The sequence below is a fragment of the Rana temporaria genome, chromosome 4 (assembly GCF_905171775.1).
Source record: "Rana temporaria chromosome 4, aRanTem1.1, whole genome shotgun sequence".
Classification (NCBI taxonomy): Eukaryota; Metazoa; Chordata; class Amphibia; order Anura; family Ranidae; genus Rana; species Rana temporaria.
The window spans coordinates 70849945-71138302 of record NC_053492.1 but is presented as its reverse complement, the minus strand read 5'-3'; the positions used below and the strand labels follow the sequence as shown (position 1 = coordinate 71138302).

The window sequence follows — 288358 nt, the reverse complement described above, 5'->3', positions numbered from 1 at the left end:
TGTTACAGCGTGATGAATGTGCTTACTCCATTATGAATGGTAGTTTTACCTCCCGTCTCAAAACTTGCTTCTGGGCATGTGCGGGTTTAAAACGTCATTTTTGCCCACACACGATCATTTTTTATGACACAAAAAATGACATTTTAAAAAATGACATAAAAAATTCGAGCATGTTCGAATTTTTTTTTTTGTCATTTTTCAGAAGACATAAAATGACATTTTGCCCACACACGATCATTTTAAATGACATTTTTAAAAATGTCATTTTATTTCATCACAAAAAATGACCGTCTGTACGCGGCATTAGTCTTGGCGTTTTAGTCCAATTTTAGTCTTCTGCAATTGTTTTAGTTTTAGTCGTATTTAGTCGACTAAATCTCCAGGACATTTTAGTCAACTAAAACTAATTTTAGTCTTCTAAAATCCAATGGGTGTAATTAAATTGTAATGCATTAGAGAACATTTCTCTACAATTTCCAAACTCATTATATACTGCTCTAGTGAAACATCTAATATGTTATTATTTATGGTATTTAGGTATGAACATTCACTACAGACCAGTGTTAAGTTTGTAGTCAAATTTCAATTTAGTGTTAGTCTTATGACATTTTAGTTTTAGTCCTATTTTAGTCATCTCAATTGTTTTAGTTTTAGTCGTATTTTAGTCGACTAAAATAATATTAATTTATTTGACTAAGGGTCCTTTCACACGGAGCGGACCGTTTCTGTGTCCGCTCTGTGTGTCTGCCAAAGCTCAGCGGGGATCATCCGTCATCCCCGCTGACCTGTCGGCGAATAGGGCGGTCCCCGCACACAGTGCAGAGACCGCCCTGTCTCTGCTCCGCTCTCCCCTATGGGGGATCGGATGCAGACGGACCGTCTGTCCGTCTGCATCCGATCCGTTCCGCCGGACGGAAGAAAAATAGGGTTTCTTACGTTCGCAAAAGCGGATCCCGACGGTCGCGGATGGTCGCGGACGCTAGCGGATGCTCCATCCGCTAACGGACGCGATCCCATAGGGATTCATTACAAGTCCGTAAACGGACTTGTAATGAACGGACGAACGGTCCGCTAGTGTGAAAGGACCCTAAAATGTTTCGGTCGTTTTAGTCGACAAAATTAACACTGATTTTTCAACACATCTAGATGCCTATAAATTTCGAAAGAATTTTCTTTTGAAAATCCAAAAATGTGTGCGATTTATGATCTGATGGAGCCACTATTGATTTCGAAATGCGACCAACCAAACCTTCAATTTCACCGCATATTGCTACAGAAAATAATTTTTGTGGCTGGAAATCTTTTTTTCTTTCCAGGAATTTTCTTTCCTAGCACATGCGCATTTTTTTTCCGATTACATCTCTCGTACGATTCTCCCATCGTTAATTAGAAAATTATTCCTTTTTAAAAAAAAATCCAACATAACATGTCTGATTCGATGGTCGCACGAAAATCAGCTGTTGCTGCAGCCCACTAATGGTGCGAAATACGAACAATTTTTTTTTTTTTCGAAATTCGACCCATGTATGGCCTGCTTAAATGCATTGAGTTGCTGCCATATGATTGGCTGATTAGCAATTTGTGTTACCAAGCAATTGAACAGGTATACCTAATAAAGTGGCCGGTGTGTATGTGGCCAGCAATATACAAATCTGACATTAGAAAAATAAATATGAATGTCTGTAGAATGCATATTTTCAGATTTCTTTTTTTTAAGGGACACAGATGAATGATAAATAGATTGTAGATAGGCAGGCAGATACGGGGACTGACAGAAAGACAGATGAAGAAAAATATAGACGATAGATATATAAAAAAAATATATATATTCATAGATAATCCCATCTATAACAACAGAGATTTTGTGAGCAGTCGTGTTTATTGTCCCAAAGGTAAGATGTCACATTCCCAGACAAATATTTTCTGACACCTCTTCCCCTCCACCACACCTCACTGTCTGCTGGATGGCTACAGGCTATAGACATACATAAGAATGACAGTAAGCTGTACTATGTCGATAGATAGATAGATAGATATATAGATAGATATATAGGGCCAGATCCACAGAGCAAGTACGCCGGCGTATCTACTGATACGCCGGCGTACTTTCAAATTTCCCGCATCGTATCTTTAATTTGAATCCTCAAACCAAGATACGACGGCTTCTGGGTTCGATCCGACAGGCGTACGGCTTCGTACGCCTTCGGATCGTAGGTGCAATACTTCGGCGCCCGCTGGGTGGAGTTTGCGTCGTTTTCCGCGTCGGGTATGCAAATTAGCGATTTACGACGATCCACGAACGTACGCGCGGCCGTCGCATTTTCTAACGTCGTCTGTAGTCGGCTTTTTCCGGCGTATAGTTAAAGCTGCTATTTTGCGGCGTATAGATAGACTTGCCATGTTAAGTATGGCCGTCGTTCCCGCGTTGAAATTTGAAAAAAAAAAATTTGCGTAAGTCGTCCGTGAATAGGGATGAACGTAACTCACGTCTAAGTTCAAAAAATGACGTTGTTGCGACGTCATTTCGCGCAAAGCACGGTGGGAAATTTCTGGACGACGCATGCGCAGTTCATTCGGTGCGGGGACACGCTTCATTTAAATGAAACCCGCCCCCAACCCGCCCAATTTGAAATCCGCCACCAGAAATACACTACGCCGCCGTAACTTACGGCCCGAACTCGCTGAGGATTCGAATATACGCCAGGTAAGGTACGGCAGCGTAGTGTATCTCTGATACGCTGCGCCGATCGAAATGTATGTGGACTTGGCCCATAGATAGATAGATAGATAGATAGATAGATAGATAGATAGATAGATAGATAGATAGAAAAAAAAATCTAACTGTGCATGGCCAGCATTACAGATAAAAAAATGATAATTGGTGTCAGTGGTCACTTACCTTAGAAGCAAAAGGAGAGGCTCCACTGGTCCCACACTGCTGGTTACAGCCACCCTGTCGTTATACAGGCAAATTTAGAGATCTATCCACCATTGCAACCTATGGTAGGTTTGCTTTAGTTGTAAATGCCATGCAGTATTAAACATTGCTGTGTGCAAGAGCACTTAGTATAGCACAAATCAGCTAGTGTAGAAGAACAGGAAGCATACACACGTACAAAAACTATTTTTTGCATACGCCCATATGCTGTACAGGTGTTTGCGAAAGCGCTGGCGTATACACGAGTATACCAGCGCACCGCCATTCCTGTCAATGGGAGGCTGTACACCATACCTAAGCTGCATGGACAGAGGAAATTGAGAGATACAAAAATGACGAGGAACCAATGTGCTAATTGTGTCTCTCTCTTTTAGTGGTGGCTCTGGTGGCCGGTCTGGTGTCCATGGCGTAAATGAGTTTTAGATATACTTTTTGTACGGTGAATGTGTCTTTGTAGATACACTCACATTTATACATAGATATTTACAAGTTTTGCTGTATTATATTTACAAGTTTTGCTGTATTATATTTACAAGTTTTGCTGTATTATGTACGTTCGTGTGTATGCTTAGAAACCCGCGCATGCTCAGAATAAAGCATGAGACGGGAGCGCACCTTCGGTAAAAGTAGGGTTTGTAATGGAGATAGCACATTCGTCACGCTGTAACAGACTGAAAAGCGAGAATCGTCTCTCACCAAACTTTTACTTAACACGCAGTAACATGAGATTAGCAAAAGCAGCCCCAAGGGTGGCGCCAGTGGAATCAAACTTCCCCTTTATAGTGCCGTCGTACGTGTTGTACATCACCGTGTTTGAGAACAACAAGATTTTGTCTTGACATTGTGTATGCAAAGAAAGCTTGACAAGATTCTCGACAAGGAACTCGTCGAGGAAAACTATGTTTCTTTTACGACGAGATTCTCGGTCGTGTGTACGAGGCCTTATAGCTGAAAAACGATGTGCCAACTCAATATTGAACCCTATGGACTAAGACTGGGATGCCATTAAAATTGATGTGCGTGTAAAAGAAGGCGTCCCAATACTTTTGGTAATATAGTGTATATCCCTGCCTATGTTTCCTCGAAATTCTGCTTTAAACACTAATAACCCCGGGGAATTGCATAAAGCCAATAAAAGTACATGGCATATTGTTACTTAAATAAAACCTGCTACTGAAGCACGATTTTCTCTGTGATCTGCGAGGGCTGTTTGCTGGGACAGAATACAGAGCTGGTCAGGGACTGGGCCATGAGCCAGGAACAGTTCTGGGAAACCGAGCCTGATCAGAATACGTCATGTGATCTTTTCATGTTGGCGCTGTCAGCACACATCAGCTTAGGAATCGTGCCAGGATACAGGTTTATGTGTGGCCGCTGAAAGGACTAAACAACTAAATGCTAATACTGAGTGAAATGGATTTGGGACTTTGTTTCTCGTTTTTAGCTTTTAATGTCCCATGGACAGAAAGGCAGCCACATTAGTTCATTAGCTAGGTAGGGTGTTACAGTAGTCCTGGTGGGATGTGATGGGAACATGAGCAGCATTAAGCCCAAGAAAGGCAAGGGTACGATGGCAGTTGTTAGCGTATGAATGTCCGGAGAGAATTAGGATGAGGTCACAAATGACCGCTGAGCTGGGAGTTTGAGGAGCTGGGAAATTGGAACGTTGTCAAATGCTGTCAGGAAATGAAGCAGATTTTTATGTAGGAAGGAAGACTGCTTGTGTTTTATCTATTTTAGCAGTTAAAGTACAATGAAACCTTTTTGTATAAATCAGCTAAATAGATTACAGGTGCATCAATACTAAAAGAGTCCCGAGTACCATTCACATGTGATCAGTTATGACTCCAGCCATTTGATGGCTCGACAGTTTGGTTGGAAGTGCAAGCAAATGCGACAGTTAGAATTCCTGAAAACCGTTAAATTGATGGGTTTAGTTCAACTTTAACCACTTGCCGCCCGTCATATAGCAAAATGACGTCGGCAAAGTGGTTGTGTTATCCTGTCCGGACGTCATATGACATGGTCAGGATAACAAGCCGACGCGCGTCTCCGGGGGATCGCGGCGATCATTGTTGCAGCGTGTCAGTCTGACAAACCGCAACTCCGATCTAGGTAAAGAGTCTCTGCTGACGGATACTCTTTACCATGTGATCAGTCGTGTCCAATCACGGCTGATCACAGTGTAAACAGGAAAAGCCGTTGATCACTCACGTCTGTCAGATGCGAGTAGAGGAGAGCCGATCGGCTGCTCCTCTGACAGGGGGGGTCTGTGCTGATTGATTATCAGCACAGCCCCCCCCCCCCCCGAGGATGCCCACACTGGACAACCAGGGACGCCACAAGGACCATAAGGGATACCCACCACTAGTCACCACCAGGTATGCCACCCATGGCCACCAGGGATGCCAATCAGTGCCCACAATGGATGCCAATCAGTGCCCACAATGGAAGCCAATTAGTGCCAAACAATGCCTGTGAATCAGTGATGCCCCTCAGTACCATCCATCAGTGTACATCAATGCCGCCTATCAGTGCCCATGCATGCCTATCCGTGCCACCTATCAGTGCCCATCCGTACCGCCTATCAGTGTCCATCAGTGCTGCCTTTCAGTGCCCATTAGTGCCACCTATGTGTGCCCATCAGTGCTGCATATCAGTGCCGCCTATCAGTGCCCATCTGTGACACATATTATTATTATTATTATTATTATTATACAGGATTTATATAGCGCCAACAGTTTGCGCAGCGTTTTACAACATCAGGGAAGACAGTACAGTTACAATACAATTCACTACAGGAATGATCAGAGGGCCCTGCTCATTAGAGCTTACAATCTAGAAGGGAGGGTCACGTGGAACAAAGTGTAGTAGATGTGGGGGGTGATCAGATGGACAAAATTAAAATACAGTTGTTGGATGTGGGTAGGATAGGCTTCTCTGAAGAGGAGGGTTTTCAGGGATCCTCTAAAAGCTAATAGAAAAGGAGATAGACGTATAGTTTGGGGTAAGGAGTTCCAGAGGCTTGGAGAGGCTCTGGAAAAGTCCTGTAGACGAGCATGGGAGGAGGTGATGAGAGAGCTAGAGAGCAGGAGGTCTTGAGAAGAACGAAGAGAACGATTAGGTTAGTATTAGTGCCCATCAGTGCCACCTCATTGGTGCCACCTCATTGTTGCCCATCAGTGCCGCCTTATTAGTGCCTGTAAGTGCAGCCCCATCAGTGCCTGTCAGGAGAAAACATACTTATTTACAAAGTTTTGTAACAGAAATAAAAAAAAGTTTTCTTTAAAAAATGTTGGTCTTTTTTTTATTTGTTTAGCAGAAAATAAAAATGCCAGATTTGGTCAAATACCTCCAAAAGAACGCTCTATTTGTGGGAACAAAATGATAAAAATTTTGTTTGGGTACAGTGTAGCATGACCGCGAAATTGTCATTCAAAGTGCAACATCGCTGAAAGATGAAAATTGGTCTGGGCAGGAAGGTGTATAAATGCCCAGTATTGAAGTGGTTAAAGTTTAATTGTTTAAAATCCTTCTTAATAAACTGGCAGCTAGACTTTATAGCGGACCCCCGCCCTTACAGCAAAAGTAGAAGGCAGCACACTATAGAGTGCATCTGTCACTCTGATCTCCCCTCCTCTCAGAATGCTCCTTGTGCTGCTTTTCCTTTCCCCTCTCTGAGCTCTGCAGTACAGTAGACTAACACCAAGGTCAATTGTATTGATGTATTAACGAATACAGAGCTGCATTCATTTGTGCCGTTTACATCTGCTTGGAGTTCGGCTTTAGGATTTAACACTTCCAGATCAGATGATGGAGTTACTGTAAAGCATGACACTTACTGAAGGGAATATCCAGGTGTGATATTTAGAGGGCATTTGCTAGAACTGAGAACTAATGAGGGTCAGGTCACCTGTCAGCGAGTAACCGGAAAGCAGCGGATGGAATGAGGTATGAAAAGAGGAGATATCAATCAGTTGTGGTGCAGACAGTTCTATGGAGTTCTAGTTAATGACGTATTCCTGAGAGAGAAGGCTGGGCTTGCAAAAATCCTATCTAGAGAAAACTCTTTTAGTCCAGGTTCACACTGGGTACGATTTGGTACGATTTGAGATGCAATTTCACATGTCAAATCGCATCTCAAATCGGCGGCAATTGTCGGCAATGGCACTGTCCTAATCGGTGCGACGCCGCATCTGCGGCGCTGCACCGATTTCAATAAGTAGTTCCTGTACTACTTTTTGCGATTTTGGGCCGCGATTTACATTGAACCCTGCACATATGTCTCTTAAGTCGTGGCCGAAATCGCGCCAAAATCGCGGCAAAACCGCAGCCGCAAAATTGCGGTAAATTCGATGGATTTTGAATTCGCAGCAGTGTGAACCTAGCCTTATTATGCTATTTCTGGCCCCTTTTGAAAATGCTTCATGGCTGCCATGTTAAAGCGGAGTTCCCACTGTTTACATTTTTTTTCATGAATATCGTTTTTTTTATTATCTTAGTGATATTTCTCACGTTTTACGTATGGATCGCCACTCGATTGCCGATTTCCCAAACAAATATAACTTTTATTGCTGGCATTTTCCATATTGCTTGTGGGCATGTGAAGCCCACAAGCACAATCTTCCGGAACACGGTGCAGCTGAGCGACCTGCATTCCCCCACCAGTTCTCGCGCATGCGCAGTATCTACGGCTCGCAGCGCCGTACCCTTCAGACATTGCCATCACAACAGGCGTCGGTGTCGGAAGTCCCGCCCCGTTGTGATGGCAACAAAGCCCTCGGCGCTGCCCAATAACTACTGAGAAATGTTGACACCCATCTCCCAGGAGCACCAGCGAGCACGGGAGCTGAGGGAAATGACGTCAGGCGCCACAGAGAGGAAGTGGCAGAATACAAAGGACCCCATAGCAACAGTGCTGAAGGGGTGAGAAAAAAAAATCCAAATGTTTTAGCTGATGCCTAATGCTGTTGATTTCTGCAAAGTTGTTTTTTTGGGTGGAACTCTGCTTTAAGCTACAGGTACATACATGAAAATACTTAGGGGGGTATTTACTAAAATTGGAGCACTCAGAATCTGATGCAGCTGTTCATGGTAGCCAATCAGCTTCCAACTTCAGCTTGTTAAATTAAGCTTTGACCTCCCAAAAAGAACAAAAAACTGGAAGCTGATTGGTTTCTGTGCGCAGCTGCACCAGATTTTGCACTCTCCTTTTTTAGTAAATGACCTCACAATGTCTGCCTATGAGGCCCCATGCACACAGGGCTGTCCAGATCCACTACATCCCTGCTGGCATTTTAGTGCACCTGGGAGGGACAGCTGCGTTTCAGACCTTCATTACTGAACATACAGAACCCTAAGACCCCTCTCACACTGAGCCGCCCATAGCGTCGGAGGTAAAACGCAGCTATTTTTACAGCCGACGCTATGGGCTTTTTTTACAGTCCTGTTAGCGCAACACTCCAGTGTGAAACCCCTCGGGCTACTGGAGACAATGGAGCAGCTAGGGTGACCACTTTTCCAAACTGCCATTCAGGGACACACCCATACCTCCCAACTTTCTGAGATGGGAATGAGGGGCACCTATCAGCAAAAGTATGCAGGCATAGGACACACCCCTTGCCACGCCCCCTTAAAGGAGAATTGTACAAAAAAATAAGATTGGTTAAACCCAGTGCTTTTTTTTACCACTACTATTTCTTTATATTGGCTTTTGGAATTCACAAATGCAGCAATTTAGAAATCAGATGAAAGGTTTAGCACTGAAAAACACTTTTTGATAGATAAAAAGTGCATTTTATATACATCTATATAGATCAGACCAAAATGAGGGACAAATGAGAAGAATGAGGGACAGAGGGACATTGCTCCAAATCAGGGACAGTCCCTCGAAATCAGGCACAGTTGGGAGGTATAGACACACCCCCTATCTCACTTTCCCCAAAAAAAGGTGAGGGGGGGATGTAGTCTCGGGGTTGATGGGAAATTTGGTGGCGGGTTATTTGTCAGGTGAATGTGCCACTTGCCAACAGATGCAGTGCCGCTTGCCACCAATAGCCTGCCACCAGATGCAGTGCTGCTGTCACTCCCTCTGCATGAGCCACGTGCGTAGAAGGAAAGGAGTGGCATCACTATCTGGATCACACCAGTCCCTGCCGCTGGGTGCCGGAGAAGGAGGAGGTGCCGAGGTGGGTGGGGACAGCAGTGCTGCACTAGGTGCAGGCCTTGCTCTTGGTCTTACTGTCTGAGAGTAAATTGTCACTGGTTGCTAGATGCCAGGCAGCGCCAGCCCTAGCAACCAGTTCCAGAAATGTAGTTATTAGTTAGTAGGGGGTGGATGTGTCCTCTGTTTCATTCCGGGACATTGTATTGTCCCAGAATGAAAGTGCCCGGGACCCAGGACAGACATGTCAATTGCGGGACAGTCCTGGGCAATCTGGGACACGTGGGCCCCCTACGGATTGCAGGCGATATTTTTAACGCTAAAACGCCTGCAATACGCACTCATAGGTAGATTCAGAAAGAGTTAGGCCGGCTTATCTACAGATAAGCCGACCTAACTCTGAATCTGCACCGACCTATGTTTAAGTGTATTCTCTAACAGAGATACACTTAAACATATCTAAGAAAGGACGGCTTGCGCCGTCCTATTTTAGATTGCAATGTTTTGGCTGACTGATAGGTGGCGCTTCCATTGCGGCCGGCGTAGATTATGTAAATGAGCTTGTATGCCGATTCACGAACGTACGCGCGGCCGCCGCAGTCGAATTACGTAGTTTCCGTAAGAGATAGGCCGCCTAAAGTTAGAGCTATGCTCTAGTGGACTAGTAATGTTAAGTATGGCCGCCGTTCCCGCCGCGAGGTTCGAATTTTTTACGTCGTTTGCGCAAGTCGTCCGCGAATTGGGAGTTACGTCGTTTACGTACACGTCGAAATCAATATGCCCGTACGGCGTCCTTAGCCGCAATGCGCACTGGGAAATGTAGGCGCCCGGCGCATGCGCAGTAGCAAAAAACGTCAAGCCTCATTTCCATACAACACGCCCCCCTCCAACCAATTTGAATTAGACGCCCGCTTGTTTGAGGCTACGCCGCCGTAGATTAGCAGGTAAGTAGATTGAGAATCACTACTAGCCTAGTTAATTTACGGCGGTGTAGCCTAAACAGGCTAGGCTAGGCTAGGCCGCCCTAAAGTTAGTCCAATCTCTTTGAATCTACCTATCAGTGTGAAAGGGGTCTAAATGCAGGTACCACTTAATACAGTGTTCTGCCCCATCCAGTCACAGCCTGCCATAGACTTTGATGGGCTGCAGGCAGCTGGACTGGATGCTGAACCTCTCATTCCTGGCTGCACTAAAATGGTGGGGGGGATGCACTGCACCTAGACAGCCCTGTGTTCAAGGGGCCCTATGTTGATCTATGGCCTTCAGTGCTTTTACTTGCTGACCTGCAATAATTCAGCAATAACTGCGAACCCTGCAACAACTCTGGATCTGCATACTTATCCCAGGTTAGCGACTCTAAAGCCTCGTACACACGATCAGATTTTCTGAAGGGAATTGTGTGATGGCAGGCTGTTGGCAGAAAATACGACCATTTGTATGCTCCATGGGACAATTGTTGTCGGATTTTCCGTGGACAAATGTTGAATAGTATGCTTTAAAATTTTCCATGAACAACGGTCTGTTGTCGGATTTTCTGAGCATGCTCAGAAGCAATGCTCACCAAACACAACATACAACAAAGGAGGGGGGGAACTATGCGTTCGCATAGGTGGGACTTTAAATGAAGCACATGTCTGCGCTTCCATCCCTATACAAATATAAAACAAGGAGATTGGGACTTTAAATGCAGAAGGTGCCCAAAGGGTGTCGCTAAAGGGATGAAAGTCCTATGCTTTGTCCGCGGAAAATCCGATCGTGTGAACCAGGCTTTAGACTTACCATTTTCAACCAATAGTTGGGTACTTTTAAGCCTCATACACATGAATGGATTTTCTGCAGACAAAGCCTCAGACTTTTGTCCGAAGGGCGTTGGCCAGGAATTTGTCTTGCAAACAAACAGCAAAGAATTGTCTGCCAACAAACACAAAACTACGTGGGTTTTCAGCTCTTTAGTGCCACCCTTTGGGCAACTTCTGCTAATGTTGTGTTATGGTTAGCATTGCTTCTGAGCATGCGTGTTTGTACTTTGAGGTTTTGTCCGAAGGACTTGTGTACACACGATCGGATAATCCGACAACACAGGAACATTTTAAAGCATGCTATCCAACATTTGTTGGCAGAAAATCTGACAATTGTCCGATGGAGCGTATAAACGGTCAGAGTTTCCGACAACAGCCTGTCATCACACAATTCCCATCGGAAAATCTGATCGTCTGTATGGGCCTTAATATTTCCCTATTATATGTTTTCTTTAACCACTTGACGACTGCTGCACGACTATATACGTTGGCAGAAAGGCTCGCCTGGGCATATGGACTCGATGTCCGCTGTGAGTCCCGCGATCGTTTCACGGAGAGAAAAGAATGGGGAAATGCTGATGTAAACAAGGCATTTTCCTCGTTCTGCCTAGTGACAGGACACTGATCACAGCTCCCTGTAATCGGGAGCAGTGACTAGTGCCGTGACACACGTAGCCCATCCCCCCTACAGTTAGAACACATCAATAGGACACACTTAACCCTTTCAGCACCCTTTACTGATTAACCCCTTCACTGCCAGTCACATTTACACAGTAATCATTGCATTTTTATAGCACTGATCGCTGTATAAATGTGAATGGTCCCAAAATAGCACCAAAAGTGTCTGATGTGTCCGCCATAATGTCGCAGTCACGACAAAAATCGCTGATCGCCTCTATAACTAGTAAAAAAATAATTATTCATAAAAATGCCATAAAACTACCCCCTATTTTGTAGACGCTCTAACTTTTGCGCAAACCAATCAATAAACAGTTCTTGTGATTTTTTTTTTTTTTTTACAAAAAATATGTAGAAGAATACGTATCGGCCTAAACTGAGGAAATTTTTTTTTATATATATATTTTTGGGGGGATATTTATTATAGCAAAAAGTAAAAAATATTGTTTTTTCTTTCAAAATTGTCGCTCTTTTTTTAGAGCAAAAAATAAAAACCGCAGAGGTGATCAAATACAACCAAAATAAAGCTCTATTTGGGGGGAAAAAAGGACGTAAATTTTGTTTGGGAGCCACGTCGCACAACCGCGCAATTGTCAGTTAAAGCGATGCAGTGCTGAATCGCAAAAAGTGGCCTGGTCATTTAGAAACAAAATGGTCCGGGGCTGAAGTGGTTAAAGGAACCTATTTAGAAAATAAAAAATTTACCTTTACAACCCCTTTAAGGTCTTGTGTATATGTGCGCATGAGGTTGTGCAGCGTACAGCCACCCATAATGATGATAGGCTGTACTCTTTAAAATTAGATACAAATAGATAGATAGATACCGGATTAGATCAAATTGTGTAATAGACTGGATGGAGTAAGATACTTTCTGAAAAATGTATTCCTATCTATAAAAAATACATAATTCTCCAAAATGGAATACAATGGTAATGGTCATTGTCTCTCTTTTTTGTTATTATGAAGGATATTAGCAAGTCCTGGAGGACGGGGTATAGAGACTACGTGTGCCGCCTACATACACTTTCCTGTTTTCCTCGTTGCGCTCGCCTGTTGTTTTCTCGCCAACATGCATTTTTAATGGTCTTGTTTGTAATTGAATTTCCTGTGTAAATTGGATCTATTAGATGTATAGTAGCAGTTGCTTTCTCCTTAACCACTTGCTTACTGGGCACATATACCCCCCTCCTGCCCAGGTGAAATTTCAGCTTTCGGCACTGCATCGCTTTAACTAACAATTGCGCGGTCGTGCGACGTGGCTCCCAAACAAAATTGACGTCCTTTTTTCCCCACAAGTAGAGCTTTCTTTTGGTGGTATTTGATCGCCTGTGCGGTTTTTATTTTTTGCGCTATAAACAAAGAAGTGAGACAATTTTGAAAAAAAATACAATATTTTTTACTTCTTGCTATAATAAATATCCCAATTTAAAAAAAAAAAAACATTTTTTTTCTCAGTTTAGGCCGATACGTATTCTACATATTTTTGGTAAAAAAAAAAAAAAATCGCAATAAGCGACTGGTTTGCGCAAAAGTTATAGCGCTTACAAAATAGGGGACAGAATTATTTTTTTTTAATTATTTTTTTTTACTAGAAATGGCGGCGATCTGCGATTTTTAATGGGACTGCGACGTTATGGCGGACACATCGGACACATTTTTGGCGCCATTCACATTTATACTGCGATCAGTGCTATAAATATGCACTAATTACAGTATAAATGTGACTGGCATTGAAGGGGTTAACACTAGGGGGTGAGGAAGGGGTTAAATGTATCCCTGCTTAGTGTTCTAACTGTAGGTGGAGGGGGGGGTGACTGGGGGGGTGACCGATCTGTGTCTCTATGTACAAGAGACACGGATCGGTCTCCTCTCCAGAGACAGCACCACTGTCTCTGTGTAAAACGGCAATGAGAGATGATCTCATATGTTTACATATGAGATCATCTCTCATTGGCCGCACAGATCGCCTCGCGAACGGCCACTCTGATTGGCCGTTCGCGGCGATCTGTAATTGGCTGTGTCCGAGGGACACGGCCAACACAGATTTTCCCCGCAGCGCGCTCTGGAGCGCGCGCGGGGAACGCCCAAAGGGGCGGCCGTCAATTGACGGCAGTTTGGAAATTGGGATCCGCACTGTAGCCGTCAATTGACGGCAGGCGGATCCCAAGTGGTTAAAAGGAAAACACTATTCAGAACCATAGCGCAACACAACCCATATAGAAATAATTATTTATATGTTTTCTTTCTTTTTTTAAGTTTGACTCTGATTTTGTACATTTGTGACTTTTCTTGCTGTATAGGGACACAGGGCACAGGGTACAGCTTGCCCCTTTGTGAAGTGGTTTGATAATGATCTTGGCTGCCACACTGAGGACATCTAGTGGTGGAAAATAAGTACTTGGGAGGGGCATCTCTGCAATAAAAGGTGGTTATTGCAGCAAAGGTTATAATATAAATCAATGTGATGCGATGCTGTAATTTTACAAACAGCTATGTGCAATTGCAAATACTCCATGAGCAGTGTATAAATATAAAATAATACAGCTTGATTACTCTATTTCCAATAGCCGAGCAATTCTAATAAAGTTAGCCAGATTCAGAGAGAGTTAGCCGGCGTATCAGTAGATACGCCGACCTAACTCGGAATCTGCGCCGACCTAAGTTTAAGTGTATTCTCAAACTGAGATACACTTAAACCTAGCTAAGATACGTCAGCCTGCGCCGTCGTATCTTAGGGTGCAATTTTTCCCTTGGCCGCTAGGTGGCGCTTCCGTTGAGTTTGGCGTAGAATATGTAAATGGCTAGATACGTCAATTCACGAACGTACGTGCGCCCGTCGCAGTAAAGATACGCCGTTTACGTAAGGCATTTTCCGGCGTAAAGTTATTCCATCAAATAGCTGGCCTAGTCAATGTTAAGTATGGCCGTCGTTCCCACGTCGAAATTTGAAAATTTTACGTCGTTTGCGTAAGTCGTCCGTGAATGGGGCTGGACGTAATTTACGTTCACGTCGAAACCAAAACGTCCTTGCGGCGTACTTTGGAGCAATGCACACTGGGATATGTACACGGACGGCGCATGTGCCGTTCGTAAAAAACGTCAATCACGTCGGGTCACAAGTAATATACATTAAACACGCCCCCCACATCCTCATTAGAATTAGGCGCGCTTACGCCGGCCAATTCACGCTACGCCGCTGTAACTTAGGAGGCAAGTGCTTTGTGAATACAGCACTTGCCTCTCTAACTTACGGCGGCGTAGTGTAAATGCCATACGCTACGCCGCCTTAAAGATGCACGCCCCTACCTGAATCCAGCTAAGTATCTTCCAATGCTCTGCCAATTAACAGCCCACTCAGTGTGATTTCCTAATAAAGTGGAACCTTGGTTTACGAGTAACGCACTTAATGAGTTTTTTTTGATTGTTGTCTTACAAAACAAGCAGAATTCAAGCGAATGGGGTGTGCAGTACTGCATTTGGCCAGAGGTGCGGGGGTGCTGGTGACACTCAGAACAGTTCAGAGCCGTTCTGAGCCATTTGAAAATACTCAGAAATACTCAGTTCCTGAGTGTTTCAGAGCCTTTCCAAGGGTTTCCGAGATCAGCCGAGCTGTCCCCGAGTATTTCCAAGGCTCTCCGGTGCCCCCCCCACCTCTGGTCACATGCGGTATTGCTGATTGAGAAACGTGTTTTTTAATCTCTTTAGCGCCACCTATTGGGCAACTTGGGCAATGTTGTGCTATGGTTAATATTGCTTCTGAGCATGCGTGTTTATATTTTGGATTTTTTTCCGACGGACTTGTGTACACACGATCGGATAATCTGACATCACACATTTGTTGTCGGACAATTTTAAAGCATGCTAAAAAAACATTTGTTGTCAGAAAATCTGAGAACAATTGTCCGATGGGGCATACAAACGGTCGGATTTTCTGAAAAAACTCTGCTATAACACATTTGTTGTTGTAAAATCCGATCGTGTGTACGAGGCTTTAGGGTGTCTACACTCTTGATGGAGGAGCAGCAAAGGTGCCCTTTTTATTTGTTCTTCAACGGTATTCTTAACTTATTTTTTGCTGGCGTTCTCGGCGACACTTCATGGGGGAAGGTTTAACCGCATGCATGCACACTTTTGGTGCGCATGCAGGATTTTTGGTGCATTTTCAGAATACGCACCAAAACCGCCTGAACTAATGGAAGTCTATGGCAAAGCGCGGAGAACCCGCACAAAACCACTGGGTACACTGCAGCAGATCAGTGTGAAAGGGGCCAAACAATCAAATTAGAAGGAGATAGGAAGTGCTCTAAAATAAAGTAACAAGCAACAAATATTTTGACTGTCTCGGTAATACTTCATCCTCATTTTGCTGTTAAGGTGACTTACAGTGGAATTAAGTTATTGTAATAAACTGGCATTTTTTAGCATTGGTGCTTAAGAACCTGCTTCATACTGCAAAACCGTTTGCACTTAAAAGTTCTCCAAATACCTTGATTCAGCAAAATAATACCTAGCAGACACTTTATAATGAGCAGCACAGCATGGAGTAATAGTGGTCTGCTGAGTAAGGAAGGTTTGTGAACAATATACAAAAATGAGACAGCAACTCCTCTCCAATTATGATATAAATACATTTAACGCTTTCTGGTCTTATCTTACATGAGACTATGGAAGAAGTCCCCAGTATGAGCTGACCATACAGTACATAGGGAGTGGGTTCCGAATATACAGTATGTGCCAGACCAGCGATATAATTTGCAATTTTTTTGTCAATTTTTAATCAATCTGTTTAGCTGATTTAAATCAGGGGTCTCCCAACTTTCTAAACAAAGGGCCAGTTTATTATCCTTCAGACTTTATAGGGCCAGACTGTGGCCAATAAGCGTAGAAAATGTCCTGGTATCGGTAACAATGCCCCATCGTTGGTGTCAGTGAGAGGAATGGTGATCCATCATTGGGGTCAGTGAGAGGAATGGTGCTCCATCGTTGGGGTCAGTGAAAGGAATGGTGCTCCATCATTGGGGTCAGTGAGAGGAATGGTGCTCCATCATTGGGGTCAGTAAGAGGAATGGTGCTCCATCGTTGGGGTCAGTGAGAGGAATGGTGCTCCATCATTGGGGTCAGTCAAAGAAATGGTTCTCCATTATTGGGGTCAGTGAAAGGAATGGTGCTCCATCATTGGGGTCAGTGAGAGGAATGGTGCTCCATCGTTGGGGTCAGTGAGAAGAATGGTGCTCCATCGTTGAGGTCAGTGAAAGAAATGGTGCTCCATCATTGGGGTCAGTGAGAAGAATGGTGCTCCATCATTGGGGTCAGTGAAAGAAATGGTGCTCCATCATTGGGGTCAGTGAAAGGAATGGTGCTCCATCATTGGGGTCAGTGAAAGGAATGGTGCTCCATCATTGGGGTCAGTGAAAGGAATGGTGCTCCATCATTGGGGTCAGTGAAAGGAATGGTGCTCCATCATTGGGGTCAGTGAGAAGAATGGTGCTCCATCATTGGGGTCAGTGAAAGAAATGGTGCTCCATCATTGGGGTCAGTGAAAGGAATGGTGCTTTATCATTGGGGTCAGTGAAAGGAATGGTGCTCCATCATTGGGTCAGTGAAAGGAATGGTGCTCCATCATTGGGGTCAGTGAGAGAAATGGTGCTCCATCATTGGGGTCAGTGAGAGGAATGGTGCTCCATCATTGGGGTCAGTGAGAGGAATGGTGCTCCATCATTGGGGTCAGTGAGAGGAATGGTGCTCCATCATTGGGGTCAGTGAGAGGAATGGTGCTCCATCATTGGGGTCAGTGAGAGGAATGGTGCTCCATCATTGGGGTCAGTAAAAGAAATGGTGCTCCATCATTGGGGTCAGTGGGAGGAATGGTGCTCCATCATTGGGGTCAGTGAAAGAAATGGTGCTCCATCATTGGGGTCAGTGAAAGAAATGGTGCTCCATCATTGGGGTCAGTGAAACAAATATTGATCCATCATTGGGGTCAGTAAAACAAACGGTGATCCATCATTGAGGTCAGTGAAAGAATTGGTGCTCCATCATTGGGTCAATGAGATAAATATTGTCCCATTGTTGGTTTCAGGGGAAGCAATAAGTGTCCCAAGGGCCAGATAAAGGCAAGCAAGGGGTCACAGTTTGGAGACCACTGATTTAGATAATTAAAGTACAGTGGAACCTTAGCTTGAGATTAACGTGGTTAACGAGGGAGTCGCAATATGAGCAATTTTTTTTAAATCCTGACATGGTTTGCGAGTGTTATCTCAAAAAACGAGTAGGATTCAAGTCCCTGCGGTGTGCGGTACTGCATTTGGCCAGAGGTGCAGAGCACCGGTGACACTCAGAGCCGTTCGGAAATACTTGGAAACACTCCGTTCCGAGTCTCTCCGGTGGCCCTCCACCTCTGGCCACATGTGGTATTGCATGCCATAGAAGTCAATGTGAAACAAATTATCTTTGTTTCCATTGACTTCTATAGGGAAACTCGCTTTGATATGCGAGTGCTTTGGATTACAAGCATTCTCCTGGAACAGATTATGCTCGTAATCCAAGGTTCCACTGTATAACTAAAGGCAAAACTTTTTTTCAGTTTTGGATAGAGTGTAGATGGATTAGAACATGCATCAGTTTTTATTGCTGTCTGTTTCCTTGTTAGGGAGACCCATCCTCTCTATTTGTCTTGTTTACCGTTATCATTGAAAGTAATGCCGCGTACACACGGTCGTTTTTTGGCATGAAATAAAATGACATTTTTAAAAACGTCATTTAAAATGATGGTGTGTGGGCTTCACACCGTTTTCCATCTTCTGAAAAACGACAAAAAAAAAATTCGAACATGCTTAAATTTTTTATGTCATTTTTGAAAATGTCGTTTTTTGTGTTGGAAAAAATGATCGTGTGTGGGCTAAAACGACGTTTTAAACCCGTGCATGCCCAGAAGCAAGTTATAAGACGGGAGCGCTCGTTCTGGTAAAACTACCGTTCAGAATGGAGTAAGCACATTCATCACGCTGTCACAGACAAAGAAGCGCGAATCGTCTTTTAATAACAAGTAACCAGCTAAAAGCAGCCCAAAGGCGAATAGAACTTCCCCTTTAGAGTGCCGTTGTACGTGTTGTACATCATTTTTAAAAAACGATGGTGTGTGGGCAATGTCGTTTTTTATGATGAAGTTGGAAAAATGTCGTTTATTTTCATGATGAAAAACGTTGTTTTCTTTCATGACAAAAAGTGATCGTGTGTACAGGGCATAAGAGTAAAAGAAAATCCCAAATCTTGGGTTGTCCCCAGAAAAGTAATAGAGGGAAAATCTTTCAAAGGGAGCATTAGTTCCGTTGACCTTGGGGTCCCCAAGGAATTACCTTTATTTTCAGGGTTTTCCTCTCACTTCCTGTTTGGCTATGGGACAGGAAGTGAAGGCAAATCTCCGCAATGGGACACAGATGGCGAAATAAAACCTGACAGTGGTTATAACCCTCACTTGCGCTATCTAAAATAAAAATAAAACGTTTTGCCTATAGTTCTACTTCAAACTACTGCTCCCATTCATACAAAAAATTGCCATAGTCGGCTTCCCATGACCAACCGACCTCTAGGTGGTTTCCAGACAGAATATTTACACAGGGTCCTTTTAACCAGTATCCCTCACACTGGCAGAGGTAGGGCTGGCACTACCTCTCTGTCAATGCTACACCCCACTCACTACTCTGGGGACCACTAGCAGCTTCCCATGCACCTACAATACCTACTCTTGACTATAGGGTTCCCATCTGTAACTATGGTGACATCTAGTGACCAATTTAGGTGACTACACCAGGCACCTCTTTGTCCCTACCCTACAGCTCTTGCAGCAAGAGCAGAGGTGGGAAGATGCTTCCTCCACACTGTCTGGCAGAAAGTACTTGTTGGCATGCAACATTCCACCCAGAGGCATGACATCAGCGCTCACTCTCACAGTGTTAACCCCTTCCCCTACAATCCTTTAGCACATTTTACACAACTTAATGTCCATTGCATTAGCAGCCTATTCATATTAATATGCTCCCCTATGCACTAAAATTGCACAAATTAGCATGTATGTAGTTGGCAAGGTTTGACAAAAGCAGAAATTCTCAATTTTATTTATTGAGCTTTTTTCATCTTTATTTAGAGGGTGTTTGTTGAAGAGGGTGCATTTGGAGTAGTACAGTTTATTAAATTTAGTTTTTCTTGTATTTGTGTATTTTTTTATGTTGTTTTAATCATTTTTTATACTACTTTTTTTCAGTCTATATTTTCTTCCAGGTCCAAGTCGGATAGTTGGAATATGTTTTTGTAAGCCTCGGGAGCCATTTAAAGCCAATTGAACACTTCAAAACAACCTTAATTTCCCCTTCTAAATTTTTGCAGAAATTTACGGGAAAGTAAAATTGTCAAATTCATTCATCACGTGTGACCACCAGAGCTATTCTAATCAATTATTCTATTACTTAGAATCAAAGTAGCAATAAATACCTGTTTTCTCCATTACAGACACCCTTATTTGCTACTAAGTACATTCCTGTGGCTAGACAAGAATAGCTCTATAAAGAAAACTCCTATATAAAGACAGAGCACTGATAGAAGTCTCTTGCATTCAGGAATGTCATACTTATTTCGCCTCCAGCCATTGGTGTTAGATTCCAAAAAACACAAGAACATTTCTGTTATTTTAAGAGATTTACCAGAAAAATGTAGCTGTAATTAATGAGAAACAATATTGTGTCTTTTAAAATAGAAGAGAAGCCAGATTAATTAGCATTTGATTGCTTCGATCTTAGAAACAGTCATTAGATACAAGGGAACAAAGAGTGGTGTTGGCATTAAGCCTGTGCTACTCTAACTTGAGAAAACAGAGTATATCTTGCTCTCAATGAAAGCTGAACTCTGGGAAGTCAGCCATTTTTGAAAATGTTCTGGACTACTAAAGGTTAAGTCCATCAAGGTGAATGCTACCTCATGGACTTATCTCTTTAATTTACAATTTATATTTTTATGGAGCGTCAGAAGCTTAGCTCTTGCTCTCTGACGCTCTCTCCATCTGGTCTCAGCTTGAGCAGCTGCAGAATCACATGGAGCCACTGTGCCCATCCCTCCTCTCCTGTGCCCCATCGCAGAGACCTTTCGGGTCAAATTTGTTGGTTTTAAAGTGTCAGGCCTCGTACACACGACCGAGGAACTCGTCGGAAAAGACACATCGTTTTCCTCGACGAGTTCCTTGTTAGGCTTGTGGAGAAACTTGACAAGCTTTCTTTGCGTACACACTGTCAAGACCAAATGTCCTTGCTCTCAAACGCGGTGACGTACAACATGTACAACGGCAGGGGAAGTTCTATTCCACTGGCACCACCCTTGGGGCTGCTTTTGCTAATCTCATGTTACTGCGTGTTAAGTAAAAGTTTAGTAAGAGACAATTTGCACTTTTCAGTCTGTTACAGCGTGACGAATGTGTTATCTCCATTACAAATGCTACTTTTACCGAAGGTGCGCTCCCGTCTCATACTTTATTCTGAGCATGCGCGGGTTTCTAAGCATACACACGAACATGTTTCTCGTCGACAAAAAGCCCGACGAGGAACACGACGAGGAAATTAAGACTCCCGTCGAGGAAAAAGAGAACTCGTCTCTTTTTTCCTCGTCGAGTTCCTCGACAGTTTTCTCGATGAAAAGCATACACACAACCGTTTTCCTCGGCAGAAAGTTTATTGATGGATTCTGTCGAGGAAAACGGTCGTGTGTACGAGGCCTCACTAAACCCACAACAGTAAAAATCAGTCTGTATATGAAGTAAAGCATGTTAGTTATTTTCACTGTGGAACTGTGTTTGATCCTGTCTTCTCTAAACCTCCCCTTCTTCCACTTTCCCTATCTCTTCATAGTACAGAGCCTTGGGACAAGCTGCACATTTTTCTCAGTTTGGTGTGTATTGCTAGAGAAGTTTTTTTTTTTTTCTGGAAGGGTGCATGTGATTAGCACAGGGCCAATCAGCACTGTCCAGACATAGATTCAGGGGTCATGCAGCCTCATAGTCTTAGTTAATATTCCAATCGCACACCTTTCTGGAAAAATGGCCAATAAGTGCAAAAATGGGTGCTGAAGCGATCACCAGCTGGGAACTGGAACAACAAATCATACAAACATATTCGCCAGCACACCGCGGATCGTACAAGACGCCCAAAAGTTTAATGCAGTGAAAACATCACAAAGATTGCAACGTTTCGAGGCCACGCAGGACCTCTTCGTCAGGCAATGCAGCCTCATAGGACAGTCAGAGGAGAACGAAAAATCCCCTTTCAAGCTTTAACCAGTAGTCGCCTGGACACTGATAGAAGTCACAAGACTGCTGTATACTGCTGATGAGAAAAGGTATTTAGCAGTTCATATTTACAAAAAATTGCAGTTCTATGTACTGTGGGAGACCAGATATAATGAATGAAGGGTCCTAGGTTTGGTAACAATTTAAGTAAAACAAACAAGAGCATTGCAGATACAAGGAACGGTACATACAGGGACAGAGGTTTGCCCCATCGTGGTCATACAAAGCTACATGTAACAAGAACAAGCATTTTGGAAGCTTGGAAAATCAACCTAATTCTAATATGGAGGAGGCCAATGTACCTCAAGGAGCAAATAAGTCTGATAGGCGGTCAGGCTGCAAAAATGGCATGTTAAGTAGGAACCAGCAATGATACCAACAAACATGTAGAGTAGAGGAGTATAATTTCTGAATCACAAAAGAGAGAGAACGTAGTGTAGAGCAAAAACAAAGGGATACAAGAAAGAGATAACGAAAAAAGCAAAGAGGATAAAGGCAGGGAAAGGGGTGAGAGAGAGAATAGGATAGTTAACCGGGGCACAGGGACACACAGTCTGCAACTCCAGCCCAGAGGAACAGATTGTTCATGCAGCTCCAGCCCAGAGGAACAGACTGTCCATGCTAAAGAACGACACCCTGCAACAGCTCAAGGACTGAATGTCACTCCGACACCTGCATCTAAGATCGATCGATCGCTCATGTACTTATACGTCGGCAAAATGGCACGGACAGGCAGAACGACGTACCCGCACATCGCTGCCTTTCCGCGGGTCGGGGGTCCGATCGGGACCCCCCCCCCCGGTACATGCGGCGGTCAGTAAGCCTCAGGGACCAATCCGGGATGAGGGCGCTGCAATTTGTTTCTAGCCGCCCCGTCGCGATCGCTCCCCGGAGCTGAAGAACGTGGAGAGCTGTATGTAAACACGGCTTCCCGGTGCTTCACTGTGGCGGCTGCATCGATCGTGTGATCCCTTTTATAGAGAGACACGATCGATGACGTCAGACCTACAGCCACACCCCCCTACAGTTGTAAACACACATTAGGTGAAACATAACTCCTCCAGCGCCCCCTGTGGTTAACTCCCAAACTGCAACTGTCATTTTCACAATAAACAATGCAATTTAAATGCATTTTTTGCTGTGAAAATGACAATGGTCCCAAAAATGTGTCAAAATTGTCCGAAGTGTCCGCCATAATGTCGTAGTTATGAAAAAAATCGCTGATCGCTGCCATTAGTAGTAAAAAAAATAAAATAATAAAAATGCAATAAAACTATCCCCTATTTTGTAAACGCTATAAATTTGGAGCAAACCAATCGATAAACGCTTATTGCGATTTTTTTTACCAAAAATAGGTAGAAGAATACGTATCGGCCTAAACTGAGGAAAAAAAATAATTTATATATGTTTTTGGGGGATATTTATTATAGCAAAAAGTAAAAAATATTGAATTTTTTTCAAAATTGTCGCTCTATTTTTGTTTATAGTGCAAAAAATAAAAACCACAGAGGTGATCAAATACCTCCAAAAGAAAGCTCTATTTGTGGGAAAAAAAGGACGTCAATTTTGTTTGGGAGCCACGTCGCACGACCGCACAATTGTCTGTTAAAGTGACGCAGTGCCGAATCGCAAAACCTGGCCTGGGCATTTAGCTGCCTAAAGGTCCGGGGCTTAAGTGGTTAATTGGGGTTGAAAGGCAGAGTAACAGACTGAACAAACAAAAGCAGCTCCCTCTGGGGTTTGCTACATTTATGATACACAGTGCTTTAGCAAATTAAACCAGTTAGGGTGTAGACCTACTATAGGGTAAGGGACAAAGCAATGCATGCAACTGATGGAGAATAAATCACTGTTATTATGAAAAGGCTGAAAGGTTTAGCTGCACTGAATATTTAGTAAATGTCAGACTGACTACATTATAAATAAGCCCATAAGTGTTAGGAGAGATGTCAAGAATTTATTTTAGGGTTTAGTTCAATAAGCCTGTTGATATTTGAATTTTAAAAATAAATTTGTCTATCCTAGCCAGTCCCAGCAGTATATTTGAACTCTTTGTTACATGCAAAGACTGATCTCAGGAAACCGTGTCGCTGAACTTCCTGTTCGGAACAATGGGACAAAGTGTCTAGGGAGCAGATATAAAAACCCATATCCTGCCTAGAAACCAATGTATTCCATGTGTTACTATAAAAACACTTGCGTCTCTGTTAGTTTAGCAATTTGAACAATGCACTCTGAGCTTGTTGGGTAGAATACAAAATCCTCTTCAAATGTCCCAGTTCTAAATGTTTTCTCAGTGCCACAAGAACTGTTCAGTATTTGTGTATATAGCTTATCAGCACGCTTGTGACTGGATGGATAGCTCGTCACTGTAGGTTAAAGTCTCACTGTGCGTGACATTTTATGATGTCAAACGTGTGCAACCACAGGGGTCAGCTTGTAGAGGACAACGTGTAATCAATTGGTTTCAGTGGCATGTTTTGCCCTGTAATGTATAACTCCAAGGACAAATCCTATCAGGAAACCCTGATAAACATTACGTGCATCTAACTGCATACACGGCATAACCATAATGCGATTTAAAAAATTAAATAAATATAAATGTTCAATAAATGTCTCCTTGTTGGAACTTGCATACAAGGTCCTTACTAGATGGTTCCTTTCAAGATTTCCTATCTTAATCCCTCATACCCTAGTAGCTGATTTGAAAGTTGTAAGAGAGGCTTTGTGGTTGACTAGATTTGGCGCTTAGAGCGCAAGTCCCTACTCCTGCTCCTGTCCTGCTAGAACACTGTCCTCCTCTGGTGAGGCTGAACCCACTGCCATCTTGTTACATAGTTACATAGTTAGTTAAGTTAAAAAAAGACACAGGTCCATCCAGTTCAACCATAAAAAACAAACAAAAAATAAATAAATAATATCATACAATCCCATATACCCAATCTACACCCACAGTCGACCCAGAGGAAGAGTATGATCCAATTTGCTACAGCTGGGGAAAAAATTCCTTCCTGATCCCCCGAGAGGCAATCGGATTTTTCCTGGATCAACTTTACCTATAAATGTTAGTACCCATATTATGTACATTAAGGGCTCATTTACACGAGGCGGACTCCGTCACACTCCGTCAATATGGAGTCCGCCTCCTCCCACCAGCTCAGCGGGAGATCAGTCCGCAGAGCTTGACGGATGACAAGCTCCTCTCTTCTCACTGAGCAGGGAGGGGCTTGTCGGGCACCGCTGTCTCCTATGGAGCGATCTGATGAAAACGGACATCATGTCCGTTTTCATCAGATCTTAGCCGATCCGCATGGACGGATGGGGACGTGCCCCCCATACGTCTGTTTTTAGCAGATCGGATAGGGTCGGATGTCAGCGGACATGTCTCCGCTGACATCCGATGCTCCATAGGGATGCATGGAGCGGCCGTTTAGGTCCGCCGTCAAAACTGACAGGCAGACCTGAACAGTCCGCCGTCAAAACTGACAGGCGGACCTGAACGGTCCGTCGTGTGAATGAGGCCTTAGGAAACAATCCAGGCCTTTCTTAAAGCAATCTACTGAGCTGGCCAGAACCACGTCTGCAGGGAGTCTGTTTCACATTTTCACAGTTCTTACTGTGTAGAAACCTTTCCGTATTTGGAGATGAGATCTCCTTTCCTTTAGACATAAAGAGTGCCCCCTTGTCCTCAGTGTTGACCGTAAAGTGAATAACTCAACACCAAGTCCACTATATGGACCTCTTATATATTTGTACATGTTGATTATTAGACATGTGCACACTGAAATATTTAGATTTAGATTTAGTCAGACAAAAAAATGTATTTAATTACTCCTGGAATTCATTTTTATTTATTTTATTTTTCGTTGGAAATTGCATTCGTCCGAAAACCTGAACGAATTAAGGTTGAATCTGTCATTGAAGGCTTATGGTGTCTCTCTATAATGTCGAATCTTTTCTCTCTATAATGTCGAATCTTTTCTCTCTATAATGTCAAATCTTTTCTCTCTATGTAGAATAATCTTGGACTAATAGAGTTAAGGTTAGGTATATTCAACCAACGAAAATGAAAATAAAGCATTAGTTTATGTCGGATCTTTCGGTTTTCATATTCTGTGCGTTTGTTTTCATTTGTTAAAACGATTACGAAAATAAATGAAATTCGGACAAAAATTAATGCACATGTCTATTGATTATATCAACCCTTAATCTTCTCTTCTCAAGAGTGAATACATTCAGTTCATCTAATCTTTCCTTATAGCTGAGCTCCCCCATTCCTCTTATCAGTTTGGTTGCCCTTCTCTGCACTTTCTCCAGGTCCCCAATATCCTTTATGAGAACTGGTACCCAAAACTGAACTGATTGATGGGGAATTTGGGAGCGGGTTATTTGTCAGCTGAATGTGCCACTTGCCATCAGATACAGTGCCACTTGCCACCCATAGCCTGCCGCCAGCTGCAGTGCTGCTGTCACTCCCTCTGCATGAGCCGCGTGCATTGAAGGAAAGGAGTGGCGTCACTATCTGGAGACTGAAGATCACACCAGTCCCTGCTGCTTGCTGCTAGGTGCCGGAGAAGGAGGAGGTGCCGAGGTGGGTAGGGACAGCAGCGCTGCACTAGGCGCCGGCCTTGCTCCCGGTCTCATGTCTGAGAGTAAATTGTCACTGGTTGCAAGACGCCAGGCAGCGCTGGCCCTAGCAACCAGTTCCGGAAATGTAGTTACTAGTTAGTAGGGGTGACTGTGTCCTCTATTTCATTCCGGGACACTGTATTGTCCTGGAATGAAGGTGCCCGGGACAGACATGTAAATTGCGGGACAGTCACGGGCAATCCGGGACACGTGGGCACCCTAACAGGGGCAAAATTATGTCTCTCTCTCTGGAGTCCATACCTCTCTTAATACAAGAAAGGACTTTGCTCGCTTTGGAATCCTCAGCTTGGCATTGCATGCTATTATTAAGCTTATGATCTACCAAATCCCCCAGATCCTTGCCCCACTCCATGCCACAGGCCTCCACACAACATTCCCATCCATTGACCTTTGTATCCCCAAGGAAGGAATGTCCAAACAAGAAGTAGTTTTGCTGCTCTTTTTTTGGTGGTATTCAGGAAACGGCATAAGTCACATCACAAGGAGTCACCTAACATTACACAGTCAATCACATTTAGTGGATGGTCAGTAGTAATCACAGGTGAAAGCATGTGCACTAGCACCTCAGTAGCCATCTCCCTTACAGTCCTTTTTCCTCTGCCCAGGGTCATTAGTACTCACAGTACTCTCTCTGCTCTCTGAAGTCACCTCCTTGTTAGGTACATCCCTCCCGGAAACCCTCCAGGGAAGCAGCCTCATACCCGGATCTTCAGCCTAGCCTAAAAGGCCTTTTGCTGTCCACCCTAAACCCTTTGTACATAAGGGACAGAAAAACGATAGCCAGCTCCTCCTGAGTACAGGTCCACCCCACCCAGCCTCCTGCCCAGTCCAGGGCCCACTTGTACTGGCTACATCCTCCTAGGTGTGGGTTGTTCAGCTCCCATGCACAAAGAATGACTGTGCCCCTCCCTACCTGACATATATGGGTGCTGCCTCACCCCCGACATCATTGTAGGAGAGTTCTACCTAAAAGGGGCCTAGCATCTTAAGACCTTACTTACTGTAACCAGATATTATTCTGGTACAGAGCCACCTAGTGGCAAAGTTGCTAACTGCACCTGCCTACATGCTGAGGATCATACAATGCGTATATGGTGACCCTATTCTTTGTGAATAAATTTTGGTCTAGGATTTACAGATTACTCTCTGCACTATTTAATACACTTTTTTTTATCTGTTATAGATTGAAGCATGTATCAGAGGAATGTGGTGGACTTCAAGTGTATCTACACCCAAAACCAAAAATTTAATATATTGCAGCTTACTAGTTCTTGGTGTGGTGGCTGCATTTCTTTTCCAGCTTTTGCTATTTTTTAACATGGTGAACCTACTGGTTGAACGAAAAAAAAAATGTATGCTTAATACAGCCATCACATCTAAGAACTATAAGCTGCAACATTACATTTTTGCTCTTGGGTTTAGCTAGCCTTTCATTTTTGTTAGTGGCCAAGCAGAGTATAGCTTATTTATGGAAAAACAGACCATTTCTTATGGAGAGTTTTGACAATGTATTCATGCGTTCCTAGCCAATGAGCGACTCTCTAGCATTCTAATGGTCTCTCATGACAATTGTCTGGATTTGGATGCCTTTGCTCACCCCATTAACCTCCCTACCCTAGAACTAACAATACTGACCCTAAAATACTGGGTTGTGCACCTTAAGGATTACTTGTGGGCCCCTACCTCCACAACCCCTCTCTTTATTCTTTCTCAACTTTTTTCTTCTACTTTCTATACTTTTCCACTAAGTTTCCTTTATATTCTTCTTTCACAAATCCATTGAGAAGGACTTTTTGTAAATGGGCCCTTATATATTTGCGGGAAGGAGCAGTAAAGCACAAACACTATACTCACCGGACACCTTATTAGGTTCACCTTGCTAGTACTGGGTTGGACCCCCTTTTGCCTTCAGAACTGCCTTAATTCTTCGTGTCATAGATTCAACAAGGTGTTGAAAACATTTTTCAGAGATTTTGGTCCATATTGACATGATAGTATCACCCAGTTGCTGAATTTGTCGGCTGCACATCCATGATGCAAATCACTCATTCCACCACATTCCAAAGGTGCTCTATTGGATTGAGATCTGGCAACTGTAGAGGCCATTGGAGTACAGTGACCTCATTGTCATGTTCAAGAAACCAGAAGTGAGATGATTTGCGACATTTGTGACCTGGTGCATTATCCTGCTGGAGGGAGCCATCAGAAGATGGGTACACTGTAGTCATAAAGAGATGAACATGGTCAGCAACAATACTCAGGTAGGCCGTGGTGTTTAAACAATTCTCAATTAGTACTAAGGGGCCCAAAGTGTTGCCAAGAAGAGATCCCCCACACCATTACACCACCAGCCTGAAACGTTGATACAAGGCAGGATGTATCCATGCTTTCATGTTGTTTACACCAAATTCTGACCCTACCATCTGGATGTTGCAGCTGAAATATTAACACTGATTGCTGTATTAGTGTCGCTGGTGATGTCAGTGTGAGTTGGTCAGTTCCAATCCATGTCAGTTAATGTCAGATTGCCAGCCTCACTATCACATTCCCACTATAAGTCGCTGATCACTGTCGTTACTACCATTAAAAAATAAATGAAAATTCCAATATATTTACCGGAGTTTGTAGACGTTGTAACTTTCACACAAATCAATCAAAATACACTTATTGAGATATTTTTTTTTTTTACCAAAGACATGTAGAAGAATACATTTGGCCTAAATGTTATTATTATTACAGGTACTTATATAGTGCTGTCAATTTATATGGCGCTATACATATATGGTACATTCACATAATTTCCTGCCTCCAAGGAGCTTACAATCTAAAAGTCCCTAACTAGGGCCAATATAGTCATGAGCCAATTAACCTACCAGCGTGTCTTTAGAGTGTTGGAGGAAACCCATGCAGAAGACTGAGGAAATGCTTCCTCCTACCTGCAGCACTGATGGTATTATCTCAGCCTAGAGAAATCCACGGCTGGGGATTTATGAAGAATATGCTGTATATTGTAAATTTCCTCCAGCATACTTACTGTGAGGTCTACCAATGAAATAAATAAATACAGCAGTAAGAATTCATGAGATAGTGATGTGGAATATCGCATAACAATTCCTTCAGCACATTATTTTTCTATGTCTTACAGATGTCTTCCTGTAACTTTCCAGAACTCAGAACAGATTTTTTTTTCCTTTGTTCTGTGTTTAGGACAATGTTATGAAGCGGTGCGACTCTCCTGCCTGGTATTCCCCACACCTGCCTCCATGTCACTGTACTTTGATCATTCGGGGAGGAAGGACATTCCTACAGCATGATGTGTTCTTGTTCCCCTATGTATAGGAATATTCTCACCCTGATGTCACCAGGAAACCACCAGCCAACCTGTGTAGTAACAACAAACACAAAGAGATGCAACCTGTTGCTACCAGCATAGCCAGTGCTATCTAATGTAATCTGGACACAGAGTAAAAAAAAAAAAAAAGTTCTTACGGTATACAGTACATACTCATTAAATAAACTTATTGTTGAACTGTGAAATGTATTAGAGACCCTGCAACTTAAAACCCAATTCCAGGATTTTCCTAAAACCTAGCAAGCAGTTCTTATTCTTACAGTGCAGGGGGCACTGCAAGGGTAGATTTTGTCTAATTCCCAGAGGTGGGCTTTAAAAAAAATGTGGGTAAAAGCACAAAAAAAACAAGTTGTTGAACCACTTCAGCCCCGGACCATTTTGCTGGTCAATGACCAGTCCACTTTTTGCGATTCGGCACTGCGCGCTTTAGATGACAATTGCGTGGTCGTGCGATGTGGCTCCCAAACAAAATTGACACCCTTTCCCCCCCCCCCACAAATAGAGCTTAATTTTGGTGGTATTTGATCACCTCTGCGGTTTTTATTTTTTGGGCTATAAACAAAAATAGAGCGACAATTTTGAAAAAAAAAAAGAATATTTTTTACTTTTTGCTATAATAAATATCTCCCAAAAATATATATAAAAATTATTTTTTCCTCAGTTTAGTACGATACGCATTTTTATTAATATTTTTTTTTTTACTAGTAATGGCGGCGATCTGCGATTTTTATCAGTACTGCGACCTTATGGCGGACACATCGGACACTTTTGACACATTTTTGGGACCATTGGCATTTTTATAGCGATCAGTGGTATAAAAATGCATTGATTACTGTAAAAATGTCACTGGCAGGGAAGAGGTTAACACAAGGGGGCGATCAAGGGGTTAATTATGTTCCCTATAGTGTGTTCTAACTGAAGGTGGGTGGGACTGACTAGGGGAAATGACAGATCGATGTTCATACATTGTATGAACAACATATGATCAGTCATTTCTCCCCCTGAAAAAAACAGGAGCTGTGTGTTTACACACACAGCTCCCGGTTCTCGCTCTGTCACGAGTGATCGCGGGTGCCCGACGGTGATCGCGCCTGCCGGGCACTCACATTCGCACCAGGGGCGAGCAGGGGGCACGCGCGCCCCTAGTGGCCGCAAAGCGAAATCACGTTATATTACATGCTTTTGCGCAGCCGAGCCGACCTGCCTCCGTAAAACGGCGGTGAGCGGTTGGCAAGCAGTTAAATGCTTACTTGCAATGTTTTTTCACTTCCCAGCACAATGACTGCACTGTCACCGCCAGCTCCCAGATTGCAATCTGAGGGCAGGACTTCCAATGTCAGTGATCACATTATTGGGAAGTCTGCCTCTACCACCTGGTATTAAAGTGGTACAGAGGGCACATATTCTCACCTATGCTACCAGGCAGTGTTAATGAATGGGCAAGGCCCAGGGATCCCAAGTGCACAGGGAACCCATAATAGCCTTGCATTACATCATATTTGCTAACTGTCCCAGACTTGCTGGGACAGTCACATTTTTTACTAAGCTGTCCTGGGATGGCCCAGAAACCAGTACTGTGCCACCCTGATCCCAGCATTGTGCCCTCCTGCAGCAGCATAAGGTAAGGGGGTGCACTGTGATGTAAGGGAGAGTGGGGGACTCAACTTCTGATGGTGGATGGCTCTTGACATTCAATGTAAGGGGAGGGGATGCACTGGATATCTTATCTTAGAGATACAACCAGCCCCTTTAAAGGGCAATAAATGCTGATGTGGCCCACAATGAAATTGAGTTTGACACCCTTGGAGTAAGGGATGTTATGCCCTCTGAGTCCCATTAGGGAAATTCTTCTTTACTCGCTGTCCCATACCCAAGACAGGAAGTGAAAGGAAATCTCTCCCAAATGAGGGAAATCCTTGGTTGTCACCAGGGTCGCCAGAACTAATGTCACCACTGGAAAATGTATATTTTTTCCTGTCCTGCTGACCACACAAAATTAGGTATCACTGTTGGTCAGTCCTTGTATCCAATGTCATATATGTGGTTCTCTTTGACTATTAAACATTTATATATATATTTTTACACATCTCTATTTTTTCCTGTGCCGCTGAAAATCCGATTAGGGTCAATACCCTTATTTTTTTCTTTTTCTCTACTGTTGGTCATAATGGTCACCAGGTAGAGAGGGTGAATCTCCTTAATCGGCACACAGACAGCAATAAAAACTCGACAGGTCCAGATCGCCCTCCACCTTATCCAACACATCACTTGCTTAACGAAGGGGCCCTGCGTGCCTCCGAAACACTGCCTTATGTGTACTATGTGACCATGAAAATAAAGCTTTGAACCCTTCTTGTGGAATCCTTGGTGTGCTGGTGCCGTTTCTTCACTTGAATGTCTATGGTTCCCAGCCTGTGGTCATTACAGCACCCATTATTACCGAATAGCCATGCTCAGGAATGTGCATTGGGAATATTGTGTTTGGACAGTCATTATAAAATATAAATATGATAGGTGTTCTAATCCCCCTCCACCCTATACAACACTAAACAGAGAAAAAAATTTCTTTCAATTACATTCTTTAACCACTTGCTGTTTTACTGCTACAGAGCTACAGCTGTGCGCCAGATCACGTCTATATACATGATTTGGCTCTTCTGGGTAGCAGGCACCAACGCGTGCCGCTGGCAGCTTGCTCCCGCTGTGATTATATACAGCGGGAGCAGATCAGCAGGTACCGAAGACTAGGTCCACCAGCACTCGCTGATCATTCGGTACAGAGGCAGAACCGCAGTCTGCCTATGTAAACACGGCAGATCGCCATTCTGTCAGCAGGGAAGACATTGATTTCTATGTTCCTGAAAAGCAGAGACAAGGATCCTTGTCTTCCCAGTTCCCCTAGTAAAAGCACCTCCCACACTATACAAAAACACAGGCTAGGCACACAGTTAACTCTTTGATCCCCCTGATGTTAACTCCTTCCTAGTCAGTTTCATTAGTATAGTGACAGTGCATATTTTTAGCACAGATCACTGTATTAGTGTCACTGGTTCCCAAAAAAAGTGTCAGCTAGGGTCCGATTTGTCCGCTGCAATATAGCAGTCCCACAGTAAAACTGTTTATTGGGATTTATTTTACCAACAATATGTAGCAAGATACATATTAGCCTAATTTGATAAAGAATTTGGGGCCAGATTCACGTAGAATCGCGGCAGCGTAACGTATCGTAGATACGTTACACCGCTGCAAGTTTTCATCGCAAGTGCCTGATTCACAAAGCACTTGCGATGAAAACTACGCCCGCAGCCTCCGGCGCAAGGCGGGCCAATTCAAATGGGCGTGTGCCATTTAAATTAGGCGCGCTCCCGCGCCGGACCTACTGTGCATGCTCCGTTTCCTAACTCCCACCGTGCTTTGCGCGCCGTGACGTAATTTTTCGAACGGTGACGCGCGTAGCGTACTTCCGTATTCCCGGACGTGTTACGCAATTGACGTTAAATTTTAAATTTCGACGCGGGAACGACGGCCATACTTTAGACAGCAATGCGTTTGCTGACTAAAGTTAGGGCACCTAAAACGACGACTAACTTTGCGACGGAAAACTAGACTAGCGGCGACGTAGCGAACGCGAAAATCCGTCGGGGATCCGAAGTAACTCCTAATTTGCATACCCGACGCTGGTTTACGACACAAACTCCCCCCAGCGGCAGCCGCGGTACTGCATCCTAAGATCCGACAGTGTAAAACTATTACACCTGTCGGATCTTAGGGATATCTATGCGTAACTGATTCTATGAATCAGTCGCATAGATAGAAACAGGGATACGACGGCGTATCAGGAGATACGCCGTCGTATCCCTTTTGTGAATCTGGCCCTTAGATTTTTTTACATTTTTTTTATGGGATATGTTTTATAGCAGAAAGTAAAAAAAATAGCTTTTCTTCAACATTGCTGGTTGTCTTTTATTTATAGCGCAAAAAATAAAAAAAGGAAGCAGTGATCAAATACCACCAAAAGAAAGCTCTATTTGTGGGAAAAAAATACATAAATTGTATTTGGGTACAGCGTCAAACGACTGCTCAATTTTTCAGTTAAAGTAATGCAGTGCCGTATCGCAAAAAATGGCCTGGACATGAAGGGGGGTAAACCTTCCTGAGCTAAAGTGGTTAAATAATACATTTTTAAAGAGGTCTATACATCAGATCAAAAAGGGGGACAATTGAAGAGGTATGTGGAACTACAGCAGAGGGCGTAACAGTGCCCCTAGTGGGCAAAGTATGCAATTATAGAAAACATGCCTGTAGTTATCAAGGGATACCATTAAAGGGGTTGTAAATGTGTTTTCACCTTAATGCATTCTATGCATTAAGGTAAAAAAAAATCTGAGTATTAGCGCCCCCCCCCCCCCCCCGATTACTTACCTGACCCCTCGAAAGTCACACGCCGTGAACAAGCAGGCTTCTTGCCCATCTTCCCGGCTCATTCATTGGTTGATTGAAAGCAGCGCAGCCATTGGCTTGCGCTGCTGTCAATCACATCCAATGACGTGCGCGCCAGGGGCGGGGCAGAGTGATACAGTGAGCGCGCCCGCAAGCACTCAACACCATGCTCGCTCGCATGAAGGTGTTGAGTCCTTGCGGGGGGAGCTGAGACAGCCGCCGAGGGACCCCAGAAGACCAGGTTCGAGGCCACTCTGTGCAAAATCAGCTGCACAGTGGAGGTAAGTATAACATGCCAATTAGTGATCCTTTAAGTAATTGGCCTGGAATAAAAATCTTTTTATAAAAATATTTAAAATAAAGCAACTTTCCTAATTCTTACAAGTATGTTCGTACAAATGCCCAACAACACAATATACATCCTTTCTAGTATAAGGAAGACTCATGATCCAGCTGACATTCCAGATTAATGTTAGATTAGATGTTAATTATATTTACTACTTAATTTAATGAACTGTTGCTTTGTTTTACGTACTATTTGTTCTGCATTTCGTAAGCTTGCACAGAAATGTACAACATAAACATATTTTGTGGCTGAAGAAGAACAGAGGCGCTCCACAAGTGGAAGACACGCAGAACATTGTGTTAGGGATCTGGACTCTTCACACTTTATCTTCTGACGTGCCGTATTACAATCTGCGCACTTACTGAACAGCTAGTGATTGAAAGCCCAGCCTCCAACTTCCTTGGAATACAAAATATGGATCTCCTAAGGCCGCTCTCGCTAGGAGCCAAAACATTTTTTTTCTTCTAGGTAATTGTTCATATGTCAGCCACCTAAGTGTCTGAAATCAAGGTGTGTCCATATTATTTTTAATGTACTGTTTGTCTTAATAAAGGAGCATTCTGTTTTGTTAAATAAATAAATAAAATGTACTGAATTTTTAAACATGTTTTGTTCTGTTACCAAAAAAAAATAGTACAAAATATATAATTGCAACACAAGCTATTTCGTAATGTGATGTTATTATTAATTCTGTAATGAACCATGATTTTGCAAAATGAATGAAACACATAATTTATCTTGCAACCATGGAAACTGTGCTGGATTTCCTGATGTTCTTTCATCAATACGTTTGCAGTTCACTCGCTGTTTTATCCTGAAGTCTACACAGAGCTTGACATCAAATTGAATCTATCCCCAGTTAGGTACTTGGCAAAACAATTAGCTGGATCTCGTAAAAGTAGTATATTGTTCAGGTTGCAGAGATTATGATTCTCATGTAGCACCCTCTAGAAGTGTGCTAAAGTTAGTATAGGTTTTCTGTTAGTGTAGGCAAAATATGGTTTGTTCAGGGCCAAGCCTGGTCTGGGATAGTGTTGCTCACGAATATTCGCATTGCGAATATTCGACTCGAATATAGCATATTCGAGAAATCGCGCTATATTTCGAATTTCGCGGTGAATATTCGCAATTCCGAATATTCGCATTTTTTCAATTTGATTTTTAAAACAGATCACATCCTATCGACGTCTAAAAGCATTGCTGGTATGATTAGAGACCCTGGGCCGAGTAGCTAAGCTGAGGCGATCCTATTATGTTGCCAAATTGAAAAAAAAAAAATTGCGATTTTTCGCTATTGCGAATGCGAAAATGATTGCGAATTTTCGATAACTGTGGTAGGAGAACTCTGATTGTCTCTGATGCAAAAGGGGGGGGCTTTGTGTATGTGTATGTGTATGTTATGAATATTTGTATGTTTGATATTATTATTTTTTGTAAGAAGGAAAAAATTGCGCATACCTTAAAAAAGGGGAGAATACAGCAGCAACTCAAAAATGTTATACAACATAAATTAATACAAGACAGAAAATGGAGTCGCTCTACAAGAATAAAAAATATGTCTAGTGACAAGACATGTGGGCAAATTATAAAATAAGCAAGCGCAAATAACTTGTGAAATACACAGTGAAACAAATATATAAAGAAATATAGTCCCAATAATAGAAAAATAATCTTTCATAAAAATGTCTTTGATATGTGAAGTGAAAAAAAGTCCAAAGCATGCAGCATGAACGTGTTCAATCTTCAAGGTGTTTGATTGACAAACGGCTGTGACAGATGGATAGAGTAAAGAATCACCACCAATGCAAAACACTTTTTATTTTCTATTGTAAAATATCAAGAATATTCTGAGCCAATCAGAGTGCTCCTTCTGCATTTGCCGAATATTCGCAATTATTTTGTATTGTAAAATATCAAGAATATTCTGAGCCAATCAGAGTGCTCCTTCCGCATTTGCCGAATATTCGCAATTATTTTGTATTGTAAAATATCACGAATATTCTGAGCCAATCAGAGTGCTCCTACAGCATTTCTCGAAATTGCGCAATAAATATCGCATTCGCATGTTGCGATATTTCGATAAAATATCACGAATATTCTGAGCCAATCAGAGCGCTCCTCCAGCATTTCTCGAAATTGCGCAATAAATATCGCATTCGCATGTTGCGATATTTCGATAAAATATCACGAATATTCTGAGCCAATCAGAGTGCTCCTACCGCAGTTATCAAAAAATCGCAATTATTTTCGCATTCGCAATAGCGAAAAATCGCAATCATTTACTTTCGATAAAATATCACGAATATTCGAATTTAGCGAATATATCTCGAATATTCGAATATATATTCGAGATATATCGCGAAATCGAATATGGCATATTCTGCTCAACACTAGTCTGGGACAGGGTTACTTTACTTCAGGGCTGGGTGACTCATCGAAGCAGCTTCTCTAGTATCTCCCCCTGTTCTCTGAGACATTAGAGAATGTTCTAGACATAGTGGGTGGAGGTTAGGAGGAGCTGCTTGGAATATTTATCAGGACCTTAGCCAAACCCCAGTACAAAGGGCTGGCAGGGGCAGGCCACCTCATAAATAGGCATGAGTCATGCCAGCATGGGGCAGTTTGGTGGAAGATGGAGATGGAGTGCCAAGGAGGCCATCAGTGGACCTTGAGTGGCCCCTAGTATAGGGGGGTGATCCCAGGCCTGGGGCTCGGTGCTGGAATGATCCTCCCAAAACACTCGGAGGAAGCCCTTCCTGGAGGCACGAAGGAAGGAGAGGACAGCAGGAGCAGATCAGCACATCTAGGAGATCTCCTGAAAGTCATGATGTCATAAACCAAGGCTTTTTACCAGACAAGAAACAGGAAGTGGGCTTAATAAGGCATTTACTGGCAGAAAAAAAAATTACTATCCAAAGTTAAAACAAGTGAATGTAAGGGGAGGCTTACCAGCTAGCCTGTGACCGCCCTTCTCAGGGGGGTCAATACAGGCTCTGCAGAGATACAGATGATCGTGAATGGTGTCGTGTGGAGTCCTCCAGGAATGATCCTTTATCTATCCCCTCTGTAGCGATGGTCAGTGCAATCACTCAGGTGCTCCAGTGACAGGACAGCACAAGAGAAGCAATGGTGATCCAGATTTTGAAAATGTTGTGAAACCAAATGGTATAGGAAAAAGAGAGAAGGCTTCCAATAGTGCAGACATTATAAAAATGTATTGTAAAATGCACAATAGCGGGTAAAAAAAACTCTCTATGTAGAGTTGCAGACAATTTCTTTGCAAGGATGTATAAAAAAGAAGCTTCATTCGTGTCAGTACATGGGTTGTCATTTTGTGCATGCGCAGTGCAAAAAAACGTGATGCCCTACGGCCGTTTCGTCATAAACTGACATCATCAGGGGGCACCTTCCCAAGGGGAAGCTGTAAAGGTCCTGGGTACATAACCAGTGCCTCAGGGGCACTAAGAAGTAAAGTTACATAAAATGTAAGTTCAATAATAAATCTTTTGAGGATGTTTTGGAATCAGCATGAAGAGGTGCATGCAAGCAAGGCTTTTTGGTTTTGGATTTGGGGAGGTCCACTTTAAAAAGTCTGCACCAGGGGGTTGTTCACATTAGTGTCCAGTAGGCAGTAGAATCAGGCAAAGTGCTACTAAAGGCAATTTTTTAGGGCTGTGGAAATTAATGATTAATTCCTTGATTAATCGTAAAAAAATGTAATCGATCAAAATTCTTTTGATTGGTACTCACCTCTCCGCCAGCTTCCGGGTCTTCAGGAAATGTTCTGTGAGAACTTCAAAACCTCCACTGTTAACAGTGTGACGGAAAGAGATCCTTGGGGTTTTATATAACATTTTGACGTTTAGACAGTAAACAACAATGGCGAGCAATGACAGCAACGTTGCAGTTAAGCATGTAAGCGGAAAGTTGAGCAAGCATTCCATTTTTAAGCTAACTGCTGATGGCAAGGTAGACGATGGCAACAAAGTTTACTGCATTCACTGCAATTAACAATTGGCTTTCCGTGGTTCAATTACATCGCTGACGTACCACCTACAGCACAAACATCCACTCAAGTATCAACAATTACTTACGTCAGTGCTACAGTTTGAATTTAAAACGTATTTGTATGAACTGTGAAGTTAAAGGGTCACTAAAGGAATTTTTTTTTTTAGCTAAATAGCTTCATTTACCTTACTGCAGTCCTGGTTTCATGTCCTCATTGCTCGTTTTTGCTCTGATGTTGCTGTAAAACTGCTCTGTTCTGGACACTTCCTGGTTGTCTGGCTCCTTATGAAAAAAGTCATGGGAGAGTTTAGTTTCGTTTTCCTAGCCATGACTCTCTATGGCACTGTCCAGCACAGAGGCATAAAATAACATGCAAAGACTAAACTACTTTCAGTTTCGTTTTTGCATCTAAGAGGCACATTATATGATTGATTTTTATCTATTTTTAATCGTTTTTAAAAGGAATCAGTTAACTATTATGTCTCTATACCCTGTAAACAGTCTTTTCAGCAAAAAAAAAATTCCTTTAGTGTTCCTTTAAGTCATGGATTGTGGAAACTAACTAGTGTCGGGTGACTGTATATAGTGAATACCACATTTACCACTGACTAATGCAGAGTTGTAATGCAATAAGATCAGATAAAAGTAGTTGGGTCTGTATGTGCATTATAATTAATCGAAATTAGTCGATTAATCGATAAAAAAAAAAACGATTAATCGAACGCGAAAATTTTAATCAGTAACAGCCCTACAATTTTTCTTAATCAAAATAATAAACATGTTATATTCACCTGCTCTGTGCAATGGAATTTCACAGAGCAGTCCCAACCCTCCTCTTCTGGGATCCACTGCCAGCTATCTGGGCTCCTCCTCTTCTCTGCGTGTGCTGGCTCTCAAGCTGTGTATGTCTATGGACCCATGCTCTATAGACATACATAGTGAGGCTTGGCCCCTGCCCCCCGCTTCCTCCAAACAGAATTTGATTAACAGTGCCAATGGCGCCTGCTGCTGCCCGAGTCCCTGTGTGAAAAGGAAGAGGGGGGAGAAGAGATCCAACCATGCACAGCTTTGGATCGATTGAGGACTCAGGAAAGTATTTTTGGCTTTAGAACCACTTTAAGGCCCCTTTCAGACTGGGGCGGGAGCTGCGGTGGCGGTATAACGCCGCTAAAAATAGCGGCGCTATACCGCCGGAATTGCCGCGGGTATCAGCCGCTAGCGGTGCGGTATTAACCCCCGCTAGCGGCCGATAAAGAGTTAATACCGCCCGCAATGCGCCTCTATAGAGGCGCATTGCGGGCGGTATTGCCGCGGTTTCCCATTGTTTTCAATGGGAAGGAGCGGTGAAGGAGCGGTATACATGCTGCTCCTCTCACAGCTCCAAAGATGCTGCTGACAGGAGATTTTTTTGTCTCCCGCCAGCGCATCGCCTCAGTGTGAAAGCCCTCGGGCTTTCACATTGAGTCTGCAGTGAAGGAGTTTTTCAGGCGCGATAGCAGCGCTATTTTTAGCGCTGTACCGCCTGAAAAACTCCTCAATGTGAAAGGGGCCTAAGTCATAGTATGCAGCTGCTCAGAGCTTTACACATGCTGTGGGCCACCATTGCTCTCTTCAAGGCCACAGCTAAAATAAAGCTTTTTGCCAGCAATACCAGCACCAAACACAATGGGGCAGATCCACAAAAGAATTACGCCGGCGTATCTATTGATACACCCCGTAATTTTAAAGTTCCTGCGTCGTATCTTTGTTTTGTATCTACAAAACAAGATACAAAGGCATCTGGGATCGATCCGACAGGTGTAGGTCTTAGTACGCCGTCGGATCTTAGGTGCATTTTTTCCGCCGGCCGCTAGGTGGCGTTTCCGTCGAATTCCGCGTCGAGTATGCAAATTAGCTAGTTACGTTGATCCACGAACGTACGTCCGGCCGGCGTATTTTTTTACATCGTTTGCGTTCGGCTTTTTCCGGCGTATAGTTACCCCTGCTATTATGAGGCATACTCAATGTTAAGTATGGCCGTCGTTCCCGCGTCGAATTTTGAATTTTTTACGTCGTTTGCGTAAGTCGTTCGCGAATAGGGATTTGCGTAGAATGACGTCACCGTCGTAAGCATTGGCTTGTTCCGGTTTAATTTCGAGCATGCGCACTGGGATACCCCCACGGACGGCCCATGCGCCGTTCAAAAAAAACCTTGTTTACTTTTGGGTCACAACGTATTTACATAAAACACGCCCCCATCACATCCATTTGAATTCCGCGCCCTTACGCCGCCAAAGATACACTACGCCGCCGTAACTTACGGCGCAAATTCTTTTATCCAAAATTGTATAGTTTGTCTTAACTTTTGCTGGATAACTAGAACTGTGTGTAAATTAGTACTATTATTATACAGGATTTGTGTAATAACTCCAACAGTAAATGTTTTATTTATGTTTTGCTTTTTTTTGTATATATATTTTCCCCCCTTTTATTGGTTGAACTAGATGGACTTGTGTCTTTTTTCAACCAGACTATGTAACTATGTAAATGTAGAGATAAATATGAATAAAAAAACGTGAACGTAAAGGAATTAAAATAATGAATGCTATTATTACCAATATTACATTTTCAGTTATCAGATAAGGTTACCACCCTCCTTGGGAAACATTACTTGTCTTCTAATCTTACTACTGTAAAAATAACATTGGTAAACAAAAAAACAATATTACCGGCCATTAAAATACTGGCTAAGAGCAACCTTAATTTCAGATTACAATAGCTTTTGTGATAATGGTTCTTTAAATACTATAAACCTATTTAAAAAAAAAAGTATATAAATAAAAAATGGTACATCCACACTTGAAAAAAGCCCCCCCCCCCCTTCATTTCTTAAAATAATGTTATAACACCCCAGTGTATACAGTATACAATAAGGGGGTCCTTTGGAGAAAATAGGGACTGCATCTCATACCCCAGAAATCGGACAGGTCGCACACAGCTGCTGCACTCCCATTATTCTACGCGTGGAGAGAAGACAATGCGCTGGGCCTGTACATTTTTCTCTCAGGTCAGCGGACAGGAATTTCAATACTGCAGCATAATTCCTCACCAGCGCTTACTATGACACATGAAGGATTTGTGTGACTAGACCAGACATTCCTACCTGCTTCAAATCAATTTTAAAGGAATATTGAGTCATGGGTTATGTCCACATGTAAGGACAAGTTTAATTCCGGAAATGTCTAAAGTAAACCAGACAGGGGCTGGCTTGGGCCACCTCTGCGTCTAGATTGATGTTTATGATGTCATAATCAAACAAAAAACAAAAGGACAGAATGCAGAAAGGTTTTATTTTGAGGTAGGTATTACAACTTAGTCCTCATTTACACTGCGGCCAACATGCAGAATCCAATTTTTAATTGTCAGACACCCTACACTCTTCCTTAAAGTGGTCCCTAGCATGGTACACTTAACCATTCCTGGGAATGGTCCGGAGCACTTACACTAAAAATTCTGACAGTGGGGCAGAAGCTTGGCTTGGCATGCCGAAGCTTGGCTAAAACTGCCAGTGTGAGTTGCACTTGTAAGGAGTACTGGATTATCAGGAAACCAGTGCAGAGTTATGCTGCTCATGCTTGCACACATTGCACTGCTGCTTATGCTGTGTACATTGCATCGCTGCTCGTACTTCTGGACAAAAGGTCAACACCAGACGTGAGATGATGTGAAGTAATTGGCGTTAAGACTTAGTGCCCAGCAACCTGCTTAAATGGATTTGCGAATAGGAAAAGTTGGTGAATGGCTTTTAGCTTGTTCTGTGTGTCCCGAAAGTTGACGCGTTGTTCTTACCTACCTGTGTATGACCTGACTTCTCCCTGGACTTTGCCTTTGCTCTTTGCCTCTACCTTGCTCATCCGGTTACCCTGACCCTGGCCTGTTAACTGGACTTGTCTATGCCTGTTGATTCTGCACTGCTTTACCCCGCAGTTACCGACCATGGCCTGTTTCTTGGACCTGCTCTGTCTGCCGATTTAGTCCCTCACTGCCTGGCTGACGTTGGCGGCTGTCTTCTTCCATCTTCTGCTCTGGTGCCAATCTGCTTCCGTATCCTATCCTAAGGACTTCAACTTCCATCTCTACCCACCTAAGGAGCAGACATCACCAACGAGCTACTCTGGCACACATGCCACTCCATAGCCTAACACTCTCTGTCTCCACTTTCAGGAGTATTGGGAAAGAGAGGACTCAACAATGTTCCAGTCTTTGCCAGGTACTTGATAGCACTCTTAGTGGCTGCTGAGTTTAATAAAAGAGGGTTATTGCATACAAAGGGACCTTATGGTATAAGGCACACGTGTCAAACACAAGGCCCGTGGGATTGGTTCACTTATGTGAATTGGCTCAGTTTTGAACTGCATCTGATTCGCATGACATGTGAACCGAGCCGGTTTCCATATGTCTGGGCTGGCTGCAGTCCATTTTAAAAGAGTCCTGTACGTTTCTCAGTCTGGTTCAGGTGCGATTTTAAGAAAATATTTGCACCTGAATCGCACCTTAACTGGTGAACGAAACACACCAGAGTCCTTTTAAAAATTGCATAGAATCCGCGGACATATGTGAACCGAGCCTTAGTAAGAATGGTTTGCAAAATGCATAACGTTCTTTTCTCAAAAGGCCCAATGCATTCAAGTGTCAGTAAACCCTAAACCCCCATTCACACACGTGTTTTCCTGCTTGTTTCCCTATGCCTGACTACACTCAACATGCAGAATCCAATTCTTTCTAATTGTGCCTGTTCACACTTGTGCACTTAGCTGTCCTATGCTATACACCCAGAAAACAACATGAGCTTTTTTTTGTGAAGGTATTGAGGCATTTTTGGCACCATAGACCGCAAGAGGGCCTGTTAATGGGTTATAAGCTGCCTGAAGAGCCCCATTCACCCTATAGAACTACTCTCCCTCTCTTGCCCAGCCCGGCCCTGAGGTTTAAAATGTGCAAAAATGCTTGTAAAACATCTGCAGAACAGTGAGGGGAAAAAAGTCCCCTGATGATTTTGTACGTTTGCCCACTGACAAAGAAATGATCAGTCTATAATTTTAACGGTAGGTTTATTTCAACAGTGAGAAACAGAATAAAAATATCCAGAAAAACGCATTTCAAAAAAGTTGTAAATTGCTTTGCATTTTAATGAGTGAAATAAGTATTTGATCCCCTATCAATCAGCAAGATTTTTGGCTCCCAGGTGTTTTCTATACAGGTAACGATCTGAGATTAGGAGCACTTTCTTAAAGGGAGTGCTCCTAATCTCAGCTTGTTATCTGTATAAAAGACACCTGTCCACAGAAGCAATCAAACAGATTCCAATCTCTCCGCCAAGACCAGAGAGCTGTCCAAGAATATCAGGGACAGGATTGAAGACCTACACAAGGCTGGAACGGGCTACAAGACCATCGCCAAGCAGTGAGAGGGTGACAACAGTTGGTGCGATTATTCACAAATGGAATAAACACACAATAACTGTCAATCTCCCTCGGTCTGGGGCTCCATGCAAGATCTCACCTCGTGGAGTTCCAATGAACATGAGAACGTTGAAGAATCAGCCCAGAACTACACGGGAGAATCTTGTCAATGATCTGAAGGAAGCTGGGACCATAGTCACCAAGAAAACAATTGGTAACACACTACGCTGTGAAGGACTGAAATCCTGCAGGGGATCAAATATTTTTTCCCCTCAATATACACCTTAAAAAATTATTCAAAGGAATGCACTCTGCTCAGGTGTTTTGCAGGCTAAGGCTATCAATGAACCATAGTTTTTCAAAGACAACTAGGCAGGGCTGACACCACACCTAATTTCTCACTTCCTGTTTCTCCTCAGTAAGCTTTCCACCGTCATCTGAGCGGTGGAAAGTCATTCAGAACAGCTTACTGAACACCTTACTGAGGAGGAACAGGAAGTTAGAAATTCAGACAAAGAAAACAAAGAAAAGAAAACATTTAAGAAGGGAAATTGAAGGAAAAGGTAAGTGAACCAACAATGCACTAGCTTCAAGTAACTTATTTAGAAAATAAAAAAGGAACCTTTACAACCCCTTTAAATGCATTTCTAGCTGGTATTCTTCCGTACTTGCAGGGTCTTTTAGGTTATGCCCAAGTCCTCTTTTGGCTTTGTTACAAATACATCTTTCAAAAGGAATTCATTTTTATTTCAGCTTTTTTTGTTTCCTTGATTAAAATTGATGGCAATGTTATGTTTTTATCTTGCTGTTCCCATCTCATCACTAACACCTCTAGGTTTTGATCTTGCCGTCTCTATCTTGGCACAGCAACACAACACCGAGATCAAAATGTACTGTAAATGAATTAATAGGTTCTGCCACTCAATAAATACAGCAGAAAGAATTACTTCTAATCTGACGAGCGCATGTTCTGCAAATCATTATGTTTTATCAAAGAGAAGTGTTCGAGATCATTTTAACAAAGATCTAGCATCAGCTGTTTGTACTGGGGTTTCGGAATAGCTTTTAAACTTGTAAAGGTTTTTCTTGTTCAACCAGCGGGTTTATTGAAAAAAAAAAAAAATCACAAATTTCTGCACCCATACAAGCAATGTGGATGCAGCAATCTCCCCTGACACACTATTGTATTCTGACAGCAGGAACTCCACCTGTCAAAATACACTGATCAGTGCTGCAGCTGAATGAAGGCTGGTTTTCCAGCAGGACCATTCAGAGGCGTATCTAGTGAAAATGGCGCCTATGGCAAGCACTGAAACTGCGCCCCTGTCAAAGAATTTGAAACACATCTTTCAGATAACCAAGGACATGGCGGGGACAGACAGGGACACTGGGGACCACTGGCGGCTGGTGCTGAACGTTTTTGGTCATCATCATGTGCGATTATGTGTGCGTGTGTGTGTCAGGCATCAAATATAGTATAGCATATTAATTTATGTTTTGAGGTAAGAGTTCTGGGAGCCTGGTGAGGGAGTGAACCATACATCTGTCAATTATCCGCCTAGTGGAAATTCAGCTACACTGCGACCACCATCTGACAGCTTGGCACACCATTATTGGGACACTTTTTTACTAATTTTTCACTCATTTTTTATTTTGATCACCTAAATTTTGGGATTTATTCGATTTTTGCTCAATCAATTAATTTTTTTGAGCCTCACACTTTTATCCATTTCTTTCACATATTGGGACTGTTCACAATCTCATCTTTCATTATTTGCTCACATTCACTGTATATATATATTTAGAGTGATTTACCTTTTTTTCACCAGTGTGTTGGTTCGCGCAGAACCCCTTTATTTATGATCCATATATCGAGATCAGTGCTGCCAACCGTCAGTAAAAAACAGGCACTTTTGTCCTGCCAGTAACAGGAAAAGATTGCCATTAAAAATGTGGGTGTGATGCTTGGCATGCGCAGTTCCGGTCTGAGACTATTCGGGTGTCTGCCAGCATGTTTGGGTGGCGCCGGCGGGGGGATGGGTCTAGTGGAGGCAGTACCTGAGTGTGTCAAGCCGGTAGTGGGACTGTCAGTGCTGTTTGGACTGGAGTGGACTGAAGGGACCACCTAGCATGAAGCGAGACAGTCACTTATGCAGTCCCTATAAAAATCCAACAGAATAGGTGAGCATGAAATCCTAATTAGCTTACCAGTAAATTTATGATCAAAAAATTATATCATACCCTATAATGTTAATCTATACTAGTAACATGCTTTATGCTTTGTTTTGTATATGACCAGATGAAGAAATAGATGGATGCGGCGCCCTGATGACGCTTAATTGTGAAACATGTTGGCGACCAGCACTATCTCCGTCATCAGCATTGTATCAGGGCAAAATTGATTTTATTATCATTTTTAATAAAAATAAAATTTGTATTTTTGTATAAAAACTTTGTTGTTATCTTTGCTCGCCTACAATAGACACACCTTCTCCAACAAGGTCCTAATCATTCTGAGTTGGCTAATACCCGCTCAGTTTATTTCCTCCAACTTTCTCTTAGTCACTGTGACTGAGGAGGGGACGTGTCGGTGAGGTGTCATCATCACAGTGACACTGCTGTCAGTGTCACTGTGAGAGTCAATTTTATGTGTGTGCGCCTGTCCCTTCTAATTTCTTGCCCTCCTGAGTCCTGTCCCTGAGCTACTTACTTACTATATCGAAAATAATATAAATGGTTTTTTTGCCTCAATATCTACCGTAAATCACATTGCTAAATGCTTATTGTACTTGTTTGTAGCCTAAATACTGAAATTTGCACTTAAAATTGTAACTTTTGGAAATGCCAGTGAAAACTTGGCTGTGACAGCAAATTTTGGGTGTCGTGTCAGTAAATTCCAAACTGGTACATTGGCAACACTGACTGAGATATTCGTAGTGGGTGGTTGCCCCGGATTGCCACTGCCACATAGTAAAATAGAAAGAGTTGGCTGCACACTACTTAAAGTTTTCCCTATTGTGCGGTGGATTTGCACAGAGCAGCCCTGATCCTCCTCTTCTCGGGTCCCTCTTCTGTGCTCCTGGCCCCTCCCTTCTATTCAGTGCCCCCAGAGCAAGCAGCCTGCTCTGGGGTCACCCAAGCCGAGTCAAAGCTTCCTGTGTACATTCAGACACGGAGCCCTGACCCAGCCCGCCCCCTCTCTCAGACAGTTGAGACACTCGTGGACATCACTGGACAGAGGGGGACTTCAGGTAAGTATTAGGGGGGCTGCTGCACACAGAAGGCTTTTTTTTTTATCTTAATGCATAGAATGCATTACGATAAAAAACCTTTAAGCCTCGTACACATGACCGGTTTTCCCGGCAGGAAAACTGCCAGGAGAGCATTTGGCCGGGAACCATTGGCTGTGTATGCTCCCTAGCAGTTTTCCCGTCAGGAAAACAGCCGAGAATCCTGACGGGAAAATAGAGAACCCTGCTCTCTATTTTCCTGTCGTGATTTCCTGCCGAAAAAAACGGTCATCTGTATGCTTACCTGTCCCAGGTAAACCCACGCATGCTCGATAAGAGTTTGACGCATGCACGGTAGCATACAAGTTTAGTGTGATGGGATTCCCGGGCCTTGTGTACAGGGCCTTAGATTTACAACTCCTTTAACCACTTAACCGCTTCCCGGCCGCCGCATGTAGATATACGTCGGCAGAATGGCACGTACAGGCACATTGGCGTACCTGTACGTCCCTGCCTTTCCGCGGGTCGGGGGTCCGATCGCGACCCCCCCGCTACATGCGCGGTCGGATTCCCGTGGGGAGCGATCCGGGACGACAGCGCAGCTATTCGTTTATAGCCGCTCCATCGCGATCGCTCCCCGGAGCTGAAGAACGGGGAGAGCCGTATGTAAACACGGCTTCCCCGTGCTTCACTGTGGCAGCTGCATCGATCGAGTGATCCCTTTTATAGGGAGACTCGATCGATGTCAGTCCTACAGCCATACCCCCTACAGTTGTAAACAAACACTCCTACACTCCTGACTCCTACAGCGCCCCCTGTGGTTAACTCCCAAACTGCAACTGTCATTTTCACAATAAACAATGCAATTTAAATGCATTTTTTGCTGTGAAAATGACAATTGTCCCAAAAATGTGTCAAAATTGTCCGAAGTGTCCGCCATAATGTCGCAGTCACGAAAAAAAACGCTGATCTTTTAGTAGTAAAAAAAAAAAAAAATAATAAAAATGCAATAAAACTATCCCCTATTTTGTAAACACTACATTTTGCGACAAACCAACCGATAAACGATTATTGCGATTTTTTTTACCAAAAATAGGTAGAAGAATACGTATCGACCTAAACTGAGGAAAAAAATAGTTTTATATATGTTTTTGGGGGATATTTATTATAGCAAAAAGTAAAAAATATTGAATTTTTTTCAAAATTGTCGCTCAATTTTTGTTTATAGCGCAAAAAATAAAAACCACAGAGGTGATCAAATACCACCAAAAGAAAGCTCTATTTGTGGGGAAAAAAGGACGCCAATTTTGTTTGGGAGCCACGTTGCACGACCGCGCAATTGTCTGTTAAAGCGACGCAGTGCCGAATTGTAAAAAACCCTTGGGTCATTTAGCAGCATATTGGTCCGGTCCTTAAGTGGTTAAAGGATCACTAAAGGAAATATTTTTTTTTTCTGAAATGACCGTTTACAGGGTATAGAGACTTAATAGTTAACTGATTCCTTTTAAAAACGGTTAAAAATAGATAAAAATCAATCATATAATGTGCCTCTAGATGCAAAAACGAAACTGAAAGTAGTTTAGTCTTTGTATGTTATTTTATGCCTCTGTGCTGGACAGTGCCATAGAGAGTCATGGCTAGGAAAACGAAACTAAACTCTCCCATGACTTTTTTCATAAGGAGCCAGACAACCAGGAAGTGTTCAGAACAGAGAAGTATTACAGCAACATCAAAGCAAAAACGAGCAATGAGGACATGAAACCAGGACTGCAGTAAGGTAAAGGAAGCTATTTAGCTAAAAAAAAAATTCCTTTAGTGACCCTTTAACCACTTCCGGACCGCCTCCTGCACATATACGTCGGCAGAATGGCACGGCTGGGCACAAGCGATCGGTCCCCGGAGCTGAAGAACGGGGAGAGCCGCGTGTAAACACGGCTTCCCCGTGCTTCACTGTGGCGGCGTATCGATCGCGTCATCCCCTTTATAGGGGAGACACGATCGATGACGTCACACCTACAGCCACACCCCCCTACAGTTGTAAACACTCACAAAGTGAACCCTAACTCCTACAGCGCCCCCTGTGGTTAACTCCCAAACTGCAACTGTCATTTTCACAATAAAGAATGCAATTTAAATGCATTTTTTGCTGTGAAAATGACAATGGTCCCAAAAATGTGTCAAAATTGTCCGAAGTGTCCGCCATAATGTCGCAGTCACGAAAAAAATTGCTGATCGCCGCCATTAGTAGTAAAAAAAATAAAAAAAATAAAAATGCAATAAAACTATCCCCTATTTTGTAAACGCTATAAATTTTGCGCAAACCAACCGATAAACAATTATTGCGATTTTTTTTACCAAAAATAGGTAGAAGAATACGTATCGGCCGAAACTGAGGAAAAAAAAAATGTATATATGTTTTTGGGGGATATTTATTATAGCAAAAAGTAAAAAATATTGAATTTTTTTCAAAATTGTCGCTATATTTTTGTTTATAGCGCAAAAACTAAAAACCGCAGATGTGATCAAATACCACCAAAAGAAAGCTCTATTTGTGGGGAAAAAAAGAACGCCAATTTTGTTTGGGAGCCACGTCACACGACCGCGCAATTGTCTGTTAAAGCGACGCAGTCCCGAACTGTAAAAACACCTTGGGTCTTTAGCCAGCATATTGGTCCGGGGCTTAAGTGGTTAAGGACCGCCCAACATACATTTAATGTGGCAGGGTGGCCCTTAAGAGCAAAAACACGTACCAGTGACTGGACACTGTGACTGGACAATCAGCCACCCATGATCGCTTTCTGGAGAGATAGAATGGCGGGCTGCCTATATAAGCAAGGCAGACCGTCGTTCTGTCAGACAGAAAGAGTGACATCTGTGGTTCCTGCTAATCAGGAATACAGATGTCTCTCTTTCTCGAGTCAGTTCATCCCCCACACAGTAAGAAAACACTCCTAGGGAACACAGTTAACCCCTTCTCTGCCAGTGTCATTTATAGTGTCAGTGCATTTTATTTTTTTAGCACTGATCACTGTATTGGTGTCACTGGTGCCCAAAAAGTGTCACTTAGTATCAGATTTGTCCGCTGCAATGTCGCAGTCCCGCTAAAAATTGCTGATCGCCGCCATTACTAGTAAAAACAATAAAGAGTCCATAAATCTATCCCATAGGTTGTAGAAGCTATAACTTTTGCACAAACCAACCAATATACGCTTTTGGGGATTTTTTTACCAAAAATATGTAGCAGAAAATTTACTGAGAATGTTTTATAGCAGAAAGTAAAAAATATTGTGTTTTTTTTTTAAATTGTCAGTTTTTTTTGTTTATAGAGCAGTTGATCAAATACCACCAAAAAAAAGCTCTATTTGTGGGGGAAAAAAAAGGACATACATTTTATGTGGGTACAGCGTCGCACGACCACACAATTGTCAGTTAAAGCAACGCAGTGCAGTATTGCAAAAAATTTACTTTTCAGGAAGGGGTTAAAACCTTCAGGCATTGAAGTGACACTGGATCTGCAATTGTTAACGCGTTTCACAAACGTCTCAGTGCTTATTCATAACGTTATCTTTATTTAAGTGGTGTGCGGCCAACTCTTTCTATTTTACCTTGCAGCAGAAGTCGGTTTACCCACAAGCTTCTGTTGAACAGAGAGGGGAACACATGGATCGAAGTTCCTGCTGAACCAGCTGAATTTTGATATGTGTATAACTAGCTTAAGGCTGTCCACAGATGGATCAGCCAGCAGACTGGTTAAAAAAAAAAAAAAAACTGAACAGATTCCTCAATCTACACATGTAAGTTGGCTGGAGGAATACAACTTGCTTATATATTGTATTCTGACAGCAGGAATACCACCACTGCCAGAATACACTGCTCAGTGCTACAGCCCATTGGCTACAGCTGCCGATCAAATGAAAAATTTCTATCCAGTTCACCAAAAGTTGATCATTAGATTGACTTTTGTTAAGCAGTAATGGCCACGCATGGATGAAAATCCAGCCGCAAAGGCAGTCTCAATCAGAATTCACTCCAGTTTAGTTCCTTCATACTGTTCACAGAGGAACGAGGGTGGTAACTGATTTCCTTTACAATGCCGTATTGGCAGGTGGAGGAAGACCTCACTTTCCACACGTTAGGGTCACACAGTTCAAACTAATTATCACAGACTGACCCTCTAGTGCAGTGGTTCTCAACCTGGGGGTCGGGACCCCCTAGGGGGTTGAATGATAATTTTCCAGGGGTCACGGAATCCTGGGCTGTTCCTGAAGCCCGCACTGCTCTTCCAGCCTTTTTGCAGCCGCCCAGCTGGGCTGTTCCTGGAACCCACGGCCGCCAACTAAGCCTCTTCACAGCCGCCCATTCAGTTCACTGCTTGGCTGTGGGGCAGAGACTAGAGGTCAGCAGACTGGTGAGGAATGTGAAGTGGGAGGGGCTGGAGAAGACCCTATCTCCTGATTTCGGCATAGGTGTCACTGCTACGAGACACCACAAAGTTGGAGACTGAGTAACACTACCTGTGATTATAGTTGCCATTAAAAGTCTCCACTACCGTTCTCAGATCAGCGGATGACCTTGATCAAGAGCATCCAAGTTGGCTGATCAGAACTCCCCCCAGCACTGCCACTCATTCCATTCCCCCCACCTCCCCACCAAGCAGTAAGAGAAGAAATAAAAATCGAGAATACATGGAAGGGAGAGGAAAAGAGGGGGAGAAACAAAGAAAAAGGGATGGGGGAAAAAAAAGAAATTAGGATAGAGACATAAAAGGGAAAGAAAGAAGAAGATCAATGAGAAAGAGTTCTACATCCCAAAATGTACCATAAGGGATTTTAATACTGTACGAGTGGAAGGGACTCCGGGAGTGCTAAATGTCCGTGGTTTTGGGGCGCAAATTACTTGTCTTGCCTTGGTTGCTGACAACCTACGCTATGAAAATAATTTTACTGTTAGGGGTCCCCACAACTTGGGAAATTTTATCAAGAGGTCACTGCACAAGAAGGTTGAGAAACACTGCTCTAGTGCTAGAGCAGCTAGAATGAGGTGAGCAATAAAAAGGTTCCCACTATAGGTAAACTTAATCGCTAAAATCTTACATACGCTTTAAAGAACCACTGCCTCCAGAAGTCGTGTTATCTGTTTCAGTAACAATTGTATCTTTCCATGGAATTCCTTAGGTTACCTTCCTAAGAATAATTGACATCTGTCTGGGATATATTTTGAAAGTGATGACTGACTAGCTCGATGATCATTCAGCACTTGCCACTGGGAACCCAGTGAAAGGTCTGCCACAATTATAGGGGACACGCACAGCCCAAAAGTGTCATAGATTTGAACCTACAGTTCTTAGATGTGCTGGCCAGATTAACCCCTTGCCTACTGGGTACTTTCACCCCCTTTCTGCCCAGGCCAATTTTCAGCTTTACAGCGCTGTCGCACTTTCACATTTGCGCAGTCATGCAACACTGTACCCATATGAAATTGTTATAATTTTTTTTCACTAAAATATAGCTTTATTTTGGTGGTATTTGCTGGGTTTTTTATTTTTTGCTAAACAAAATTTTGTAAATAAATAATTTTTCTCCTTTACTGAAATGCGCTGATGAGGCTGCACTGATAGGCACCTACTAAGGAGGCACTGATATGCGGCACTCATGGGCAGTGCTCACTGGCACAAATAGGTAGCACTGAGAGGCAGGACTGATAGGCGGCACCGATTGGCACTGTTGGGGTTGTACTGATAATCAGTGCCCTGATTATCAGTGTAGATGTCCATTGTCACACTTGCCGGTTACTGGCTCTCCTCTCCTCGCAGCACATGAGGAAAGGAATGCAGATAACCGGCAAGTGTGTTTACATTGTGATTAGCTGTGATTGGACATGTGTTAAAGGGCTGCTGTGATTGGCCCTTTATTTTTTTATGGTTGAACTGGATGGATTTTTTTCAACCTGACTAACTATGTAACCCCAATCACAGAACACGCAGTTCTGGGGGAACATCAATAGATGTCTCCTTTTTTTCCAATCGAAGAACATTTTCAACAAATGCAGAAAATACCTGACCTTCCAGGTATCTTTAGTAATGTACCAATTGCCCAGCATCCATGTAACAGAGACGAAGGAACAGGAACAGGAAATGTGTAGTTTCCAGGATTATAAGGTGAAGATAAAACAAAAGAAGCTTAAAAACAAAAACAAAAAAAGAAAACAAAATGCAGCTGCCACACCAAGAACTATGGGCCAGATTCACAGACAAATACGTTGCTCCCCCGCGGCGTAACGTATCTGATTTATGTTACACCGCCGCAGGTTTACAGCGTAAGTGCCTGATTCACAAAGCTCTTACCTGTAAACTTGCGGCGGTGTAACGTAAATTCGCTCGGCGCAAGCCCGCCTAATTCAAATGGGGCGGGCACCATTTAAATTAGGCGCGTTCCCACGCCGAACGTTCTGCGCATGCTCCATGTTAACATTTCCCGACGTGCTTTGCACGAAATTACGGCGCCCCGATGTTTTTTTTGAACGGCGACGTGCGTTACGGCGTTTCGTATTCCTGGACGTCTTACGCAAAAAAAAACGAAATTTGACGCGGGAACGACGGCCATACTTTAACATGGCTGATCTAAAGATAATTCATGTTGTAGCAGGTGTAACTTTGCGACGGGAAAAACCGACGAGCGACGACGTACGAGATTGCGACGAACGCGCAGTTCTTCGTGGATCGCCGTAATTAGTCATTTGCATATTCTACGCCGACCGCAATGGAATCGCCACCTAGCGGCCGGCCTAGAATTGCATCCTAAGATCCGACGGTGTAAGTCAATTACACCTGTCGGATCTTAGGGCTAACTATGCGTAACTGATTCTATGAATCAGCCGCATAGTTAGGACGGGCGGATCACAGAGATACGACGGCGCATCTTTTCTGTGAATCTGGCAGTCGTATCTTTTCTGTGAATCTGGCCCTATTAGTCTGCAATATAGTACATTTTTTGTTTTGTGGTTTAGATTAACTTTAAAGGCTCATTCACACTGGTGTATAATGTAAAATATGCCTATATTTCCTCATCCGTAAGCCACAGATGTGGCATACAAATAAACTTACAGGATACAACTGTACATGAGTAAATGCCAGTCCTAGTGTAAACATGTTCAAGTGTACATATGTATGCCCATGGATGAAGGTTGCCTCCATATTAGGAAGTGTGAATGAGCCCTTACAAAGGCAATTTAGATCTAACACAGTTGTCAATCTTAATCTCTTTGGTGACATTTGCAAATAGTGATTCTGTGATATGTATGATTTGTAATTGATTCTTATGGTGGAGACACGGAGGTCACCGCCCAATGCACATTTACATTTAACACTCTAAAAATGAAGTTAAATTTATCCTAAAATTTGAAATTCAAATGTTCTGGCATTCACTGAGTGCATCCACCAGAGATTTAAAGCTGAACTACAGCCAATAATAAAATAAAAATAAAAATAAGCAGCTTTTGTTGCAATATTCACTGCCCCACAATACTTGGGGCATCACAAGATGTCTTCCGTCTGATGGTCAGCATTGTCCAACCCACTCCTCCTGAGCCCAAGTCATCCTGGATCTGTCTGTGAATGGACAGAGAAAAAGACAAGCAGCACAGTAATGAGCTCCATCCTCTGCCACTCTGGTTTCTCCTCCTATCAGCATTCTTCTTGTCAGCATGAACGGATTTGGCTTCTTCCTCTCACAGTCCAGCTCTTCTGCACAGGGACTGCAAGAGGCTCACCAGGTCAAATGTAGGTACTTACATTTCTTTTATTTAAAAAAATGAATTTAATGTTTACATTTAAATAATTAATTATTAATAATTTTTAATAATTATTAAAGTAAATACAATTAATGTTTAGAGAGCTGAATTAATTGGCGTCTATTATCTGCCTGAAGTTCAGCTTTATATAATAAGCAGTCTGAAATTGCAGGACAAATGTTTCCTGTTTGCTTTTTTAAATTTGTGATGGTTGTACATATTCCATCCCATCAATCTGCACATCAACGCAATGCAAAGAGAGTAAATCAAAATGTACATTTATTTAAAGAAAAGATACAGCATTGAGAATTATTTGACCTGATAACAGCATGTTCTGCGCATCATTATTCTATCGGAGACATACAGAGATGATATTAAATCTGAAAATCAGTAGTACTTGTACTCGCGCAAATGCTCCCGATGCTTCGCCCGATACTTTTTTTTTTCCAGAGAGAGAGCGGGCAGAGAGGGGCGGCGAGCGGAGCAGAGCAGTCCTCAAAGAGAAAGCCAAGACTCCCCCCCCCCCCGTCTAGTTGATAAGCGCGGGGAACAATACAGCTTTCATTTGAATAGCTGTGTGTTCCCCCGCCGCGCCTAGTCATATATAGCCCCTCCCCCGTTGAGGGAGGTGCGTCTTTCTTGCTTGACTCCGCCTATGCATGGACTGCGCTGCGATTGGCGAAGAGCTGTGTCTATCTAAGCAGACAGGCTTGTTATTGGCTGAGCCTATAGCCAGCTGTAGATTGTTGGGTGAGGCCAGCGTGCTAAGAGAGCTGAGCGGGTGAGTGTGTGTTTACATTGCGGTGTCAGTGCTGGAAGAGGGTGGAGGGGGATGAAGCTGTATATACCACAAGTGTAGGGGAATGGGATTAAAGAGACCCTGTTACCAAGATAACACGTCACAATGCAAAGGGGGAGGGGCGGGGCTTATGCACAACATGGACATTGAATTATATTGATCAGTGGAGGCTTCGCTGCACCCCAGGTATAGATTTTATTGTATAGCCACATGGCTGCATTTGTGGGGGACATGGCTGCATTTGTGGGGGACATGGCTGCATTTGGGGACACATTTAAAAAAAAGTATCAGTATTCTATATCGACGAGTACATGAAAAAAAGTATCGGTACTCGGTCCTAAAAAAAGTGGTATCAGGACAACCCTAAAAATTAGTTAACGTTTTCCTTTTCTTTTTAATCGGGACCAGGGACAGTACTCAATGAATGAAATGTGTCCCTTGAGATGTTAGCTGCCATGTTGCTTGAAGTCTTCCATCTTCTGCCCACCCAGTTGACACCACAGCTATGATCTTCTGTGTTGCGGGTTTTAATATAAGCAGCTGCTCAGGTCACAGGCACCCATCGACAGTGCCTGCCTTTTCTGCCCCCTCCCCCATTCATAGAAGCTATACTATCAGTTCCCACAATAAAAAGCGTTCTACGAACGAATAATCGGTGGATGAATGAAAGTTCCACCTCCTCCATTGATAGAGTCGCTTTATGTGGGCACTGTTAGTACAGCTTTTATGAATAGAGCAGGGGGGTCAAAAAGGGTGCGCATAGTTGGCAGTTTTGACGTGTGACAATGACAGGTGGAGCCATTCATATTTACACCTGCCCAGAATTTCAAGCAAAACAGCAGCAACCATCACAGAGGAGATTTTTCATTTACTGTAATGACCCGTTCCTGGCGAAAGTTTGAGAACCTTAGCTTTAACCAAAATCAGATAAGGAAGGATTTGGGAAGTTGAAGGCCAATCGAGGAAAGAAAAAACCTTGTCTGTCAACTCAATTGCTCTCTACATAATGCCCTCTCTACTTCTACGCTACCACTTTGTTACTATACATATAAAAATTATTATGCACCAGTTTCCGTAAATCTCCCCTATTGTGAGATCATTCAGAATTCATTCACAGGTGCCTATGACTTGCAGCTGACTTGCTTCAAACACACCATTGACCTGCTTCAAGCAGGTTTTACATTCCTGTAGGCGTATATGGAAATGCAAAACTGCAGGAAGCAAAGAAAAGACTGTTGACAGAAGCCCCTAGAGAGCCAGATCTTCTTCTTCTTGCCTGCACCCATGCAGTAGCTCCCTATAAACTTCCATAAGGAGAGCTACTGTATGGCTGTTATGGTTGTGGGCAGAGAGAAGATTAAGGCCTGTAGAATATACACACTGCAGCAGGCTGCCAATGCATGAACTATGCAAGTATAGTGGGGTGGGGAAGGGGAGATAGGTTAGTTATGGTCACATGAAAGGGGTTGGGGGGTTTGGTGCAAACTGGCTAAATATACTTTAAAAATAATTACTCTCAATATTAAACGTAATGGACATTCTGACTGCACTAGCATTTCTCTTACATATTTCACCTGTTGAATTTGCTCTTTTTAAGTACAATGTAAAGGAATGTTTTTGTTTTTTTACCTTTTTTTTTTACAGTAATTTTTTACCTAGGTACACAAATGTATGATTGCTTAAAATGAAAAGTTCCTAAAAAAACTCATTGCTAAACAATAGGAAATGTTTGATTCACATTTTCCAACCAGTACAAAAATAACAAAGTATTGGCGTACAGTGATACTAAAATAATGACAAGCAAAACTATATTCTTTACTAAATGGCAGCTAAGCATACAAAATATTTTAATGCCTAATATCAAAATCTTCAGTCTTTGACTAGAAAATTACAATCAGCGTTTAAACATCATATCAAGAAAATGTATTATTTTAAATTTCATTGTGTAGCAATCCTTTGCTAGCATCAGCTATACACTTTTGCCAAAAAAATAAAGTTCCTGATTATTTGTATTTATTCTGTCAGCCATTTCAGGCTCTTTTGCACTGCACAGTGCTATCAATCCAACCTGGGAGCTTCAGCTGACTATGCACTAGTAAGAGTTTCAGTTGAAATTTTTTGCTTTAAGAACATTTGTTTTCAAATAATTGGTGGGGTCAAATCGGCGTTTGTTTTCGATCTGAAGAAGCAGGATGGAAAATTGTATTTAGACAAATGATTTTCTAACAGTAAATGTGATTTTCATTTGGGAATTTACATTCATTCCAAAATCAACTGTTAAAAGCGGACAAAATATTTAATTACTTTCGAAAGACATTCATCCAGTCATCGTATGTACAACAAATTTTGGTGCAAATGCTTATACAAGTGTTAGAAAAATCTACTAGTGTATATTCAGCTTTACTGCCAAGAGAAGAGACTGGAATGAACAAAGTGATGGTTTGGTGTAGAGGTGCTTAGATGAAAATAAAGGAAAAACAGATATGTGAATCTTTAGTTTCTGAATCTCAGACCTGACGAGGAGACATAAACTGACTGCACTTCCATCCTACTCAATTTTTTTTTTCTTTTTTCAAGTCTACATATTTCTGCGGCAGCCTGATGGTTAACGTACAACACTGTGAAACTATTACCGGAACCATGTGATTTGATTGGCCATGCTGAAAGAAATGCTCATGGTGTGACTTATACTTTAGTATTTATTAGTGCCCTAAAATAGCTGTTCATCCAGTGCTATGCTGGCTTGCTTATAACTTGAGCTATTCAGGGCACTGGATTTTGCCCAATTCAAATCAGGCTTTTGCAGTTTCCTACTTCAGAGGCCGAATGAAAGATAATTGTATGTTTTAGCTCCCAGCGAAAGCTGACAACATGCAAAGCATGCTGAGAGCTCTGGTAACTGAGTTGTTGCTGTAGGGCATCTTCACATTCCAGATGCAGTTAATGTTTATTAAACTTCTGCCACCATTAGTAATTATTACTGGAGGTAGCTCAGGAGCCGCTGTTTATGCAGCAGGGATAAAGGACACTTCAAAGAGCAATCTCAGCATCATTCCTTCAAAACAGACTGGGTGAGTCATTGTCTGAGGACTCGTTTTCTTTAATGTAGCGAAGGATGTCTGTCTCGTCCATGGCCTGTACGTTGGGCTGTGAGTCCACCTGTGCCAGGTTGTTGTCTGAATTCTTTGTCTCCTTTAGAAAACTAGGCTTGGCTGGAATTTTTGGCTTTGGTTTGATCTTTGGCTTCACTCCAAGATTCAAGAGATTCTGGAAGTCTTCTTCAACTCTGTGGCCACAAAGATAAAAAAAAAAAAAAAAAAAATTATGATTTAGCAATGGAAATATGTTATACAACACGTAAAGACTAGCTAACCTATTTAAATACTTTGTGCTTACATTTTTACCTAATCCCAGTTTACCTTTAACATTTTTATAAAGTATAATGCTAAAGGGTTTTTGTATGAAAAGTATGCCAACAAGAACATTGCTTATCCCGACAGCACGCCATATTAATGACGTATCATCTACTCATCTCTACTCCAGAGGGTTTCAAACCTCCCTACAATCACCAAATGTGAGCGGGACCTCTGTATCACTCTCTCCACTAAGCAGACGGAGAGGATACGCCTCTTTACATACAAAACATCCATTTGCGTCAAATACTAGGATTTAAAATCCTGATCAGATAGTACTACACCCCCTGTAGGAGAAACAAGATGTTCTTGCGATGCATAGAGATGTGTTGGAGATGCGGGAGATGGATGCATGCTTTATGTTTTCTGGACGCGTAGTAGTCTTCAGAATTTTGCAAACCATATGATCCCTTGGTGACCCTGTCTTCTTTCTGTTACACCATCATGAAATTCCAAGTAATGCCACGTACACACGATCGGTTTGTCTGATGAAAACGATCTGATGGACCGTTTTCATCAGACTAAACCGATCGTGTGCCCCATCGGTAATTTATCCATCGGTTAAAAAAATTAGGAACTTGTTTTAAAATTATCTGATGGATAAAAAACCTATAGAAAAAAACGATCGTCTGTAGGCTGTCCATCGGTTAAAAATCCACTCATGCACAGAATTCAAGTCGACGCATGCTTGGAAGCATTGAACTTTTTTTCAGCACGTCGTCGTGTTTTACGTCACCGCGTTCTGACACGATCAGTTTTTTAACTGATGGTGTGTAGGCACGACTGAACATCAGTCAGCTTTATCGGATAACTGATGGAAAAATCCATCAGACCGTTTTCATCTGATGGACCGATCGTGTGTACAGTGCATAAGACTTATAGATGCACTATTGACCCTCTCCCGGTGAATGCAGAAAAAATTTGTACCCCAATTTTCTGGAAACAATGCCAAGCACCCTCGCTCACCATTTAGTTAGAAAATGTTAAATCAATGAGATAGAGTAAGTACTTGATCGCAACAGAAAAAGGCACACGGGAGAAATTTTTGAAAAAATGGTTCTATAATTTATATTATTCACCTGCTTACAAATCTCTAGTTGGCTCGACCCAAACCTAATAGCATTTAATGAACATTAAATGGCTTTGTGAGACCTCGAGGCAGGATAACCAGGTTCCTCTCCTCTTCCTTTCTGCAATCATGCTGGGGCCTACCACCCTCTGTGTGGAGTCTACCCCATATTCATTTTTCCCTTACCCACCCAGACCACTTCCCCAGCCCGAGGGAACCTATCCCCTCTGAGCCCCCTCACCCCTTCTTTTGTTCACTCACCTTCTTTCTACTTAGGCAAGGTATCTACTTGTTATTTTATTTATGTTTACGGGTGCAGAGACCCTATTGTGACATGATGTACATGGTACTGGGAATAGACTCTTTTCATTTACGTCTGTACGGCCCTACAGGGCCAGGTGCTTGGTCATGATCATATCTCTTTATGAGATATAACACAAGTCTGCTCTTTATCATCACCAATATGGCCATGTAAATGTACGCAGGAGTCTTTGTGTAATTTCATGTTTGACGTGTACTTTGGTTTATCTTTTATCGATAAATAAAAAATAAACAATAAAAAGAACATTGGTTATTGCCCCTCACAACCAATCAGATCCTTGTTTCATGTCTGGATCCTTTTTAAATCATAATGATAAACAGAAATCGCCCTGATCAAAAGTTTCTAAACCCTGGAATGTTTGGCCTTGGTACAGACACACAAGGTGACACACACAGGTTAAAATGGAAATTAAAGGTTAATTTCCCACATATGTGGCTTTTTAAATTGCAATTGGTATGTGTATAAATAGTCAATGAGTTTGCTAGCTCTCACATGGATGCACTGAGGAGGCTAGATACTAAGCCATGGGGAGCAAAAAAAACAGTCCAAAGACCTGCGTAACAAGGTAGTGGAATTTTATAAAAATGGAAAAGGATATAAAAAGATATCTAAAGCCTTGAATATGCCAGTTGGTACTGTTCAATCACTGTTTAAGAAGTGGAAAATCAGGTAGACCAAAAAAGTTTGCAGCCACATATGCCAGAAGATTTGTTTGGGATACAAAGAAAAACCCACAGGCAACCTCAGGAGAAATACAGGCTGCTCTGGAAAAAAGACTGCGTGGTTGTTTTTAAGAAGCACAATACAACAAGACAGTTTGCATTCACCCGCACTTGCGCACCTGTCAAATTAGGAGCAAGAAATTTTGCAGCTACAACTGCTAGAAAAATTGTTCGGAATACTTGAGCAAAAATTAGTTGCATGGTCAAGTTGTCAGAAAGAAGCCTTTACTGTGCCAATGCCCAAAAAAAGTCCGGTGAGGAGGGGTTTGGGTTCCTGGAGGACTGGGCCGACTTCTCAGTCGGTCACCAGTACTATAGAAGGGACAGACTGCACCTAAATGAGAATGGTGCAGATCTACTGGGAGTAAAGATGGCCAAAAAGTTAGAGGGGTTTTTAAACTAGGCGACGGGGGGGGGGGGTATTGCCAGAGGTAGAGATAGTCAGCGCAGAACATAGTCCAGAGGGTAGTATTGGGGGCATTAGTGGTAGGTTGACTAAAGCACATAAACCCAAGGTAAGTATAGTAACAAGTCATAGTTGCAATCTCAAAACACTCAATAAGGAGGATAGTATGCGACCGGTCTAAACTACATGGCACACTCACCAATGCCAGGGGCCTGGCGGACAAGATGGGTGAACTAGAGATACTGTTTTACGAGAAGGATTCGAATTTTGTGGGAATTTTAGAGACTTGATTCAACAGCACTCATGATGGGCTGGCAACCATTCAAGGGTATACCCTTTATTGCAGGGGTAAAAAAGGGGGAGGGGTATGCCTGTATATCAAGAATAATTTAAAAGTAAATCTGAGAGATGACATCACTGAGGGAGCTAGGGAGGAGGTGGAATCCTTATGGGTAGTGCCCCAAAGGGATGAAGCTAAGGGGAAAATAATACTGAGAGTATGCTATAGGCCCCCTAACCTGGGACGTGTTAGCATAATTGGGGGATTTTAATTATCCAGACATAGACTGGGCGGAGGGAACCGCACATTCGTCTAAGGCTCGCCAGTTCCTAAATGTCTTGCAGGACAATTTCATGGGTCAGATGATAGACGCACCAACTGGAAATAAAGTGTTAGGCCCCGTACAGACGAGCGGACCTGTCTGATGGGATCATTTGGTCTGATGGCTGTACACACCATCAGACCAAATTCCCCGCGGACAGGCGGTGACGTGGCGGCGACGATGACACGGCGACGTGCACGAACCCAGAAGTTCAATGCTTCCACGCATGCTTCGAATCACTTCGACGTCATGTGCGGGTTCTCGGGCCAGCGGACATGTCCGATGAGTCGTACTGACCATCGGACATGTCTGACGGACAGGCTTCCAGCGGACATGTTTCTTAGCATGCTAAGAAACATTTGTCCACTGGAAACCTGTCCGCTAGGCCGGAAAACTGTCTGGTCGGCCGTACACACGGTCGGACATGTCCGCAGAAACTGGTCCGACGGACCAGTTTCAGCGGACATGTTCGGTCGTGTGTACGAGGCCTTACTAGATCTACTGATTACCAACAATACAGACCTGATAATGGTTGTGGAAATATGGGGCAATTTAGGAAACAGCGATCACAGGTCAATTGTCTTCAGTATAAATCACACAAATAGGAAACATAAGGGAAATACAAAGACCATGAATATCAAAAGAGCCAATGTCTCTAAACTACGAACCTTGCTAGAAGATATAAATTGGGATAAAATCTTAGGAACAAAGAACACAGAGGAGAGATGCAATTGCTTTAAGTGCATATTAAATAAGGGCATTAACCAGTGCATCCCATTGGGTAATAAATTTAAAAGGGCGAACAAAAGTCCTGGATGGCTGAACACCAATGTAAAAATGCATATTAAAGCAAAAAGAGAATACCTTAAAAAAATACAAGGTTAAGGTGTAACGGATTATGGACTATTCTGCCTGGACATTGATAATAACTGCAGGACTTGTTACAGTTGGATTTACCACATTGTATTCTGAGCTCAAAGGGTTAATCATGCAAGGGACTCTTCACTGTTGAATGCTAATAGTCCCTTTACATAGCTAATTGACTCTCCGTTGTTTAGTTAATCCCTTCAGAATACTGAGGCTGTTATGTGTGAGTGTATAATTGTTTTAAAGGTTAATTGAATTCTATTGTCTGATCAAGCTGATTGGCTCAAGGGGAGTGTCATTTGTTTCTGTACAGTTGTAACCAGATATAAGGAGGAAAAATGTGGCAAATAAAGTCAGTCTGCTTGACTCTGCAAACGTAGCCCGTCTCGTTTCTTGGAAGGGCATTCGATGGGATATACCGGCGGTACTTGCATATCGCAGCTTGCCAGGGAAAAGGACGTCTCCAGCGGCTGAGACCCTCACACCAGCGGGTAGCCGTTACAGTGGTTGGCAGCAGTGGGATGGTCCTTTTATCCAAAGAGCAAGTGCTGAATGGAGTCGCAGTACGCCAGGCTGAAAAGATCCACACTAAAAGATCTATTGGAGAGTCGTGGTAGGAGCGCCAGCAACAGACCACGGAGGGAGCTGATAGCTGAACTGCTGGGGCTGGACGAAATGGATGGATCCATGGAAGGAACGGAGCCCCTTGCACCGGTCAGCAAAGAAGATGTAATTACTGGGATTGTACAGCGGAGATTATCCTTGTATCCAGAAACGTCCGTGGAACTAATCAACCAGCTGTTTCAGGAAGCAAGGGAAGAGATACAAACGAAGAGGGGACAAGAACTGGAACTTTTAAGAGCGAGACAGCCCATTACACCTGCAGTTCCTACCCCCCCACCCGCTGCTACAGGAAAGAAAATACCGTTCACTGCATTTAAAGCTTTTGTAGAAAGTGAGGAGGAAATCGATGGATATTTGGCGGACTTTGAGAGGCAGTGCTCACTACACCAGGTACCACCAGACCAATGGGTCACTATTTTGTCGGGGAAATTGTCGGGCAAAGCCAATGAAGCCTTTCGGGCTCTCGCTCCAGAGGATATTTTACAATATCAGCAAGTTAAAAAGGCGCTGCTAACCCGATATGCCGTAACGCCAGAAGCCTACCGCCGGCGCTTCCGGGAGTCCAAGAAGATGGCTGTGGACTCCCACATGGAATGGGCCAACCAGTTACAAAGGGTGGCATCCCTTTGGGTCCAAGGGTGCAAGGCCAACACCGGGGAGGAAGTATTGCAGCTGTTCCTAATGGAACATTTCTTCCAAGACCTGGCCGCAGACATACAAGACTGGGTACGAGATCGCCGGCCCGCTAACTGAAACGAGGCGGCTCGGCTAGCAGATGAGTATGCGGAAACAAGGAAAGTAAGCCAGGGTACTACACGGCTGGCTCATAAGGTAGAACCGCGTACTCCAACCGTCACCCCATGCCCAGAGTTTCGGGCTCCAGTCCCACCACGTCCTCAGGGGCCTAGCAACTACCCCCGGGATTCGCCTAGGGTGACGTGCCATCACTGCAGCGACACGGGACATATTGCTCGTTATTGCCCTTTGAGAGCTACAAATAACAATTGGAGACGCACAGAACCTAACACAGAGGTCACTCCATCACGTCCCTCTGCGGCCCACTGCCTGGAGACCGAGGGGGGCCCTGAGGAATGTCTGGGAATTTGGTATGAGGCAGACCCAATACAAGCGGCCTCTCCGGATAACCGTCAGCATCACCGTCAGGAGGTACGAGTGAATGGACAAGTAGCACAAGGCTTAAGAGATTCCGGGACTACTATCACTCTGATTCAAAAACATCTGGTAAAGCCAGAGAACGTGTCCACTCGCACAGTTGCCGTCCGGGTCGCAGGGGGTGCTGTATTTCGCGTACCCACCGCCCGGGTGCACTTAGACTGGGGAGCCGGGTCAGGAAAGACCACAGTTGGTATCATGGACAACCTACCTGCCGAGGTGGTGCTGGGCAACGACATTGGCCCTCTGACTTCGGCTTATTTACCTACACCTGCTGCTGCTTGTCCCGTGACCACCCGCGTTGCTGGAATCAACCCGCTTGCTGCTGAGAACAGGGTAAGACTACCTTCCCCGACATGTACTGTAGATCCGGCACAATATCACAGTCTAAAATGGGAATGTGACAAGTTGGCCAGTGAGAAATCAGAGATGCAACGACACTATGTCATGTATTATGAGATGTCCCGTGGCTTGAACATTGAAATACACAAACAGGCGGAAATTGTCAAAAGATTAAATGGGATTTGCATCCAGGTGGTGCCGTATCTGTCCCAAGAGCATCAGCAACAGGTTTTGGGAGCCATTGAGAGAGCAAAGCAAGTGACTGTTCCAGAACTGAATTCTATTATTCACCGTCACCATCAGCTACCGACCTGGTAAGCCAATGGGAAGGCCAACGGACTGTCCAGGCAAACGGAACTTTTACCCTAACAGCAGACCGGACATCCCCAAGTTGATCCGAAAAGGATCAATCCGGGTCTGCCGGAGTGTTCCACAAAAGGGGGGCAGTGTAACGGATTATGGACTATTCTGCCTGGACATTGATAATAACTGCAGGACTTGTTACAGTTAGATTTACCACATTGTATTCTGAGCTCAAAGGGTTAATCATGCAAGGGACTCTTCACTGTTGAATGCTAATAGTCCCTTTACATAGCTAATTGACTCTCCGTTGTTTAGTTAATCCCTTCAGAATACTGAGGCTGTTATGTGTGAGTGTATAATTGTTTTAAAGGTTAATTGAATTCTATTGTCTGATCAAGCTGATTGGCTCAAGGGGAGTGTCATTTGTTTCTGTACAGTTGTAACCAGATATAAGGAGGAAAAATGTGGCAAATAAAGTCAGTCTGCTTGACTCTGCAAACGTAGCCCGTCTCGTTTCTTGGAAGGGCATTCGATGGGATATACCGGCGGTACTTGCATATCGCAGCTTGCCAGGGAAAAGGACGTCTCCAGCGGCTGAGACCCTCACACCAGCGGGTAGCCGTTACATAAGGGATCATCATCAGCATTTAAACGTTATAAAGAATGCAACAAGAAATGTAAGGGTGAAATTAGGGCGGCACGGGGGGGGGGGGGGCTTCAGTAGCCAAAATTGCAGTGTTTATCCTCGTGACACATCACAAGAAGCATCTCCATGGCTAACAGAGGACAGAATTAGTCTTGGGAAACTAAACATTAATAAATCACCAGGACCGGATGGCTTGCACCCAAGGGTACGTGGTGTATCTGGATTTTGCAAAAGCATTTGACACAGTTCCCTATAAATGTTTACTGTACAAAATAAGGTCCGTTGGCATTGACCAAGGGTGAGTTCAGAGGGTGGTGATAAATGGGGAGTACTCGGAATGGTCAGGGGTGGGTAGTGGGGTCCCACAGGGTTCTGTGCTGGGACCAATCCTATTTCATTTGTTCATAAACGCCTGGAGGATGGAGTAAACGGTTCAATCTCTGTATTTGCAGACGATATTAAGCTAGGCAGGGCAATTACTTCTCCGCAGGAAGAAGATAAACCTTGCAAGAAGATATGAAAAAAATAATAGGATTGGCAACTACAAGGTAAATGAGGTTTAATGTAGAAAAATTTAAATAATGCATTTGAGTTGCAAAAATATGACTGAAATCTATACACTAGGGGGAGAACATCTGGGGGAATATAGGATGGAAAAGGACCTGGGGGTCCTACTAGATGATAGGCTCAGCAATGGCATGCAATGCCAAGCTGCTGCTAACAAAGCAAACAGAATATTGGCATGCTTTTAAAAAGGGATTAACTCCAGGGATAAAGCGATAATTCTCCCACTCTACAAGACTCTGGTCCAGCCGCACCTGGAGTATGCTGTGCAGTTCTGGACACCAGTCCTCAGAGGATTTACTGGAAATGGACCGGGTACAAAGAAGGGAGACAAAGCTAATAAAGGGTATGGAGGACATGAAGTTATGAAGAAAGGTTGCGAGCACTGAACTTATTCTCTCTGGAGAAGAGACACTTGAGAGGGGATATGATTTCAGTTTACAAATACCGTACTGGTGACCCCACAATAGGGATAAAACTGTTTTGTGGAAGGGAGTTTAACAAGACACTTGGACACTCATTAAAATTAGAAGAAACAAGGTTTAACCTTAAACTATGTAGAGGGTTCTTTACTGCAGGAGCGGCAAGTATGTGGAATTCCCTTCCACAGGCGGTGGTCTCAACGGGGGGCATCAATAGTTTCCAAAAACTATTAGATAAGCACCTGAATGACCACTACATACAGGGATGTACAATGTAATACTGACATATAATCACACACATACAAAACCTGTCGCCGAGAATGTGTTTCCAGCACGACGGCATCGCGCTGATTCTCGGCGACATGGTGTCGACATCTCGCACTCGCTGGAATAGAAAAAAAGCACATTCCAGCGAGCGCGTCATAGAAGCGACGGGGATCCGACTTGGACCGGGACCGGAGAATGATGGGACTGTGACGTCATAAGAGGCCTATATAAATCATCACGCACCAGACACCCGGAATTACAGCGGGAGGAAGCGACGCTTCAACATCTGAAGAAAAGAAGAAGGCGGAAGACGGCAAAGAAGAGTGGGCTTGCGCCGCCGCTAGTAATTGAGCTAAAACGAAGATAGCGACAGCCAGCCCCGAAGAAGGCACCGGAAAGCGAGTGGGAGAAGAACCGGGGAGCGCCGAGATGACAGCGGAGAAGATGGAAGAAGACCCCCCGGATAGCGGAGAAGACCCCCGGAGCTGACTAATAAATTATTTTAAACCCCTGTGTTGTATGTTTATTTTATTGACATTTTTCTTCCAGGTGAATAGGTAGGGGTACGATGTACCCCTTCATTCACCTAGGGTAGGGGGCCGGTATCTGGGGGCCCCCTTATTAAAGGGGGCTACCAGATTCCGATAAGCCCCCCGCCCGCAGACCCCGACAACCAACGGCCAGGGTTGTCGGGAAGAGGCCCTGCCCTTATCAACACAGGGACAGGGTACTTTGGGGTGGGGGGGCCGCAGGGCGCCCCCCTGCCCCAGAGCACCCAACCCCCATGTTAAGGGCATGCAGCCTTGTACGGCTCAGGAGGGGGGTGGTGCTCGCTCGTCCCCACTCCTTTCCTGATCGGCCGGGCAGCGTGCTTGGATACCGGTCTGGTATGGATTGTGGGGGGACCCCCACACCGTTTTTTCGGCGTAGGGGGGGGTCTCCTTGCAATCCATATCAGACCTAAGGGCCTGGTATACCCCTGGGGGGGAACCCATGCCGTTTTTTTATTTAAAATTTGGCGTGGAGTTCCCCCTCATGATTCATACCAAACGCAGCGGCTAGAATTGGCAGGAATCCAAGTCGGATCCCCGTCGCTTCTATGACGGCTTTTTTCCCAATCGCGGCGAGCCGGTTTGGCGCTGGCTCCCGCGACGGAGCTCGTAGGTGGTCAATCTCGCTAAGAATGGGAGCGAGATTGACACAATATCTTCATTGACTTGTGTATTTTTTCAACCTCACCTACTATGTAACTATGAGGTGTGTCAAGGTATTGTTAGGCATATTGTAACCAGGTTTTTTTGTGGCATTGGCACAGTAAAGTCTTATTTCTGGCAACTCGACCATGCAGCTAATTTTTATTCAAGTATTCCGAACAATTCTTCTAGCAGTTGTAGCTGCAAACTTTCTTGGTCCTAATTTGACAGGTGCGCAAGTGCGGGTGAATGGAAACTGTCTGTGTTTTGGGGCGTACACGTGCATCCACGCATCTGTCAAATTAGGACCTGTGGCTGTGTTTCTACAGTTGCTGCATCTCCGTAGCATAGCATAGGCTGCCTGCACAGAACTCCTGCCACATAACAAATAAAATCTGCTTCGAGCTTTATTTATTACCTCAATACAGTTTTATATTTCAGATTTAGCAGGAGTTGTTGTAAGTTATATTGTGTTTGTGTCTACTAATAAGGGTTTTATTGTATATATATATATCTATATATATCTATATATATATATATATATATCTATATATATATCTATATCTATATATATCTCTATATATATATATATATATATATATATATATATATATATATATATATATATATATATATATATCTCTATCTATATATATATATATATATATATATATATATATATATATATATTTTTTTTTTTAAAGAAAATTATGACACAGGAACAACTGATTTGAGTTGAAAAAAGTGCATAAAAACGCAGATGCATATCTGCTTCTACCTGAATTTTTTTTTCACACAAGTGCTAACCAGCACCAAAGCTGGAATAGCGATCTAGTACTGTAACTGCTAGAGTTGGATGGTTGCCCAAAAAGTTATCATTGCCTAGAATTCAAGTGAGGGGGTCTGCAGTTAGATTAAAGTTATACTAAACACATAGGGCCAGATTCAAAGAAAAAGTACGCCGGAGTATCTGCTGATACTCCGGCGTACTTTCAAATTTGCTGCGTCGTATCTTTATTTGTAATTCACAAACAAAGATACGACGGCATTTGGCTTTGTACGCCTTCGGATCTTAGGATGCAATACTTTGGCGACCGCTGGGTGGAGTTTGTGTTGTTTTCCGCGTCGGGTATGCAAATTAGCTGTTTACGGCGATCCACGAAGGTACGCGCGTTCATCGCATTCTCTTACGTCGTCGCTAGTCGGTTTTTCCCATCGTAAAGTTGCACTTGCTATTTAGGTGGTGTAATATTAGACAGCCCATGTTAAAGTATGGCCGTCGTTCCCGCGTCAAATTTTAATTTTTAATTTTTTTTGCGTAAGACGTCCGGAAATACGAAAGGACGTAATGCACGTCGCCGTTCAAAAAACACGTTTGGGCGCTGTAATTTCGCGCAAAGCACGGCGGGAAATTTCCTAACGGAGCATGCGCAGAACGTTCGGCGCGGGAACGTGCCTAATTTAAATGGTACACACCCCATTTGAATTAGGCGGGCTTGCGCCGGACGGATTTACGTTACGCCGCCGCAAGTTTACAGGCAATTGCTTTGTGAATCAAGCACTTACGCTTAAAACTTGCGACGGTGTAACGTAAATGACATACCTTACGCCGCAGCGCAAGTACGTGAATCTGGCCCATAGGTACTAAACACTATTTCTGTATATGAATGATGGAACTGTAATTTTTTAAAAACAACCAAGTACCCTTTTCCTAATAGATATACAGTACAGAGCTGTCACATGACCCAGCTCTCTGCAAGCCTGTCTGCGGGGAAACATAAGCAGGAGCAGAGTCCTCTGCTGCTGGTCACATGTTCAAAATAAAAAAAGTCTTTGAAATACAGAGTAAAAAATAATAATTAAAGCGGGAGCATAAAAAAAAAAAAAAAAAAAATTGTCTCTCTGCAGTTTAAGTCATATTGAGCTAGTAATGCTAGTATAGTATGTAGTAGTACTGTATGGAAACAATGTCTTGTATGGAGTAGGGCTTCAGACCCAACAAGACAGTATAACCATAAAGGTTATGGTGAGAATAGATTAAAGAAATCAAAAAGCCCTCCAGCCAAATCACTGCACCACATTCTAACACATTATGACAGACTTACCTGAAAACAAAGCCCTCCAGCGGGGCGCTGTCACTCCTGAAGGTGCTTCCATCATCACCCGATCTTCTTTCTGAGATTGGCGATATGAATGGCAGAGTCGGCAATGAAATCACTCCTGCGCATGGGAGTTGCTGCTTACAGCGCGGCTTTGAAAGAACGGAACTGGTATGCCGCTCCTTCAGAGTGCATGCGCCGACTGCATCTAAGGCCCCATACACACGATAGAATCCATCCGCAGATAAATCCCAGCAAATGGGTTTCTGCGGATAGATCCTATGGTGTGTACACGCCAGCGGATCTGTTTCCGCGGAGAAATCTCCTCTGGGATGGATTCCAGCAGATCGGATATTTGCTGACATGCACAACAAATCCATCTGCTGGAATCCATTCCAACGGATGGATCCGCTCGTCTGTACAGACTTACCAGATCCATCCGTCCAAAGGGATTCCCCGCACGCGTCGTAATGATTTGACGCATGCGTGGAATTCCTTATATGACAGCGTCGCGCCGTCGCCGCGTCATAATAGCGGCGACGGCGCGACACGTCATCGCCAGAGGATTTCAGCGCGGATTTCAATGTGATGGTGTGTACACGCCATCGCATAGAAATCTTCTGAAATCCTCGAGAGGATTTATCCGCGGATACGGTCCGCTGGACCGTATCTGCGGATAAATCCTCTCGTGTGTATGGGGCCTAAAGTACATATCTTCTAAATGGTGAACAGACTTCAAACCAAACTGGGTTGTTCCTCTTATTGCGAAGCACTCCCTTGCTGGAAAATTGTAAGTGACTTTTTAGGCTTCATTTCCACTGGCGTTTTTACAGCCACTTTTCTGAGCGTTTTTTACAGCTTAAAAACGCCTGTCCATGTTATTCTATGGCATCATGCCCACATAGACGTTTTTGAGCTGCAAATGGCATAGGCGTTTTTGAGCTGTAAAAAAAACGCAGGACCAGGGCGTTCTGAAGCTCCAGAGTAGAGCTGTAAAAACGCCAGACGTTAAAAAACGCTCAAAAACGCGACCACGGCATTTTTAAAGCTGCAGCTCACAAAAAAATGTTTTTTGGCTGTAAAAACGCCAGTGAAAATGAAGCCTCAATAATAAACAAACAATATTGCACTATATCTGCCTTCCCTGGCTCTTCTTGGCGAGCTTACTTTGAAAAATTGGATGATTAGAGCAGAGGATATATATAAAGCATTGGAGGAGTTGGTTTGATCCTTTTTTCATTTGATCAATACCACATCATATATGTGAATGACCGATCGGAAGGAGATCTGTGAAAGCTTTCCGTGGAGTGAGGAGGTTTTCATGCTTTATGGTAATCTGCTGCATTTTGTTGTCCCCTTGAGTGAAAAGTCACAAATTGTTATTTGGAGCACAGTGATTATTATAGAATTTCTTTTCACTGGATTTAGAGATTTTGCGCACATGTGTAGAGTGAAGCAATTTACTAGTACACATTCATATATGGTTCTATTTGCTAATGGTCACTCATCGAACATTTAGTTGTTAAAAAGGTAGCGCCCTTCACTTTATTATCATTTTTTATTAGTCCATCACTAATTTTAGGTGCAGCACCAATTTTTAGTTGATATATTTGGCGCCGGTATCCATTTTTTATTTGTTTATAGGGAAAAGGGTGTCTCCACTGAAGCTTTATCACCAATCCTTGTTTCCATAACAGGTGAGGTGAAATCTTCTGAACAGGGGCACAGACAGCAAAACAAATGATACAGGGGCGTTAACCCTTCCCTATGTCATCCAAAACAGCTTAAAAAATATTTTTTGGGCTGGAGCTACACTTAAAAAAATCTACATGTTCCGACTTACAAACAAATTCAGCTTAAAGGGGTTGTAAAGGTAAATGTTTTTCACCTTAATGCATTCTATGCATTAAGGTGAAAAAACATCTGCCGATTAGAGGCCTCCCGAACCCCCCCTTTACTTACCTGACCCTTTGAAAGTCCTGCGCCGTGAACGCGCAGGCTTCTCAGCTGTCTTCCCGGCTCTGTTATTGGTTGATTGAAAGCAGCGCAGCCATTGGCTCGCGCTGCTGTCAATCACATCCAATGACGCGGCGCGCCGGGGGTGGGGCCGAGTGATACAGTCGTCGGCTATGGCCGCCAGCTGTATCACGGGAGAGCACTCGCAAAGACTCAAAACCATGCAAGCTCGCTCGCATGAAGGTGTTGAGTTAGGGTTGCCACCTCATCCCTTTAAAACAGAACACATATGAATTACACAGGTTCTGTGGCTGATTAAGGTGGTAATTGAACTCAAGTGGAGCCTTATCTAAATTAAATTAGCCTCAGAACCTGTGTAATTCATATGTGTTCTGTTTTAAAGGGATGAGGTGGCAACCCTATGTTGAGTCCTTGCGGGGGGGGGGGGGGGGGGGAGTACGAGCTGTGAAACATGTCAGCCACCTTTTTCCTGTTGTTCACTTCATTTTGACTGCATCGCTTTGGTTGTTTTTTGGATTTCATTTGTACAATAAAGACATCGCTTTAAGAAGTACGGCAGTCCAGGATCTTCTTCTATCCAATTGTCCTTGCAGGGGGGAGCCGAGACAGCCGGCAAGGGACCCCAGAAGACCAGGTTCGGGGCCAGTCTGTGCAAAACGTGCTACACAGTGGCGGTAAGTATAACATGTTTGTTTAAAAAAAAAAAAATAATAACTTTAGTGATCCTTTAACAAACCCACAAGTCCCTATCTTGTTTGTAACCCGGGGACTGTCTGTAAGGAAAAATAATCTCATAGTGACTGAGTATGAACAGCATGTAATACACCATTTATTGATAGTTTTTTATTATGTCAATTTAGTGACACTTTAACCTCAAATAGACTGGTAATTATTCAGGTCACCTTATTCCAGCATCTCCTCAATTTTGGACAATGTACAAGTCCACTTTATTAGACCACCATGTATGAGTTGGCCCAGTTCATCTACACATCAAAATTTTACCTCTGAAAAGTTGACACATTTTAACAAAGGCATCAAATTGTGTTTTTTCAACGCGGTAACTGTCAATATAGAGGTTTCTCATTAGATGGAAACATTCCTGCAAAATAACTCATTAAAATGTTCCTCTCTATTGTTCTGATATCAGGTCCATTTAAAAAAGTTTTACAATAACAAACTGCGTGCCCGAAAGTCTGTCAAGCTCATGGAGGATTTAGATTACGGCATTTTTTAAACAGTTTGTACTAATACACAATGTTCATTTTGCTACCTTGGTTTATGTCCAGGAGTCTCACTGGAATGGTGACACAAATGTACTTAAGAGGGACAATTCCACAGCATTAACAGAAATCTGCACTTGATGGGGTTTATTAATGGTACGTACTGATCAAATACGAAAACGTTGCCTTTAAATCGACTCCAAGCACATTGTTTACCTGCTGAGAAACTAAATTTTTTATTCTTACATTCATCTGGCGAGCATGGCATGCCACCTGAATACACCGGGGTGCCAGTATTCCTGGATGACCCTGATTATGTTCCCATGAAAATGTAGGTCAGTGTATTCACTGGTTCTAGCACTGTCCTCTTTCTAATCACACAGTAAACACACTTGGTGCTCAGCCACCCTTTTTTATCATGACCCCCCGCCCCTACATCTCCTACCTGAGCTGTCCCAATACAGCCAGCCAGGGCTGTTCATGTGCCACGGCAATGATACTTTAATTTGTGCCGCTGCATTTTACTACAAGGTCAAACTCACCCATTGCAAAGTACCAAGTGCAAAGTACGTAATTGTACCATGGTACTGCAGCATTATAAGCATTATATGGTCCAATCATGGACTTAGGACTCATATTTGGAGCACCTGTACCCTCATATAACTCTTTCTGGGACCATATAATTCACCTCTACTATGATTTGGTTTGAGATAGAATCATGAAATTTCTTCTTAATACTCTACAATCAATGATACAAAACAAAACATCATACCCCAGACGATGCAAAATATTGCGAAACGCGTCCGGAGACTCCACTGTTGCCGCGCACATTTGATGAAGTACCTTTTTTCCATTTTTATCACTTTACATCTGCTCTATTCGATCGGTGTATTTGAAGTCTATTACTTTTGAAGACCTGGTCTCGCAGTGGTAACATCCAGTGATTATATCAAGCTTTGTTGACCTTCTGAGCGTACGCTCTTCAGGGTTCAACATTTCTGTATCACACTATGTGCTTCTTTTAGCCTTTTCCAACAACATCCGGCTCATTGTTTGACCATCTGTGGGTCATCACCTTCAAGCACTTTACATCTGCTCCATTCGATTGGTGTATTTGAAGTCTATTGCTTTTGAAGACCTGGTCTCGCAGTGGTAACATCCATTGATTATATCAAGCTTTGTTGACCCTCTGAGCGTACGCTCTTCAGGGTTCAACGTTTCTGGTAAGCCTCTGTACATCTAGTGGCGGCTTTTTTACAAGTGTGTGTCACGTCTAAATTGTGGAAATATCGCATGGTTTTCATGTTTACATAATAATTATTCACCCAATGGAAGTCCACGTTTCAAGCTTCACTATTTATATATGATTTTTTGGACTCTTTATTTATATTTTCATTTGTTATATACTTATGATTCACCGTATTTGCACACCATTCACTTGGTGATTTTTATATTGTTTATACCCTGTTTTTTCATTAAGATATCAATAGGTAGATTCACAAAGAGTTAGGCCGGCTTATCAGTAGATAAGCCGACCTAACTCAGAATCTACGCCGACCTAAGTTTAAGCGCATGCTCAAACAGAGATACGTTTAAACCTATCTAAGATAGGACGGCTTGCGCCGTCCTATCTTAGATTGCAATTTTTCGGATGGCCGCTAGGTGGCGCTTCCATTGCGGCCGGCGTAGAATATGTAAATTAGTTTCTATGTCGATTCACGAACGTACGCCCGGCCGCCGCAGTCGCTTTACGCCGTTTCCGTAAGGCCTTAGGCAGCCTAAAGTTATTCCATCTATGAGGTGGAATAACAATGTTAAAGTATGGCCGCCATTCCCGCCGTGAGGTTCGAATTTTTTACGTTGTTTGCGTAAGTCATTCGCAAATCGGGATTTACGTAGTTTACGTCCACGTCGAAATCAATAGGCCCGTACGGCGTACTTAGCCGCAATGCGCACTGGGTAATGTAGGCGCCCGGCGCATGCACAGTAACAAAAAATGTCAAAAACGTGAGGTCAAGCCTCATTGCCATACAACACGCCCCCCTCCAACCCATTTGAATTAGGCGCCCTTACGCCCGCCGCGTTTACACTACGCCGCCCTAAGTAAGGAGGTAAGTGCCTTGAGAAACATGTACTTGCCTCTCTTACTTAAGGCGGCATAGTGTAAACACGCTAGGCTACGCCGCCGCAAATTAGCGCGCCCCTACCTGAATCTACCCATTCGTTTATATACTCATTTGGGACACTATTCAGCGCTACAATTTATATGTTTTGTTTAATACTCTACAATCAATGATGCCTGAATACTATGAACAAAACACTTGACTCCTGCATGTACTGTGATTGCCAGAGCGTTGAGTAAGCCACCGTCCCCGTCCTTTGTGGAATGAGCCTGTGAGATGGACTCTATTTGTCATCTGGAAAATCTGATCTCCTGGAAAACAACTGAATCTGCCAAATACACTCTTAGGCCCCGTACACCCGACCAAACATGTATGCTGAAACTGGTCCGCGGGCCAGTTTCAGCATACATGTTCGGTCGTGTGTGGGCGCGAGCGGGCCGAATTCCAGCAAACATTTGCCCGCCGGGCCTTTTCCCAGCGGGCAAATATTCCTGGACGTGTTTTAAAACCGTCCGCTGGAATCCTGCCCGCTCGGACATGTACGGTCGTCAGTACAGACCTACCGTACATGTCCAGGCGCCCGCCGTCCCTCGCATGCGTCGAATGACTTTGACGCATGCGTGGAAGCCTTTAAATGGCAGGCCCGCCCACGTCTCTGCGTCATCGCCGCGGCGACGACGCGGACACGCCCCGCGTATTGTTTACGCGCGGACTTCTGTACAGAAGCCCTCTGGCAGACATGTACGGTGAAAACGGTCTGACGGACCGCTTTCACCGTACATGTTTGTTCGTGTGTACCCGGCCTAACATGGTCGGTCTGGAATCACTTCCGACATTCCTCTAAATTTGCCTTTTACCTTTCATCTTCCTGTTAAATTACTCGCTACCCTTTATTGGATACCCAACTTCATCCCTCATCATAGTGCTTGGGTCTTGTTTTGTTTTTTTCCCTTCCACCCCCTCCTCCCTTTTCTCTCTCTCCCTTTTTCTTCTTTGTTATACAATGTTTCTTTTCATGATTAGCCATGTTTTCTGGTTGCTACATTCCCATCAAGAATTCAACATGCTTGTCTGTTTATAATCATATTAATTAAAAAAAATTTTTTTTTTCCTCTAGCATAAAATGAGGCATAGTAGCGCGAGCTACAGTATGCCTGTCTTTATTTTTTTATCCCCGTACTCACTGTGCAATCGTAGAGACAAGATTACGACTCACAGCGGGGAATGGGCGTTCCTATGGAGAGAGAAGGTGATTGACGGCCGGCTCTGGCACGTCACGCTTCTCCGGAAATAGCCGAAATAGGACTTGGCGCTTCACGGCGCCTGCGCATAGTCTGTGCACAGGCGCCGTATAGCGCCGTGAAGAGCCGAGACCTGTTCCGGCTGTCTTCGGGGAGCGTGACGTGCCAGAGCCGGCCGTCAATCACCTTCCCTCTCCATAGGAACGCCCATTCCCCGCGGGGAGTCGTAATCTTGTCTCTACGAGTGCACAGTGAGTACGGGGATAAAAAAATAAAGACAGGCATACTGTAGCTCGCGCTACTATGCCTCATTTTATGATAAAACGTTGTTATGGAGGGTGAACCACCGCTTTAATGTTATCTGTCCACCCAAGAGAGCTATCCCTATTGCTCTCATTGTAGAAAGACCTCTCTCCGTGTGAATGACGTTTCTTATGTTTTTGGTATAAGGTATATTTGCTATAGACATTACTATGTATGTTTGTCTGACTACTGACTGCATCAATACCCGCCGACTAGGATCGTTACACTTCTTTGTTATTTACCTATTGGGGACTACCATGTCTTTTGATATGTGTATGTACCAGCACGAATATTCTACTTTCACTGAGTTGGTGTCTTGTAATGTATATGGATATATGTCTGACCCATATTACCCCCCCATTTTTTTTCTACTTTTTTTTCCACGTGAACTTGTTATAACAGAATAAAATGTAATAAACAAAGATTAAACATAATCATGGAGTTAGCAGGCATTATAATGCCTCAACACCTGTGAAATGCCCTCTTAAAAACGTGAACCAAACGCAGACTGCTCTTTAGAGGGCACCACACTCAACAGCGAGCGTGAAAGAACCCTTAGGCTGCGTACACATGAACAGTTAAACCTATGAGAACGGTCTGACGGACCGTTTTCATCGGTCAAAACCGATCGAGTGTGGGCCCCATAGGTTATTTAACCTTTGGTTAAAAAAAAGCAAACTTGCTTTAAAATTTAACCGATGGATTGCTAACCGGTAGGTCAAAACCAATCGTTAGTATGCAAAACCATTGGTTAAAAACCTGCGCATGCTCAGAATCAAGTCAACGCATGCTTGGAAGCATTAAACTTCGTTTTTTTCAGCACGTCGTTGTGTTTTACGTTACCGCGTTCTCACGCGTTGACACGATCGGTTATTTAACCTATGGTGTGTACGCGTGACGGACCATCAGTCAGCTTCATCGGTTAACCTAAGACAACTGTCCTTCAGACCGTTTTCATTGGATGGACTGATCGTGTGTACGAGGCTTTAGGCATACTGCAGCATGGAGGTTTAACAGCTAGGAGTCATTTAACAAAACCCTGCAAACCTCCCAGCATAATTTAAGGTGGAACTTGACCTAATATACTTACCTCCTCTTGAACAGTGCTCAAGGCATCCCTCGCTACTGCCATCTTCTTTCAGGTGCTGGTCTTCAGGCATCTTCATTGGCTGGCATTAGAGGACATCACTCCTGCAGGTGTGCAGTCATCCTGGCACACAGGGAGGGTGCTGGTGATGTAAACTGAGCTGTGCATGTGCAGCTCAGTTTACATGCCACAGAAGTCTGTGGGCAGGCAGGTAGGTGGATTTTATTGCAGCTAAGACATTGCATGTCTGCAGTAAAAAGCCTGACTGCTCAAATTTTTTTTTTAAATGTGTTCCGTTTCATTTAATGTTACTTGCACTTTTAAACTGTTTCTAGGCAAAACCTTTTTTCACTTTTGAAAAGTGTCTGGAAGGGTTAGATCATCTGTCATGTTTTTTTTTATTAGTCCCTGTGTTCCCATTAGGGATATTCACCCCTCTATTTGTAATGTTAGCCATTGTCACCAAGGAAGGAAGTGAGTGGAAATGCAACATCTTAGGGGTTTCCCCAGAACAAGAAGTAGGAGGAAATCTTCCAACGGGGATATCGCCTAAGATGGGAATTTCTCTCACTTGACAGGGATTTTAAGCCTCATTTCTTTACTACATCCAAAAAAGATGGTTATTTTCCTCACTTTGGGAGATTTTTTTTTTACTTTTTGTTGAGTCTCTGGGACAGGAAATTGAGGGAAATGCAGGCAGCAAAAAAATAAACTAAGGCCCCGTACACACGATAGAATCCATCCGCAGATAAATCCCAGCAAATGGGTTTCTGCGGATAGATTCTATGGTGTGTACACGCCAGCGGATCTCTTTCCGCGGAGAAATCTCCTCTGGGATGGATTCCAGCAGATCGAATATTTGTTGTGCTGCACAACAAATCCATCTGCTGGAATCCATTCCAACGGATGGATCCGCTCGTCTGTACAGACTTACCGGATCCATCCGTCCAAAGGGATTCCCCGCACGCGTCGTAATGATTTGACGCATGCTTGGAATTCCTTATATGACAGCGTCGCGCCCGTCGCCGCGTCATAATCGCGGCGACGGCGCGACACGTCATCGCCAGAGGATTTCCGCGCGGATTTCAATGGGATGGTGTGTACACTCCATCCCATCGAAATCAGCGGATATCTTTGAGAGGATTTATCCGTGGAAACGGTCCGCTGGACCGTATTCGCGGATAAATTCTCCCGTGTGTATGGGGCCTAACACGGATTTTAACTCTTCCCAGCTCTATCAAAATATAAGTGAAACAAATCCTTTGGCGTTTATATGAACCACTACTATCAACTGTTAATTGTCAGTAGTAAAGGATGTACAAAAATATCTGTTCTGAAACAAAAAGTCCCTTTCATTCCCCAGGAAACCCTATGGGAATCCCAAGTATATTCCTAAAGGAACATCAGAGCCATGTAGACAGGGCCTGCTTCCTTCCCAAAGGGAAATCACCCTTTGTAGTTAACAATCAGGGGCCAGCAAAGTCAATTATATCTTATCAGTTGCTAGTTTTGAAGACAGAGGAAAAGTGCGCTTAGATTACAACAGCAAAAAAAGTTAAAAGAGAATAAAATTGCAGCAGATATCATTTTAGATTTGACTACCTGGCATCTGTTCAGTCCTGAGATACAGAGTAGGTGTCTGCCATAGAGAATTCAGGAATACTCAGGGCTATCACGCATCATGTAAGCCCAACTCCAGCTACATTTTTTTTTGTTTTTTAGAGTTGAAAATATATTTATTGGTAGCGAAATAAACAATACCAAAAAAATACAAAAAGAAACAATAATCAATGTTACATAAAAGTGACAATCGTGAGCAAACATGTAACTTGAGTCAGCCCAATGGCTATCGCCCATAGCATAACTCCTGATGCCTTATAAGAAATAATGAACATCATCGGTCGTCCTTAGGAGCAAAAGACTACTCCCGTAAAGAGGGTGTCCTTGTTTCCGATCAGGTAACATATGGAAAATTCAACGTAAATAAAAAAGAAAAAGAGAAGAGAGGAACGACCCAAAGAAGGTCGTGGAAAGGGAAAAAGTGGAAAGGAAAGAAGATAGATCAGAAAAGGGCAGGAAACAGTGGGAGAAGAGCACAAGGGCTGCTGTGTAAACATTTGCGGGATAGGGTTATTAGGAGGACAGTGGGGGGGGGGGACATCTGGAGGTATATGCCTCGACCAGCCCAATATTAGGGTCACAAGTTAGGATGATCGTATTGGGAGTGGTAACATATTGGTGAGAGTATCAGAGGCGGAGAAGTGGAGCCAAACAGACCACAGCATCTTGAATTTATCAAAGGTGTCATTGTCAAGGGCCAGCATCTCCTCCATTCTCATGGTATCATTCATGATCGAGACCCGCCGTGATAAGGGGGGAGTGACAGTCGTTTTCCAAAATGAAGGTATGAGCTGTCTCGCTGAGGACATAAAAAAACAGAGAAGACTTTTCTTCTGTGATGCAACTGACCCAGGGAGAATGGAAAGGAGACCATTCTTGGGGGAGGGTGTCAATGCTTCATCATAAATTTTATTATAACAAGTAAATACCTGAGTCCAAAAGGGGCGGATCCTCTTGCATTCCCACCAGATATGTAGATAGGTCCCTGTAGAGGAGGTACACCGCCAACATGTGGCTGGAGTAGACGGGAACAGTTTGTGTAGCGTGGAGGGGTCCCTGTACCATTGTGATAAAACCTTATAGTTCTTTTCCTGGGAGTAGCAGGATATCGTTGATTTGTGAGTAAAAAGAAACAAGGCCTGCCAATTCGATCGGGGTATGTCTTCTTTCAAATCTGCAGACCACTTCCCGGTGTAGGGAGGCAGATCACCATGTAGGAGAGCTTGAAGGAGACAGTATATGGTAGAAAGGAGGTGTCTGGGTGTTTCAGAGAGGGAGCACAGTCGTTCAAATTCAGTGTAAGGGCGGTGGATCTGGGAGGAACTGTGTAGGCACTGCGCAAATGTAGAGAGGTGAAAGGTGGTAAGCCAGTCTGTGGGACCCGTCGGTGTGACCGGAGTCCCTCGTAGCGGGTCCACAAAAGAGTGGGCTTGGGGCCAGTCAGAGCGCCTAAAGGGCCCTATCGTAGCCGCTCCTATGTCCTGGGGGTATACTGGGTTATCGAACAAAGGGGACAATGGGGAGGGGTCGGAGGACAAGGTGGTGCACAGACCCCTATGGACCCACAGTCTGAGAGAAGCAATTGTTAATGGAGAGAGAGATAGCAGGCGGGAAAAATTGGACCCATATCCCCAAAGAAGCGCCCAAAGGTCTACGGGTGCTAAGTCTTGTTCGATGGCGACAGAAGCCTTCAGAAAAGGGTTGTTTGTTTTTTAGATGAAGATGGAAGGGGTCGAACTGTTTACTGCTGTCTATGCCCAAACTGGGGAGTTTATCTCTCACATCCTCTTCTGTTGCCCACGCAAGAGGCAAGAGCAAATATGTGGTTTTCAGCACTAAAACCAAAGGTAAAGTAAAAAGTGTTCAATTGTCTCATAAAATTTAAATATATTCCCAACTAATGATCACCCTGTAACAATTAAATCAACTATACCCCTAGCATTTACCATGCTTAAAAAGAAAAATCCAATCAAACCCGGATACTTAAAATGAACATCTTCCCTAAACCTGACACAAAACTCTTACTTAATCCAGTCCCCCAATTCCACAGTCAGTCATGAAGAAGGAGCCAGTGCGCATGCTCCGTAATGTATCACCGCCTCGCTTGACGTCACATCCGGTTACTGCGGTCCACACTGGTTCCGGCAGCACAATGGATCGTCCAGGTATCAGACACACTACTCCACACCACTAGCCGGCCAGGAGACACATTGACAAGATCACCCAGGGAACACCTCCCGCTGGGCGCTTCCCAAAACATGATGCGCCTATATACCTAATGTTTCTGGTAAGTGTTTTTAACCGTTTTGGGCTATTAAAGTCTAGTTTTTATTGCAGTTAGAAGCACTTTCTCTTTTCTTATCAAAATCTAGGTTTCACTATGTTTGACATCTTGCCTAGCTGTAGTCAACCTCCTTCCGCCAGCCGTATAACAGCAGTGTTGTGAGTCTTCCTTTAATTTTCAATTGGGCTGCCTTTTTCAGAGACCTGATAGGTAGTGCAACAGCCAACTGGAGAAGCTTGAAGGGCAGGCTGACAATGCTGCGACCAACTGCTATAGGCAGTGGCTTATTGCTTTCAGCCTGCTACAGAAAAGTGATTTTACTGGCAGGATCTCCAAGAAAGATATATTTTTAACAGATTCACACAAAAAAATAAGACATCTGTATACAGATATGATGCCAAAGTTAAAATAGATTTGTTAGTTTTTTCCATTGAATGAAGCCATATTTAGCACCACCTTACAACTTCACAACATACACACAATGCCTCTGCTCCTGCTGTCATTTGATAGGGAGAACGCAGGCTGAGGCCCACAGCTCTGTGTCCTGTGTTTTCCAACCACAGAGATTAAAATGTAAACAGTGTTAAAACAGAAAAGGGGAGAAGGGAGGATTTAAAGTGGTTTTAAAGGTAGAAGGTGTTTTTTATTAATGTATTCTCTGCATTAAGGTAAAAAAAAACTTCTGTGTGCAGCTCCCCCCCCCCCCCCCCCCGTCCCCCTATAGACTCACCTGAGCCTGATCTCAATCCAGACTGTGCCTGATAGCAGTGGCTCTCTCTTCTCACTGGACATGGAGACAGCAGCGGGAGCTACTGACTGTCAATTACAGCCAGTGTGCAAAGAACGGGGGGTGGGGGCACGTTGGGATCAAGTCTGCACGAGTGCCCACACAACAAGCGGCTAGCTATGGAGGCACTTGGCAGCGTAGAGGAGCCAAAATCAGTGCCCATCAGTGCCGCCTTTATCAGTGCCCGTTAAACTAAGAAAACATTTTTTTCTCTCAAAATTTACGTTTTTTTTATTTGTTTGGCAAAAAAAAAACCCAGAGGTGATCAAATACCACCAAGAGAAAGCTCCATTTGTGGGAACAAAATTATAAACATTTTGTTTGGGTAAAGTGTAGCATGACCACGCAATTGTCATTTAAACAGCGACAAAGCTGAAAGCTGAAAAACTGGCTTGGGCAGGAAGGGGCGAAAGTGCCTGGTATTGAAGTGGTTCATTTTCAAAAATGGGTCAATTCAGGGGTGTGCGTAATTTTTCCACAGTGTGTTGGGTATGAACCATATCCCTTCATTTGGAAGCACTGGACAATGCACCTGGTATGAAGGAATCATTCTACCTGCATCAATGCCACACAGGATAATGAATGCGTTCTGGTGTGAGCAAGTCCCAAAAGAGAGGAAGTACCTGGCAGAAACTATTCAAGATGATGTAACCCAGATATCCTTAGCAGCACATTAGAATACATTTAATAATTACAGCTAAAGTAAACAGCTTCAAACACAGGCACCGGTGAGTCATGTTTTTACGTATTAAAATAGATTACTGTAGCGCGGTCTGGGACTGCAAAGCTGCTGTTATCACCATGTATCTGGGAGACCAGTTTTTACCATTCTTACACATTGTCACTATAGCAATAAATTGTTACCAGCAGGGAAATGAGGTATGGAAATAAGCCGGCTTAGATTGTTTGAATCTCAGCTGGTTCAGCAAGGACCGGTCAAGATTCTAACCATCTATGGCAGTGGTTCTCAACCTTTGAAGTGCCGTGACCCCTTGATAACATTTTCCAAGTTGTGGGGACCCCAACAGTAAAATTTTTGTAGCGTGGGTTGCCAGCACCCAAGGCAAGACAAGTAATTTGCGCCACTAACCCACGGACATTTAGCGCTCCCCGAGTCCCTTCCACTCGTATAGTATTAAAACCCCTTATGGTACATTTTAGGATGTACCAGTCTCTCTTTGTTCTCCTTTCTTTCCCTATTAGCTCCCTATCCTAGCCCCCCCCCCAATCCCTATATCTAGCCGTCTTTCTTGTTCTCTTATTCTTTATCTCCCATTTTCTTTGTTCCTCCCCCTTCCATGTATTCTCCATTGTTATACCTTCTTACTCCTTGGTGGGGGGGTGGAGAGAATGGAATGAGTGGCAGTGGTGGCGGGGAGTTGGGATGAGTGGCAGTGCTGGGGGATGTTCTGATCAGCCAACCTAGGTGCTCTTGATCAAGGTCATCTACTGATCTGAGAACTGTAGTAGGGACTCTAATCACAGGTAGTATTACTCACTGTGTCTCCGGCTTTGTGGTGTTTTGCAGCAGTGGCACCCAAGCCAAAATCAGCAGATCGGGTCTCCTCCAGCCCCTCCCCCTTCACATTCCTCACCAGTCAGCTGACCTCTATTTTCTGCCCCCCCCCCCCCCCCAGCCATGCCGTGAACTGAATAGGCAGCCGGGAAGAGGCTGAGTGGGCGGCCACAGGCTCCAGAGACCGGCCCCAAAAAGGCTGAGAGATCGGTGCGGGCTTCAGGAACAGCCAAGGATTTGGTGACCCCTGCAAATCGTCTTTCGACCCCCAGGTTGAGAACCACTGATCTATGGGCAGGCTGATTGTACCCAAGTCAATCCATCGATTGACTTGGGCACAACTAGCATGTCAGATTTTTACATGTGATTATCATGGTGTTCTCCTGGCAGTTACAGCGTCCTGCGCCCACCCTTCCAGGAGAACACAATAGCTCTTCAGGAGGGATTCCCAGTCAGTGTTGATGAGGTAATCAATCAATTTTCTTTCCTACAATCTGTGGTTACAGAAAAGAAAATTGCATCATCTATGGTTTGCCTATGTGGTCTATCTATATGTGGTCTAAAAAAAATCACTTTGTGAATGTGTCAGCATAAAAGTCACAAATAATACCTATAATATTTTGGAATATGTGTAAAATATCAGTTTTCATTTATTGTCTTTCACAGGGTACATGTAACATTCCCTAACATTTGATCCTAGGATAAAAAAAGCAGTAATAATATACGAGTAGATCAGTTCAGACAGATCAGACAGAGTATGGAGATTCCTGTGCTCATCACTGACAGTGTCTGACAGATAAATCAAATTTAAAACATTGACAGTTGAAACTGTCTAAAGGTAAACAACAGCGGTCCAAGGTTCTCTAATGTCAGGGTCCTGTCTTGGATGTGAGGACACCGAGGGAAAGTCTACTGTCGGAGTATAGGGGAGCACTGCCTGCTGGGGGAGCAGGGAATCAGGTAAGCAAAAATGCTTTTCGTGGCCACTAAGGAAACAAGCATTTAACCCTTGCAGTGTGGGTGCAGCCCCAATGCAAGGGAGGACTTTTAGTTCTCTCAAAGTTGGGATTTAAAAAATAGAAGAGAATACTGCAGTATATTTATGCATTTATTTTTTGAACACACCTGAAAAAAAATGGTTACTTTAAGATCTTTATCCTGGTTTGTTAGCTTTGTGAACAGAGACTCACTTCCCTAATTCATGCCCAACAATTACACACAGAGCACAATCAAATTTAAAAACAACACTAGTTACAAATAGAGTTGCCACCTCATCCCTTTAACTGAACACATAATATTTACACAGTTTATGTGGATGATTAAGGTGGTAATTAAACTCAATTGGTGCCTTATCTGCATTAAATTAGCCTCAGAACCTGTGTAATTCTTATGTGTTCGGGTTTCAGACCCCGTTCACACCGGGCCGATTTGACATGTCAAATCAGCGCCCATTGCCGGCAATGGCACAGTTCGAATCGGTGCAACGCCAACTTTGCGGCACCACACCAATTCCCAAAAGTAGTTCCTGCACTACTTTTGGCGACTTCAGGGCAATTTGAATAGACATCTGTGCATAAACCCGCACAGATGTCTCTCAATCGCTACTGAAGTCGGACTGAAATGCCGAAATCGTGTGACTTCAGCTGAACGTTTACGATTTCAAACCCGCATTTAGTGTGAACCTAGGCAAAAGGGATGAGTTGGCAAACCTAATTACAAATATTTAAATAGTAACTCAACTTTTGTTGAGAAAATAAATAAGTAAAAAAAATTCCCTCTAGGTGATCTAGGTACATTGCATGGATTTTAACAAGCCCTGTTTCAGATTCCTACCTTTCGATATTCTGAAGAAATAGCTGATTGCGTGTCTGTCCACGTGGAAAATAAATGTGAATGGGAGTGATTTTATAATTATCAATCAGCTGCTGCACCTGCAGGGCTCTAATACGGGAAGTGGCAGGGTCTGCATCCCTTTTGAGAAAATCTCCCCATAAATGAAATTTTTGTTGCAAGGGATGCCCAAAATCTGACATGCAGACATCTGAGAAAATCAGTGAGCCAATTACACAAGCAGGAAATAACAGATCTGGGGGGCGTTCTGTACAACATCTGTGAACAGAAATCCTCCAGGCTGCCTTCCTGCATTGCATTTTACAGAAAATTACAGATTTAATTCATTATTTTCCTCAAAATTCTACAAACAATACCCCATAATGACAACAGGAAGGAGTTTGTTTTAAATCTTTGCAAATTTTTTAAAAAATAAAAACCGAAAAAAAATTACATTTACATAAGTAGTCACAGCCTTTACTCAATACTTTGTTGAATCACTTTTGACACCTATTAAAGCCTCAAGTCGTTTTGCGTACGATACTACAAGCTTGCCACACCTATTTTTGGTCAGTTTCTCCCATTCTTCTCTGCAGGACCTCTCAAGCTCCATCAGGTTGGATTGTGAGCATCGGTGCAAAGCCATTTTCATTTGCTGCATTCATCCTTCCCTCGATCCTGACTAGTCTCCCAGTTTCCGTTGCTAAAAAAACATCCCGACAGCATGATGCTGCCACCACCAACACCTCACTGTAGGGATGGAATTGGCCAGGTAATGAGCGATGCCTGGTTTCCTCCAGACATGACGCTTGTCATTCAGGCCAAAGTGTTCAATCTTTGTTTCATCAGACCAAAGAATTTTGTTTCTCATGGTCTGAGAGTCCTTCGGGTGCCTTTTGGCAAACCCCAGGAGGGCTGTCATGAACCTTTTACTGTGGAGAAGCTGCCGTCTGGCCACTCTACAATACAGGCCTGATTGGTGGAGTGCTGCAGAGATGGTTGTTCTTCTGGAAGGTTCTCCTCTCTCCACAGAAAAACGCTGGAGCTCTGTCATAGTGACCATCGGGTTCTTGATCACCTCCTTGGCTAAGGCCCTTCTCCCTGATTGCTCAGTTTGGCCGGGCGACCCACACTAGGAAGAGTCCTGGTGGTTCCAAACTTCTTCCATTTACAGATGATGGAGACCACCGTGCTCATTAGAACCTTCAATGCTGCAGAAAGTTTTCTGTACCCTTCCTCTGATCTGTGCCTTAATAAAATCCTGTCTCGGAGGTCTACAGACAATTTCTTGGACTTCATGGCTTGGTTTGTGCTCTGACATGCACTCTTAACTGTGGGACCTTATATAGACAGGTGTGTGCTTTTCCAAATCATGTCCAATCAACTGAATTTATCACAGGTGGACTCCAATCAAGTTGTAGAAACATCTCATGGATGATCAGCGGAAAGGTGCACCTGAGCTAAATTTTGAGTGTCACAACAAAGGCTGTGAATACTTAGGCTCCATTCACATCTCCGCGACAAGCAACGCCGCGTACGCGGCGTATTTTGCCGCGGATAGTGTATCTTTTTTTTTTTTTTTCAAATTCTTCCCATTGCTGTCAATGGGCGAACGCCAATGTCGCCTGAAAAAAAGGGTCCGGGACTTTTTTCAGGCGACAGGCGTACGGCATCTATGAGATGTGAACCATCTCCATAGACAGCAATGGGAATTTCCCCCTCTAGCGGCACAAGCGTCCGGCGTCGGGCGTTTTGTCGCCTAGATGTGAATGGAGGCTTATGTGATTTTTTCATTTTTTATTTTTAATACATTTGCAAAGATTTGAAAAAACTTATTTCATGTTGTCATTATGGGGTATTGTTTGTAGAATTTTGAGGAAAATAATCAATCTAATCCATTTTGAAATAAGGTTTTAACATAACAAAATGTGGAAAAAGTGAAGCGATGTGAATACTTTCCGGATGCGCTGTAGGCGGCTTGCGTTTGTACTATTTACCCAAGTTACTTTGTAATTTTGATATATGTTTTTTATTTTTTTATTTTTTATCAGAAATAACGTTTATTGAGTTACAACCAATAAACAGAGCACATACAATCTATACACATAGCGGTAGTGGTTTTACAAAGCACTCAAATACAGAGATTAGCATTCACCCCAGAATACACCCACCATGAAATATCAAGCCAGCAATAGCTATAGGCAGTGAGCAGCATTCAACCCAGTATACACCCACCATGAAGAATTAGCCAGCAATAGCTATGGGCAGTAGAAAAGAAGTACAATAGCAACAAAAACATGACGACTCAAGATAGAGGTTCCTACATTCCTAAATAAGAAGTAGACAATGGGGTTGATTTACTAAAGGCAAATCCACTTTGCACTGCAAGTGCACTTGGAAGTTCAGTCGCTGTAAATCTGAGGGGAAGATCTGAAATGAGGGGAAGCTCTGCTGATTTTAGCATCCAATCATGTGCAAGCTAAAAGGCTGTTTTTTATTTTCCTTGCATGTCCCCCTCGGATCTCCAGTGACTGCACTTCCAAGTGCACTTGTAGTGCAAAGTGGATTTGCCTTTAGTAAATCACCCCCAATATCTCAACCCCAAATTCTATCCATCACCAAGTCGAGAGGTGCAAGGCCTGGGACTGCCGTAATTTGGATATTTTGCACTGAACATTTGCAACCCACCCTTCTAAAATGTTAAACTATAATAAAAATTGATTTGACAAAGAAACTCTGTTAAGAGCTGAAGCATATGTTGGTGCCACATAAATTAAGAACACAAAAAACACATGGGAGACGGATGACGTACATGGCATTGCAATCTTTGTGTACAGGCAGTCCCAGAGTTCCGAACACATAAAGAACTGTAGGTTTGTTTGTACGTGGAATTTGCTTGTAAGTCGAAACACTGCATTTGTTTTTAATTGGAAAAATAACTTTATTGAAGAGTATATGCACGGTACATGAATCGATATAAACCATTGTGACCAAAAGAAAGGTAATACATACATAAACACATTGGCTTATCTGAGTGACCTAAAAGTAAAGGGGAAAAGGAAAGGGGGGGGAGTGAGGGACTAAACACATCATGCACACGTTTCACCATCCGCCAACCATCTGCCCCAGACCTTCTCATACTTAAGCAGACACCCTCTATGGACATAAATCAGTTTTTTATATGGGAGGGCCTGTATCCAAACATGGGCCACCAACTTTCTCGCCAAGAAGAGCATCTCATGTAGAAAGGTACGCAGGTGTTTATCAGCGTCTAATTCTGGCAGCAGACCGAGCAGGCATATCTTTGGGTCTAGAGTAGCAGGAGAGCCCATCTTGTCGTGCAGGGAACGTATCACTTGCATCCAGTATGCTTGGATAACTGGGCAGGACCATATAAGATGGTAGAAAAAGGCTGGGGTGTGGTCGCAGAGGCGGCACCCTGGATTGTACATGGGTTTGAAATGCGCTATCCTCTGAGGGGTAAGGTATGTCTTGTGTATAATGTACAACTGTGTAAAGGCGGTCTTACAGTTTGGGGGAGACTTTTTTTGCGCCCTCCAAAATTTCATCCCAATCCTCATCCTCAACCAGTCCAATGTCCACCTCCCACCTAGTCTTGGCAGCATAAGCCAAAGCTCTTGTACTAGGGAGACGGATGGCGGGTGGAGATCAGTCTGGCTGGTGCAGTATCTGTGACTATGTCTACTATGGAGGGAACCGCCAGAGACGGGTTGGAGCCAGTGAACTGGGTTTGAATAGCGTGGCGGAGTTGCAAGTACCTAAAAAGAATTGGGGAGGGAAAATTCATCCTTCAGCGTTTTGAATTTTTTAAGCCCCGTAGTGGTCATGATCTGGTGTATGTACAGGATCCCATGGCGTATCCACACCGCAGGGTCCAGAACGGTCAATAATTAAGGTAGGCGTGTGTTGAACCAGAGAGGGGTATGAGAGTGGACCTGTGGGGTCCCGAGTTTCTGTAATGCTGTCTGCCAGACCCTCCGGTGGTGTGTCAGCATGCCTGCTTTGTGTTGAAGGGGAAGTCCTGTCAAAGGGGCTCTGAGGACCGACTGAAGTGGAGAGTGGGCAGGATCGTCAGGGTGCTCACAGAGCATTAGTTGGTAGCTTGATCGCTCTGTTTTATTAAAATGATAAAAATGGGACAGCTGGGAGGCAAGGTAATAATCCTGAAAATCTGGGAAAGCGACTCCTCCCAATGTCACAGGGTTCTTCAGAATTCTCCAAGATAATTTGTGTCTGTTGTGACCCCATATAAACAAATTAAGAATAGATTCAATTATCCTGAAGAATTTTTGAGGTATATACAGGGGAGCATGCCATACCAAATAGAGTATCTTTGGGAGGAGTATCGTTTTAACTAGGCTGACGCGTCCCATTACACCCAGGGGCTGGCCCATGCCTGTGTCTTGGTCTTGATCAGGGTGTATAGGGGTTCAATGTTTAATAGTGTGTAGTCTGTGAGGGATCTGGTGATCTGCACCCCAAGGTACTTGATCAAGCAGACCCTTGGGAGGGCCAGAGGGGGGACGTGAACGAGGGGGGGGAAATGGTCGATCCGAAGGATCTGGGATTTAGACCAATTAATACTCAGACCTGAGTGGCCACCCATACGTTCTATGGCTTGGAGGGCTGCAACAAGAGAGGGACCCGAGTCCGCCAAGTACAAGAGCGTGTCGTCGGCGTACGTCAGAATCTTTTCCTCCATATTCCCTATCTTGAGGCCTCGAATACCAGTGTCTGTGCGAATCAGGATGGCCAGTGGCTCCACAGCTAAGGCGTACAACAGAGGGGAAAGGGGACAGCCTTGTCGGGTCCCTCTCTCCAGCGGGAATCGGTCGGAGAGCCAACCGTTCACAAACACCTTGGCTCTTGGGGACTGATATAGGAGTTGGACCCAGCGAATAAAGCTGGGGCCAAATCCAAATCCCGAAAGCCTGAATCCCGAATTCTGCTGGAGCAGCCACCAGGTGAAGCAAGATGGCCGCCGCTTCTGGGACTAGGCCGAAGCCGCGGTCTTTCCTAGTGAAGCTGCTCGGACGAGGAGAACAACGGCGGCCGCAGACTGTACTGCAATGTGGGATGTGTTCGGAGGTATCCAGGACCAGCATGGAGCACAAGTGGCTGGCATTTGAGGCCGTTCATAAGTAGGAGTTGTTCGTTACTCGGGGACTGCCTGTATGTATGCTTATTGCTTTTGATCTAAATCAGCACTGCAGAACTGTTTCCCAAAATTCAGCTATATAGTTTCCTCAATCATTACCATGTAGAAGCCCTCTTCCACTACTGTTCAAGTTGTGGTTCTCCTGTATTATCACTGAGACTCTTACGTTGATGCAGTAGTTTTGTCCCTAGGATATAACATTTGCCTAAACAAAGCAGTAAAGCCTAGAAGCGTAACAGCACAACATAGCTACAACAAACATTAGGCTATTTTTCATTCCAATAACTCATGGAACAAGAGGTTTGGACTGAAAGAAAAAAGGGTGGAGGAAAAGAAGTGTTTCACATTTTCCATAATAGACTAGAAAACTATTATAAGCAGCCCATTAGAAATAAAATGATGTTTAGTTTACGCAATTCATTTGTGCTGTTATCGCTTTGTTTCCTCTTCCCCTTTTCTAATGCTAACTGGTACAGATGAGTGAAGAATGACCTCCAGCAAGCTATGGAATCCGTGAATCAGAGGATTGTATAGAGCATTTTCCCAGTGCCTGTGCACTGAACGACACAGTAGATTAATCTGTATGTGAAGTCTAATATTACTAATGCACCCCAAGCCTCGCTGTGACTCAAGACTGGGTTGCTAACTTAAGATATACATTTTAATGGCCAGAAAAAAAAAAATACTCATATTAACAAGGAAACAAGTTACTGAATTTATCTAAATCTGAGTTTAAAATAAGTACATGAAGCTAGATTCAGCAAGCCTTTCATGTGTTTAAAGGGTTACTCAACTTTCGTGGGGAAAAATAAATAAATTATAATAATATAGCATATACAATGGCTATACAAGTCATATTGTAATTGAGCATTATTAAAAACTACCTTTTCTTTTAAAAAAACAGCAGCTTTGTAATTCTCTGTAAAATGCAATGCAATTTGACTACCTGGAGGCGTTCTGTACACAGATGGTATACAGAACGCCCCACAGGTATGTAATTTTTTTGCTTGCATGATTGGTTTATGGATTTTCCCAGAAGTCTGCACTAAGATACCAATTTATTTTTGAGCATCCCATGCAACAAAAAATAAAAATGTGGTGAAATACTCCCAAAGGAAATCAAGTCTAAAGGGATGCAGACCCTGCCACTTACCTCATTAGAGCCCTGCAGGTGCAGCTGCTGACTGAAAATTATAAAATCACTCCCATTCACATTCATTTTTTACATGGACAAAGAAACAATCAGCTATTTCTTTAGAATAACAAAATGTAGAAATCTGTAACAAAGTTTGTTGAAATCATTGCTGCTGTGTGTCGTCAGAGGGCTGTGGCGGGAGGAGACTTTGATTTCACCTTTAAATATTTTATCATTCCCTAGTCTAGTGTACTAACGCATTTTGACATTGTTTTTAAAGCACTATAGATGCGGCTTATAATATTCAACATGAGGAATAAATTAACCAGTATGCCAATGTCTTAAAGATTATAAAGCCTGCTTACCGGAATAAATCATCTACATTCTCAGCACCTGAAGGTTTGAACAATGGGTCATCATTGCAAGCAGATGGTAGTAGCAACGAGTCTCCTTTTCTCACAGTTCCACCCAAGTCCTGTTCTTCAAATAACTTAACATCTAAAAGAGACAAAACAAAATTAAAGAAAAATGATGAAAATTTAGTGAAAGCACAAATATGAACATAATTACTTAGGGCTAGTGTACAGAGGCTTCGGACTTGGAATCAAATCAAAGAAATGGAGAAATATATAGACATTATGAGATGTACGCAAGCTGAATTTTATTGAGGGATTAAAGCAAGGCAATACGTTGCAGAAACAATAACAAACACAAGTGTACACTGCTCTATACAATATAGTTCATAATTAAAACAATCAAATCCAGGGTTAAATCAGGGCACCCATTTTATGTTGGTAGTGGGAGTGGTATTTGTATGGTGTGGTCCCATGGAAAACCTCTAGGCCAACTCGACATGGACTTCAAAAATGGGGCGCTTGGCAGAAGTTCCTAATGTTCTCCAACTACCCCACAACTGTAAAACCACGTTCACACTGGGGCATTGAAGAAGCTTGTACTTTTTTGGACTCTTTTGCACTTTTTTATTGAGAGTCTTTGAGCAGAAGCATTTTGAGCTTTTTCATGCATTTTTAGGCACTTGGGCGTCTTTTCTGCTCAAAAGCTCCACTTAAAAACGTGAGTTTGGTGGGGTTTATTTCCTGCCTGTAAGAGCATATGCCTGTAAACTCCTGAAAAAGCCATAGGGCCGGATTCTCGTAGCACTTTCGCCGACGTATCTACATATACGCCGCATAAGTGTAAATGTGCGCCGTCGTATCTATGCGCCATGCCCATAGAACTAGATACGCCTGAAAATAGGCTTCCTCCGACGACTGACGTAATTTTTCTACGCCGGCGTATCTTGGGCGCATATTTACGGGGGTGCTCCCATTGGGGGTGCTCTCATTGATTTACATGTCGAATATGCAAATGACTGAGATACGCTGATTTTACGAACGTACTTGCGCCCGTCGCAGTAATCTACGCCGGTTTACGTAAGGCGTACGTCCGGCGTAAAGTTATTCCACATATTGGAGGCGCATCCCATGCAAAGGTATGGACGACGGAACAGCCGTCATATTTTACGTTGTTTACGTAGTACTACGTGAATAGGGCTGGGCGTAGGTTACGTTCAGTGATTCGATGTATCTTAGGTGTTCGTTCCAACGTGATTCTGAGCATGCACACTGGGAAGCGTCCACGGGACGGCGCATGCGCCGTTCGTTCGGCCCATCATTTGCATGGGGTCACGGTTCATTTAAATGGATCACGCCCACCTTCCACCTACTTTGAATTAGGCGGGCTTACGCCGACAATTTTACGTTACGCCGGTGCAACGTTGGGAGCATTTGCATTGTGAATTGGGTGCTTGCCTCTCTGCTTTACGTCGGCGTAGCGCATATGAGATGCGCTACGCCCGCCTAAAAATGCGCCGATCTACCTGAATCCGGCTCATAGTGTGCATGGACACATTGGCTAACATGGAGGGGAGTTTCCAGGCAGAAAAAATGAAAGCTCAAAAAAGCTTAAAAGCCTGTAGGAGCCGCTTCTTTGAGCTGCAGTGTACATGAGCCCTCTTACTGACTCGCCCCATTTCAGGAGAAAAGGAATATAGTTGCTGGGTGATCGTTTTAAATTGAATACTCCCACGCAAAATATATCTACTAGTGAAAAGCAAACTGTGTATATAGTGTTGCAACTGGCACTAGAAAAGTGTTCTCACCTACACCTGTGTATCTAGAAATTTGTATATATATATAAAAAAAAAAGTGCTGCGCAATGCATAAGCTCACTGCAATAAAAACTTATCTCAAGAATACCATCAGTTGAGAAAATTAATCAAATAAACTCATGAAAATCAATAAAGTGGCTGCATAGAAAAAAAAAAAAACTTGATTGTGCAAATGGACTTCCTATAGTCCTTATGTATCAAATAAACGTATGGAAATCAAATGCAGTGCAAATCAATAAAATATACAATAAATATACAATAAACACAATATAACCTGTTCATTAACTTCATCAAAAAATAAATAATAGTAAATCATGCAAGGTAAAAAGGTAGTTCAAGGGCTAAAGTGTCCAACCACTGTGCATGTGGTGTTTTGCACTTAGTTAGATTATCTTTCTTCCCATCAAGCATGAATATATTTTCTTCAATAATGCAAAAAACCTTCTGGTGTGTTTTAAAGTGCTGCGTTTATAGTCATTGTTCTCCCACCACATTTGCAATACCGCTCTCACCTTCTCGATTGGACTTGAAATCAATTAGGTCTGTCAGGGAAATTAGGCTGTACGCTGAGTGCACACCATATCTGCTGTGCTAATAAGCACACATTTCGTCTAATGGTATAATGCATCTTACCTTCTCTCTATTTCCTGTATATAGACATCATTATAGCTTACGTTCTCAGCTCCATCAGCATGACTGCCCCAGCGACCAGTGTGCATGGCTTTTTATTCGTAAATCACAAAAGCATTGACAAACAAGAAGTAATGGCTCCAGCAGCCAATCAGTAGAGCTTTTCCCCTTTTAAATATGGGGTTTATTTATTCCTCTGGATGCCTCCTTTCTCATCACTGGAAATTCTGGAAAATGAATCTACTGCCATCCTGGCAAGTATTCAACTGAAGAGCTACTATGTTATCTTTTACATAGGTGGGCCTTATTCCCCAAACGTCACTTCTACTTCCCTGTGCCCATCGCACATGTGCCTGCCAAATTTGCAGCTCCAACAGCGCAGAGCACCAATATTTTTCCATGCAATAACGTGTGGCAAGGCAGAAAGTCCTCCCGAAGCATGGAAACTGGGACTTTTATCTCTACGTGGAAGGTAAAAATCATAGATTACAAAAAAGTAAGACATCCTGATTTGAACTTTATTAGTGTTTTTTTACCGGCTGGGGAGAGAATCTGAAAACGATAAACTGGCAGAATCCTGGAGTTCGTTTAAGTTACATCTGCCCAGCAAAACGAAAACACCCATGATTAGCAATGTAAGTAAATGTTAGATGGAGATTAAAAATTTGAATTTTTTTTTCTCTCAGTTCATCTCACTGGTGACAAGAAAATCTTTTTTTTACCAAAAACATGTAGCAGTATACTTAATGGCCTAAATTTATAAATGTATAATAATTGTCTGTTTTGTTTCAAAATGATCAGTCTTTTTTTGTTTATAGAGCAAAGAAAAAAAAAAACAGGGATGATCAAATACCACCAAAAAGAAAGCTCTATTTGTAGGGAAAATTATGTAAAGTGTTGCATGACCGTGCAATTGTCAGTTAAATAATGCAGTACCAAAAAGGAAAAAATGGCCTGGTCATAAAGAGGGGTAAATCTTCAGGAGGGCAAGTGGTTAATCATCCCCGGCTTAATCCAAAATGAAAATAGGTGTGCCTAAACAGGATGACACTGCCTAGTTGCCATGGCACTAGGGGTAAAAGGTGGCGTTTGGGCTAACAAGACTTTTGAAATGGAAGGACACCTTTATATGTTTTTAAAAATTGTGCCCAGTTTGTTTTTTTAGTCTGCCTTTGTCTCAGAAATAAAAACACAATGAAATTCTCACATGCACACTTATGCCCCGTACATGCGTTCGGAATTTCCGACAAGAAATTTTGATTTGACCTTTCGGTAGGAAATTCCGACCGTGTGTAGGCCCCATCGGACTTTTTCTGTAAAAAATTGAGAGCTGGTTCTCAAATTTTCAGACGGGAAAAGTTATTGTCGGAAATTCCGATCGTCTGTATGCAATTCTGACGTGCAAAAAAACACGCATGCTCGGAATCAAGTCGACGCAAGCTCGGAAGCACTGAACTTAATTTTTCTCAGCTTGTCGTAGTGTTGTACGTCACCGTGTTCTTGAAGGCCGGAATTTTGTGTGACCGTGTGTATGCAACACTAGTTTGAGCCAAAATTCATTAGGAAAAAAATCCACGGTTTTCTTGACGGAATTTCCGATCGTGTGTACGCGGCATTGAAGTAAAAAATATTTCTCTTCAAAGTCGTGATTATGTCCAACCCATAAACTATATATAAAGTTTGCATTCATGTCTAGATACACAGAGATCCAGTCTGATCATTACTCTGTGCACACACCACCTCCATAATATCCAATATAAATTAAGTTGAATTTTCTGGCAGTATTACACATGATAGTAATGTTTGGTCTGGTCTACATATTTTAGACACAAAGCAGAAACATCTCCTCTTTTTTGAAGTGGTTGTCATTTCAATGCATGGAATCCAGGAAAGGGATTAGCTTTATTTGCATTCTTACTAAAAGTGAGTCAAGAGCGGCTGGAAAAGACCAGTGTTCGCTCGTTTTACATAGTTTTGTGTACTCATTCATCCTTTGGCCACCCAACCACAACACTATTTTGTAAGCATACTGGCCCGGATTCACAAAGCACTTGCGCCAACGTATCTCGATATATGCCGCGTAAGTGCAAATATGCGCCGTCGTATCTGTGCGCCGTGCCCACAAAACTAGATACGCCTGAAAATAGGCTTCATCCGACCGACGTAACTTGCCTACGCCGGGGTAGAGTGGGCGCATATTTACGCTGGACGTATTTGGCGCACCCATTGATTTACTATTCACATATACAAATGAGGGAGATACGCCGATTCACGAACGTCTGTCCGTCCGACGCAGTGCGCGTAAAGTCATACGTCCGGCGTAAAGTTATGCCCCATAAAGGAGGTGTAACTCAGCAGCATCCATGCAAAGGTCTGCACCAGGGAACTCAAGCCATCGTATTTTACGTCGTTTACGTTGGACGTGAATATGGCTGGGCGTAGGTTACGTTCACGCCGTAGGCAGTGATCTGTCGTATCTTAGGGAGTAGATCCGACGTGATTCTGAGCATGCACACTGGGATGCGTCCACGGGACGGCGCATGCGCCGTTCATTATACGTATCTGTCTGAGACTCAGCCCATCATTTGCATGGGGTCACGCCTCATTTGCATGGCTCACGCCCACTTCCACATGCGCCGGCTTATGCCTAGGAAACCCAGCGCAGATTTGGCAGCACTGGCTTTGTGAATCCAGTGCTTGCCTCTCTGCGCTGCATCGGCGTAGCGTAAAGAAGATACGCTACGGCGGCATAAATATGCGCCACTGTTTGTGAATCCGGGCCATTGTATGTAATAGTAATGCACAAAGTTTCAGCCCATTCCCTTCAAAATCAATTGAACACAATTTAGGTGGACATCTCTGTGAAGAACTCAAATATCCAAAACTTCCCCAGGGATTGGATATCTTGACTTGGACATTATTCCATCTCTTATCACAACCCCAGCGATCACCAATGGGCTATTCCAGACCCATAGAGAGGTCAGCCTACATGATATTCAATTAGTGTTGGAGCTGATGGTCTGAAACGTTGTTTCCTGTGGTAAACATGTTGGAAAATCTCTGCTATTAATCAGCGATAGTCTTTCTACAGAAAAAACGGAACACAGGAAAAACTCAAGCAACCTCCGGATGAAATCACCAGTTACTTTAAGGCTCATATCACTAGCAATGTGTTGGCTGTATTTTTCAATTTGGTATGTATCACTCTTTGTGTAAAGTGCTCCACTCCTAACACACATTGATGTAATTTTACTGAAGATCCAACACTCAAACTGGACTTTCTCTTGTACAGCCCCCCCACAATTATCATTCCTCTTCACCTTTTTATCTTCTGCTCTCTTTTCTTAAAGGGGTTGTAAAGCTTCGTGCTTTTTCACCTTAATGCATCCTATGCATTAAGATGAAAAAACACCTGGCAGTCACCAGCCCCCCATGTTACTTACCTGAGCCCCTTCATCTCCTCGGCACGTCCCCGCCGTACTTCTCTCCACAGACTCCCGGCTTCGATTGGATAGATCGATAGCAGCGCAGCCATTGGCTCCCACTGCTGTCAATTGAATCCAATGACATGGGCGCCGGGGGGGGTGGGGCAGAATCATACACTCGGCGTCTATGGACACCGAATGAATGACTCAGGAGCACGCCCGCAAGGTAACCCCCTCGGGAGAGCGCTTCTCCTAGGGGGTTATATAATGCATGTAGGAGCCGCCGAGGGGACCCCAGAAGAGGATGTTCGGGGCCACTCTGTGCAAAACGAGCTGCACATTGGAGGCAAGTATGACATGTTTGTTATTTTTTTTAAAACAAAATTTTAGTATCACTTTAAGCCTTCCAAGTTACTCCATGTTCCACAGGCCTTATTGCTCCACATCGCTATCCTATTGGCCCTCTTCTCACGGGGCGGCGACTTGAAGCGGCAGCTGACCCTCTCTATCCTTACCAAATCTTTTCAGGATTTCCCCCCACTTATGAAATTTGTTCATCAGATAAGGAGTGCACATTCCTGCTGCTCACTTTCCTCCTGATCCAACTACAGTTGCACAACATTTTTGTAATCCTTGGTACCCTTTACTGCTTTCCAATGTCAAATTATGAACGATCTCTTCATTTTAACTTTAGTACAAGCCTTTGTGTAATGCCCTACCTCTTTGTTCATTGTACAACTATATTTCTAAACTTTAATAAAAACGATTGAAACAGAAAAAAGGTGATAGCAGACAGCATGTTGATCCTAATTATATTCAAAGCATTTACTATTAAAGTGGTTGTAAACCCTTACAGACCACTTTATGCTACAGGTAAGCCTATAATAAGGCTTACTTGTACAGTAGCTACCCATTATATCTCCTAAACCTGCATGGTTTAGGGGATATACTCTGTCCCCTGCATGTGCCGATGTCATCAGCGCATGCGCACTGGGGCAAACTATGTGCCGTTGCTTCAGTGACTGTGTCGTCATCACGGCTATGGCCAATCACATCGCCGGAGCTGCAATACCCGGAAGTAACCCTCGGGAGAGATATTGCTGCCGGGGGAGGGGGGGGGGACGAGGACCGCTGCATGGGCTTCGATGTAAGGTAAGTAATTCATAATGAGCTATTTTTTTTCCCCAAGGGTTTACAACCACTTTAAAAGAGAAGTATGGCCAAAGCTTTTTGGGTCACACTTCTCTTCTGGGTCACTAGGAGTGCACATGCTTGTTTGTGCTTTCCTGTGAATCAGAATCAGCAGACAACAGACTGAAGCCTGCTGTCGGCTGGCATTACTGAGCCCCTCCAGTCTCTGGAAGTATCCCTACAGTAATGTCGGAATCCACCCAGATGCCTGATAAGAAGATTGACAGTCACCGCTCTCTGCTCAGAGCAGAATGAGAACTGCACGATCAGCGGTCATGTGATCACTCAGTTCTCAGGCTTAAAGCTGGCAGGCTGCAACAGGGAAGTGTGTATGTACTGTATGTTATTTTTTTCATACATTCATAAAAAAAACCTCTCCTTTACAATTGTGAAGTAAAATGGGAACCGGAGTTCACCTTAAAGAAAGTATCCTTTCGTACATATTTTCTTTATGTATTCAAGTGTTACTAAACCCACAACAGTAAAATCAGTGTGTATATGCAGTAACGCATGCTTTTTATACTTACTGTGGAACCTAGGAAGTTAGTCCCCCTGCATTGTGCAAAAGGGCTGTTTAATCCGGTCTTCTCTGATCCTCCCCTACTTTCACATTCCTCAATCCATCTCCTAAGAAAACAGAGCCTTGGGGGCACACTGCACATGCTCAGTTTGGTGTGTATTGCTAAAGAGTTTATTTTTTCTTGGGAGGGTGCATGTAATCAGCACAGGGTCAATCAGCACTCTCCAGAGGGTCAGGGGTCCCGCAGCCTCATAGGACAGTCAGAGTAGAATGAAAACCCCCTCCTATAAGCTTTAACCAGACACTCATAAGTCATAACACTGTTGTATACTACTGATGAGAAAAGGTATTTAGCAGTTTATATTTACCAAAATAATTGCATTTCCATGTATTGTGGGAGACCAGATACAATGAATGCAAGGTCTTGCCGCCCACCTAACGCAGATGTGTGGTAGTAAAGGGGGTGGACTTAAACGCTCACATGTCACGCATACGCATCCATTATTGGTCATGGTTTCTGTGTTGAGTTTGTGATCGAGCTGTCGTGGAAAGTAATGTCTAGTAATGATTTGCAGCCAGCAGAACGGGTTTCTGATTATGTGATCACTGTGACAGCCAATCACTATGGCCATGTAATCAGATATAGCTAGATTCACAGAGATTGGCCCAACTTTGCGGCGATGTAGCTTAGCATGTTTAGACTACGCCGCCGTAAGTTAGCGAGGCAAGTACTTGATTCTCAAATTACTTGCCTGCTAAGTTACGGCGGCGTAGCCTAAAGCGGGCGGGCGTAAGGGCGCCTAATTCAAATCTGTATGAGGGGGCGTGTTTTATGGTAATGAGGCTTGACCCGATGTGATTGACGTTTTTTTTCAACTGCGCATGCGCCGGGCGCCTACATTTCCCAGTGTGCATTGCGGCTAAGTACGCCGCACGGGCCTATTGATTTTGATGTGGACGTAAACGACGTAAATCCCTATTCACGGACGACTTACGCAAACGACGTAAACATTTCGAAGCGGGAACGTCGGCCATACTTTAACATTACTATTCCATCTATTTGATGGAATAACTTTAGGCTTGATAATGCGTTACGGAAACGGCGTAAATGTACTGCGTCGGCCAGGCGTACGTTCGTGAATCGGCGTATCTACTAATTTACATATTCTACGTCGACCGCAATGGAAGCGCCACCTAGCGGCCAGCCTCAATATTGAAACCTAAGATAGGACGGCGCAAGCCGTCGTATCTTAGATATGTTTAAGCGCATCTCTGTTTGAGAATACACTTAAACATAAGTCGGCGTAGATTTTGAGTTAGGTCGGCGTATCTACTGATACGCCGGCCTAACTCTACCTGAATCTACCTAATAGTCTGCCATGCTCCATAAAGATCCAGTTACAGGGACAGGAACAGATTAAGCTCAGGTCTGAAAAATTTTATATTTTGAAAAACCTTTTTTATTTGGGCATATTTTAACTAATGAATATAAATATTTTGTATTTTCATTTCCATCCAGCATTTGGCCCTCAGGGCTGCTTTTAAGAATACCCCTCTAAAAGTGCTCCTGTTTTATGTACGTTGTTCTGTTGTTGTAAATAAAGCTTGAACAAGCAACTTCAAAAAAGCACATGACATACATCATAGACTTCCTGGGTAAGCTGCGTTTTTTCAAATAATATACCGCATAGTTCTAAACAATCTATCATAAATAATTTCTCTGGAAACAGCAACGTATATCAATGAGTTGGGTTTTTGTATTTTCCCAGCTGCAGTATATTTAGGTCTCTGTACCAGACAGGCGTACACCCATTGTAAGACTCACTATATCATGTGTGTTATGACAGCTCTGAGGTCTGGGATTACATGTACTGTACTAGTAAACCACGTGGAGGGCTACACCCAGCCCCCACCCCCACTTCTTGGTAAAATAGGAAGTTTGCAAATGATGGAACAATATTATTCATACTTTGAGAACTACAAGAACGATGTCACAAGGAACAAACCTAAAGTGTGTGATAATAAATCACAAAACAAACTCCTTTTTATGGACAACGCCATTTACCAAAGTCGATTATTGCGTTAAACAAAGACTTTAGTTTACTTACTGCTTTAGAACAGAGATCTTTTATCTTTGTCACTTTGGAATAACAACTAGAAGAGCAATTCACTACTGGGCCCACCGTAGTAAGGTAGCACAGAAATGATCAGTGAAAATATACCAGCACTGGAATATAATAAACATCGCTCTAATTGCAAATTCTCCGATCTGCTTTTCTATATGTGCCTTAACCACTTGAGCTCCGGATGGTTTTACCCCCTTCATGACCACACAATCTTTTTCTATTCAGCACTGCGCTGCTTTAACTGGCAATTGCGCAGTCATGCAGCACTGTATGCAGATTAAAACGTATATATATTTTTCACACAATTGGCAGTATTTGATAACCACTGGGTTTTTTATTTTTTATTAATACCATCACCCATTATTTTAAAGAATAAACCAAAACAACATTTTCTACTTTCCTTTTTAAAACATATCTAATAAAATCGAATTTCTTCCTAAATTAAAGGGGTTGTAAATGTACAATTTGTTTTTCCTAAATAGCTTTGTTTACCTTAGTGCAGTCCTCCTTCACTTACCTCATCCTTCGATATTGCTTTTAAATGTCCTTATTTCTTCTGAGAAATCCTCACTTCCTGTTCTTCTGTCTGTAACTCCACACAGTAATGCAAGGCTTTCTCCCTGGTGTGGAGAAAGCCTCTTGAGGGGGAGGGGGTGAGCAGGCAAGTCAGGGCACTCTCTACTTTGCAGATAGAGAAAGGATCTGTGTGTTAGTGGGCATCCTGACACTCCTGCTCGCCCCCTCCCCCCTCAAGAGGCTTTCTCCACACCAGAGAGAAAGCCTTGCATTACTGTGTGGAGTTACAGACAGAAGAACAGGAAGTGAGGATTTCTCAGAAGAAATAAGGACATTTAAAAGCAAAATGGAAGGATGAGGTAAGTGAAGGAAGACTGCACTAAGGTAAAGGAAGCTATTTAGGAAAAAAAAATACCTTTACAACCCCTTTAAGGCCAAATGTGATCCGCTACATGTCTTTGGTAAAGAAAAATCCCAGTAAGTTTATATCATTTGGTTTGTATGAGTGTCTACAAATGATGGTATATATCCTGGAATTTACAGAGCTATAGAAGCTATACTGTAATGGTGGTGACTGTGATAGTGTGGCGGTAAATCTGGTGCAAACAGATACTGGCTGGGAGGGACACTAATTGACAATTGACACAAAAACAGTAATCAGATATAATACTGTACACTTGCACTGTACTAATGACACTGACTGAGAAGAGGTTAGCATCAAGGGCAAAACAAAGGGATAACTGTGTGCTAAAAGCGGAGTTCCAGGCGTTTTATGTTTATTAAAAGTCAGCTGCTACAAAAAGTAGCAAGGAGGAAGTGGTCCCACTCCTAACGAAGCCCCCCCCCCCCCAAAAAAAAATTACATGCAAAATGTGGCATGTAAGGGGCGAGAAGTGCTTGAAGCGGAAGTTCACTTTTGGGTGGAACTCTGCTTTAAAGGGGTTGTAAAGGAAAAAAAAAATTACCTTTACCTGCAGACATTCCTCTTTTCACTTCCTCATTGTTCGTTTTTGCTCAGAAGTTGCTCTATTTCTTCTCTGTTCTGTTCACTTCCTGCTTGTCTGATTATTACTCACCACCGTGAAGGGAGGCTTTACTGCCGTGGTGAGTAACGTGCTCGCTCCCTCCTGGGAACTACATTTGTGCGGCAGGATGCTCTCTCTACGTGTTAGAGACTTCAAGGAGGTGTGAATTACTGGGCGTGCCGCAATGCATACTGGGAAAAGTAGTTCTTTCATGAAGGAGCGCCACAAACCAGGAAATTAATGAGAGAACAGAAACTAGAATGCCAGAGGTGATATAGATGAAGGAATTTAATAGGTATTTACTTGTTTTTTAACAGAATCATTACACTATTATGTCTGTCTATGTTGTAGACATTCATTTTAGGCAAAAAAAAAAATCCTTTACAACTCCTTTAACAAGTGTAATTTGTGCTGCTTTTACTCACAGAACTGTCTGGTTTTTCTCTCTGAACGCAGAGTTGATTTCAGGGGGAAAAAAACAGCCAGGTTGCTGTCTGTGTACAGCGTTTTCTGTGTTTGTAAACACAGAACTCCGTGCTGGGATTGGCCACAGATGATCAGCATGTATAGAGCCAAAATCACTTGCTGAAACCTACTGGCAAAGTCGTGATGTGTCCAATCACAGAACAGGTCAGCAGGGGGCGTGCGCATGCATGCCTGAAAACCCCAAAACAGGCGGCAACATGCCTATCCTGTATCTTTTGCCGCAATAGAAGTACTGTGGGCGGGCAGCAAGTAGTTAAACATTATAAAGAAGGGAGAGCATGGAACGACTTTTAAGCATGTGAAAAGCAATTATAATTTTTTTTTTTTTGTTATACTTTGTTAATGGGAACATGTAACATGAATAAATTATTCTAATGGAAATACACTTTAAAGAGAAACTATCACCTGGGCACATGCCTTTACCATTGCTCCCCCATGGCTTACAGAAGTAATGAGTGTGTGCTCACTGTTAAATCTTCTCTAAGGCCCCATACTCACGAGCAAACATGTCTGCTGAAACTGGCCCGCAGGCCAGTTTCAGCAGACATGTTTGGTCGTGTGTGGGCGCGAGCGGGCCGAATTCCAGCAAACATTTGCCCGCCGGGCCTTTTCCCAGCAGACAAATATTCCTGGACTTGTTTTAAAACAGTCCGCTGGAATTCAGCCCGCTCGGACATGTACGGTCGTCAGTACAGACCTACCGTACATGTCCAGGCGCCCGCCGTCCCTCGCATGCGTCGAATGACTTCGACGCATGCGTGGAAGCATTTTAAAGGCGGGCCGCGCACGTCGCCGCGTCATTGTCGCGGCGACACCGCGTCATCGACGCGGCGACACCGCGGACACGCCCCGCGTATTGTTTACGCGCGGACTTCTGTACGATGGTGTGTACAACCATCGTACAGAAGCCCTCTGGCAGACATGTATGGTGAAAACGGTCCGACGGACCGCTTTCACCATACATGTTTGTCCGTGTGTACCCGGCCTCAAAGAGTTCCATGATAATCAATGGCAGCATTCTCGGTCTCTCATTCTTGAAGAGAAATCTGCCCTTGTATGGCTAGCATCAATGTAGCTTGGTCTATGCCCACTTCCTGCACTTCATCATACCCAGACTAAGTAGAACAAAGAAAGTTTACATTTTATTGCGTGTAAAGAGAAAACGCTTTCTGTGATTTAGATATTTTCAACTATAATATCCTGAGAAGTAGTAGGGAAATGTATACACGTGTATGGGTCAGCATGTCTTCAGAGTCACCACAGTGGTTTTTCCAATGTCTTTGTAGCTTTCAGTTGCACATGATTAGGTACAAGATATACCAGAACTGGTCTAATTTCCGGGACCTGGTAGCCAATGGACCTGATGGCGTACTTGTGAACTTTTCCTGCTGGCTTCTAAACTGGACCTTAAATTTTGCATATAAGTGTCTACTGCTGAGCCATTTAAAGTGGTTGTAAAGGCTAAAGTTTTGTTTTACCTTCATGCATTCTATGCATGAAGGTAAGAAAACTTCTGTGTGCTGCTCTTCCAACAGCTACCACCCCCCCCCCCCCCAATACTCACCTGAGCTCCCTCTCGATACAGCAATGTACACAAGCCTCAGCTGTCCCAGGACTCCCTCTCACTGGCTGAAACAGCAGCGGGAGCCATTGGCTCCTACTGCTGACAATCAAAGCCAGTGAGCCAATATGGAGAGAGTGGGGGCAAGGCCAAGCCACGGCTCTATGTGTCTTATGGATGCATAGAGCAGGACTTGGGAGCATGCACACACCAGTGCACCATAGCACACAGCTTACTATTGGGGCACTGGTCATGGGGAAGGAACCAGGAGCGCCGGTGGAGGAACCCCAAGAGGACGAACATCGGGAATGCCTTGTGCAAAACCACTGCACAGAGCAGGTAAGTATAACATGTTTGTTATTTAAAAAAGAAAAAACCTTTAATAGCACTTCCATGCTAGAAAATGGAGGGAAGGAAGGAGACGACAGGCCATGTGGTTATTAGGAAGTCTGCATGATGTTAATTAAAACCATACACACAGAAATCCTACTGATAATACAGTGGATTGAAAAATGATTTATGCCCCTTGAAATTTTTCACATTTTGTCATGTTTTTGCCCATTCTTCTTTGCAAAATAGCTGAAGCTCTGTCAGATTGGATGGAGAGCATCTGTGAACACCAATTATCAAATCTTGCCACAGATTCTCAATTGGATTTAGGTCTGGACTTTGACTGGGCCATTCTAACACATGATCTAAACAATTCCACTGCAGCTCTGGCTGTAGGTTTAGGGTCGTTGTCCTGCTGGAAGGTGAACCTCTGCCCCAGTCTCAAGTCTTTTGCAGACTCTAACAGGTTTTCTTCTAATGCCGCATACACACCATCACTTTATGTGATGAAAAAAAAACGACACTTTCTGTGAAGTAAAAAATGACGTTTTTGAAACTTCAATTTTCAAAGACGAAGTTGCCTACACACCATCGTTTTTCTCACAATGTTCTTGCAAAGTGAGGTTACGTTCCACCACGTTTTACCATTGAAGCTTGCTTCATAAGTAGCTTCTGGGCATGCGTGGATGAAAAAACGTCTTAGAAAACGACGTTTTTTGCTACACACGGTCAATTTCTGTGAAGTAAAAAGTGCACTTTTGAAAAACGACACATAAAATTGAAGCATGCTTGAATTTTTTTTGGTCGTTTTTTACAAGACATAAAACGACGTTTTCCCCCACACACAGTCAATTAAAGTGACGTTTTTAAAAACGTCATTTTTTTTCATCACATAAAGTGATGGTGTGTACGCGGCATAAGACTGACCTGTATTTGACTGCATCCATCTTCCCATCAACTCTGACCAGCTTCCCTGTCCCTGCTAAAGAAAAGCATCCCCACAACATGATGTTGCCACCACCATGTTTCACGGTGGGGATGTGCAGTGTTAGTTTTCCACCACAGTTTTCCACCACACATAGCGTTTTGCTTTTAGGCCAAAAAATTCAACTTTGGTCACATCTGACCAGAACACCTTTTTCCACATGTTTGCTGTGTCCCCTACATGGCTTCTCACAAACTGAAAACGCGATTTCTTATGGCTTTCTTTCAACAATGACTATCTTCTTGCCACTCTTTCATAAAGGCCAGATTTGTGGGGGACATGACCAATGGTTGTCCTGAGGATAGATTCTCCCACCTGAGCTGTGGATCTCTGCAGCTCCTCCAGAGTTACCATGGGCCTCTTGGCTGCTTCCCTGATTAATGCTCTCCTTGCCAAGCCTGTCAGTTTAGGTGGGGGGCCAAGTCTTGGTAGGTTTTTCAGTTGTGCCACACTCTTTTCATTGTCGGATGATGGATTGAATAGTGCTCCGTGAGATGTTCAAAGCTTGGGATATTTTTTTATAACCTAATCCTGCTTTAAACTTGTGTTTCTGGGCCTGCATGATGCTGTTTGTTCACTGAGGTTCCTTAAGGCTACTTTCACACTGAGGCGGTTTTTAGGTGCTTTAGCGCTAGAAAAATAGCCCCTATAAAACACCTCCCATTTATAGCAGTGTGTCTTTTCACACTGGAGCGGTACACTTGTGGGACGTTACAAAAAGTCCTACAAGCAGCATCTTTGGGGAGGTTTAGGAGCGCTTCCAAAGCGCCTAAAAAAAAAAGCATTTTGAAAGCACTGCAAAACGGGAAATTTGAACATTTTTGGGGGTAAAAAGCACCCCTTTAGCAGCCGAAAGGCTCGGCAAGTGCGCCGAAAACTAAGAGGCGCTTTAGCGCTAAGGACCGGCCGCTGCCAGTGTGAAAGGGGTCTAACAAACCCCTTTCTGTGAAGGGGGCTTCACAGAAGAGCTGTATTTATACTGAGAATAAATTACACTCAGTGGGACTCTATTTATTAATTAGGTGACTTCTGAAGGCAATTGGTTCCACTAGATTTATGTTAGGGGTGTCAGAGTAAAGGAGGCTGAATACATATGCACGCCACACTTTTCAGATATTTATTTGTAAAACTGTTAAAAAGCCATTTATCATTTTCCTTCCACTTCACAATTATGTGCCACTTTGTGTTGGTCTATCACATAAAATCCGAATAAAATACTAGGAAAATTACTAAAAGGCCATTCACACCATACTGAGATTTGAACACCACTTACCATCAGATGCTGAAAAGGATTTCTTGCCAGTGGCTGGAATTCTTTTATTTGGTTCAAACAGTTCTGCATCTGGATCCACTTCATCGCTGAACAAAGACATGGTAGATTTGGGTTTTACCTGGGGAGCTTCATCTTTCTTTACAATTACTTTTTTCTTTTTGATTTTTGTTCTGGAATAAGAAAGGATACCGTATAAATGACACACATAAAGTAGCAACGTATAACAGAGGGCAAAAAGCTCATATCTCCCTGCCTGGACAGCCATGGATGATACAGTTTGTTTGCCCTTTTATTACAGATACGTATATAGCGCTGTCAATTTACGCAGTGATTTACTCACACATATATTTATATATATATTGTACATTCACATTAGTTCCTGCCCATTCTGGTCACAGTTGACCCTTTAGAAAGTCCTATATGGAGGATAGGACAGAATAATGAGCCCCATCAACAGCTTGGCGCATTCACCTGCCACATTACAATCATTCTCTGAAGTCATTTCCTGTCCACTGGGTTGTATGTAGGAAGAAGCAGCACAAAGGGAGTAAAAGCCAAAAAAGGAAAAAGGTACCTCACATAAGACTGCAATGGCAAGTCTCGTTTTACATAGGACCCCCATGTCTAGGTCCTCCGGGGGCATTCATGAAGGATTTTTTTTTTTTTTGCCATATATAAGTGTGTCTGACCGTTCAGAAAAAAAAGGGGGCAGAGAGCTGAAGTTACATTCTGCAGGGCTCAGTGAGGAGAAATCTGAAAGCTGATTGGAGGGAAGAGACACAACCCCTTCACAAAGCACACAGGAGCAAAGCTCAGGTTGGCAATCTGCTGGATATCCCTCCCCTGTCACCATTTTTCTCTTGGTGTCAGGCAAACTTGTCAGAAGTGACTCATACTGATAACAAAGCAGCAGACAGACATTACACTTAGTGCTTTTGAGACAAATACACACTATAGAGGGATATGTTTATTCTCATTTCATGGCTGAGGTTTACAACCACTTTAAAGCGGAGGTTCCGCGGTCCATCGTTTGCATTGAATGGTTTTATGTTTAGCAACCTAGTACTCACATGTTTTAGATTTAAAAATATCCCCAGTCTGATTTCCCCGAAAATCTAAACTTATACAAATCGATGCTGGAATTTGCCATTTTGCTTGTGGGCATTGTGAAGCCCACAAGCAAATACTTCTGGGAAACAGTGAATGCTAATCTCCCAGAATTCCCTGATCTATCCCGCGCATGAGCAGTGTTGACGGCGAGCAGCGCCGTCAACACTTCATGGTTGCCATCACAATAATGGCATCATTTAACTGCTTGCCATGATTTAAAATCGCGGAATTAGACCCGCCCTCGTCACATAACCTGCTTGATGAGTCACATGACGAGTGAAATCCCACGAGATTTCATCGGTCGGCATTATGAATCGTCTCCTGGGAAGCATGACACTGTGCTCCCAGGAGACATTGCGAACAACTCCCAGCAAACACTGGGGTGCTGGGGAAGAGAAGAGACACACCCACTCCCGCGGGAGGCATACCAGGAAGTGTCTACTAATACTCCAGATTCACGGTATTTAAATGCAATAAAAAAATTGGATAGCCAAATGTTTATGTATATACTGCATTGATCTGGATAAGCTCAAGTGTATATTTAGGGTGAACCTCCGCTTTAAGTAATTTTATAGCATTAATACAGATTTTTAAGTATGTGGAAAATGTAAAAAATACCCCGGACTTAAAGTTGTTAACATAACTACGCATCCTAAATACAAATATAAACTTCACATTGGGGATGTGTGGGGAGGAAAAAATCTGCTATAATGACAGGTTCCCTTTAAATTTCACTTTTATGTAAGGTTACACTGTATTTTGGAATAAAAGATTAAAGGGAAGTTTGACACATGGCATGAGACCATGTTAATAAAACCCATTCTGAATATTTTTTTCTTTATAATCTCTAATCTCAATTTAATTTAATTGGAAGGGTTAGTGGCATTTCCTGGTGAGTTAATGCTGAACAGGTGAATATTACTTGGAGTATTGTGACCTGATTAATCACATTCTTTACTATCCTTAAGGTAAATTCCTGGTAAAATAATAATCTCCTATCCACTAGAGTGGCTAGACTCTTCTATGTATAAGGGAAACCATATTTTCAGTGAGTACACACAAGGACGTACTGTGCTGTCATTAGAGGGAGAGTGGTGGTATCTACTAGTAGCACAAGGCCCAACTTATTTGAATAGAATTATTTAAATGAAAGCCTCTTAGTATAAACAATAAAGCAATAGTAGTACCATCATCCTAGAAGTCAATTGGAATAGAACTAGGGCTAGAGGGACCCCAAAGGCCCAGAAGACCAGAGAAGAGAGGGGGCAAAAGGACTACATTGGTACTGTATAAAGAGATAAATAGGAGGAGTAATACGGGTAAAAGATATATATCAGTTTATTAACATGGGGCCAGATTCAGGTAGGGCCGCGCACTGATACGGCGGCGTAGCGTATCGTTTTTACGCTACGCCGCCGTAAATTACATGAGCAACGCTGTATTCACGAAGCACTTGCTCTGTAATTTGCGGCGGCGTTGCGTAAAAGGGGCCGGCGTAAGCGCGTAATTCAAATGATCCCGTAGGGGGCGTGGATCATTTAAATTAGGCGCGTTCCGGCGCCGAATGTACCGCGCATGCGCCGTCCCTAAATTTTCCCGACGTGCACTGCGGTAAATGACGTCGCAAGGATGTCAATGTCTTCGACGTAAACGTAAATGGCGTCCAGCGCCATTCACGGACGACTTACGCAAACGACGTAAAATTTGAAAATCGCGACGCGGGAACAACGTCCATACTTACCATTGGCTGCGCCTCCTAATAGCAGGAGCAGCCTTACGACGAAACCGACTTAGGCAAACGACGTAAAAAACTACCGTCGGGCGCGCGTACGTTTGTGAATCGGCGTAAGTATGCAATTTGCATACTCTACGCTGACAACTACTGGAACGCCACCTAGCGGCCAGTGTCAGAATGCACCCTAAGATACGACGGCATAAGAGACTTATGCCAGTCGTATCTTAGGCTAAAGTCGGCGTATCTAGCTTTCTGAATACAGAAAGTAGATACGCCGGCGCTACTTAGCAATTACGCTGCATATCTATGGATATTCAGGCGTAATTGCTCTCTGAATCTACCCCATGGTATCAAAAAGACAAACATGGTCATTAAATGCATCAAAACAATAATATAAGACAATGGACATATTGCGAGACCACACGGTCGGACAAGTCCGCGGAAACTGGTCCGCGGACCAGTTTCAGCAGACATGTTCGGTCGTGTGTACGAGGCCTAAAGGATAAGTTCACCCTTCGTAACATGTTAGGCTTCACTGCCGGTTTCCCTTACCACGAATGGCAGCGGCAGCACCCAAGAGCCGTTCCAAAAATCGTCTGGGTTTGCCGACATTGCGGGATTTGGACAGGTAAATGTCCCCGAAAGTAACTTTTAATTTTGTGGTGGGGTGGGGGACGCCTTTTTAACCTTTTCACAATCACCATGTTAGAAGGATGGTAAATGCAAACATTGTTTCAATATACCCACCATTCTTTGCGTTTTATAGGGCAACAATTACAGATTTCCAAAAAGGCAACTTGGGAGGCCCAATTAAAACAAATTGAGGAGTGAATTTATTTTAGCCAAGATTATTTTTACAGAACGTCTCACACAATAACATAAACGCGTAACAAAAAAAAGATGCATTCCTTCTCGTTGAAGCTGAAACGGCCTGGTTAAATGTTTCAAGTGCTTGAACTGAATAGTACACTGCGGAGACAAACTTTTCTTGCTATGGAACGAAATGTCCTAATTATGTGTTTTCATGTCTTAGCAACTAAGACAAGTGCCTGTGAGGAGATAGTTTGCAGTGGGTGGCTGTGTAATCATAACACATAACGAAAGCACAATCTGGCTCTCCCTACTGTGTAGATGTGTACTTGCTCTCAATGTTTCCCAATTACGTGCAGATGAAGTGAATAACCATCTTGGAATACCTGCAGTGCTAACCACTTTCTTCTTCATGTAGTCTCAGTTAATTAAGGAGTACAAAGTTACCAATACAGGGCCCACAATAATTATGGTATGAGGTCATCATTATGGGGCCCACAATGGGGCCGGGGTAATAATACCCTCTTTACTTAACTCAGTATAACCCAAAGTCTCCTCCACTGTTTACATGCTCCACGAATAATGCTGTTTGGAGTAAGGTCCTATCCAAGTGAACAGTGGGCACAGCACAGATATGGCCAATGTCAAAAAGATGGTAAGTTGACAAGGAGGTCATGGTTGTCATTAGAGGTAACTAAGCAACTTAGTGGGGCAATTTCAAGGTTAATAGTTTTAGGAAGGCGATCAATGAAGTTTTTAATAAAAGTGAACTCAGTGTAGCCCCCTTGAAATAGCACAGTGGTTCTGGCTGGTCTTACCATAAAATCAAGACTACATTGCTTCCAAAAGAAAGGGAATGCAGAAAACATTACTGAACAACCTGGCTGAATGCACTTACACAAGATAAGGCATTCAAGGACAGAAAAGGGAGCCACAAGGCCAAACTTGGTCAGACCAACTCCCATCCTCAAATGTGCTTCTTCCCAACTTTGGTTTGGCCTGTTTCTTTGATGAAAAATGGTATGCATTGTATAATATTCCTATATGTCTTTCAAAAAATTTACATTTTATTATGAAAGTATGTCAATAGAGCTTTATATAAAATCTGAAGTATCAAAATTTTTCTATATATATATATATATATATCTCAGCACAGTGGTGCAGTGAGTAGCACTTTCGCCTAACAGCAAAAGGGTCGCTGGTTCGAATCCCGACCACAACACCATCTGCCTGGAGTTTGCATGTTCTCCCTGTGCATGCGTGGGTTTCCTCCGGGTACTCCGGTTTCCTCCCACACTCCAAAGACATGCTGGTAGGTAAATTGGATCTTGTCCAAATTGGCCCAGTATATATATGTATATCTGTGTGTCCCAAGCGTGTCACGATCCTACGGGGTAAAATGATCGCACCAGCCAAGCAGACTCTGGCTGGAAAAAGCGCCCAGAGGCGATTCAGTTCGCATGAGTTGCGCTATACAAGTCATTCATTCATTCATATACACACACACACATACATGCATACACACACTTAGGCCTTGTTCGGACAAAACCGATGAAAACGGACTGAAGTTCACTTTCATCGGTCCAAACCGACCATGTGTGGGCCCCATCAGTCAGTTGTCCTTCGATCCAAAAAAAAGAGAACTCGCTTTAAAATTTAACCAATAGGTCAAAACCGGTCATTAGTACGCACGACCATCGGTTCAAAATCCACGCATGCTCAGACTAAATGAGGGGACGGGAGCGCTCGTTCTTGTAAAACTAGCGTTCGTTTTGGAGATAGCACATTCATCACGCTGTAACAGACAGAAAAGCGTGAATCGTCTTTTACTAACACAAAATCAGCTAAAGCAGCCCCAAGGGTGGCGCCATTGTATTTGAACTTCCCCTTTATAGTGCCGTCGTACATGGTTTACGTGTCCGCGTTCTGACACGATTGGTTTTTAAACTGATGGTTTGTAGGCACATCAGACCATCAGTCAGCTTCATCGGTTAACCGTTCTCGTCGGATGGACTGATCGTGTGTACGCGGCCATACACTGTGTATATATATATATATATATATATATATATATATATATATATATATATATCTCAAGGGTTGCCAGCCAGTTCTTGAGAAAGATGGACTGAGCGTCATTGAAATATTGATAATAAAAATGCTGCAGTTTTGACCTATCTTCTCTACAAGACCCGTGTCTGCTTCTGAAGTATTGAGGCTGTTTGAGACCAAGGCATATTCTGTATGCAAATTTTAAAATTTGACCCATAATGCCTGCTCACGGTCTATAGGCAGATGCGTGTTATTCTTTATGGGATATAGACTTGCGGAAATTATGCTCTTGATTAGATTTCACTCGTCATGAAGTTTGTCTATTCACACATATTTGTGTGAGCATTGTTTGAGTGCCCTGGTTATATCCTACAACCATAAAACCTCCATGATATTAACAGCAGATATAAGCCTTAAAAAGTGGAGTTCCACCCATAAAAATAACATTACATCAGTAGTTTTAAAAAAATATCATTAGTCCTTTAAGAAAAAAACATTTTTTTTTAGATGCCTTCAAAGGGTTGTTGCTAGGCAGAATAGTTAATCTTCCCTCTTCCTGCACCTAGGTGCTTAAGCTTCCTAACCTACACCGCACAGACTCCTAGGAATGTAGTGGGTGTAACTTTCCAGGAGTCTGTGCATTCCCCAGTCTCGAAGAATTATGTGACTTGGACAGTACAGGTGCTGAAACCTGATATGAAACCTATTACACTGCTTGTGCAGCACTGAGCATGTGCGAGATCTGCAAGGCTGAAGTCCAGGAAGTCATACAGTCTGGCTTCATGATGCCCACACTTAAGATGGCCCCAGTCAATTTCTATTTTATAAAGTGTCTGAATGCTGTAACAACCTAACAAAACGGACCTTAGTTTACAGACTAACTTTACTAGAATACATTAAGCTTGTGTATTACAGGGGTATTTATATTTAAAAAGTGAAATTGTGGCCGGAACTCCACTTTAAGTCAATGGCTTTTAGTTTTCTAAAGCAACATGTATTATAAACAATCATGTGTATGCCACCTTCTGTCTACATGCACTGCCCCAATGACTGCACAGCATCTCTCAGGGTGGGTTTCAAGCCTGCTTGATGTGCGTTGAAATGACAACTTTTAGTCTCATCATTAGTCACATTATAATAGGACGTGCCTAAAGAACCCATTCCTGGAAGGATCACCAGGGAATGCTTTATTAAAAGTTACAGATGTAAAAATATTGAAACAGACCTTTGAAATGACATGAGGATTAAAGTGGATTTAAAGCGGAGTTCCGGCCACAAATTGAAAAAAAAAAACTTTTTAAATATGAAAACCCCTGTAATACACAAGCTTAATGTATTCTACTACAGTTAGTCTGTAAACTAAGGTCCGTTTTGTTAGGTTGTTACAGCATTTAGACACTTTATAAAACAGAAATTGACTGGGGCCATCTTAAGTGTGGGCATCATGAAGCCAAACTGTATGACTTCCTGGATTTCAGCCTCGCACATGCTCAGTGCTGTACAAGCAGTGTAATGGTTTCAGATCAGGTTTCAATAGCAACGGGAGTGTCAGCGAAAGTTACCGCCCCTTATCTATGCAAACCTCTCCTCCCCTCCTCCTTCCAGGAACCAGTAAATATAATAAATAATTTGTTCCTGTGCAGATATATCTACATAACAAGATGATATATATCTCTTGTTATATATGTGGTGTGTATACATATACCAGACATGTGCACTGTCAATAAATTCATTTTGTTAGTGCGGTGATGTTAGTGCGGTGATGTTAGTGCGGTGATGTTAGTGCTGCGATGTTAGTGCGGTGATGTTAGTGCGGTGATGTTAGTGCGGTGATGTTAGTGCGGTGATGTTAGTGGTGACGTTAGTGGTGACGTTAGTGCGGTGATGTTAGTGCGGTGATGTTAGTGCGGTGACGTTTGTGCGGTGACGTTAGTGCGGTGGTGTTAGTGCGGTGATGTTAGTGCGGTGGTGTTAGTGCGGTGATGTTAGTGCGGTGATGTTAGTGCGGTGACGTTAGTGCGGTGATGTTAGTGCGGTGACGTCAGTGCGTGACATTGGTGCAGTGACAACATTAGTGCCCAGTGCAGAGTGGGGGGAGGTACAGATGATCAGGCATACAGAGCGGATCTCTGATTGGTCTGTATGTGAGTACAGTGATCATAGTACAGCCCCGCCTCCCTGCACTAGACTTGTAACACACAGTGCAAAGCTCTGTTTCTATGTACAGGGAGGCGGGGCTGTACAGGGAGGCGGGGCTGTACAGGGAGGCGGGGCTGTACTATGTTCGGTGCTCTCACATACAGATCTATCAGACAGAGTGAGATTCGCTCCGTCTGCCTGATGATCTGTATCTCCGTGCACCGGAGACAGACTGCAGATGGGCGGGTGGTGGAGGGAGGAGGACGGGGGCGGCGGTGACGGACGGGTGGAGGAGCTAGGACGGGGGCGGTGCTAGGACGGGTGGAAGAGCTAGGACGGGGGAGGAGTTGGAGAGGGAGAAGAGGAAGGACACCACCTATATGGGCGGCACTGCCCTCCATCCCTCCCGCCCCCCGAGATGTTCATCCACGGCTGCGATGTTCAGCCCAGCCTGGGGATGATAACACACATATCCCAGGAGGCATAGCAGCGCTGGATGCGGCGGGGGGGGGGGCCATTCCGCCGCGGCGGGGGAATAAGACACTCACAGATAAAAACGTGAGTTTTTAAAAGACAAAAACAAAACATCCCAAATGTATTTAAGGGGGCAGTGTAAAAACGAATGCAAAGAAGTTGTAAAATAGGGTGGAACTCCGCTTTAAAGCCCTGAAATTAAAAATGAACAAAAAACGTATTTTCTTCTATAGTATGCAATTGCCTCAATCCAAGTCTCCTAGTGTGATTTCTGTCTGCTGTTTCCTTCTTCTGCTATCTGCAGGAGTCATGCCGCGTATACACGATCATTTTTCGGTATGAAAAAAAAAAACGTTTTTCAGCATGTAGAAAAAAACGACGTTTTACCAACTTCATCATTAAAACGACGTTGCCCACACACCATCGTTTTTAAAAAATGCTCTAGCAAAGCGCGGTGATGTACAACACGTACAACGGCACTATAAAGGGGAAATTCCATGCAAATGACACCACCCTTGGGGCTGCTTTAGCTGATTCCGTGTTAGTAAAAGACTATTCGCACTTTTCTGTCTGTTACAGCGTGATGAATGTGCTTACTCCATTATGAACGGTAGTTTTACCAGAACGATCGCTCCCATCTCATAACTTACTTCTGAGCATGCGCGGGTTTTTATCGTCCTTTTAGCCCACACACGATCATTTTTTACAACCCGAAAAACAACACTGTTTAAAACGTCGTTAAAAAATGAAGCATGGTTGAAATTTTTTTTTTTCGTTTTTCAGAACCCGAAAAATTATGTGAAGCCCACACACGATCATTTTAAATTACATTTTTTAAAAACAATTTTTTTTTTCATGCCGAAAAATGATCGTGTGTACGCGGCATCACTTCTGACAGGTTATGCTGACTCCAAGCAATCATGGGTGACGGGAGGGGTGCTCCAGCACACAGCCTGTGATTGACAGTTTCAGATGTGCATGTTTCCCTATGAGACAGTGTAGAGGGTGGTGTGTCCATTCCTTTCACTCAAGTCTGAGATTACACTCAGCTCCCTGCTCTATTCTATGCAGTGTGTTTGATCAGATCCCCGCCCCTTGCCTCTGGAAACTCATAAATGCTGTTTCAACTGTACACTTTGAACAGCTGTGGATCAGAGATTGCTGCAAATAAACAGGTGCAACATACCATGTGTGTATAACTTGATGCCAGTCACTTCACTGGACTTGGATTGAGGCAATTGCATACTATAGAAGAAAATACGTTTTTTGTTCATTTTTCATTTCAGGGCTTTAAAGTGGAGGTTCACCCCAAAAAAATCAATTTTTAACATTAGATTGAGGCAGAATCGGGTGTTTTTTTTTTAAATCAATGCAGTACTTACCGTTTTAGAGATAGATGTTCTCCGTGGCTTCCGGGTATGGGCTGCGGGACTGGGCGTTCCTACTTGATTGACAGCCTTCCGACCGTCGCATACAGCGCGTCACGAGTTTCCGAAAGTAGCCGAACGTCGGTGCGCAGGCGCCGTATAGAGCCGCACCGACGTTCGGCAACTCATGACGCGATGTATGCGACCGTCGGAAGCCTGTCAATCAAATAGGAACGCCCAGTTTCGAAGACCATACCCGGAAGTGGCGGAGAAGATCTATCTCTAAAACGGTAAGTACTGCATTGATTTAAAAAAAAAAAACACCCGATTCTGCTTCCCGTAATTAGCCTCAATCTAATGTTAAAAAAATGTTTTCGGGTGAACCCCCGCTTTAAATACAACCACTTACAACCACTTTAAAGTTTATATAAGATTTTGGTGACTGGGTTTGCATCTACTTTGATTGGCTGAACAAACAATTAGTAGGCAAGTAAGCAAAGGTTGATGAGCATAGTGTGATGGCGCACACTGACGTCACCGCATGTTTTACGTTTGGAGGAAGAGCTCCTATAGTGCCGGCCGGCAATACACACTTGTTTTTAAATATGTGACTTGTAAGTACGGTTTCGTCCCTTTTTTATAATAAATTTCTATACGGAGTTACGCTATTGGTGCGTTTCTTTCCCACCCATCCATGAACCGAGGACCTGCTGATCTGTGAGGACGTGATCGCTCCCTGCCTGTCCGTTCTTGGAATCCCTCTTGGCTCGGTGTCCCACTCAGTGGATGGAGTTTCTATTTGCCTATTAACCCCGTGGTTATGGTAAGCGGCTTTCCAATAGGTGGTGGTCTCGTCACAAGAAGTATACTCACGGTGGTGGTGTTTTAATCCTGCTCGCGGGTTCTGCCACGATCCCTGTATCACTATTTTGGGCCTTTATTGATTTCATATTTGTACCTAGTGTTTACCCTTATCATTATTTGGGACTTTAACCACTTCCATACCAGGTACTTACGCAGCTTCCCGCCCAAGCCAATTTTCAGCTTTCAGCACTGTCGCACTTTGAATGGCAATTGCGCGGTCATGCTACACTGTACCCAAACAAAATTGGCGTCCTTTTTTCCCCCACAAATAGAGCTTTCTTTTGGTGGTATTTGATCACCTCTGCGATTTTTTTTTTTTGCGCAACAACTAAAAAAAGGCTGAAAATTTGGAAAAAAAAATACGTTTTTATTTTTTTCTGTTAATTTTTTTGTAAATAAGTTTTCTCTTTCAATTACGGGCACTGATATGGCGGCACTAATGGGCACCGATGAGATGGCACTGATGGACATCGATGAGGTAGTACTGACGGGCACAGATGAGGTGGCACTGATTGGCGGCGCTGGTATGCGACACTGATGGGCACACATAGGCGGCACTGATGGGCACACATAGGCGGCACTGATGGGCACACAGGCGGCACTGATGGGCACACATAGGCGGCACTGATGGGCACACATAGGCAGCACTGATGGGCACACATAGGCGGCACTGATGGGCACACATAGGCGGCACAGATGGGCACTCATGGGCGGCACTGATGTATACTTATGGGTGGCACAGATGGGCACTGCTAGGTGGGCACTGGGCATGGATGGGCACTGTGGGGTGGCGCTGATGGACACTGGGGTGGCGCTGATGGACACTGGGGTGGCGCTGATGGACACTGGGGTGGTGCTGATGGACACTGGGGTGGCAGCACTGATTGTTGCCAGTCAGTGCCCATTTGTGGGCACTGACTGGCATCTTTTTTCTTTATGCTTTTTTTTTTTTTTTTTTTTTAACTTTTTTTTTTTCTGTTTTTTTTTTTTTTTTTGCCCACCCTGGTGGTCCAGGGTGGGCATCCCTGGTGGTCCAGTGTGGCGATCCGAGGGGGGGCTGCGCTGATAACCAATCAGCGCGAACCCCCCCTGTCAGGAGAGCCGCCGATCGGCTATCCTCTACTCGCGTCTGTCAGACGCGAGGAGGAAGAGCCATCAACGGCTCTTCCTGTTTACATCGTGATCAGCCGTGGTTGGACACGGCTGATCACGTGGTAAAGAGTCTCCGCCGGAGGCTCTTTACCGAGATCGGAGATGCAGGGTGTCAGACTGACACCCCGCATCACCGATCGCCGCGATGCGCGCCCCCACGGGCGCGCGCGGCATGAAATCCTGCAGGACGTTCTGGAACGTCCTGTCAGGATTTCATAACCACTTCCCGGACGTAAATCGGCCATAGGCCGGGCGGGAAGTGGTTAAGGAACACTAAAGGTACAATTTTTTTTTTTTTTTAAATAACATACATGTTATACTTACCTCCACTGTGCAGATCGTTTTGCACAGAGTGACCCGGATCCGTGTCTTCTGGGGTCCCTCGGCGGCTGTCTCGGCTCCTCCTCGCAAAAGCTTTCCACGTTTATGCGAGCTCCCTCGCATGGTGGAAAGCTTTTGCGAGCGCGCTCCCGTGATACAACAGCGGCCATAGCCGCCGACTGTATCACTCGGCCCCGCCCCCCGGCGCGCCGCGTCATCCGCTGTGATTGACAGCAGCGCCAGCCAATGGCTGCGCTGCTATCAATCTGCCCAGCCTAGCCAATCAACGGCCAGGCTGGGAACCGAGCAGGATGACAAGCACGCGCCCGGGACTTTCGAACGGTGAGGTAAGTAAAACGGGGGCTCGGGGGGGGGGGGGGGCGGTGCTGTCAGATGTTTTTTTACCTTAATGCATAGGATGCATTAAGGTAAAAAAACTTTTACCTTTACAAACCCTTTAAAGACTCTTTTATTTGTATTAAGGACTGGCATTCTGATGCTGGCCTAATCCATTGGCGCAATTTATCTTTTCTATTATAGTGTGATGTACTCTCTAAAATATTGCGGAATGTGCTAGTGCTGTAAACTGAATAAAATAATTGGGGTGGCAAACAAAACTCGCAGCTGATGTGGAGGGTGAACTGTCTCTGAGATAATGTGGATTCTGCACCGTAACTTGGCAGTGATTTATAAACATCCTATGAATTCTGAAATGGAAACATTTGTAACAGAATAAACTTTGTCTCGAGAGAATTTTCTGAGCTTCTAAACTTAGAAGCGTTACATTGGCAATAAAAAGATAAAATAGGGTGGTAACCACAAAACATTTCTCCGTTAGTACATATTTCTAAAACCTCTGAGTGTCACATGTATTAAAGCAGAACTGAAGGCAAAACTTTTTTTAATTTCTATCTTGGATAGTGTAAGAGAGGGTTATAACCCGCCAGGGTTTCTTTTCTTTGTCATCTGTGTCCCACTGGGGAGATTTCCTCTCACTTCCCCTTGTGGCTTTGGAACAAGGTTAATATGATGCCTGGTGATCCTGACATAAAGGGCCTTGTTCAAACACTTCCGGTTGTAGTGGGACAGTCCATGTCTCTCAGTTGTGCTCCCACACAGTCACAATGTCTTTTAATAGAAACTATGAGGCCCCATACACACGACCGAGTTTCTCGGCAGAATTCAGCCAGAAACTCGATCGGAGCTGGATTCTGCCGAGAAACTCGGTCGTGTGTACACTTTTCAGTGAGGAAGCCGACGAGGAACTCGTCGGGCCGAAAAGAGAACATGTTCTCTATTTCCTCGTTGTTCAATGAGGAAAGTCGGCCCGCCGAGATCCTCGGCGGCTTCCACACTGAACTCGACGAGGAACTCGATGTGTTTGGCACGTCGAGTTCCTCGGACGTGTGTACGGGGCCTGAGAGGTTGATTGTACACATATTACACAGCCATGGTCCACGGGTTGTCACAACCAGGAAGTCCAAGCTGAGAAATTCAAGGTACCCCTTACTGGAGTGCATGCTGATAGACACAAAGAGGCTGCAGAACATCAACAGCACCGAGATGCAACAAACGGATAAAAACTGTGTTTTAAGGTAAAAACCTGCAATTTAATGCAATACAAAGAGTTTTAGCAACTTAAATCTAACTCATATGGTGGTGTTTTACCTACCAAATTATTTGTATTTTTACCCATCCAGTTCTGAAATTTGCACGCTCTATCTTTCAGAAAAGGAGACCTGATTTGTTTCTACTGCAGTTAAAGTGATTGTAAAGTCTTGTTTTTTTGGGAGTTAAAAATAACAAACATGTTATACTTATCTGCTCTGTGCAGTGGTTTTGTGAGTGGACCGAATCCTCCACTTCTTGGGTCCCTCTTTGTCTCTCCGGGCCCCTCCCTTCTGTTGAGTGCCTCCACAGCAAGCAGTTTGCTGTGGGGGCACCCGAGCCGAGACGCAGCTTCCCATGCCCATTCAGACACTAAGATGTGGCCTGGCCCACCCCCTCTCTCCTCTGATTGGCTCACTGAATTTGATTGACAGCAAGCATGCTTGTTATACTCCCTGTGGAACCTAAGGGGTAATCCTCTATCTCTGATCCTCTTCTTTTTCCACTGTCTAAAAAAATAAATAACCTGAACTAGGACTTATGTGATAAAGCCATGCTCAGCTTGGTGTACCAGTATATTACTAGAGAGTTTTTTTTTTGGGAGGGTGCACGTGATCAGCACAGGGCCAATCAACACTGTCCAGACAGAGGATCAGGGGAGAATGAAAACTCCTCCTACAAGGTTTACTAGGAAGTCACAAGACTGCTATATACTGCTGATGAGAAAAGGTATTTATCAGTTTATATTTACTAAAATAATTGCATTCCCATGTTCTGTGTACTGTGGGAGACCAGATATAGAGAATACAGGTTCTGGGTTTAGTAACACTTTAATGCATAGAATGTAATAAAATAAAACATTTTAAACTTTAAAGTGGTTGTAAATCCTTTACTAACACTTTTACCTACAGGTACAGTAAGCCTATAATCAGGCTTACCTTTAGGTACCATGAATATCTCCTAAACTTGCACCGTTTGTTTGTTATTCACTAATAGCCAGATTCAGGTAGCTTTACGCCGGCGTATCAGTAGATACGCCGGCATAACTCTGAATCTACGCCGTCCTAAATTTAAGTGTATTCTGGAAACCAGATATGCTTAAATTAGGCTAAGATACGAGCGGCGTAAGTCTCCTACGCCGTCGTATCTTAGGGTGCAATATTTAGGCTGGCCGCTAGGTGGCGTTTCCATTGAGTTCGGCGTAGAATATGCAAATGACTAGATACGCCGATTCAGAAACGTACGTGCGCCTGGCGCATTTTTTTTACGTCGTTTACATATGGCTTTTTCCGGCGTAAAGTTAGTCGAACAAATAGTTGGCCTAGTAACTGTTAAGTATGGCCGCCGTTCCCGCGTCGAAATTTGAAATATTTACGTTGTTTGCGCAAGTCGTCCGTGAATGGGGCTGGACGTAATTTACGTTGAAACCAATACGTCCTTGCAGCGTACTTTGGAGCAATGCACACTGGGATGTGTGTTATAAGCCGATAAATATGGTATATCCAAATAACACACCCAAGCTTATCTCTTCACCACACACAGCCACAAAAGGCAAGAGAATTCTGGTTGGGCAGTGTATTCGTGTTAGTGCGAACACACTTAGACCGAATTTTGATGGTTTAAAGAATGTCAGGCAAAATGGTTGACCCTCAAGCATGTTCACTTCATCAAATCTGGCCCTCTTTGAAAAAAGTTTGGACACCCCTGATCTAGGCTATCAAAAAATATGAATGTGACCCATGACAATCCTTTTTTTATTGGAGCCAATTTCATTATCATCTACATTTGTTGCCTCTCCCTCCCTCTGTGCATTAAAACTCACTCCATGCCCTTGTTTTGACCTAATATCACTCATCTATTTTCATCTAAATCATTCCATTTTAGAATAATAACAAAAGAGAAGCACAAGCGCCAGGACACAGTACATAGCAGACAGGAGACAGGAATCAGAGTCCCAGTAGTAGGACAGGACAATCCAGGCAGGAAGTCAGCTCCAACACACCAAAGGCCCCCTTTTTATTGCCTATTCGATTGTTTAAACAAAAGATAGATTTCACCGCCTAAACTCCTGCATTGTTCTGAGAATCCTGCTCAGCACTTTGCTCAATTGAAAATCATGGGGAGGCTAAACCCATCTACAACGAGAAAAAGCAACTCCTAGAGAAGACGCCTATAGATTCACCATTTCCTGCAATTCACCCAGGTCAACAGGTTATCGGAGGAGACGGATCCTCATCAGAAGTCTTCAACAATACAGAATTACTCATTATAATGAAAATTTTACTTGTGACTGAAAATAATAGATTACATCACAAACTATTTTCTTCAACAAAAACAAAGTGCAATACATGAAAAAAAAAAAAGCTGACCAGGGTATATTCATTACTTTAAATTGATTTTTCTCTTATGATATTTCTTCTTTATAATCCTATTTAAAATCCTTTTTGTTACAAAAATTTACATAGTCAGGTTGAAAATAGACACAAGTACATATAATTCAACCATTACAAAAAAACAGAAAACCTCCATATATATAATCCTATACCCTAAAGTTGGATTGTGGGTATAGGAGATTTAATTTACCGTACTCATCTATACATGGCTGACAAGTTCAGTGGCGCTATACAGAGAACACAGAACCATGTAAATCAGTCACGGCACTCTAAGTAGGTTACAAAATAACCAGTATAAAGAAAGCTCTTCCCTTGCAGTTATCTTCCAAGACTAATTTTATTTTCTATGGCCCGGATTCACAAAGCACTTACGCCGACGTATCTCCAGATACGCCGCGTAAGTGCAAATATGCACCGTCGTATCTATGCGCCGACCCACAAACTAACTTACGCTGGCGTAGAGTGGGAGCATTTTTACGCTGGGCGCATTTGCCGGTTCCATTGATTTTCTATGCACATATGCAAATGAGGGAGATACGCCGATTTACGGTTTGCGTAAGTCATACGTCCGGCGTAAAGTTATTCCCCATACATGAGGCGCGACCCATGCAAAGGTATGGACCAGGGAACACAAGCCGTCGTATTTTACCTTGTTTACGTTGGATGTGAATATGGCTGGGCGTAGGTTACGTTCACGCCGTAGGCAGTGATCCGTCGAATCTTAGGCAGTTGTTCCGACGTGATTCTGAGCATGCGCACTGGGATGCGTTCACGGGACGGCGCATGCGCCATTCATTGTACGTATCTGTCTGAAACTCAGCCCATCATTTTCATGGGGTCACGCCTCATTTGCATGGCTCACGCCCACTTCCACATACGCCGGCTTACGTCTAGGAAACCCAGCGCAGATTTAGCAGCACTGGCTTTGTGAATCCAGTGCTTGCCTCTATGCGCTGCGTCGGAGTAGCGTAAAGAAGATACGCTACGGCGGCATAAATAGCGCCGCTGTTTGTGAATCCAGGCCTATATATATATATAAAAAAAAAAACAGATCTCTAGAGCTTGGAAAATGCCTGCACTTTGCATTCTCACAACTGAGCATAGGATAACCCAAGCAATAATATATGCAGAGATTAAAGGACTTATGAGGATGTTAAGTAGTGACGAAACGCGTCAAATTGGGATGCACAGTGCGTCGATTCAAATGCAGGTGGAATGTACGCTGGAGTCTAGCAGGCCTGCGGCTTCTTTTGCATTAAAAGGATGCCCATGTTTTTAACCTCTTTGTATGAATACTGGCTACGGATAATTTTTTAATAAAATGGAAGCAATTTATACTATGAGAAGCCCGTCCTTCTCATTCTTTCTACTCTACACTAAATAACCCTGCTACCAGAGCCATTGGTGACACTGCCAATAGGAAAGGATGCCGGAGAGTGACCGGCCCAAGGACACCCCCGGTCTATGAGTGACTATAAGCGATTTTGGACTCCTTTTTTTATACAAGACAGTGAACTCCAGTCTGTAAGTAAAAACTTCAATAAAACCTTTTATTCTGGTATACATGCTTTTTTATGTGGATTATTGTTCGCTTTATGCGCATTTATGTGCATTTTTCCTGCTTATTTTTTTTCTCCCCGAAGCATATTTCCTTTAACCTAATTTCTGTTCCTGTTGTGGGTGAGTTACAATGCAGTGCATTTAATGCATGCTTATTGTGTGCCCATGTGATAATATGCCAACATTTTGCATTTTAAGGGCCCATGCACACTATGGGGTGGATTTACTAAAACGCAATCTGGTGCAGCTGTGCATATTAGCTAATCAGCTTCTAACTTTAACATGTTCAATTAGGTTTTGACAAAAAAACCTGGAAGCCGATTGGTTTCTATGCTGAGCTGCACCCGATTTTGCACGCTCCAATTTTAATAAATCAACCCCTATGTTTAGATACCTCCATTTTTCCATAATGGATGAACATAGGTAACTGCAATGACACATATAAAACAATAATTTTCTATGTGGTATATTTAGGGCCACCGTCAGGGGGGACAACCCACACATATGTAGGGGGCACGGGCATCCCAAAGGGCCCGGAAATCCCAAGTGGCTCGGGTCCCGCAGGTATTTCTATCTATTGCCTGAAGGCTTTTTGATTGACAGCCACTGTAGATAATCGTCTTCACCCACCTCTCCCCTCCACTAATCGCAACAGGAGTGCATCCCAAGGTGTCTAATCAGCGGTGCCTGTGAGGAATGAGCTCCACCACACCAGGAAGTGTTATAGAGTGGCGGAAAGCATAGAGGCTCTCATGAGACAGCTCCTGGTGTCCGCTAACATGACTGAAACTGGGGAGAGGGGGAGAGAAACGCATATGCAGGGCTCATCAAATCTCCTCCTCCTGCTCCCTGATCTCTTCACATCACAAGTAGTAGAGCTGCAGATGTTGAGGACATTGGGTTCTAGGGGAGCGGCAGGAAGAAAAAATGGAATGAGACAGATCAGTTTTTCACATGCCACGGAGCTCACCCTGGCAGCCGATGGAGGAGATGAAGAGCGGAGTGCTGGGGAGGGTTCAGAGGTGATTGTCAAGAAGAGCTCTCCTCTGTCCCTGCAGGTGCAGCAGATGATTGATAATTATGGTTAGGAAGGTAGGTAAGGAATAGGTAGGAATCTGCAACAAAGTTTGTTAAAATCCTTGCAATGCAGATAAATGTTACTGTTTAATGGCAAGCAGGTAAAACTTTAGGTTACTTTTTACATATTTACAGTCTCCAATTATCCTGTGTTGTTTACAGACCATGAGCTCTCGAACTACAATTTACTTACAATTGGATGACTGATCATGAGTGAATCACAGCAGTGGCACCTCATTTATCACAGGGTTCTGTCGGAAGTTTCAGTCAAACAAAGCTAGACAAAAAAATGGCAGTCACAGTGCTACTTTCCAATTCTGGGAACAAGCATGCAGGCAGTGAAGTCAAGGAACAGTGAAAACTCCTGATCCAAATATTTGTTCTGGAGCAGTGACTCCTGAAATAATGAATCCTTTTGCTGAAAAGAGCCACTGGAAAGACCTGTGGAAAGCATTGCAGTGCTCGCCCACTGAAGGTGTGTTAAATGGAATTAATCAACCATGTGCCTCACAGCTGTGAATGTAAAGGTCAAGGACTACGGAAAAGCTGTAATGTGAGCCCTACACTGAAGAAAAAATGGTGCATATCAAACCAGAGAAATGTAACTTTGAAACCTAAATAGAACTGAATAGAGTAAAGATAATACCACTTGCCGAATGCTGAACGCCGTTGTACGGTAGCAAAGTGGCTCTCCGTCCCTGTAGCGGGCATGCGCTCACTGCCAATGCCGTGATTAGTCATAGCACAAGCCGTTCAGCGAGTGCTGACCAATGGATGATCACTGGCAGCCGCTGATCAGTGAAGTGAAAGACAGAACAGAGCTCTGCCTATGTAAGCAAGGCAGAGCTCTGTCCTGTAAATGGGATGTGCTGGATTTAAAATCCAGCACATCCCTTAGAAAAAGCACCACTTAGTTACACACAAAAACACTGGTTAGGCACACAAGTAACCCCCTTCCCAGCCAGTGTCATTAATACAGTGGCAGTATATTTTTGGCACTGATCACTGTATTCGTGTCAGTCAGTGTGAGATTGTCCACCACAATATCTCAGTCCAGCGATAAGCCGCCATTATTCGTTTAAAAAAAAAAAAAAAAAATTCCACTATATATACCATAGTTTGTAGATGCCTTAACTTTTGTGGAAACCAATCAATATACGCTTATTGGGATTTCTTTTAACGAAAAATAAAGAAATTCGATTTAAAATTTTCATTGGATATGTTTTATAGCAGAAAGTAAAAAAATATATATATTTTTTTTAATCGTCTGTCTCTTTTTTGTTTATAACGCAGAACATAAAAAAACACAGTGGTGATAAAATATCCCCATAGCAAAAAGCTCTATTTGTGTGAAAAAAAAAAGGGCATTCATTTTATTTATGTACAGCATTGCAAGACCACGCAATTGTCAGTTAAAGCAGTTTGTAAACCTCAGATGCTGCAAAAAAATAATAATCCTGCAAGGCAATGTGGCATAATGTGCTAGTATGTATCGCATACTAGCTCATTATGAAATCCTCACCTTGGAACAAACCCCTCCAGTGCTGTAATTTCACCTCTGTCTTCCAGAGGTCAAGTGGTTTAGGAAGGTTTAGTGTAAATTCAAAGTAATAAAATAATGCACTCCCAATCATGAGAGAAGGGCTGCGGAGTATGGCAGATGGCTGCAACCATAACAGAGAGAACAGAGTTCGTGTGAGAGACGCCCAACTCCTCGCCTTGGCCACCGGCTGTGAAAAAACGGTGGCTGCTCGAGGAAGCACCACTACAGATGGACAGAGCACCCATGAGGTCAGGGATCCACAACAGAGAGCCACCTGCTGTCACTGCAATGCTCCCCTGTAAATGGGAACGCATTCCTATTTACAGAGGACCATCGCAGTGACAGCAGGAGGCTTTCTGTTGCGCATTCCAGACCTCATGGTGGCTCTGTCCATCTCTGCCTGCAGTGTCTGCTCTTCAAGCAGTCCATGTTTTCCTCCAGGTGGTGGCCAAGGCGGGGAGTCGGGCATTTCTCACACTGACTCTTTTATGGTTACAGCCATCTGACATACTCCGCACCCCCTCTCTTATGTTTGGGAGTGCATTATTTTTATCGCTTTGAATTTACATTAAACCTTCCCTAACTTTACTGCACTATGAGATGTGCACTATTTTTTTTTTCTTTTGATGAAAAGCCTACTTAATTTTCTTGTTACACACTTTTTTTAACTCCAGTCTTGCAGGGCGTACCTAGCACACCCCTAATTCACAAGTTGCTCAGCATTTACATCAGCGCTTGCCCTGAGAGGGCTTACTTAACCTCTTCCATACAGGGCTTTTATACACACCTCCATACCGGGCCTATTCTGGCACTTCTCTCCTACATGTACAAATCATATTTTTTTTGCTAGAAAATTACGCAGAACCCCCAAACATTATATATGTTTTTTTAGCAGACACCCTAGGGCAGTGATGGCGAACCTTGGCACCCCAGATGTTTTGGAACTACATTTCCCATGATGCTCATGTACTCTGCAGTGTAGTGTAGCATCATGGGAAATGTAGTTCCAAAACATCTGGAGTGCCAAGGTTTGCCATCACTGCCCTAGGGAATAAAACGCCGGTCATTGAAACCTTTTATTTTGCACGGTATTTGCGCAATCATTTTTCAAACGCCTTTTTTTTTGGAAAAAAATTGTTTCATGAATTAAAAAAATAACAAAACAGTAAAGTTAGCCCAATTTTTTTGTAAAATATGAAAGATTATGTTACACCGAGTAAATAGATACCTAACATGTCACGCTTTAAAATTGCACACACTCATGGAATGGCGCCAAACTTCGGTACTTAAAAATCTCCATAGGCAACGCTTTGAAATTTTTTACAGGTTACCAGTTTAGATTTACAGAGGAGATCTAGTGCTAGAATTGTTGCTGGCACTCTAGCGCACGCGGCGATACCTCACATATGTGGTTTAAACGGCGTTTACATATGTCGGCGGGACTTGCGTGTGCGTTCTCTTCTGCGCGCAAGCTACTGTGGACAGGGGCGTTAAAATTTTTTTTTATTTCTTATTTTTTTTTTTTTACATATTTCTTTTTTTACACTTTTTTTTTTTTTATTATCACTTTTATTCCTATTACAAGGAATGTAAACATCCCTTGTAATAGGAATGTGTGTGACAGGTACTCTTTATGGAGAGATGCGGGGTCAATAAGACCCCACATCTCTCCTCCAGGCCTGAAAGCATGAAATCGGTGAAAAAAAATTCACCGATCTCATGCTTACTGTTGCTTAGCAGCCGCAATCGCGGCTTTGTTTACTTACGGGGACCCGGGCGTGACGTCATCACATCGCGCCCGGGTCCTCCGACGGTCATAGAGATGACTGGTGACCATCTGGTCACCAGTCATCTCTATGCTTCCTGCGAGCGCCGGACGATTCGTTCTCTGGGCCCCCGATGGCACGGGAGAGCCCGGAGAAGCACCGGATGGCGGCGGGAGGGGGGGGGATGTCCCCTCCCGCCGCCTGTAAGAACGATCTAGCGGCGGAACCGCCGCTATGATCGTTCTTACGTTGTGCAGAATCGCCGGCACAAGAGAAGGATATCTGAATGATGCCTCTAGCTGCAGGGATCATTCAGATATCCCCCCCCACAAAGCCCAGGACGTCATATGACGTCCACTCTGAACGGCAGAGGTTCTTTGTGGACGTCATTTTACTATGGGCCGGTAGGGAAGTGGTTAATCCAACATAACTGTACAGTCATTCTGGGTGCCTGCCAATAAATCTAGAATTACGTTTTTTGACTGCAGCATGTCCCTGGTGGAATCTAAAATTTGATTTAATAGACCACAAGTGCTATTAACATCACACATCCATGCTATTGATTATACCACTGCATCTATTCTATCTAGTGTGCGGTGCAATGTCATTGATACATTTGGAAATAGGGGATGTCATATACAGTATGTACTGTATGAATACATATGAAAATGTCCAGTCTCTGGTTTAATCCTGGTCCCCAATTATTAAGCGGTTCTTAACTTTTAACTTAACTTTTGTGTTCCATATAAAGTGGGTGGAGGACTTTCTAAAACAAAGAAAGGCAGGTTAAGAATTTTTTGGAAAGCCTTATAAATGTATTTTGCCAATCCTTTTAATCAGAAAGAGTGAGACTGAAATTGTTGTAATTAATTGTTTTGCACACCAAACAAAATTAAGCAAACCTTTACAGCGTAAATAGTAGATATATCATAATGGGTGTTAGCTCATAGACCAGCCTTTCTCAACAGGGTTACTCCAGAGTTTGCCAGGAGTACCTCTTAGATATGTAAATGCTGACACCAACAGTCTTTTTAGCTAACTGTAAAGGGGGAATTTTCTCACTCGCCACCAGGTGGATAGAAATCCATGATTTAAAAAATATATATTTTTTATCAAATGTATTTTAATAAAATGCTTTTGGAGTAAAAATCTATCTAAAGATAGTTTTCTATTTAAGATACATTAATAATTTAGTTTATTCAGCATGGACTGGAGTTTAGTTATGTAGCATGAGGTTGTATATTCTGCAATATTTACATTTTTGGTAAACTCATTAAATGAATCCAAGACATAACATGCACTCACACAATTTCACAGTAACCATGAGATAAAACAAAGTTTAGGAATATTCCTTTATCCCATTGATTTGCAAATCTACGTACACTACAAACTATATAATTGAATTGGTTCTAAAATCATCCTTTTTACTAACCTAACAGCTTATTATTATAAATAGCAAACCTTAATTTTGTTCGCAAATATTAAAGATTCTAACTACCAGCATGAATCAGTCCTTACATTTAAAGAGCACCTGTCATTTCAGAACCATAATGGCAGCTCCTGTTAGTGCACATCCACTCACTTGCTGCCACCACATCCCTCACCTTGTTGTGTCACTGCCGCATCACCAGCCGTCCCATTAATGTGAATGGGACTGTCGGTGAGTCAACAGCGGGTCAGAGGAGGAGTCGCTGTGGGACAGAGATGACGGTTGCTTTTTAAAAATGATGATTTAAATCAAGCCTTTTTACTAGTGATTTAAACTGTGATTTAAATTATATTCACCCTGCTGACCACTAATGTAAGGAGAATTCTTCCCACTGATCATTACAATAATGTACTGTGAACTTTAGATATAGCAATTATATTCAGGGGTTCCCCGAGACCAGAAAGTGATTTCAATGGATCCTTCAGTTTATAAGGGTCGAGAAAGCCTGTCTCAGACCCTAAATCTAGTGTGTATAGAAGTATAAATGAGTATACTGGAATGTATAGAACTTCCCCTTTAGAGTGCCGTCGTACGTGTTGTACGTCACCACGCTTTGTTCATCATTTTTCAAAAGCGATGGTGTGTGGGCAACATCGTTTTTAATGATGAAGTTGGAAAAACTTCGTTTTTTGGACCTTCTGAAAAACAACGTTTTTTCCCAATGCCGAAAAACGATCGCGTGTACGCGGCATAAGAATATGGAGTCCAGCTTTGGGCTGCAATTTGTATGAAGGCGTTCTGGAACTTGTTCAGAGGCAGACAACTAAAGGGGGCAGAAAAATCTTGCAGTAAAACATTAGTTCTTTTGTAATCTTTTATTTATGCATACTTTATGGGGACAAAATTCTGTACCGCCTCAGCATAGTGCCTGCATGTGCCTAATAGGAAGCCCAGCCCTGACAGATGTACATCACATGGAAAAGCAGCTGATCTATCACGATCATGTATATGAAGTTATATTTCATTACTTTCAAAGTTTTATCACCTGCTATGTAGAGATCACAGTAAGGTGCCAAAAACACTTACTTGGATATTATTAATGTTCTGGTGGTAATTAAGTTCCTCCTAACTCCTCTGCCTTCCCCTATTATTACACACCTTTCCTCACAAACAGGAAAGTTAATTGTCCGATGCAAACCTCATACATGTTTCATGAAAGTGGATTAAAACAATAAACTATGTACAGTACATATCTCATTAAAAATGTCCTGTAACGAACATCCGTGTGAATCAGAAAATCTAGCTTAGATAAACAGGAAAACACAGTATAATTATAGTTATAGAGAAACCCCGGTCTAATGAAAACGCAGGATATGGTTTTAAAATGCAGGAATCACTAAGCACATCCTAAAAGAATAAAGCTGTTGACTATAGCGATCAAGAGGATTCAGCATGAGGACCTCTCAGGCCGCGTACACACGATCGGTCAAAACCGATGAAAACGGACTGAAGGTCCGCTTCATCGGTCCAAACCGATCGTGTGTGGGCCCCATCGGTCAGTTATCCTTCGGTCAAAAAAGAAGAGAACTTGCTTTAAAATTGAACCGATGGACGCCTGACCGATGGGTCAAAACCGATCGTTAGTATGCAAAGGCATCGGTCAAAAGGCCGCGCATGCTCAGAATCAAGTTGACGCATGTTTGGAAGCATTGAACTTCGTTTTTTTCAGCACGTCGTTGTGTTTTACGTCACCGCGTTCTGACACGATCGTTTTTTTATGGTGTGTAGGCACATCAGACCATCAGTCAGCTTCATCGGTTAACTGATAAAATGGTCCTTCAGTCCGTTTTCATCGGTTTTGACCGATCGTGTGTACGCAGCCTCAGTGTTACTACACAGACATTAGAAGCAGATGGGCATTTGGAGGTAAAAGGGCCAGTCTACTCAAATGGACCATTTCATTTTTGGCTAGACGCTAGTGGGTTGATTGTAGCAGCTTGTTTTATACCTGTTATTTACCCAGCAGGGAGATTCTGACATTTCATGTATCCAGGCCTTCCCTCCTCTTCAACAATTACAGATGCTCTTATTACTTAGATTTTTTTTTGACATAAAAGTAATTTATTGAAAAAAAAATTAGAATATTTTCATTTTTTTTCTATTTTAATAGATTTATATTAGAAAAAGGTACAAAAGTACAAAGTTACAAAATAAAGTAGAGGACATTCACAAGAATGAATAGAAGATCTCCAGCTGGTCATGTGAGCGCCCAGTTGCACTGTAAATAATGTATTTTTGACAATAAAGTTATAAAAGGAGACACACTGGACATTGTATAACAATTTTACAAAACTGATTATTTTTACATAGAGAAAAGGCAAACCCCTGAGGGTGGGACTTTAGAGGGACTACCAAAGAAAAATGTAAGTAAAAAATAGTTTTATTCAAGAAAAGATATACATAAAGTAATAAAAATGGTCATGAAAAATCCAACGCATTTCAGAGATGACTGTTGTCGCCTTCATCAGGGTTTAACATTGGGATATCTACATTATCAGAATTGTTCTCATTTATTTTTACATGGACTTTATTAGGGTTTATTTTTGAGGTAGGGCTTATATTGCAACCCTCCCCAAAAATCAGGCTAGGTTTAATTTTCAGGGAAACATGGTATAAGGCTGACAGGAGTAGTGACAGAGGTATCACTACTTCTGTAAACCCAGCACTCAAAGTGGAAGTTTCTTTGCCATGGACACTGGATGATCTTGTCCTGGCACTGCTGACAACCACTGAAGAGCCCACTTTTAACAAATTTTCTACTGTGAAGATTGCAGTGTCAGTCTCTGGCCTTCTGCAGGAAGAGTAATAGGACTTCAACTGGCAGAGAGGAGAGGGATATAAATTGAGCCTCTGAGATGTATAAGGAGCCAGCATATGAGTCAACGTACCAGGGTCCTCCAAAAAGTACTGTTGGTGTTGAGAGGACTGTCCTTTTAAAGCAGTGTTCCGCAAAGAAAAAAAATATTAAAAAAGTTAGCAGCTACAAATACTGCAGCTGCTAACTTTTAATATATGGACACTTACCTATTCTGGGCACCCGCAATGTCGGCACTAGAGGTCGAACGATATGGGTTTTTCTCTGGCCGATGCCGATATTTAGAAATCGGGGCGGCCGATGGCCGATATATGATGCCGATTTTTGCAGCCGATATTTTAGGCCGATTTTTGGATGGGGATGCATTGTGGAGAGGGGTGGATGGTGCTGGGGATGCGTTGTGGAGAGGCAGATGGTGCTGGAAATGCGTTGTGGAGAGGGGTGGATGGTGGTGGAGATGCATTGTGGAGAAGGGTGGATGGTGCTGGGGAAGAGTTGTGGAGAGGGGTGGATGGTTCTGGGGAAGAGTTGTGGAGAGGGGTGGATGGTGCTGGGGATGCGTTGTGGAGAGGGGTGGATGGTGCTGGGGATGCGTGGTGGAAAGTGGTGGATGGTGCTGGGGATGCGTTGTGCAGAGTGGTGGATAGTGCTGGGGAATGCGTTGTGGAGAGGGGTGGATGGTGCTGGGTATGCGTGGTGGAGAGGAGTGGATGGTGCTGGGGATGCGTGGTGGAGATTGGTGGATGGTGCTGGGGATGCGTAGTGGAGAGGGGTGGATGGTGCTGGGGATGCTTAGTGGATGGTGCTGGGGATGCGTGGTGGAGAGAGGTGGATGGTGCTGGGGATGCGTAGTGGATGGTGCTGGGGATGCGTGGTGGAGAGGGGTGGATGGTGCTGGGGATGCGTGGTGGATGGTGCTGGGGATACATGGTGGAGAGGGGTGGATGGTGCTGGGGATGCGTGGTGAAGAGGTGGATGGTGCTGGGGATGCGTGGTGGAGAGGGGTGGATGGTGCTTGGTGGGGATGAGGATGACTCTGTGTGAGGATGAGAGTTACATTGTGAAGAGGATCTCCACAATGTAACAATCATATCCACCCAGAGTCATCCTCATCCATTTTCTCAATGCCAGCTTGTCAGCCTCAGCCAGGTTTGCAGGGGGGCACAGTAGCACACAGTAAATCTTTGTGACTTACCCTCCATCCATGCTGGTATCTATCTGCATGCACCTGATAGGACTAGGTGCATGCAGATAGACGCTGATCAGCCAATCACATAACAAGACAAATAGAAGCAGCCAGCCGGCTCCTCCTTAGCAGGAAGGAAGAGCTAGCTAGTGCTGGCCACGGTCACCTGCTGGGGGGAGTTACTAGTTGGCTTTTGACATGCTAAGAAGTAGTATTGTTCCTCTGCTACAGCCCATCGGGGGAGGGGGGCGGGGCGGTGCCAGTAAAACTTTCCCCTTCCCTTCGATATAGTGACGGGCAGCGTGCGGGTGAAGAATGAATTTCACATGCTGTAGCAGGAGCGGGGCCCTGGTCAGTACTGCTAACAGCCCTGCGGGCCGGGTAAAGCCGCAAATCGGCCTGGTTTACACAAAAATCGTCCGATGCCGATTTCTTCAAAACGGCTAAATATCGGCCAATATATCGGTCGACCTCGAGCCGGCACCTGAAGCCGATCGATCCTTCGGCTCTCGGTTGCTGCCGCCGCCACCATCTTTGGTAAGGGAATCAAGAAGTGGAGGTTTGCGGCTTCACTTCCTGGTTCCCTACTGTGCATTCGCGAGTCGCGCTGCGTGATCCCACTGGTTCCTGCTGTCTTCTGGGAGCTGTGCATCTCCCAGAAGACAGCGGGGGGGGTGGAGTAGGTGCCGGACATGGCGTAGGTCACCGCTGTGATCAATACTTGGAAGTGGGAGCAAATACCTAGATTACACTGGTATCTGCTCTCTCCTCCCCCTGAAAGGTGCCAAATGTGACACCGGAGGGGGGAGGATTCCAAAAAGAACTGTCTGGGGTAAAATGGCAACGATCAGTCTCTGTTGTGTCACATCAATCAATAAGATTGAAATCTGTCCTAGAAAATGAAACTTGGATAATGATAATGTGAATCCAATTTTTTCCATGAGGCAATGCTCACCATATAAGATATTAATTCCCCAAAACACTTTGAAAAGTACAGCCCAAAACAAGGATGAGCAGCACCAGCAGAAGCTTATCAAAACTGTCATAGGGAACTCAAATTTCGAGAAGTTAATTGTACATTAGCTGCCAAATCAAATGCAAAGTAAATTAGAAACACAAGACATTCTACAAGCTGTCACCAGGACGAAGACTGAATCTACAACATGAGGCTGCATGAAAAATGAAGGCTTAAAATAAAACAAGCTTCCTTCTTCCACTTACATATCCCACAGTGGGATTCACTAGAGCTGCATGGAGCTTTTCCACACACTTAACTTTAAGCTGTAATTAAGCAAATCTGTTTGATTTTATCTCTGCATGATTGCCTGCCTCGCCGGATAAGGGGATAGAAGTAATTCAAACATTTTATTTCCTCTGCTAGTGATCATCTTCACTAAAGCAGGGGATTAACGATCGTATATATTTCCATCATGTGCCACTAAGACTGGCTTTCATTCTTGCTTTGAAACCAGTAAGGCTGGCCATGCATGATTCATCTTTTTTAATTCAACCATCAGGTTGAATGGGGGGGGGGGGGGGGAGCCGATTCCCTCATCCACACATTCAAGGTGGATCCTTCCGCTGTGGAGCCTTTCCTGCCATCAAAATACAAATGATCAGTGTTGTTGGCTATAGCTGGTGGCACTGATCGCTTGGGAAAAACCCAACAGGCTGGTTGTACACATGTCGATCGATAGACTGACTTGTATACAACCAACCAGTCAATACATGGTTTGAAATTAGACCGGCCTCTGCTGAACCTGCTGAATTTTGGATTAATGTATGGCTGGCATAAGTCTTTCTTCTATCAATCAGGCGGACTATCTGGATTGCTGTGTGTACGACAATAATAATGCCTAGCCTAGCTAAATTATTACAGATTTTTTTTTTTCTTTTTATGCATCCCTTTGGAGCAGCCAGGCTCAACCAGGGTTATGTGGGGGTTCTTTAAGTTGTAGCTAATTTAGCCCCCATTTAATGCAAACCAGATTGGTTGGCATTAGCAGCCAGGAAAGAAGGTGAATATCTAGCATTACATCTACTGTGAGAAAGAGGGAGCAGAAAAAAGGTCAGCATTGTATATTGTCCACTGAAGTTTAGGCACACAATACTGTGTGCTTTTGTATTGTGTAACTTCTCAATCCCGCTGCTTTCTGCAGAACCAATCACATTCAGCCTCCAAGGTAATTTGAATCGGATTGATGGCTGAGAGTGTCTAGCCAGGGGAGCTTACAACAGTCAACTTTTAGTCCCATCATTTAATAATAAAAAAAAAAATATATATATATATATATATATATATATATATATATATATAGTACAGACCAAAAGTTTGGACACACCTTCTCATTCAAAGAGTTTTGTTTATTTTCATGACTATGAAAATTGTAGATTCACACTGAAGGCATCAAAACTATGAATTAACACATGTGGAATTATACATAACAAAAAAGTGTGAAACAACTGAAAATATATTTCATATTCTAGGTTCTTTAAAGTAGCCACCTTTTGCTTTGATTACTGCTTGGCACACTCTTGGCATTCTCTTGATGAGCTTCAAGAGGTAGTCACCTGGCACAGCACCCCATCACTCTCCTTCCTGATCAAATAGCCCTTACACAGCCTGGAGGTGTGTTTGGGGTCATTGTCCTGATGGATGGAATAGCATGCCACTGCAAGATGCTGTGGTAGCCATGCTGGTTCAGTATGCCTTCAATTTTGAATAAATCCCCAACAGTGTCACCAGCAAAGCACCCCCACACCATCACACCTCCTCCTCCATGCTTCACGGTGGGAACCAGGTATGTAGAGTCCATCCGTTCACCTTTTCTGTGTCGCACAGACACAGGGGTTGGAACCAAAGATCTCAAGTTTAGACTCATCAGACCAAAGCACAGATTTCCACTGGTCTAATGTCCATTCCTTGTGTTCTTTAGCCCAAACAAGTCTCTTCTGCTTGTTGCCTTTCTTTAGCAGTGGTTTCCTAGCAGATATTCTACCATGAAGGCCTGATTCACACAGTCTCCTCTTAACAGTTCTAGAGATGTGTCTGCTGCAAAAGGTGGCTGAAGAACCTAGAATATGAAATATATTTTCAGTTGTTTCACACTTTTTTGTTATGTATAATTGTTAATTCATAGTTTTGATGCCTTCAATGTGAATCTACAATTTTCATAGTCATGAAAATAAAGAAAACTCTTTGAATGAGAAGGTGTGTCCAAACTTTTGGTCTGTACTGTATATCTATATAAATAACTACAACTGAGTTCTAGTTTGTCTCATCTTCTGCTTGCATTTTTGAACAGCTTGTTCTGCATTATCAACTTGCAGGAAAATATAAAAAAAAGGCATGTGAAATAAAAAAAAGTACCGTATTTATCGGCGTATACTGTGCACTTTTTCCCCCTTAAAATCAGGGGAAAATCGTGGGTGCGTGATATACACCGATACCCCGCCGATCCTCGCTGTCTCCGACATTGTCCGAGCCAAGTGTGCGCACTCGGCTAGGCTAAGCTCGGCTCCGCCCGCAGCCACGCAAGAGGAGCCGAGAGAAGCCGAGTGCGCAGGAAATCCGGCTCTGCAGACGGACACCCACAAGGCTCGACCGACCCCGCGCAAGGCCGCAGATGGACGCCGGACAAGGCCGCCGATGGACGCAGGGCAAGACAGCAGACGGACCCCGCGCAAGGCTGGACGGACGCCGGACAAGGCCGCCGATGGACGCCGGGCAAGACATCCAAAATGTAAGTTTTTCCCTAAACTTCCCTTCTCAGCTTGGGGTGCGCGCTATACGCCGGCGCGCGGTATATGCCAATAAATACGGTAATAAATAGATTGATCAAACCAGACTAAATATTTGATGGGTTTCTGTTGGAGGTTTTGATAGATGTTCCATACGTACAAGTATTGTTACAAGAGTTTAGCAGTTTTTTAACATGTATTCTTTGATAATAATAAAAAAAGTACAATTAACCTTTATTTGTTGGTTGTTCATTATATCAGGGATGTGGGACACTGCAATAGGGTAGTAATTGTATACAGTATACTGTATATTTATTGTAAATTTTGTATTTATTTATAACTTTGATTTGTAATGTACAAAACCTGAAAATAATAGAACTGTGGCCGATAATGCTGCCGTTACTTAATTTGTCACTTTTATTATTGTAAGAATGGGAGTGGACACATGCAATTCCATGTGCATTCAGCTCTGAAACCCCATTTTGACATCCTTCTAAATGGGGCTTTGTAGGCGAGACTTGTTCTGAAGTTATTTTATGGTAATCTAGGTGCAAACTTGTACTGTACAAATTGTGTAAATGATAATAAAGACTTCCCTTTCCAGGAATACTCTGAAAAAGACTACACACATATATTTAATGCTAATGAATTTTAAAAAACAGAGTCTGCTGAATAAATCTACACCAAAGATCATGTTGCAACAGGCAATGAATTTACAGTACTGATGACAGACTGCTAGAACATTGTGTGGCTGCTGTATGTCACATATTTAACAAACATATCATTAAAGCAGAGAATTATGTAATGCACCTCTAATATGTGCCAGATTTCCCACTGCTATTAAAAAAAACTGTTGTTAACGATTATAAAACTGTGTAATAAAAGCAGAGAATTGTTTTCCTCAAGCCCATTAGTAAAGAGGCCCAACTAGTTGGTAAGGGTATGCAAAAATGAAGGGGGACGTCTGGACAGCCACACTGCAAAAAATATATTGCTTTATTGTAAAAGTAAAATCACAGGATACATGCCACAGCAAACAGGATACAAGCTTGAGTACTGTTTTGCTATGCTAAGAAGGCCCTGGCCATTAACTGCAGGGTTGGTTAAAACTAGTTAAACTGACATACACGGCCAGAGGATGCCCTAAAAAATTCGAAAAGGTGTGGGCGGGATGGATTGAGAAGGTCTCGGGAGATGTGGGGGTGTGATGAAGGTACTGGTTAGGTTGGAACTGTAGATACATGTGGTGGAAGAATGATAGACCAGAGGGAGCCAGGGTGGAATAAGATAAGCAACAGGAGACACAAGGGAAATGAGTAGAATATCTTGGTATTTGATTTTGTTGTTTTTTCTTTTTTTTTTTTCTCTCTCTTCTTTTTCTTTTTCGTGTGTTAGGTTAGTGGTTACAAAAAATGAAAAAAATATGTATTTTTTTTTTGTCGGATAGTATGTACATGTTGTAAATCTATGATTCTGAGTTTGTTTAGAATTCCTTTTGACTCATAAGGTATGAAGATGTGCACTGTAATATGTTGTTCTATTATACTATGAACATGTACAATAAAATTTACACTTTAAAAAAAAAACAGGATACAAGCTGATGCGTTTCAATACTAAAACATAATGCTTAATCATAGCTATGTTTTAGTTTTTAAGTTTTAGTGTTAAACGCGTCAGGTTGTATCAGGTTTGCTGTGGCATGTATCCTGTGATTTTACTTTTACAATAAAGCAATATATTTTTTGGAATGTGGCTGTCCAGACATCCCCCTTCACTTTTGCATTACCATATGCATTGCCAGCACCCGGCGCTTCAGATCCGGTGAGGAGGTTCTTCATTTCTGCCTTAAGCGGTGACTTCCTTTCTCTAGTTGGTAAGGGAGGATAAGTGATACTGTAACACCAGTTACTTGGGGAACTAGTAAGACAAACCAAGGAGAGTGATCTCTTCAACTATAATTATATGCGGACGTCTATAAAGCATACAAAAATATAATTTAGTCCCCTTTCACACTTATATGACTCGTCCCATGATTTTGGACTGCAAAATCGCATGACAAGTCATTCTCCGTGATTTTCAATGACTTCCATTCAAGGTAGTCCCTGCTTTACTTTGGTCCAACTTCCATGCGAGTTGATGTCCATAGACCTCAATGTTAAACCCTCAAGAAGCATGCAAATCGTACCTGAATAATATAGACACAATTTCAGTGCGATTTCAGTACAACTCTGTAAGCACAAGCAGCTTTTTGACCCTTGTCCCACCCAATCCTTTTAACATAGTAGCCCCTCCCAAGCACATTTTTCTAGCACAAATTCACTTCCGGGTTATTCCCTCAGGCTCCAAACAGCCCCAAAAAAAATTTCCTTGTTCTTGCCCGCCGCTTCTCCCTCATGCACTGCTACAGCAGCAATGACAACTGCTGTGGCAATATATTGAGTAGCAAACATTTTCTGTCACAACACACCACACCACAACAACCAGGAAGCAAACAGAAACTGGAAACAACTATGGCAGGAAAAGGAATTACCTCACACCATGTATGTTTTCATTGGTTAATGCCAAAGTTGTAGCAAAGTAGTACTGATCCAAAATCGAGGCAAAATCACGGTAAAATCGCACGACTTTGAAATCATACAGGTGTGAAAGGAGCCTTAAACGGACACGCTCCTATTTAAAAGACAGTCTTGGTAGATCTCATTGGTTGCTAAGATGTAAGCTGATGTTACAGTACCCTATTTACCAACAGGCTTGAGATATGCAGGATTCCCTATTGCTGACTTCTTAAATGCTAATTGCCTCGTGATGGGTGGGAGACTATTTCTGTCTTAAAAATGTTTTCTTTTCTTTTGACGTAGTGTGTCATGTTTATAATTTTGGTGCCATTATTGTATCATGCAGGATGTACTTTTTCTCTTTCGTTATAATTTGTGACTTTCATGATAATGGCCTGTACTTTGTTTTTTTTTATGTTCGTGGCACAATAAACATTTTCCGGATTTAAAAAAAAAAATGCTAATTGCCTGACTGCTTCTAGTAAGTTTGTACTAAAACCACTGGATCAGCATTACACCTAGGCAACTAGCATTTTAAGAACAAAAGGTCTGCAGCAGCAGCTGTCTCCATATCTCCCTCTGTGAGGGGCAATAGTTTAGGGCACACGTTTCACCTGTTTCAATGACAACTGTCTATTAAGGGAATTCACCTAACTGTAAAGAGTTGCTCTCGTTTCCTGTTGCTCTTTCCATCTAGACGCATACAACACAAAAATATACCAACAGGTTTCCCTATTCTATCCACAATAAAAAATATGTTTAGGCTATTCATGCAATTTTTCAAATTTAGACAAATGCTCACACTATACCGTGCACCAATATGGCCACATTCACATTTGCAAAATGTGAGAACCCCAGCGGGGGTTCCTGGTTATTAACTTTGGGGAGCAGCCCCAATGAAAGCCCCATTCATTCATATGGATAGTCTGTACTCAGCTGGATGGCTGGGGGAAGCCATGATTTTGAACTATCCATAGGAAAAAGTATGCGCACTAGCCAGAGGACGCAACAGGGATATTATTCTTGCAAAGGCTGTGAAACACCTGGCAAGCACGCAAAGTGAAGTGGTGCACCAGGACGACGTCAGCGTATGACGAAACGCATGTCAGAAGGTGTGACGTGCTGACGTCATCGCGTTGTGAATCTGAGCAGACGGGTGTTCGCAAGCCAGCTGGCTTTTACCTTGATGTTGTTACTTCTTACCTTTTGTACGTGTGATTCTTATTTTTATTAAATATTGTTTTATCTGATTTACGCCATGGTGAGTTCCTTTTGTTTTTGGGTAACACCTGGTCTTTATCTATGATCACTGAATGACTGAGTCTTTCTGGCCACCTGCTGTGTACCTCTTCTCCATTGTATCGAGTATCTTGGAGCTGCTGCCTCAGATCCTTTTGGATAAAGGCCCTGGCTGGGTTAATAGCCGCAAGCCTACATAGCTTGCCCTCCGGTAAGCGTGCATTTTATGTGGTGGTGGTGCACAAGTCTGCAGTGGTGGAGAAAATATTGATCTCAAGATTGCACGTATTTGTAATTTATGGACTGTTTTTCCTATTGTATAACTTGATGTTTGGAATCATAACAAATTTATTTTGACAATTTTTTTTCTGTAGTGCGACTTCTGTACAATTATTACACAAAGTGAAGAAATTATGATTAAGTACTTTACTGCGTGGGCTCCATTGATGGGGGCATATGGTATATTTAGTGGACAACTTCAAAGTAAAGTTGCCCTCTAAGCCTTTTCTGTCCCATGAATAAAAGTGGGTTTCAAGACATGTCTCATTTTGCTATCCATTTGCAGAGCCAGATTTTCATCATTCGAGCATACATTTTTTTTAAGTTTTATAGCAGAGTACAAAATGCAGAAACAATACCTCTTTAGGGAATACCCCCCATTTCAAATAGAACCAGGAAAAAAAAAAACATAACAACCAAAAAGGTGTATAAAATTATGGCTGTGGAGCACAAGGAAACAATCCAGTGTTTCAACAACCTTCTTGGAGAGGTTCTCCTGCCACAGAAAAAGAGCAAAAAAAAAGGGGTGAGGATGGGGGGTAGTGTGGAGCTGGTGGTGTTATCAGATGTTCATCCCTTACAGCAGCATTCAACTGCTCTCAAGAGCAATAAGCCTTCAGAGGTAGCTGGAGGCAACCTTCTACTGGGGGTTTAGCAAAACTCCAAGAATGGGGGCTCTAAACTGGCAGCTTTTAAGTGGCAAGATCTGCAACATAACTGGAAAAGGTGGAATCCATCCAGTAGAACCAAGTCTTACGAAACTTTTGGCATACAACTTTTGATTCCTTTAGTAACACCTCTCTTTTAATTCCTTTACACGTTTTTTTTTATTTTTATTATTTATTTGTACTAATCAGGCATCAAGTTGTAATGTGTGATAAAGTGTTGCTTATTTTATGTTAGATGACTATTGTCACTGATTATGAAAAAAAAAAGTATGACCAATAGCTATAAGAGGAAAGGTCACCTCTATGCCTAATGGTAAATCTGCCCTCAACAATTTTTTTGGGATGCTGCTGGCATGTAAGCATTAAGCCTCACCTATTACCATCTGGGTTGGCTACACAGTGTGCCCCCAAGCAGCAACGAGCCCCAGCATATCCTATATGGCATGCTTGAAAGAGCTAGCAGAACTTTTGTAGTTTTTGTCTGAAGGCTGTTTATTGGTCATATATTGATTCACGCTTAGGCTGCATAGATGGGGTAACTTCAGATCTACAGAAGTATTGACAACTTGTTCTTCCTCCTTTTGTAAGGAACACATTGTGCTACATTATATTATGCAACCAGGCTATTAGGTAACAGTGGTAGTAGGCAACCTCCCTCCGTGCTCCACCTTGTTATCTCACATTCTCTGTCATATTATCCTTGCAGAGCGTGAAAGCCAGAAATTATTGCAAGAGATCTAAATACAGAACAGAGCAGAGTCCCATAATAATGAGAATTGTTTTCTGTTACAATGCAGCTGTTTAAAATCACTTTGTTTTTCATTGTCAAGTACAGAGCGGAGCATGCCGCAAATCACCGCCTGGCGCCCCCCGAGAGGAGAACATAAACAAGCAATAACAGCTTCTCATAAGAGGTGCTGGACTGAACCGGTTCTCAACTGCTCAGAATTACCAGCAGCTTTTCAACCTGAAACCTTTATTCTTTTTTAATCCAAGAAATTGTTGCCTACCATGATGTCTTCTGACTCACTGCACTCTTTCTATAGAAGACTGATTCCCTCTTTCTCTTGCTGAGTGCCCCCAGATCATTAACAAAAGCAGAGATGTCACCTGGGGGTGCTTGTTGTTGCATCAACTACAATCATATGTGCCTATGCATGCCTCCCTGGAAGGTCCCTCTCACTCCTATCATGCATGTGTACTTCAGCTGATGTGCTTTGCATGCAGGGAACTATAATCCTTTCACCACTGCCACTTTACAAGACGTAACTGTGCACCCACGTCTGGAGCATAGGTGGATAGAACAGAAGTGGTAAGAGACTCGTGCACAGAGATGTTCTTGCAAACTCATTTGTAAAAGGATATTCAATTATAGAGGAAATGGATTCAGCTATTGGAGGCAACACAAAATTATTCACTTTAATAGGAGACTGTAAGGCTAGGTTCATATCTATGCATGCATCTTAACGGGTTACTGTACCTGTGGAAAATGCAGGGAAAAAGTCCCTGCACCTAATCAAAACCACAGCTGGAGGAAAAAAACATGGTGCTTTTGCACAATGCAGTTTCATTTCCCCGAAAACACGCTGTGTTTCCAGATGTGAAGGCTTGCATTTAAGAAATTGCGCTGCTAAAATGCAGTGTGTTTTCCCTGCAGTTGACTGCAGGTGAGGGAATGCATGCGATTCATACGCATTCCCGCACCCACATAACTGTGCACCTATGCAAAATGTATCCAGCAATAACAGTCTCAGCCTATCCATCATCCTTGGTCTTTTTCTTATGTACCCAGCCATTGTTTCCATCACTGCCACACATATATTATGGCATTGCCTTCAAATCTGACTGCTCTCTTCTCAGACGAAAGTTATTTTTCTCCACATTCTTCCTGAAATGTTCCATGAACACTTAAGCTGGTACATTTGTTTTTTGCTTTTCAAAACTGGCATGGTTGTTCTGGGTATGAAAATGTCTGTGTCAGAAATCTCCGCACAAATTTCCACTGTCAACAACTTTTATTGGATTTGAAACTTTGGCACACATTAACCACAGCTAAAAATGCAATTTATCACACCTGAAGAATTAGTCGTCATTTATTGTCTTCTACAACGCTTTAAGCATGCAGGCCAAAGCAACAGGCCCACTTTAATGCCTTCTGCCCCAGGAGCACATACTCTATCTTCCATTTTCTCCCACACCATACGAAAAGCCCTTTGTAAGTTACAAGTCACTAGAGCTGTAGCTTAAACAGGGTTATGGACTCTCTGTGTGACAAAGTTGGTTGGTTCAGAGAAGTCACTTACTCTTCCATACTCCAAGGTCCTGAATATTTACCACTGCTCCTGGCACTGAATAGAGAGGTAGAATGGTAAGCAAGTGCTGCTGGGGGAAGTTGGGGGGCCTGGAAAGGGCAGTTAAAGCAAACCTGCTGCGTGGGCTAAGACTACCTGCTAACCTGATTTCAACCCTTAACGTGGATGTAAACCCTCACATATACCCAGTGAAGTGAACAGCCTCAAATGATACACAGAGATGAAACAAATCTCCCTACATACGTTTTACATGCATATTTGTTTTCTTCAGCTTTATATATTCTTTAGAAAGTTCACATCGTGTTAGAGATTTTCTCTTTCTGTTCAGCACTGGCAGTGGATTCTTAGCATACAGCCAAGACAGCTGATTGGAGGAAAGGCACACACCCCCTCTCCATATAGGCAGACACTTGCAGAGCTGTGCTGTGACAAGTCAAGCTCTCTGCTAATCTATTTATAGCAACCTCCCACTACACAATTTTCAGGCTGGTTTCATCTCATTTGATTGAGAAATTGTCAGAAGTTATCATTCTAATAACAGAAAAATGGAGCATCAGAAAGACAAGGGACTTAGGGCCAGATTCACATAAGTGCGGCGGCGTAACGTATCGTCTATACGTTACACCGCCGCAAGTTTTCAGCGCAAGTGCCTGATTCACCAAGCACTTGCGTGTAAACTTACGGCGGTGTAACGTAAAGGCGTCCGGCGCAAGCCCGCCTAATTCAAATGGGGCGTGTACCATTTAAATTAGGCGCGCTCCCGCGCCGGACGTACTGCGCATGCTCCGTTTTGAAATTCCCGCCGTGCTTTGTGCGAAGTGACGTCATTTTTTTGAACGGCGACGTACGTAACGTACTTTCGTATTCCCGGACGTCTTACGCAAAAAAAAAAAAAAATTGAAATTCGACCCAGGAACGACGGCCATACTTTAACATGGCTCATCTAAAGTTAAGCCATGTTAAAGCAGGCTTAACTTTGCGACGGGAAAAAATTACTAGCGACGACGTAACGAACGCAAAAACCTTCGTGGATCGCCGTAAAACCTAATTTGCATACCCGACGCTGGAAAACGACGCAAACTCCACCCAGCGGCGGCCGAAGTATTGCATCCTAAGATCCGACGGTGTAAGTCCATTACACCTGTCGGATCTTAGGGCTATCTATGCGTAACTGATTCTATCAATCAGCCGCATAGATACACTCAGAGATACGACGGCGTATCAGGAGATACGCCGTTGTATCTCTTCTGTGAATCTGGCCCTTAGTGCTTTAGAGAGAGATAAGAAAATAATACAGATATATGTGCTTAGGTCAAATTTAATGAATCACGTTTACATCCACTTTAACCCTAACCTGAATTTAAAGCAGAAGTTTAGGTATGATTTTTCTTCCATAGTTACACTGGCCTAGATTGGAGCAATGTAAGAATGTATATCTCATACCTGACGAGTCCCTATGTAAGCTGCATATCGCCATCCACAAACTATGGGAAAGATTTATGGCATTTTTATGGTGTTATTTTTTATTTTTTTTACTAGTAATGGCAGTGATTTGTGATTTTTTTGCGGTACTGCTACATTATGGCGGACATATCGGACACTTTTGACACATTTTTGTGACAATTGACATTTATAGAGCGATCAGTGCTATAAATGTCACTGACAGGGAAGGAGTTAACACTAGGGGGCGATCAAAGGGTTAACTGTGTGTTGCGTCACTGTGTTCTAACTGTGGGGATGGGACAAACTAGGAGAGACTAGGTTTCTACTTTATAGAAACACACAATCTATCTCCTCTCCTCTGACAGCACAGGGATTTGTGTGTTTACACACACAAATCCCCGCGCTGGAGCTCATGCATACGATCGCGTGTGGCCAGCAACAATCGCGCCTGCCGGCCACACGCATCGTGTTCCCCACCATGCAGCGGGCGCGTGCCTCCGGGGGCGTTCGCGCGCCCTCTGGTGGCTCTCCTGGGCAAAGCCGTATATGTACGGGATTTTGCCCAGGAGAGCCATTCTGCCACAGTATATCTGCGGGAGTCTGTTGGGAACTGGTTAATATATCGATTTAAGGAAAAAATTCAAGAAGTGTAGAAATATAAGGACTACATTAATACCTGCTTGATATCCCTTAGAAAACAAATGGCTTTAAAACACTGCCAACCATGCAGATCTACTGGCATTGCTTAAATTAAAGCAGTTAATGCAGCAGTTGATAATATAAATAAATAATGGCATTTGACTATGTCTAATGAAAAACACTTCAAGATGAGAAATTTACATAACCGTCAACAGAACAGTATCTGTACACAAATCCACATGGATTAGGAGGCATCAGAATAAAGTCTGAAGGGGAGAAAATGTGTACAGATAATCAACTGTGTAAGCCTAGGGATTTGTCTTAGAAAACTAGTGTATGGCACAGTTAAGCATAAGATCCCATTGAATTTAAAATTACGTTAAACTCTTCTATATATTTCATAGCAGTTTATGGAACTGTGAGACTATTCACAACTCTTCATTTCTTCAGGAAGCGCTCACAATCTAATCTACAAGACATTATAAAAAATATAAATAATAATTATTTTTTTTAAAACGACTGCTATTTTATTCTCTAAGGCCTCTGCTAAAACAAAATCTATAATGTTTGGCAGTTCCAAGTATTTTTCTAGCAAAAAAAAAAGATTTTTACATATACGAGAGAAGAGTCAGAATTGGTCTGGCAGGCAAGTGGATAAGAAGAGCACATTTATTATATGAATAGTACAATTTTGAACATATCAATAGAATATAGTTTATTTTTAGCCTTCCTTTCTGCTGCATATGCAATAACTGTACATAGTATATACTCGAGTATAAGCCGACCCGAAAATAAGCCGAGGCATCTAATTTTACCACACAAAACTGGAAAAACGTTTTGACCCGAGTATAAGCCTCACTGTGTCCATGTGCATGCCTCACTGTGCCCATGACTAGACTGACGTTTAACATGGGAGTCTATGGAAGGGGTGTCCGGCTTTGAAAAATCGGTGCTCCCCAACCGTAGGTTGCCCTTGACAACAAACTTTGCACACTTGTAGAGGAGAAATGGGGCTACATTTGTGCCAAGTTCCTGGGTACAGGGGACCTTCGACCGGCCGGTACCGGGTCCCCAAATTCACAGGAGAAATTACCGTTTAACATGAGAGTCTATGGAAGGGGTGCCCGGCTTTGAAAAATCGGTGCTCCCCGGCCGTAGGTCCCCCGGACAACAAACTTTGCACACTTGAAGAGTAGGGCTACATGTGTACCAAGTTTGAGGTCCAGAGGACCTATGGCTGGCCGGTACCGGGTCCCCAAATTCCGGGAGATCAGGCGCAAAAAGGTGACTATTTGTATATAATTTGTACTATACATAAAAAGGGAACTAACACACAAAGTTCTATCTTGTTCTATTTGTTACTTCCTTTAATAGTGCATAATTTCTGCTATTTGAGGCATGGTGAAGTCACAGATTACTTCTAGTAGAGCAGTGATAGATAACCTTATCCTTACACTATGATGGGTATATGAGAACATATTCAGATAGATGAGTGCAGCGATGCATCTAAAATTTGCAAACACTTAATAAATCTAATATGGGTTCATTAAGATGTAAAAAAGGAAAATCAGCCTACAGAAGCGCGCTCCAAGAGTGTGATTTGAACCAGAGAGATCCCCCACCAACATTAATCACACACAGCCACGTAACAATAGTTTTAATCACCAAGTAAATATGATTGGCAATGGCTGGACTTCCAGGGGATCCACTGAATCATGCTATTCATATCACCCTCTAGGACAGTGATCCCCAAACTGTGGCCCAGGGGCCAAATGTGACCATTGCTTTTATCCGGCCCTTGGGGTTAGGTTTTATCCTCTGAGTCCAACATTGAGACATGACCCTCTCCACTGACACCAACAAAGGGGTACAATTCCACCCAAAGACACCAACTATGGGGTATAGTTCCTCCCAATGACAATAACAATCGGGCACAGTTCCTCCCAGTGACACCAACAATGGGACATGAGTATTCCCACCATTATGTCTCTGATCATCGTTCCCTATATCAGGGAACAGACGATTAGTGTCACTGCCACACAGAAGAACGGGGAAGGTGTGTTTACACATACCTCTCCTCTTTCTTCAGCTTCTGTGACCGATCGCGTGACATCCTGTGGTCCGCAGGTCCCGCGGTTGCGGTCACGGAGATTCAGAACGGGTCGCGTGCGCACACTGGCGGCGCGCGCAACCCACAGCTGGGATTCTAAAGGCGCCGTATCTGTACGTGCCTGTGCCCAGCCGTGCCATTCTCCTGACGTATATCGGCTTTAGGCGGTCCTTAAGTGGTTAACTAATTTTTAGGCCAAAATTTTTCATTCTAACTCAAAAAATTGAAAGACAGATCTGATACAAGTGGTTTACTTGCCATTATGTTTTTGAATTATGGGACGGAAGCCAGAGAAAACCCCCATACATACACATGTGCAGAATGTTTAAACACTATACCAATTCAACTCTGGTTGCATGGTGGGTCCTCTGTGGATAGGACTTGTTTTTCCAGTAAATCCTACAGACGCTCGACTGGATTGAGATCAGGAGAATTTGGATGCCAAGCCAAGACCTCAAACTCGTCGTTTTGTTCTTTAAACTGTTCTTGAACAATTGCTACAGCGTGGCAGGGTGCATTATCCTACTAAAAGAGGCCATTGCCATTAGGAAATGCCATTTCCATGAAGGGTATGAAGGGGTGTACTTGGTAAGCAACAATGTTTACGTAGGTGGTACATCTCAGAGTAAAATCCACATAAATGGCAGGACCCAAAGTTTCCCAGCAGAACATTGCCCAAATCATCACACTACCTCTACCAGCTTGCCTTTTTTCCATACTGCATCCTGGTTTCCATCTCGTCCCCAGGTAAGCAATGCACATGAACCTAGCCATCCACATAATGTAAGAAAATTTGACTTTTTCAGACCAGGCTACCTTTTTCCAATTCTCTGTGTTCCAGTTCTGATACTCACATGTTCATTGTAGGCTCTTTTGGCTGTGGACACAAGTCAGCATGGGCACCCAGGCCAGTCTGCAGCTGCGCAGCCCTATACACAACAAATTGCAATGCTCATTTTTTCTGCTTTCACCACATCAACTTCAGGGACAACATGTTTACTCGCTGCCCAATATATCCCACAGACTTTCAGATGCCATTGTAACAAGATAATTAATGTTATCCACTTAACCTGTCAGTGTTTATAAAGTTAAGACTGATTGGTGTAGATTTTCAATATATAGCCACATTTGAAATGGCATTTGCAAGTTGTAAGGGTTAGGGGTCATCAGGGTTTAGCACAAAAAGTATGAGTAGGAAGGTTTTAGAAGCGCTCTCCAAGATACGTGATATTTATTAAACCTCAAAAGGGTCAACTTCACTTTCTCTGTCAGCCTAGAAAATGTCATCTGTAAGTATATTACTCAGATTTAAATGTGTATTTTCAGGTTATTATGTTAGTCTTTCTCTTCCAGCAGAACAAGTAGTTTCATTGTACTGACCTCAGAAAACTCCTAATTAACCTCGCAGCTCAAGGACCTGCAGTTCAATATCTGACTTTCCAAGACATTTTCCATCTCTGGAAATCTTAATGTACCTTTTATTTCTTCCCATTAAAATGTCTCTTTACCAGTTTATCATCTTTCCTATAATTTGAAAAGTTTGCAACGTTACACGCAATCTGGAAGAGAGAAACTTTGTCCTATCGAATTTCCTATTTGGAACCTTTTCTACAACATGCCATAAAAATGTGTAAAAAGCTTAAAGAAAATTTAAACCCAAAATTTCATATTCCTGATATGTGCCTGCTATACCACATACTTATATGAAAAAGTATTCTGTTCTCTTTGTATGACATTCATTGTGTTCCCACCAGTCGCTCTGTTTTCCTATTAACCATACCGGGCCTATTTTGGCACTTCTCTCCTACATCATAAATCATATTTGTTTTACTACAAAATTACTCAGAACCCCCAAACACTATATAGTTTTTTTTAGCAGACACCATAGGGAATAAAATGGCGGTCATTGCAACTTTTTATCTCGCACGGTATTAGCGCAATGATTTTTCAAACGCCTTTTTTTGGGGAAAAAACGGTTTCATGAATTAAAAAATAACAAAACAGTAAAGTTAGCTAAATTTTTTTGTATAATGTGAAAGATGAAGTTACGCCGAGTAAATAGATACCTAACTTGTCACGCTTTAAAATTGCACACACTCATGGAATGGCGCCAAACTTCAGTACTTAAAAATCTTCAATTATTTTTTTTACAGTTTACCAGTTTAGAGTTACAGAGGAGGTCTAGTACTAGAATTGTTGCTGGCGCTCTGACGCATGCGGCAATATCTCACATGTGTGCTTTGAACGGCGTTTACATATGTGGGCTGGAATTACGTGTGTGTTTGCTTTTGAGCGCGAGCTACTGGTAGGGGCGTTTCAATTTATTTTTTATTTTTTTACTTAATTTATTTAATTTTTACACTTTTTTTTTATCACTTTTATTCCTATTACAAGGAATGTAAACATCCCTTGTAATAGGAATGGTTCATGACAGGTACTCTTTTTGGAGAGATGCGGGGTCCATAAGACCTCACATCTCTCCTCCAGGCTGGAAAGCATGAGATTGTGAGAAAAAAAAATCACAAATCTCATGCTTTCAGCCGCGATTGCGGCTTTGTTTACATTCCGGTACCCGGGCGTGACGTCATACCATCGCGCCCGGGCCTCCGACAATCATAGAGATGACTGGTGACCATCTGGTTACCAGTCATCTCGATGCCTCCCATCCAGCGCCGGCAGATCATTTCTCCGGGTCTCCGATGGCACGGGAGAGCCCGGAGAAGACCCGGATGGCGGCAGGAGGGGGGGGGGGCCTCCCCTCCCGTCGCCTATAAGAACGATCAAGTGGCGGAAACGCCGCTATGATCATTCTTATGGTGCACAGAATCGCTGGGCTGAATAGATGGATATCTGAATGATGCCTGTAGCTGCAGGCATCTTTCAGATATCCCAACTGAAAGTTCATGACGTCATATGACGTCCTTGGGCGGGAAGTGGTTAATTACCCATAGCCATTCACTGGGAACATCAGCGTGCTGCTGTTTCTCCTCCCCTAGCTCTTGTGCAGCTGAGAACAGAGGATATGTGATCACTTATAAAGAAAATAGGGGAAAAAATATGTTTATATATCTATACATAAATGTTTTGCCTTTCATTTCTATTTTAAATTGAATGGGTTGTTTTACAATGTGAGGGTTTACAATCACTTTAATATACACAAGACCAAAAGTTTGTAGACACATGATTATTACAGCTATATGATCATGCTGGACATCCCACTCTAAAACAACTGGCATTAATGTGAACTTGCTGCCTCTCAAACAATAAAAAACGCCTCCTGTAAAAATGCCAATACTAAATGCTAGTCTCAAAATCACCAATCAGATCCAACAAAAAAGTGGGAGAGGAGGTTACTGCCTTCCTTCGGACCTCTATGAAGTTATTTGCACTTGGGAGATTATACAGAACTCAATTAGTGTAAAATGAGTGAACCTTCTGACTTTGCCTCAGTTGTAGAGATTAATTGATAACATTAGTAGTTTTCACTTGTTAAAAAAATATGTATCTATAAAACGCGCCACCAACGTGCACCAAAAAGTAAAATCCTTAAATTTTTTAGCAGTACGGTAAATGCCAAAAACCTGTTTTAAATGTTATATATTGAGGCGCTTGTATATAAAATTGATATATCCATATAGAAAGGCATTAACCATGTGAAATATATTTCAGTGATCCACTGTGACAAATCAAAAAGTGTATACCTTAATGATCTAATAAACCACTGACAACTTAATATATACAAATATGTATGTGTAAATAGTTCATACAAAAATGATCAACTAAACAAAAAGCACTTTCCAAAAATATAGAATTTCTTTTCATCCACTTCATCAAACTCCACCACGTGCAAAGATGAAAGTATTAAAAGTAATGTGCTCTTCTTATGCGATATGCACCTCCACCTGAGAAGGGACCACTCACCAGATCACTTTGGGCTGCCAAGGCCCTCAAAGCTTTAACATATTGCTCAATTACTGGATATTATTTTTTTTTATCCTGAGATCACCCTGATGGAATAAAGCAAAGGACAAAGACCAGTGAGTGGATGACCAGGATAGAAATCATTGCAGATACCGACCTCTTAAAGTTGTTGAGGGTCTAAGCGGCCCAAAGTGATCTAGTGAGTGGCCCCATTTTTTCAGGTGGAGGTGCATATCACATAAGAACAGCACATTAGAGGGGCGCATGCGCGGAGGCGTCCAAGATGGCCGCGTAAGCTAGGAGCTCCGCTCTGCCTCAGCTCCACGTCAGCCCCAGCACCGGATTCACGGCGGTGCCAAGATCCCTGAGGGTCGGATTCGATTGGGGAACGCTCGGTCGAGCCCCCCATGTACAGCGGAGCGGTCCGGAGGGGCCTGGGGGCGAGTTACACGGCGCTAGAAACTCAGGCCGATTCCAAGATGGCGGCCGCGCCTCAGCTACAATTACCTCACACAGGTGGAAGTGCTGACTTGAGGCAAGTGATCGCCCCTGCTACCTTAAACTTCCCTCCTATGCTGGCCCAAGGCTCACCAGGCTCCCTGGCACCTTTAGCAGCCACCTCAGGTCCCCAGTCAGACTCCCCACTGGTCCACTACACTGGCCCGGCACAAGGGGCAACACAGGCCTCACCAGTCTCCATGGCTGCTGGTCACTCAGAATCTGAAATACCTCAGAATGCGGGGGAGCTCTTTTTGAAGTTCTCTGAACTACTTGAACGAGGGCTAGCCCAAACAGCAGTTAATATTACTAAGGAAATACATGCTGACTTCCAGAATCTGGGCTCCAGGATGGAGATTATAGAAAATAAATTGGACATCACTATATCCAGAACTAACCAGAACACTGACCAAATACAATCACTTCAGGAGCAACTAGACGTGGCCCTTACTAGAATTGACGACCTCGAGAATCGTTCCAGAAGGGACAATTTTAGGGTGAGGGGTCTCCCTGAGTCCGTTACAGATATCCCTAAAGCTATCCAGGACCTCATCAAAAGCATGATTCCCTCTATTGCATCTCACAAGCTGGAGCTGGACAGGGCTCATAGGTCCCTGGGTCCCCTGAGAAAGGATGGATCTCCCAGGGATATCATAGTAAAACCCCATTACTTCTCAGTGAAGGAGGAGGTCATGAGGGCATCTCGTCAGCAACCCCGCATATCATTCATGGGTCAGGATATTCAAATTTTTGCTGACATCTCTGCAGCTACCATACAAAGACGCAGATCGCTGAAACCTCTATTGTTGATTTTGTCCCAGAAGGACATCAAATATTGGTGGGGATTTCCGTTCGCCTTAAAATTCGCCTTCAAAGGCAAAACTCACGCCTTCACCACGCTATCTGAGGGAGAAAACATTTTGCTAGCCTTGAAACTGATCTCGCTGGACTCAGCAATGGACACGTCAAATTTTCCACCAGGTTCATCCAAACGGCCCACCCCGGCCAGTCCCTTATCCCCCACTTGGCACACGAGCAAAAGCAGACGCACCAAAGATACCACAAAGACCTGAACTAATCATCATATCGGTCCCGCTCACTGTTTTGGAGTTTTCCTCCGCTTGGTGTTTTTCACGGGGGATATTATACCTGTTAGGTATAATGGTTCTGGGTATCCTATCCGTGGCTGGGGACTCATGAAACCCCCATACAGATTTTTGAGACTGTTTTGTTTCCTAGTTTTATGTTCCTCGCACTGACCGTGATCCGTATAGTTTTTTCATGAATCGTGATAGTATACATTTAGAGTGTTGTTTGACATGCTATCATCTCCTTGTTTACTCTAAAGGGTTGATAGGGGCTGAGGCAGTTGCCTTGCGCCTCAGACCATCCCTGGACGGGGACTATGTCGCTGTCAGGGTTTGGTCCTGTAGCCCGAGTTAAGGGCTACGTTATTGGTTCGACTGACGAAGGTGGAACGGATCTTTATCCCTTCCACGTTCGTTGTGTGGACATACTTTATACTTTAAAATGCATTATCTCTTCTTTTGTTTGCTCTCTTGTCTTTCCTCTCACTAACCTTTTTTTCTTGATTGCCAGTCTGTGCTTATGTCATCCCGCCTACAGTACTCCAGGCCTTGGCTCCGTTCCTACTCCGTTCCGCTGTCTCCCATGCCTCCATGTCGATGGGGTAAGTTCCAAATTGCACCCACTTTGTTCTCCCAATGACTTCACCACATAACTCGGCTTTGCCGAACTTGGTTAGAGTTGCCTCACACAATGTTCAGGGCTTGAATTCACCCGTTAAGAGAAGGAAGGTGTTTCATTCTTACCATTCCCGGAGGATGTCAGTTGTCCTATTACAAGAGACACATTTTCCGGCCACTTACACGCCTTCCTTTCTTCATGCGCAATACCCACAATTTTTTCTGGCTAACGCCAAGGATAAAACGAGAGGGGTGGCTATCCTTTTCGCGAAATCCTGCAAATTCAACCCTCTGCTGACACATAGAGATCCTAATGGTAGGTTCCTGTTGGTCAAGGGTGAACTGGATGAACTCCTAGTGTCATTTATTTCATACTACGCTCCCAACAGAGGACAGACCGAATTTTTTAAAACTATGTTTGATACCTTGGAACCTCTCTTAGAGGGAATGATAGTGTGTGGAGGAGACTCCAACATTGCATTCGACCTAAGCTTGGACAAATCCAAACCTATAGCTACAGCATTGACACGCCCAACTAGAGCCAGCTCGCACATAGCAAAATTGATATACCAGCACAACCTGGTAGACATTTGGAGGGAACTCAATCCAAACAAAAAGGACTACTCCCACTATTCCCATCCGCATCGATCATACTCTAGGATTGACCATATATTTATATCTGCCAGACATATTCCCCTGATTACGAAAGCTAACATAACGGACACAGCCCTATCGGACCACTCTATGGTGGTTTGCTCGCTACAAACTCAAAACTCAGATTCTCACAAATCCCACTGGAAATTGAACGAAACTTTACTACACGACCCTAATGTAGTTTTAGAGATTGAAGGGGCCATCAAGGAATATTTTGGGTTTAACGACGTTGAAGGGATCTCGGCTGAGATATTGTGGGCAGCCCATAAAGCTACCATTCGTGGCAAGATCATCCAGATAGCCTCTAAAAGAAAGAAGGAAAAGTCTGCGGAGGTGATGAGGCTTGAGAAAGACTTCTTAGCCCTGCTCAGACAACATAAGAAGGACCAGATGACGGTTCAGGCCCCGCAGCTTGATGCCGCTCGACTAGCTTTAAATTTAGGGCGGAACGATCGTTAAATTGGTCCAACGCTAGATTTTATTTACACAGGAACAAAATGAACACGATGCTAGCCACCAAGCTCTCGCCGAGGTTCCGAACGTTTGCTCTGCCTAAGATTAAGACCAGGGACGGGACAACAACCCTTAACCCTAAACGCATACTGCAAGAATTTGAAACCTTTTATACCTCCCTATATCAGGGATCGGGGATGGCCAAACACTCCAAGGTCAATTCCTTTTTGGACCGGTTAGTGATCCCGAACCTACAGGAGAGTCATGTAGACTTGATGGAGGCTCCGATCTCCACAGAAGAAACTATAGAGGTAATCAAGAAACTTAAGGATGGTTCGGCCCCTGGACCGGATGGTTTCTCAGTCTCATATTACAAGACTTTCTGTGAAACCTTGGCCCCTCACCTCACTAAATTTTTTAATTCAAAACGGGGGAGGGAGGGCGGATCCATGCACCCGAATCTGAATGAGGCGTTTATCTCAGTCATCCCCAAACCAGATAAGGATTCGGAGCTCGTTGAAAATTACAGACCTATTTCTCTAATCAATAACGATTTAAAAATATTGACCAAGATACTAGCCAATAGGTTAAATTCTTTTATAAAAATTTATATCCATAGGGACCAGGTTGGTTTCATCCCTGGTAGGCAGGGCCCTGACCAGGTGAGGCGAGCAATCGATATTGTCTCTCTGCTTCAGTCTGGCTGGGACGGGAACCCGCGGCAGGAAGGACTCCTCCTTTCTTTAGACCTACGAAAGGCGTTCGACTCCGTATCGTGGTATTATCTCTTCGAGATTTTGCGGCGTTGGGGCTTTGGTGAACAATTCCGGGGCCTGTTGAAATCTCTCTACTCTGAACCCAGTGCACGGGTCAAACTACAGGGATTTTTTTCGGGCTCCATTAGAATTGCTAGGGGTACTAGACAGGGCTGCCCCTTATCCCCCTTGATTTTCGCAATAGCGATTGAGACACTGGCTATTGCAATTAGGTCGGATCCGGATATTAGGGGGGTATCATGTGGCTCCCAAATCCATAAATGCGCCCTCTTTGCAGACAACCTTCTTCTGTATATCTCCTCCCCGATCACCTCTCTTCCAATTCTTTGCAACTTACTGGAGTCTTTCGGGAAGATTTCGGGTTTGCGGGTTAATTGGAATAAATCCCAAGCCTTAAACATCTCCACCTCCCCCTCAGTGATCGATCACTTGAAACCCTATTTTGAATTCCAATGGGCCGAATCATCCATTCGTTACTTAGGCATAAACCTCACAACCAAAATTGAACATCTCTACCAGGCTAATTATCCCCCTATATTTCGTAAACTAGAATCGGATCTACAGACGTGGGCTCGACACAAACTATCTTGGACGGGTAGGGTTAATGCAGTCAAAATGACCCTCCTACCAAGGTTACTCTACTTGTTCAGATCTCTACCAATAGCTGTTAAAAAAGACCAACTCAGATCGCTACAGAGTAAAATCCTGAAATTCGTATGGGAGGGTAAAGGTTATAGAGTGGCACAAAATGTCCTATACGGGCTCAGAACACAAGGAGGTCTTGGACTACCAAACCTGTTTAAATACTACCAAGCTGCTAGACTAGCCCAATTTTCTGCCATTTTTGCGGAATGTGAAAAGCCAGAGTGGATAGACATGGAGAGTTTGGCGATCCTTAATCTTTCGATAGAGAGCCTTTTCTGGTCACCCCAAAAATCAAGACCCTCAATACTGTCCCCCACATTGTCGCAATCTTTCAGACTCTGGGATGGTCTGAGACACCTTCCTTCTTTGGTTTCGGAGACTAAGCCTTTGACAAGGATCTTCCTCAACCCTCAGTTTGCTATAGGGATGGACATTACAGCTTTCCAATGGTGGCTGGACAAAGGGATCTATAGAATAGGCGACTTCTTGTCAGCCACGGGCCCACTTTCACTGGAACATTGTGTGAGGACACTTGACTTGCCTCTATCGGAAAGACCCCGGTACTCCCAAATTTTTAACTTTGTGTCATCCTTCTGGACTGACAATTTCAGGTACGCAACTCTTACTAGTTACGAAAGTTGGTGTAAACAAATGATGGAACACAAAGGGGAATATCTATAATATATACAGCTTTATCTGAGGTCTCCACAAAATTTTCATATATGGAGGCATGGGAGAGAGACCTGCGGATGACCTGGGACCTGAGTAGGTGGCACAAGGTAGGATTGAAAACTTTCAAAGGTTTAGTGAATACATCTTTAGCTGAAGCTAACACAAAGGTTTTGATGCGGTGGTACCTGGTTCCCAGTAGGTTGGCGGCTATGTTCCCTACGTCTTCCCCGTTATGCTTTCGCAACTGCCAAGCCCAAGGCACGATGCTTCATGTCTGGTGGGAGTGTCCCAGAATCAGGGGGTATTGGAACAGAATCTTTTGCCTTATCAGAAAAGTCACGGGGGTACCGGTGGTGAAATCTCCGCATATCGCTCTGCTAGGGTCCGACATTCCTCGGGTCTCCAAACCCATACAAAAACTGATAGCTTTCATGCTCATAGGAGCTAAAACCACTTTGGCGGCGGCCTGGAAGCAACCTAGGGTCTCGTTCTTGGCAGCTAAGGGGAAGATTTCATGGATCATGACACAGGAAAAAATGGTCAGCTCTATCTCTAATACAAGTGATATATTTGAGGCCATATGGGAGCCCTGGGCCAGACACGTTGGCGTCTCTCTTTCGCCGGGTCATGCACCGTCCCCTTCGGGTACTTAACTGGCCAACTGGCAATCAATTGTTCTCATTTGTTCTACCTTTCTTTTTTCCTATCTTTTTTCTCCTTCTTTTATGCTATCTTTGGTACAATCTCCGCTTCGAGATTTTTGAATTAGCTATTATACCAGTCTGTTAATAGGCATTACTTTCATGGGAGCGCCCTGGGGGAGGGGGAGAGTATGGCGGTGAGTGGGAGGTCTTTCTCTTCACACGTTCCATGGGAAGGGATGGGATGTCTAGCGTTCTTTTCTACATTTTTGGCGGGGTCCTAGGTTATCTAGGGTCACAGAAGTCTCTTATTAATATCAAGTTGTGCTATCCTTTTATCCGACACAGTATGCTCCCTTTACGGGGTGTCGGATGAGACTCCGGACGGAATGCGTTGATTTGGTTCCCCGCCCCTCTTTAGCTTAGCCTACACATAGTTGAGTAGGGGATCTCCTACGTGGACATCGAATTATATTTTACTTGCTCACCCTTTATGGGGCCAGATTTACCCAAGAAGAAAAGTGAAGTTTTGATTGTATCTTTATTATTTGTTTGTCTCTGACTTTTTGTCATGGAATGTACTGAGAGCTTCATGTTGTACATCGTTTTTTCTTTATTTCTTCTTCAATAAAATAAAACATTAAATTGAAATCCAAAAAAAAAAGAAAGAAAAAAGAACAGCACATTACTTTTAATACTTTCATCTTTGCACGTGGTGGAGTTTGATGAAATTGATGAAAAGAACTTCTATATTTTTGGAAAGGACTTTTATTGAGTTGATTATTTTTGTATAGACTATTTACACATACATATTTGTACAGTGCCTTGAAAACGTATTCATACCCTTTGACATTTTCTACATTTTGTCATGAATGACCTTCTGTATACTTCCACTTCTGTGCATTAAGCTTTGTTTACCGCTGTACTGTGTACCGTTTTACTTTTATTGTTTATGCTGATTAATAAAAATGTATCTGTTAACAAAAAAAAAAAAAAACAATTTCACTTTATCCTAAACATTACAGCAAAAGTTGCTTCAGAATTGTTTAGTAGTTGCAATCTACAAACAATATAGAATTTCACTGGTGCCTTGGCACTCTTGTGTTTGAGATCATACAAGGCACTGCTGCCTCTGACTGCTAGTGAAACAAGATTTAAAGTGATATTTGGTGCTGTGATTACTGTGCTGCTCACTATTCTCCCCTCTAGAGCATGGACCTTTCTTCTTCAGCTTTACCTTCTCTATGGATCAGTGTTTTCTGAACCTCTACCGCGGTAGCTTGGTTTTTCTATCAGTTAGTAATGGTAAAAGGATGATATACATGTAGTCTGGACTTGCCTATAATACAGGATTTTTGGAGAGGTGTGGTGACTGAGATTAACGACATTGGTGGGTTGCGGGTGGACGCCGATCCTAGAGTCATTCTACTGGGAGTATGCGACACTGTCACGCCCAATAGACACAAACAACTGTTTGTTTTCTACTCAGCCTTTTATGCCAGGAAGAAAATTTTGTGCAAATGAAAATTAGCAAATCCCCCAACGGTTTAACAGTGAAGGTTAATGATTGACCAGGTGCTCCCCCTGTATAATTTAACATATATGAGCTGAAACTGTCCCAGGAAATTTGATAAAATCTGGGGGAAATGGGTTGAGAAACGGCCAAATGCCGATTAGGCCTTTGCTGATGGAGGTAGTGAGCCTGATGATGTGCGCTGCTCTACTCGAGGGGTAGTGTTTCTGGGGGCGATCTGATCTCCCCCCTATTTCTCTGATTATTTCCCGTCTTCCTCCCCGTATCTTTTCCCCTCTCTTTCAGGGAGACTCCCCCCCTTTAGTGGACGACCTGCTTTTAATGTGCCTGATTATTCCTACTGCAAATACCTGAAGTTATGTTCCTTGGACTCGTAGCTTTAATACTGTGTTTGGATTAATGACCTTCTGTATACTTCCACTTCTGTGCATTAAGCTTTGTTTACCGCTGTACTGTGTACCGTTTTACTTTTATTGTTTATGCTGATTAATAAAAATGTATCTGTTAACAAAAAAAAAAAAAACAATTTCACTTTATCCTAAACATTACAGCAAAAGTTGCTTCAGAATTGTTTAGTAGTTGCAATCTACAAACAATATAGAATTTCACTGGTGCCTTGGCACTCTTGTGTTTGAGATCATACAAGGCACTGCTGCCTCTGACTGCTAGTGAAACAAGATTTAAAGTGATATTTGGTGCTGTGATTACTGTGCTGCTCACTATTCTCCCCTCTAGAGCATGGACCTTTCTTCTTCAGCTTTACCTTCTCTATGGATCAGTGTTTTCTGAACCTCTACCGCGGTAGCTTGGTTTTTCTATCAGTTAGTAATGGTAAAAGGATGAGCTACAGGAAGTCTATAGACCACATGTGGCCGAATCACGCCTGACATGCCATTTCATGTGGCCCTCACACCTATTCTGCAGCTGCAGCAATCCCCTTGTCTCCACCCCCACCGTGTCTCATCAATCGGCAGCAGAGAAGAGGAAAGAACTTCTCATGCAGATCCTGCATCTCTCTGTGCAGCTCCAGCACCCCCTTGTTTCTGCCTCCCCTAGTCTCAGCATTCAGCTGACTCCTGCAGCTAACTACAACCAGCTCTTTGAGGGCACCAATAATGCTGATGCGGCCCACAATGAAATGGAGTTTGACACCCCTACTATAGAAAATGCTGTTAACTAATCCTTTGCCTTTTGCCTCACAGCTTTCAGAGTTCAGGTCCTCCTAAAAAGAAAAGTGTTTATCACTGTTAGAGTTGTTATCAATAGGATTTCCCCTTACTTCTTGCACTGGTAAAAACGGGATCCTGCTCTGCCCATGGACTGTAAAGTGCCAAGGAAGATGGACATGCTAGCACAGTAACGCTAATTAAATCTACACTAGGGAAATGGGAAGACTCTTTGGCATTCATATTATATAAGTGGTGAGCATGGACATATCTAGGTTTGCTTTAAACAAACTTTTAGAAGGCTTCAGCAGACACAATCGCTCCCATTCTCTGCAGCTGATGGCCGTTTCAAGAAAGCTGTTATGACGTCAGCACTGCTATGTGCAGTATTGTACTGTGAGCCCAGGCCAATGTGGGGACACACTTATAACTGGTGTGTCCAAGACAGCCCCGGCTCACAGAAAATTGGCTGAAGGATGATGAACTTCATTCAATTCAGAAGAGGCCTGGCATCAGAGCAAAGAGTGTGTGGGGACATTACTGGAGAAAAGGTGAGTATTTTGACTCCAACTGCAGTAATAGTGACTTATCCTATATTTGTTAGGTGGACTGTCTATATATTGGCAATTTCCTCTCAATGGTAAGACCTCTATTCCTGGTCTGTATTAGCAGGTACAATCACCGCAGACAGTCTTTATCAAACATCAAACAAGATGTGCCAGATGAATGACAGCATTTGCAGATCAAAACATGGTAATGTGTTTCCGGATGCAAGCAGATTGCATAGGCCTAGAGACCGTCAATACAGTAGTCAGTGAGTGGATTTTGTTTTTAAAGACTTTTCCAAGTCTGGGAGCTTTAGAAGAAAAATAGAGTTCTACTTTAAAACTAAAATCCACTACAAACTTCTATGTTATTAAAAAGAGTTGTATAGCAGTGTATGTAGTCTAACACTTTCTTACATCCGTATATATCCCTATAGAAAAGACAATGACCAGCTACTGACTGTACAGAAACATTCAAACAAATCATTGTGCAATAATGATTTATTCTGAAAGTTGGAACGACTATTGGAGCCTTGGGAAGCTCTGTGTGCCCATGTATGGCCACCCTATGATTGTCTGCAAATAGCAGAATATAGAAAATACTTATTACTGAAACCATGTTCCACCTCAGCTTCGGCTGGAAGGCCTCAAAACAAAGAGCAGATTTTAATCATGCACAAGGGATACACAAAGGAGGCACTCATTCATCTTTGCAGCGCTGGGTCTTCGTTCAATACGATACAAGGAAAGCTTTATGAGCTTAAAAACCCAACACAAGTCTGCACTTGGCTAGACCTGAGTTCTCTTGGTGTTTGCTGTGAATTCAGCGCACATATAAAACACATTCCCTTCCACGTGCTCTGCCTGCAAGTCCAAAGAAAACATGGTTGTTCCCTTAAATTTGTTATTACAATCCTAAATGAAAGAATGACGCTTCAATGTGTAAAATGTCGGTAATTGTGGTTGGATAAATCAGTTTTTTGTTACATAAAGGCTTTTAAGCTCCTAAAAATTTGAACGGAGACTATTTGACATAACAGTGGTTCAATGTTCAGTGAGTTCCCAATAAAACCTGCTGCCAAAATATGGAGGACGCTAAAGAGAAATCCACTTTTCCTAACATCAATAGATGTTCACAGCATCCCTCTTTGGCTAAAAGGCTTTTTTTGAGCCCTGCACGGAACAGACATAGAAAAGATAAAAAGGAGAATCTCCCTGCAGTTCAGACTTGTTTATAATTCACCTATGTCCCAACTGTCTCAGTTGGGCTCTGCAAGATGCTATATGCATCTGCCCCATTCATATATTTCTAAAATGCTAAACAGGTAACTATTTTGGTTGTACTAATGAGTCACTTGATTAAATAAAAACAGAATCACTTGTTCCCCAGTAGGCACAGTTGGTCATGTACTTATCTTAAAGTGCTACTATGAGTGCATTAAATAATGACATATGCGCTGCAGTCTGTCAATAGCATTGTTTTTCTGAGTCCCCTCCCGAAACATAGTTGTAGTACATGTTATTCATCCCAGTAGATCCATCGATTTTCCATTTCCTTTAACCCTGTTGCTCCTGACGTAAGGCTAATGCCAGCGGCAGCACCAACATGTAAAGAGACTCCAGGCTGTTATAGCAGCAGGAAGTTTGGTTCCCTTTTTACTGTGAGCTGTCGACTTGTATGTAAAGCTGCCCAATCACTTCTACATTTAGGCCCCATTCACACTTGGCAATTAGGAATCACATGGCAATTTCTACAAAGCCCAAAGCACTGACTTAATGATTGGTGGGCAAACCCAAAAACTGGGTTTTGCCCACTTGCCTACAAAACTTGCCAACCACCCACACAGCCCCCTCAAGGGGGGAACAAGGAACAGCAAGCAGCAGCCTGCAGAACCTTTCATAGTTACATAGTTACTCAGGTTGAAAAAAGACACAAGTCCATCTAGTTTAACCATAAAAATAAATAAATAATAAAACAATATCATACAATCCCATATATACACAGTTGATCCAGAGGAAGGTGGCAATCTCTAGCAGAGCATGATCCAATTTGCTACAGCAGAGGAAAAAAATTCCTTCCTGATCCCCCGAGAGACAATCGGATTTTCCCTGGATAAACTTTACCTATAAATGTTAGTACCCAGTTATATAATGTACATTTAGGAAAAAATCCAGGCCTTTCTTAACCACTTCAGCCCCAGACCATTTTACTGGTCAATGACCGGGCCACTTTTTGCGATTCGGCACTGCGTTGCTTTAACTGACAATAGCGCGGTCATGCGACGTGGCTCCAAAACAAAATTGACGTCCTTTTTTTCCCACAAATAGAGCTTTCTTTTGGTGGTATTTGATCACCTCTGTGGTTTTTATTTTTTGCGCTATAAACAAAAATAGAGTGACAATTTTGAAGAAAAAAAAAAAAAATGAATATCTTTTACTTTTTGCTATAATAAATATCCCCCAAAAATATATAAAAAAAACTTTTTTTTTCCCTCAGTTTAGGCCGATATGTATTCTTCTACATATTTTTCATTAAAAAAAAAAAAATCACAATAAGCGTTTATTGATTGGTTTGCTCAAAAGTTATAGCGTCTACAAAATAGGGGATAGTTTTATGGCATTTTTATTAATATTTTTTTTTTACTAGTAATGGCGGCAATCTGCGATTTTTATCGGTACTGCAACCTTATGGCGGACACATCGGACACTTTTGACACATTTTTGGGACCATTGGCAATTTTATAGCGATCAGTGCTATAAAAATACATTGATTACTGTGAAAATGTCACTGGCATGGAAGGGGTTAACACTAGAGGGCGAGCTAGGGGTTAATTATGTTCCCTGGGTGTGTTCGGGGGCGATCAAGGGGTTGATTATGTTCCCTCATTGTGTTCTAACTGAAGGGAGGGTGGGACTGACTAGGGGAAATGACAGATCGCTGTTCGTACATTGTATGAACAGACGATCAGTCATTTCTCCCCCTGAAAGAATCGGGAGCTGCGTGTTTACACACACAGCTCCCGGTTCTCGCTCTGTCACGAGCGATTGCGGGTGACCAGAGGTGATCACGCCCGTCGGGCACTCACATCAGCATTAGGGGCGAGCAGGGGGGCTCGCGCGACCCTAGTGGCCGCAATGCAAAATCACGTTATATTACGTGATTTTGCGCAGCCGAGCCGACCTGCCGCTGTAAAACTACGCTGGGCGGTTGGCAAGCGGTTAAAGCAATCTACTGAGCTGGCCAGAACCACCTCTGGAGGGAGTCTATTCCACATTTTCACAGCTCTAACTGTGAAGAAACTTTTCAGTATTTGAAGATGAAATCTTGTTTCCTCTAGGCATAAAGAGTGCCCCCTTGTCCACTGTGTTGAGCATAAAGTGAATAACTCAACACCAAGTTCATTATATGGACCCCTTATATATTTTTACATGTTGATCATATCTCCCCCCCTTAATCTCCTCTTCTCAAGATAATAAATTCAGTTCCTCACATCTTTCCTCATAGTGGAGTTCCTCCATGCCTCTTATCAGTTTGGTGGCCATTCTCTGCACTTTCTCCAGTTTTCCTATATCCTTTTTGCAAACTGGGGCCCAAAACGGAACTGCATATTCCAAATGAGGTCTTACTAATGATTTGCACAGGGGGAAAATGATATCTCTGTCTCTGGAGTCCATACCTCTCTTAATACAAGAAAGGATTTTGCTCGCTTTGGAAACCGCAGCTTGGCATTGCATGCTATTATTAAGCTTATGATCTATCAAAACCGCCAGATCCTTCTCCACTACGGATCCCTTCAGTTGTACTCCCCCTAGTATGTATGATACATGCATATTCCTAGCCCCCAAGTCCAAACCTTTACATTTATCTACATTAAACCTCATTTGCCACATAGTCGCCCAATTAAACACTGAGGTTGGCTTGCAAGTTGGAGACACCCTGTAAGGACGTTATTCCACTTCATAGCTTGGTGTCATTTGCAAAGACTGAAATGGCACTTTTAATCCCAGACCCTATATCATTTTTTAAGATATTAAAAAGTAATGGTCCCAACACTGAACCTTGGGATACACCACTGATAACTTAGACCATTCAGAGAAAGAATCATTAACCACTACTCTCTGAATTGTGGGCCAGATCCACAGAAGAATTACACCGGCGTATCTATTGATACACCGCGTAATTTCAAAGTTCCCACGTCGTATCTTTGTTTTGTATCTACAAAACAAGATACGACTGCATCTGGGCTCGATCCAACAGGCGTACGTCTTAGTACGCCGTCGGATCTTAGGTGCATTTTTCCGGCGGCCGCTAGGTGGCGTTTCCGCCGAATTCCGTGTCGAGTATGCAAATTAGCTAGATACGGCGATCCACGAACGTACATCCGGCCGGCGCATTTTTTTACGTCGTTTGCGTTTGGCTTTTTCCGGCGTATAGTTACCCCTGCTATATGAGGCGTACTCAATGTTAAGTATGGCCGTCGTTCCCGCGTCGAATTTTGAATTTTTTACGTTGTTTGCGTAAGTCATTCATGAATAGGGATTTGCGTAGAATGCCGTCACCGTCGTAAGCATTGGCTTGTTCCGGTTTAATTTCAAGCATTCGCACTGGGATTCCCCCCACGGACGGCGCATGCGCCGCTCCAAAAAAAATTTGTTTACGTCGGGTCACGAGGTATTTACATAAAACACGCCCCCATCACATCGATTTGAATTGCGCGCCCTTACGCCGCCAAAGATACACTACGCCGCTGTAACTTACGGCGCGCATTCTTTGAGGATTTAAAAAAAAAAAGTATGTTACGGCGGCGTAGTGTATCTTAGGCCGGGTACTCACGACCAAACATGTATGGTGAAAGCGGTCCGTCGGACCGTTTTCACCATACATGTCTGCCAGAGGGCTTCTGTACGATGGTTGTACACACCATCGTACAGAAGTCCGCGCGTAAACAATACGCGGGGCGTGTCCGCGGTGTCGCCGCGTCGATGACGCTGTGTCGCCGCGACAATGACGCAGCGACGTGGGCGGCCCGCCTTTAAAATGCTTCCACGCATGCGTCGAAGTCATTCGACGCATGCGAGGGACGGCGGGCGCCTGGACATGTACGGTAGGTCTGTACTGACGACCGTACATGTCCGAGCGGGCAGAATTCCAGCGGACTGTTTTAAAACAAGTCCAGGAATATTTGTCTGCTGGGAAAAGGCCCGGCGGGCAAATGTTTGCTGGAATTCGGCCCGCTCGCGCCCACACACGACCAAACATGTCTGCTGAAACTGGCCTGCGGACCAGTTTCAGCAGACATGTTTGGTCGTGAGTACGGGGCCTTAGATACGCTACGCCCAACGGAAATATGTGCCATGGTACGTGGATCTGGCCCTCTATCTTTTAGCAAGTTTTCTATCCATTTACAAACTGATCTTTCCAAGCCTGTAGACTTTACCTTACACATTAGCCGTGTGTAGGGAACTGTATCAAACGCTGTTGCAAAATTCAAGTATACCATGTCCACTGCCACTCCTCTGTCCAAGGTTTTACTTACCTCTTTATAAAAATGTATTTGTCTGACAACTTCTGTCTTTCATGAATCCATGCTGTCTGTTGCTTAAAATATTTTTTTCCAGCAAGAACGCATCTATGTGGTCTTTTATTAACCACTTCAGCCCCGGGAAGATTTTACCCCCTCCCTGACCAGAGCACTTTTTACAATTTGGCACTGCGTCGCTTTAAATAGTAATTGCACAGTCATGTAATGCTGTACCCAAACAAAATTTACGTTCTTTTTTCTCTACAAATAGAGATTTCTTTTGGTGCTATTTGATCACCTCTGCATTTTTTTTTTTTTTGCGCTACACACACAAAAAAAAAAAAAAGGAGCGACAATTTTGAAAAAATAACAATATTTTTTACTTTTTGCTATAATAAATATACCCAAATGTTTTTTTAAATAACACATTTCTTGATCAGTTTAGGCCAAAATATATTGTTCTACATATTTTTGGTCAAAAAAAAAAATCGCAATAAGCGTATATTGCTTGGTTTGTGCAAACGTTATAGCGTCTACAAACCATGGGAAAGAATTATGGCGTTTTTATTATTTATTTTTTACTAGTAATGGCTGTGATTTTTAGCGGTATTGCGACGGGCAGATTGGACACTTTTGACACATTTTTGGGACCATTGACATTTATGCAGCGATCAGTGTGTTAACACTAGGGGGTGATCAAGGGGTTAAATGTGTGTTTCCTCAATGTGTTCTAACTGTATGGGCTTAAGACTGATTAGGAGAGGATATATTTTGCTGTTCCTACTTACTAAGAACAAACAACATGTCTCCTCTGACAGCACAGGGATTTGTGCGTTTACCCACACAAACCCCTGTGCTGGCGCTCGTGCATTCGATCACGCGTGGCCGGCAGCGATCGCCAGGGGCGCGCGCCCTCTGGCGGCTCTCTACCTGTACGGAGTTTTGCATAGCAGTGCCATTGTGCCGCAGTATATGTACGTGAGCCGGTTGGAAACCGGTTAAACTCTCCAGTTTCTTGTCAACTATAGAAGTGAAACTAGTAGGTCTAAAGTTAATGGGTAAAAATACTTTATTCCCTTTTTAAATATAGGTACCACATATGCCCTACACCAATCCAGTAGTACTATTTCTATTTTCTAAAAATTAGATACAATGGCTTTGAAATGACAAAGCTCATTCCTTTTAGGATCCATGGGTGTATGCCATCTGGTCCAGGTGCTTTATCCACCTTTATTCTGTCTAAATATTTCTGGATCATATCACTTTTGAGCCATTGTGGATCATTTGGGGCTGTGTCAATACCACCCCCATTATGGACATAAGCAGAACTGAAGAAAGAATTTAATAATTGTAATAAATTTGCCTTCTCTTTGTCCCCAGTCACTCACTCTAGATTATTTTGTAAAGGGCCTACATGCTCAGACCTGATCTTTTTACTAATAATATATTTAAATACTTTTTTTGGCTTTGTCCTACTATCTTTTGCAATCTGTCATTCGTGTTGAATTTTTGCGTCCTTGATTTCCATTTTACATATTCTGTTAGATTGTTTGTAACATTTAAACGATGATAGTTTTCCTTCATTTTAAAAAAAATGTAAAACGCTTTTCTTATTATTTATAACTTTTTTAACTTTGGCCGTGAGCCACATAGGTTTTATTTTTAGCCTTTTAAACGTATTGCCCATGGGAATATACTTTGCAGTGAGTTCACAGTCTTTTTGAAGAATCCCCATTTCTGTTCTGTGTTCATTGATGTCAATATTCCCTCCTAAGTCTTGGAGAGCAGTCCTCATAAAGTTAAGTGTTTTTATCTTTCCCGTATGTGTTTTTTCTTACAGCCAACATCAAATTAAATCATGTTATGGTCACTGCTACCCAGATGTTCCTTTATATGAACATTAGTAATAAGCTCTGCATGGTTTAAGATTACCAGGTCCAACAGAGCATCATTCCTAGTTGGGGCCTCAATAAACTGGACCATAAAAAATTGTCCTGTAATAGAGTCAAAAATATTTGCCCTTTAACTGTTCCAGCACTGCCATTACTCCAGTCAATTTCCGGGTAGATAAAATCCCCCATTACCATCATCGCCCCAGCTCTTGCAGCCCTTTCCATCTGTGCAAGGAGCTGAGTCTCCACCTCATTAACACTGGGTGGTCTATAAAAAACTCCAATGATTAAAGTATAACTAAAGGCAATTTTTTTTTTAGTTTTGGATAGAGTGGAGAGAGATTGGAACATCTGTAAATATTTATTGCTGTTTGTGTCTCCGTTCAACCTCTCTATTTGTCCTGTTTACCTTTATCATTGAAAGTGAAAGTAAAAGAAAATCCCAAATTTTGGGTTGTCCCCAGAAATGTAATAGGGGGTAAATCTTCCAATGGGGACACTAGTTCTGGTGATCGGGGGGCCCCAAACAATTCCCTTTATTTTCAGAGATTTGCCCTCATTCCCTGTTTGGCTATGGGACAGGAAGTGAAGGGAAATCTCTGCAATGTGACACAGAAGGTCATAGAAAATCTGACAGTGGTTATAACCCTCCCTTGCTCTATCCAAAATGGTTCCACTTTAACTTTAAACTCCGATCATCTATATGCAGTTCCAACTATAATGCTTCAGCCACATCACGCTCTTCATCAATTAGTTCCTCATTCACTCTCGCTTTGAGATCACTTCTCACATAGAGACAGACACCGCCACCTTTCCTTTTTACCCTGTCTCTCCGAAAGAGTGCATAGCCAGGAATATTAATAGTCCAGTCATGTGAGGAATGAAGCCAAGATTCAGCAATACTGATTACATCATAGCTCTCCTCGTGCATCAGAACTCACCGGTTTTGCTTGGCAGATTTCTGGCATTGGTGAACAAACACTTTAATACATTATTACATTTTGCTCTGGTGTCTTACATATCTTTTTTAGTAGTACAAACAGCACTATAATTTCCATTGGTTGTTTGCAACTTTTGTTCAAATGAGCATCTGAATATGCAAAAGCATCAATTTGTAGAAGGTAAGAAAAGTAAGCCCAGATGATCGGGGGGGGGGGGGGCACCTTGCAACCATAGACACAGACACCCATACTGGAACATCCAAACAGCACCAAGCACCCTAGCTGGGCATGCCGTAATGGGAAAGGGAGAGCCCAACCATAAAAAAGATACTTAAACACTCGTCTGCAGAACCAAATGAGCCCAGAGGAAACCACCAGTAGAGATCGACACCTGAAAGAAGATTGCTGAAAACAAACACACAAACTGGTCAAGCTGCCACCAAGGCATGTAGAGAAAGCTCCGCAGGCAACAAGAGTCATGGTCATGGGGAATGTGGAAAAATATCTTTGGTAAGACAAAAATCCATAACAACCCTTGGAGGAATGAAGATCATGGATGGAGAACGACCACATTCCTGTGCCCAATCCAAATGGGAAGCCTTACAGGACAGGGCCACCCACTCTGACACCTGTTGAGCAGAAGCGGTGATGAATCCAAATGGGAAAAGCGTAAGTGGGGAATAACAGAACCATCCTCAAATGAAGGCTGCCAAAGGCCTGAAGGAACCAAGCCCAGGTTCCATGGTAGCAAGGCAGAAATGCACAGGAAGTACCACCAGATAAAGCCCTGGGCTAAAAGGTACAAAGCAGGGAGGTGATGGCTAAGTGATGGCAAAAGAAGATTGCCAGGGCCAATCCTGGCCATAAATGGCATTTAGGGCAGCCCATGAAAAAATAAAACAGTCGGAGAAGGTCACCCAGGACCTTGCACCGGATGAGATGAGCCCGCTAGGTCTGAAGACACACTCCCGAGAGATAGACATGCAAGACAGCAACCTAGCAGGGATCACTGATCCGACAAACCCAGGCCAAGCCGCCAACCATAGATGGTAGAGCAGGAAGACCGAACAACCACTGAAACAGAAGGGCCAGCCAAGGCAGCAGCTGCCACTGGGTGTCAATGGCCAGCCACACACTTTAACAAAAGCCAGACAGCAACTAACAGTAGGATCGGAACACCTTCTGTTGCCACCCTGTGATCAGGTAGGGAGCAGCTCAGAAGGGAAGGCGTAAACACAGTGATACTGATCCATGGTACCCCCCAGTGCAGCTGTTGCATCCACTAGGGAAGTCCCCCATGCTCACTATAAAACACAATAGCATTTCGCTAAAGCAAGACATCAGGACCAGAAATGTCCGGGGCCTTCCGGCAATATCAGATCTGATGGAACGCGTCCGGGTGTCAGGACCATTCCCTTGATATAGCGCTGGACAAGACATCCACCTGCCAGTGTTCAACGCCTGGGACATACAAGGCGGAAGGCACCAGTATGTACAATTCTGCCTACTGAAAATTGCAAGGGCCTTCATCGCATTCGCTGTATGCCTTGTGCCACCTGGTGGCTGACCTAGGCCAGACGTTTGATGTGATTCTGACCGAGCATTCACAGAGAAAGACTGTCCAGCGCACTAGACACTAGCCGGTATTGCCTGAGGCTCCAAGAAGTTGAAAGGCCACCAAGCTTCCACCAGCAACCAGCAACCCCATGCTAATCTCAAACCCAGGACTCCACCCCAGTACAGGAATAAGGAAACAAATTAAAGGGAGAAAAAAAAGAAAGAAAAAAGGCTATGGAACCAAAGGTCCCAGCAGGGAGCCAGTCTTTACTCCTTAACTAAGCAGAAGATTTGGCTTTCTTATAGCAGCTAGCACTGCCCATGGGTGGTGCTGTGTTCTTATTCTGCCTGGTGTCCTACTCGTGTAAGTAGCGATATAACTCTATGGTTAAGAATAGAAGAGCTGTGTCAATAAACGTAAGAGAAATATGTTTTTTTTTTAAATGTGCACATCATTGCATTCTGTTTTATCTAGATTTTACAGAGCATCTCAACTTTTTGGAAATTAGGGTTGTACCATTAGTTGTTAAACTCTGCTCTGGAGACCTCAAAAATGTTAGGTGTCATTATTCTCCTTTTTGGTGGATTGGAAACTAGTCTCCTGGAATTTGTAGCCTATATTATATATTTTTTTTAGATATACTAGGATCATTGTTATCTTAAACCAACTAAATGTCTAAAATAGCTGTATTCCAGTACATATTCAGCAAAGCAGGGACTAAAATCCATCTCTTCCCTTAGTAAAAGCAGCACACATAGTAAAAACACAAATACTGGCTAGGCACCCACTTAACCCTTTGATCGCCCTAGATATTTAACCCTTTCCCAGCCAGTGCCATTAGTACAGCGACAGTGCATATTTCAGCACTGATCGCGGGATTAGTGTCACTGGTTCTCACAAAGTGTCAGAAGTGTCAGTTAGTGATTTTTCGTCACAATACCGCAGTCCCACTATATCTCATAAATATCCCATTGTTTATAGATGCTATGTTCACGTAAACCAATCAATATACGCTTATTAGGATTTTTGTTTAACAAAAACACATAGAAGAATACATATTGTGCAACATTTATGAAAACATTTTAAAAAGTTTAAATTTTTTGGATATGTTTTATAACAAAGTAAAAAATATTTTTTTTTTCAGAAATTTTAAGTCTTTTTTTTGCTTATGGTGTAAAAAAAATAAAAAAACAGTGGTGATCAAATACCACCAAAAAGAAAGCTCTATTTGTTGAAAAAATTACATTTTATTTGGGTACAGTTTTCCACGACTGCACAATTTTCAGTTAAAGTAACGCACTTCCGTATCGCAAAATATGGCCTAGATAGGTGGTATGGCCTAGATGATATGATTAGAGAGGGGGTAAATCTTCTGGCGGTCAAGTGGTTAAGACAGATGTGTGTTACTGGTAGGATCACCAGACGAAAATATTATTATTATTTTTTTTAACAAGGAAAACTAATGCAGCCAGCACATCTATACACTGGTAAGCTGCAACATGTTTTTTGTTTTCTGAGTTTAGTTATGCTGTGTTGTAATGCTTATTGTGCAGTATTGGCAGCTGATTGGCTGATTTTACTTCTTCATAGAGTAGCTTTTTATGTAGAACTATTTATAGATTTGCATTACATCCACCCCTGGAATATTCATCTCACCTAATGACAGTAGCAGTCCTGTCCCTCAGACTTCCTGTGATTCTCTAGCTCACAGCTGCATAAATATTTTTGTGGAACTCTTTGGGGTTCTGGATTTTCTCCCATTCAAAACTGTTAAGATTTCCTCTTATCTTCTACAAAGAATGGATCTAAAATAGCAGTTACTAATAATATGCGGCTAACCTGGAAATGAAGGCACAGTGGGGGGTTTCCCTCCTTGTAACAAGGAATGCATCCTCACACCAATAGCCACCCATTATATGGTTATACAGGAAAATAAATAGATTAGAAATTGTAGTATGGATTCAATTTAGTCAGATGATCTCCATATATAGATATTGTAGACTGTAATACTACAGTAATAGTAGTAGTGGCAGTAGTAATAGTATTTGCGTTACTAGTATAGATAGCTAAAGCAATATTAGGCATCTTGTTGCAGCTGCTCTTGGGCAGAACTTTTAAAACTTTTGAGGGCAGATTTACATTTTAGCCATCCATTACGATGTGTTGATGCACGCATGTTAACATTGCAGCATGTATTAAATTCATTAGAAATAAGCTCCCAATTCAACACAACAGATGTAAAAATGTGCATGACCTATGTTTGATGACGCACAACAATGCACTGCGCAGTGCCCTGCTGTGTGTTGTGCTCTACTACTGTGTTGTGGTGCCATTCACAATTAATGGCACCACAAAGGATTGTACTAAAATGCACAAACGTAAACAGGCCCTGAAAGTTTAACATAGCTGACAGATTCACTTTAAAGTAGAACTCCAGACAAACAGGTAAATACAGTGCTTTGAAAAAGTATTCATAACCCTTAAAATGTTCCCTGTATTGTAATGTTACAACCAAAAATGTAAATGTATTTATTGAGATTTTATGTGATAGAACAACACAAAGTGGCACATAATTGTGAAGTAGAAGGAAAATGATAAATGGTTTTCAATTATTTTTACAAATAAATATGTGAAAAGTGTTGCATGCATTTGTATTAAGCCCCCCGGAGTCAATACTTTGTAGAACCACCTTTTGCTGCAATTACAGCTGCAAGTCTTTTTGGGGATGTCTCTTCCAGGTTTGCACATCTAGAGCATGACATTGTTGCCAATTCTTCTTTGTAAAATAGCTCAAGCTCTGTCAGATTGGATGGAGAGCCTCTGTGAACAGCAATTTTCAAGTCTTGCCACAGATTCTCAATTGGATTTAGGTCTGGACTTTCACTGGGCCATTCTAACACATGAATATGCTTTTATCCAAACCATTCCATTGTAGCTCTGGCTGTAGGTTTAGGGTCGTTGTCCTGCTGGAAGGTGAACCTCCACCCCAGTCTCAAGTCTTTTGCAGACTCTAAGGCCCCATACACACGAGAGGATTTATCCGCGGATACGGTCCAGCGGACCGTTTGCACGGATAAATCCTCTCGAGGATTTCAGCGGATTTCTCTGTGATGGAGTGTACTCACCATCACATTGAAATCCGCACTGAAATCCTCTGGCGATGACGTGTCGCGCCGTCGCCGCGATTATGACGCGGCGACGTGCGCGATGCTGTCATATAAGGAATTCCACGCATGCGTCGATTCATTACGACGCATGCGGGGGATCCCTTCGGACAGATGGATCCGGTGAGTCTATACAGACCAGCGGATCCATCCGTTGGGATGGATTCCAGCAGATAGATTTGTTTAGCATGTCAGCGAATATTCGATCTGCTGGAATCCATCCCAGGGGAGAAATATCCGCGGAAACAGATCCGCTGGAGTGTACACACCATAGGATCTATCCGCTGAAACCCATTCGCTGGGATTTTTCAGCGGATGGATTCTATCGTGTGTATGGGGCCTAACAGGTTTTCTTCTAAGATTGCCCTGTATTTAGCGCCATCCATCTTCCCATCAACTCTGACCAGCTTCCCAGTCCCTACTGAAGAAAAGCATCCCCACATGATGCGGCCATCACCATGTTTCACGGTGGGGATAGTGTGTTCAGGGTGATGTACAATGTTCGTTTTCTGACACACAGTGTTTTGCCTTTAGGCCAAAAAGTTCAATTTTGGTTTCATCTGACCAAAGCACCTTTTTCCACATGTTTGCTGTGTCCCCCACATGACATGTCCCCGTAACGATTTTCCGATAGTAGCCGAACATTGGTGCGCAGGCGCCATTATAGAGCCGCACCGACGTTCTGCTTCTTTCGGCTACTCGTGACGCGATGTATGCGACCGTCGGAAGCCTGTCGGAAGACTGTCAATCAAATAGGAACGCCCAGTCCCGAAGACCATACCCGGAAGCGGCGGAGAAGATCTATCTCTAAAACGGTAAGTACGGCTTCGATTTAAAAAAAAAAACACCCGATTCCCCTTGACAAAACGAGCATCAATCTAATGTTAAAAAAAAAAATTTCGGGTGAACTCCAGCTTTAAGGACATTCACATAGTTTCACTGTAGCCACTTCTTTGTGCTTAGAGTTGTTGTTCTGTTGGAAGATGAACCTTTGCCCCAGTCTGAGGTCCAGAGTGCTCTGGAGCAGGTTTTCATTAACCTCCCTGGCGGTATGATTACCGTTATGTCTGGAATTTTGTACCAAAAGTGGTACAATTTTTTGCATGGAAATTTGGCGTTTTATACTGTAGGCCTGCAATTCTTAGGAATAACTCACTTAAATCTGTCCAAACAAGAGTCTAGTAGACATCCCGGGTATGATAAAGTTTGAAACACAAAATTATAAAATTATATTATAATAAATAACTATAAATAATTATAACAAATAATAATGTAATTATAATAAAAAAAAATCAATAATGTAATCAAAAACACTGAAATTTGCTCAGTTGCAGAATTGTCGCTGTCATTATTTTTATTGTTTGATGACGAATTTCCCCACAAATGGCTAGCACGCAATTCTGCAAGTGATTCTAATTTATTATCGCTGTTTTCTAGCTGCTCTAAAAGCACTTTTGACATAAAGGGACACTTTTGGTTGCTATGGACAATCTACAGTTTCCAGGCAGAAATAACAGTTTTTATTATATAAAAGTGCATGTAGGACACTGGGCAGACCACTAGGGACAAAGGGGGTGTGTACTTATTTCATACAGTACTGTAATCTATAAGATTACAGTATACTGTATGTGTATTGTGTTTTTCACTTTTTGAATTTGGCGCCGAACTCCGTCCCTGTGCGTCGTAACGTCGCAGGGAACGGAGCTCGGCGGCACTGTGAATCGAGTGAGGAGACACAGCGGAGGAGCCCGCATACACAGCGGGGGCACATTGCAGGATCCAGGGACAAGGTAAGTAACATCCCCTTCATCCTGCAATGCGATCACGAGTCTGGCTCGGGGATACCGTTTTTGGAAAAAAAAATTCACCCCGAGCCAGACTCGGGATTACCGCTAAGGAGGTTAAGGATGTCTCTGTAAAATTGCTGCATTCATCTTTCCCTCGATCCTGACTAGTCTCCTAGTTCATGCCGCTGAAAAATAATGATGGTTTGGTCTGTGCGGTGCGTGGTTTCCTCCAGACATGACGCTTGCCATTCAGGCCAAGGAGTTCAATCTTTGTTTCTCAAGGTCTAGGAGTCTTTCAGGTGCCTTTTGGCAAACTCCAGGTGAGCTGTCATGTGACTTTTCCCAAGGAGAAGCTTCCGTCTGGCCACTCTACCATAGAGGCCTTATTGGTGGAGTGCTGCAATGATGGTTGTTCTTCTGGAAGGTTCTCCTCTCCACAGAGAAACGCTGGCACTCTGTCAGAGTGACCATCGGGTTTTTGGTCACCTCCCTCACTATGGCTCTTCTCCCCTGATCGCTCAGTTTGGCCAGGAAGCCCGCTCTAGCAAGACCCCTGGTGGTTCCAAACGTCTTCCATTTACAGATGATGGAGGCCACTGTGCTCATTGGGACCTTCAATGTGGCAAAAAAAAATTATGTACCCTTCCTCAGATCTGTGCCTCAGTACAATCCAGTCTCAGAGGTCTACAGACAATTCCTTGGACTTCATGGCTTGGTTTTTGCTCTGACATGCACTGTTAACTGCGGGGCCTTATATAGACAGGTGTGTGCCTTTCTAAATCATGTCCAGTCAACTGATTTTACCACAGATGGACTCCAATCAAATTGTAGAAATATCTCAAGGATGATCAGTGGAAACAGGATGCACTTGAGCTCAATTTTGAGTGTCATGGCGAAGGCTGTGAATACTTATGTACATTTTTTTGTTTTTTATTTTTAATAAATTTGCAAAGATTTCAAACAAACTTCCTTCATGTTGTCATTATGAGGTATTGTTTGTAGAATTTTGAGGAAAATAATAAAATTTAATCCATTTCGGAATAAGGATGTAACATAATAAAATGTAGAAAAAGTGAAGCGATGTAAATACTTTCCGGATACACTGTATACTGTAAGTGTGAGTTAGGGACCTTAGATTGTAGGCTTCTTGGAGACAGGGACTGATGTGAATGTACAATATACTGTATATGTGAAACGCAACGTAAATTGACATACAAGTACCTGTAATAAAAGAAATAAACTAAAACTGCATTAACCACTTGGTATCCAGCCTATAGTCTAAAGACGGCCACAAGGTGGCTCTCAATTGCCGGGAGGACATCTAAAGATGTCCTCGGCTCCTCCGGCCACTGGGGGGCGCGATAGAGTGGCGCACACCCACCGCATCACTGCAGTGCCGATGCGCGTGCCTAGCGGCCGCAATGTCCGCCAGGCACCCGCGAACGCCCGTTACACAGACAAGGACGTGGATCTGTGTGTGTAAATACACAGATCCACGTCCTGTCAGGGAGAGGAGACCGATGCTGTGTCCCTTGTACATAGGGACACAGATCGGTCACCTCCCCCAGTCAGTCCCCTTCCCCCACAGTTAGAAACACTATGCAGGGCACACATTTAACCCTTTCCTCGCCCCCTAGTGTTAACCCCTTCCCTGCCAGTCACATTTACACAGTAATCAGTGCATATTTATAGCAATGATCGCTGTATAAATGTGAATGGTCCCAAAAATGTGTCAAAAGTGTCCGATGTCTCTGCCATAATGTCGCAGTCCCAATAAAAATCGCAGATCACCACCATTACTAGTAAAAAAAAAAAATAATAATATAAAAAAATCATAATTCTGTCCCCTATTTTGTAGGCGCTATAACCAGTCGCTTATTGCAATTTTTTTTTTTTTTTTACCAAAAAGATGTAGAAGAATACGTATCGGCGTAAACTAAACGACCGCGCAATTGTCAGTTAAAGCGACGCAGTGCCGGAAGCTGAAATTTTGCCTGGGCAGGAAGGGGGTATATGTGCCCAGTAAGCAAGTGGTTAAGCAAAGCTTTTTGATGGCAGGCTGCAATCAATTTATTCTAACAGCACTTTGTTTGGAAGGTCACTAATAGTAAACGCAGTGCAACAGCTCCTTCTTGTGGCTATGGAGCCAACTGCAAGTGAAATTAAAATAGTGACCGAAGAAAAAATCCAGTTTTGCAGTGATAAAACAGCTAATAAGCCCACAGCAAAACTGATTCTAAATCTAGGCAATATTTATGATGGTGATTTTAACATTTTTATGACAAAACAAAAAGGCATAAGAAAACTCCTGTGGCTTAAGCCTTGTACACACTACAGGATGCAGGAAAAAAAAATGACAACTCTGGTCAGGAGCCGCTGTACTAACCATGCAAGGTTAGTCCAGCGATCTCCCCCGCTGAGCTGTTGTGTTCTGACAGGGCGAGGGCCCCCCGCCAAAACACTCTGATTGGTGCCCTTTGCCATTGGCTGAGAGCGTGAATCAGGAGTCAGTTGGCTGCTGGTTTTCCAGCACGCATGTCTGACAGAAGTCGGCCAAAAGGCCGGCTTCTGTCGCACAGACCGACATACACACAGGCAGAATGTCGGTCCGTATTTTTTGTACGGCCACATGTCTCCCAACATTCTGCCTGTGTGTACGGGACTGGACGCCAATATAAATTTAAGCATTTATCAATATCCTCCACCCAAATACAGCTTGGTCTGGCTTCTAACTAAATATACCCATAGATGAAAGAAGATCCTGGTCATATGAGTGATTGGTCTGCTAATGATCTGATTTATTTTGGAAACAAATAGCAGCAATAAAATACACTGGCATTATCACAGGCTCAGCCTGCAGAGCTTTTGTATGTAGGCTGGAGTCTGTTGTGTACCAGCAGTGACAGCAGTTTCAGCACATTACAATATTTACATTTTGTCAAAAATGCTCTGTGTGGTGACCATTTTTCTGCACAGGACCAAATCACACATTGCCCTTGCTTTGCAGTGCGATTGATTGTTTTCTATGTGCCCTAGTGGCGATCTGTATTGTTCCAACACGGAGAAAAGGCAGCTTTCTGTTTTAATAGGTTATTGGTGATAACTGACAAGAAACAGAATACTTACTTCATTAACCCAAGTGGATCTAAATCTACTTCTTCTTCTTCCTCCTCCTCTTCCTCCACCACCTCCTTCTTTTGTGGTTCAGCCTTTGTATTTCGCAGCTTGGATGCGATTTGCAGAATAGCGTCATCTGGCGGGTCTTCATCTCTAAAGAAATCTAAATCTTCTGACGGATTCCCATAAGGCTTTGTGCTTTTTGACTCAACGTAGTCGCCAACACTACAGCCTGTCAATCAGATTTACAAGGCATTAGAAAGTATACATCAAGGGCGTGTTCACATGAGTGTGCATTCATATCCACATACTACCATACATACAGTGGCTGGGCACAAAAAGAAGTCACATTTATTAAATACTTTCCTCATCTCTGTGTATACAAAAATGAGTATGTGGGAGCTCATGTCCATAATGGGGGTGGTATTGGCACAGCCCCAAATGAGCCACAATAGCTCAAATGTGATATGGTCCAGAAATATTTAGACAGAATAAAGGTGGATAAAGCACCTGGACCACATGGCATCCACCCATGTATCCTAAAAGAGTTCTGTCATTTCAAAGACATTGGGCCTAATCCTCAAAAAAAATGGCGCAACGTAACTTTTTCCATTTAAGTTACACCGCCGCAAAATCTCTAACTAAGTGCCCGATCCACAAAGCACTTACCTAGAAATTTTGAGTGGTGTAACTTAAATCGGGCCGGCGCAAGGCGTTCCTCTTCTCCAGGGGGCAATTACCATTTAAATGAGGCGCGCTCCCGCACCGGCCGTACTGCGCATGTTCGTGACGTAATTTTCCCGACGTGCATAGCGCCAAATTACGTTACGTCGGGCTTTGTGGATTGCGACGGGACAATAAAGTTGCGTCGGGTAAAAAAAAAGATACGGCGCCAAAGAAAAAAATTCAAATTTAAAAAAAATCGCGTCGCGAGCAAGAAAGGTCTGTTTTTACAAGGTGTAAACAGTTTACACCTTGTAAAAGCAGCCCTAATTTTGCGTTTGCAAAATTAAACTTACGGAGAAAAAACGAAGCTGAAAAGCTTCGTGGATCTCCGTAAGTCCTAATTTGCATACCCGAGGCGGCATTTCGACGCGAAATGCCCCCAGCGGCGGATGCGGTACTGCATCCTAAGATCCGGCAGTGTAATTCAATTACACATGCCGGATCTTCGTCCTAACTATGGGAAACTGATTCTGTGGATCAGTTCCATAGTTAGGACCAGGGATACGACGGAGTAACAGCAGTTACTCCGTCGTATCTTTTTTGAGGATTTGGCCCATTGTTTCTAATTTTTAGGAACTCTTCAATGACTGGAATGGTACCACTGGATTGGCATAGGACCAATGTGATGCCCTTATTTAAAAAGGATCAAAGTCTTTACCAAGTAACTATAGACCCGTTATGCCCAGTACACAAGGTCAGATTTTCCGTCGGAAAAACCCTGGATGTTTTTTTCCGACAGAATTCCGGTCAAGCTTGTCTTGCAAACACACGGTGACACAAATGTTCTCTGAACTTTCGTCCGCCGAGAACGCGGTGACATCCCACACATTACCTCGAGCCAAGAAAATTAAGTTCAATGCTTCCGAGCATGTGTCAAATTGTTTCCGAGCATGCGTCAGAATTTTTTGAGTCGGAATTGCTACAAACTATCGGATTTTGTGAGAACCAGCTCTCAATCTTTTGCTGGTGGAAATTCCAACAGCAAAATTCAGATGAAGCATACACATGGTCGGAATTTCCGTTCAAAAACTCACATTGGACTTTTGCTGGTGGAATTTCCGATCGCGTGTACGGGGCATTAGTTTAACTTCTATAATCAGGAAAATACTGGAGAGTTTAATAAAAGACCACATAGACGAGTTTATGCTGGAAAAAAGCAACAGACAGCATGGATTCATGAAAAACAGAAGTTGGCAAACAAACCTGATTTATTTTTATGAAGAGGTAAGAAAAACCTTAGACAGAGAGGTGGCGGTGGACGTGGTATACTTGGATTTTTCAAAAGTGTTTGACAACGTTCCCCACATACGGCTAATGTGTAAGGTAAAGTCTACAGGCTTGAAAAGATCAGCTTGTAAATGGATAGAAAACTGGCTAAAAGACGGAATTCAGAGAGTAGTGTTTAATGATTCTTACTCTGAATGGTCTAAAGCCTCGTACACACGATCAGTCCATCCGATGAGAACGGTCTGAAGGACCGTTGTCATCGGTTAACCGATGAAGCTGACTGATGGTCCGTCGCGCCTACACACCATCGGTTAAAAAAACGATCGTGTCTGAACGCGCTAACGTAAAACACAACGACGTGCTGAAAAAAGTTCAATGCTTCCAAGCATGCGTCGACTTGATTCTGAGCATGCGTGGATTTTTAACCGGTTAAATTCAAAGAAAGTTGGCTTTTTTTTAACCGATGGTTAAATAACCTATGTGGCCCACACGTGATCGGTTTTGACCGATGAAAACGGTCCATCAGACTGTTGTCCTCTGGTTAACCTATTGTGTGTACGAGGCCTAAGTTATCAGTGGTGTACCCCAAGGTTCAGTGTTAGGACACTTACTTTTATATATCTTTATAAATGATTTCGGGCTCTGGGATTAAAAGTAAAATTTCTGTCTGTGCAGATGACACCAAGCTATGCAGTGGAATAACGTCCTTACAGGATGTCTCCAATTTACAAGCCGACCTCAATGCTCTGTCTAATTTGGCGACTATGTGGCAGATGATGTTTAATGTTGATGGCATCATACATACTAGGGGGAGTACAAATGGGAGAATCCATAGTGGAGAAGGATCTGGGGGTTCTGGTAGATCATAAGCTCAATAATAGCATGCAATGCCAAGCTGCAGTTTCCAAAGCGAGCAAAGTCCTTTCTTGTATTAGGAGAGGTATGGACTCCAGAGAGAGAGAGAGATAATTTTGCCCCTGTACAAATCATTAGTAAGACCTCATGTGGAATATGCAGTTCAGTTTTGGGCACCAGTTCTCAAAAAGGATATCGGAAACTGGAGAAAGTGCAGAGAAGGGCAACCAAACTGATAAGAGGAATGGAGGAGCTCAGATATGAGGAAAGATTAGAAGAACTGAATTTATTCACTCGAGAAGAGGAGAATAAGGGGGAAATGATCAACATGTACAAATATATAAGGGGTCCATATAGTGAACTTGGTGTTCAGATATTCACTTTAAGGTCATCACAATGGACAAGGGGACAATTTTTATGTCTAGAGGAAAAAAGATTTCATCTCCAAATATGAAAAAGTTTCTTCACGGTAAGAGCTGTGAAAATGTGCAATAGACTCCCTCCAGAGGTGGTTCTGGCCAGCTCAGGTAGATTGTTTTAAGAAAGAGTTGATCCAGGGAAAATCCGATTGCCTCTCGGGGGATCAGGAGGGAATTTTTCCCCCTTCTGTAGCAAATTGGATCATGCTTTGCTTGGATTTTTCGCCTTCCTCTGGATCAACTATGGGTATAGAATTGTGTATATGGGATTGTATGTTTTTTTTTTTTTTTTTTTTTGGACTAGATGGACTTGTGTCTTTTTTCAACCTGACTAACTATGTAACTATGTATAGATGCACAATCATAACACATTTTCACACACAGTTATAATGTCAACCATAAAACATGCTAATAAAGTAGAACTAAAGGCAAAACTAAAATGGACCGTAATTATCATATCACAGGTTTTTTAAGTAAACGGGTGAAAATTCTTCTTCCTGTACCATTAAGACTATAGATCAATTGACATATTGGGCATATTATACATATACTAAGATACCAATTTGTATTTGTATGTCAACCCCACTAGAGAACACAGATAGAGACAAATCCCCCCCCCTTAAATTTTAATATATATAACTATATATATATATATATATATATATATATATATATATATATATATACACACACACACACACATACATACAGTATATACATACATGATGATATACTCTAAATTATATACTGTGTATTTAAATTATTTGAAGATAGATTATATATATATATATATATATATATATATATATATATATATATATATATATATAATTATTGTAATAATAATACAGGATTTGTATAGCGCCAACAGTTTACGCAGCGCTTTACAATGTAGAGGGGGGACTGCACAATTACAGTACAGTTCAATACAGAAGGTACAGGAGGTAGCGCTTACATTCTAAAGGGAGGGGTGGTAGTACAAAAGGTAAGAGCTGTGGAGGATGATTTGATGGGGGTCACTCAGGGACAGTTGTTAAGTGGGTATGGGATAGGCTTCCCTGAATGAATGAGTTTTCAGGGATCTCATAAAAGGTGGAGAGGTTAGGCGCTGATTGGACATACCGGGGCAGGGAGTTCCAGAGGATGCGAGAAGTCCTCTCTGGAGAAGTCCTGAAGGCGGGCATGGAAGGTGGCAACAAGGAAGCTAGAGAGTAGGAGGTCCTGGGAGGAGCAGAGGGGACGATTTGGGCGATATCTGCAGATGAGGTTAGTGATGTAGATGGGGGCGATGTTGTGAATGGCCTTGTATGTTGTGGTAAGCATTTTGAATTTTATACTGTGGGGGAAGCCAGTGAAGGAATTGGCAGAGAGGAGCAGCAGTCACGGATCGGTTAGTGAGGTGCATTAGTCTAGCAGCAGAATTCATAATAGACTGAAGAGGGGATAGCCAGCATAAGGGTAGGCCATTAAGGAGAGAGTCAAGGCGGAAAATAATCAAGGAGTGAATTTGTTGCTTTGTGTTGTCAATAGTCAGGAAGGGTCCAATTCTGGAGATGTTGCGGAGGTTAAGGCAGCAGGATTTAGCCAGTGATTGGATGTGGGGGCTGAAAGAGAGGTCAGAGTCCAGGATTACACCCAGCACCCTGGCATGTGTGGAGGGACCAATGGTTGCGTTGTTGATATTAATGGTAAAGTCATGGGGGGGGGTCCATTAAGGAGGAAAAATAACAAGCTCAGTTTTAGAAAGATTGCATTTGAGAAAGTAGTGTGACATCCATACCGATATGTCATTCAGTAAGTTTGAGATCCGTGGGGAGATCGAGGTAGTGAGTTGAGGAGTGGGAGAAAGATATTGGGTGTCGGCATAGAGGTGGTATTGGAAGCCATGGGAGGTTATCAACTGGCCCAGGGAAGAGGTATAGCGTGAGAATAGAGGCCCAAAGACGAAGCCTTGGGGTACCCCAACAGAAAGAGGAACAGAGGACATGGAGTTGTAAGTGACACTTAAAGTGCACTGAGATAGGTAGGAAGAGAACCAGAATAAAGCAGAATCACGGAGGCCAAGGGAGTGTAGTTTGCTGAGGAGAAGTAGGTGGTCAACTTTGTCAAAGGCAGCAGAGGTCTAAAAGTATGAGTATGGAGTAATGGCCATTGGTTTTAGCAGTTAGTAGGTCATTGGCAAATTTTGGTGGGGCAGTTTCAGTAGAATGTTGTGGTCGGAAGCTGGACTGTAGGGAGTTGAGAAGGTTGTTGTCCGTGAGGTAGCGACTCATTTTGTCATGGACAAGGCGTTCGTTGAGCTTGGAGACAAACGGGAGCAGGGTCTTAAGTTATTCAAACAAGTGGGGTCTAGTGAGGGTATTTAAGTATGGGGGTAACCAGTGCATGTTTGGTGCCGGAGTAGAGGGAGAGGTTGAAGATATGTGTTAGGGAGTCGAGGATAGAGCAGGAAGGTGGTCGCAGTAATTGAGAGGCGACAGGGTCTAGGTAGTGAGGTGGGCCATGGAAAGGAGTTTATCAACTTCATCTGTAGTAACTGGATAGGAGGAGGAGAGTATTGAGTGTGGTATTGGACCTGATGCGTTGGGTAGGGGAGGAATTTGAGTGCTGGATATCTCCTTGCGAATTGTGTCAATTTTGCTTTTGAAATGGTTGGCAATCTGTTGAGCGGTAAGCAAGTTGGTGGGTGGGGAAAGTGGGGAGTGAAGTAAGGAATTAAGGGTAGAAAAGAGTTGATGAGGTTTGGATGAGAGGGTTTGGATGAGAGTGTTGTTTGTTTAGCAGTGTGGAGGCAGGAGTTGTATTTGAGAAGGGCAGATTTGTAGAGGGTAAAGTCTTGCAGGGATTTAGATTTACGCCATGCTCGCTCAAGAGCATGACTGTGTCTCTTGAGACTGCTGGTGCCGTCTGTTTGCTAGGGTTGTGGCAGATGGGGCCTGGTTCTACGTGTAGGAGGTAGGAGACAAGGAGATCAGAGAGAGGAAAGGGGGTGTAAGAGAGATTTCAGGGAGTGCAGTGATGGGAGAATACAAGGTTGAAAGTGTTGCTGTTGGAGTGAGTGGTAGTTTGTGTCCATTGTGTTAGGTTAAAAGAGGAGGTTAGGTTGAGAAGTTGTTGCAGTATTAACCACTTACTCACCGCCCTATAGACGAAAGACGGTTCCTTAAGTCTGGGGCGCGCACACGGGAATGTCCGTGACCGTAAATCGCTGCTAATGGCGGCGGTTTACCATGTGACCGATCCGTCCAATGACGGTGCGATCACTTGTAAACAAACCGGCGTCATGTGATGACGCCGATTCCTCCCTCCCCTCTCTGTACCGAACGGTACAGTGTGAGAAGAGAGGGGAGATAGAGGATGCAGCACGAGTGCTGTGGGCTGGATCTGTGACAAATGCAGTCACAGATCCAGCCATCCATCCATCCCTGCTCAGCCATCCCTGCCCCATACTAACAATACTCTGCTCCATACCCATACTGTGCAATACTCTGCAATACCCCACAATACTCTGCAATACCCCACAATACCATGAAACGTCGCCTATGGGGATTTTTAAGCAGGGAAGTTTGGCTCCATTCCACAAGCGTGTGAAATTTTGAAGGGTGACATGTTGGGTATCTATTTACTCGGTGTAACTTCATCTTTCACATTATGCAAAAGAATGAAGAAAAAATACAAAATTTGCTAAATTTTATAACAGAAACAAAGAAAAATTCATTTTTTTTTTTTACAGAATTTTCAGTCTTTTTTCTCTTATAGCGCAGAAAATAAAAAACCCAACGGTGATTAAATACCACCAAAAGAAAGCTCTATTTGTGTGAAAAAAAGGACGAAAATTTCATTTGGGTACAATGTTGTATGACTAAGTAATTGTCATTCAAATTGTGAGAGCACCGAAAGATGAAAATTGGTCTGGTTATTAAGTGGGTTTACGTGCCTGGTGGTCAAGTGGTTAACATTGATTGGAATGTTAAAGTCACCTAGGATGATGGCAGGCACTTCAGACGAGAGAAAATAGGGTAGTAATCCAGAGAAGTCATCCGGAAAGCTTGACACTGGTCCAAAAGGCCGATAATTGCCTGCGACCCTCAGACAAGCTGGAGAGAAAAGACGAATGTGGTGCATTTCGAAAGAGCAGGGGGAAAGAGAAGGAGGTGTGGGAAGAACCTGGAAGGTGCAATGTGGGGAAAGGAGAAGTTCAACATCACCTTCTTTTTGTCCACTGGGTCTGGTGGAGTGAGTCCAGAGGAGGCCACTGTGGGACAGGGCAGCTGGAGAGGTAGTGTTGAATTCCTGGAGCCAGGTTTCGGTAATAGGAAATAGATTAAGGGATTTGGAGAGGAAGAGGTCATTGACAGAAGCTAGTTTGTTGAAGACTGAGTGGGCATTGAAAGAGGGGGCGGACTTGTGGAATCAGAGGAATTGGGATAAGAAGGTGGGAGTTACGACTACTGTTAGAGGAGGTAGGCGGTCAATTTTGGCATTGGGAATTGTGTGTGGGAGGGCCTAGGTTTGGTGCAATGTCCCCAGACATTAATGAGGTTGGTAAGGCAGGAGTGGGATTTATAGGAGACAGAACTCTGTTTACCTTAGGTCAATAGTGCCCAACCTGTGGCCTTTTGGCATTTTTTGTGTGGCACTTAGGGCCCCTGCAGGCACTAATCTCTGTTTCCCCTATTGCCCTGTTATACAGTAGCAATGATTTGTAGAAGTATACTGTAATACAACATGCTCTTGTCAATCTTCTAAAGCAAGTTCCTAGTCTCCAATGCCCACTATAGCATGTTCACAGTCACATACACTCTCCTGCAGCCTGTCCACAATCTCTGACCGACCATCTCCTGTATCATGTGTGCAGTCTCCGACAAATTCTTGTATCCTATCCACAGACTTTAAATGTATCCTGTTGTATGTCTGCTGTCTCTTACACCGACTTTCATGTGTGGCCCATTGGTGATGTCAAGGGCTGCAATTGAGGCCTGCCACAACTGCCTTAGGTGATCTGTGAAGGGTTTTAGTCCACTTTGATCGATCACCAAATCTTCTCTCACATCTACTTAGACCCCTGAACTCTCTAGGTTGCTTAAAGGAACAAATACCAGTATTGTGACCCTGCAATAAGCACACACCTAAAAAATCACACAGCTCAGCCGAGGTTGACAGATCTCTGTCCTGGGCGATGGCCTTCACAATGTCATTGAATGCAGCTCTTCTATCCCTGATATCTGTCTCCCCGACAAATAACACCTTCTTGGGGAAAGCAGGCAGTGAGTGCTTGGGATAACGAGAGCAAATCTTTTGGTAGAATTCCTCAATCTCACTGTATTTCTTGGACACCTGAGAAACACAAAAGAAGACATGAGATGAGATTTTTTTTACCAATTCCAGAACTGGTAGACCAGAAGCAAAATGGCCAATTTAAAGTCATAAGTAAAAATCTCAACAAATCCACGTAACATCCCTAATTATGTACATGACACCTATTGGTTGCAAGGAAAACTTTTTTGTGTGCTTATCATTTAAGCCCCCTTCAAGTCTAGAGACTTTTCCATTTTTTTTTATGCATTTTTTGCATGTTTTTGGCGCAAAAGCATTCATTTCAATGGGCCACCCTCCAATCCAAAAAAAGCGCCAAAGTAGCTCCTGTACCTTTTTGGGGGCCAACTTTGATGTGTTTTTGTACAGAGCAATCTTGGGTGGTTTTCACACATTTTGTCCCACATCAAAATGCCTGCTTTCTTAGTTCATTTGGGGTGCCATTAAAATGAATGGCACCCAAAACCCGTTTTGCGAGTTATGCTGCGATTTGGCATCACAAGCAGAATCACGTGACTACCCGCGATTATCATGTACTGAAGTGTGAACAGGTCCTCAAAGTTGAAATTCTGTCTCCTTATATTTTTCCCTCCCTGGTTGCTCCAAGCAAGTACACTATAGAGTGCAAACTCAAACAAAAGTGCAAAGTGCTGTGCATACAAGAAAAATATTAATCACATTTGAAAGTGAACTAACAAGCATGTATCAAGTGAAAAAAAGTCTGCGTTGACCAATATTATGAAAGTTCCATTAAAAAACATTTTCTTCAATAAAGTGCTCCTGGGCAAACGTTATGCCAAAAAAAGGTTGTGGTGCTCCAAACAATATCAGACGATGAAGGTGCTTCACACCCCTTTTGTGCTCTAACTTGCCAGATAATATGGACCCCTTAGCAGTATTGCATGTGGGTCAGTCAGGCTGAATTGGTGAGCAGGGAGATGACACTTCATATAGATCTTCCTGTGGCATTGGGGCTCATGTATAAAGAGAGAGAATAAAATATGTTTTAGTATGTCTTGTTTATTAGCATAAGGTAATTAAAATCACACTTACAATTTCCCAGAAAAAAAAAATCTCATTGGGCAATAATCTTAAAGATTTGACAGTCCGCTCGCTCGACATCTTTGATAACGCCCTCTGGGAGGGGTGAAACATGTCAGCAACCCACGGACCATGATCTACCAGTCGCTCATGGACAGGTGACTGGTGGATCGTGCCTGGGGTTGCCAACCTGCTGTTTCAGAGCATCCATCATGGTGCAGGGCAAACTATTTGCAGAGATTCAGCCCAGCTGGCGCCGGCCATGTAGGGAGCAGGCAGCTGCGGAGGCAACAGCCAGCCACATAAGCTGATGCCTAGGCTATAGTGCTGGCTGCAGTAACAGGCAGAGTGATACTAACAGCACTCCGCCTTTGACTTCAGTGGCAGGATCCACAGCAGCTAGAAGCAGCTTAATTGGGTATAACAGGGCACAAAAGCATCTGTATGGGCAAGATAGCACCTATTAGGCTGCTTTCACAGGTGCAGGTACAGCACAGTCTACCCGCAGCTTTGACGTAGGTTAGCTGCGCTTAGCTATAGATTTCTATTATATCCGGCGGGTTTGGTGCACATTCTAAAAGAGCACCAAAACTCCTGAATAAAGGCTTTTGGTGCGATCTCCAGAAAGATCACCAAACCAGCACTCTGAGACAAAGTGCAGCTAACCCACAGGAAAGCTGCAGGTGCATCAGTGTGAAAGCAGCCTTCTAGGGGGCTCAGGACTGTAAGGGCTCATTTACATTTCAGTTGGGGGGGGTTTAAACCCCCATAGTTGAGCCATATTTTTACCCCCACTCCCCTTTCAACTACACCCCCTTTAGCTGCAGTGGCCAGGATGTACACATGTCCTGGATACAGCAGGAGTTATATGCCTCATCATGGTTGGTGGGTGTATCATCTGCCAAGCATGACCCATGCAAGTATATGAGGCCACTCTGCAAGTGCCCTGCAACCCTGTACAGAACAGCAAACAAGGGCTTAAAGCAGGTGGGGAGGAGACATTGTATTGCCTCCTTTTCACCTGCTTTAACACCTTGGACCCGAGAAGCACGCAGTTGTGGTGTGCTTGCAAAGTGGCCCCATTTACTTGAAAGGGTTGCAAGTAGTGGGCAGCAGCGCCCACGAAAAGCAACAAGGGGTTCATTCCTGCTGCGGCATGTGTATACCTTTGGCTGCTGCTTCTGCAGCTTAAGGGAGTAGGGATTGGGGGTAGGAAAACTGGGGTTTTACCATATCCCAACCTCTTGTGTGATTGAGTCCTAAGGGTGTTGCCACCAAATGCCCTCATTCACAAGTGCAGCAGGCACTGCTGCTCCTCTAAAAAGCAAACTGAGTGTGATTTAAACCTATAATTGCTGTGCAACACATGCGATTGCGGTTCGGTAGTGCAGAAATTATAGGTTTAAATCAGGTAGTGAGGAGGTGACTTTTCACCTCCTGGCCACCTGCCAAACACCTCTAAAAAAAGAAATCTGAGAGTGGATCGCTTTCATCCATATTGTCAGATGGATAACACCAAAATTTAACACACCTGCTCCCCATTCACACCCGAGACCTTGTAACACCAACGAGTCACCTGACACCGGGGAGGGGAATTGGCTAATTGGTACCCAATTTGGACATTTTCACTTAGGGGTGTACTCACTTTTGTTGCCAGTGGTTAAGACATTAATGGCTGTGTGTTGAGTTATTTTGATGGGACAGCAATTTTACACGGTTATACAAGCTGTACACTCACTACTTTACATTGTAGCAAAGTGTCATTTCTTCAGTGTTGTCACATGAAAAGATATAATAAAATATTTACAAAAATGTAAGGGGTGTACTCACTTTTGTGAAATACTGTATGTATATACACAGTATAAACATAACAGATTTTATCAACGCTAATATATGAGAACATGAAAATAAATATAAAAATCAAATTATAAAAAGAAATGTATTCTTATTTTAATTTTATACATTTGGAGTCAGCTCAATAAATGGTAAAATGTTGCCCTCTACTGGAAAACTTTAACACGACATGTACAAACTTGCTCAATGACAGTACAGTATCTCAGCCCCCTCTGCTGGACAACAACAATATTGCAAACGTTCACAAAATCATGGCAGAATATAATTTAAAATACTTCTGTGTTAAGAAGAATAAATTACTTTAGTGATAGCATATGTGTATCAAGCTACCATTTTGCAATACACAAACAGTTAATGGAGTTCTATGGTCACAGCATACACTTTAATTTTCTAATATCAGCACTGTAGTCGCAATACAAACAACAGTTATTGACAATCCAATATAAACTTAGATGAAAAATCTCTTTTCATGTTGTGAGTTCTGCCTGTCTGCTGGTCATGTCTTGCCACAACTTCCTGGATTCCCTTCTTCTCTGCCATTTATAGAGGAAGTAAACTCCCATACATGACTTTTACCTATAGGTAAGCTTACAATAAGGCTTACCTATAGGTACTGTAAATATCTCCTAGACGTGCGCCATTTAGGAGATATTAACAGCATATGCAGCCTATGGCATCACCAGCGCGCATGCGCTCTGAAGGAACAGCCACCCATGGCTCCCACGCGCATGTGTGGGAGTGACATCATCGCGGCTCCGGACAGTCACACAGTCCGCAAACCCGGGAAGGAAGACGGGTGAAAATGGAAGCCATGTCAGCGGTGACAGCTCGCCACTGGAAGGGCTTCGTTCTTAAGTAGGTTTCACATAATATGCTAGCATGCAATGTATACTAGCACATTATGACTTTACCTTGAAGGTTAAAAAAACATGTTTTAAATCGTTGGTGGTTTACTGCCACTTTCATTTTTAAAGACTATATATCCCATGGTTCATTGCTGTCTGCAAGCAGTAATTACTGTACTGACTGTGCCTCCTGCAACTCCTCCTCTCAACACCCCTGTGGTTCAGAAGGCAGGCTCTGTGAAATAGGTGACACAGTGGTACCTACTTTCAGAGCATAGTGACTATGCATCACAGAATTCAAGAAAGTAAATGTGTGGGGATCGTCACAAAATAAGTTTACAAGACAACTTCAAGATTTGTTTAGATTAACATGATAATGTTTGGGGGGTAACACCATCAGTTGATGAAGGCAGTGACATCCCCAGCTAACACTAGGGATTTTGGTGACAGCGGAAAAATTGGAGTGAGTATCAGTAGGCAGAGAGACAGCATACCTTTTACGCTTTTTTCACATACTTATCAGTTATCAGTCTATCTTTAGACTGTTTACAGAGTTCAATAGCTTAAAGCTGTTATCTCCCCTTAAAATAATAAACATGTTATGCTTACCTGCTTCACTCAATGGCATTGCATAGAGCGGCCCAATCCTCTTCTTCTGTGGTCTCCCACAAGTGCTCTCGGCGCCTCCTTTTCAGTGTCTGTCACCATAGCAAGCCGCTTGCTATGGGGGCACACATGTTGGCCCACTGCTAAGCCAGGCAGTGTGTATCCATAGACACGCACAGCCCAGGTCTGCCCCCCACCCCCCTCACAGGATTTGATTGACAGCAGCAGGAGCAGCTCTGTCCTGTGAATACAGGGAGAGAGGATAAAGACGCTATAGATGGCACAGCACTGGATCAAGTGAGGACTCAGGTAAGCATTTAGGGGGATGGGGGTGGGGGGATACTGCCACTAGAATTTTTGTTACCTTAATGCAGGGAATGCATTAAAAGGTAAAAAATGTATTGGCTTTAGAACCAATTTAAGCTGAAATCTGACATTTGTGTACCTGTTGTTCAGATTGGCAGAGTGAACCACTCAGATAGTGCACACACACTAAAAATAGCAACCAGGCAGGGAAAAGGCCTACTAAACAGGGTGGATAAAAATCATTTTTATTTAAATCAGATTTTTTTGATTTTTATGAAATTTATTTTAATAAAATGCTTTTGGAGTAAAAATGTATCTAAAGATAGTTTTTGATTTAGGATACATTAATAATTTAGTTTATTCAGCATGGAATGGAGCTTAGTTATGCATAGCATGAGGCTGTATATTCTGCAATATTTACATTTTTGGTAAACTGCATTGATGCATTCACACAATGTCACAGTAACCATGAGATAAAAAAAAAGTTCAGCAATATTCCTTTATCCCATTGTTTTGTAAATCTACGTACACTACAAACTTTATGATTGAATTGGTTCGAATGTCGCTGTTCTACTAACTTGACAGCTTATTATTCTAAATAGGAAACCTTCTTTTTTTGCAAATATAGAAGATTCTAACTGCCAGCAAGAATGAGTCCTTACATTTAAAGAGCACCTGTCATTTCAGATCCATCATGGCAATGCCTGTTAGCGGGCATCCACTCACCTGCTGCTGCCATGTCCCTCACCTTGTTGTGTCAAGGCTGCATCACCAGCTGTCCCATTAAAGTAAATGGGACTGTCTGTAAGTCAACAGCAGGTCAGAGGAGAAGCTGCTGCAGGACAGAGATGACAGTTGCTCTTTAACCACTTGCCTACAGGGCACTTTCACCCCCTTCCTGCCCAAGCCATTTTTCAGCTTTCAGCGCTGTCACACTTTGAATGACAATTGCGCAGTCATGCAACCCAAATGACATTTTTATAATTTTTCCCCCACAAATAGAGCTTTCTTTTGGTGGTATATTTGATCACCTCTGAGGTTTTTATTTATTGCGCTATAAACAAAAGAAGAGGGACAAGTTTGGAAAAAAAAAAACACAATATTTTTTACTTTTTGCTATAATAAATATCCATTTATTTCTTATTACATTTTTTTCTCATTTTAGGCCGATATGTATTCTTCTACATATTTTTGGTAAAAAAAAAAAAAATCGCAATAAGCGTATATTGATTGGTTTGCGCAAAAATTATAGGGTCTACAAAATAGGGGATAGATTTATAGCATTTTTATTTTATTTTTTTAATGGTAATGACGGCGATCAGCGATTTTTATCGTGACTGCAATATAACTTTTGACACATTTTTAGGACTATTCACATTTATACAGCGATCCCTGCTATAAAAATGCATTGATTACTGTATAAATATGACTGCCAGGGAAGGGGTTAACACTAGGGGGCGATCAAGGGGTTAATGTATTCCCTAAGGAGTGATTCTTACTGTGGGGGAGGGGAGTGACTGGGGGAGGTGACAAACGGTTGTCCCTATGTACAAGGGACACACCATCGGTCCCCTCTCCCTGACAGGACGTGGATCTGTGTGTTTACACACACAGATCCACTTTCCTGCTCAGTTACTGGGTAATCGCGGGTGCTAGTCGGCCATCGCGGCCGCCGGGCACGCGCATTGGGTCCCCAGTGACGAGGCGGGCGCGCCCCCTAGTGGCTTAAAAGGGTGCAACGTCATATGACGTCCACCCAGAACAAAAGGGTCTGCCTCCCGCCATCATTTGACAGCGGGCGGTGGATAAGTGGTTAAAATGTAACTCAAATCCATCAAGTGACTGTAACAACAGTTTATCATCACCGTCTTTGATTGCACATTTATTTACAGTACTACTTCTCCTAACAGAACCTATCTGTCATAGCATCACAGTAAATCACTGATCCAGACCAAGCCTGCAGCCAGTGAAATGTCAGGTTACATGACCTGCAAATTTCTTCAAGTTAGTCAATCAGTAAGTAGTATGACACCTCCAGCGCCTGCACCTTTAGGGCTCTTTCACATGGAGCGCCTGTACAGGTCCGCCTGTCAGTTTTTTTGTGGACCTGAACGGGCGCTCCGTGCTCCTCTATGGAGCCGCGCATGTCAGCGGTGACATGCCCGCTGACATCCGACCCGCTCCGATCCGCCAAAGTGTGACGGAGGAAAAACCTACTTTTCCATCCGTCTGTCGGATTGGGTGATCACGGACATACGGTCCGTGTTCATCCGATCCCCCCTTGGGGGGGAGCGGAGAAAAGACAGGGCGGTCCCTGCAGAGTGTGCGGGGACCGTCCTGTCATCCGCCGGCTCAGCGGGGATCAACAGAGCGATCACGCTGAGCAAGCGGAAGTGCACAGGGTAGATCATCACTGATCCGCCCCGTGTGAAAGGGGCCTTAGGGTCCATGGACACTAGGAGCAGAATAAAATGCCATACCTCTGGCAGAGTTTATGGGAATTTGCTTTTACAATTGTATTTTTTTCCAAAACATGCCCCTCTGCTCAATTTTTAATGTATACTTGAAAACGCAAAACACTCCTAAACGCCGCATTTATGCGAATTTAGCATTTAGCATCTTAATTCTTATGGGATTCATATTCTGTGACTGTAGGTGATAACAGAATGGCACGATCATAAAACAAAATATGGCAACAATTAAACCAGTGAAATGAGCCTTGTTCAAAAGTCTGTATCCACTTAGCTCTTAATACTGTGTATTGCCCCCTTTAGCATCAATGACAGCGTGCAGTCTTTAGTAATAGTTGTCTAGGAGGCCCAGAATTCTTGCAGGTGGCAAGGTTGCCCATTTGTCTTTGCAAAATGCCTCCAGTCATGCAAAGTCTTTGGTGGTCTTGCATGATCCACGCATTTCAGATCTCCCCAGAGTGGCTCGATAATATTAAGGTCAGTAGACTGTGATGGCCACTCCAGAACCTTGGCCTTGTGCTCAGGGTCATTGCTGTGCTCTAAAGTCCAAGAGTGTCCCATGCGCAGCTTTCGTTTGGAAAAATGAAAATGGTCTGCCAGCATTTTCTGATAACATGCTGCATTCATCTTGCCATCAATATTCACAAGATTCCCCATGCCTTTAGTGCTCACACAACCCCAAAACATCAACGAGTCACCACCATGCTTCACAGTGGGGATGGTATTCTTGTCACTATAGGCCTTGTTGACCCCTCTTCAAAACGTAATGTGACCATAATACTCTATTTTGGTTTTGTCACTCCAGATTAGTGTGCCAGAAGCTGTGAGGCGTGTCAAGTTGACGGGCATATTGTAACCATTTTTTTTTGTGGCTATGCGTACTAAAGGCTTCTTTCTGGCAACTCGACCATACAGCTCATTTTTGTTCAAGTACCGTTTTATTGTACTCCTTGAAACAGCCATAATTTTTTCAGAGCAGCTTGTATTTCTACTGAGGTAACCTGTGGGGTTTTCTTTGTATTCTGAACAACTCTTCTGGCAGTTGTGGCTGTGATCTTTTCTGGTCTACCTGACCTTGACTTGGTATCAAGAGATCCCTGAATTTTCCACTTCCTAATGAGTGACTGAATGGTACTTACTGGCCATATTCAAGGTTTTTGATATCTTTTTATAAGCTTTTTCGTCTTTATAAATGTCCATTACCTTGTTAAGCAGGTCTTTTGACAGTTATTTTCTGCTCCCCATGTCTTAGTATGTAGCCTGCTCAGTGCATTCACATGAGAGCCAACAAACTCATTGACTATACACAGACACAAATTGCAATTTAAAAATTAACATTGAAATGCCATTTTAACCTGTGTGTGTCACCTTGTTTGTCTGCAACAAGGCAAAACATTCCATGGTATGGAAACTTTTGATCAGGGTCATTTGGATGATTTCTGTTATCAAGAAGATTTAAAAGGGAGTCCAACAATTATGTGATCATAAATGGCTTCATATGATCACTATGCATATGCATTAATGCACAATTTACTGTGCGGAGAGCACACCCCCTGCTCGCTCTCAGCATGGTAGCTGACAGGGATTAGTAAGCTCCTGATGCATACTTGCGTCGAATGATAATTTGGGTCACATGACACAAATGCCCACCTCCCGGCTTTTAGAACTCTTAAAGGGCCAGGAGATGGTCGGCGCAAAGGGGTCAAATACAAGGCAGTTTTTTGCCATGATCAGTCATATTTTAAATAATGCCAAAATATCAAGATTTTTGACAGGGTATGCAAACTTTTGAGTACAACTGTAGGCTAAATTAGAGCTGTTTTGTAAAAGCTGCATTTTTTTATGCCCAGTGTGCGTGGACCCTTAAAAACCGATCAGCCATGGTAGTTTCCATGTTTCATAGTTCAATCATTGAACTAAAAACACTCCGACAAATAAGGTTAGCTGAACTTTAATAATGTGACATTTTGGAGGCACACAGCAGGGACCTACAAAGGCAATCACTTTAAAAATCTTTGCTCTTACGAAACCAACAAAAACAATTCTAAATAAGTTGTGCTGTACATTCACACAAAAGAATGTCAGGAATATTTTCAAATCGGCACACAACCTATTTAAAGGATAGCTGCCCTACAAGGGAAATGACAGCTGAAGAATCTGCTCTAAAAGGATGGTTATCCTTTAGAGGACAAGTAATCTTCGCACTGTTATAGGTAGGTCTATAAAATATGAAATCATTAGGATAAAAGTGCCACAAAGCATGATTCAGTTTAATAATACTTTTATTTTTCACCAAACAGGAATCAAAAAAGCTTCAAGAGCTCAAAACTCCTGCTTTGTCAGGGAATGGGTTCCTTGTCAACAGAAACGTGTCTGCTTATTGGCTTTTTTGATTACCATTTGGTGAAAAATAAGCATTTTTAGCCAAAAATAGGATTTTGTACTCACCGTAAAATCCTTTTCTCTGAAGTTCATTGACGGACACAGCACTTCAATCTTGACCTCAGGGTTATACCGCCACCTTCAGGAGAGGACTAGGCAGAACATGTAAAAATAGCAAAACTGCACAGTACCGCCCAGGGGGCGGTCCTACTGGCTATAACCCCTCACACTGCATCCAGCAGCTCAGTTCGTCAAAAAGCAGTACAGACATAAAAAAAGGAGGGGTGTGTGCTGTGTCCGTCAATGAACTTTAGAGAAAAGGATTGTACGGTGAGTTCAAAAATACTATTTTCTCTTTCATTCATTGACGGACACAGCACTTCAATCTTGACCTTAGGGACGTCCCCAAGTAGTGTAAAAAAAAATGAGGGGTGGGGACAGCAACAAAAAACGCCACCCATAAAAACCAGAGCTCTTCAACGGAGGAGTTGCAACCTTAACCGCTTCCATACCGGGCACTTACGCACCTTCCTGCCCAAGCCAATTTTCAGCTTTCAGCACTGTCGTACTTTGAATGACAATTGCGCGGTCGTGCTACACTGTACCCAAATTTTTTTTTATCATTTTGTTCCCACAAATAGAGCTTTATTTTGGTGGTATTTGATTATCTCTGCGGTTTTTATTTTTTGCGCTATAAACAAAAGAAGAGTCGCACCAACACCGACTTCTGGAGGTTCAGTACCCAACCAAACTCCCGAAGAGTCTGACTGGCGATCGCCACATCCTCCCAAAATTCTGAGGCAGAAGCTGCTCTCAGAAGGAGGTCGTCCAGGTCCCACGATCGCGATCCCTCGCTGCCTCAGCAAAGCCAGAATCGGGGCGAGCACCTTGGTGAAAACCCTTGGAGCCGACGCAAGGCCAAAGTGGAGAGCAACAAATTATTAGTGTCCATCCCCGATCGCAAATCGCAGAAACTTCTGATGCCTGACGCATATGGGGACATGCAAGTATGCATCCTTAATGTCCAAGGACGACAGAAAATCCCCCGGATGGAGTGCAGCGACCACAGAGCGAACTGATTCCATCCTGAACCCTTGTACTTTTACAAAGTAGTTGAGGGCCTTGAGATCCAGGATCGGATGGACCCCATCCTTCTTTGGGACTACAAACAGATTGGAGTAGAATCCCTGAAACCTTTCCGGCGCCGGCACAGGTACTATCACCCAGCGCCTCAGCAGGTCTTGCACTGCCCCAAACAGGGCGTCCCGACGTGCCGGAAGAAGATGAAGGTTGGAGGGAAAAAACCTGTTTGGCGGACAAGAAATAAACTCTATCTTGTATCCTGATGACACCACTCCGCAAACCCACTGGTTGGAAAGGAGGAAGGTCCACCGAGCTGCAAACTCATGAAGGCGACCCCCCACCCGAGAGTCAGGCAGTGGCAAACCTTCATGCAGCTGTAGATTTGCTCGCAGGCTTGCTTCTGTTCCTCAGCGGGCACCTTGTCGGCCTGGGAATGCTTACCTGGGCGGACAAAAAAAAATGCTTCTGAGCGGAAAAGGAGGGCCCTGGCCTACGGCGTGGCTACTTACCTTTTCTGGATTGTGGAAGCAATGTGCTCTTACCCCCATTAACATTCTTAATAATGTCATCCAGCGAGGCTCCAAATAGCCTCTCCCCCTGGAAGGGCAAATCTGCCAGAGCCTTCTTAGATGCCTGGTCCGCAGACCAGCATTTTAGCCAAACCAGGTGACAGAGCACCACAGCAGATACTGAGGCTCTAGAAAGCAAAGGAGCCATATCTAAAGCTGCATCGCAGACATACTTAAGACTATGCACCAACTGGTCTGCCAGTTCCCCGCAGACCGGGAAGCCTGTTGCTTTTCCAACTCTCGGTGCAACAATTTAGCCCATTCAGTAAGCGTCTGTGACACCAGGGCCGTGGCCAATACTGGCCGAAATGCTGACCCCCACCCCCGTGAACATGGATCGGGTGACCGCCTCGGCCCTCTTATCAGCGGGGTCCCCTCCACTGGAATCGTGGTTACCTTATTTAACCTGGAGACCTGGGGGTCCATAATGGCGGGAAATGTAAATTTCTTCAGGAAACTCTCCTCAAAGGGGTACCGTACCGCCATGCGTTTTGGGACTGAAAAGGCCCGCTGCGGCTGTTCCCATTCTTTGTAAATAAACGTATCAAAGTAAGTTAGGTAGGGAAACACCTTAGCCATGCGGGCCAGCTTGTGGGACCCAAAAGGGACCGAAACCTCTGTAAATGCCCCCACCATATCCTCCATCTTTAGGGTATCCCGCACCGCTGTGATAAGTGCTCCTACAAGCGCTCTTTCTTGCACTGACCCGGACACGGAGTCATCCTCACTGTCCGAATGGTCCTGGCCCACATCCTCTGAAACGTCAGAACAGGGGCCGTGTGCCACAGCAAGGCCCGAGTCTGAGTCAGAGCTTTTCCCAGAAGACAGTGGGGGGAGGGGGCATTTTTTACCCCCCTTGTGCCCACACGCCGCTTCCACTCTGGCAACGAAAGACTCCAGGACCGCCGATAAAGCGTCCATAGGCACTGCAGGTGCAGGGGAACCGGTTGCCACCACAGGGATGTCTGGGGAAGAAGCACCAGCTTCTGACGCCATGCTAACCTACACTCATCCGACATCCGATAGGGGCCAAGGTAAGCCAAAAATCCACCCTCCTAGCTGCCACAGACTGAGGGGCCCCCCACAGGACTCACCACCCTGACCCAGGTACTGCGCTGTCATCCTCCCCTGTGTCAGTCACGAGTTGTTCTGTGTAATTTGCGCCGTTCCAGACCAACAGTCCCATCGCTAGAGGTAAAACAAACTGAAACCACAAGAAAATGGGCACCTTAAGAAAGCCTGCGGGCTCCAGAAAAAATGACCGTTGCCTTCCCTGGCTGAGACTACACTAAAATGGCCACGACCACGTTGACCCGCGCGGCGGTCTTCACACAAAAAGTACACTAGAACACCCCACTACTTCAAGAAAACAGGGAAGGACCACCAACCCCCAGCGCAGCCCCCTGCCAGGACTCAGAGCCCCCCCCAGGGGACCCCCGGCCAGTCACACAGCGGCCCAAGCTCAGGGAGGAGGTAAAAGGACAGGGAGAGAAGAAAGGGAGAGTGAGAGACCCCCCAGTCGACCTCCCAAGGAATGCCCAGCTGCTACAACCTGCTGGGACAGGTGGAACCATACTTACCTGTCCTGTGGGGTTTGCTGGATGCATTCCATGGACAGACCCATCACCCGAGCGGTACAGGGTGGCTGTCGGCCACGGCACACTGTGACACGGACAGCAGTAGCCCGATCATATGTGTGCCTATATTATCCAGCCTGTGCCTATTTTATCCAGCTTCTGGATGCAGTGTGAGGGGTTATAGGCAATAGGACTGCCCCCTGGGCGGTACTGTGCAGTTTTGCTGTTTTTACATGTTCGGCCTAGTCCTCTCCTTAAGGTGGCAATATAACCCTAAGGTCAAGATTGAAGTGCTGTGTCCGTCAATGAATGAAAGAGAAATCTAGCTTTGTGACATTCTTATCCTAATGCATTAGAGCAGGGGTCTCAAACTGGCGGCCCTCCAGCTGTTGCGAAACTACAAGTCCCATGAGGCATTGCAAGGCTGACAGTTACAAGCATCACTTCCCACAGGCAGAGGCATGATGGAAATTGTAGTTTTGCAACAGCTGGAGGGCCCCAGTTTGAGACCCCTGCTTTAGAGACTGCTCCATTGGCCCTATAGCACAACCTGGCTGACAGAGAACTACCTCTTAATGTGAGATCTAGACTGTGGGGATCTCAGCCCATTTTGGGGTTCAGCGTGCCTCCAACACATACCTAAAAGATTTTATAGATGCAGAGGAGGACTAGGCTGGCTCGCTTGCCTCCTAAGCCAGATATATTGTGCTGGTTTTTACAAAACGGATATACAAAGTGGGACCTTTAATCAGTAACACATGCTGGGCATTATATCAGACAAGAAAAAGGAAGTGCCTCTGGGTGCAGACTGTATGACAAGTTTAAATGTGATGAAGAGTTTAAAAGCATAACTCACATTTAGGTAGTAAAATTAGGCATTGTATGGTCCCAAACAATGGGGGTCATCAGTGGTGTCAATCCCTGGGAAGCCTGTGGATGTGCTCTCTCTGTAATCGTCTCCAGAAACCACAAGATGGTGCTTGGCCGGCAACGGTGTATGGGCGTCAAAACGAGGCTTGAGATGCAGACTGTAATCCTAGGCGGAGGGTGATGACGTCACTGGACAGCGACGTGATCACCCTCCACCTAGAATTACAGTCTGCATCTCAAGCCTCGCTTTTAACCACTTAAGGACCGCCGCATGTACATTTACGTTGGCAGAATGTCACGGACAGGCACATCCACGTACTTGTACGTCCCTGCCTAAACGTGGGTCGGGGGTCTGATCGGGACCCCCCCCCCGGTACATGCGGCGGTTCCCGTGGCTGTCCGAGCGATCCGGGATGAGGGGGCGGCTGTTCGTTTTTGTCCGCCCCCTCCAGCCAATACGCGCGCTCCCCCGTTTGTCACTTCCTCTGCCTGTGTAAACACAGGAAGAGGGAAGTGATGTGATCTCTCCTCTCGGCGGTATTTTCAACCGCCGCTGAGGAGAGATCACATCACACAGTGAGTCTGCACAACACTACACTGACACCAGGACACGCAGGCACATTAACCCCTTGCGATCACCCCCCTGTCACAGTGTCACTGAATGCAGTGATCATATATGTACTGATCACTGCATTTAGTGTTAGGTCCAGGGTAGCCCCCGTACCCCCCCTAATAAAGTTTTAACCCCTTGATCACCGCCCTAGTTAACCCTTTTACTCCCTATTGCCAGTGTCACTAAGCGATCAATTTTCTGATCGCTGTATTAGTGTCGCTGTTCCCGCTAGGTAGCTATTTTTTTTTTTATTGCGATTTTTTTTTTACTAAAAACATGTAGCTGAATTCATTTTGCCCTAAATGTTTGACTAAAATTTAGTTTATTTGATTTTTCTTATAACAAAAAGTAAAAAATATTGTTTTTTTTTCAAAAATGTCGCTCTATTTTTGTATATAGCGCAAAAAAAAAAATCGCAGAGGCGATCAAATACCACCAAAAGAAAGCTCTATTTGTGGGAAGAAAAGGACGCAAATTTTGTTTGGGAGCCACGTCGCACGACCGCGCAATTGTCTGTTAAAGCGACGCAGTGCCGAATTGTAAAACCCCCTTGGGTCATTTAGCAGCATATTGGTCCGGTCCTTCAGTGGTTAAACTCTTCATCACATTAAACTTGCTGTCATGGATCTTAAGATATTAAAGTGTTTCTACTTGACATCTGTTACACAGGAGAGGGACATTCAATGCAAGGACACCGGCTATTGAAATGCTAAGTGGAACCAGCTAGAGAAATACCTTTTATTGTGCTCTGCAGGCTAAGAGCGGGTGTCGGAGACACTCCGTCTGGCTAAAAACTATGGATTGAAGGTTAATTGAATCTAGAATGTATGTGTGAAGATGTATGTGTTTATTGTTCTAAAGGTCAGAAACCTCCTGTCAGCTGTATTGAATTAGCATTCTATTGTCTAAAGCAATGTAACCTCTCAGAGGTAGTAATTAAGTAGACCGGGTTATTGTGTACATTGATTACCCCCTGGGGCTTCTGTCTCAATACACAAGTCTTTCTATCCAAGCTATTGGACCAATCCCTGTTGACAATTTCAAGTCCTCATTTGCATGGTCAAGGAGGACTTGAGTGAAGACTGGATATACTTTACAATTGACCAATAGGAAAGCGGTTGTTGGGAGTGGGATGTTCCAAAATTCTGTATAAAAGTGTGCTGTGTACTTGAAAATAAAGAGTCCTGCTTGAACTTACATACAGCCTGCCTGGTGTTTGTTCTTAATGGGTCTGAATGGCACATAGCTGTAGTTCGGACCCCGGTACCTTGGATGACTGGACCATCAGACGCTGCAATCTGCAAGCTGACTCACTGGTAGCAGAGGAGTGTCGGGAGAGCAGGACCTGGGCGAGCAAGGATCTCGTCACATTGGTTGGCAGCGGTGGGATTTGCTCTCCAGTTACTGGGACAACTCCAAACCACCACCATGAATGACCAGCTATGCAGCCTGGAGGAGAACCATGCTAAAAGACTTGCTTGAGAGCCGTGGAGGGACCGGTGGGAAGAACAAGGCCACCCTGATCATTGCGCTAGCCGAGATGGATCAGAGGGATGGTGATGCAGGACCCCGGTCAGTTGAAGACTTGTTCCAGCAGCGAGTTCAACAGCGGTTGGCATTATATGGTGCGAACCCATCAGAGACCGCCATACAGAATACCATTAGAGACCTCCAGCGGCAGGATGAGAGAGAACGAGAGCGACAACAGAGAGAACGAGAGTGGCAACAGAGAGCACGAGAGCGGCAACAGAGAGAACGAGAGCGGCAAGAGGAGCTGGAGACCGCCTACAGACAGCTGCTAGACTCTGCTCAGCAGCAGGGTGGGGCTCCCGTTGCCTGGGACTGTCTGGGAGAAATAGCAGACAGTCAAAAAGATGAGGAGCAAATGGGGCCAGGGGTGACCCTACGTTTTCCCGTTCTAACCGCACTGGAAGAAGCAGCGATGATACAGAGGGCACTGCGAGCGCTAGAATGCAAGAACGCACCGGAGGTCCCCCAGGCAGCGAGACAAGCTAATAGCATGAAGGTCTCAGAAAGGGGAGTTGAGACAGGTGCTGGAAGGCTGGGAAATGATGATCAGCAGCAAGTCCAGAGTATCTCATCGGGTGCCCCAGCAGAAGCGCTGGCTACAGGGCAGAATGCCTCTGGCATCTGCCCAGCATCAGAAAAAAAGGGGGATCCGGAGAGTCTGAGAGAGGATCTGCGTGAGCTGTTGTCCCAACAGCAGATATCCCCACCGGGAGTAGAGGAAGCAATTCTCCCTCCCCAGCAATTGGACACTACCCCAATGTTCATCCCCCCAGCAGAAGTGCTGGCAACAGGGCAGAGTGCTAGCCATCTCTGCCCAGCACCGGGACCAACTGTGGAGTTCCAGGGAGCCGGGGCGGTTGGCCCCCCTCCCCAGCAACAAGCTGAGGTAGTGAAGCTGTTACTCCCAGCTGAATCACTGGCAGCAGGGCAGGATGCTACTGGCTGCTGCACACCACTACAGCTTGAGCAGATATCGGTGGATGGGACTGTGGTCTCCACTCACAGCAGCCCAGCGGAAGAGCTGGCAACAGAGCAGAGTTCCCCGGGCCTCTGCTCTCAACTAACAGAAGAGGGGGTTCCTGTGGTAGTGGATGGGACTCCGATCTCCACTGACACAACCCCAGAAAATGGTGCGGCACTGAGACAGGAGGATGTCGGCTTTGCTTTGCAAGCACCGGGGGATTTTCACCTAGCATCAGTGGATGGGACTTCAGTCTCCACTGGTATACCCCAGGAATGGTGGCCAGTTGGCCCAGGTTCCCAACAGCATGATGAACTGAGCCCAGCCACCCTGTCTTCTCTCCAGCGGCTGAAAGGACTCCAGGGAGAAGGGCCAGTCCAGGCCTCTCCCCAGCGGCAGGCGTGTTCTCTGAGAGAGGCAGAGATTGGCTGGGTGAGTAATGCTCTGTTTGGGACAAGGTATCTGGGGTACTGGGTGGGTACCGGAATTGGGATCTCTCCCAGTGTTAGTCTCCTGCCAAAGGGGGAGATGTGTGACAGACCTAGCCGGGACAGGGGCTTTTGGAGAGGACTGAATGTGAGCCTCTTGCCATCCGATTATGGGCCAGGACCTCAAAACAGGAAGGCAGATGGGTCATCCCAGCGGACAGTCCTGGAACCTTAAGACTACTTTTCCAACATCCTCGAGTTGACCCGTTTGGGTCCCACTGCGGCTGTTGGACTGTTTCCCAGGGGAAGTAATGTCATGGATCTTAAGATATTAAAGTGTTTCTACTTGACATCTGTTACACAGGAGAGGGACATTCAATGCAAGGACACCGGCTATTGAAATGCTAAGTGGAACCAGCTAGAGAAATACCTTTTATTGTGCTCTGCAGGCTAAGAGCGGGTGTCGGAGACACTCCGTCTGGCTAAAAACTATGGATTGAAGGTTAATTGAATCTAGAATGTATGTGTGAAGATGTATGTGTTTATTGTTCTAAAGGTCAGAAACCTCCTGTCAGCTGTATTGAATTAGCATTCTATTGTCTAAAGCAATGTAACCTCTCAGAGGTAGTAATTAAGTAGACCGGGTTATTGTGTACATTGATTACCCCCTGGGGCTTCTGTCTCAATACACAAGTCTTTCTATCCAAGCTATTGGACCAATCCCTGTTGACAATTTCAAGTCCTCATTTGCATGGTCAAGGAGGACTTGAGTGAAGACTGGATATACTTTACAATTGACCAATAGGAAAGCGGTTGTTGGGAGTGGGATGTTCCAAAATTCTGTATAAAAGTGTGCTGTGTACTTGAAAATAAAGAGTCCTGCTTGAACTTACATACAGCCTGCCTGGTGTTTGTTCTTAATGGGTCTGAATGGCACATAGCTGTAGTTCGGACCCCGGTACCTTGGATGACTGGACCATCAGACGCTGCAATCTGCAAGCTGACTCACTGGTAGCAGAGGAGTGTCGGGAGAGCAGGACCTGGGCGAGCAAGGATCTCGTCACATTGGTTGGCAGCGGTGGGATTTGCTCTCCAGTTACTGGGACAACTCCAAACCACCACCATGAATGACCAGCTATGCAGCCTGGAGGAGAACCATGCTAAAAGACTTGCTTGAGAGCCGTGGAGGGACCGGTGGGAAGAACAAGGCCACCCTGATCATTGCGCTAGCCGAGATGGATCAGAGGGATGGTGATGCAGGACCCCGGTCAGTTGAAGACTTGTTCCAGCAGCGAGTTCAACAGCGGTTGGCATTATATGGTGCGAACCCATCAGAGACCGCCATACAGAATACCATTAGAGACCTCCAGCGGCAGGATGAGAGAGAACGAGAGCGACAACAGAGAGAACGAGAGTGGCAACAGAGAGCACGAGAGCGGCAACAGAGAGAACGAGAGCGGCAAGAGGAGCTGGAGACCGCCTACAGACAGCTGCTAGACTCTGCTCAGCAGCAGGGTGGGGCTCCCGTTGCCTGGGACTGTCTGGGAGAAATAGCAGACAGTCAAAAAGATGAGGAGCAAATGGGGCCAGGGGTGACCCTACGTTTTCCCGTTCTAACCGCACTGGAAGAAGCAGCGATGATACAGAGGGCACTGCGAGCGCTAGAATGCAAGAACGCACCGGAGGTCCCCCAGGCAGCGAGACAAGCTAATAGCATGAAGGTCTCAGAAAGGGGAGTTGAGACAGGTGCTGGAAGGCTGGGAAATGATGATCAGCAGCAAGTCCAGAGTATCTCATCGGGTGCCCCAGCAGAAGCGCTGGCTACAGGGCAGAATGCCTCTGGCATCTGCCCAGCATCAGAAAAAAAGGGGGATCCGGAGAGTCTGAGAGAGGATCTGCGTGAGCTGTTGTCCCAACAGCAGATATCCCCACCGGGAGTAGAGGAAGCAATTCTCCCTCCCCAGCAATTGGACACTACCCCAATGTTCATCCCCCCAGCAGAAGTGCTGGCAACAGGGCAGAGTGCTAGCCATCTCTGCCCAGCACCGGGACCAACTGTGGAGTTCCAGGGAGCCGGGGCGGTTGGCCCCCCTCCCCAGCAACAAGCTGAGGTAGTGAAGCTGTTACTCCCAGCTGAATCACTGGCAGCAGGGCAGGATGCTACTGGCTGCTGCACACCACTACAGCTTGAGCAGATATCGGTGGATGGGACTGTGGTCTCCACTCACAGCAGCCCAGCGGAAGAGCTGGCAACAGAGCAGAGTTCCCCGGGCCTCTGCTCTCAACTAACAGAAGAGGGGGTTCCTGTGGTAGTGGATGGGACTCCGATCTCCACTGACACAACCCCAGAAAATGGTGCGGCACTGAGACAGGAGGATGTCGGCTTTGCTTTGCAAGCACCGGGGGATTTTCACCTAGCATCAGTGGATGGGACTTCAGTCTCCACTGGTATACCCCAGGAATGGTGGCCAGTTGGCCCAGGTTCCCAACAGCATGATGAACTGAGCCCAGCCACCCTGTCTTCTCTCCAGCGGCTGAAAGGACTCCAGGGAGAAGGGCCAGTCCAGGCCTCTCCCCAGCGGCAGGCGTGTTCTCTGAGAGAGGCAGAGATTGGCTGGGTGAGTAATGCTCTGTTTGGGACAAGGTATCTGGGGTACTGGGTGGGTACCGGAATTGGGATCTCTCCCAGTGTTAGTCTCCTGCCAAAGGGGGAGATGTGTGACAGACCTAGCCGGGACAGGGGCTTTTGGAGAGGACTGAATGTGAGCCTCTTGCCATCCGATTATGGGCCAGGACCTCAAAACAGGAAGGCAGATGGGTCATCCCAGCGGACAGTCCTGGAACCTTAAGACTACTTTTCCAACATCCTCGAGTTGACCCGTTTGGGTCCCACTGCGGCTGTTGGACTGTTTCCCAGGGGAAGTAATGTCATGGATCTTAAGATATTAAAGTGTTTCTACTTGACATCTGTTACACAGGAGAGGGACATTCAATGCAAGGACACCGGCTATTGAAATGCTAAGTGGAACCAGCTAGAGAAATACCTTTTATTGTGCTCTGCAGGCTAAGAGCGGGTGTCGGAGACACTCCGTCTGGCTAAAAACTATGGATTGAAGGTTAATTGAATCTAGAATGTATGTGTGAAGATGTATGTGTTTATTGTTCTAAAGGTCAGAAACCTCCTGTCAGCTGTATTGAATTAGCATTCTATTGTCTAAAGCAATGTAACCTCTCAGAGGTAGTAATTAAGTAGACCGGGTTATTGTGTACATTGATTACCCCCTGGGGCTTCTGTCTCAATACACAAGTCTTTCTATCCAAGCTATTGGACCAATCCCTGTTGACAATTTCAAGTCCTCATTTGCATGGTCAAGGAGGACTTGAGTGAAGACTGGATATACTTTACAATTGACCAATAGGAAAGCGGTTGTTGGGAGTGGGATGTTCCAAAATTCTGTATAAAAGTGTGCTGTGTACTTGAAAATAAAGAGTCCTGCTTGAACTTACATACAGCCTGCCTGGTGTTTGTTCTTAATGGGTCTGAATGGCACATAGCTGTAGTTCGGACCCCGGTACCTTGGATGACTGGACCATCAGACGCTGCAATCTGCAAGCTGACTCACTGGTAGCAGAGGAGTGTCGGGAGAGCAGGACCTGGGCGAGCAAGGATCTCGTCACACTTGCCATACAGTCTTCATCTTCACCCAGAGTCGCTTCCTTTTTCTTGTCTGTTTCAGTGTTTTGGAAACATGGTTTCTGTTCCCCCTGTATTGCCATTGAGCATATTGTGCCTGCATTGCCGCTGTGCACTTTTTATGAACCTCACCACCATTATACCCTATGCAGAGTGGACTTGTCGTCTCTTTGTGCATAATAATCTTTTATGCTTATTCAGCATTTTGTCTGTTGTCTTTATATTGATTTTTCATATTGTTTTAGTTTTATCTTGCGCCATTTACATGTATAACTTGTTGGGCATTATATAGCTACTTGCTTCTTGTTCAGAACTGCAATTACAGAGTATGGCAGAGAAAGGTTTTCCAGCACCAACCTCCTTTGAAGCTCAAAGTAGTCATGTGACCGAATGCTAACAGCTAGAAGATATTAGGCTAAACGATATTAGCGGGTGTCACATTAAACTATGTCCTTTAGGAATATCCACTTTTTACTATGTCCACCAATCAATGTAGCAACACAAAAATCTGCACAATACACTACCTTTACATACCTTATAGAAATTTGCCACTAAAATTAAAACCCAGTTGGGCGTTTTTGACCTAAGGCCAAAGGCTTTGAGTCCTCTCCTTTACTGATGAGTTCTGGACACAAAATGTCAAAGACTACAAGAATATGTACTTAAATATCTAATTGGTTTACAAACACGGTACCCTAACAGCTTAAAAAAACAATGCTTTAAGGAACACTAAAAGGAATTTTTTCCTTTTTTTTGTAAAATAACAAACATGTTATACTTACCTCCACTGTGCAGATCGTTTTGCACAGAGTGTCCCCAAACCCTGTCTTCTGGGGTCCCTTTGCGGCTGTCTTGGCTCCTCCTCACAAGAGCTTTCCACCTTAATGCGAGCTAGCTCGCATAGTGGGAAGCTTTTGCGGGCGCGTTCCTGTGATACAGCGGCGGGCATAGCCGACGACTGTATCACTCGGCCCCGCCCCCCGGGATGCCGCGTCATCGGATTTGATGGACAGAAGCGCCAGCCAATGGCTGCGCTGCTATCAATCCGTCCAGCCTAGCCAATTAACGGCCAGGCTAGGAACCGAAGAGGATGTCGGGGACGAGCGCAGGACTTTCAAGGGGTGAGGCAAGTAAAACGAGGGTTCGGGGGAGCCGGTACCGTCGGATGTTTTTTCACCTTAATGCATAAGATGCATTAAGGTGAAAAAACATTTACCTTTACAACCCCTTTCATTCCTCCTGAAAAGTGATGAAACTAAAAGCAATTGTCCCATCTATACCTGTATGCCTTGGTATGTCGGAGTAAAACAAATAAAGAGTAAAAACACAGCTATTGAGTTATTGCTTATTCCACAAGAATATTCTAAAATGACCTGGACAGATTTGTTGGTACCCCTCAAAAGGATTATAAACTGGATCACAGTGATATTTCAAAATGTTTTCTGTAATTAGCATCAGAGATGTCAGGGAGTCAGGCAGCCAATATATAGAGAAAATTAGTCACTCTGCCATTTGATATCATCATATGCATCACACTAAACATGGACTAGAGAAAGTCAAGGAGAGAGTTGTCTGAGATTAGAAAGAAAAGATAGACCAGTATGTCAAAGGTAAAGACAAGTATCTTGATGTTTCTGTGACAACATTTGCAAATGTTATCATGGGAGCCAACCTCCCTGGACGTGGTCTCAAGAGAAAAATCAACCCTAGATTGAAAAAGGAGTGGGCTCAAAGGAAGACCCAAGAGGACTTCAGTGTTAAAAAACAAAAAAAGAAGACTGAAAAAAAAAAAATTGCCAACATTTATATCAACCCACAAAGCTTCTGTCTTTTGAACAGATGAGACAAAAACTGGGACTTTTGGGCAAGTTGAATCAGCTCTATGTTCACAGATAAAATTAGGAAGCTTTGGCTGATTATTCCTTATCATGGTTTGGTAGAATAAATTCTGTCAAAATGACGCTTTTACCCAGGCTACTCTATTACTTTCGAACTCTACCAGTGGCTGTCCCGAGAGGAGATTTACAGTGTCTACAAGCCGAGGTTCTCCGCTTCATATGGGGTAATAGAAGATCTCGACTGAGCAAACAGACTTTATATGTCCCAAAACAGAAAGGGGGTCTGGGCCTTCCTGATTTGCAAAATTATTTCCAAGCTGCTCAGGTGGCCTAATTGGCCTATACTACAGCGGCTGGACCCACGCCTCTTTGGGTTTCGATTGAGGCGCTTTCCTGTCACCCTCTGGCCATTGGAACATTGATGTGGCTCCCTAGTCGACTACGCCCTCCTATATTATGCCCCTCTTTATCACATTCATTGGCGGTTTGGGACAGAGTTCGTCACCGGGCATCTCCACACACTCCTTTAGCTCCCATTTTTTGCAATCCGGAAGTTCCCACCTGGGTTGGTGCCACAATCATTTCAATGGTGGTTGAATAAGGGTTTGCTTAGAATTGGGGATTACCTTAATGGGTATCAGATATATTCTTTCCAACATTTTAGGGACGAGTTGCAGGTACCTGATAGTGAATTATTTCGATTTAATCAAATTGTTTCTTTTGTCAGGCGTAAGCTTAATCTTGTTACTGAACCACTTGCAACATTTGAATTGGTTTGCCGGGGAAAGGGGTTAGTAACAGGACAGATATCTGCGGTCTATTCGTCCCTTGCTGAACCGAACTCAAAGCTCCCCTATATGAAGCAGTGGGAAAAAGATCTGAATATTGTTATTGATTTGGCAGATTGGCAAGACATAGCATATAATTTATCTAAAGTTTCCATCAATACCACGCTAATTGAAGCCAACTATAAAACACTTTTATGTTGGTATTTGGTACCGACTCGGGTAGCTAAAATGCATGCGTCCGCTTCGCCTAATTGTTTTAGGAGTTGTGGTCAGTTGGGGACAATGTATCATGTTTGGTGGCAGTGCCCTACGGTGACTAGGTTCTGGATTAGGATATTTAATTTGATTCATTCAGTGACGGGGGTGAATATTCGTTGATCCCCCGAGATAGCCTTGTTTCACAGATTGTCTGATGAGGTGCCCAGGACATCTGTGAAATTATTAATCACGTATATATTGTTAGCGGCGAGAATAGCAATAGCTTGTCAGTGGAAACAATTGGGTGTCCCTCTGGACTATGTTAAAAATAAAGTAAATTGGATTATGGTAAATGATAAACTCACACATATACTTCATAATAATTCTGAACAATTTGAGAAAATCTGGGATCCCGTGGATTATATACTCTTCTTCTCTCCTACTTTTCTTTTTTTCTTTTTTCCTTATTTCCTCTCTTTTTCTTTCTTTCTCTTTCCCTCTATTAATTCTTGAATGTACTTGTTTTCAATTTGCACTAGGTCATTTTAGAATCCTGTTTGCTCTTAAGACTCTCAGGAGTTTTATACAGATTCCATGTTATGTATCACTCAGTATTTCTTTTTGATACTTGCCTCACTTGTGCATGTTTTTATACTGGTATCTAGGCTCCTATAGGGGTTGGTTTTGTTTTTGTTTTATTTTTGTTCTTTTCTACACAAGGTACTGATATTGTGTGATGATTTGAATTACTTTTTTTGGAAACGGCATTGGTTTAAAGATTGGCCTTTGTATGCTGCTATTCTGCTCTTTTCTTTAATAAAAAACATTGAAATATAAAATTAGGAAGCTTTCAAAGAAAAGGACAATGTACCTACTGTGAAACATGTTGGAGGCTTGATTATATTTTGGGGCTGCTTTACTGCATTTGTAATTTAATCTATAGGACTATCAAGGAATTCTGGAGTGAACCTTAATGCAATTTCAAAAAGCTCTGTTCCAGTCCCAGGTCATGGGTCCTCCAAAAGGATAATGACCCTAAACACACAGCTAAAAGCACCCAAGTATAGCCAAGAACAAAAAAATTAACTATTCTGAAGTGCCATTCTATTAGGCTTGGCTCTGAATCCTATCAAGAATCTATTTAAAGAGTTGAAACATGTAATCTGGAGAAGGCACATTTCAAACCTGAGACAGCTGGAACAGTTTTCTCTAGAAGAGTGGGCCAAACTACTTGTTGGCATGTGCAGAAAACTCATTGAGAGCTACAGATATCGCTTGATTTCAGTCAATGCCTCTAAAGGTTGTGAAGCATAATATAAGGTTAAGGGTTGGTTTATTTAAAATAGTATGATAAATAAAAAGCAAAGTCTGATTTTATTAAATATGGAATAAAAAATAATAGATGGCAATTACTTTGGTCAATTCCAAGTTATTTCAAAGTAAAAGGTTGGTTCCTCTTTTTTCATGGAAGGGCTCCAACCATTTGTCTGCAACACCTCTACTTCAGAGATAACCAGAATTTGTTTTGGGTTCCCTCTCACTTTCTCCTCCAGGTACAGTGGTCCATTGAGGGTAAGAGACAGCAGTGGCACCCTGACAGGGGTTCTAGACATTCCTACTCTATGCAAAACTAGAAAAATAATTCTAGCTGGAGTTATTTTATTCTTTAAAGAAAGATAGAGAAATGCATTAAACAGGGAAAGGGTAGGGCATCTAAGGGACAACAATGACTTATCTGATAACTGTGCAGCTTTCCAGCAGTATTGCCATCAGCATTTTTACTGGCAGCCAGGAAAAGGTTGCCTGTAAAAAATATGGCTGTGACGCTAGCCAAGACCACCCGAATGCCTGCTACAGTGTGTCATGTGATGTCATAGTGCAAGGGAGCTGAGCGGAGTGTCCGGAGTCTCGTGTGTGGGTTTGTGGCACAGGAGCAAGGAAAACTGTGAGTGCTGTTTGGACTGAAGGGACCACCTGGTGTGGAGAGAGACGGTCACTGTGACTCAGGAGGGGACGTGTTGTGATGTATCATCATCTATGCTGCTGCACACTGCTGTCAGTGTCACTGTGAGAGTCAATGTGTGTGTGCCTATCCATTCTAATTTCTTGCCTTCCTGAGTCCTGTCCCTGACCTACTTACTTGCTATATCGAAAATAAAATAATAAATGTTTTTTGCCTTAAAGTCGAAGTCCATGCTAAAACTAAAATCCCTGCATCTATAGACACCAAAATTCTAACACTAACCTTTCTAGCCATGTAAAAGGAAAAAATCAGTATACATACCTTTTTTGCAGGCAATCCGACCCGATCTTCAGCGGCGAAAGCTCTGATCCCACACTGAGCTGTCAGCCGTGGCTACGCTGTGTGGGCAGGTGTCGAGGACAAATCCATCAACGAAAGCCCCATAGCAAGTGCGGGTGGGTGTTCAAAACACAGACAGATTTTTTTTGGGGACACACAACCACACCTGCAAATTGGGACCAGCAGCTGTGTCCATGTAGTCTCTATGTCCCAATAGACATGAATGGGATTGCTTGCATGAGAATGCATGCGGATGCAGTCAAAGACGGCCCTTCGTATGAGTGTATGTATAGATACGCCCATATCAACTAAGTATTTAAAGCAAAACTTCACCCTCCTCCTCTCTCTTCTTCTATTTTTGGTACTTGTTTGGGGGTAGCGGGTACTTGGCTTTGATAAGTACTTGCTCCCACTTCCAGGCAGATTGCCATGGCAATCCACCAGAAGTTCTACTCCCCCCTACCCCACCCCTTGCAACCTTCTGGGACTCGTCACAGGTCCCAAATGGTGGTGGGACCATTCATAAAGTGCAGCGTATGTGCAATGGGTAGCCAGCTATGAAGCCACAAGGAATCAGAGCCAGCTGCCCACAGTAAACATGTTGGCACCAGGGACCCAAAAACTGGTGAAGAAACGGTTCAGGTGAGCACAGCGCTGAATCCCTGGACAGGTAAGTGTCCTTTTATTAAAAATCAGTATTTGTAGCTGCTGTCATTTAACTTTTTTTTATCCAAAAGGCTGAAGAAGCGCCTTAAGCTCATAAAAATAAGCCTACAAAGAAGGAAAGTATCTAGGCACTCACAGAAATACACTTTATTTAATATCAAAATTAACGCTATACAAGGCTATATGATGCAGGGCACCAAGAAAAGGTTAACAAAATTGGTATTTACAAAAAAAAGAATCAGCGATGACTCCATATTTCTCTCAATGCAGGTTTGTACTCCTTTAAAACAAAGTCCTGGCGAGTCTTAGAACGGCTCATTATTTTTTGGCAGTCATAGATCAGAATTCAAATGAAAATAACATGACTGCTACGTGCCAGAAGTAGATACTATTAATTCAATTTGGTGTGTTTTAATATCAGGCATGGCTTCACACGTTTCTTCACGATGCTAATGCCATTGGAGGGTCTGGAATCAATCTGATGTCATCTGACTCTCCATCAAAATACCTAAAAAATGCCAAGAACGGTAACTATATCCTAAGTCAAAGAGTGTGTCGGTGGATTCCACGCTGCTCTCCCTGGCCCAGAGTTTAACACATTGTCATTTAAGACAATAAAGGCCGTGTACTAAAGTGTTAGATTCTGTTATTATAATCCCTACGGCAAATCAGCATATCCCAAATCTAAAGTTGAGCCCGTGCCCCTTCCACATGTGTTCCTCTATGCATGTTTTCATGAACAATTAATAGAGGGGTAAGACGCCAGGGTGGTGTCACCAAGCATCTACAACACCTCCATGGTTGGATATTTCACCGTCAGAAGAAATTATCACCCACAAATAAAGCATAAAGGTTTTGAATTGCCTGCGGTGTAAGTTTATCGTTTCCATAACAATTAAATGTGAGCTTTATTTATTTATTTTTTTTCTTTCTCTTTCCTTTTTAACGATTTTTGACTTTGCAGAGACTTTCTGGCTTTGCCTACATTTGAAAATGTTGCTGCCTGCCACAATGTCTTGAAATATTGGCTGCTGAACTCACCTGAACTTGTGTGCATCAGTTCCATCCAAAAGTATCTACCACAGTGCAGGTCATGCAAGCACCAGGAAAGAACCAGTGCAATGCAGTTTTGCTCCCCTTCTACCCCCAGAATATGCATTACTGACACTTGCCAGTGCCATGCCCTTCTATGACAGAAACATTTGGCTTTACCAAATGCCCCTGTTTATGATGCCGCGTACACACAACCGTTTTTCATGACGAGAAAAATGCAATTTTTCTCGTCGTGTGTATGCTCGACGAGAAAAATTACGATTTTTTTTTTTAGAACCTGCTCTATTTTTTCTCATCGTATTTTACGTCGTGAAAAACTGTCGTGTGTACGCTTTTACGAGGGGGGAAAAAAACGCACATGCTCAGAAGCAAGTACTGAGACGGGAGCGCTTGTTCTGGTAAAACTAGCGTTCGTAATGGAGATAGCACATTCGTCACGCTGTAACAGACTGAAAAGCACGAAGACTGAAAAGCACGAAGACTGAAAAGCGCGAATCGTCTCTCACCAAACTTTTAGTAACACGCAGTAACACGAAATTAGCAAAAGCAGCCCAAAGGGTGGCGCCATCCGAACATAACTTCCCCTTTATAGTGCCGTCGTACGTGTTGTACATCACTGCGCTTTGCTCAAGCATTTTTTTCACGAATGTCTGTATGCAAGGCAGGCTTAAGAGGAATCACGACAAATCACGTTGAGAAAAACGTCCTTTTTTTGCATGACATAAATAACGGTCGTGTGTACACGGCATTAGATATATTGTGCTGAAGGAAGGTGAGATCACACCTACACACCTAAGTTCACAAACACTTTTGTGGAGTCCCTGTTTTTAAATGTGGTAGCTGCTATGGGACTAAAGCCTCGTACACACGACCGAGAAACTCGACGGGCGAAACACATCGTTTTGCTCGTCGAGTTCCTTGTTAGGCTGTTGAGGATCTCGGCGAGCCAAATTTCTCCATTGCCGTTGAGGAAAAAGAAGACATGTTCTCTTTTTGGCTCGACGAGATCCTAGACAGTTTCCTCGTCGAAAAGTGTACACACGACCGGTTTCCTCGGCAAAAAAAAATAAAAACAGCAAGTTTCTTGCAGGTTTTTGCCGAGAAACTCGGTCGTGTGTACGAGGCTTGAGACTACCAGCTGAATGAGAGTTAAAAGGAGTATAGTCAAAGCTCCTTTGGCCATACTTCTCCTGTGGATCACAGTTTTAGTTTTACCAGAACAAGCGCTTCCGTCTCATAACTTGCTTCTGAGCATGTGCGTTTTTTTCCCCCCTCGTAAAAGCGTACACACGAAAGTTTTTCACAAACGTAAAAAACGACGAGAAAAAATAGAGCAGGTTCTAAAAAAAAAAAATCAGGCATTTTTCTCGTCGAGCATACACACGACCGTTTTTGACGACCAATTTAAAAAAATTGCATTTTTCTCGTCATGAAAAACGGTTGTGTGTAGTACGCGGCATCATAAACAGGGGCATCTGGCAAAGCAAGTGTCAGTAATGCATATTCTGGGGGTAGAAGGGGAGAAAAACTGCATTGCACTGGTTCTTTCCTGGTGCTTGCATGACCTGCACTGTGCTAGATACTTTTGGATGGAACTAATACACAATAATGCTGGGACCCGCCCAGATGCCTGACCGTGCTGCTGAGAGCCTGAGTCGGCTCCTCCTGGCCCCCTCTGCTTTCTGAAGCTCTAGTGAGCACTGGAGGGGCAGAGCACAGAGCGGTAAATGGCAGTCACCGCTCTGTGCTCAGAGCAGACCCAAGAACTGAGCAGTAAGCAGTCTTAGATCGCTCAGTTCTCAGTGTAGAGGTGCGGGGAACAGCTGCAGCTCAGATTGATGCTGCAGCCATCTAGGTGAGTATGATTGTTCTATTAGCTCCACAGAGTGCTGCCTGAATGCACAGCAAGAGCTCCACTTCGGGCTCCCAGCCACAATGGAACTGAGTCTATTACCAACACAGATTCCGGGGTTATGACTCCACCCGCTCCCCCTGCTCAGTCATTCATAAAAAAAGTTGCAGCATCACCACATGGCTGTGTTTTATGAATGGCTAAATGTATTGTATTGCAGCTTACCAATTCTTAGAGTTATGGTTGCATTTGTTTTTCTCACTTCTATTTTCATCTGGTGATCCAGCCAGTTGTTTTTCAAAAGAACAAGTTATCCATCAGAATGTATCAGTTACAGGTATAAGACAAACCATTTACCACTGGCGGGTGCTTACAATGATTAACTTTTAGTTTTATGTAAAACCTTTATCCCAGGAGTGAGCTGGAGTTTGGCTTAAATTTGTTAGTGTATGTCAATCTGCTAGTACATCTAACAGTCCCCTCCCTGCCAGGTCAACAAGGCTGCTGTCTGCTGTGCCCCTGTGCGTCTTCATCCAGAGTGGGGGCACTCTAATACAAGAGGTATGTTACTGGCCAGATCACCAGGGGAAAACAAAGGAGAAAAAAGCCTAAAGCCCTGTACACACGGCCCAGATTCTCGTCAGGAAAAAGATTCCTGGCAAGATTCTCTTGCCGGCCGAATGTACACACACACCATTCAAAAGAACCGCTGTTCTTTTGAATGGCGCAAACGCAGTGACTTCATCGACTACGACGAGCATGCGCTTGTCACATTTGATGCCGTCGCCGCCATCTTGCTTCACCCTACCTATGCCTTGGAAGCTACCGCGCATGCGTTGAAGTAATTTCGAGCATGCGCGGGTTTCAATGGAGAGGTAAATATACACACGCTCGGGTTTCTCGGCAGGAAAACACTGCCGAGAATCTCATAACGAGAAAATAGAGAGCAGGTTCTCTATTTTTCTCGTCTAGATTCTGGGCAGGTTTCTTGACGAGAAACCTCAAAGCCTCGTAAACACGCTCGGTTTACTCGGCAGAAGTTTTCTTGCTGGTTCTTGCCGAGAAAACCATGCGTACGTACGAGGCTTAAGGCTCCATTCACACTTGTACGACTCCAAAGTTGTGCTGACTTTGGAGTGCAACTTTGGTGCAACTCTGACGCAACTTTGGATGGGTGCAACTTGGATAAGACTTTGACCAGTAATAATTGACAACTGTTGCATTGTATAACATTCAGGTACGACTGTCATGCAACTTCTGAGGGTTAACATTGAAGTTAGCATGAAAGTCAGACCAGGGTAATGCATGAACTACTTTTAAGTTGCGCATATACGAATGGGGAACAAATTGTCATGCAACTTTGATGTCCAAAGTTACATGACAAGTCGCACAAGTGTGAATGGAGCCTAAAAGAAGAAAATGAATGCAGTCGCCACATCTAAAGATAGGTAAGCGGCAATATATAATATTTTTGTTTTTGGATTTAATATTGCTTTGAAAAAAATATAGATTTTTGTACTTACCGTAAGATCAATTTCATGAAGTTCACTAACCACTTAAGGACCGCCTACTGCACATTTACGTCGGCAGAATGGCACGGCTGGGTACAGGCACGTACCTGTACGTTGCCTTTAGGAGCCCAGCCGTGGGTCGCGCGCGACCCGGTCTGAAGCTCCGCGTCCGCAGACCCAATCACCATCGGTGTCCCGCCCATCGGTCACAGGAGATGAAGAACGGGGAAAAACACACCTTCCCCGTTCTTCACTGTGGCAGTGACACTGATCGTCTGTTCCCTGATATAGGGAACGACGATCAGTGATGTCACGCCTACAGCCACACCCCCCTACAGTAAGAATCACTCCCTTAGGGCACACTTAACCCCTTAGCGCCACCTAGTGGTTAACCCCTTCACTGCTATTTTCACAGTAAACAGTGCATTTTTATAGCACTTTTCGCTGTGAAAATGACAATGGTCCCAAAAATGTGTCAAAGGTGTCTGATGTGTCCGCCATAATGTCGCAGTCACAAAAAAAAATCTCCGATCACCGCCACTAGTAGTAAAAAAAAAAAAATATTAATAAAAATGTCAGAAAACTATCCCCTATTTTGTAAACGCTATAAATTTTGCAAAAAACAATGGATAAACGCTTATTGCAATTTTTTTTACCAAAAATAGGTAGAAGAATACGTATCGGCCTAAACTGAGGGGAAAAAAAATATTTTTATATCTTTTTGGGGATATTTATTATAGCAAAAAGTAAAAAATATTGCATTTTTTTCCAAATTTTCACTCTATTTTTGTTTATAGCGCAAAAAATAAAAACCACAGAGGTGATCAAATACCACCAAAAGAAAGCTCTATTTGTGGGAAAAAAAGGACGCCAATTTTGATTGGGAGCCACGTCGCACGATAGCGCAATTGTCAGTTAAAGCGACGCAGTGTCGACTCGCAAAAAAGGGGCAAGGTCCTTAACCTGCATATTGGTCCGGGTCTTTAGTGGTTAAGGGACATGGGATTCATAGACAATTAGGTTTGTTTGGACACAGGCAATGCCTTAGGATGGCTTATGCCGCGTACACACGATCATTTTTCGGGTTGTAAAAAACTACGTTTTTCAGGCTCTAGAAAAAAAACTATGTTTTTTTCAACTTCATCATTAAAACGGAAAAGTAGAGGGGGCCAGGAGGAGCTGACTCAGGCTCTCAGCAGCACGGTCAGGCATCAGGACGGGTCCCAGCATTATTGTTAGGATCCCTCCAGAGCCTGGACCAGCTCTGTGACATCAGTCAGCAGCAGACTTTAGCCCACAGTGGGCAGAATATGAGTCACAGGAGTGCAAAAGTGCACTCCTGTAACTCACAGGAGAAGTATGGCCAAAGGAGCTTTGACTATACTTCTCCTTTTAACTCTCATTCAGCTGGTAGTCTCAGTCCCATAGCAGCTACCACATTTAAAAACAGGGATTCCACAAAAGTGTTTGTGAACTTAGGTGTGTAGGTGTCAAGGTCTCACCTTCCTTCAGCACAATATATCTAATGCTGCGTACACACGACCGTTATTCATGTCATGCAAAAAAACAATGTTTTTCTCAACGTGATTTGTCGCGATTCCTCTCAAGCCTGCCTTGCATACACACGTTCGTGAAAAAAATGCTCTAGCAAAGCGCGGTGACATACAACACGTACCACGGCACTATAAAGGGGAAGTTCCATGCGGATGGTGCCACCCTTGGGGCTGCTTTTGCTGATTTTGTGTTAGTAAAAGACGATTCGCGCTTTTCTGTCTGTTACAGCGTGATGAATGTGCTTACTCCATTACGAACTGTAGTTTTACCAGAATGAGTGCTTCTGTCTCATAACTTGCTTCTAAACATGCGCTGGGTTTTTTACATCGTTAAAGCCCCCACACGACCATTTTTTACAACCCGAAAAACGACATTGTTTAAAACTTCGTGAAAAAATAGAGCATGTCAAAAAAAAAAATGTTGTCGTTTTTCAGAACCCGAAAAAATGCTCTGAAGCCCACACACGATCGTTTTAAATTACATTTTTAAAAAACTTAGTTTTTTACAACCCGAAAAATTATCGTGTGTACGCGGCATTAGTGCTGAATGCAAAAAATTCTAAGCACAAGATCATAGACACAAAGGGGTGGGATGTGTGTCCCTCAAACTCCAATAAATGGATTTCACGGTAAGCATAAAAATCCAATTTTCTCTCTCTTTCATTGACGGACACAGGATTCAAGTCAATTAGGATGTCCAAGGCTGAAGGATAGGCAACTGTAACAAATACTAACAGGCCCACATAACAAAACAATGAAACCGGGGTCTGCTTGCAGTTCAAAGAGCCACCTGAGGGACCTTATGTCCGAAGTTGGCATTGGATGAAGCCTTAACATCCACTTAGTAGAACTTAGAGAATGTTTGAACAGAAGATCAGGTGGCAGACTTGCAAATCTGGGAAACAGTTGTTTGATGCCAAAAAGCACAAACAGATCTAGTATATCTGTGCCTTGACAGAAAAGGCGGGAAACCGACTCTTGAAACCACATGCTTGAATGATGGTGTGCCGGAACCACCTAGAGATGGTGGAACATAAGCTTGAAGGATAAATTGTTCAAGCTACAGCGAAATGGTGGAGTGAGATGCTAGTTCCCGTTTATGGGGACCACCAAGGATGACAAAGAGTAAGTCAGACTTTGGAATAAAAGCATTGGCGGGAAGGTAGACACAGCACAAACTACATCCAGACAATGAAAACATGGCCAACACAAACGGTTAAGGATAAATTCCAGGGCCCGGATTCACAAATGACTTACGACGGCGTATCTCCACGTACGCCGTCGTAAGTCTGAATGTGCGCCGTCATATCTTCGCACCTGATTCATAGAATCAGATACGCCTCACGGTTGCCAAGATACGAGCGGCGTAAGTCTCCTATGCCGTCGTATCTTGGGGTGCATATTTCCGCTGGCCGCTAGGGGTGATTCCGTATATTTCCGCGTTGAATATGCTAATGAGCTACATACGCCGATTCACGAACGTACTTGCGCCCGGCGTATTAAAATACGCTGTTTACGTAAGGCGTTTGACCGGCGTAACTTTACCCCTCATAAAGCAGGGGTAAGTCATGTTAGGTATGGACGTCGGAAAAGTCGGAACAGCGTCCTATTTTACGTTGTTTGCGTAAGTCGCCCGTGAACGGGGATGGGCGTAGGTTACGTTCACATCGACTAAACATTGAGCCGGCGTAAGTTAGGGAGAAAATTCAACGTGATACTGAGCATGCCCTGTTCGTAAGGTGCGTCATTTACGTGGGGTCACGATTCATTAGTCTAGTTTGAATTAGGCGGGCTTACGCTGGCCCATTTACGCTACGCCGCTGTAACATAGGGCGCAAGTTCCTTGTGAATACGGTACTCGCCTCTCTCAGTTACGGCAGCGTAGCGTATCTAGGATACGCTACGCCTGCACAAAGATACGCCCTCCTACGTGAATCTGTGCCCAGGTATGGATATTTTATACTTGGTTACATTGGTCCAGCTTGGACCAATGTAACTATGTGTATACTATACCTGGCTGATGCCCCTGGAGGCCGGAAGTCACTGAAGTAGGCACCATCACCCCAGTGGTCTCCATTTGCTTCTGGGTCCGGTGCTGAGAAGCTGGGTTGCTGCATTCTTAACTTAGGAAGTTACTGCTCAGTACGAGTGGCAGTCAGAGGATACATTGCATTTTCTGAATGAATGCAAAACATTCTCTTATTGGACAAGGTGGGGAGGCCAGGTGGTCACTTTACGCTGTCCACTTCGTCAAATCAGAGAACACTTTGCATTAATTCAGGAAATGCGAAGAACTATGGTAAAAGGGATTTCAATATATGGCTAAAACTAGTCACATATTACAAAAATCTGATCTTAGAGCTAAGCAGCCTGGGTGTCCTTGATGGACAACTTATAACAAAGTACAATGGACTCTGTTCTGCTAGGTCTGTTAGTGATAACTAAACTTTGAGAGGCAGCACATTTCTGAGATTCTCCACATAGAAGAACAAAAAAAAGGCATTAAAATGATCAGTTCACTTCGTGCTGGGCGAGTAGGCAGACTAAACACATAAACTGATTTTTGGCGCTGCTACTCACGTACCGCATGTATTCATGTGCCAACTGGCAATCACATCTGTAGGTGTGAAATTGGAAACTTCAACACAAATCTATACGCCACTGTTTCTGTGTCTGGGCTGTCAGAGAGTCACAATCAGAGTACAAATACCAGTTCCCCAATATCAGCTTCAACCATCAACCAATTCATTACTAGAGGTTGTTTACCACCTACAGACTAGATCCATTGTTACATTACACTCATTGATTCAGCAATAGTGTTGTCAATACTTACACACTTGTTACGTAGTTGATACATAAACTCTTTATAGCACCAACAAGACATTATTTTACTGAAGTTTACTTTTAAATATTTTCATTTTCTATGTACAGTATATCACAGGCATATGTGTGAAAGAGAGAAACACATACATTTTCAATTTTTGACATGGACATTTTAAAATAACAAATGTTACTGTAGATACAATGGCCTCATTCACACGGGTGTACTTAAAGTGGCGTTCCACCCAGGGTTTTTTTTTTAGCCCAAAAATCATTAAAAAAAATAGAAGAAAAAAAAATATTTATACTCACCCGAAATACCTGTTGCTATGCGGAAGTCCGTAATCTACCTCTTCCGTAGCCGCGGTTCGTCTTCTTTTTCATCTTCTCCTAGTGAATAGGGAGCGCTGCTTTCTGGGAACTGTGTGTTCCCAGAGAGCAGCCGCCCATTCACAAGTCGGCGCGAGACTTGCGCATGTGCAGTAGGTAATGGGCAGGGAAGCCCTAAGGCTTCATTGCCTGTTTCCCTTAGTGTGAATGGCGGTGCGGGACCTGCACCAATCGAGGGATCGGCATTGGGGGGCCATCAGCGCAGGCAAGTAGGACTACACTGTTAGTAGCTGCTGACTTTTAAAAAAAAAAAAAAATTGCGGGTGGAATCCCGCTTTAAGTGTATGCCTGAGCGTGGGCCATGTATGCCTGCAGTGGGATGCACAGGTGTTCTGTCTATCTCTGTGCAGGCAGCAGTGGCGGCTCGTGGGATTTTCTTCTGGAGGGGGCAGAAAACAACCAGCACTACCCCCCTCCTGGGCAGCGCGACACTGATGCATCCCCCCCCCTGCACCAGGGGTGGAAACGGGACTTGCGGCAATGTCAGCCAGCTAACCCCCCCAGGTCCGTCACTTACTATGCAACGGGTGGGCTGGCTGTGTCCTCCAGGCAGCGGCAGGTCCGGCTCCAGTGTCTCCTCTTCCACAATGATAGGCATCCAATAGGATCTCCTGGCGCTTTGGTCAATTGGGAAACAGGTCTCATTGACCTGCCTCCTGATTGGCAGGGAGGCACTGTAGTGTGAAAACAGTGAAAATTCATTCGTATAGTCACACAATTGGGTGGGATCAGGGTGCACTCTCTGTGTCCCGAGCCCACCCTATTTTGAAGCCTATTAGAGACTCTGGCTCTAATCAGGTGCTTAAAAAAAAAAAACAATACCCTGCCCACCCCCACCATAGGAAGCCATGTGTCCGGCATCCTGAAAGGGGCTGGGCACATGGATAGGGAGGGGCGACACCCGTGTGCCCACAATGCACAGGCCACCACTGGCAGACAGCCTCATTCATGTCAGTTGGGAAGCAGCAACTGTACATGCACAGCCGCTGCTCCCAATTTGACGGCTGTGTGGACACATGCAGGGTTGGCACACGGCTGTCAAATTTGGTGCAGCGGCTGTGTCCATTCAGTTGCTGTTTCCCAACTGACATGAATAAGCCTACCTGCACAGGGATGCACAGAAGCCCCCCTGGCAGCCCAGTGTATACAGCTGCCAGCAACTGAACCACAAAAAGTTAATTTCCGAATAAGATTAGAAAGCCACTACAGGTCTTAGGTCATTAAAGGGTAAATATAACTGCACCCCATGGAGGGAATCAAACAGGCCCAGAGCCAGGTCTGACACATACTGTTCTATGACTTAGCTATGTAGATCATCAAGCCATACTCACAATAAATTGTACGACATCCTCGGGCCTGTGTCTAGCCGATTTGAAAGCAGGTAGTGTAGTGACTACAATAATCTGATACTCGACATGTCCGGTCATCATCTTCCCACGAATCTCCTGGTATTCTGGAACCCACATGTCAAGGCCTGTGTATGCATTCTGGATCTGCCTGGGAAAAGTCAATATGACACCACTGTAAGGATTTGGGGTTGGTTATTATCATTTATTTAGCACTTGTATCAACGTTATCATCTGATATATTTTTTTGGTATACGTTATTGATCACTCTCTAATTAGCTTAGTTTAATTATTTTTGCGCTCATCATTTTCCTTTATTTAAGGATTTGGGGTTACCACTGCTTATCAAAGAACTAGTAAATGGTGGAACCCAGATAAGTTGTAAGTTGTGAGAGCAGATATATGCGTAATATAAATAAATAAATATATATATATATATATATATATATATATATATATATATATATATACACACACACACATTGTATATATATATATATATATATATATATATATATATATATATATATACATACATATAGACACAGACACACATACACATATTAATAATGTGGAACTTTACATTTCAGATATCACAACCATATGTAGTATCAATACATGGAAAATGAATTAAAATGTATATGCAATATTTTATTTGGTATCGTAAAGTGATTGTAAAGTCTTGCTTTAAAAAAAAATAAAAAAATAACAAACATGTTATACTTATTTACTTACCTCCTCTGTGCAGTTGGTTTTGCATAGAGCAGCTCAGATCCTCCTCTTCTCAGGTCCCTCGTTGCTGCTCCTGGACCAGCAGCTGGCTATGTGGGCACCCGAGCTGAGTTAGAGCTCTGTGTATCCATTCAGACCCGGCCCCCTCTCTCCCATGATTGGCTAACTAACATACAGCAACGTACGGCAACGTATAGGCATGTTAATAGTAAGGGTCCTTTCACATGGAGCGCACCGTTTTTGTGTCCGCAAAAGCTCAGCGGGGATCATCCGTCATCCCCGCTGAGCTGTCGGCGGATAGGGCGGTCCCCGCACACAGTGCAGAGACCGCCCTGTCTCTGCTCCGCTCTCCCCTATGGGGAATCGGATGCAGACGGACCGTCTGTCCATCTGATCTGTTCCGCCGGACGGAAGAAAAATAGGTTTTCTTCCGTTCGCAAAAGCGGATCCTGACGGACGCGGATGGTCGCGGACGTTAGCGGATGCTCCATCCGCTAACGGACACGATTCCATAGGGATACATTACAAGTCCGTAAACGGACTTGTAATAAACGGACGAGCGTAGCGGACATGTGAAAGGGGCCTAAAGGAGAACTCCTGCGCTGTCAGTATTCTTATTCTTTTATCAATAAATGTGCCCTGTGTTACGGGATTACGAGATGTGGTTTCCCTCTTTTTCCTATTGCTCTGCCACTTTCTGAGTAACGTATTGCTGCAAGTGTGAGACGAGGAAAGACAAGAAAGGACACACAAGAGTTTGTTACGAACTCGGCGCTCAGAGATAAGCCCAACATTTTTATTGATCTGAGTGAGTGCATTGGTGAATTACCTACCTTCACCATCTATTGGGTTACAGAGTTACACTATTACTCCTCTGTTGTCTCTCCACATGTGATTACCCGGGATCGGGTCTCCGAGCTGAACTCCAGGCTACTGTTGTGTACTTATGTGAGGATTATCAGGCTGTCCGTCTAAGGCCCCTTTCACACTGGGGCGGGAGGCGTGGTGGCGGTATAGCGCCGCTAAAAATATACCGTCGGAATTGCTGCGGGATTCGCCCGCTAGCGGTGCGGTATTAACCCCCGCTAGCGGCCGATAAAGGATTAATACTGCCCGCAATGCACCTCTGCAGAGGCGCATTGCGGACAGTTTTGCCGCGGTTTCCCATTGTTTTAAATGGGATGGGGAGGTGAAGGAGCGGTATACACGCCGCTCCTCTCACCGCTCCAAAGATGCTGCTGGCAGGAGATATTTTTCTCTCCCGCCAGCGCATCGCCTCAGTGTGAAAGCCCTCCTGCAGTGTAGGAGTTTTTCAGGCGGTATAGCAGCCCTATTTTTAGCGCTGTACCGCCTGAAAAACTCCTCAGTGTGAAAGGGGTCTAACAGCTGTGAGGTGAGCGGCTAAGAATCACAGGAGGTGTTTGCACACTGAAGTTATCTATTCCTCAACACCTGGCTCTGGGATCACTATCTAGAGCAGTGGTTCTCAACTCCGGTCCTCGGGACCCACTAACAGGTCACGTTTTCAAAATAACTGAAATTAACTGAAACGTTCTCCTCAAGGTAATATTTAAAATCTGGCCTGTAAGTATCTAGAGACTCTTTCTAGGATTTCACTCTTACCTCATTTACATTGCCCTTTGCACGCGAGTGCTCTCTATGCCAATTTTGTTTGGCTCGTATATATTCATTTATATATTTATCCATTTGCTAAGTTTTACATATAGTGTCACTGTGTTTTATTTTTGTTTTGATGTCTTTTGTTTTACGTATTTTTTCATATATTTTTTGAATATTAGATGCATCTTGAGCAACTATTGTTCATAATATTAGGCTCACTTTATCATAGACTTTTTTGAGTTTTGTGTACCTAGTGTGTTCAACAGTTACACTGCCCCCCCCCTCCCCGTTTTTTTTATTACACAGTACAGGTATGTTGTTTCGCACAGCTGGGCCACCCTGCTGCAGTAAATGTGGTAAAAGAGGTTAAAGTGATATTAAAGTATTATTTTTTTTTTTAAATAACATGTTATGCTTACCTGCTCTGTGTAATGGCTTTGCACAGAGCAGCCCAGGTCCCTCCTCTTCTCAGGTCCCTTTCCAACACATACAGGTAAGATTCAGACGTCTGCCAAGTATTTGTGATATAGCCGAGCCCTGTGGCACATCTACACAGTCACCGTAAAATCCCTCACATGCGTGCAGACATACCAAGGGCAACAGCAAAAGTCTGCAGAATCTTGGAGCCCTGGGTAACACTCTCCCTGAAATAAATAAAAAAAATAAACCCCAGGAGGCAGCGGGCCCGGCCTAGGCCAGAAAGCAGGAAGTGCTGCCCTGCAGCACAAGAAGGAGATTACACTATGCAAATAATAGTGAAAATGTTCCCATTTTGATAGAGGAAAAATAATTAAAAAAAAGAAAAGGTTGCTGTTCTTTTATTAACAAAGGACTTTGGCAATCTTGTGTAGCACTGACCCCCGAAGGAGCTGCTGGTTTAATTTGGGCCTGCACTCTACCAATAAACCCCACTAACTTGGCTCAATCCCCTTGGCACAGCTGTGATGCAATGCAATACAATACAATGTAAGACAATACAAAATACCTGTATTATAACCCCAGGATCCACTGACTGCACTTGGAGTGAAAGAAACAGTATGCCACAACAACTGGATACTTAACCAGAGATATATTTTACTGTGAAATATGCAAATAAGTGATTACAGTAATTGTGCTGTCATCCCAACGTAAGACGACAGCACAATTGATTTAAACATATGCTATTTGAAAACAGTATACATAAACATTTTATACCTGGGAGCTCCCCCTACTTTATTAGCTATGCGTGAGATCTCACTTAAAGTACTTGGTCTTGGATCTTCTTTTCTTCGCTAGCTAAAGTGATTTGTAATCCACAGTTTTGAAGAGTCAAATTGAGGTGAAAATGCTCCTGGTGTAACTGCAACAACTATTTAAAAAATCGCTTGAAACGTCAAATTAGATAGGCCTCAAACCTTCTCAGTGTCAGTTTGTCTGCTCCTCTGTTTAACTATAAATCCCAGTGAGGCCTGTATATGAGTCTAACTGCGTGTAAACTTAGCAAACTGTGGGTCATGACCCGCTCACCCACTGGATCGGAGCTCCGGGTAGTAACTTTTGTTCAGGGTCCTATGACTGCAACTTGTTTCTCCGTCAGCTCCGTTCAGCTCCGCTGGATGGATCCGGTTCTCCGATGCTCGGATGAGTGTCTCTTGGTCTCTGCAATCCGGCCACTGTCCTCTAGCTCTCTGAGCTCAGCCTTGGCTCCCTAGCAGCTCGGCATCAGCATCCAGCAGCCTTTGTTTACACTCCTGTCTCCCCTTGTCTCCAAGGCAACCCAAAATCCTCAACCAAACATCTCTCTGCATTACCAGTATTTGGGTCTCTCCTTGTCTCCAAGGCAACCAAAATACTAAACAAAACATCTCTCTGCATTACCAGTATTTGGTCACTAGATGGCTCCAAATACTTAAACATAGCAATGTCCATAGACGTTGTATTAAAGTATGCAAACATCAATATACAAGAATGTCAGCGCTACACACTCCCCCTACTTTATCTCTTTGGTCCTCCAAAGAGGTTCAAATTGCTAACTCTATTCTGCATTTTAGCCTCTATACGGTCATACAATACAGACAGAGGAGCTTCCCACCAATTGTCATATGATGGGGAGCTATCCTGTGCACTCACAGCTGATACTACTGTGTCTGGTACAGATGTGCCAAGGGGTGAGGTGGGGTTGTCCCTTACTGAATCAAAAGTAGAGGGACCAGACAGTTCAAGGTTTCTTTTGCTGACAAACTGAGATGCTTCAGAGCATTCCCCCAATGTATCATAAGTCAGTCTGCGTGGTGGACGAATGTCTCTCTTTGCTCTTTGCACTTTCGGGGTATCCATTCCTTTTTGACAAATGTCGTCATCCCTCCTCTCAGTGACTAAAAATGGAGAGTAAATAAGAGTACTGGGCTCTTCTGCAAGATGAGTTGCCGGCACAAATTCTGGGGCCTCTGCCCTGAGAGTTCCGTTATTATCCTCCTCTACTTCTGAAGAGATATCAGCATCTGTTTCTGAAGTTTCCGGAGGCCACAGCCAACTTATCTCCACTTCCTCTTCTTCATCTGTAGAGGGTGCAAGCTGAGATCTGGTTATTGGCCTACACACATCGGTGGATGTGGATGGGAATTCCTCCTCTGTGCTTATCCTGACTGCCTCAGTGAGAGGTAAAAGGTGATTTCGATGCCAGGTTTTTATTGGCCCAGTGTTTCCTTCTGGCTTGATTTCATACACTGGGAGCCCTGGAAGCTTCCTACACACAACATAAGGCTGTGATCTCCAACGATCAGCCAACTTATGCTTGCCTGGGATGCCTAGATTCCTCAGCAAAACCCGGTCACCTGGTTGAAGATCCTGAACTCTTACTTTCAGGTCAAAGTTTCTCTTGTTCCTGTTGACTCTGGAGTTCGAGGTGGCTTGAGCCTGTTCGTAAGCTATCTTCAGGCTCCTCCGCAGCCTGTCCACATACCCTCTATGGGAGGTCTCTGATGTGTGATCCAAGGAGGAACCAAAAGCCAGGTCCACTGGTAATCGGGCTTCACGGCCGAACATCAATCTGTAAGGTGAATACCCAGTGGCGTCACTTTTGGTACTGTTGTAGGCATGAACCAGTGCAGTAATGTGTTTACTCCAATGGGGTTTCTGTTCTGCAGTCAACGTCCCCAACATATTCAGGAGAGTCCTGTTGAACCTTTCCGGTTGAGGGTCCCCTTGTGGGTGATAAGGAGTAGTCCTGGACTTTTGTATGCCTAGTAGATCCAACAGTCTTTTTATTAATTTGCTCTCAAAGTCCCTTCCTTGGTCCGAATGTATCCGTTGAGGTAAGCCATAATGGACAAAGAACTTTTCCACGAGAGTCTTTGCTACTGTGGTTGCTTGCTGGTCTCTAGTAGGAAATGCTTGGGCATAACGGGTAAAGTGATCTGTTACCACCAAGATGTCCCCCTGCCCACTCAGATCGGATTCCAAACAAAGAAAGTCTATGCAGACCAGGTCCATTGGTCCCTGGCTCTCCAAATGGCCCATTGGGGCAGCCCTCTGGGGCAATGTCTTTCGTTGTATACACCTGAGGCAGGAATGACAGTAACTCTCCACTTCTTTCCTCATGTGAGGCCAGTAGAACCTGTCCCTTACTAGTTGGAAAGTCCTCTCGGCTCCCAAATGACCATGATGATCGTGTAAAGCAATCAGTACCCTCTCTCTGTACTTTTCCGGCAGGAGCAGCTGCCACTTTGCTTCTGGATCATCAGAGGGGCCCCTTCGGTAGACCACCCCTTGTTGCAACTGCAACCGATCCCATTCTTTCAGTATCAGCCGGGCTTCCTTCTTGGGGCTCTTCTGCAGCACATCAGACTGTTGATGTTCCAATGCCTTCAGCACCAGCCCACACAGTGGATCTTCCTCCTGATCTCTCCTGAGATCCTTTCTGGATAGCTTGGGGAGACCCTCTTGTACAACCTGGGAGACGTTGCAATAGCACCTGGGTACTCCCGCTGAGGATACTCCCACTTCTTCAGCTCTGGCCCCACCTCTCCCGTGTAGACTTGTCCCTTCACAAAGGGCTCTTACCCCCTCTGGACTAAGTTGAGTCCAGTCTTCTGATTGATTTCGGGGGTCATGAGGCCTTCTTGATAGAGCATCCGCATCTCGATTACCAACCCCTGGTCTGTACTTCAGGCTGAAGGTAAATGCCGAGAGAGCAGCTAGCCACCTGTGACCGGTGGCGTCCAGCTTTGCAGTGGTGAGCAGGTATGTGAGGGGGTTGTTGTCCGTCTTTACCACGAATTCAGCCCCGTAAAGGTAATCCTTCAACTTGTCTACCACTGCCCACTTCAGAGCCAGAAATTCAAGCTTGTGAGTCGGATAGTTTCTTTCGGCAGGAATCAAACTTCTGCTCACATAGGCGATCGGCCGCAGTTGCCCTTCATGCTCTTGATAGAGCACTCCTCCCAGTCCGTCACGGCTGGCATCCACATGCAACTCGTATGGTTTGGCAGGGTCTGCATAGGCCAAAACCGGAGCAGTGGTAAGGCTCCACTTCAATTGTCTGAAGGCTTCCTCACATCCTGGAGTCCACTGGTCCTGGATGGACTCTTTCTTCCTTCTGGGCCCTTCTTTTGGCTTCCTTGACTGATCTGGGCTTACACTAACTTCTTCCTGTTTCTTCAGGAGCTCAGTGAGTGGGTGGGCTATTTTAGCGAACCCCTCCACAAACCTTCTGTAGTACGAACAGAAGCCTAAGAATGACCTGAGTTCAGTCACGTTGGTGGGCCTTGGCCAAGAAGTGACAGCTTCTAACTTCTTGGGATCGGTTGCCACTCCCTCTTCAGACACAATGTGTCCCAGGTAATTCACTGAGGGCTGGTAGAACTGGCATTTTTCCATAGAGAGCTTCAGACCTTCATCATGAAGTCTCTTCAGGACCTTCTCCAGGCGTTCTTCGTGCTCTTCCAATGTTCTTCCAAATACTATGACGTCATCCAGGTAAACTAGTACTTCAAGTAGGTTCATGTCACCCACTGTCTTTTCCATCAACCTCTGGAACGTTGCTGGGGCCCCAGACAGGCCTTGCGGCATCCGGTTGAACTCAAAGAATCCGACTGGGGTGATAAAAGCGGTCTTCTCTTTGTCTTCAGGGCACATGGGGATCTGATAATACCCACTCTTTAAGTCCAGCACACTGAACCACTTCGCTCCCGACAGGCTCTGCAGAGCATCCTCTATCCGAGGTGTGGTGTACTGGTCAGGAATGGTCCTCCGGTTCAGGGTCCTGTAATCGATACATAGGCGTAGGGACCCGTTCTTCTTCCTGACCACCACTATTGGGGAGGCATAAGGACTCCTGGACTCCTGGATAATGCCAGTCCTCTTGAGTTCAGCCAGTTGTTCCCTCAAATCTTCCAGATCTCCCAATGGGATTCGCCTAACCCTTTCACGAAACGGCTTGTCTTCCTCCAGTCGAATTCGGTGGGTGGCACTCTTTGCCAAACCCACATCAAATTCACTTTTTGAGAAAGCTGCCCTCCATCTCAGAAGTTGGGCTTTAGCTCTTTCTCTCCATGCAGGAGTAAGAGGCGTATTCTTTGGGCAGAATTCTTCTACATGGATTTCTGCTGCTGGTGCTTCCGTCGAACCACATGCTGCAACTGGAGTTGCTGGGCTGACCTGTCCTAACAGTAGTCTGGCTGGCACCCTCACTGGCACAGCTGCTGTGTTGCGGACACTGACTGGAACTTTGCCGTGAGTCCTCTTCAATGCCCTGGTGGGCAATACTTCAGGGATAAGTTCTAACCCCCTTTTTTCTTCCTGGCATGTATTTTCAAGGACAATAAAAGGACCTGGTTTTTTCCAGCTTAACTTGACGAAGGCTCTCAGGCAGACTACTTCACCCGGCTGGACTAACCTCTTTTCCCTATCCAGGAGCCAGATTTTCCCCACTCCCTCTTCAGGAGCCTCTTCCTCCTGTCTAAGGTCTCGGTATGTCTGGGCCAACATTGGATGTATTTTAGTGGGGAGGGTCCCCGTCTGCAGCACAAGCGGTGCAAGTAGCCTCCTCACTAAGTCAGTGTTCGTCCCAATGATGAGGGAATTTTTGTCAGCCCCTGGGGGACGAGGGCACACTATGGCCAAGGTGTCTAAAGTCTCAGCCTCTCCTGCTGTACTTGGGTCAAAGGTGAGTCTGACCGGCAGGTAACCATCATATGGGAAGTTCTGAGTGCCTAATCCCCATATCTCTAGTTCCTCCAATTTCTGTAACGGCAGGTGCTTGAGATGTCTGTTATAGAAATCCCTGTAGAGCAAGGTTACTTGGGCTCCAGTGTCCAGCAGGGCTTTCGTATAAATCCCCTCTACTTGGATGGGGACAATTGGGGAGGGTCCCACTAGCTTGGGGGGAAATCCACTGATTGCAGTACCTTTGACCTGCCTGGTGGCTTGTACCTTCGCCTTTGGTTTTGGGGGTCTCTCTTTTTTCCGTCCTGGCTTGTTGGTGACCCCAGTGGTCAGGGGCATATGAGTCGGTGTGGAGTTCGCTATTGCAACCGGGCGCCCAGTTGACTCCTTCACTGGGGCCCTCTGAAGTTTTCCCCCGGTTGTTTGGATTTTGTTTCAGTTACTGGGCTTGGGCACACTCGCCTGAGATGTCCTACTCCTCCACATTTAAAGCAGACTCTCTGTGTTTGTTTCATAGGGCAGTTAATGGTAGGAGTCTCCGGAGCCTTGAGTGGCGGGACTTCTTCTGTCTGGGGTTTCACCAGACGAGTCATCAACATGGTCATCATCTCCAGTATTTCTTTCTGGGTCTGGAACAGCTTCTCCAGTCCAGTCTGACCTACGGTTAGGTGGTGAATAGGTGAAAGCCATGATCCCTGTTCAACGTTTGCTGCCAGTACATTAAGTTCCTGAGTGTCTGAGGGGACACCTATCTGCTGTATTTTAGCACTTGTGGTGCTAGGAGGTTGAAGTTTCCTCTGTTTTTGGTCCCTCTCAATCTCCATCTTATCCGCTTCATTCACTTTCTCAATGAGGACCTCATCCGGAGTTGAGGGATCTTCCAAATACTGCTTCAGTTGTAGCTTGATATAGTCACTCCTCAATCCCGTAGTCACAGATCTCCTAAATTTCGTCTTAACTAGCTCGGCTCCAAAATGCTCTCCATTTCCTTCTTCCTTTGATGTGAACAGCAGGCGGTCCTTGAGCTCAATGGCCCGAAATAGGAAGTTCTGAGGAGTCTCTCTACTATCCTGTGTCATATTTATCAGTCGATGAAACAGCTCAGGGGCATCTTCCTCCTCATAATAGCTTTTCAGTATCCTCTTTAGCTGGTTCAAGGTCAATCCACACTTCCTTTCCAACATGCCCCTAACACTTGAAGCTGGGCTGATGGCATGGATTACAGCCTCTCTAATTTCCGATTCCAGATATCCTTTCTGTAGCCCCAACTCTATTTGGTGTAGGAGGCTGGTGTAGGACAGTTTGTCCTTCTGCCCTCTTTCTCCTATCTGGCCGTCAATGTGGAAATCCTTCCGGATGGTTACTTCCTGCAAGCGGCCCTGGGTGCGTTTCTTCAGTACCTTCCCAGTGTTGGACGTTATCTGGCCATCTTTCTGGTCCTCCAAAACGACACGTAACCCATTAATGCGTTCAGCTATCATACTGGAGGTCTCCTGAAACCTCTCCTGTATGTTACAGTACTGTCGCTTCAGATCAGCCAGCTGTCGTTCTGCCAGTGATTTAACAGCAGCCTCTGCTTTCCTGTCTAAAGGTTCTAACTGCTTTTGACTGGGAGAGCGCCCTTCATGTTTGCTGGGGTGTGTCAGGTGGAACTCTGTCTTTTCGGACAATTTTATACTGGCACCGTGGAAGTTTTCAGGGACATCCCGTCCCCACTCTATCAGTGCATAGGTGCAGTCGGTCCCAGGATCAGGTTTCACTGCGACCACATAAGCCTTTCTGTCCAGGGACAATGCTTGTACCACCTCTTTAATTTGTTTCTTTCCCCAGTCGCTCCCTGGAAGTTCAATGGCCACGCTCGCTTCTGAGCGTGTCCCTTCTGCTTCGCACCATTGGACTACTTTGATGGGGTCCATGGTAGCGTGAAGGGGCGGGCTTGCTTGTAGAGTGACAGGAATCCCGGACGAGCCCCCACGTGTAGCACTGACCCCCGAAGGAGCTGCTGGTTTAATTTGGGCCTGCACTCTACCAATAAACCCCACTAACTTGGCTCAATCCCCTTGGCACAGCTGTGATGCAATGCAATACAATACAATGTAAGACAATACAAAATACCTGTATTATAACCCCAGGATCCACTGACTGCACTTGGAGTGAAAGAAACAGTATGCCACAACAACTGGATACTTAACCAGAGATATATTTTACTGTGAAATATGCAAATAAGTGATTACAGTAATTGTGCTGTCATCCCAACGTAAGACGACAGCACAATTGATTTAAACATATGCTATTTGAAAACAGTATACATAAACATTTTATACCTGGGAGCTCCCCCTACTTTATTAGCTATGCGTGAGATCTCACTTAAAGTACTTGGTCTTGGATCTTCTTTTCTTCGCTAGCTAAAGTGATTTGTAATCCACAGTTTTGAAGAGTCAAATTGAGGTGAAAATGCTCCTGGTGTAACTGCAACAACTATTTAAAAAATCGCTTGAAACGTCAAATTAGATAGGCCTCAAACCTTCTCAGTGTCAGTTTGTCTGCTCCTCTGTTTAACTATAAATCCCAGTGAGGCCTGTATATGAGTCTAACTGCGTGTAAACTTAGCAAACTGTGGGTCATGACCCGCTCACCCACTGGATCGGAGCTCCGGGTAGTAACTTTTGTTCAGGGTCCTATGACTGCAACTTGTTTCTCCGTCAGCTCCGTTCAGCTCCGCTGGATGGATCCGGTTCTCCGATGCTCGGATGAGTGTCTCTTGGTCTCTGCAATCCGGCCACTGTCCTCTAGCTCTCTGAGCTCAGCCTTGGCTCCCTAGCAGCTCGGCATCAGCATCCAGCAGCCTTTGTTTACACTCCTGTCTCCCCTTGTCTCCAAGGCAACCCAAAATCCTCAACCAAACATCTCTCTGCATTACCAGTATTTGGGTCTCTCCTTGTCTCCAAGGCAACCAAAATACTAAACAAAACATCTCTCTGCATTACCAGTATTTGGTCACTAGATGGCTCCAAATACTTAAACATAGCAATGTCCATAGACGTTGTATTAAAGTATGCAAACATCAATATACAAGAATGTCAGCGCTACACTTGTATCATTTCTATATTCCACAAAACTCCTAAACACAGCAATGAAAACCTCCAGGCATTTTTTTTAACAACAACAGTAAATACTTTGTGACAAATGAAATTCCACGTTGGTAAAACACCAGGGAAGGGTTAGAAGAGAACAGATTGTGTTATCCATACTAGTAAAGCAGCCATTCTCAGCCAGGGTTAAACTCTAGAGTTCCTTCAGGAATGGCTAGGGGTTCCTGCATAATACCAGGGCCAATGCCAAGGGGGCACATTCTCCCACTTGTCACCAACATAAAGGGTATTTTCTAAATGAGCCCCAATGAGGTTCTCTTAAGTTTCCCTGAGATCTGAAAAATATTTTGAGGGTTCCTTTGGGGTTAAAAGGTTGGGAAAGGCAGTAATAAAGCATACCCGCTGTGGAATTGTACAAGTACTGCAATGACCATATCCTGCAACATCTTTTTTATTAACCACTTTAGCCCCGGGCCTGTTTTTCAGAGTCGGTGTTTACGAGACAAAACCATTTTTTTTGCTAGAAAATTACTTAAAACCCCCAAACATTATATATTTTTTTTTTCTAACACCCTAGAGAATAAAATGGAAGTCATTGCAATACTTTTTGTCACACCGTATTTGCGCAGCGGTCTTACAAGCGCACTTTTTTTGGAAAAAAATCACTTTTTTAAATGAAAAAATAAGACAACAATAAATTTGGCCCAATTTTTTTATATATTGTGAAAGATAATGTTACGCCGAGTAAAATGATACCCAACATGTCACGCTTAAAAATTGCGCCCGCTCGTGGCATGGCGTCAAACTTTTACCCTTAAAAATCTTGATAGGCGACGTTTAAAAAATTCTACAGGTTGCATTTTTTGAGTTACAGAGTAGGCCTAAGGCTAAAATTATTGCTCTCGCTCTAACGATCGCGGCGATACCTCACTTGTGTGGTTTGAATACCGTTTTCATATGTCGGCGCTACTCGCGTATACGTTCGCTTCTACGCGCGAGCTCGTCGGGACGGGGCGCTTTAAAAAAATTTTTTTTGCTTTTCAAATTTATTTTTATTTATTTTAGAATTTTTAACACTGAAAAAAAAAAAAAAAAAAAAAAAAATAGCACTTTTATTCCTATTACAAGGAATGTAAACATCCCTTGTAATAGAAAAAAGCATGACAGGTCCTCTTAAATATAAGATCTGGGGTCAAAAAGACCTCAGATCTCATATTTGGGCTTAAATGCAAAAAAAAAAAAAAATTTGGAAATGTCATTTTTTCAAATGACAAAAAAAAAAATGTTTCTTTAAGACGCTGGGCGGGACTGACGTTTTGACGTCACTTCCACCCAGCGGAGCTATGGGGACGGGCGAAGGAGATTTTTCCTTCCGTCTCGTCCCCGCTCAGCTGCCGGATGGTCGCGATCTCCTCCGCCGCTACCGACGGCTCCGGTAAGCGGCGGAGGGCGCGGGAGAGCGGCGGGAGGGGGGGGGGGCCCCTCTCCCGCCACCGATAACGGCGAATTCGCCGCGGAGACCGCCATTATCGTTAACACGGCCGCCCACAGAAGAGATGAATATCTCGATTGTGGCAGCAGCTGCTACCGTTACCGAGATATTCATCTCTAAAGTGAGGACGTATAACGACGGTGGGCGGTCGGCAAGTGGTTAATACCAAACCATTTAGTAAGGTTCCTACTCTTCCCCTTTTTTAGCCCATAAACAGAACAATAAATTAAGTTAGTCTTTTGGACAATCGTTTAACAACCAAAAGACTTATTTGGTGTACATAGTTACAAATAGGCGAGCCGCGATGATGTCACTCTTGCGCATGTGCACGGGAGTCACGGCTGCGGCACAGCGCTTTGTATTGACAGCACATTCAACCTCCTCTTCTTGGGCCAATCGCCAGGGCTTCTGGCTCCTCCTCTCTGGCAAGTGCCCCCATAGGTAGGAGCTTCCAATGGGGGCACTCGTGTGAACTCACTCCTGAGCCCTGTTGCTCGTGTCTATAGACACAGAAAACGGGGATCAATCCCACCCCCGCTTCACTGGCTTTGAATAACAGCAGCGAGCCAATGCTATAGCAAAGCCTTTGAGAGCGTGAATTGAGAGGAGAGAGCCACTACAGACAGATACAACATACAGACAGAGCATATCCCGGGTAGCGGAACCACAGAGCGTATCAAGGGGAGCGACACCTCGGAGCGTATCCCGGGTAGCGGCACCTCGGAGCGTACCCCGGGTAGCGGCACCTCGGAGCGTATCCCGGGTAGCGGCACCTCGGAGCGTATCCCGGGTAGCGGCACCACAGAGCGTATCCCGGGTAGCGGCACCTCGGAGCTTATCCCGGGTAGCGGCACCTCGGAGCGTATCCCGGGTAGCGGCACCTCGGAGCGTATCCCGGGTAGCGGCACCTCGGAGCGTATCCCGGGTAGCGGCACCACAGAGCGTATCCCGGGTAGCGGCACCTCGGAGCTTATCCCGGGTAGCGGCACCTCGGAGCGTATCCCGGGTAGTGACACCTCGGAGCGTATCCCAGGTAGCGGCATGTCGGAGCGTATCCCGGGTAGCGGCATCTCAGAGCGTATCCCGGGTAGCGGCACCTCAGAGCGTATCCCGGGTAGCGGCACCTCAGAGCGTATCCCGGGTAGCGGCACCTCAGAGCGTATCCCGGGTAGCGGCACCTCAGAGCGTATCCCGGGTAGCGGCACCTCAGAGCGTATCCCGGGTAGCGGCACCTCAGAGCGTATCCCGGGTAGCGGCACCTCAGAGCGTATCCCAGGTAGCGGCACCTCAGAGCGTATCCCAGGTAGCAACACCTCGGAGCGTATCCCGGGTAGCGACACCTCGGAGCGTATCCCGGGTAGCGACACCTCGGAGCGTATCCCGGGTAGCGATACCTCGGAAATTATCCCGGGTAGCACCCCGCGGAGCGTATCCAGGTTAGCGGCACCTTCGGAGCATATGCCGGGTAGCGGCACCTCGAAGCGTATCCAGGTTAGCGGCAACTCGGAGCATATGCCGGGTAGCAGCACCTCGGAGCGTATCCTGGGTAGTGACACCTCGGAGCGTATCCCGGGTAGCGGCATGTCGGAGCGTATCCCGAGTAGCGGCATCTCAGAGCGTATCCCGGGTAGCGGCACCTCAGAGCGTATCCCGGGTAGCGGCACCTCAGAGCGTATCCCGGGTAGCGGCACCTCAGAGCGTATCCCAGGTAGCAACACCTCGGAGCGTATCCCGGGTAGCGACACCTCGGAGCGTATCCCGGGTAGCGATACCTCGGAAATTATCCCGGGTAGCACCCCGCGGAGCGTATCCAGGTTAGCGGCACCTTCGGAGCATATGCCGGGTAGCGGCACCTAAAAGCGTATCCAGGTTAGCGGCAACTCGGAGCATATGCCGGGTAGCGGCACCTCGGAGCGTATCCTGGGTAGCGATACCTCGGAGCTTATCCCGGGTAGCACCCCGCGAAGCGTATCCCGGGTAGCGGCACCTCTGGACTGGCAGTGGTCAGCCTCCCAGGCTGCAGAGCTCAGTAACTACACTGCAGTCAGAAAACAGGAGGAGGATACCAGCACACTGGGTCCCAGAAATAATATATAGCAGCCCTCTCCCCTCCCCCAGTCCTCCCATAAGGCCTTGTACAATCGGAGGCTCAGTCCCGGGTATACAGGGAAGTGACAGGTCCTCTTCATACAAACTTCCAGACAATTTCTAATATATGGAGGGAGGGGAGCGGCTATGTGGAGAGGACACACAGGGCACGTCATAGCCCGCTCAGGGCCGGTTAGTGCGGCCGGGAAGGTAAACGAGCACTGACCTGGAAGTGAGCACCGGGGCCGCCATATCAGAGGAGGAGGCGGCTGGTCACGGGACCCGATGGACGGAGCTGTACACACACCCCTCAGTCATACACAGCTGCTGCTGCTGCGGGGGAGCCGAGCTCTAGAAATGTCTGCCGAGCAGCACAGCCCCAGGTTGCTATGCAGCACATGATCGCTCACAGAAAACATTAAAATATTAAGCTAATTTTATTTTAATTGTAGTTCTTGGTAGGAGAAATTAAAAACAACTCGTAGTCGGCAGGATTTGAACCTGCGCGGGGAGACCCCAATGGATTTCTAGTCCATCGCCTTAACCACTCGGCCACGACTACCTGTGTGAGGTAAGCACGCGCTCAGGTGTACTACAGATGGTGGATACAGGTCTGTCAGTGCTGGCTATTTATTCCATAATTCACACGCGCTTAGGTGTACTTAGGTGGATACAGGTCTGTCAATGCTGGCTATTTATTCCATAATTCACATTATAGAAGTCACTGAAAGTTATTATATGTGCTGTAGTAGAGCCAGAAGTCATGTAGGCAGAGGGTGATATGTGTATACCAGTGCTGGACACTACTGTTGTCACACCTTGGGCACTATAGTTTTCCCTCACCCCTTGCTGAGCACTATTGTTCTCCTGCTGGGCACTATTTTTTCCCCTCTGCCCATGTGGGCAGTATTGTTCTCCCCACCCCTGCTGGGCACTACTGTTCTCACACCCTGGGCCTCTACAGTTAACCCCCTGCTCGGCACTATAGTTCCCCTTCCTCTCTCTGGCCACTAAAGTTTTCCTTCCTTGTTTTATAGCAGAAACTAAAAAAAATATTGTTTTTAAAAAAAAAAAAAATTGGTGGTCTTTTTTTGTTTAAAGCGCAAAAAAATAAAACCGCAGAGGTGATCAAATACGACCAAAAGAAAGCTATACTTGTGGGGAAAAAAGGACATCAATTTTATTTGGGTACAGCCTCGGACAGTACCGTATCGCAAAAAATGGCCTGGTCATTAACCACTTGAGCACCGCGTCATGTAAAATGACGGCTTCACGGTGGCTCTGGAAATCCAACAGGACGTCAATTGACGTCCTGGATTCCTCCGGCCACTGGGGGGCGCGCGAGCGGCGGCGCGCCCCCGAGATGCCGATGCGCGTGCCTGGCGGTCGCGATGTCCGCCAGGCTCCCGCGATCGGTAATGACAGAGCAGGGACGTGGAGCTCTGTGTGTAAACACAGAGCTCCACGTCCTGTCAGGGGAGAGAGGAGACCGATGCTGTGTCTCTTGTACATAGGGACACAGCATCGGTTACCTCCCCCAGTCACCCCCTCCCCCCACAGTTAGAACACTAATTAGGGTACACATTTAACCCCTTCCTCACCTCCTAGTGTTAACCCCTTCAATGCCAGTCACATTTATACAGTAATTAGTGCATATTTATAGCACTGATCGCTGTATAAATGTGAATGGCGCTAAAAATGTGTCAAAAGTGTCCGATGTGCCCGCCATAATGTCGCAGTCCCAATAAAAAAATCGCAGATCGCCGCCATTACTAGTAAAAAAAAAATTAAAAAAATAATAATAATGATAAAAATAATAATTCTGTCCCATATTTTGTAAGCGCTTATTGCGATTTTTTTTTTTTTTTTTTTACCAAAAATATGTAGAAGAATACGTATCGACCTAAACTGAGAAAAAAAAATTTGGAAAAAAAAAATTGGGCTAATTTATTATAGCAACAAGTAAAAAATATTGATTTTTTTTTAAAAATTGTTGCTTTTTTTGTTTTATAGCGCAAAAAATAAAAACCGCAGAGGTGATCAAATACCACCAAAAGAAAGCTCTATTTGTGGGGGGAAAAAGGGCGTCAATTTTGTTTAGGAGCCACGTCGCATGACCGCGCAATTGTCAGTTAAAGCGACGCCGTGCCGGAAGCTGAAATTCCACCTGGGCAGGAGGGGGGTATATGTGCCCGGTATGGAAGTGGTTAAGGGGCCTTTCCCAGGGCTGAATTGGTTAAATGGGGCAGTCTGCTGGCTACGTTACCATTACTTAGGTAAATCCGTTTTTTCTCAAAGAGACTACATCCTTTTTGTGCACCAACTATCCAGCAGAAGAGTCTTCCACATGTTTAAAGCGGTTGTAAACCATGGGTGGTTAAAAAAAATGAATTGCATACTAGCACATTATGGAATACTTACCTTAGAACGAAGCCCTCCCACGACACACTGTCACTGCTGTAAGGGGTGACATCTTCCCCCGGGCTTTCTTCCATGTTTATGCGCTCCGGCTGTGTGATTGGCCAGAGCCGTGATGAGGTCAATCCCACGCATGCGCGCTAAAGCCCGCCGTTTCCGGCACAAAACTCTGAGGTCGCTGGCTGCATGCAGGGGGAATATCTTCTAAACAGTGAACGTTTAGGAGATATTAAAGCGGAGGTTCACCCATAGCTTACACCTTTTCCCCTTAGCTGGATGCTCGTTTTGTCTAGGGGAATCGGCTATTTGTTTTAAAATATGATCCGTACTTACCTGTTTACGAGATGCATCTTCTCCGCCGCTTCCGGGTATGGGTTGCGGGACTGGGCATTCCTTCTTGATTGACAGTCTTCCGAGAGGCTTCCGACGGTCGCATCCATCGCGTCACGATTTTCCGAAAGAAGCCGAACGTCGGTGCGCAGGCGCAGTAAAAGCCGCACCTACGTTCGGCTTCTTTCGGCTACGAGTGACGCGATGGATGCGACCATCGGAAGCCTCTCGGAAGACTGTCAATCAAGAAGGAACGCCCGCTCCCGAAGACCCATACCCGGAAGCGACGGAGAAGATGCATCTCGAAAACGGGTAAGTACGGATCATATTTTAAAACAACTAGCCGATTCCCCTAGACAAAACAAGCATGAAGCTAAGGGGAAAATAGAAAAAATAAACAAATTGGGTGAACTCCCGCTTTAACCACTTGAGACCCGCGCTATTGACAAAAGACGTCAACAGCGCGGCTCTCAGGTGCCAACTGGACGTCTTTGGACGTCTTTTTAAAAGCATTACCCGCGTGCGCCTCTGTGGGGCTCGCAGCGGGTAAACACTGTCCCGCCGCATCGCTGGGGAGCCGATGCGTGTACCTGGCGGCTGCGATGTCCGCCGGGTACACGCGATCGTCGGTGACACAGCCGGTAACAGCAGGGACGTGGAGCTCTGTGTGTAAACACAGAGCTCCACGTGCTGTCAGAGGAGAGGAGACCGATCTGTGTCTCTTGTACATAGGGACACAGCATCGGTCACCTCCCCCAGTCACCCCCCTCCCCCCACACAGTTAGAACACACCCAGGTAACACGTTTAACCCCTTCCTCACCCCCTAGTGTTAACCCCTTCCCTGCCAGTCACATTTATACAGTAATTAGTGCATTTTTATAGCACTGCTCGCTGTATAAATGTGAATGGTCCCAAATTTGTGTCGAAAGTGTCCGATACGTCCGCCGCAATATCGCAGTCCCAATAAAAATCGCAGATCGCCGCCATTACTAGTAAAAAAAAAAAAATAATAAAAAAAAATAATAATTATGTTCCCCATTTTGTAGGCGCTATAACTTTTGCGCAAACCAGTCGCTTATTGCTTATTACGTCGAAAAATGCGTATCGGCCTTAACTGAGAAAAAAAATAGTTTTAAAAAAAAAATGGGATATTTATTATAGCAACAAGTAAAAAAATATATATATTTTTTAAATTGTCGCTCTTTTTTTGTTTATAGTGCAAAAAATAAAAACCGCAGAGGTGATCAAATACCACCAAAATAAAGCTCTATTTGTGGGGAAAAAAGGACGTCAATTTTGTTTGGGAGCCACGTCGCACGACCGCGCAATTGTCAGTTAAAGCGACGCAGTGCCGGAAGCTGAAATTTCGCCTGGGAACGAAGGGGGTTTATGTGCCCAGTAAGCAAGTGGTTAATTTTACCTACAAGTAAGCCTTATTATAGGTTTACCTGTAGGTAAAAGTCACAAAGCGGGCTTTACTACCACTTTAAGGAACCTTATGGGGCATTTACTTGTCTAAATTCCTGAGAGTTAAACCCTGATTCTTTTCTCGGAGAGCCTGCAAGTGAGTTAGCCCTGTGTTTTATTTATTCTTCTAATTTAATTTTCTCATTTGGGGACATTCTCTTGATCTAGGAGCTAACGTTTAATTCTTCAGTCCTGTAGGATGGGTGGGTGTGACTTAAAATTGTACTGTATTGTGTTATATTGCCTATTCTCTGTGATGTTTTGCCATTTGATAAATTCAGCCAATTGCTTTTTCTTTGCCTGTTTTACCACCCTATTGACTTTAGTACAAGTTGAACATTTATCTCACCAGTGTGTGTGCTTATCCTTTTGTGATAGTCATGGAGTCACCTGGCCCAGGTATTTTGGTGGTGTCAGCAGGGATAGCTGCTCGGGCATAATGATGAACAGAGCATCCAAAATACTCAGCGGCTCCTTAGGGTAAGGTGACCAGATTTTTCAAATGAAATCCGGGGACATATTTTTTCTTTACTAGTCATGGCAACAATCAGCGACTCTCTGCCGTCGCCGCTACCGCCTCACAGTCTCTCAAGTCTTACTCTTCAGGCCTCGGCTACTACTGGACGAGGAGCAGAGGAAGATCACTCCGCCAGGGAAGGCAAGGAGATAGGCAGGTGGCTGGCCAGGATTTGAGCCAAGGCAGAAGGACATGCGCCCGAAACTGAAGAAATATTCCCTCCGCTCCAACCAGCACATGATCATCAGAAAGGGGCACAGATAATTGGAAAAATATAACCCCCCTATGCTAGTAGGCACGGCGGAGCGGGGGGGTGTAATTCTATTTTTTTTATTTTAATTCTGCACTGATTGTCTTTTAAATTGACCCAGCCCCCTATTAAATCCAATCTGGGGACAAAACCAGGGACAGACTTGGTCCGGGGACTGTGTCCTCAATCAGGGGACTGTCCCCTGAAACTGGGGATGTCTGGTCACCCTACCTTAGGGGATATCTGTCTGTTTACCTTAGGGGATAACTCTACAGTTCTTTCCCTCCCCCAGCTAAGGCCAGCGAAGGTCTAATTAATGATATTTCTCTGCCTGCTGGGAATAAAACTTCTCCCCCACCCCCTGCAGGCAAAGTCAATTCTACCTTTTTCACTTAATACAAAGCTAAACTCTAAAGCTCATGACGGATTTAGGATTTTTTTGGGCTGCAGGCCCAATGGAGATCATTACCAAATCTTCCAAGTGGTACACTTAAAGCGGAACTCCACCCTAAAGTGGAACTTCCGCTCATCGGAACCCTCCCCCCTCCGGTGTCACATTTGATACCTTTCAGGGGGAGGGGGTGCAGATGCCTGTCTAAGACAGGTATTTGCACCCGCTTCCGGCCACACAGTCTGCAGGTAGACTGCAGGCAGAACATCAGATCCCCCCGTTGTGTTCTGGGAAACACACGGCTCCCAGAACACAGCAGGTACCAGTGAGCATGGCGCAGCGCGATTTTTTGTACGGCGGAGCTCCGCTTTAAACAAAATAAGAATATAGGGGAAAGCTTCCAATGGGGACATTTGTTGGGACACTTAAGAACAAGATAAATTAATAAATCTTCCAATGGGGCAATCGTTTGAAAACTTAAGAAGAACAAGAATAGTGGAAAAATCTTCCCACAACCTCCTGGGACCTCCGGAGGGACCAGGGGTCAAGTCCTGGGGAAAAAAGTGTGGGAACTCCCACCCAACATCCACTCCCCCACCCAAAAAAAAAATGATACGCTCACATGCATAATTACTAAAGCGCATGTTTTTTTTTTAACCTCCTGGGCGGTGTTCCCGAGTCTGACTCGGGGTGAGATTTCTGGGCTAGGATCGGTAACCCCGAGTCAGACTCGGGCTCGCCTCGCTGGATGTACAGGGAGTTTTACTTACCTTGTCCCTGGATCCAGCGATGCCACCGCGCTGTGTGAGCGAGCGGGACCTCGCTCGATTCACACAGTGCCTCCGTGTGACGCCGATCTCCGTTCCCTGCAACGTTACGACGCACGGGGACGGAGAACGGCTCCAAATTCAAAAAAGTAAACAAACACTATACATACAGTATAATGTAATCTTATAGATTACAGTACTGTATGTAAAAAAAACACACCCCCCTTGTCCCTAGTGGTCTGTCCTGTGTCATGCATGTCATTTTATATAATAAAAACGTTTCTTTCTCCCTGCAAACTGTAGATTGTCCATAGCAACCAAAAGTGTCCCTTTATGTCAAAAATGGTTTTAGAGCAGCTAGAAAACAGCGATAATAAATTATAATAACTTGCAGAATTGTGCAATAGCGATTTGTGGGGAAATTCCTCATAAAAAAAAAAAAATAATGACAGCAACAATTCTGCAACTGAGCAAATTTCAGTGATTTTGATTTGATTACATTATTGAATAATTTTTATTATAATTATATTATTATTTGTTATAATTATTTATAATTATTTATTATATTATAATTTATAATTTTGTTTTTAAATAAAATTCATACCCGGGATGCCTATTAGAAGCTTGTTTGGTCAGATTTAAGTGAGTTATTTCTAAAAATGACAGACCTACAATATAAAACGCCAAATTTCCTTGCAAATAATGGTACCGCTTTCAGCATGTTTTTTCTAAAAGAATCATACCGCCAGGGAGGTTAAGCAAGTTCTTTCTAAATCCCGCAATGTCTCCTGGGAACAATGACAAAAGCTCCCAGGAGACATTGCGGCATCGAGGAAGTGACGGAATACCCGCACACTACCCGATGAATCCATATACAGGAAGCAGTCAGTAACATAAAAGATTACTAAGGTTCGCCTGCCCCTGACAGTAAGTCAAGCTGGGCATCGGCGCTCAGTGAAGGATTGGCTCGGGCGGCTCGGCTGCTCTAGTCCTGCAAAGGGAACTGCGTTCCTGCTGTAAAAAAAGTGCAGGAACTCCGTTCCCACAAGTTCCCGCAGGACTTGAGCCCTGTGAGGGACCATTTACACAGCGCAACGTGCAGATGCATAGTGAGGAGCCAGTTTTGGAGCTGCAAGGAGTCACATCTAGCTTTCCACAGTAAACATGCCAGTGCCGGGGATCAAAGACTGGCCAAGACCTGGCACAGGTGTGGACCGTGCAGGATCCCTAGACATGGAAGTGTCCTTTTATTAAAAGTCAGCAGCTATAGTATTTGTAGCCGTTCACTTTAATTTTTTTCAAAGAGACAGAGGAACCTCTTTAGGATGAACAAGAATAGAGGGGAAATCTTTCAATGGGGACATTTTTGGTTTTGGGTTTAACCACTTCCATACCGGGCACTTACGCCCCTTCCTGCCCAAGCCAATTTTCAGCTTTCAGCACTGTCGCACTTTGAATGACAATTGCGCGGTCGTGCTACACTGTACCCAAACAATTTTTTTATAATTTTGTTCCCACAAATAGAGCTTTTTTTTGGTGGTATTTGATCACCTCTGCGGTTTTTATTTTTTGCGCTATAAACAAAAGAAGAGTGACAATTTAAAAAAAAAAAAACACTATTTTTTACTTTTTTATTTAATAAATATCACAATTTTTTTTAAAAAAACTTTTTTTCCCCTCAGTTTAGGCCGATACGTATTCTTCTACATATTTTTGGTAAAAAAAATCGCAATGATCATATATTGATTGGTTTGCGCAAAAGTTATAGCGTTTACAAAATAGCTGATAGATTTATGGCATTTTTATTTTATTAATTTTTTTACTAGTATTGGCGGCGATTTGCGATTTTTTTACTGTCACTGTGACATTGCGGCGAACACATCGGACACTTTTGACACGTTTTTGGCGCCATTCACATTTATACAGCGATTAATGCGATAAAAATGCACTAATTACTGTATAAATGTGACTGGCATTCAAGGGGTTAACACTAGGGGGTGAGGGAGGGGTTAATATGTATACCTGTATTGTGTTCTAACTGTGGGGGAAGGAGGGTGACTGGGGGAGGTGACCGATCTATGTCCCTATGTACAAGGGACACAGATCGGTCTCCTCGCTCCCCTGACAGGACGTGGAGCTCTGTGTTTACACACAGAGCTCCACGTCCCTGCTCTGTCGTTACCGATCGCAGGTACCTGGCGGACATCGCGACCGCCAGGCACGCGCATCGGCATCTCGGGGACGCGCCGGGCGCTCGCGCGCCCCCCAGTGGCCGCAGGAATACAGGACGTCATATGACGTCCTGTTGAATATTCAGAGTCACCGTGGAGCCGTCATTTGACGATGGCCCGGTACTCTAGTGGTTAATAACGCTTTAAGTAGAACAAGAATAGAAAGGACATGTTCAAATGCAGACATTTGTTGGGACACTGGTTGCAGTAGAGAGAGGATTTCCCATACTTTGAAGAGGTTACTGGTTGTGTCTATAGGACACAATATACAGCATATACTATACAGCACAGCAGAAAAGTGTAAAGCTAGACTGGCATACTGTGCTACTGATAAAGAGCAAAGTAGTCCCTAAAACACATCCAGAGACCTGACATGTGGAAGAGTCTTTTCATGCCATAGCCCAGCCAAGGCAAGGGCTAAAAACCCAGGAGCAGTACAGCTCTTCACTCTATGGGGGTTATTTACTAAAGGCAAATCAATTGTGCACTACAAGTGCAAACTACAAGTGCAAAGTTGAAATTGCACTGAAAGTGCACTTGGAAGTGCAGTCGCTGTAGATCCGAGGGGGACATGCAAGGAAAATAAAAAGCAGCATTTTATCTTGCACATGATTGGATAATAAAATCAGCAGAGCTTCCCCTCATTTCAGATCTTCCCCCCAGATTTACAGTGACTGCACTTCCAAGTGCACTTTCAGTGCAATTTCAAGTGCATTCTGCAGAGTGGATTTGTCTTTAGTAAATAACCCCCTAAATGCACATTATAAACAGTCACGATAACGCATATGCAGAGCTTTGCCATTGTTTTTTAATGGTGCCTATTCATGTACTATTTATGCAGCACCAAAGTGTAACAAAATAGTTCAAGTTTAATGGTATCAAAAAAATGTGCTGTTTGATACAATTAATCTTGAATTTTATACTATTTTGTTACACACCTGTGCCTTTAAAGTCCCATTTCTAGGGGACAACAGTGTTTTTCATACATTAGTGGGATGTTACCTGTTAAAGGGACACTAAAGGTTTCCTTTAAAAAAAAAAAAAAAAATAACAAACATGTTATACTTACCTCCACTGTGCAGCTTGTTTTGCACAGAGTGGCCCCGATCCTGGTCTTCTGGGATCCCTCGGCGGCTGTCTTGGCTCCTCCCCACAAGAAATAACCCCCTTTGTGGGAGCTTTCTCCCACAGGGGTCAGTTGTTGCGGGCGCTCTCCCGTGATACAGCCTACGGACATAGCCGCTGACTGCATCACTCGGTCCTGCCCCCCGATGTGCCGCGTCATTGATTTGTTTGACAGCAGCGAGAGCCAATGGCTGCGCTGCTATCAATCAACCAATGAATGAGCCGAGAAGCCAGCGGGTTCACAGCGCAGGACTTTCGAGGGGTGAGGTAAGTAAACGGGGGGCTCGGGGGGGTGCTAATCCTCGGATGTTTTTTCACTTTAATGCATTAAGGTGAAAAAACGTGAACCTTTACAACCCCTTTAAAGCAGATAACAATTATCTCCAATTTGTGATACTAGATATGCAGCACTGGTGACAAACACTGGCCAAAAATGTTCATGTCCAGTTTTGCATCAATCGACGGGTATTATAAGGGCTTTAGTTAGTAATGGCAATGCATGTCCATGCATCATGGAGCGCGCCAAAAACGCACCTCATCATGAGCTGCAACGCAAATGCTAAATTGTAAATTGAAAGTTTGTGAATGCATTTTAACTTTTTCTGTGAACCTAAAAATGAAGAATTTTTGCACTATGGTAGTTTTGTGTTGTTTCGTTCTCTTTTATGTGCTACTGAATAGCCTGCCTATTGAAAGCATCCCTCTATCACATTCTGTAGGCAATATACTGGTACATGCTTGGAGGTTTCTGGCTGCTCACATATCTTCCCTAGAATCCTCTGAATTCAGCAAACCCTTACAAAGCATTAAAATTCTGCTCACACTCTGAGAATCTAGTAAATCTGTATACAGTATTTTCTTTTACAAAAGTTTTTTTTAATATTCAGTCAGATGAACAAAACCAACAAACAGGTTACAATGCGTAATAATCGTGTACAAGCAGGGGAGGGGGGGCAGGGTGGAAATCTCCCCCCGGGCTGGAGACACTATGCACAGCCACCGGCAACCACTACCAAATGCTGTTTGCAGAGCAGGAATATGCCTGCTGGAGCTCTTTTAACACAGGTCACGACTCCTGCTCACCTCCCTCTGTGCAGCCATGCCTGTGTCAGCTCCGAGGTAGAGGGCTGCAGGGCTGAGCTATGTCTCTTCTCACACATAGCTCAGCCTCAGCGCACACCAGCGCTGACATCCCCTTCTCTCTCTGCACAGACACGAGGAGAGATAGAGCTCATCTGCTCCTCCTCCTTCTGAGTCTGCCCTGCCCACACTCCCTGGGCATGTGTGGGCACTGGACAGGAAGTTTGAACCCAAAAAAGCATCAGACAGCCTGCCTGCGCCTCCATCCTGGTAAGCTCACCCTCTTTAGTCTCTCCTGCCTCCCAGTGTATAAAGGGGTGCTCTGTGGACTTTGTTAAAGGGGAGGGGGGGCAGGCTTTGGTGAGCAGAGACCCTCTTTACACAATATCACTAAATCAACGAAAAGGGTGTTATCAAATCGGGAAGGCTGGGCATGGGCAATCCAGGGTTGCCAAACCCGCAGACATTTTTCATGGGTGTTTGACAATATGGCTATCAGTTTGTCATTAACCATCATATCGTTAATGCGATTTTTGACAGCTTCAAAGCTGAGTATGGGGGTTTGCAAAGCTTTCGCAATAGTTAATTTGGTTGCAGTAAATAAGATAAAGATATAGTTGCCGTTCCGGGTGAAGCAATTCCTTAATCGGTTTACAGAGAAGAGCTTTGTATGGGTCCCTTTTGAGATCAGTGTGGAGTAGAGTGCGAAGAAGAGCATAAACCCTGACCCAGAGTCCACCAGATGTGTGCCATTGTGCCTACCTGCGAACACCCTCGGAAACAGAGAGGAGAATAAGCAGGGATAAAACAAGCCAGACTTTCTTCTCCAGGGATGGTTACAGTTCTCCGGGGGTTGCTGCCCCTATTAGTTGTGCAAGTGCCAGAAGGGAACCAAGTGCCAGAAGCTGATATATGGACTGGGACTGCTGCAATAGGGTCCTAGATTTACTGGCCATTCCGTTACCTCCAGGAAAGGCTGCTATTAGAAGATTAGTGGAGCGGTTGTATTCCCATTATTGCCATTGATTGTTTTGGAGTATCCTGTGGCCCTAAACCCCGCTCGTGTTAACGTTCTTCAGCGATAAATACTAAAAAGACTTGTAGACTGAACCTGAATTATCGGTGTGAGTGGGACTGTGCTTGCGTGACTGGCAGCCTCTGGACCAAATTGGGAAACCTGGGTATATTCTCAGCAGCCCCTTCGTGGGTAAGTGCTACAAATATATCTGAGTCTAATAACTAAATCAAATTCAACCTGGTGTGCTCCTTTTTTGGTGAGCATTTCCAACATCAATAATGATTCACTTTATAAGATCATAAGTGAACCGCAAATTTCTCAAAATAGGAAACTGCGGTAAAGAATTGCAAATGTTTGCTGAGTTCCTAGGAATGTCTGTATGACTGTAATAGGACATTTAATTTTAATAAAGCTGAACACCAAGCAAACAACTCAAGAAATACACATACAAAATACATAAGGGAGCTGTTTCACAGTATTACCACAGGATTCTGTTTATGTCCATCCATTCCTGAGATTTTCCTTATCACACAGTTTAGCTGGATGACACTATGTACAGCTAAGGAATAAAGTGCTAACCCGACAAGGGCCACTGGTTCTACCTGGTGCTCCCCCAAACAGCACAGAGGCCACCAGCCACCCATTCACTTGCGCTCCAATAAGACGGTTTTCATTTGCGATTTATTACGGGTAAAATATGTAACAGGAGAGGGATTAGTCCAAAACGGTCAGTACTTATCAATTAGAGGATAGTCTTTTCCTTAAAGAAACACTAAAGGTTCGTTTTTTATTAGATCAATTGATTGCTGTAATCAAGAGCATTTAAATATCACTTACCTCGTTTTTCCTTTTGACCTCCAAAATACAGTAATCCAGGTTTGAAAATGCCATTTCCTGTCTCTCCTCTTCTTGATTTCCACCAGCATCTGAGCTGCTTTGCATGGTGGAAAGCAGAATGTGCTCACCCCCTCCCTATGACTACAGCCCTGCGTGAAGATGCTCTCTTATCCCTCACAGGCATGGAGGCTAAGCCTAATGGTAACTGTAGTTCCCATTAGGCCGTGATGTAGCAAGAATGAATGCGCACCGCAAACCAGGAAGTCAGTGAGAACAACAATTCAGGAGTGCTGAAGGTGAATAAAACAGCTCGATTTCAACAGGTATCAAACTAGTTATAATGCAAAACATTACTTTTTACTTTATCAGCTACTGTCAGACTTTAATTTAAGAGGGAAATATTTTTGTCTTTACAATCCCTTTAAGTAATTGTGAATGTTGGACAACCTAAACTCTCACAACTTGGGACCATAAGGCAAGTCTGTTTGGCATACGGTTAGCCTGCACCACTGCACAGCTTTTGGTACCCAGTGCAATCTCAGTAACACTGCGCAGAACAGGAGGAAACTCTTCTCAAAGCACGAGTCCAGGACACTGCTGAGGATGAGGAATGGACAGTATCTCAGATCCTTTGGGAGCTGTCTTAGGCCTTGTACACACGACCGAGTTTCTCTGCAAAAACCAGCAAGAAACTTGCTGGGAGATATTTTTTTGCCGAGGAAATCGGTTGTGTCTACATTTTCGTCGAGGAAACTGTCGAGAAACTCGACGAGCCAAAAAGAGAGCATGTTCTCTATTTCCTTGACGGGAATGGAGAAAATTGGCTTGTCGAGTTTCTCGACGGCTTCACAAGGAACCCGACGAGCAAAACGATGTGTTTCGCCCGTCGAGTTCCTCGGTCGTGTGTACAAGGCCTTAGTCCAAGCAACCTCAGGCACTCACAGTATATCCCAAAAGCACACAGTCACCAGGAATCAATGCAGGATTCATTACTCACAAGTCCCCAGGACAGTTTCCACCTTCCAACTTCCTTCAGACACAATCCAGTATGTGAGACAGTCCTTCTCCAGATAATATCACTTTGGTAAATATCTACAGTCAGTTCCAGATTACTTCCAGGTCCCAGCTCTGCCACCGCTGAGACCTCACAGAACACCATGCAGTCCACATGCTGCCTCGGGGGTAATAGCCCCCTTAGGCTTGGAACTCTCCTCGCTGGGGACAGACAGTCTCTTAGGGGCTCCAGACTATGTATCAGCTTCCCACCCTCCATCTGGGCATAACTCCCCAGGGATTGGCTAGCCCATGATCAATATCCAGGCTGGTTATTTGAATTCCCACTCCCTAAGCTCTAGAAACTTTTTCTGGAGGCAGAGGGAAACAATCAAACTCCCAGCATGTGAAACCCTGAACAGACCAAACCATACAATCACTGCTTCTTTGATTACAGAAGGAGCCAAAAATGAAATTTACCTAGGAGGGTGCTACAGGAATAAAGTGGTGTCTCCTTAACACTACAAGCCTGCTGACTGGGCAGTAAAAGAGCAGCAGTCAACTGATGAAGTCATCCCTCTGTTGCCTCTTTCTACTAAGCCCACTCTCCCCTCCCATCATGGCGTTCCTTCTCAACATATCTGCATACCTGGCAACTCACTGGAAAATATACATTTACATCATTTACAATTCCGATTCCAAAGATGTAAACAATGCGGAGCAATGTGCTTGACGTAGTTTCTCCGAATCACACATTCTGTAATCTGCATTCACTGACTGCTGTGCCACAGAGCAGCTGCTGCAGGGAATAGGATGGATCGCCAAAAACCAATGGGCAAAGGAAGTGATGTCCCGGCTCTGGCAATTCAGTCCCGTTTGTCAATCGCTCCATGACAGAAGGGAGCCAAAGCTCCTGTATCACATGACTGCACTGGAGCGAACTGAAAAAAAAGTATTTACACACATTTTTTTACCAGTAGTATACAGCATAGATAGAAGGAGGGAGGAAGCAGTGTTTTTAAGCAGACGTAAGTGCCTGTCCACAATAGATGGGTGGGGGAAAACCGTGGTTTATCACACCGTGTTCCAAGCACACTGGGTGTTAGCAGATTCCTAACAAAACCCTGAATGCAGATTGCAAACACAGGGGGTTATTTACAAAAGGCAAATCCTCTTTGCACTACAAGTGCAAACTACAAGTGCAATGTGCAATTGAAAGTGCACTGAAAGTGCACATGGAAGTGTAGTTGCTGTAGATCCGAAGGGGACATGGAAGGAAAAAAAAACAGAATTTTTGCTTGCCCATGATTGGATGATAAAATCAGCAGAGCTTCCCCTCATTTCAGATCTTCCCCTCAGATTTACAGCTACTGTAGTGAAAAGTGATTTGTAGTGAAAAGTTATTTGTAAATAACTCCCACAGTGCACTTACCTGCACCAGCTCACATAGTACCACAGTACCAATGCGATCCGGTTGCAGTGCGTTTTTTTTTTTTATTCTGTTCATTGGCTCTGCAGGACAAAAGAGTAGGTTCACAAAACAGAGCCTCTGGGCACTCCCCAACTCGGTACGTACAATAACATAGTAAGTGAAATACATAACAACTAGTTAGGCCCCGTACACACGACCAGTTTCCTTGGCAGAATTCAGCTTCCGACCGAGTTTCTGGCTGAATGCTGCCGAGAAACCCGGCCGTGTGTACACTTTCGGCCGAGGAAGCCGACGAGGAGCTCGGCGAGGAAATAGAGAACATGTTCTCTATTTCCTCGTTGTTCTATGGGAGCTCTCGGCCCGCCGAGCTCCTCTGCGGCTTCAGGGCTGAACTGGCCGAGGAACTCGATGTGTTTGGCACGTCGAGTTCCTCGGCCGTGTGTACGAGGCCTCACAGTACCAACTAGAAAAACTATAGCTAAAATTAAAACCTCTACACTGCTCATATCCACAGAATGAAGTAGCATGTCAAACATTGCACTTCATATACAAGCACACACCACTGTTAAGGAGGGGGGGGGGCTAAGTGTACTTGTCCCAAATACTGTATCTTTAATTGAAATACTAGGAGAAAGGCTATAATTCACAGATTGGGGGTGGCAACCAGGAACCATGTGCATACCTCCCAACTTTTTGAGATGGGAATGATGGACACCTATCAGCAAAAAGATTTTAGGCAGAGGACACACATCCTGCCACGCTCCTTAAAGAAGAATTATGATGTAGCGGGGTGCCACTTTGATATGGATAAAAGACTGTCGTTTGCAGATGAAGAAAGAAACTCAGCTCCCTCCAGTGGCCAATTGTTGTCATAGCCACCTCCTGTTTGTTTCACCATGGTACAGCAATGAATGTTGGGAATTGAAGTGCAGGGAGGAAAAGACTCCATTGCCCTGGTCAGTTGACAGACTACAATGCCCAGAGTGCAACTGTGCAATCCCAAAATACTTTGTGCCCCGCACGGCCTGCTGGGGGAAGGAATTTAAGGAGGAGGACGTTCTTGGCTCCAAGCAAGAAGGAGGCCTGTGTTGAGGCTTGTCTCCTGGAGTATAGGCCTGAGAAGCCAGGGCCTATATTCGCCTATGCGGATCACCCCATCCTGTGAGGGGGATTCCTGATGGAGTGACCGGACAGTGTCCAAGAGCAGCTGGTGACCTGTTCGGTCAGCAGTGTGCGTGCCGGCCGCGTGGAAAACCGAGAAATGTCGTTGACAGAAAGGACCGAGTGTCTGAGTTTTTGCTGACGGAGCAATCCAGAAAGGCCAGGCCTGGTTGGGTGAGACGGGCACCTGCCCAACAATATTTGGATTACAAATTACTTAATGTGCACCACCGCATGCCGGCTAAAATACGGGCAAACTGTTGAGAACAATCATATTGAGCTTTGGTCTGATCAGCCTGGGTATCACTCGGAACCTTGAGAAGGAACAAGTCTCTGCCACCGACTTGGCTCTAGTAGAAATAGGAGTGGAACCTCTGCCACAGGCCCGTACTCTGGAATGTAGATAATAAAGCAAATCCTTCTCAATGAATGTAATTTGCCTGAATCTCCCTCAGGTAGACTTCTTGGTTTTGGGATCACCGACTGACAAGTTGCAGCATACAACTTCTTAGTGTCCAGCCACCCAGATCCCCGATGGATTGTCTAAGCCCTGTTATATCACCTGCCTCCGGGCTCACCTCAGACCGACTCCCCACCGAACAGCACAACTCGCTTGGGATCTTCCTCTCAGAATGTGGGGACCCAGTAAGTCACTGGGGCCCCTTTGCAGCTGTAGTTGCTCCGGGCCATGAGGGCCCAGAAGCGGGAACTCCTCGTAGCATGTGCGCCCTGGCCTGGTAGGCCATATCGCCGGGGCCCGTGATGTGTGCACACCCTAAAGGTGGGTGCCGCACCTGGAACCAAGAACAGGAGAAGAACCCCCACAAAATGGCATCTGCCCTAGAAGTACCCTCCCCCAGCATGCCCCGCGAGGGAGAAACTCCTCTCATTGGCTGCTGGCAGAAAGGCGCCACCGCCTGGACTCCTCTGACGCCACCTGTCACCCAGAGATGGAAAGGTATCTCTGGAACACAGAATGGAATCACAGGACAGCCCAGCCTGGCAGAAACCTAATTTACACAAATCAACTGGATGAGAGCAAAGTAACTCTCATCCCCCTCTAAATTTAACATAGCACCTGTACTGAAAGTGCACAGGCGCTACACATATATATATATTCTTCCATCTAAAGTATTTGATTATATTAAGTTGCACTGTGTTGCTGTTAGTGAGAGCTGGGTGAGGCCTGGTGAAGAGGTTCTTCAGTACTAGACATATCTTACTGAAGGAATCCATTTGCTGTGCGCTTACACAGGTCTGTCTTAAGTACTACAATCAAACCTGTATTTATTTATTATTGCTATTGACTCTTACAGGGCCCTGTAAGCAGTCCATTAACTGTTTTACTTCGTTATTTTACTTTAATTGCTTGCCAAGTAAAGTTTTCTTGGTTAAGTTTAAACCTGTGTGCTGTCTATTATCCTGTGGGACCAGTACAATACAAGGTAACAATTTATCTACAAATTTTACCGTGGTGTGATAGAATTGTGTTTCCCTAACAGTTAGTGGGATTCACAATTCTTACCGATACCAGTTGTGCCAAGTGAGGGTTCGAGCCAGTTTAAGGGGTTGATAGCCAGAGTACAGATACCAAAACTAACCAGCAGCTCATTCGGGGGGTAGTGCTACAATGAAAAAATGATTGGTTTAACCCACAAGTGCTTTTTTACCATTACTATTTCTTTATACTGTCTTTTAAAATTTTACAAATTAAGCCCTGGTTCACACTGGGTACGATTTGGAACGATTTGAGATGCGATTTGACATGTCAAATCGCATCTCAAATCGGCGGCAATTGTCGGCAATGGCACTGTCATAATCAGTGCCATGCCGCATCTGCGATTTCAAAAAGTAGTTCCTGTACTACTTTTTGCAATTTCGGGCCACGATTTACATTAAATTGCGGCCAAAATCGCGGCGAAATCGCGGCGAAATCGCGGATTTTACCGCGATTTTGAATTCACAGCAGTGTGAACCTAGGCTAAAGCTGAGTTCCACCCAAAAGTGGAACTTCCGCTGTAACGAGACCCTGCTCGCTCGGCTTCACTCTCCCGACACTCCTCTGCTACTATTGGGTTAGATTGCAGATTGCAACGTCTGATGGTTCGGCCATCCGATGCTGCGGACTTGAACTACAGCTATGTGCCGTTTGAATCCATTTGTGATAGCTCAGAACAAACACCAGGCAGGCTGTATGTAAGTTCAAACAGGAACCTTTCTTTATTGGATGCACACACACTTTTATACATAGAAGCTTGAACAGCCTGCCCACAACAACCACTTTCCTATTGGTCAATTGTAAAGTACATTGTAGTTCTCAGTTAGGTCCTCTTGGCCATGCAAATGAGGACTTGAAACAGGGTCAGCATGGATTGGTCCAATAGCTTGAATAGGAGGACTGACATGTGTAATGACACAGAAGCCCCAGGGGGTAATTAAAGTACATGTAGCGCTCACCCCGAAGGAGCCGCTGATTGATTTGGGATCGGCAAATTAAGTTACCCTGACATGGCTCCAGGGGTGCGGTGGTAGAACAAATAGTGAGCCAAGGTCTAGACAGTGATTGAAAGGTTTTCAATGCTTTATTTCCAGGCCAACACGGCCAACATCAACATCAGTTTGAAAGGACAAGGTTGATGAAAGGATAGAAGGAGAGAACTTTGCAGTATCAGGCCTGGATATCAATGGAGCAGTCAGTACTGCTCTGTATAGTACCAACTTCTGTAACTCGTCGCCACTCTACTTGGAATGGGTAAAGTGCCCCCAGACAGACCCCTATGACAGGCCTGGCAGCCGAAGCGTCACTCTGAAATGTCTGGGAGGAACGGGTCTTTCTCACAGACCCGACTCTAGGGCCTCCGCCACAGGCCAATTTCAATAAAGGACTTAGGTGAATAAAGAGCAACTCCTCCCAGTAGACTTTTTCCTAAACAGGCCCCCGGATGACAGCAAGCATACCTGTCAGTGGTCCGGACACCCGATCCCAGACTGGGATTCTCTCAATAGATCCTGGAACCCAGCGAAACACTGGAGTCCCCTTTCTCCTCAGGATGAGATTCAATGCAGTCTTGAGCTTTGGCCAGGTGGACCGCGCTGGCGGGGTCCATGGATGCGCATACCCTGAAGGTGGGTACCGCACCTGGAACAGATTTTGGAACACATGACACCTGTCCCAGATATACTCTCCCCCAGCATGCCTTGCGAGGGAAAACTCCTCGAATTGGCTGCTGGGAAAGCTTGCTCTGCCAGAACCCCTCTAGCGCCAACTGCTGGCCAGGGATGGCACTGCATCCCTGGACCACAGACTGACCCAGTGGACAATTCTGGAATGACAGAGGTCCCGAAATTTGAACAAATAATGAATGGGAGCAAAGTAACTCTCCCATTCCCCATTAACTTTAGCGTAGTGCCCATGCTGAAAGCAAGGGGGCGCTACATACTCCCCCCACTTGAAATGACACTGTCCCCAGTGTCCTAAAGCATTCGAGCCCGAATGCTGACCTGATACCTGCCAACAAACAGAAAAGGAAGAAAAGAAGGAAGGACAGACTTCACACATTTGTATTACAAATTCTTAAAATGGCACAAAACATACACAATCCTATCTATCTAACTGCCCAGTCTCCGCAGTGCTTGATAGTAGGTGGGTCCAAAAGAAAAACCTGTATAAGAGAGAAAGGAGAGGAAAAAAAACAATACACAGTATACATTCCAATCTCAGATATAGTTTCTTAAGTATATACAATTGCCAGGTTCAGGATTGAAGCTGTGTACTCGAGCCCGAGCGCAAAACTTCCTTCCCTACTGAGGGAGGTCCTAAAATATAAGTGCTGTGAGAGAGAAATACTCATTTACAAGAAATAATTCAAAGCACAAAACCTAATACACACATTTTTCTTTTTTTTTACAAAGTAACGGTGCAGAGCACTGCCCCTAGCGGTTAGTGCGCTGGTACTGCAGCAGGTCAGAAACTCAAAGTGAAATAGCAGCAAAAAAAAAAAAAAAATGGAAGAGAAAAAAATAGTTCTTTCTTCTCATAGAATGTTCCAGAACTGCTGCTAAGAGATTGGCAAGGTCCCCACTCTAACTGACTGAACCCAATCCCTCCCAATAGTGCTTCACAAAAGTTTATGTGGTTCTGGAGGAATAAGGGGGGAAAGGGGAAACTGGGATGAAAAAAAAAAATCAAACAGAGTGGGGGCATACTTGTCCGTAACTTTCTGCAAAGTCATCAAGTCATGCATAGTCCGCATGCTTCTCACTTATAATAACAAGGATCAGGCAACGAAACAGTGTCCCCCCTTGAAGTAGTAGATTGTATTGTAAAGATAGCTAGATTCAGAAAGAGTTAGGCCGGCGTATCAGTAGATACGCCGACCTAACTCTGAATCTGCGCCGACCTAAGTTTAACCACTTCCTTACCGGGCACTTAAACCCCCTTCCTGACCAGAGGACTTTTTGCGATTCGGCACTGCGTCGTTTTAACTGACAATTGCGCAGTCGTGCGACGTGGCTCCCTAACAAAATTGACGTCCTTTTTTCCCCACAAATAGAGCTTTGTTTTGGTGGTATTTGATCACATCTGCGGTTTTTATTTTTTGCGCTATAAACAAAAATAGAGCGACAATTTTGAAAAAAAAAAAATATTTTTTACTTGTTGCTAAAAAATAAATAGCTAAATTTTTTTTCTCAGTCTAGGCCGATACGTATTTTACATATTTTTGGTAAAAAAAAAAAAAAATCGCAATAAGCGAATGGTTTGCGCAAAAGTTATAGCGCCTACAAAATAGGGGACAGAATTATTATTATTATTATTTTTTTTACTAGTAATGGCGGTGATCTGCGATTTTTATCGGTACTGCGACATTATTGCGGACACATCGGACACTTTTGACACATTTTTGGCACCATTCACATTTATACTGCGATCAGTGCTATAAATATGCACTAATTACTGTATAAATGTGACTGGCATTGAAGGGGTTAACACTAGGGGGTGAGGGAGGGGTTAAATGTGTACCTTAGTGAGTGTTACTAACTGTGGGGGAAGGGGGGTGACTGGGGGAGGTGACCAATCTGTGTCCCTATGTACAAGAGACACAGATCGGTCTCCTCTCTCCCCGACAGGACATGGATCTGTGTGTTTACACACACAGATCCACGTCCTTGTCTCTGTAACCGGCGATCGCGGGAGCCTGGCGGACATCGCCAGTGGCCAGGAGGAGCGGAGGCCGTATACATCTTTATACGGCCTCCCAGAGAACCACCCTGCGGCCGTGCAAAGTCGTACGGCCGTCAGGAAATGGTTAAGTGTATTCTCAAACTGAGATACACCTAAACCTATCTAAGATACGACGTCACTGGAAAAACAGGAAGTGACGTCGGGGCTGCTCGAGCTCAGTGCGCCCGACCAAGGAGGAAAAGGTAAGCCTGCCTGCCTGCCATGTCTCTAAGCATCGGGGGCCGCTACATAACACCCCACCCGCTTATACAGCAGCATCCAACCCCCCCCCCCCCCCCGCAGTTTCCACAACGTTTTTTCTTATTCGCCGGCCGGCACCCCCCCTTATTCAAAGTCTTTTTTTTAATCTAATACTCGGCGGGCCCCCCCCCACCCCCCGCTTATTTAAAAAAGAAGTCTTTGCATGTAGGGGGGGGGGCCGGTTATTGAAAAAAACTTTTTTTATAATTCATTTACCCACTTATTAACAACATTTCTTTTCTATGTAAAAATTCATTACAGCACAAATAGCGGCCGGTAACACTACCCCACCAGACAACCCCCCCAGTTATTAAAAAAAAAAAAAAATTTTTATACTTAATGTGCAGGGAAAATATCGGCCGTCAACACCACACCACCCCCCGCTTGCAAATTGTCCTGCGACTTGGGACTGGAAAGTTGCAGGATAAGTTGGACCCGATGATTTCCAATGAGAACTGTTCATATCTGTGCAACTTTGAAGTAGTCCCTGCATTACTTTTGTCCCACCTTGATGTGACTTGAGATCCATAGACCTCCAGAATACATAGGCATTGCTTCAAGTCGCTGCAAAATCGCACCAAAAAATTGTGGCAGAATCTTGCGACTTTCAGGCTAATGCAGTCTGAAAGTTGCACAATTCTACTGCAATTTTGATGTGACTTAAAGCAATGCCTGTGTATTCTGGAGGTCTATGGACCTCAAGTTGCATCAATGTGGGACCAAAGTAATGCAGGGACTACTTTGAAGTCGCACAGATATGAACGGTTCTCATTGGAAATCATGGGGTACAACTTGTCATGCAACATTTAAGTCCCAAGTCGCAGGACAAGTAATTCCTGCAGTCTCTGGTAATCTTGTGCAGTATGTCCGCAGTCTCTGGTAATCTTGTGCAGTATGTCCGCAGTCTCTGGTAATCTCCTGCAGTATGTCCACTGTCTCTGGTAATCTCCTGCAGTATGTCCGCAGTCTCTGGTAATCTTGTGTAGTATGTCCGCAGTCTCTGGTAATCTTGTGTAGTATGTCCGCAGTCTCTGGTAATCTTGTGTAGTATGTCCGCAGTCTCTGGTAATCTTGTGTAGTATGTCCGCAGTCTCTGGTAATCTTGTGTAGTATGTCCGCAGTCTCTGGTAATCTTTTGCAGTATGTCCGCAGTCTCTGGTAATCTTCTGCAGTATGTCCGAAGTCTCTGGTAATCTTCTGCAGTATGTCCGAAGTCTCTGGTAATCTTGTGCAGTATGTCCGCAGTCTCTGGTAATCCTGTGCAGTATGTCTGCAGTCTCTGGTAATCCTGTGCAGTATGTCCGCAGTTTCTGATAATCTCCTGCAGTATGTCCGCAGTTTCTGGTAATCTTGTGCAGTATGTCCGCAGTCTCTGGTAATCTTGTGCAGTATGTCCGCAGTCTCTGGTAATCTCCTGCCCATTTTGAGTCCTTCATTACTAACAGTGTCATATTTTAGTTTGTTTGCACCGATCTGTAAGGCTGCGCTATATACCATGATTTGTGATGCTGGGGCTATATACTCTGTGCTGTGACGCTGAGCTGTATACTCCTGACATTGAGTGGAAGCAAGTGGAATACAGGGGACGGAGTGGTGAATTCTATAAGGGGTGTGGCTTATGAGAAGTGGGAGGGACCAAATGTGGAAGGGCGGGGTATTGCCCCCCCCATCCTAAAACTTCACCAGCCGCCACTGCATTGGGTAAAAGGTTTAGGATCTTTGAAAGATAAATAGTGCATTTTATATGCAACGTATAGATCAGACCAAAATGAGGAACAAATGAGGAGGAAAGAGGGACAGAGGGACTTTGTTCCAAATCAGGGACAGTCCCTCAAAATCAGGGACAGACCCTCAAAATCAGCCATATGGCTTGACTTTGGTTATCGGGTGACATTGGTTGTGAGTTATTCTAGCCAAACGTTTCATATTTTGTGAAATTTGGCAGAGCAGCCATGAGAGTGGGAAGTGGCTTTGTATAGGGGGATAGGGGAATTGACCAAGGCTTTCCAGGAATTTAAAATGAGTGCCACCATTTGCTTGCATTTTTGCAGTGTGTTTTTAAAAGTATTGCATGCAATATTGCATGCAATTGTGCGTGCAAACTCGTGCTATTTCAGCACATTCCAATCAATGGACTGAAAATTGCATCGCAAAGAGTTGCACAGGAACTTGAAGCATAATCCTTTGTGATTCCAGGTGTGAACAGGTGTTCTGTCGAGAAATGCCCCCTGTTGAGAAATTCCCGCCCGGAATTGCGCATGCGCAGTACGGGGGCAGAAACCGAAAGCTGCTGAACATCGCCATTTGTCTACTGAAGTGGGTGTATTTTGTAATGATGGGCAGTGCTATTGCTTGTGTTAGCTAGCTAAATAAGTCCTGCAAACCCGCCCATCAACTTTGAAAAACCCAACCTTCAGTTGGCTAAACTTGCCCCGCAAACATGTGTAGAAAGAATAGCAGAGATATATTTGTTTAGGAGATGTGTTTGAGTTTCGCCCAAAATTCCGCCTTCATCTTAACAGCACTGCCCATCATTCCAAAAACGCCCCCCTTCTGTAGGCATCCACCCCTCACACGCGCCCATCATGATGAAATCCGCCCCTTGCAGACTTGCACGAGCATCGGGAGCGCGTGGCACAATGTCGGTTATTGTGCACAGGCGCCATCTACAGCTGAGCGTAAATTCCCATGTTCGGAGGCTTTCGATGGAGGACGTTATTCGACAGGGGGCATTTCTCGTCAGAACACCATCACTAAATGTAGCCTTTACTTCTAATTTCAGTTCAACTTCAAATAGATATATTATTACAGCTTTGTATTCGAACCTTCTGTCATAAACATACAATACAGCACTGAAATCTCATTTAATCTGCTCTGTCCAAGTTTTCTCCATGAACTAGACAACACCTCCCCCTAATCTGTGGAAACTAAGAGAGGAAGATGTCTTCTTTAGTCCACACCAGGAACGAGTAGCCTAGGGTGACAATGATAAGACTAAAAAGTGTGACAATGATATTCCTTTATATATATTTGGTACATTGAGTAAATATTGTCACCCTGGGACTGGCGGTGTCTTGCTGACAGAATCACCAGGTGAAAATAAAGGAAAAAGCCTGGAAAAAAAGAAAACAAAAACAGCCACCAGGGACCACTTACTTTTTTTTCAAGTTTAGTGATGCTACACAATATCCTGATCCAAAAATAATCCCTAATGACCCTGTAATCTAATTTTCTGTGTTTTTCTGCCCCCATATTACATCCTCTATGAGCTCTCAAATCTCTTCTTCTCTCCCTCGCTTTCATTTGGAATGAGCAGTGCACATTGGTTGTGGTCATGTGAACTGCTCTATGCACACTTCAAATACCATAGTCCATATTCCATCCCATGCAGCCCGGTTGCATTAACCTCCCTAGCAGTATGATTATTTCAGATTTTAGGTGCTGAAAGCGGTACCATTATTTGCAAGGAAATTTGGCATTTTATACTGTAGGCTTGTAATTTTTAGGAATAACTCACTTAAATCTGACCAAACAAGAGTCTAGTAGCCATCCCAGGTATGATTTTTTTTTTAAAAACAAAATTATAAATTATAATATAATAAATAATTATAAATAATTATAACAAATAATAATATAATTATAATAAACTATTTTCAATAATGTAATCAACTCAAAATCACTGAAATTTGCTCAGTTGCAGAATTGTCGCTGTCATTATTTTTATTTTTTTATGACGAATTTCCCCACAAATTGCTATCGCACAATTTTGCAAGTGATTCGAATTTATTATCGCTGTTTTCTAGCTGCTCTAAAACCATTTTTGACATAAAGGGACACTTTTGGTTGCTATGGACAATCTACAGTTTGCAGGCAGAAAGAACAGTTTTTATTATATAAAAGTACATGCAGGACACTGGGCAGACCATTAGGGACAAGGGGGGTGTGTATTTTTTACATACAGTACTGTAATCTATAAGATTACAGTATACTGTATGTATAGTGTTTGTTTACCTTTTTGAATTTGGCGCCATTCTACACCCCGTGCGTCGTAACGTCGCAGGGAACGGAGATCGGCGGCACACAGAGGCACTGTGTGAATCGAGCGAGCACCCGCTCGCTCACACAGCGCAGTGGCATCGCTGGATCCAGGGACAAGGTAAGTAAACCATGCCTGTGGATTCTGCGAGGCGAGCCTGAGTCTGACTCGGGGTTACCGATCGCAGCACAAAAATGTAACCCCGAGTCAGACTCGGGAATACCGCCAGGGGGGTTAAACAATGTACCTGTACATTGTTGTCTCTTCCTGGGTCTAGGGCGTGTGCGCGCGCCACCGACGACCTGCTCCTGCTGTGATTGGACACAGCAGAAGCCAATCAACGTATCCGTCAGATGCAATGTCCACTGGGACCCGCCAATCATTCACAGGAGTGGCAGAACAGTAGTCTGCCTATGTAAACAAGGCGGACCGCTATTCTGTCAGAGAGGAAGATGGAGATCTTGTGTTACTTCTAAGCAGGAACCCAGATCTCTCTCTTCCTCTAGTTAAGCCATCTCTCAAACAGTTATTAAGCACACCCTAGGAGCATGCTTAACCCGTTTATCACCCCTGATGTTATCCCCTTCCCTGCCAGTGTCATTAGTACAGTGACGGTGCATTTTTTTTTTTAGTACTGACCACTGTATTGTTGTCACTGGTCCCCAAAAAGTGTCACTGTGGAGTTGATTTACTAAAGGCCAATAGACTGTGCACCTTGCAGTTGCTCCAGAGCTTAGTAAATGAGGTTAAGCTTTATTTTGCATAGAAAACCCAATCACATGATTGGTTGATGAAAGTCAGCAGAGCTTCTGCTCATTTACTATGCTCTGGAGCAACTGCTCTTGCCGAGTGCAACTGCACTTTGCAAAGTGCACAGTCTTTTTGCCTTTAGTAAATCAACCCCTTAGTGTCCGATTTGTCAGCCGCAATGTCGCAGTCCCGCTAAAAATTCGCCGCCATTACTAGTAAACATAAGAATAAAAATGCCATAAAAATGTCCCATAGTTTGTAGACGTGATAACTTTGTGCAAAGCAATCAATATACGCTTATTGGGATTTTTACCAAAAATATGTAGCAGAATACATATTGACCTAAACTGATGAAGAAATTTGATTTTGTACATTTTTTTATTGTGTATTTTTTATAGCAAAAAGTTAAACAAATATATATATATATTTTTTTTAAATTGTCTTTTTTTTTGTTTATAGTGCAAAAAGTAAATACCACCAAAAGAAAGCTCTATCTGTGGGAAAAAAAAGGACATCAATTTTGTTTGAGTACAGCATTGCATGAACGCACAATTGTCAGTTAAAGCAACGCAGTGCCGTATCGGAAAAAATGGCCTGGTCATTAAGGGGGTGAAACCTTCCGGGGCTGAAGTGGTTAAGCTCCACTGGGGCAGGAACTGATGAAAGAGTTGTAACTTGTCATGTCGCTTGTTGTTGTGGTGGGTAATCTTGTTTGAAAGCCTCCTAAAATGAATTCATGAAAAAATAATAAAATACATGGATTACTCCCAAATGACAAAATTCTTCCTGATCCCCTATGCAATAAAAATGACACCTTAGAGGCCACATTTATCCCCCGTAGCAGGAGAGACGATGGACTGGCAAGGTTTTAGGATCACAGCTTAAGCAACTACTGTGCTGAGAGCCTGTTTAGCTTGGCTGATCCACCCAACCCTCATGGTCTGGCATCATCCTCGTACACCTGCAGCTTCGCTGGCATCCTCCTCCGTGTGAAGGATTGAAAGAAGTGTCTGCCTGGCTCTGGAGAGACCCCGAGTAAACATTCCATTTATTTTAATAAAACCCCTGACGCTTCAGTGTTTATTCTGGTAAGCTTTGATTGCACGTACTCTCCAGTCCAAACCGCTGCACCTGTGCCTACAGGCCAGGAATAGGGCTCTGCCAGAGCAAAGCTAAGGGCAAGACTTTTATTGAAACCCCGGTGTGTTATCCGTCAAAGGCCAGACTTCTGTCCAAAATAGACGGTAACATTTACCCTTCCGCTTGAGTCACAGCAGGCGGACAGAGCAGGAGGTACACCAGGGTTAAAGCAGAAGCAAAATACCTTTTCCCCAAATGAGCCATTAAAGAATAACCCTTACATGCCCAGGTACAAAGTTTGTTTTTTAGTGCTTGATCTAAAAAATGACTTTAAAGATTTAGGTTCCGCCATGGAAGGCATAGGAAAATACTGAAAGCTTGGGTGGTCCTGAGTTCTGTCTGGTGTAACCCACATTCCTATTGTATGTGATAGGGTTGGACATGGGAAGGTTTTTGGCTCATACAATTAAAGAAGAGTTCCACCCAAAAGTTGAACTTCTAATTTAAGTACTCCTCGCCCCCGTACATACCACATTTGGCATGTAATTTTTTTTTGGGGGGGGGGGGGTGGGTACTTACTTTAGAGAGGGGCTTCCTGTCCCCCTCCTCTACCCCCCTCAATCTAGGCCATCTTCTGGGACACGTGACAGGTTCCAGAAGATTGCCTGTCCACTCTGAGGGCCCGACCGTGAAGCCACGCCTGACCGTGAAGCTCCCACAGTTTCAATGACGGTGCCACGGAGAGGAGGGGGAGAGGAGTGGGGCTCCGTGCTGTTGCATCGCTGGACCGCGGCACAGGTGAGTGGCTGTTTATTAAAAGTCACCAGCTATGCTTTTTGTAGCTGCTGGCTTTTAATAAACTAAAAATAGCCTGGAACTCCGCTTTAAGTATATGTAAACCATGACTGGGTAAGTTAACTTCGCCAAAATATACTAAATCTGGAGAGTACAAAATCTGGTGCACGGCTGCATAGAAACAAATCAACTTCCACGTTTCATTGCCAAAGCTTAATTGAACAACCTGAAGTTAGAAGCTTTAAAGCGGGGGTTCACCCTATAAACGCAAACATTTTTTTTTTTTTCTTATACCATAAAATCAGGCATTGTAGCGCGAGCTACAGTATGCCTGTCCCGATTTTTTTATCCCCGTACTCACCTTGTACTCGTAGATCGAAGATACCGACTCCCCTCGGGGAATGGGCGTGCCTATGGAGACGGAGGATGATTGACGGCCGGCTCTGGCGCGTCACGCTTCTCCGGAAATAGCCTAAATAGGCTTGGCTCTTCACGGCGCCTGCGCATAGCCTGTGCGCAGGCGCCGTGAAGAGCCGAGACCTACTCCGGCTGTCTTCGGGGAGAGTGACGTGCCAGGGCCGGCCGTCAATCATCCTCCCTCTCCATAGGCACGCCCATTCCCCGCGGGAGCCGAAATCTTTAATGTACAAGTACACAGTGAGTACGGGGGTAAAAAAATCGGGACAGGCATACTGTAGCTCGCGCTACAATGCCTGTCTCGATGGTAAAATGATGTAAGTGAGGGTGAACTACCGCTTTAAGTAAATCTACCACTGTGTTTTATACATAATTGCCACTTTTTACTCTTTAAAAAAATAAAATTGGGGGGGGGGGGGGGGGGGGTCGTAGTGTTTTTCAGGCACTTCCTGTCTATATGCAATCATTCCAGTGTTATCTGCACACCATTGCTCTGGAATGGCTTCCTGATGGTGGACCGTGGCTGAACATTGGGGTTGATTTACTAAAGGCAAATACATTGTGCACATTTGCTCCAGAGCTTAGAAATTTGGTAAAGCTTCACTTTGCAAAGATTACCCAATCGCATGCAAGGAAAATAAAAAAAAACTGCATTTTTCTTGCACATGATTGGATAATAAAAGTCAGCAGATCGTTCCCTCATTTACTAAGATTTGTCACAAATGCCCTTGCAGAGTGCAACTGCACTTGTAAAATGCACAGTCTATTTGCCTTTAATAAATCAATCCCATTATGTTTGGGCAAGGCTGCTTGTAGTCTCAACTAAGGGTGCATGTGACAATGCAGGAGAAAAACTGGATGACATCTGTCACCCCAAAATTGGAACCACCTGAGCAAGGCCCTTCATGAAAAGATCCGCAGGTATTCTTTTAAGGTGAAGATTAATCTGTTTATAGTCTATGGGCTAGTTTTTTTTTTTTTACACACCTTGAGGACATCACCAATTGTAGAAGGAAGTTCCACATCCTTACCGCTCTAACATTAAAAGAACACCTTACGAAGTTTAAGGTTAAACTGCTTCTCATTCTACTTACCATATATACTCGAGTATAAGCCGACCCGAGTATAAGCCGAGGCCCTAATTTTACCACAAAAAAGGGGAAAACTTATTGACTCAAGTATAAGCCTAGGGTGAGAATGCAGCAGCTACTGTAAGCAAAAAGGAGGGTCAACAATGCCCATTTGCAGCTTCACTGTGCCCATTTGCACACCTCACTGTGCCCATTTGCAACCTTACTGTGCCCATTCTCATTGTGCCCATTGCAGCCTTACTTTGCCAATTGCAGCCTTACTGTGCCCATTCTGACTGTGCCCACTGTAGCCTTACTGTGCCCATTGCAGCTTTAATTTGCCCATTCTCACTGTGCCCATTGTAGCCTTACTGTGCCCATTGCAGCCTTACTGTGCCCATTCTCACTGTGCTCATTGCAGCCTTACTGTGCCCATTGCAGCCTTACTGTGCCTATTCTCACTGTGCCCATTGTTGCCTTACTGTGCTCAAGACAGCCTTACTGTGCCCAGTGCAGCCTTACTGTGCCCATTGCAGCCTTACTGTGCCTATTCTCACTGTGCCCATTGTAGCCTTACTGTGCCCATTGTAGCCTTACTGTGCCTATTCTCACTGTGCCCATTGTAGCCTTACTGTGTCCCATTCAGTCAGTGTAACTGTCGGGTCGTGGGCGTCCATTTTTAAAAAGTCGCGGCTTCCTCCTGGTCCGTGATAGGCGTTTGACACTGTGTTCGGCTACCGCCTATCACGAAGGTCCTCTCATCCTCGGACAAGAGGACGTCCATGATAGGCGGAACAATGAACACAGTGTCTGCTGGGAAAGTCAGAGGATGAGAGGACCTCTGTGATAGGCGGTAGCGGAACACAGTGTCAAACGCCTATCATGGACCAGGGGGAAGCCGCGACTTTTGAAAAATGGACGCCCACGACCCAACAGGTACACTGACTCGAGTATTAGCCGAGAGGGCTATTTCAGCCCTAAAAAAGGGCTGAAAATCTCAGCCTATACTCGAGTATATACGGTAATTGAGTGACCAAGTGTCTTCTTGAAGCGGCAGTAAAGTCCACTTTACAGGTAAGCCTTATTATAAAAATTAATATCTCCTAAACGTGCACCGTTTAGGAGATATTTACCTTGGATGCAGCCAGGTGACATCACGGGCGCATGCGATGTGAAGGTCCGGCATACCGCGCTGGACGGCAGAGCACCATGCCGTAACCAAGGGCTCCTAAGCGTATGTGCGGGAGTGACGTCATCGTGGCTCTAGTCACTCACACAGCCGGAGTCGGAGATAGAAGCCCTCTCAGCAGTGGCAGCATGCCACTAGAGAACAATGTTTTAAGGTATTTTTTAATGTGCTAATATGCGGTACATACTAGCACATTATGATATTATTTTGCAGGGGAACGTTTTTTTACTTTTGCAGTGGTTTACTATCGCTTTAAGCAACCTGAGACTGAGTAGTTTTCTCACTTTGCTGGAACCATCATTTAGATATTTCTTTGTGTAATGTGATAATATGTCCTCTTAAGTGTCTCTTCTCTAGGGAAAATAAGTTTAATGTTTGTAGCTGTTCATCATAAATTAGGTCCTCCAATCCCCTATAAGCTTTGATGCCCTTTTCTGGACTCTCTCCAACTCCACCACATCCTTCCTGATGTAGCGCTACCCCCAAAGAAGCTGCAGGACAGAATGGGTCCTCTGTTCATTGCCTTGAGCTTGTCAAGAAACTCAACCCAGGTTGAGTGTACAAACATACAATATCACAGGAATTCACTGAAAGTAATACTTGGTACCCAATAGTAGTGCAATATTAACCGGTTCCCAATCGGCTGACGTAGATTTACTGTGGCACAATTGCATTGCTGCGCTAAACCCCGTATGGGTAAGGGGTCTCCTTAAGGAGCCGCCAGAGGGCACGCATGCGCCACCGGAGGTGCGTGCCCACTGCACGGCGGGGGACCCGATGCGCATTGCCGGCTGGTCCGATCACTGCCACCCATGCGCAAATGTGTGCATGAGAGCCAGCATGGGGATTTGTGTGTGTAAACACACAAATCCATGTTCTGTCAGGGAGGAGTAGAAACAATGATATGTCTCCTCCCCCAGTCAATCCTATCCCCATACAGTTAGAACACATCTAGGGAATGCACATTTAACCCCTTGATTGCCCCTTAGTGTTAACCCCTTCCCTAACATGTACACAGTAATCAGTGCATATTTATAGCACTGTCCGCTGTATACAGTCAGGTCACTAAATATTGGGACATCGATACAATTCTAATCTTTTTGGCTCTATACAACAATGGATTTGAAATTAAACTAACAAGATGTGCTTTAACTGCAGACTTTCAGCTTTAATTTGAGGGTATTTACATCCAAATCAGGTGAACGGTGTAGGAATTACAACAGTTTGTATAGGTGCCTCCCACTTTTTAAGGGACCAAAAGTAATGGGACAGATTAACAATCATAAATCAAACTTTCACTTTTTAATACTTGGTTGCAAATCCTTTGCAGTCAATTACAGCCTGAAGTCTGGCACGCATAGACATCACCAGACGCTGGGTTTCATCCCTGGTGATGCTCTGCCAGGCCTCTACTGCAACTGTCTTCAGTTAATGATTGTTTTTGGGGAATATTCCCTTCAGTTTTGTCCTCAGCAAGTGAAATGCATGCTCAATTGGATTCAGGTCAGGTAATTGACTTGGCCATTGCATAACATTCCACTTCTTACCCTTAAACTCTTTGGTTGTTTTCACAGTATGCTTCGGGTCTGCACTGTGAAGTGCCGTCCAATGAGTTCTGAAGCATTTGGCTGAATATGAGCAGATAATAATATTGCCCGAAACACATCAGAATTCATCCTGCTGCTTTTGTCAGCAGTCACATCATCAATAAATACAAGAGAACCAGTTCCATTGGCAGTCATACATGCCCACGCCATGACACTACCACCACCATGCTTCATTGATGAGGTGGTATGCTTTGGATCATGAGCAGTTCCTTTCCTTCTCCATACTCCTCTCTTCCCATCACTCCGGTACAAGTTGATCTTGGTCTCATCTGTCCATAGGATGTTTTTCCAGAGCTGTGAAGGCTTTTTTAGATGTTGTTTGGCAAACTCTAATCTGGCCTTGCTGTTTTTGAGGCTCACCAATGGTTTACCACTTGTGGTGAACCCTCTGTATTCACTCTGGTGAAGTCTTCTCTTGATTGTTGACACACATACACCTTTCTCCTGGAGTGTTCTTGATCTGGCCAACTGTTGTGAAAGGTGTTTTCTTCACCAGGGAAATAATTCTTCTGTCATCCACCACAGTTGTTTTCCGCTGTCTTTTGGTGTTGCTGAGTTCACCGGTGTGTTCTTTATTTTTAAGGATGTTCCAAACAGTTGATTTGGCCACACCTAATGTTTTTGCTATCACTGATAGTGACACCTCTTTGGATCTCTCTTGGTGTTGTGTGGAGGGGGGGGCACTGACCTACCTGACACACACTGACACGCACTGACCTACCTGACCCACACTGACCTACCTGACATACACTGACCTAACTGACCCCCACTGACCTACCTTACATACACTGACCTAACTGACATACACTGACCTACCTGACCCACACTGACCTACCTGACGTACACTGCACTAACTGACCCACACTGACCTACCTGACATACACTGACTCACACTGACCTACCTGACATACACTGACCTACCTGACCCACCTGACATACACTGACCTACCTGACAGACATACACTGACCTACCTGACAGACATACACTGACCTACCTGACCAGACTTCAGGTGATGTCCTCCTGCAGCTCAGCCATAGTGTGCGGTGTGCCTATCATCATCACAGCAGGCAGCCAAAGCCAGAAGTGGAGAGCCACCTGCCCGAGCGCCAAGTGGGGATCTTCTCATAGTGATGCGGCCGCATTGAATTCCTGCCTTCTGGAGCCTGCAGCGCCTATGATGGATGTCACACGTCCCGCCACTGACCAAAATAAAAGGAGGATGGTAGTGAAGGGGGAAGGGGAACAAAGGTTTGCAGAATAATTATTGTGGGAGGGGCAGTCCTTTGAGATGTTCTTCTGCCAGCTATTCTTGGAACCCTTTAGGAGTGTTGGTGCACTTAACGACATTCCTAGTTAACCTGCATGCAGTATAGGCACAGTACATTATATGGAAAGGTGCATAGTAGATCTGGTTTAGATGCGATATAGGGTTGATATAGGTGCAGTCTAGGTTTGGAATAAGTGCGGTATATGGTGCAGTATGGGTGCAGTATGGATTGCGTACACTTGGTGCCCTGCTCTCAGTGGCTTAATCCCTGCTAGCAGTATAAGCAATGGGCGAGTAGCCCTCTCACCAGTCCCCGGGATACTGCTGTAACCTCTCGCTGTAGAAAGGGGAGCCCCAAAAAGCCAGCGGAGGGTGAGTGGACATTCAAGTCTTCCTACAGCAACGGTGCAGGCGACAGACGGTGCAGTGCTGCCCTGCCCCAGGTGTCCTTACTCTCAGTCTTATGCTCGGCTCTCCGCTGATATGGTCTCACGCTGGCATTTGAATATTCGGAGGGAGGTAGTATCCCTCAGTGCTAGGAGGAAGAACTTTCCCTGGCAGTTTAATAAAAATCATCTCTCCACTCCTTCTACTGCACAGTGCCTACTAGGATCTATAGTGTAAGGAGTCTATACTTCCCAATGGTGGCCATCTCAAACTACAACTCCCAGGATTCTCTGCATAAAAGTTTATAAGCTTCCTTGGCTTTAGCTCTCCCTCTAATGGTCGGAGGAGAATGGTGCAGCATAACGTCAGTATCTCAGTAGAGGGAGGGAAAAATAAAAGGCAATGGGGTTGATTTACTGAAGGCAAACAGACTGTGTACCTTGTAAAGCATGGTTGCACTCTGCTCCAGAGCTTAGTAAATGAGGTAAGACTTCACTTTGCAAAGAATACCCAATCATGCGCAAGAAAAAAAAAAACATGAGCTTCTGCTAATTTACTAAGCTCTGGGGCAACTGCAACAGCACTTTGCAAAGTGCACAGTCTATTTGCCTTTAGTAAATCAACCCAAATGTCTCCTTCTCCATATTGCTGTAGCTCAGCTCCTGGCTACACTGGGGGTTGACTGGAACTGGATGGCATACTCAAGATGTTTTCCGAACCAGAGTTTTGTAAAGTAGTAGAATTATAGTTTTATGTGTTGTGCAAATACACCTTTTAATGCATGCTAATAGTCTGCTAACCTTGCTTTCTGCAGCTTGACATTGCATATTTTTGTACATCTGTCATCTACTAGGATCCCCAGATCTTTTTCCATCCTTGATTGCGCAGAAGTTCTCACCCTAGCTAGTAAATTGCATTCATATTTTTGGCCCCCAAGTGCATCACTTTATATTTTTATTATATTATATTAAACATAATTTTCCATATAGTTTCCCATCCCTTTTTTTATCAAGGTACTTCTGTAACGTTGCAATATCCTAGTGTGTGGTTATAGCACTGCTTTGCTTTGTATCATCAGCAAACATTGAGTTCCAACTATTTATTCTAACCTCTATATCATTTATGAACAAGTTCAAAAGAATTGGTCTATTATATGTACACTGACCAGTCTTAGAAGGCCAGTCAGACACTAGATGGTGCTCTATTAAAACAAATGTTAATGGAATGCCTAATCCTAAACTCTTTGAGGCCACATTGCACAATAATAATCAGCTAACGTTTAATGTTTTCAATTACCATCAGGTCTGCGCTAATGATGAATAGAGTACATGGTATTAGCTAAAAAAGTGGATTGATGGTTCTACATGGTTATGTGATACTCTTAATACTGTATGATTCTAAGCATTTTCACTCTGATGGGGATAATCTAAAACAAATGTTCTCAGGCTTGGAGATGAGAATTGAAGCCTCAGCTATTTGTTCATTTTTCTCATGTCTTGTATGGCAATTAATACAGAGAATGAAGCCAATAAGTAGTTTGCGGTTCTTCCTGATTTTTTAACAACCTTTTGAATCCTAAAGTAATAATACAGAAAAAAATATATATATATTAATTTCAAGGATCAATCGACTCAAAAACGAATTGAGCTATTGACAGATGTATGAGTCACCTGACGGCTCCTTTTTATCTGTCTGAAGCTCCAGTGACAAGATCTACTAATTTGAGTTCCCAGGTCCACCCACCTGCCATGGCAACTGTGAGTCAGGGGATCACAGCTGAGATCAGCCATCATCTCTTGTCACCACAGAACTTGAGATTGAAAACAAGTTGGTAAATGATTCAGCTCTGGAAACTGGAGCATGCTCAGTAGAGGTGGCAATGACGGATCTATACAATCTTAAACGGCAGCGGGGACACAGGGAGGGAGGGAGGGACAGGTTGAACAGCAAGATCGACCAGGTTTTTTGCAATCTACAGAAAACGAATGCTCTAGTGGCAAAGACAGTATGAACACAATGTAGTATTGACAGTTTATAATGATTTGGGTTTAATGACACTTTAAAGCTATGAGAAAGGAATTAAGGGTGCCGCTTCAGGCTCTAGTAGGTCCGACTCCTCATATGCTGACAACCGCTGGGAGCGCAGACACGGAAAGAGATTGCCTCAGCTCTATAGAAGTCAATGCCTTTAAACCTATGGGCACTCTATAATGTAAATATCAACTAGGAAATTGGTACTCTAGCCCATCCCTAGCTGTTCAGTTAGGGAGACCACCATATTTAGTGGCCAGTAGCAAGGCATGGTAGATGATGAGCCAACGTTCTGACTATTCATTTATTTGCATTAAGGGGGTTTTCAAGACTCCCAGAAAAGAAAACTGAAGGCGCCTTCTGTAAATTTAATGGGTACCACTACAGGAACATGCATACCCTCAACTTTCTGAGATGGGAAAGAGGGACATATTTAGCACAAAGAATGTAGGCAAAGGACACACCCATCACATGGTGAATGAGAAAATACATTTTTTATAAATATACCCACAATTTTTTTTTATTTTTTTTTACTACTACTATTCCTTTTTACTAGCATTTGAAATGTAAAAACACAATGATTTAGAAGTTGGATGAAAGGTTTAAGATTACAAAACACTTTTTGATAGATAAATGCTGCATTTGTATACAACTATATACATCAGACCAAAATGAGGGACAATTTAAACCAAAGAGGGACAGAGAGACTTTGATAAAAAAAAAAAAGATGGACAGTCCCTCCAAATAAGGGACAACTGGGAGCTATGTACATTCAGGCAAAAGCAACAGGTTGCTTTAATTCATATAGGACAGGATAGTACCGCTGTGAAGTAAGAGGGCGAACCAATTTTTCTTCCCTCCTGCTCCTATTGTTGGGGTCTTATTTATTAGGGTGTGCAAAACAAGAATGTGTATGTGTTGCCCCATAGATTTATACCCCATAGATTTATACCCCATAGATTTATTCTTCCATTCTTTGACTGCCATTTTGAATCTTTTGCACAGATTTGATTGGCTACTATGGGCCAGTAGAGCCCTTTCCTACGGCATAAACTTTCATGAGTCTCTCACCTTTATCCTTGTCTCTAAATACCACTAAAGCTGCACAGGTAATGCTCTTCTGGCAAGTGGGCAATCCTTCGGTATTCTGTTTTTTATAAAAGATGTATTACTATTTTTATCAAACATTTTTGTGATAGGAAGTATGCTAATTCAATAAAACCACATCACCAGAAAACTATTCTATAGAATGTATCCTTTTGCATGCTCCTTTTGCCTGACGTACATTGTGTAAAGGATCTTGTTCGGGTAAACTGTTTCAGTGTTTGGATAATACATGAAAGATAAGCGTCTTCCAGAAGATCCGCAATCAAGAAAAAATGTCTATTTCCTTCAGGCTGATATTTGTCATTGTGCCAGGTATTGCATTATTAAAGGCGAACTGTAGTTTATTCTATGTTGTTTTTACCCAATATAAAAGTAAAATCTAGTAATCTAGAGCTCTGTGATGAACCTGCAACATGGTATAAGAAAAATCACACACCAATCATTTGTGTTTTATAGCTATCTTAAATGATTTGTATAGGCATCATCCATATTTATCCCCAAATCTTCCTCACCCCTTCTAGAATATATTCCAATACTATTTTTTGCTTGCAGAGGAAGCTACTGGTAGGAGGGATCAGCATGATGCCCATTGGTGTGCGTAGGAGGTGTGCCCTAATCACTATGTGCAGTACCGATTCCCGTCTTCCCCCATGTTGGTCATCCAGCCCCACAGTGCTGATAGCTCCCCCAGCTGCTGCAGGGGACATTTCAGGATGGATATTGGGGGAAGGGGCTAGTAAATATGTCATTGACCAGCACCTATCTTTTCTAAGTGAACACACTCACTGTGTTCATTCATAATTCAAGCTTAGTAAACTGTGTTTACTATGCTTCAGCTTGTGAATCAACAGGAAGCCGCTCAGCACAGAGGACTTTCCATTTATTCACTGTCTCATGCAGCTAAGGCTGCAGAGAAAGGCATGTGTTTGAGCTTTTGGGGTGCACACCCTAATGCAATAGACTACACATACTTATGATGATGCCCTCAGTTAATTCTTACTGATGCAGGCATGTCCCAAGGATTATATCTACAAGATGACTTTTGCAACATATAGTGTGTGGGTAGGCACTTAGGAAAAAAGGCAGTGTAGCGCCCTCTACCATAGGTAGGTGTTAGAGATGAGGATTTTTGTTACCAGGCAGGTAAATCTAGGCAGGCCTATGCTGCATTCTAAGCCTGCTTGTTTTTGATCTGGGGGGCAGGGAGTGGTTAGTGTAGCAGTGGGTGTGATCACCTGTCCTTCAGTACTTGGGTGCCTCCCCTGCTTCCAGGGAGAATGTTCTGGAAGAGGGGCAGGGCTGGGAATTGGAGTGACAGGGAGCTCATGTGAGGAGCGCTGACCAATCCCCAATTGGAATTGGCAGGGAGCAGGCCTCCTTCATGAGCTCAGGTTCAGTCCACTGGATGGGAGTTGTCAGCTGGGTGAAGTGAAGAATTGAGTGTTAGACTGCAGCAGGAGGCCCATTCCCATCTGGTGGGGGGTGCGCGCCTCAGCAGAGGAGCTCGGGAGCTGGTGGGAGCCTCATCCTTACACGGTCATGGAGGAGGTGTCCTGGAACAGAGGAGCTGGAGCAGCAGTCGGTACGCACAAAAACATCATGATGAATTATATCCCCTACTACAGACATTATCGGCTGTAGACCTCCTTTACCAATCGTGGCCTCTTCCAGCTCTGGCTGTCCTCCTCTGGAGGCAACAGGCCACAGGATAATGCACCTGTGTGACTTTTCTCCATAGGCTCCAAAGAACAAGCCATCTCCTTGCAAGCTGATAAAAACTTAAGAGTTTAAAGAGTTTTAAAAGTAACGTTATCTCTTAAAAAATGAAATGGATATATTTACATGTAGAAAGCCCCTTAACCTCCCTGGCGGTATGATTCTGTCAGAAAAAACATGCTAAAAGCGGTACCATTATTTGCAAGGAAATTTGGCGTTTTATATTGTAGGTCTGTAATTTTTAGAAATAACTCACTTAAATCTGACCAAACAAGCTTCTAATAGGCATCCCGGGTATGACATTTTTTTAAAAACAAAATTATAAATTATAATATAATAAATAATTATAAATAATTATAACAAATAATAATATAATTATAATAAAAATTATTCAATAATGTAATCAAATCAAAATCACTGAAATTTGCTCAGTTGCAGAATTGTTGCTGTCATTATTTTTTTTTTTTATGACGAATTTCCCCACAAATCGCTATCGCACAATTCTGCAAGTGATTATAATTTATTATCGCTGTTTTCTAGCTGATCTAAAACTATTTTTGACATAAAGGGACACTTTTGGTTGCTATGGACAATCTACAGTTTGCAGGGAGAAAGAAACGTTTTTATTATATAAAATGACATGCATGACACAGGACAGACCACTAGGGACAGGGGGGGTGTGTTCTTTTTACATACAGTACTGTAATCTATAAGATTACAGTATACTGTATGTAAAGTGTTTGTTTACTTTTTTGAATTTGGCGCCGTTCTCCGTCCCCGTGCGTCGTAACGTCGCAGGGAACGGAGATCGGCGTCACACGGAGGCACTGTGTGAATCGAGCGAGGTCCCGCTCGCTCACACAGCGCGGTGGCATCGCTGGATCCAGGGACAAGGTAAGTAACTTGTGCCTGTGGATCTAGCGAGGCAAGCCCGTGGCTGACACGGGGTTACCGCTCGCAGCAGGAAAATCTAACCCCGTGTCAGACACGGGAAGACCGCCAGGCAGGTTAAAGGGTCCACCCATTCCACACCAAAGACTACAGCTCTTTGGAGTTCATGTCTTTGCGCACTCCGTTATGGAGGCTCACTCTCTTCAGGGCATGTCTTTTGTAGTCTATCGCAGTCTATGCAAAGAGAGTTACATCCCTTGGTAAGAAACAGGTAGATAAACCTGGTGCTCAGGTGAAAATATGTGCCCCCACTTCCCCCAGAGTCTCCAGGAGTTCCACAAACAGTATGCAACAAAGCCTTTTCAATTCAGGGCTAAATATTGGAGAGTAGCCAGCATTTGGGTGAGAGAGCAGCGGATGGAATGGAAGTGGTTGAAAGTCCAAGCGATCTACTCTACTGAAGAGTAAAATATGCACTTTGCCATCTACATTCTTCTAAACAATGTTAGAACGAGCTTCAACAACAAGCTCATGTTGTTGAAGCAAGAACGCAGAAGAGCGGAAGCAGCCTGGAGAAGAAGCCACACAATTTACAAACTAATCACCAAGAAATATCATAAAGAAATCTTTAAAGTAAAAAAAGATCACTTCTCTAATATCCTCGCTAAAGCACGTAACCGCCCCCGCGAACTATTTAACTTAGTCGCTCAGATCATGAACCCAGCCTGCCTAGAGGCTCCAAATTTTGAATCACAAGAGTTTTGCAACTAATTATCGGATTATTTCATTAACAAAATTGAAAAAATCTGTGAAATTATTCAGCAAAAGCGAACCTCCACCGACTCCCCTTTAAATTAAAAATGCAATATTCACACAAATATGCCACAATCAACTAAATTCACACTAAAGCCCATCTCCATCGACACCACAAAAAATATAATCGGTACCCTGCGAGACAGCACAGAACAGCACCTAATGATATCATCCCCACTAAACTGTTGAAAGAATGTGCCGATATTGTGGCACCATCTATCACGCACCTCATAAATCAATCATTTAAGGAAGGCATGGTGTCGACCCCGCTGAAACAAGGCATAATCAAACCAATTCTAAAAAAACCTACCCTTGACCCCAAAGACCCAAACCATCGTCGACCCATAACAGTCATAAACATTCTCTCCAAGGTAATGGAGAAAGCAGTTGTACAACAGCTACAACATAATTTAGACACCCACAAACTACTGGATCCACTTCAATCGGGTTTCCGTCCTGGTCACGGGACATAAACAGCACTTCTCAAAATATGGGATGACGCTCTCGAAGCAGCAGATGGAGGAGAATTTTGTCTTCTGGTACTGTTGGACCTAAGCGCAGCTTTTGATACAGTAGACCACAAATTATTGTTGACTCGCCTAGCTGAAGTAGCTAGAGTGGCAGACTCAGATCTACCCTGGTTCTCCTCCTTTCTGGAAAACCGATCACAAATAGTGAAACTAGGTCCTTTCACTTCTGAAAAACGCACAGTGTCCTGCGGTGTCCCTCAGGGGTTACCCTTGTCGTCCGTACTATTCAATATCTATCTCCGCCCTCTCCTCGAAATCATCAGTAACCAGAAGTTACTCTACCATTCCTACGCGCATGACACCCAACTCTACTTTTGTATCAGCAACAAAAATAATCATTATCTCGGACTAGAGAAATGCCTTGCTTTGATAGAAGATTGGATGGCGGAGAGTTACCTTAAACTCAATGGCTCAAAAAAAGAACTTCTTCTGCTCCACGCCAACCGAAAGAGACTTCCCACGGCAACATGGACACCCCCGCCTACTTTGGGACAAACCATCGTCCCAAGCATCAAAGTCAAAAGTCTTGGAGTCACTTTTGACTCCAACATGACAATGGATGCACAAATAAATTCAGTAGTCAGTGGATCCCACCATCTGCTGCGCCTGCTACGTAGACTCATTCCCTTTATCCCAAAAGAAGACATAGCAGTCGTAGTGGGAACGATAATCAACTCCAGACTCGACTATGCAAACGCCCTTTACCTCAGACTTCCAAAGTACCAAATCGCTCGTCTACAAGTCGTTCAAAATATGGCGGCACGACTTGTGACTGGAAAAAAACCCTGGGAATCAATTTCTCTCTCCCTGAGACCTCTTCACTAGTTGCCAGTAAAAGACAGAATTTCGTTTAAGGCACTTTGCCTGACGCATAAGTGTGTTCAAGGAAGTGCTCCACAATATCTATGTGAAAAATTTAAATGTCACAACCCCAATCGCAATCTACTAACCAAAATCTACTCCAGATACCCATGGCCAGATACAAGTCCAAAGGAGAACGTAGATTTGCAGTCCAAGGACCTAGACTATGGAACACTTTACCAACCAGCATCCGAGCGGAAGTGAATCACCTGGCCTTCAGAAAAAAAATCAAAACCCATCTATTCTGAAGGCAAAAGATAGTAGGGAATGGATACCAAGCGCCCTAAGGCGATTCAGTTTGCATGTGTTGTGCTATACAAGTTTTTAACTCACTCACTCAGTGAGATTCTAGGGTAGCGCACATAAAGGCTGTAGTTACTTTTTCTTGGGTTTTAGAATGAGTTGCCTATAACAGGTCCCACAAGCCCTGAAATGCACTCTCTTATGCCGTGTACACACGATAGGACATTCTGACAACAAAACTGTGGATTTTTTTCCGACGGAATTTTGACTCAAACTTGTGTTGCATACATACGGTCACACAAATGTTGTCTGAAATTCTGAACATCAAGAATGTGGTCACGTACAACACTACGTCGAGCCGAGAAAAATGAAGTTCAATGATTCCGAGCATGCGTCGAATTGATTCCGAGCATGCGTAGGATTTTTTTGCATCGGAATTGCATACAGACGATTGGAAATTGTCGGAAAAATTAAGAACCAGCTCTCAAACAATTGTTGTCGGAAATTCCGACAGCAAATGTCCGATGAAGCCTACACACGGTCAGAATATCTGACCAAAAGCTCACATCGAACATTTGTTGTCGGAAATTTTGACCGTGTGTACGCGGCATTACCAATTCCTTTGGTACCAGTGTGAGCTTCCAGGTGGCCAGTATGGGCCTGTATAAGTAAAAACAAACCAATAAAAAAAAAGTGCAGTGTTTCTAGAAAGGAAACCCATGTGGGTGACATTCACGGTCCAGGTGATCATGACCATGCCTCACCAGAAGCTGAATTATTCAGAATGCAACAGATTAACAGAACATTGAACAGACAAGTGCTGTAAGCCAGGGTAGTCTGTTTATATTTAATATAATTGTTTCAGGCAGTGCTGTAGTGGAGTGAGTCAGTTCACTCTGAATTCCAGAATTATGAAGACATCTTATATATCGCTGAGAATATCGAGCTGTGCAGTTCCTTTTATCTATAGCAGATAGAATATATATATGCAAATAAATGACTGGGTTGCCAGTAGCAACTAATCAGATTCTCATATTCTAGGCAAAGATGGGTGCTGTGGGCACTGCCATAGCTCCAAACTGTCCCTGATTTCGAGAGACTGTTATTGATTTGGAGCAATGTCCCTCTGTCCCTCATTCCTCCTCTAGTGTCCCTCATTTTGGTCTGATCAATATAGATGTGTATAAAATGCCAGCCCCACCAATAGGAGAACTAAAATTCTGTGGATTTGCCATTTTCTTTTGCAGCATCTATTCCTGGTTGCTACTAGTTACTAACATCCACACATATTCACCCTACTGCCAGACATTCATATATCACTCTCCAGTAGACAATAAACAGTCATTTCTGTTGTTTTTTTTTTTGTTTATATGGGATGCCCATAGAACAGATTATATTCTCCATATTGTGGCGGCTGCGCTTTGCTGAATAGAGAACTTAGGAAATGATGGACTCTAACCTTGACAGCATGTCACTTTACACTTCTCTGCACAACTCCTGCAGACAGTTACTTCCAGGACTCTTCTCCTCCTGCACAAACTTCCCTGTCACAGTGTTAGTCTTTCCGCCCATCATCTTGAACTATACCAGGGATCACTCTGAATAATCCCTGGCTGTTGCTGAACTTGCTGTATTTTGATAGGCCAGGGGCCTGCAGTACCCCTGCTTAAAGGCCTAGTTGTTTAGCAGAAATAAAGGATAGATGGACTACTGATCCCAGCCAGCCCGACTTGCAAATCCTGTGCCCTCAAGCCACATCGATTTGTCACAAAACCCCACAGTCTCTCCTCTGGCCTTGCACTCAGCTCCCTTGGCATGCCTCTTCCAGATATCCACTGTGCTTCACTCACCGTACTTCTCCTTCCCTGAGTCTTTCATGAAGAATTTACCCGGACCATGCGTACTGACTGCTTCTCCAGCTCCTGTTCTAGGACACCTTCTCCATGACTTGTAAGGAGAGACGCCCTCCCATCTCCCGAGTTCATCCTGCACCCCCCTAGATGGGGATGGGCCTCCTTCTGCAGTCTAACACTCCAT

At 43.9% G+C, this 288358-nt stretch overlaps 1 protein-coding gene and 1 non-coding gene across 2 annotated transcripts; both read right to left on the bottom strand.

Moving 5' to 3' along the window:
- Positions 1-57581: 57581 nt before the first annotated feature.
- On the bottom strand, positions 57582-244397 carry HS1BP3 (HCLS1 binding protein 3). Its single transcript, XM_040348532.1, has 7 exons — positions 244257-244397; positions 228848-229013; positions 191529-191736; positions 183182-183404; positions 109534-109703; positions 93661-93793; positions 57582-59245 (listed from the first exon to the last, which is right to left on the bottom strand). Exons 1-7 carry the CDS (start codon positions 244280-244282, stop codon positions 59017-59019), a joined length of 1155 nt encoding a protein of 384 aa, XP_040204466.1. The 5' UTR covers positions 244283-244397; the 3' UTR covers positions 57582-59016.
- Positions 244398-244510: 113 nt separating this feature from the next.
- TRNAS-AGA lies at positions 244511-244592 on the bottom strand. Its single transcript has one exon. It is a non-coding gene; the product is annotated as a tRNA-Ser (tRNA).
- Positions 244593-288358: the final 43766 nt, after the last annotated feature.

What these genes read in the sequence shown, in the direction of transcription:
- HS1BP3 (XM_040348532.1), bottom strand. Translation starts at nt 244,282, where the DNA reads ATGGCGGCCCCGGTGCTCACTTCCAG. An exon ending in AGGATGTCGTACAATTTATT is followed by an intron (nt 191,737 to 228,847) that starts GTGAGTATGGCT and finishes TGTGTTTCTCAG; the next exon opens with GTGTCCAAGAAATACAGTGA. An exon ending in TGAGCTGTGTGATTTTTTAG is followed by an intron (nt 183,405 to 191,528) that starts GTGTGTGCTTAT and finishes TCTGATTGACAG; the next exon opens with GCTGTAGTGTTGGCGACTAC.